We start from the raw sequence: 225724 nt of genomic DNA, 5'->3' as shown, positions 1-225724 counted from the left end.
TTCAGCTATACTTTGGCATGCTGACGCTGGACCTTTAGGCCTCAGATCCTGCAGCTGCAACATTGCATGTAACCACTCTGCCTGCCTCTCCTTTCCTCTTGCCAAAATATGAAGCTTTTTGTGAATAGACAGCGGAAGGGAAGGACGGGTAGTCATACGGCAGCAGCATCTATCCTGTCAGAGCTCTGACATTTATAAAACATTTAATTTTTTGCATTATATACTAAAATCTGAAAAGGGGTATAATGGCACAATAATAGAAATATTAATTAACTATGACCAATGGCTTTTGTGATTGTATCTTTATGTGTAAGAACATTCAGAGCAAAACAGACACTTATTGTAGAAATACGTGTCCCTATAGGCTTTCCTTTTTTTTCCAATATGTAATTGGCCTTAACCTAAAGTTTTTTTTAAAGTATTTTTTTTAAGTTTTTTACGTAAGTTTTTTTTTTTCTCCTTCCCTAGCATACCAAATTTGTAGATTTTGAAAGAGTTATATCATTTATAATATGATTTTAAAGATGATGTAATGTAACATTAATTGTAAAGTTTCTTTTGAAAAGATGTATAAAATTCTGTTAGGCTGGGTTCACACTACGGTTTTCCCGTCCGTCAGCCGCATACGATTTCAGTATTGAAAACGTACGGGCCCGGACGGGAAAACGTATAGATAGAGAATGCATTGCAAATCGTATGCACTCAGATGCATCCGGGTGCGTACGATTTGCTGGCAAAACGTTTTTTAAACGTCCGCAAAACCGTGTTCAACCACGGTTTTGCGGTCGTTTTTAAAACAGTATGGCAAACGCATACGTTTTCCTTTAACATTAATGTTAATGGAAAGCGCACATGTGTGCGGTTCCATAAGTTCCCGTCCGTTTCAGCCGCATACGGTTTTTCATATAAATCGTATGCGGCTGACGGACGGGAAAACCGTAGTGTGAACCCAGCCTTAGTTTGACACTGGTTTTGTTTCCTTTAGTTTTTAATCAATTTATAATGTAGTACCATTTCTAGCCAGCAGATGGCACGAATGTTGTTTGTATAAATTGTGTACTGTATATAAATGATAATAGATTCTACAGGAAACAGCTATTTGACTTGCTAGAAAGTACAAACAGACATTTTAGGCAGTCAAGGTGGCATTATCTGTTTTGTTTTTCATAGTACCTAAAAGTCCCTGTAACATTTTGCCTGGACAACGGTTGAACAAGTTCTATTTAGATACATTTACAAATAAAAAAACAGCAGCTTTCTAACATAGACCGTAATCTCAGTTAGTGTAAGTTCACTTAAAAATATAATTTCTCTTATCGTCCATGGACGGACACAGCCTCTGTAAATCTTGACTTGTGGGTTATGTTCCTGTTGTATAGGAGAGGACTAGGCAGACATGTTGGTTCGTTTAAAACATGTAACTAACAAAGTTGAACAACCCTGCCCAGGGGGTAGTCCCTCCGGTCATAACCCCTCGCCCAGCAGTCAGCAGCTCAGTTTTTTTCTGCCTAGTGTAAGAGAAGGACCTAGCTCCCTTTTTGGGCCTAGGGTCCTCAGGAATTTTTTACCTTTTTTATTTTATTTTTTGATCCTGAGATCTACTGTCAACTGCCGGGTGGATACTATAGATCCTGGTAGTCCCCCCCCCCCCCCCCCCAATTCGGGCTGCGAACGTGAGCAGACCTTAGCTACGCGCTGGGTCGGCCACGACATGCCCTGTTTGCTCCAGGGGTGGCCGGTGAGCTATATGCTCCTGGGTCCACACATGACCGGGCTGCCGTTGGCTCAGTCACAGTGGACCATGGCCGACAGCCACTTTGTACTGCTCGGTTGTGGGTCTGTCTGGAATGCACCAGCATGTCCTCGAGTGGACGGGTAAGTAAGTTCCGACAGGATGGAACAGCTGGGCATTCCTGGGGGGTCGGTTATGGGGTCTCCTGTCCTCCCTTTTCTCTCCCTCTGTCCCTTCTCTTTCCCTCCTCCCCTTGCGGGCCCTGCTGCGTCGGCCGGGGTATACCTAAGGGAGTCCCTGTATCTCGTTTTAGGGGCTGTGGGCGCTTCCGGGTCCGCTTTCTGTTGTTGGTGGTTTGTAACTGGAAAGCCCCCATTCGGCCTTCTCGTCCACCTTGGGTACCATTTTTTTGTGCACTGACCATTTTACTGAGGCCTGTAGTTAACATTGGAAATCTCCACTGGCGGCCATTTGGCCGCACTGTGACGCAGGTCTTCATTGCGGGCGGCCATTTTCTTGTAGCCCGCACCCTTTTCTCTCTCGGGCGTTTGGCGGCCATTTTGGGGGTGTTTTTTTCCCACTTGGTTGGGCCTCTAGTGCTGGATGGCTTCCTGATCGGAACACCTCAGGCACACGCTGTGTGAGGAGGGAGAGTGGACAGCGGCACTGTGCAGTCTCTTGCTTGGGTGGTGAGTTCCCTGGGTAACCCCCGGTCAGAGCAGCAGGGAGGGTGGGCAATTTCTGTGCTAAATACCTTGACTTAGTCCCTAAAGGCTGTCAGTGGGTGAGCATGGAGTCCGAAGCTGGCGCTTCTTAACCAGACATTCCGGTGGCAACAACCGGTGCCCCTGCACCTGTGGTATCTATGGACACATTGTCGACAGTCCTGGAGTCATTTGTTGCCAGGGTGGAAGCGGCATGCGGGCGTAAGGCGGGGGGGTAAAAAGCGCCCCCGCCATCTCCTGGGGAATGCTCTGACTCAGACTCGGGCCTGACTGCGGCACTGGACCCCGGTTCTGAGGTGTCTGAGGATGCGAACCTAGACCATTTGGGCTGTGAGCAGGACTCCTAATCTGGGTCGGCGAAGGACAGAGCACTTGTAGTAGCACTCATCACAGCAGTGAGGGACACTCTTAAGCTGGAGGATGAGGCTGGATCAGCCACTGAGGCGTCAGTCCCTTTTGGGTCTCACAATCCGACCCGCTCTGTTAAGGTTTTTTCTTACTTTGACAAGTTCCTAGATAAGGGATGGGAAAGGCCGCAGAAATCCTTTGTGGTCCATCATCGCATAACGACTCTTTATCCTTTTGGATTTGGGCTTCTCCTCCGGTCGTGGACCCCCCGGTGTTGAGGTTAAACAAGGTAACCACTATTTCGGTAGAGGGGACTCCTGCTTTTATGGACCCTACTGATGGGAGGTCCGAAAAGGTCAGCCGGTCCATGTTCACTATGCTGGGGTTGGCCTTGCGACCTATACTGGCTGCAACTTTGGTGTCCCAGAAGCTCACTGAATGAGCTAAAGCATTGCACCAAGTGGTGGAGGAGCATCAGCTTCCCTCTGGATGCGTGACACTGGCTGACCAGTTGGTTCAGGGCCTTGTGTATGTCTGTGATGCCACTCTGGATGCATCCCCTTTAATCTCCAGGGCCTCGGTGTCGGCAGTTGTATTGCGCCGCCTGATTTGGCTTAAATGCTGGTCGGCAGGCCAAGCTTCCAAATAAGCTCTGGCAGATTTGCCTTTCAAAGTTGGGGGGCTCTTTGGTGCCTAGCTGCATGACATTATTAAGAATGTCACTGGGGGTAAGAGCACACTTCTCCCTCAGTCCACTAAAGGGAAGGAGCCACGCCGTAAGCCGGGGTCCCTCCTTTTCCGCACAAAGGCGGTATTTTCGTCAGTCGGGACCCACCGGCAGACCCTCCCAAGCCGAAAAGGGTCCAGCTGGGGGAAAAAAGCGTCCATGGGTGCGCAAGCAAGCCAAACCTGCAAACAAGTCTACCACCGCATGAAGTTTTGCCCCCACCCGACTCTTGAGTGGGGGGACGTCTTCAAAAATTTGCATCTCGGTGGGCCTCAATGCCTTCCTGAAGGTTCAGGATGAAATCGATTAGTTCGGTGGTCACTCCGCTCCATCCGGGGGACTTTCTGGCGTCCTTGGACATCAAGGATGCTTACTTGCCTATCCCCGTCTGCGTCAAACATCAGAGGTTCCTGCGTTTTGCGGTCGGGGAAGACCACTATAAATTTGTGGCTCTCCCTTTTGGCCTAGCGTTGGCACCAAGGTTTTTTTTTTTTTTTTTTTTTTTTTTACCAAGGTTCTCTCCCCGATTCTGGCCTTGCTGAGACAGCGAGGCATTGCTATCGTGGGCTACTTGGACGATCTTCCTCTGAGAGCTGCTTCATGCTCAGAATTGGAGGAGGACGTGTCTATAGCCAGTCAGACCCTCCAAGATTTTGGTTAGGTACTGAACCTCCAGAAGTCGGAGTTAGTGCCGTCTCAACGCTTGGAATACCTGCGATTGATTCTGGACTCTTAGGAGGCGAGCGTTTTTCTCCCCTTGGACAAGTTACAGAAACTCCAGTCTGCGGTAAAAATTGTTGACATCCCGCAACCGGTCGTCTCTCTGTTTCTGCATGCGCGTCCTGGGCCTCATGGTAGCCTCCTTTTGAGGCAGTACCGTATGCCCAATTTCACTTTCGAGCCTTACAGAAGGAGATTCTATCGAAATGGAACAAATCTCCGTCGTCTCTGGACTGTCTGGTTCAAGTAAGTCACCTAGTCAGGGCCTCTCTGTGTTGGTGACTGCGATCCCCCGGCCCGTCAGTCTGGTAAGTCATTCCTTCTTTCCCTTCCATTGGACTGTAATCACGACGGACGCCAGTCTGACCGGTTGGGGGGGGGGGGGGAGTCTGGGGGGGTTTAGTCTGCCGCTGGACTCCGGGAAAAATTCCAACTACTGATCAACGCCCTGGAACTTCGGGCGATCAGGTTGTGCCTCCTCAAGTGGTCACAGAGGCTTCAAGGGCGTCCTGTCAGGATCCAGTCGGACAACGCCACAGCGGTGGCATATGTCAACCATCTAGGAGGAACAAGAAGCTCGGCTGTGGCGTCGGAAGTCGCTCGCGTCCTAAGGTGGGCCGAAAGGAGCGGGCCGGCTGTTTACATTCCGGGCGTAGAAAACTGGCAGGCGGACTATCTAAGTCGCCAGTTGCTGGACCAAGGGGAATGGTCACTACACCCAGAGGTGTTTCAACTCCTTTTCCGGAGATGGGGCACACCAGATGTGGATCTCCTAGTTTCTCGACTCAATCGCAAGGTGTCAAGGTTTGTGGCCAGGTCCAGAGATCACTGGTCAGACGCGTTGGTGGCTCCACAGGGTCAGTATCGGCTGATTTATGCCTTTCCCCCACTGAAGTTTCTTCCTCGTCTGCTTCGCAGAGTGGATCCTGCTTTACAGCCGCTGGCTTTAATGGCATGGCTATTGAAAGCCAGGTACTAAGGGACTGCGGTCTGTCGGATTTGGTTATCTCCACCATGCTGAGGGCCCGGAAGTCATCTTCACGGAAGATCTATCATTGCACTTGGAAGGCCTACATCTCTGTGTGAAGAGATGGATTGGTGCCCGAGGGCATATTCGGTTTCTCAGATCCTGCACTATTAAGGGGCAGATTTCAGCCCTGGCTGTTTTCTTCCAACGACCCCTGGTGGCTCATTCTCTGGTAAGTACGTTTGTGCAGGGGGTCCGACATGTGGTTCCCCCGATTCGACCACCATTTCCGCCGTGGGATTTGAATCTGGGGCTCTCGGTGCTCCAGGGACCTCCCTTTGAGAACATCAGGGAGATTCCTCTCTTAAAGGGGTTGTAAAGGTTAATTTTTTATTTTCTAAATAGGTTCCTTTAAGCTAGTGCATTGTTGATTCACTTACCTTTTCCTTCGATTTCCCTTCTAAGGGCTGGATCTTACAAAGAGTTACGCCGGCGTATCAGTAGATACGCCGACGTAACTCGGAATCTAAGCCCGTCGTAAGTTTAAGTGTATGCTCAAACTGAGATACACTTAAACCTAGCTAAGATACGAAGGCCTGCGCCGTTGTATCTTAGGGTGCAATTTTTTCGCTGGCCGCTAGGTGGCGCTTCCGTTGATTTCGGCGTAGAATATGTAAATGACTAGATACGCCGATTCACGAACGTACGCTTCCCAGTCGCAGTAAAGATACGCAGTTTCAGTAAGAGATACGCCGCGTAAAGATAAAGCTGCCCCCTAGGTGGCGTAGCCAATGTTAAGTATGGCTGCCGTTCCCGCGTCAAAATTTTATGTCGTTTGCGTAAGCCGTCCGTGAATGGGGCTGGACGTAATTTACGTTCACGTCGAAACCAATGACGTCCTTGCGGCGTACTTTGGAGCAATGCATACTGGCATATGTACACGGACAATCACGTTGGGTCACCAATCATTTACATAAAACACGCCCCCTCATCCTCATTTGAATTAGGCGCGCTTACGCCGGCCCCATTTACGATACGCCGCCGTAACTTAGGAGGCAAGTGCTTTGTGAATACAGCACTTGCTTCTCTGACTTGCGGCATAGCGTAAATGCGATACGCCGCCTCAAAGATGCGCTGATCTACGTGAATCCAGCCCTAAATGTTTATTTATTCCTTTTTCTCCTCAGTAAACTTCACACCATCATCCGAGCGGTGTTTAGTCAGCCAGAACAGCTTACTGAACAGCTTATTGAGGAGGAACAGGAAGTGAGAAATTCAGACAAAGAAAAAAAACATTTAGAAGGGAAATCGAAAGGAAAAGGTTAGTGAACCAACAATGCACTAGCTTAAAGGAACCTATTTAGAAAATAAACAAACTTTTACAACCCCTTTTAACGCTCTCTCAGAAGGTTGCTTTTCTAGTAGCAATTGCATTGGTCATAAGGGTTTCTGAGTTGGCGGCCTTGTCTTGCAAGTCACCATACTTGGTCCTCCATTCGGATAAAGCGGTGCTGCGTCCGCAGCCTCCTTTCCGAAGGTAGTTTCGGCCTTCCACCTGAATGAGGACATTGTACTGCCATCTTTGTGTCCTCGGCCGTCGCATCCCAGAGATGCTGCGTTACATACCTTAGACGTGGTACGTGCTCTGCGGGTGTACCTGTCTGCTACGGCTCCGTTCCGGAGGTCAGACTCATTGTGTCAGTGTCTGGTCTGCAGAAGGGCCTGGCGGTCTCGTCAGCCACCATTTCTCGGTGGATCAGGCAGACTGTCTTTCCTGTAACGGCATTTGACCAGGGCAATTGGTGCCTCCTGGGCTTTCCGACATCAAGCGTCTGTATTACAAGTGTGTAAGGCGACGACCTGGTCTTCCATTCACACTTTCTCCAAATTTTACAAGGTTGATGTGGGTGCATCTTCGGATGCTTGCTTCGGCCGCAATGTTTTGCAGGCGGCTGTTTGAGGTTGCAACTCCTCCATTGAGGAGCTCTGTTTGTTTGGGGTGAAGTTAGTTTTTGATTGCTGTTCCCACCCCTCATTATTTGACACTGCTTAGGGACGTCCCAGAAGTCAAGATTTACAGAGGCTGTGTTCGTCCATGGATGATAAGAGAAAAAAGGATTTTTTTACTTACCGTAAAATCCTTTTCTCTGTCATCCATGGACGGACACAGGACCCACCCCTCCTTTTTAAGTTTGTACTGCTTTTTTACGAACTGATCTGCTGACTGCTGGACGAGGGGTTATGACCGGAGGGACCGCCCCCTGGGCGGGGCTTTTCAACTCTGTTTAAAGTTACATGTTTTAAAAGAACTAACATGTCAGGCCAAGTCCTCTCCTATAGAACAGGAACATAACCCACAATTCAAGATTTACAGAGGCTGTGTCTGTCCATGGACGACAGAGAAGAGGATTTTACGATGAGTACAAAAAATCATATTTTTTGCTTCTTTTGGATTTTAATTTTTGATCACTTGTTTTTCATAGAATGTAGACATAATCTGAGACCACCAAAATGAGACATCCTCTATATAAAGGGTTTAATGACCTCTCTGTGCAGAGGAATTTGATAGCAGAAAGCAGATGAGACCTGTCCTAGAAAGCTGTGTGATTAAAGAAGAACTCCTGACCATGAAATGTGGGGAAGTGTGGCTTCATTTATTCGTTTGTGCTCTCCACAGTGTCCCTGCTGCTTATTTAATGGCCGTCTATGTTCTGTGCTGCATTGTTGTTTTTAAGGTTGAAAAAAATCAACCCCATGGAATTCTAAGATTTCCTAACTTCACAGCATGGATAATGGTTTAGAGACCAGAAATGTGCAAGTAGCAGGGACACACTTGGACCTTGTCTACACAGGTATGGTATACCCTACACCCATGCTAGGCCTATGTTTGCCTGCACGGGAATGGAAAGATGTTCTGTGCATCCCAGTGCAGGTAGTCCCATTCATGTCAGTTGAGACGCTCCCAATTTGGCAGCCGGGGCTGAGCACCCATGCAGACAAACACGGCCCTCACACGGGCATATGTTTTAGCATGCCCATGTGAACGAGTACTTAGCTTAATATTCCAAAGCAGCTTATGTAATAAAGGATGTTGCGTGGCAATCTACATATTACACTTTCCTCTGCATATTTGAATATAAACATCCTCAACTTTTTGTTATTGTTATAACTGCTAAACTGTGCTCTCTTGTATTTGTGCAACATTGTGCCTTTCTCCATATACAGCTTAGGCCTTGTTCACAAACGTTGTGATAACCCATGATAAAAAAAAGCATTTTACCGCATTGCATGCATTACAATTTGTTTTGAGATATGCCCTGACCAACCTGGGCAGTACACTACAACACAATTGAGTTGGAGTGCACTGTATTCAGACAAATAGTGATTCATGAGAGGTTTTAGGTTGCTTTGTGGTGTGTTTGCAGCCCATTCATAATGAATGGTTTTCCCAATGCATCACATGTATACACTACTTTGCTTAAATGTGCATGTTTTACCGCAATTTACTAGTGTGAACGGGGAGTATGAAATGCCAGTACAGAATCAGGAGTGCAGCTTTTATGTAACTGTCAGGCTGTCTGATAATGGGTCCTGAACAAGTTTGCAACTTTTTTTTTTTTTGGTATGAAAGAGTGAAAAGGAGGACATGAAAATATAAGCCTTTTTACTCGACTGATAAGTAATATTAAGGCCTTGACATTATGGAGGCATCTTAGTAAAACTGGAGTACTCAGAATCTGTGCATAGTAATCAATCGGCTTCTAACTTCATCTTGTTCAATTAAGCTTTGACAATAAAACCTGGAAGCTGATTGGTTTCTATGAAGAGCTGCACCAGGTTCCACAATCTTCAGTTTTAGTAAATCTCCCTTATGCCATTTTGTAATATAACCTATGGAAACCCCAAGATTGATATCAACAAGTGATTCTCTGCTGATCAGATAATATAACTTTGCAATCATCCTAAATCTCCGGCTTCATTATGTCATCGGAGATCATCATGGTCTCTTACCAACATTTGTTTCTTTCGCAGATCCTTTTGTAAAACATTGCACTAGCAACACTAGTATTACATGTTGTATTCCTGTAGTTGAAGGATAAATATGCCAGTTATCCCAAAATGTGAAAAAAGACAGGAATGTTAGATTTAATTTACGGTAAATTCTTTTCACAGTAGGGCATTTCTCATACCAAATGGTGGACTAGCAAGGTGCGGCAATGAAGTCTAAGTTTGTTGTGTTTTCATGACTGAGGCTGCAATGCTTTTATTGTGGAAAAATAAAAAAAATTAGATTGTGTTCCCTTTTTCATTGTGTTTTTACATTTTATTTTTATTTTATATATAAACTATGTGAACTATCCTCTGCAATGGGGCGTCATCAACTAATATAAGATTGGGTTTCATTGGGCAAGTGATAGGTGCACATTTTATCAAGCAGTGAATGTAACATTCACCAAACATTTCTTTAGATGAATCACTTTAATTTAAAATGCATAAACCAGGAAGTTTAGTGAATGTCACATTTCCTGCTTTATAACTGTATCCTTTTGCAATTTACACTCCATTTGACTGTATTGAATAATGGCTGTTGGGTGGACGTCAGAAAGTTAGCTTTATGTCATACTTGGAGATAACCGGGTTTCATTTTCATACTGCGCCTGCTGCTTGCTTCCATTGAGTATTTAGCCAGAACCAGATTTGATATTTAGGCCTCATGCACACTGGACGTTTTTATAGCAGCTGTTTTTGGCAGTAGACGATTTTTTCTACAGTCAATAAACTCTCCATGTTATCCTATGTGTCCATGCACACATAAGCTGTTATCAGCAGTTTTGGGCAGTGGCGTTTTTGAGCAGTAAAAAAAAAAACAAAAAAACTAGTGGGTTCCGAGAGATGTTTTTCAGCTGTAAAAACGCTTAAAAACGTCACTTGCCAGCGTGTTTTAACGTTTTTGATCCATTGGAAAAAAAAAAAATTCTTCAACTAAAAAACACTATTGAAAAAACGTTGGGCCACTCTGTGCAAAACGAGGTGAGTTTTTTCTTTTGTTTCTGTATAAAACTTTGTAAATAAGTATATTTTTTCCTTCACTGATGAGGCACTTATTTGCAGCACTCATAGGCGGCACTGGTGAGCACTTATAGGTGGCACTCATAGGCAGCACTAATTAGGAGGCACAGATTGGCATCCCTGGTGAGCTTTAGTGGGCACCCTCGATGGGTTTGCACTGATAATCAGCGCATCGATTATCAACACGGACCTCTTCTGGTCAGTGCGAGTAGAGGAAAAGCTGATAAATGGCACTTCCTGGTTACCATGTGATGAGCTGTGATTGGACACAGCTCATTACATGGTAAAGAGCCTACGCCATAGGCTCTTTACATGGATCAGAGATGCGGTGTGTCAGACTGACACGCCACACCACCGGATGCCGCGCGCCCCGCGGCTTGTCCTGCTGGACAATGTGTGAAGCCCAGTCTGGATAATGCAACCACTTTTCGGCCATCATTCTGCTTTATGGCGGGCAGGAAGTGGGTATTCTAAGGCTGGCCATACATTATACAATTTTTCTTTAGATTTATCAAAACCAAGCCTAAACATTTTGCATACAAATTTAATCAGGCAGGTCCTTGCACTACATAGTTGAAGGTAAATCTAAAGAAAATTGAATAAGAAAATTGTATAATGTATGGTCAGCCTAAGGCCTCATGTACTGCAGCTGCTAAACTCACATTTATGAGCAGTTGGGCTTTTTTTTTTCAGTAGCCCCTGAACTCTCCTCGATGTTATCTTATGTGTACATGTACGCTCAGTCGTTTTATAGTAGGTTAGAGGCAGCTGAGGTCACAGGCATTTTTTTTTTTTTTTAAGCAGATAAATCGTGTTCAGGACTGTAGTTTTCCAGCATTTCAAATGTAAACGTCTGTAGCAATTTTTTTTTTTTTTTTTTTTTGACATGTCAAAATCAATGGTTCCCTATGAGAACAGTCTTAACTGATCCGACATTCAGCCCATTGATTTGAATGAAAGTCACATCCAAGTTGGATCATCGTGATCTGACCTGTGGTGTGACTTGTGCTCTGAGGATCTTGAAGGGAAAACCCACGCCTTTCACAGGGAGCTCACGAAGCCTTCGCACAAGCCCCAAGTTTTATAAGCCTATTAGCTAGCTGGCATAATTTTTCCAGTGAAAATTCTAGATTCAGATTTTACTCAAAACTGGACTGAAAGAGATTCCATCTGGAGCAGCAAGCTGTCAAGGGGCCTTAAAGGTCCTCACTCTGGCCAAGCTTCCTGCTAAAGGCTGTAGGCCTAGAGAGATTGACATCATGGCTCAATCCTTATTCCAACTGGACTGGAGGGTATCCCACCTGGAGCTGTAAGTTACCAAAGAATCCTTCCCAGCCTAAAGCTTTTATCTTGGCAAACTTGCTGGCTGAAGAGATGGTCATTAGAGTGCATGTCTTCACAGCTCAGTCCTTACCCAAGCTGCAAGGAGATCTCACTCAGTTGAAGTCGGGAGTGCACCTGACCTGAGGACTAAAGCAAAGAAAACAAAGCAGTCTAAACTGAACAAGCTCTATTCAAATCCTTTTGTAGGATTTATAGATGTACCTTCCTCTCAAAAGAGGAGCAACTAGGTACCCATAAGATAAGTATAGGTGGCACAAATAAGTAAAAGGCCAGTAAGCAACCTCTCCCAGAAATGGAGCTCTTTGTTGACTACTTGATTGAGGACTATCTCTTCAATTCTTTCTGAACTACAGGAGCAAACCTTTTTTGGAGTTTGACACTGGCTCTTAAACTGCAGTCCTCTTTCGTTTAGCAGACATTCTCTGCGGCAGAAGGCCAGACTAAACACAACTCTTAGCTGTCAAATGAAGCTAGCCCTTGAAGTGGACTGTTTAGACTCTCATAATGCAGATGAGATTGTCCCACTTGTAGAATTATTCCCAGCTATTTTCAATCAAAGATTGTCTCGTGCATAGAATTATTCCCAGTGAAGCTAGCCCTTTAAGGGAACTGTTTAGACTCTCGCAATGCAGACAAGATTTTTCTACTTGTAAAATCTTTTCCAGCCATTTGCTATCAAGATAAAGCTAGCCCCTGAAGGAGGCAGTTTAAACGTGCAATGCAGACTAGATTGCCCCATTTGCCAGAATTATTATTTTAAAATGGAATTAATATTCTTCATCCCAACTTCCATTGCATTGGAAGAGAGGCAAGGGTTAAGGAAGGCTCCTAGGCTGCAACTGCATACAGATATACCCCTTAGGGACAAGTCCAATACAAAGCTACCACCAGAAGATGCTAGACCCCCCCCCCCCCCCCCAAGAACACACCAATCATCATGACTGAGTATACCCCTGAAGGACATGGCATCCTCTAATGATAACTCCATGTATGGCTAAGTTCATGAAAGCCACATCAACCAAACAGGTGACTCATTATTCTGGAAAACCTCTTCCCCATAAGTATCTTGATCTGACATCCTGCGTTGCCGGTAGACGTGTCCTTGTTGGGGTTTGAACTGAGCATCTCAGTACTGCAAGGTGCTGACCACTAAGGCATTCTGCTGCTCTGTCCTTCTGTTCAATTTGCACCCCTTCTTCAAGAATGAGCTTTTAGCTTAAACATCATAGGAAAAAAAGGCAATGAACTCATTTGGAAGTGCTAAAAACTTGCATTGCAGGTACCTCTGCCATTTTAGGCATCATAACAGCCTTACAAATAGGAGGTACAAAACCTGCTCAAAGATCTTTCTCATCAAATGCCTTGTTGATGTCAGAGGAGAATGGGCAGACTGGTTTGAGATGATAGAAAGGCAACATTAACTCAAATAACCAGTCGTTACAACTGAGGTATGCAGAACACCATCGCTGAATGCAAAACAAATTGAGCCTTGAACCTACAGCAGCAGAAGACCACACCGGGTGCCACTCCTGTCAGCTAAGAACAGGAAAGTGAGGCTACGATTTGCAAAGGCTCACCAAAATTGTACAATAGAAGGTTGGAAAAACGTTGTCTGGTAAATCTTTATTTCAGTTGCAACATTCAGATGGTAGGGTCAGAATTTGACTTAAACAACATGAAAGCATGTATTCATCCCACCTTGTATCAATGGTTCAGGCTGGTGGTGTAATGGTTTTGGGGAATATTTTCTTGGCACACTTTGGGCCCCTTCGTACCAATTGAGCATCGTTTAAACGCCACAGCCTACCTGAGTATTGTTTTTGACCATGTCCATCCCTTTATGACCAGTTTTCTGTACTCAAATGGCCTCCCCAGTCACAGGTCTCAATCCAATAGAGCACCTTTGGGATGTGGTGAAATGGAAGATTTGCATCATGGATGTGCAGCCGGCAAATCTGCAGCAACTGTGTGATGTTATGTCAATATGGCCAAAATCTGAGGAATGTTTCCAACACCTTGTTTAATCTATGCCATGAAGAATTAAGGCAGTTCTGAAGGCAAAAGGGGGTCCAACCTGGTACTGGCAAGGTGTACCTGATAAAGTGGCTGGTGAGTATTTATAAAATGATAGTGATATATGAATGGTGGCGAGAAGTGGAATTTCCCACCATTTATGAACGTATGCATACAGTTGCACAGGTTTTGAATTGAAAGGGGTCACATACCGTGTGTGTGTTTATATATACACATACATACACACACACACACTGTATATATGTGCTGCATATTTTGTATTTTTTTAGTTACTTGGTGTGGGAACACATTAACCACTTAAGCCCTGGACCATTTTGTTGCTAAATGACCGGGCCACTTTTTGCGATTCGGCACTGCGTCGCTTTAACTGACAATTGTGCGGTCGTGCTACGTGGCTCCCTAACAAAATTTACGTCCTTTTTTCCCCACAAATAGAGCTTTCTTTTGGTGATATTTGATCACCTCTGCAGTTTTTATTTTTTGCTGTATAAACAAACATAGAGCGACAATTTTGAAAAAAAAAAACAATATTTTTTACTTTTTGCTATAATAAATATCTCCAATAAAGATATAAAAAAAATTTTTTTCCTCAGTTTAGGCCGATATGTATTCTACATATTTTTGGTAAAAAAAAAAAAAAAAAACGCAATAAGCGTTTATTGATTTGCGCAAACCAAAGTTATAGCGTCTACAAAATAGGGGATAGTTTTATAACATTTTTATTATATTTTTTTACTAGTAATGGCGGCGATCAGCGATTTTTATCGTGACTGCGACATTATGGCGGACACATCGGACACTTTTGATACCATTGTCATTTTTACAGTGATCAGTGCTATAAAAATGCACGGATTACTGTGAAAATGACATGGGCAGTGAAGGGGTTAATCACTAGGTGGCGCTGTAGGGGTTAAGTGTTCCCTAGGGAGTGATCCTTACTGTAGGGGGGCGTGGCTTGCTGTGACACGTCACTGATCATTGTTCCTGATGACAGGGAACACGATCAGTGTCACTAGGCAGAACGGGGAGATGTTGTGTTTACACTAACCTCTCCCCTTTCTATCTCTCCCTAAAACGATCGTGGGTATGCCCACCGCGATCGAGTCCATGGGACCACGAAGATCAGCGGCATGCACGCCCGCAACAACTGCTTCTTAAAGGGGACATATATATACGTCCTTCTGCCTGCCCATGCCATTCTGCAGACATATATCTGCCTGCGCCAGGCGGTTAATGCAGCAACCTGTCAAGTTTAGTTTAGGTTGTTGGTTAATTTGTAATTGTTCTTTTCAACACACTAGTGGTATTTATATTTAGTGTACATTTACAAATCTATGCAGAAGCCAAATTAATTTGCACATAAAATTCATGCTACCTAGAGCAGTAGGATATATAGAACTATTGAAACAAGAGGCATTAATGGGTTAAGGGCCCATTCACACCAGGACGCAGTATGGGAAATCCATGTTCGATGCACACTGGGTGAGCAAGCTGCTTTGTGTGACAATGTACCCCTAACACCTCAAGCACAGTGCATTTGCCTGCATCGGATCGCATAGTATGGCCGTGCATGCACACCTTTTGGTGCGATTTCAGCCACAGGCCTTATCAGCAGGTGTGCCAAGAGGTTTCCAGTGCTTCCATAATGGTGCAGACACAAACAAGAAGCATGGCACAATCCAATACATTATTTTTTTTTTTTTTTTTAAAGCATGGCACAAAGGTCTACAAGAATGGCGTTTAATGATAAAAGGTACTATTTTATATTTTGTTTAATTCAACTATCGCAATATCATACCAGGAAACTACGAAATCTTCAGAAATGTAAGGAAATTATGTAACTATGGGGAAGATTTACTGAAACTGGAGCACTCAGAATCTGGTGCAGCTGTGCATGGTAGCCAATCAGCTTCTAACTTTAGCTTGTTCAATTAAGCTTTGACAATAAAACCTGGAAGCCAATTGGTTTCTCTGCAGAGCTGCTCCAGAATTTGCACCATGCAGTTTTAGTAAATGGCCCTGAGCCCTGGTTCACACTGGGTACGATTTGGAACGATTTGAGATGCGATTTGACATGTCAAATCGCATCTCAAATTGTCGGCAATGGCACTGTCCTAATCAGTGCGACGCCGCATCTGCGATTTCAAAAAGTAGTTCCTGTACTACTTTTTGCGATTTCGGGCCGCGATTTACATTAAATTGCGGCCGAAATCGCGGTAAAATCGTGCATTTTACCGCGATTTTGAATTCGCAGCAGTGTGAACCTAGGCTCTATGTTTTTAACATGTAAATGTTTTAGTTGCAATAGATTTGTCGTTATTTCTTATTTGTCCTGCTTTTAGCTTCCCTCCTGTGCAAAATGTTGTTGTCCCTTGACCGGGGGTCTCAAACTGGTGACCCTCCAGCTGTTGTGCAACTACCAGTCCCATCATGCCTAGAGGTCGACCGATATATCGGCCGATATTTTGCGTGTTTTAATTAATCGGCATCAGCAGATTGTGCTTAAAAAAAAAAAGCAGATTTAAAACTTCAGCGTGACTTGCAAATAACTCCTGTAATAGAAGTCAATGCAAGTTGCCTGAAGTTTCCCGTGGAGCGACTTCTCTCCAATCTGGGCAGCCTGCCAAGTTTGACAAAAGAGATACAGGGGCAAATCCACAAAAACGTAGCCTAACTTAACTTTTACCATTTAAGTTACACTGGCGGAAAATTTCTACCTAAGTGCCCGATCCACAAAGCACTTACCTAGAAATTTTCGGCCGTGTAACTTAAATGTCTCCGGCGCAAGGCGGTCCTCTTCTGCAGGGGGCCATGACAATTTAAATGAGGCGCGCTCCCGCGCCGGCCGTACTGCGCATGCTCGTGACGTCATTTTCCCGACGGGCAGCATGCGAAATTACGTTACGCCGGGCTTTGTGGATTGCGACTGGGACAATAAAGTTGCGTTGGGTAAAAAAAAAGTTACGCGCCGAAAAATAAAATTCAAAATTTTAAAAAAATAGCGGCGATCGAAAAAAAGGTCTGTTTTTACAAGGTGTAACTAGTTTACACTTTGTAAAAGCATCACTAATTTTACGTATGCAAACGTAAACTTACGCAGAAAAAACAAAGCTGAAAAGCTTTGTGGATCTCCGTAAGTCCTCATTTGCATACGCAAAGCGGCATTTCAACGCGAAATGCCCCCAACGGCGGATGCGGTACTGCATCCTAAGATCTGACAGTGTAAGTGTCTTACAGATGTCAGATCTTCTGCCTATCTTTGGAAAACTGCTTCTGAGGATCGTTTCCAAAGATAGGCACAGGGATACGCAGGCTGAACAGCAGTTCCGCCTGCGTATCCCTTTTGAGGATTTGGCCCACAATGTTTATACTGAACTCTGTATGTAGGAGATCTCAGTTTAACCAATTAAAGACTTAGGGCCATTTCACACATGCGGACCGTATGTCCGCATTTTCATCCATCCGTTTACGGATGAAAAAGGGACATATATGTATCCCTATGGGATAGCTGGTGTCAGCGGATGAACATCTGCTGACACCCGATATCATCCGTCCCCGCTATGGTTCGATTTTTCCATCCGTCTGCAGAGCGGATCGAGTGAACACGGACAGACGGTCCGTGTTCATCCAACCCCCCCCATAGGGGAGAGCGACGATATGACAGGGTGCTCCCTGCACAGTGTGGGGATCAACGGAGCGATCCCCGCTGAGCAAGCGGATATCAAAGGAACGGATCCCTTAATCTTTTTTGACACTTGTTGCTTACAACAAGTAAAAATCCTGTATTTTCGGCAAGAAAATCACGTTGAACCCCCAAACATTATATCATTTTTTTTTTTTTTAGCAGAGACCCTAGGTAATAAAATTGCGATTGTTGCAATATTTTATGTCACACAGTATTTGCGCAGCGGTCTTTCAAACGCATTTTTTGGGGAAAAATACACTTCAACGAATAAAAAAAAAAAAAAAACGAAAAACAGTAAAGTTAACCCATTTTTTTTTTTTCGTGCAAAAGTTTTGATTACCTGTTTTTGTGCATTTAAGATATATATTTTAATCTAAAATTATACATACAAGTGCACGGATTTGAGGCTAGTTGTGTTTAAAATAAATGTTTAAATTGAAAGAAATTTTCTGTATCACTTATTACTTAAAGCGGAGTTCCACCCAAAAATGGAATTTCCGCTTTTCTGAATCCTCCCCCCCTCCGGTGTCACATTTGGCACCTTTCAGGTGGGAGGAGTGAGCAGATACCTTTTTGTAATCCAGGTATTTGCTCCCTCTTTCGAGCATAGATCACTGCGGTGACTGTGGTAACCTACGCCACGTCTGGCACCTACTTCGCCTCTCACTGTCTTCTGGGAGATGCACAGGTCCCAGAAGACAGACCAGTGGGATTGCGCAGCGCGACTTGTGCATGCGCAGTAGGGAACCAGGAAGTGAAGCCTCAAGGCTTCACTTTCTGATTCCCTAACCGAAGATGGCGGCGGCAGCACCCAAGAGCTGAGGGAGAGATCAGCTTCGGGTGCCGACATCGCATATGTTAAAAGTCAACAGCTGCAGTATTTGTAGCTGCTGACTTTTAATTGTATTTTTTCACGGAACTCCGCTTTTTTCACACTGGAGCAGGCAGGTGTTGACAGTAAAACGCTAGCTTTAGTGGCGCTTTACTGTCATTCTAGCGGCGCTATTCGGCTGCTTGCAGGGTGCTTATATCCCAGCTAGCAGCCGATGAAGGGGTTAAATGCTCCCGTGTAGTGCCACTGCAGAAGCTCTTTGCAGGCGCTTCGGCAGCGGTGCCCATTCATTTCAATGGGCAGGAGTGGTAAACACCGCTCCAAAGATGCTGCTTGTAGGACTTTTTTCCAGTCCTGCCAGCACACCATCTCAATAGCGCCTAAAAAATGCCCCAGTGTGAAATGGCTCTAACTGTTAGATTTTATGAAAAAAAGGGGGGGGGGGGGAAATCGACCCAACATATCGGCATCGGCCAGAGAAAAACCCATATTGGTCGAACTCTAATCATGCCTCTGCTGTGGTTGATTGTAACTGTCAGCCTTACAATGCCCCATGGGACTTGTCGTTTCACAACAGCTGGAGGGCCGCTAGTTTGAGACCCCTGCCCTAGACACTTGATTGCAGTTGCTCAGTTAAAAACTTGGCTCTACTGCCAGTAGAGAATTAATGGCATCTCCTGGCAGAGGGTGGGAATTATACATAGCTGGTTGAACTCTGGCATCTAACCAAAGAAATCTTAAATTTTGGTTGATTTACTCTTTCAGTTAGTCTCAACTGGACATTTTTGCTCCATAACATAAATCGTGTCCCAGAGGAATGAAGAATCAATGTATTATTTATTTTCTCTTAAGAATTTGGTAGAGCCATTGTGTCAGAGAGACTTACGGCTGACCTTTGATCTAGATGTGCTGGATCTCTCCCAGAAGACAGATCTCTATTGTTAGAGGACTTCTTTTGAGTTATGTGCATTAACATTATATGCATAGTTACCTTTTACTGTAGATATTTTATAACCCTTCATGGGTTAAAGTTGGCTCAGGATCAGGAATTAGCAGACGGAACATGCCCAGAGCATTTTGAATGTGGAATCGGCAAAGCACATTTCATTTCCTGTAGAACATCCAGCAATAGAGCATGTTTCTGAAGTTTCTTCCTAATTTCCCTTGATGTTACAGTTTATAGAGATAGCCTATGCTATTATAATGGACCACATTAAAATGACATTATGTTTCTTAGGACCTTCATAAAAGGCAGTTTAAAATGGTACTGAGGAAGCATCATCTCAATGTATTTATCTTCTATGACCTTAAATAGCCCAGTAGAATTGGTTTCGTTGAATAGAAAAGTTCTTCCCTGTAATGTACATGAATAAGTGGCAAAGCTTCCAGTTCTGGATGAGAATCAGACTGTAGCCAGCATTAGGCCTCTTTCACAGAGGGCAGATTCCACAAGCTCAGCGGGGAACCTGTCCATTGATCCCTGCTGAGCAGGCGGATGGCTTGTCTGTGTCTGCTCCGCTTATGCAGAGCAGACACAGCCTACTCTCCTCTATAGGCAGTTAGATGTAAATGGACAGTCTGTCCATTTATACCCGGCAGTCATCCAATCCACTAGATTATTCGGTTACGGATTCACCATCCATCTGTTTTTTTGGGGGGGGATATTAACACATGTCCGTTGACACCTGCCACTCCATAGAGGGCAATGGATGGTACGATCAGGTCCGCCTAAAAGAAAGACTGACAGACCTGTGGAATTGGCTGGTCAGCTTCCACCAATAGCCAATAGTTTCAAAAATGTATCCTACAAGACTTCATGCTTGACATGTTGTAGAGTGATCAGGTGTTCACAATTTCCACAGATGGTTTGAAGAGACCATTGCCAGGCCATTGATTTCAAAAATATCTTCTTCAAATATTATATATGCATGTAATGTATTTTATGCTCATTATCAGTAGTAGTATGGTAATCCCTTAAGCCAGCTATAAGATTTTGGCCAGTTCAGCAGGCACCGGTTGAGATTGTACCAAATATGGGCAGGCTGAATGCATCCAACTTTGGTACAACCAGCATGTTGGTTTTTTTTGCATGCCAGGATGGCTCCCCACTTCCCTCTGCCCGGAGAACACAATATTTCCGCAACACTGTGTTGTTGGGGAAATTGAACAATTTTTATTCCTGCAACCTGTGCCGATCAGCAGACCTTTTTCGCTCATGTCTCTTCGACAGAAGCTGGCCAAACAGCCGGCTTGTGTCAGACCGGCTGCCATACACACGGGTGTCGAATGTATACCGGTGCTGCAGAAAATATTTGGCCCACGTGTACTAGGCTTTAGACTTACAATGCCAACTACTCTAGAAATCAAGATTACTGTACTGCATTAACAGACTATATGTAGTAGCTAGCATATTTTACAAACGAATACAATGACAAAGTACAGTACAGATCAAGACACCGGAGAGCTACAATATAGAAATGTTTTATTGGGAATGATCAAAATGCATTACTTTTTCAGTAAACTTTACTTTAAGGTGTACATGGCATATTGTATTCCTCAAAAGGATTCAGTAAAAATGCAGAACAATAGTTAGCTCAAGGCTTGCTGTAAACATATCTGCCAACAAGCCGACATACCCACTGATATGTCCCTCAAGGCAGAGGGGCATGTGATCGTCATTTGTCCAAGGATGAAACATGGTTGGATGTATAAAGATTGGAGAAGTCAAGCTGCTGAATACGAGGACCATTTCCTTAAAAAAAATGTGCAACTCCTGAAATATATTCCCATTTTTCTTGTTTTTGCTTGTGTTTATTTATCAGACCATGAGGTTGTATCTTAATGAACACAGTGCAATTATTAAAGTGCTGTAATCCATAGGAACCAAATCACAGTACATGGCATCGGATTAAAAAAAAAGGTAACTTGATCTGCCACAAGTAACAAATGATGCAAACCCAAATAATGACATACATAAAACCTTATCCAGTGTTATAATTTATAAGTGCAGACCAACAGTTTCACATTTTTGAAAAAAAAAAAAAAGACAAACCCATTAACTGCAAGTAACATGGTAACACAATTCTAAACAAATGTTTTAAATTATGCACTCAACAAACATGGATAGACGTTATTAATGTGTTCAGTACAAGTCTTGCATAGTTAAACTGTATTTTAGAGAGCTCTTACTATATCTACACAACACACAAAGCCATAGAACAGTGTGTGTGTGTGTGTATTATGTGCCCTCTACTGTGGCTGAGATCCTTTGGAAGCCATATTCAGTCCTCATAATACAGAACTGTTCATAGAAGCTGCTCGCTCTCAGAATTCAGCTTGATGCATTTTCTTTATTTTGTTGAATCAACCTCTTTTTTGTTGCAGCTCTCCTAAAATAATGGAAAACAATTTCAGCATTATTCTGGGCAGTCTGCTCCTGCTAAATTCTGGCTTGATGAATGCCTATGCTGAAATGGTCATAATATGCATGAGCTTATTTACATGAAAATCTTAGTCAAGGAAAAACATAGGCCCGGATTCACAGACAGCAGACGCACATTACGCCGCCGCAGCGCATCCTCCTGTGCACGACGCAGCGCAGAGAGGCAAGCATGGAATTAAGGAAGCCAGTGCTCCCCACGCTGCGTCGGCGTGGCGTAGGTGGAAGTTGGCTTGACCCATGCAAATGAGGCGTGACCCCATGCAAATAATGGTCCGAGCGCCAGACAAGTACGTTTAACGAACTGCGCATGCGTCGTGCCGTGGACGCATCCCCCTGTGCATGCTCACAACCACGTTAGAACAACTGCCTAAGATACGCCGAATCACTGCCTACGCCATGAACGTATCCTACGCACAGCTAGACTCACGTCCAACGTAAACTATGTAAAATATGCCGGCTTGTATTCCTTGGTGCAGACCTTTGCATGTCTGCTGCTGGGTTACACCTCCTTTATGGGGCTTAACTTTACACCGGACGTACAACTTACGCGCACCAGTCGTAGCCTGCGTCGGGCGCACTTACGTTCCTGAATCGCCATATTTCCCCATTTGCGCATATTTTAATGGCTGATCAATGGGAGCCCCACCATGCGTCCAGCCTAAATATGCGCCCACTCTACGCTGGCGTAGGCAAGTTACGTCGGCTGGATGAAGCCTATTTTTAGGCGTATATTAGTTTGTGGGTCCGGCGCACAGATACGACGGCGCATATTTGCACTTACGCGGCGTATCTTGAGATATATCGGCGCAAGTGCTTTGTGAATCCGGGCCATAGTGTATATGTATATACATAATATAGCAAGTTCAGACCACTTTATGACTGAAGCAAGTCTCAAAGCTCCTATAATAAGGGATTATTGTGAGGGTTGGCTGATTCTGTATTACAATAGTGAGCTCCATCTGTTCCCATATTATAGTTGTGAGCTCTATCTGTTCCCATATTATAGTTGTGAGCTCTATCTGTTCCCATATTATAGTTGTCAAAAAAGGAATAAGGTCTGCTGCAACCACTCAACCACCTCCATCCCTAAAGTAAAACAAACAAACAGAAGAACGGAGGTTGCCCATTGAGACTTTAAATGAGGTGGAAGAGAGTGGGCACATGTTCACACATATTGCAATAAAAAACTGTTTAATGGTAGCAAATGAAATATGACAAAAACGGAGACAGCAATAAATGTGCGTCGCCAGGCATAATTGTCTCACTCTTACATATCTCCTATTCTTCCAGATACAGCCCTGTTTGGTTTTGTTTTGTGACCGCCAGCCTAGTATCCCCACACAGACCCTGCTGCCCATCCTGTTTTGTTCTGTGGCGATGTCCATGTACTTCGCCCCCTCCGCTCCCGATATGGATACACATTCGCGGCCTCCCTGGTATACAGCGATTGGCATCTTAGCCCAAGTGGTGATTATGTGGTCTCCCTTATGGGTTGATCCCTCCCACAATTTTTTGTCCCTCAAATCACCAGGTCCATATATTTATTTTTTCTTATTATTTCTATAACAGATACAATCTACATGCATCTGCCCCTGAGGAAGCGAGCGGAGCTCGCAAAACGTGTAGGGAACACAATGTGTTTGTATACCTATTTACGTTGAGGGTCCTTGTTGTCAGCTGTTTGCTCACACTTTGTCCCCATATCAACAATTTTTGTATATGTTAATCTTGTACTGTGTGCGTGAATTTATTGGCTGAACCGTTTACAAACCTTTAATGACGTTTTTCGAGTCATTTTTAACCATCTGTATTGTTACTCTATGGATGTACCATGTTTGCAATGTATCAACACTTATTTGTACATGTTGTATATGAACGTTGGCTATTATCCCTGGCGACGCACATTTATTGCTGTCTCCGTTTTTGTCATATTTCATTTGCAATATGTGTGAACATGTGCCCACTCTCTTCCACCTCATTTAAAGTCCCAATGGGCAACCTCCGTTCTTCTGTTCATATTATGAGCTCTATCTGTTCCCGTATTAAAATTGTGAGCTCTATCTGTTCCTGTATTACAGTTGTGAGCTATAGGTGTACACAAGTGTGAGCTCTATCTGTTCCCGTATTAGAATTGTGAGCTCTATATGTTCCTGTAAGTGGGATAGTTCAACTCTAGTGGGGTATAGGAGACATTGCTTGCATCCCTAATATGAAACACAGAAAACAAGAAGACCACCCTCTGGTGGGACTTTGAAGTGCAATGACTCCAGAAAGGCATATGCAAATTATGTAAAATATAATAGTTTAATATTACAAAGTATAAAATATAAGACACAGCATTGACTAAAATGATGACCAAAGGGGGAGGAAACACCTGACGGGAGGGTGTTCCTTCTCCCGCCCCCCTTTTGGCTGGCATTCGGGGTGGCCGCTCTTGTCTCCAGTCCCTCTGGGCATTGCAGGGCCAGCACAGCCATATCTCCTTGCTTTTAGAACGCTTAATGTGACATATCAAGACACCTACTTCCACATGATATCATAGACACCCATACCACTTTCTCCTGATGAAGAGGAATAATGCATGACCTCGAAACACGTTGGTAATCACTCTGTCTATTAGCACAAGAGTGATTTCAAATTAGTGGTTAGGATCTCATGATACACATTTTCCATGTAATTGTTGTATTTTGTTTGACATAGTCAATGCGGTGTCTTACATTTTATGCCTTTGTAATATTAAACTATTCTATTTTCCATAATTTGCATACGCCTTTTTAGAGTCATTGCCCTTCAAAGTCCCACCAGAGAGTCTTCTTTTTTTTTGTATTTGTTCCTGTATTACAGTTGTGAGCACTAGATGATTAAAATTAAAAATGTAAGGGGCCACCGCTGACTTGTTCTGAAGGTGCAGGCTCTGAGCCATCATCCTTTTTCTCACTACTTGTCTCGGGAACAAGTACATGTATACACTGCACTAGGGCAGTTATTGCACAGGTGATGGATTTAGGACCCGGATATAGGCTCCACAGCACAAGGGCCCAGATTCTCAAAGGCGTTATGACGGCGCAACACCATTTGCGCCGTTGTAAGTCCTAATCTGGCCCCGGGTATCTATACGACTGATTCTTAGAATCAGTTACGCATAGATACCCATTAGATCTGACAGGCGTAAGGCTCTTACGCTGTCAGATTTTAAATGCAATTTTTTTTCCCGCCGCTAGGTGTTGCATCGTCGTTTTCCCCGTCGTCTATTCAAATTAGGTATTTACGCGAGATTCCCGAACATATGCTCGGTCGACGCCGAGAATTTATGACGTTTCCGTAGCTTAAGCGACGCGTAAAGTTGCCCCTGCTATTATGAGGGGCAACCAACGTTAAGTATGGCCGTCGTTCCCGCGTCGAAATTTGAAAAAATTACGTTGTTTGCGCAAGTCGTCCGTGAATGGCGCTGGACGCCATTTACGTTAACGTTGAAACCAATGACGTCCATGCGACGTCATTTAGCGCAAAGCACGTCGGGAAATTTTATGGACCGCACATGCGCAGTACGATCGGCGCGGGAACGCGCCTAATTTAAATGATCCACGCCCCCTACCTGGATCATTTGAATTAGGCGGGCTTGCGCCGAAGAATTTAAGCTACGCCGCCGCAACTTTACAGGCAAGCGCTTTGTGAATCAAGCACTTGCCCGTAAAACTTGCGGCCGCGTAACGTAAATGAGAAACGTTACGCCGCCGCAGTTTAACGCCAGTCTACGAGAATCTGGCCCAAAGTCTTTACTGGCATTGGCAAGTTTCCTCTAAACTACTGAAAGGCAATTCATCTTTTGGACATTCAGAAAAATTTAATGACACAGCTGCAATGCTTTACCCATGTTTTCTTCCAGGCCTCCATGATGTTGTTGTGCTCATTAACAGAACTCTTCCAGTGTGCAAGTTCATTTGACCAGCCAGGGTTTAATGAGCCTGTGTAACAGTAGACAAAGATCTGCTTAGTCAAAACGTTCATGTTCCATCTTCTCACCCATTAGTTGCTATATCAAACCATTAAATCCTATAAAATTAAATGTTTTGCCCATCAGCAATCTTCCCAAATAGTGGTATCTGATGCCTGATGTTCAGTACTGCAATGACCACTAGGTGGCATCACTGACTAATAAGGGAGCCAGTCCTACTGATGAAGACTGTTCACTCTACAAAGAAAATATTAAAAGTCTGAAGGCGGTCAAAGAGCGGGGAGGATAAACTTCTGCTCAATTGCACATTCAATCCAAGTGGAAGTGGACTAGGTAAAACTAGGTACCTGCTTCCCCCCAAAAATTAAATTTGCCAAATGTGTTAGAGGAGGGGGCGGGGGAGGACATAAAGTGAAACTTCGCCCTTTTGGGTGAAGATCCACTTTAAGATTTCTGCTAACTGGCAGAACGGTTACACAGTTAGGCCTCATGTACTGATGTATGAGCATCAGACATTCCTGGCAGGAAAATTGTAAGGATGGGCTGTATATCACTTGTGCCTATTTGCGAGTATGCCCACACACAGCATAAAAATTCTTCTAACTTTATTTTAATGAAGGAAGTATGGCATATGCGCATATTCATGCAAAAATACTGACTGGCAATTCAGATTTTTTTTTTTTTTTACTGAACTATATGCAGCGCATGTCTACGCGCTTGTGTGTGAAGCAACATTGAAAACAATGGGCTGCATTTAGATCTGTAAAAAAAAAAAAAAAAAAAAAAACACTTGTACAGGTGCATCTGAAAAAATTATCAGAAAGTTAATATATTTCAGTAATTCTATTCAAAAAGTAAAACTCTTATTATATAGATTTATTACAAATAGACGGATATATTTTAAGCATTTTTCTTTTAGGCCAGGTTCACACCTATGCGAATTGAGTGTGCTTTTCTCCGCATTCAATTCGCATAGCAGGAGAATGTGACTGGCTATGGAGCCGGTTCACATATCTCCACAGCAAGTCCGGTGGGGTGTGCCAGAAAACCGCATGCCTTTTGGTGCGTTTCAGGTTTGATTTCAGCCCAAAATTCGGGCTGAAATCGGACCTGAACTGGTGTGCCGCATGCGGGAGAAGTGTGAACCTGGCCTAAATGTTGAGGCTTGTCGAGCACTGCTGTCTCCTATTGAGAGATCGGACGAAAACAGACAGAATGTCCGTTTTCATCAGATCTCACCCGATCCGATATGGACAGGCGGCGACATATCGCCATCCGTCTGATTTTAGCAGATCGGATGTCAGCGGATATGTCACCGCTGACATCAGACGCTCCATAGAAGAGGCATGGAGCAGCCGTTCAGGTCTGCAGAAAAAACTGACAGGCAGACCTGAGCGGTCCGGCAGTGTGAAAGGGGTCTAACATAAGACCAATAAGAAAAAAAAAGAAAAAAAAATACAGAAATGTTGGCTCACTGAAAAGTATGTCCATGTACAGAATAGTATGTACTCAATACTTTGTCGGGGCTACTTTTGCATGAATTATTGCAACAATGTGGCGTGTTATGGAGGCGATTAGCCTGTGACATTGCTGAGCCCAGATTGCTTTGATAGCGGCTTTCAGCTCGTCTGCATTGTTGGGTCTGGTGTCTCATCTTTCTCTTTACAATACCCCACAGATCCGGGGCGGATCGTCCATTAAGAGCACACGGCCACTGCCCCCTCTCCCCAGCCACCCCCTTTATGACTAATGGATAGATTCATGCATAGTATGAATTTATCCATGGCCACTGCCACCCCCTATTCAGGCATCCGGCCCCTTTTCGGACACTGGGCGCCTGAATTCCAACGGCGGGGGTGTTTTTTTTTTTTTAAGCACCCAATTAGCGTCATAGGCTCTAATAGGCTTCAAAAAAGGTGGATTCGTGGCACAGAGCATTGCGCTCGGAGTCCACCCAGATGTGTTTGAAAAGCAAATTAATATTTGCTTTTCTAACACTGAACCGCCTCTCCACCAATCAGGTAGTGTGGGTCTAATACCCGTCACCTGATTGGCTGAAGGCACAGGCGCCCCAATTAAATGCCTAGCAGACCGAAGAAGAGAGGAGGGGGAAGCATGGCGGACATAGGAGCCCCATTGAACCGCCTCTCCACCAATCAGGTAGCGCAGGTCTAATACCCATAACCTGATTGGCTGAAGGCACAGTCGCCCGATTGAATGCCTAGCAGACCGAAGAAGAGAGGAGGGGGAAGCATGGAAGACACAGGAGTCCCACAGCTGCCTAACCCATCACCAAGATGGGGTAACTGCCGGCCAGACAGCGGGTGGGGTCACAGTGGCGGAATTTGATGGACACAAGTGGCGGCATTTGGACACGGGTGGCTGCATATGATGGGCACAAGTGGCTGCAAAAAAGACCATTTTCAATTCTATCCAAAAGTTTTTTTTCTCATTAGAAGCTTGATGGTGAGTTCAGATTGAGCAATTTGATTGCTATATAAAGATGTTTAGAATTTAGTGTGATAGGCCGATATTAAATTTGCTAGAAATCACACTCATTCATCACCACAGCACTGCTGTTACTAGTCTGAGCAATGCAGGTATGACACATTTAAGTACAGAGGGAAGATGTAGTTAACTCCTAGCTATTAAACATGGGGCTTGACTAATTGCTTTATTGAGTGGCTATGTTATAGTATGCCCAAGGCAGGAGTGATGAAGTGGAATTGCTGACAGAAGCAGAAAGGCTAAGCCTAAGTAAAATTACAAGTAAAACCATGCTAACTCCAGTGTTTCTAGTAGGGTGATAACAAATGAGCATTCCTTGCTATCCTTTGTCACCAGTAGTATGCATGTTCAGTGGCCTCTTTAATATGCTACGTATAGCCAAGACTTTTATAAATTCTTGGTTTATTTTTTTGCTGTTGTGTCCCATTAGGGAGATTTACTTCCTAGGAGACAGCAGAATGAGGAAGTCTATCCAAAGTGAGGGGGGTTCTCCTTTTAGACAGTTATCTTCATTGGAATATTGAAATAGGGTAAATACCAGAAAAGTAGCAGGTCAGTAAAGACTGGCACATAGCAGATAGCTATTTGGCGTCACTCAGGCCCGCTTCTAAGATGGCAAATATCTGACAAGTAATAGACCGTCTTTTTCCTGACTTGCTATTGGTGAGCTGGCATCTACAAACTGAGTCTGCAGTGCCTCCATTGTTACAACTGCATTAAGACCCCCAGATGTTGTGTAGGATGGACTTGTTTTCTCTTATCTTTTATTCTGGTCACAACTGAAAAATTTTGTATTTCCCCATTCTTATCTTTCTTGCCCTCTGACAGTGGTTCTTAGCCTTCTAACCTCTATCCAAAACTAAGATTTTAGCCAGCCACACATGGATTGAAAGTCGCCTGAATCAGCTTGGACTGGACGAATTTTGATCTATGTATGGACAGTTAGGTTGTACGGAAGTCGATCAACCACCTTGTCGGATTTTCCCTGCTTGATCAGCTCCACCGGCTTTAGCCGGCAGCACTAAATCAGTGTATTCTGACAGCGGGGAAGTCTCACCACTGTCAGAATAAAATAGCACAGCAGGGAGGATTCCTCCATCCACAAAGTGTGTGGATGGGGGAAAATCGAGTAATATTTTTTCATGCCACCCGCTGGTTGACATAAGGAAATTACAGACTTGTATAAAGCCATGCGAGGTACATCAGGAGAATGCCCTTGGTTGTTAAAGGCCGGTGGGGAGGGGGGGAGGAGGCGGATTATGGAGAATTGGGAGGAGGGGTAGGAAAGGAGACATAAGGTTGCCTGAATAGCGCACCAAGTTGAACTATGAAACAGGGGGCTTAAGGAGGCTGGACAGAGTCTAGGTGGGAGTCACAACAAGGTAGAGATTGGAGTTCGTGCACAGTTGAGAAGTTTAAGTAGCACCCAAAGTGGGGTGTCATTCGGTGCATGGAGTAGGGTAAGTTGGGAGATTTGGGCTGCCAGGTAGTATTTTGCAAGGTTGGGGACCCCTAAACCACTCCATAGCCTATGTGTAAAGAGGATGGAGTGAGCAATTCTGGGGCGCCTGTGGGCCCAAATGAATAATAACATTCTGTTCTGCAGTAGAAAGTGGGAACGTAGATGGGCAGATTGTGAAAGTAGTATAGTATTTTGGGTAGAATTGTACTAACCAAGAAAAAGTAGGGAATTACCATGGCTGCATGAGAGATGTTAAGGTGTATAATAAGGAGTAATAATTGGCTTTGAAGAGAGTGGTTCCGTGCCAGTGTAATGCCTAAATAGAGCAGTGAGGAAGTAGCCCAACGGTATGGGAAGCACGATTGGAGACAGGATACAATCGGCGGAATGAGCGCGATATTCATCGCCGTCTTGTGAGGGTTGATTTGGAGGACTGAGATAGTTAAAAATTGTGTCAAGGGTTTTGTGTAGGATTGGCAATGTAATTAGGGCATTTGTCTAAGTCGGGAGAGCTTCATCCGCGAAAACAAAGATTTTGTGGTGCATTCTGGCATATTCGATCCCTGAAAAAGTTAGGGTCAAAGGGGTTGTAAACCCTTCTTTTAAAAAATAAAATATCATACTTTCTTCCACTGTGCAGTTCATTTTGCACAGAGTGGCCCTGATCCTCCTCTTTTGGGGTCCCCCCGACAGCGCTCGCAACTCCTCCTCGCATCGGTAAACCCCCTAGGAGGGTGTGCTCCAGAGTCCAGCATTTGCGTTCATAGACACAGAATGCCAGACTTGGCCCCGAAACCCGCGTCATTGGATTTGATTGCAGCGGGAGCCAATTGCTGCGCTATCAATCTATCCAATCAAGAGCAGAGAACCCCCCCCAGGGAGAGGGGTAAAGCGCATTCAGACATGAATAGCAATGCATCAACAGCACACACTAAGCTGAATTTACCCAGTCAAGGAATACACAACACTACCTCTTTTCTAGCAGGGATGGTTACAGCCCAACACCTAAAAAGCACACTGTGCTGGACTAAAATCATCTGCAAACTGTGTCATGATACGCACTGTAATAAGTGTGGATTTGTGAAATAAATATTTTATACTAATAAACACAATATAAAGCATCAGTTAAACGTGTAAGATTAAAACATAATTGATCAGAAACGTATAGTTTATGTTGTTTATCCCAACATCCTAACTCCTCAGCCTAAAACAAACTATACGTTTCTGATAAATTATGTTTTAATCTTACAAGTTTAACCAATACTTTATGTGTTTATTAGTATAAATTATTTATTTTGCAAAAATAAACAATTATTACAGTGCGTACCATGATGGCCAGTGTCATTATGGTGCACACATTCGGGTATTTACCTGTAACTCTAATAAACACTTTTGAAGACTTGAGTCCAGCTGTTGAATGGATGGTACATCGATACTCTGCATCCTTGATGGCAATGTCTCTCACCCAGCTAAGTATGTGCACGTTCCCATCAGGTAGTGGAAGCAATGCATCTTTTGCACAACTCTCCATTTTAACTTCCTCCTTCTCCCATGTAAAATGGACGTCTCTTGGACCTGAAGGGAACTACAGCTGTAATATGAACAAGAGAAAAAGCATGCACAAACAGATAATGAACTCGAAAATGCAATCCTCCCTGAAGAAAGCAAAGGGTCAGAATGCATGAGCAGAACTATCACCAATGGAACATCACGAGAGGAGCCCAGCTTATTGGTTACTCATTTGATAACTGGCAGATATTAACTCATTCATTGTTTACTGGTAGATCATATCAATAGATCACTTACATTTGCTCTTTATTTTTAGATTCTAAATTAGTTCATATTTCTCTGGTGGATACGCAGCAGAAAGTGGAATCGCTCCAATACAAGGTTTCCCCCTTTTCCATTACAAAGTCAAACACTGCTGCATTTTCTGTATGCCAAGAAATAAAGGTTCTTTGGCATTGATCATAGCAGGTTGATGGAGTTACAACTGCAGTCCAAAATGTTTTATATAGGGGAAAGTGATCAACGTTATACAAATGTTACATTGGGGTTGATTTACTAAAGCCAAATCTACTTTGCACTACAAATGCACTTGGAAGTGCAGTCGCTTTAGATCTGAGGGGAAGATCTGAAATGAGGGGAAGCTCTGCTGATTTTATCATCCAATCATGTACAAAACAAAAATGCTGTTTTTATTTTCCTTGCATGTCCCTCTCAGATCTACAGCGACTGCACTTCCAAGTACACTTGTAGTGCAAAGTGGATTTGCCTTTAGTAAATAAACCCCATTGTGTGTTTAGGCCTTTATTGTATATGGGACAGCCCTCTAGTTCATTTCATGTGGCTCTGCTTGGCTGAAATTGGTTGACAAATTTCAAACTTTATAAGTACAAGCAACAATCCTAATTCTAGTATTGCTTGTGATAAGTCGGGCCATTTCTGATCTTCAAGAATGAGATACTTGTCATTTATAAACTGTACAGGAGGACTACAATTTCTTGGAAAATCTGCCTTCAAATGGGCATAGTTTCTTACTCTTCTATGTAGAGAAAAGGGGGAGCAAGACACCATGCACATGCTGCGGTCACTGTCTGCTGAGAATATGCGACTTGAGAAAACATGATGGAAGATAGGCAGATATTCACACAGTACATGTCTACTCTTCATAGGGAGATATGCCCGCAAAGTGACCATGAAACCTCAGAAGGTTACACGTGCATGCATGCCCTTGACTACTTGGTGCACTACCACAACAATGTTGTTTTTGAAAGGGAAACGGTGTTGGCAATGGTAAGCAAAGGCAGGAACAAGAACGTGGGAAAAGCTTTGTAGCCTGCCTTACTGATTTCTTCCAAGTGCCACTAGCTTGTTGGATCAGCATGGACTAACTTTCACATGTCTATGGATAGCTTTATAGTAACTCGCTGTCAATAAAAGTGTATCGATTAAATCTGAACGATAGAGAACACTTTCTATGTTAGCCAACAGATAAAAAAAATCAGTTTCCACAAAGACTTTTAGCTGGAAGAATGAAACGTAATATTTCAAAGGCCTATTTTCTCCTGGAAATACTAACGATGAACAAAAATGTATGTACAAATACCAACCTGTGTACAGTACCTGAGCCATCTGTATTTAAATTATTATTTTTCATTATAAAATGTATGCTCATTTGAAAGTAAACTAAATGGCAAAACTTGTTTTACTTTGAAAAAAAAAAAAAAAAGTATGAGTTATAACACCTGCCAGTTTAATTTCTGTCCCTTACCACAACAGGAATTGAGAATAAATCCCTCCAAAGTGGGGGAAATCCATGGATATCAACAGAACTAGTGGAAAAATTCCCCTCCATTTCAGTTCTGGTGACAACTCAACTTTTTCTGTAATTTTTACCCTCTGTGATACTGGCAAAGTACAAAATATATAGAGAGGAGGGTTCTCTTTATTGAGGACAGACAGCGATACAAGCCTCTGATAGGCATGCTAATCCGCCTTCACTATATCCTAAACTAAAAAACTTGTTGCCTTTCGTTATTCTTGAAGATTGAGGGCTATTGGGTTTTAGGCCAATGTCTTTGCTGTCAATGTATATGTTTATGTATTTTTTTTTAGCTGTGTGGCCTCAATGTGAGAATTGCCATAACATCCCTTAGGCTGGGTTCACACTACTACACTACTTTGATCCTACTTTGCTCTGCTACATTGGTCCTACATTTATCCTACATTGGTCCTACATCCATCCTACTTTCATGAACAGGATACTACTTTGATCCGACTTTGTGATAGTCTGACTTGTTCTTTGACCAATCAAAACAATCCCAGAGTGAGATAAATTCCTTTTACTGCTGCTGTAATCACAAGTAGGATGTCAAAAGTCGGATGGTTAGGACAAGGCTCCTACTTTGGTCCGACTTCAATGATATTCAATGGGCTGAAGTAGGATCAATGTAGGACCAAAGTAGTACAGGGAGCATTTTCAAAGTCGGACCGACTTGTGTAGGACCAGTTAAGACAGCTCTCATAGGGAAACATTGATTTTCACACGTCATGCTACATGAGCTCCCAATGTAGGACTGTTGTCGGACAAGTGTGAACCCAGCCTTACTCTTGTTACACAGATCTACAAGACCTTACCTTTATGCCATCATTTTAAAAGGAGATGGGACACAGCTGATGACCTTTTTTACAGCTTTTCTTTTGCACTTTGCAACGAGATGGAAACCCATCAGGGTTAGCACTGCATGTTAAGCCTGGTACACACGATAAGACTATCGGACCCGTTTTTTTTTTCCATGCTAGTCTCATATTAAAAACTAAAAGGTTACTAGAGTTACGAAAATTCTCATAAAACGGAATACAACTTCCCGTGATAATATAACATAATATGTGTTGTATTGTTTTGTAATGTATTCTTTCGTTTCCAAGCATGCAGTCTTGGTCACTCAATTTTTTAGAAACAAATCTTGTACTGATTAACCACTTGTCGAATGCGCTATAGCCGAAAGATGGCTACAGTGCAGTCATCCAATTCTGGGAGGGAGTCTATTGATGTCCTCCCAGGACCCCACCCCCTGCGTGTGCTCTGTGATCGCGGTGTCTTTTGGACATGGCTGATCACAGATTAAGGTAAAGGGCCAATCACAGTGGCCTTTACCATGTGATCAGCTATTTCCAATCAGAGCTGATCCCATGTAAACAAATGTTGGTATTCGGCATTTCCTTTCCTCGGCGCTGTCACTGTGTGATAAAAGGAAAGCCATGATAACTGGCTATCCTGTGACAGCACACATTTACACAGATCATCAGTGCAGCCTCAGTGTGACAGCGCTGAAAGCTGAAAATTAACCTGAGCAGGAAGGGGGTGAAAGTGCCTAGTAGGCAAGTTTTGGTATCATACAAGAAAAAAAGTTCATGTTTGTCCCTTCAGGTAATTTCACATGAACTGTCGCGATTGGATCTCGAAAGCCGCGTATCGGACAATTGCTCCAATAGCTGCATTTTTGGTCAAATTTTCTCATGTGTACTAGGCATTATAGTGCTGTCCACCGCAGGTTGCACATACAGAAGCAAACTAATGCTGTAGTCATGGAAGACAATGTAAAACTCCATTCAGAGATTTAGTATAGCTCAGGGCAACCCATTTACCTGTACAAAGTAATCTGGACAAGCCAGACTGTTGACAGATTTAGCATGAGAATGAAAGGTTCTGTGCATGTGTACAATACATTTTAGCAACGTGACACCTTGAGAAAATCCCTTTGTTTGCTCAAAGCACACAACTCTCGAAGACATTTTCAACAGCAAGTGAAAAAGAATGGCACTTTTGTAGCATAATTCACATTTACTTACATGTGTTGCTCCATTTTTGGATGCTTAAGATTAAAGAATGCAAAAAAAAGATCACATTATAAGTTATACATTCTTAAACGTAGGGTTGGAATTTTCAGTAGAACTACATGAAGCAATAAAGCATTGTACACTTTTGAGTTTTTTTTGTTTTTTTTTGCGGTCTTTGCCATGCAGCATGTTTTGTTCCACTCCATTTTAACCTCTCTAATTCTTCTACACAAGTCAAAGTGAAGAACACTTGGCATTCACATTCGTATTGTTGTTCTTTTTCTCCTGAAAGCATGTACAGTACACTGCTTGTGTAACTTGTGTCCTGCTGCTGGCAAATGGTTGTGAAACATTTTTTAAATATCTAGAATGAAGGTTTAAAAAAATCTAACTGGATTATTGTAGAGCAGTAATAAAAAAAAGCTGAAGTCCAGGCAAACATTAATAACCGACATTGACTGTGCAAATTTATTTTCTGCAACCAGGGGTTGCAAGAAAGAAATTTGCACGATTTCCCTATCAACACAGACAGTGCCGACAGGGGAATCCCTCCTGCTGATCAATTGTCTGCTCCCAACAGGCTGGTTCTACCCAAGTTGATTGAGCAATCAACTTGGTATATTCACCCTGCCCACTTGTGGTTCGAGTCTCGGCCAGTTCCTTCTGAACTGGCCAAGATTCAAACCGTCTATGGCCAGCCTAAGTCTTTGAAATGGCAGAGGAAAACCAACTGTAACAATAGGCAAATCAACCTAGTGTATTTAAAAAAAATTAAGCTACATGCCTTATAAAAAAAGTCAGTAATGCACCAATAATGTGCCAGAGAGAATATCCCTTTAAAACTGCCTTGCAACTCTGATAAGCACAGATCACAGGTAGGACATATGACAAACTTAAAGGCTTCCATCCAAAACTGGAAACAGGTGATTGATGCACAGAACTTCCCAAATTCTTTATGGTACAGAAATACTCTGCAGTGGGATCGGGAACACTAGTGCAAGAAGGCAGTTTGAGAAAGAGGAGTCCACCCTGGAAAAGCTTTGAATAGCAACACAATGCCACTTGGGAGTGGATGCTGCTGCCTTTTCTTGAGAGGTCCATTTACTAGCTTAGAGCAGCTTTCTGCTTGCAAGGATCTAGAGACTGCCCCTCAATGCTGACCACAGGAAAGGAAAGTCAAGCATCATCCTGGACATTTTATCATGCACCACTCTAAAACTGTCCATAAATGGATCAAATCTTGGCTGGTTCAGCAGAAACCAGCTTAAATTCAATCCATCTATGGGCAAGCTGGTTGTAATGAAGTCGACCCATCGATCAACTTCAGTACAACCAGCCTGACATATTTTATGCATACGATCACTGCCAGCGGCTATAGCAGCCAGTAGTAATTGTGTTCTGCCAGCAGGCTCCCCCGCCCCCCCCCCCAGCAGAATACACAGCGCTGTGGGATTGATTCCCCCATCAACACTGACTGTGTTGAAGAGATAATCAAGCAATATACCCCCCCATGATGGAAGGAAGGAAAATTGTATAATCTTTGGCCTGCATAAAGTGGTTGGGAGTATATTTTTTGCTTTCACAGAATACAGTATTGTCATTTTTCATGCAGTATTCCTGTGCATAAGGCATTTGTAAAATATTTGTGTCCTTGCTACATATCAGATTGTGCATCAATTACCTGTTTTCAGTTTTGGTTGTAGACCTTTGTGTACATCTGATGTCCTACCTGCAGTGGGTCATTGTCACTGATCACAAGGCCATTATAAGATTAAGAACATACCTATGGTGACCCTTGCTAGGGCAGTATGGAGAAAGGCTAAAAAGCTAGCGGGATGTAGGGATACTCCCTTACAGATCCCTATGTGGAATAATCGTTCTTTAGAACATTTGAATGCATTTCCGAATAGTGAATTTTGAAGACTGAAAGGAATATGACAGAACACTGCATTCATTTGAATAAGTCAGCAATATGATATACCCCATACGTTTTTTTTTTTTTATATAAAGATTTACAGTTAAGACATATGGTGCAGGTCCAATCTGGTCAGCAAGATCCTAAAAATATCCATTTATAGGAATATTGTATAGAATGGGACGAATGACCTCATCTGATTATATAAGATGCCATCAGCCAAAGGCAGACTTTGTACATTTGATGTGGAATTTTCCTGAAATTGCTGAATATTGGAGACAGGTAATAGCTAAAACTATCTTTTATTACCCACATACAAGTGCCATATACACTAGAAGTATGTTAATTAAGATTATTGGATGTGGAAGAATGGTCAGGGTATAGTAGGATTATGCTACAAGAAACATTCTTAGCACGTAAAACAAATAGCCTTAGGATGGATGCAATTATTAGCTCCATCAACAGACCAATGCATCAGAGAAGTTAATCAGATATTACCGTATGAACATAGAGGGGCGTCTAAGAAGCATTATGAAATATGTGGTGCCCGGATATGAAGGAAATGTAAAGTGAATTATTAGAAACAAATGGAAGATGAATGTAAAGTTAATTATTTGGAGCATGACGTCAACCTGTGGGTGAACTAAAGGGTAATAATGCTGAAATTATATTAAGCTTGCAATGAAAGTGTAGGAAGGAGGAATTAGTATGAAATGATATACAGTGGCAAAAAATGTTTTTTGATCCCCTGCAGATTTTGTAAGTTTGCCCACTAACAAAGAAATAGGGTTTATAATTTTTTTATCATCGGTGTATTTTAAAATGATAGACACAGAATATCAACTAAAAATCCAGGACAAAAACAAGATACAAATGTTATAAATTGAGTTTCAGTTCAGTGAGTAAAATAAGTATTTGATCCCCTACCACCCAACAATAGTTCTGGCTCCCACAGACTGGTTGCTGTGCAGTGCAACACCATTGCAACAGAGCGGGTAAGTGTTACATGTCTGTTATTTTTTTTAAACAAGACTTTACAATCACTTTAAGGATTTAGAGAATATTTGTACAGAAGAGTGGAAATCCCTCCTCAGATGTGTGCAAACCTGGTCACCAACTACAATAAACATCTTACCTCTGTGCTTGGCAACAAGGTTTTCTCCACCAAGTACCAAGTCGTGTTTTGCTTGGGAATCAAATACTTGCTGAACTGTAACTCAATTTGTATCCTGTTTTTTTCTGGATCTTTGGATAATATTCTGTCTCTCATTTAAAGTACAGCTATGATGAAAATTATAGTCCCTTCATTTCATTGTAAGTAATCAAACTTACAAAATATGCAGGAGATCAAATAATTATTTTCTCCACCGCATATTGGAAATATATACATACAGTGCCTTTGCGAAAGTATTCGGCACCCTTGAACTTTGCGAACTTTTGCCACATTTCAGGCTTCAAACATAAAGATATAAAACTGTATTTTTTTTTTTTTTTGAAGAATCAACAACAAGTGGGACACAATCATGAAGTGGAACACAATTTATTGGATATTTCAAACTTTTTTAACAAATAAAAAACTGAAAAATTGGGCGTGCAAAATTATTCAGCCCCTTTACTTTCAGTGCAGCAAACTCTCTCCAGAAGTTCAGTGAGGATCTCTGAATGATCCAATGTTGACCTAAATGACTAATGATGATAAATAGAATCCACCTGTGTGTAATCAAGTCTCCGTATAAATGCACCTGCACTGTGATAGTCTCAGAGGTCCGTTTAAAGCGCAGAGAGCATCATGAAGAACAAGTAAAAACACCAGGCAGGTCCGAGATACTGTTGTGGAGAAGTTTAAAGCCAGATTTGGATACAAAAAGATTTCCCAAGCTTTAAACATCCCAAGGAGCACTGTGCAAGCGATAATATTGAAATGGAAGGAGTATCAGACCACTGCAAATCTACGAAGACCTGGCCGTCCCTCTAAACCTTCAGCTCATACAAAGGAGAAGACTGATCAGAGATGCAGCCAAGAGGCCCATGATCACTATGGATGAACTGCAGAGATCTACAGCTGAGGTGGGAGACTCTGTCCATAGGACAACAATCGTATACTGCACAAATCTAGCCTTTATGGAAGAGTGGCAAGAAGAAAGCCATTTCCTAAAGATATCCATAAAAAGTGTCGTTTAAAGTTTGCCACACGCCACCTGGGAGACACACCAAACATGTGGAAGAAGGTGCTCTGGTCAGATGAAACCAAAATCAAACTTTTTGGCAACAATGCAAAACGTCATGTTTGGCGTAAAAGCAACACAGCTCATCACCCTGAACACACCATCCCCACTGTCAAACATGGTGGTGGCAGCATCATGGTTTGGGCCTGCTTTTCTTTAGCAGGGACAGGGAAGATGGTTAAAATTGATGGGAAGATGGATGGAGCCAAATACAGGACCATTCTGGAAGAAAACCTGATGGAGTCTGCAAAAGACCTGAGACTGGGACGGAGATTTGTTCAAGTCAAAGTCCAGACCTGAATCCAATGGAGAATCTGTGGAAAGAACTGAAAACTGCTGTTCACAAACGCTCTCCATCCAACCTCACTGAGCTCGAGCTGTTTTGCAAGGAGGAATGGGCAAAAATTTCAGTCTCTCGACGTGCAAAACTGATAGAGACATACCCCAAGCGACTTACAGTTGTAATCGCAGCAAAAGGTGGCGCTACAAAGTATTAACTTAAGGGGGCTGAATAATTTTGCACGCCCAATTTTTTAGTTTTTTTATTTGTTAAAAAAGTTTGAAATATCCAATACATTTCGTTGCACTTCATGATTGTGTCCCACTTGTTGATTCTTCAAAAAAAAAATTACAGGTTTTATGTTTGAAGCCTGAAATGTGGCAAAAGGTCGCAAAGTTCAAGGGGGCCGAATACTTTCGCAAGGCACTGTGTGTGTGATATATATATATATATATATATATATATATATATATATATATATATATAAATGTTAATATTAATTTTTAACCCACTGGTGCCGATATTAGGAAGAAAAAAGCCCTCTTCCTTTAATCACACCAGCTTCTCCACCAGATTCTCCACATCTGAGCTGGTGAATCTGGAGGGGAGATTTCAGTGAAAGGGCTATGAGATCTTCAGATCTCACTTTAATAAACTGTCCGTTTGTGACAAAACGGTCATGTGCTGTGATGAGAAGAGGAGAATAGTTCTCCAGTACTCATCTCAGTATATTAAACTGGCAATGCTCTGGAGATAAGCGGTGATCATCAGGATCTCCGCTTATCACGGTTTATTAAACAGACACGTATAAAGGCTGGCCCAAGGCTAGCCTGTGTTTGTAGGAGGAGTCTGCTGAGTACATAAGCCTCCTCCTCTGTCGGGTCCTGTGTTGGCGCCATTTCAGGTTTCCCACCAACCCGTTTTCCCCAGCTTTCATTCATACTTTTACTCTTTGTACATTTTCTTATTCTTATATTCAGGGTATGCCCTCTTTTCAGGCATACCGACCAGCTAGGCCAAGGCACACCTCAGGCCTTGGTTGACTCTGACTACAACTATATGTGTTTAGCCTGGAATTCAGTTTTAACCAACGTTACTTTTGCACTCATGGTACATTTTTGTAAAAAACACAGTATATCTTTTTTTTTTGCATTTAAAAAGGTTTCTTGCCCTGCAATGCAGTGTAAATATTACAATCTGACCATAGAATCAACTTTACAACTATCAAAACTATGTAATATGCAGACCTACGTATCCTATCAATTTGTATACCATCAGGCAGACCCTAGGCATTACATGCTAGTTGGGAGATCTAACTAGGGATAGATCTAAATAATTATTGCACAATCAGGTTGCAACCTGTGTGGTGAGCTTTACAATGATTAGTCACCTTGAACTTGCTTTCCAAGAAAATGTAGACAGTAAACATGAGTCAAAAAAGGTATTTTCAAGCTGGTATGGCGAAACATTACCTACCTGTAAATCTTTACTGCTGTAGCCAGTCCTTCAGTCTATCAGGGGCCCCACCTTTATATACCTGCTTTAAAGTATATATAAACTCAAGAACTAAAATGTCATCTATTGCACCATACCAGTCATTAAAAAAAGAAAACAAATGCAACTACTGCAGAGTGATAAACTGCAATGTGTTACGTTTTTGGTTTTGAGTTTAGATAAACTTTATTCTGAATATGTTACCAAAATTGTACAATCTGTCCTCTCTTCTGACGGGTGTCTGTCCGAAAGAAATCCTCCATATCCCTGTACCCGAAACTGACAAAGCTTTGGTTCGGTAATGGTAATCTTACTAGCTGAGGCTGCCACATACATATGCAACAACCAGGATTGGGTTGGGTTGGGTGAGTGATGATTTTTCTGCTTTAATTTCTTACACTACTGGATGAGTGATATCCCATGCGTATGTCAAGCCAATCTGGATAGCAGTAAAAGTCAGACAGAAATTCTAGTCAGTCATTCTCCACTCTATATAAAACAAACGTTTTTAGCTTCACATACAGTACACCTTAATGAACCTTGACTGTCTCTGTTTTTATTTATTTTTGACACTTCTTTTGGTGAATGAGTAGGGGTAAAATGTACCTCTACTCATTCACATGGGGGGGGGGGCAGGATCTGGGGGCCCCCTTTGTTAAAGGGGGCTTCCAGATTTCGATAAGACCCCCACTGGCCAGGGTTGTTGGGAAGAGGCCCTTGTCCCCATCAACATTGGGACAAGGTGCTTTTGGCACCATGTGGCCTGGTAAAGTTCTGAAAGAGGGAGGGGGGGTGCTTGCTTGTCCCCCCCTTTTCTAACTTGCTGGGCTGCATGCCTCAGATAAAGGTCTGGTATGGATTTTGGGAGGGACCCCATGCCGTTTTTTGGTGTGGGGTTCCCCTTAAAATCCACACCACAGCCGAAAGGCCTGGTATGGATAGGGTAGGGGAATTCCATGCATTCTTTTGTTTAGATTGAGCTGTCAGTGGGGAAACCCACTGACAGATGATGAGTCATCGGTTCTTAAGGAATCGACGGCCGGCTTTGCGGCCCGCTCCTTAACAACAAACTATTTTTCACACAGAATTCGGATCGGTCAATACATTTTCGGCTGATTGGAATTTGAATCGTTTTGAAAATTTGGAATTTGTTAGAAAATGTATAAACAAAACTAACGATGAATTCTTAAATAGATTCACAAAACAAAATTAGTAACATAACAAATTTAACCAAAACTAAACACATTTTTCTGTTCTGCACATGTCTAATGACAGGAGAAAGAATACAAGAGCTGGCAAAAGCATCTATACACAGGCATTGTTAAACTGGAAAGCAAGAACAACGCCATATTTTACTTTAATGTGCTCACATTAAAAATAAGTACATTCACCTGTACCTTGTGTTCTGAATAGGGGACACTTGGGGTTTACTCACCAGTGGCATGACAGAACAGGTGAAGGGTTCCATGGACATGAACAATCTGGCCCTGGTCACTTAGGAAAGGAGGAAGCAATTTGAGAACATCTGTGTCAGCACTAGACAGGACTTCAGGCTGCATGCTGGATAGTGAAGGATGAATTTCTGAAGCCATAGAGGACACAAAGGAAGTGGCAGAAGAAGGAAAAGGTATGGGAGATGAGGCTGTGTGACAGACAAAGACACAAGAGAAAGAAAGAAAGAAAGAGGGAACTAAGAAAGATCAAAGAAAGTAAAAAGGATGCACAAAAGTAATAAAATGAAAGTTCATGCACTGAACAAAAGTTTGAAATTAGAATAATGGGCACGTGTATATGGGCCAAGGAATGACAAAACCGTAAATTAAAATTCTTAGAATAAAATTATACTTTAATATTAGGGCATCATGAATTTACATTTATACAGAACCGTTATAGAAAAATAAACTTATTTTCAAAGTATAAACAGCAAGAATCACAGTGTGGTTTTGTCCTTTTTTTACAGCTAAACAATATAATACACTGAAAGAATGCCCTTCAATGAGTTTACCGAACATGCTTTCCAGTCCGCATAGCATGTGGATTCTGCAGGTAAATAGTCTCAGTCTCTTAGTCTGCAGTTTCCCTCCAGTGTTTTCACAGATAGGACCAAAAGTCACTGTTGCAAGTCTTATTTTTCCCTTATAGTCCATAGAAATGTCAGCTGATGCCTCCATTTAAGTATTACCAGCGAATAATACAGGGATTTTGGAAATGCTTAAAATACATCCTGTTCCATTATACACAATCTGTTTTGCTGTGTACTGGAATTATTTGCATCTTTCCCAGTGTCAGTAGTCAAGTCCACATTCCAGTTCCTATTGTGACGTATAACAAGTAAAAACAGCTCAGACAGAACAGTGCCCTTTCCCTCACTCCATCACTCTAATACCCAAAAGGTTGAAAAGTAGGACAGCAAAGGTTGTATTCCCTGAGAAAGCAATTCAACTGAAGAAACTAAACTGAAAAGATCCATAGCAAAGCTACAGGCAAATTAACATATATACAGTATTACAAATTTTGTTCTGGAAGTTTCATCTTCAAGTACGAATGAGAATAGCTGTACCCCCATGTGGGCAAAGTACCAGATACTTACCAATTTGATAATAATACAAAATAAAATAAAAAATAACTTCCAATTTGGAATTAAAATTTATAACGTGAAAGAACTTGGTCAGTCTTGTGCAAAGAAAGAAACACAAACTGGAATGGAAAAAAATAAAATAAAAATGGAAAAGATATACAAAACAATTTAGGTATGAACTAGAAACAATAACTATATATCCTTTTATGAAATGGAGTGAAGCAGAACAGCTGGCTGCCAAGTAGCCCTATTACCTCTGGCTCAGTATACATGTCACTTGAAATGAAAGCATTGGTTTCAATCACCGTCTGAGTCGGCGTATTTTATTTCACATTTGACATCAAATGGTTGGTCCGTCTCCTTTTCCTCTGTTGTCTCATCTTCTTTATGAGGGATGTTGCCATTACCACATTCTGCATCGGTCTCATAGCCAGTGTCTGGAGGCGCTTTAACTGTCCCGCTACTCTGGTTCTCAGTACACCCCTTTTCCACCAAGGTTTCCTTCAAACCCTGCTCACAATCTTTCAAGCCCGGAGGACTTTTCTTTTTGCTAGACAGCATAGCAGAGCGGTATTTCAGACAAGTGTCGGGAAGGAACCCTTTGTAGCAATTGTACGTCAACAAGATGAAGAAAAGTAAAAAGAATACTATGACCAGAATTATGAGAAGAGAGCTGTCATTGTTTTTGGTCAAGTACAAGGCCTTTTCCACATTAGGAAGGGAGCTGAATACCTCTTCTGACACATAGACTGTTGGTGTTGTCATTTTGTTGTTTAGGTACGTCACACCCCCAACAGATGTAGTTACTATTGGAGTAGTTGATTTAGATGTTGACGTTTTGGTGGTTGTCTCTTTTCTCGATTTATACAATCGAGTGGTTTCCTTTATTCCTTCCATCCGTGTTGATGGCGGTGGTGTTGTGCTGGTCACGGGAGGTGGTGTCTTCTCAATCTCTATAACGTGTTTGATCACCAACTGGGAAACAACATTATTCATTACAAGCTCTTGTGACCAGCACTTGTAAATGCCTGCGTTGGACTCCGTCACATTGAGTACGATTAGAGCATTGTTCACGATATATTTGGGAGGGGCCATGCTAAAGCTTTCATTATTGAATGTCCACACCACTGAAGCCAGATTAGACTTGTAAGAACATTTCATCTCTATTGTGCTTCCTGCCTTGACAGTGTACTGCTTACTTTCCTGGATCCCTTTATCAGCAGAATCTAAAAAAGTGGGGCATACATCAACATTGATTCTCTTATATTACTCTACAGCTAAAATCAATTAAAACAAAATTGTTTAACTAACTGTACAAAGGCAAGTCTTGCATATTCGGCATATTGTGGCTAGTGTACTGTGTAATATATAACAGTGATTCTGACTGGGTTTGAAGTAAATCTATATTGTGCTAAGGCTTAACTCTACTGTATACAGTATGTTGCTAGAAGTAGGCTTTTAAAAGTAGTATTAAAGGTTTGGCTTAAAAAAAAACAAAAAAAAAAACATGTTATGCTTGCCTGCTTTGTGCAATGGTTTTGCAGGGCAGCCCCAATCCTCCTTCTCGGGTCCCCCGCCAGCGCTTCTAGCTCCTCCCCCTTGACCAGTTCCCCCAACCGCAAGCCACTTGCTATGGGGGCACTAGTGCATGCTCGCTCCCAAGCCCTGCTCTACGCGTCCATAAGACAGAGATGAGGCTCGGCCCTGTCCCCTGCTCTCTCCTCAATGGGTGTGATTAAAAGCAGTGAGAGCCTTTATCTCCCTGCTGCAGTCCCAATGAGGAGAAGAAATCCTGGGACAGCCAAGGCTCCCGTTCACATCACTAGATGGAGGTGGGGCTCAGGTGAGTATTGGAAGGGCTGTGGGGGGAGGGGGGGGGGAGCACACAGAAGGTGTTTTACCTTCATGCACAGAATGTAAAAAATCTTCAGCCTTTACAACCACTTTAAAACTTCATGAGCAGACTATTAAATAAAAAGTCAGACTGAATTAATAGAGGAGCCCAAGGAACCAATATAACTTTACAAATCTGTAAGAACTCTCATTTATTCAAAATAACATAACAAAACTTACCTGGGCATTTAGAAGAATCACCACTTAAAGACTGAATCAAGGGTCTGTGGTAAAATAAAACAATGTATATATAATTTCACGTTCACAGTGCCATATTCTTAAAAATATTATTCAGGCATGTTAAAATTTCTTATCCTACTATAATAGTAATATGTTTTTGTGATCCCTAAATACCCCAAAAATAACTAAATCCAATAACAAAAATATATTGCAGCATATAGTCCTCCGATGTGGTGGCCGATTTGGTTTTCTATTTTTAGCTAAGAACATTTTCAGCAAATACAGAAAATAACCATTTCACACACCCAGCTGCTTCCTGCAACATCACTCTGCACTGCCCGGCAACGCTTCCCTGGCAAGCTCTGCCGATGGTACACATCCCTCTGCAACACCCAGACACGCTTCCCTGGCGAACTGTGCATATTACTCGCAGGACTTTTCCAAAAGGATACCCATACATTGCAGGATGATGTGTCCTTTTACTAATTGCATGTGAGTGAATATTGTTTAGTATTCTCATGTTCTAAAAAAATCTGCAATTAAATGGGGCACCCTCTCTCTCTTTTTTTAAAATTTTATTTCAGCACATGAGTACAGAGGCTTACCCAATCAGAGGAGCTGCAGCCATCACAGAAGTGATTGTACAGGGTTACTATATTTTTATTGGGCCCTCCCTGTGGATTATTTTATTGGCCCAATACCCTTTCTTCCTTCCTTCTTCTCCTCATTTCCCTCCCCCTTCTAACTCTGTTGCTTTTATCACTATTGATCTTGCCAAAAATCCAGTGTCCTTGTCGTTTCCTTTGAGCCGCACCAAAGATTATCTTCCTCCCTAGCTATCTTCTGTAATATAACAATTGTCCTGTCCTCCATTTAATAGAGATGAAGAGATATGGACATGCTTGGAGTCTATATCCGGAGAGCAGCCTAGGGTGACAACCATGGTTCCATTCATAGATACAGTGGAGGAGTGGTGTAGCCACCCAAGAACAGGATGTATGCCATTTTCAGGATTGCCAGGTGAAAATAAAGTAATGGAAGCTTTAGGCCTCTTTCACACGATTGGACCGATCGTATCCGTTTTTCAGGCTGATCCGAACGGGCCACCCATTGTACCCTACGGGATCAGACAAAATCTGCTGAAAACAGATGTATGGCGATACATTCACCATCTGTACAGCGGGTCAGATAGTATGAAAATGGACAGGCTGTCTGTTTTCATCTGATCTCCCCATAAAGAGTGGACTCTGACAGGTCCGTCTCTGCACAGTGAGCAGAGATGGACCTGTCATCCACCTGCTCAGCGGAGATTAGCGGAGCGATCCCCACTAAGCCAACAGATTCCACCAAAACACATCCACCCTGTGTGAAAGGGGCCTAAGGCTCCAAACACACCATAAGCCTTAGGTGCTCAACCTGTGGCCCTCCAACTGATGCGCAACTACAAGTCCCATCATGCCTCTGCCTTTGGAAGTCATGCTTGTACCCGTCAGCCTTGCAATACCTTGTGGAACTTGTATTTTGCAACAGCTGGAGGACCACAGGTTGAACACCCATGCTGTAAGTTAGGAGCATTCAGCATTTTTTCTGCCAGAAAATCACTCCCAAAAATGCAAACAAAAGTTTTTTTTTTTTTTCTGGTCCTAGAAGCTGAAGCTTCAAAAATGCTTCTAAACTACAATAGTGTGCATGGACATATAGCATAACACCATTTGCTTCTAGAAGCAGAAAAAACGTGCTCAAAAGTTACTGCTAGGAGCGTTTAAGCAAGCGTGGACTAATAATCTGCATTTTTGGGTTAAAATACACTTGAAATGTTTGTTTTAAACTTTGTTGCGACTAATACCATTTTTCAGATTTTCACTTTAGCACTCCGATGTAGTAATCCTTCAGCACATGTCAATGTCATGCTAGATTCTCTGCAAGCCTTGGTAAACTCTACACTCATGTGTAACTTCAAACATTGAAAAGATAACTGAAGAATGAATTGCACTGCCCTTCTGACTACAATGATAGCACTAGCTAGCCAACACTCCCAATATTGGGCTGAAACATATCACATAACAGAAAGTGGAACTGAAGGGTTAACTAATTATACACTTTATAATTGCACATCTATTCTCCCTTGTTCTGTGTTGTGAAAAAAGAAGAATCTAGTGCTACATATACAGAAAGAGCCATCTATGATCAGGCTCTATACAAAGACAATCTGTATGGCCAGCTCTAGGTTGTGACTTCCAGCAAGCTTTCCATACAGATACCCTTATTGCTAAAAGTACTTTCTGTGTAAAGATACGCTTGGTGCATACAATTTTACATGTTGGCTTTTAATGGTTTCCCGAATATTTTACACATCAACATACCCAGGGTTTAGATTTTGCAGGTCAATCTACACAAACATGCATTTAGCTACTACAAATGTGTAACCACCTCCAAAAGCAAGGCTGGTGTAGTGTGAATGATTTACAAAGGAAGAAAAGAGAAGGATGAATTATGTACCTGTCAGCGTCAGCCTCCAGAAGGATTTCAACACAGGAATTTTTGACTGGATGCCAAGCACAATAGGGATCCCTGGTCAGCACACACTCTGCGCAGGAGGTGAACTTCTCACAGAAAGCAATGGGAGACTGAATCACTTCAACACTGGAGCCAGCATAGATGTACCTCTTGTTCTGCAACAAAATCATTACATGAAGGAAGGTCTAGTTACAGCAGAAATTAGGTAAACTGTCAATGCAAATACAGCAATTATGCTGGCAATAAGATTTACCCCCCTTCATGACCAGGTCATTGCTATACGGTACTGTGTTTACTTTAACTGACAATTGCGCGGTCATGCAACGCTGTACACAAACAACATTTAGATTTTTTTTTTTTCACACAAATAGAGCTTTCTTTTGATGGTATTTGATCATCACTGGGATTTACATTTTTTGCACTATAAAACAAATAAACAAAACAAAAAAATATATAATATATATACATTTTTTTTTGTTTGTTTTAACTTTCTGCTATAAAACAAAAAATATATATTTTTAAAAAATAAACTTATTTTTTTAACTTTCTGCTATAAAACAAAATCGAATTTCTTCATACATTTAGGCCAATGTGTTTTCTGCTACATATTTTTGATAACAAATTAAAAAAAAATCCAAATAAACATATATTGATTGGTTTGCGCAAATGTTATAGCGTCAACAAACTACCGTAATATTAAAGAAGAATTGGCCACACTAACCAACATAGATCCAAAATCCTTTTATTGCGACATCCCAAAAAACACTACAGGAACAGAATGCTGGTAGACGCGTTTCACACACTTCAGGTGCGCTTAATCATTACCCATTAAACTATGGTATATACTGGAATTTTTTTTATATACTAGTATTGGTGGCGACCTGCGACTTATAGCGGGACTGCGATAGTATGGCAAGCAATCGGACACTAACTGACACTTTGTGGGAACCAGTGACACTAATACATTGATCAGTGCTAAAAATATACACTGTCACTGTATTAATGACACTGGCTGGGAAGGGGTTAAACCTCAAGGGCGATTAAAGGGTTAAATGCCTAACCAGTGTTTGCATGCTTACTGTGAGGTGCTTTCACTAATGGATGTGCTGGTTTTTATTTCTTGATTTGCAGTGAAACAAAAAACTGGCACATCCCCCCCAGACAGGACAGAGCTCTATATTACTTACATACACAGAGCTCTATCCTGTCTTCCTCTACGCCAATCAGCGGGTGCCAATGGTCATCCACTGGCCGCCACTTGCTGATCAGTTTGTGCTGCGACTTATCACAGCACAGCCAGGGCACGTGCCCTCTCCCTGAAAAAGTGTGTGGTCGCCAAGTGCCTAGACACCACAATATATGGTAGATAAACAGATACTGTGCAGTAATTGGCACCAAATGCAATGTAATGCTGATTAAAAACAAACTGTGAAATCATAAATCATGATGGAAAATGCAATCAGAAGGCCATTGCTTTCAAGCATAGATATTTTCCACTACAAGTTCACTTATCCTGCCAATTGGTGTAATGATTATGGAAAATAAACTGCTGCTGGCACCTGTAACAAGCAGTATGGTCGTGTGCACAGCGAGCATTGCATATGAAAAAAATTAAATATATCAGTTCAATATTCTGTATAGATTAGCTTTGCTCTATGATGAAAGGTTTTCCTTGGACTACTCGATCCTGTTTGGCATTTCAGTTATTTCAGCCAGGTCACTGCTTAACTCACACACCACAGTGAAGAAAGAGTTAAGTGGAATGTGCATGCCCAAGGACATTTTACCTAGTGGGAGTCCATTATAAAAAGAGGACAAGCTGCATTCATGTTCAGTCATCCATTCTGTAAAAAGTATTTTCTGGTGACTGAAAGTCCATTAGCTCTCTGCTGACTGTATTGTGAGTGCAGTTTAGCAGTGTGTTTTAGTAACAGTAAGCTGTTAGTGTGTATATAGAGGAAAACAAATAAAAAAGTTACAAAAAGTGTTACATAAGTGTTATGCCGTGTACACACGACCGTTTTTCATGACGAGAAAATGCAATTTTTTTAATTGGTTGTGAAAAACGGTCGTGTGTATGCTCCAGAGCATTTTTCTAGACAATAAAAATGGCTGTTAAAAATTTAGAACCTGCTCTATTTTTTTCTCAGCGTTTTTCACGTCGTTCTATTTCACGTCGTAAAAAACGATCATCGTGTGTACGCTTTAATGAGGGGGAAAAACACGCATGCTCAGAAACAAGTTATGAGATGGGAGTGCTCGTTCTGGTACAACTAGCGTTCGTAATGGAGATAGCACATTCGTCACGCTGCAACAGACTGAAAAGCACGAAGACTGAAAAGCGCGAATCGTCTCTCACCAAACTTTTACTAACACGGGGTAACACAAAATCAGCAAAAGCAGCCCAAAGGGTGGCGCCATTCGAATGGAACTTCCCCTTTATTGTGCCGTCGTAGGCGTTATACGTCACCGCACTTTGCTCGTGCATTTTTTTTTCACCATCGTGTGTATGCAAGGCAGGCTTGAGAGGAATCGCGTCGAGAAAAACGTTGTTTTTTTCAATGACGTGAATAACGGTCGTGTGTACGCGGCATTAACCTCAAAAACTCATAGAAATGCATATTGACTGCAGTTACTTTAACCACTTCCCGCCCGGCCTATGGCCGATTTACGTCCGGGAAGTGGTTATGAAATCCTGACAGGACGTTCCAGAACGTCCTGCAGGATTTCATGCCGCGCGCGCCCGTGGGGGCGCGCATCGCGGCGATCGGTGATGCGGGGTGTCAGTCTGACACCCTGCATCTCCGATCTCGGTAAAGAGCCTCCGGCGGAGACTCTTTACCACGTGATCAGCCGTGTCCAACCACGGCTGATCACGATGTAAACAGGAAGAGCCGCCGATGGCTCTTCCTCCTCGCGTCTGACAGACGCGAGTAGAGGATAGCCGATCGGCGGCTCTCCTGACAGGGGGGGTTCGCGCTGATTGGTTATCAGCGCAGCCCCCCCTCGGATCGCCACCCTGGACCACCAGGGATGCCCACCCTGGACCACCAGGGTGGGCAAAAAAAAAAAAAAAAAAAACAGAAAAAAAAAAAAAGTTAAAAAAAAAAAAAAAAATAAAGCATAAAGAAAAAAGATGCCAGTCAGTGCCCACAAATGGGCACTGACTGGCAACAATCAGTGCTGCCACCCCAGTGCCCATCAGCGCCACCCCAGTGTCCATCAGCGCCACCCCAGTGTCCATCAGCGCCACCCCACAGTGCCCATCCATGCCCAGTGCCCACCTAGCAGTGCCCATCTGTGCCACCCATAAGTATACATCAGTGCCGCCCATGAGTGCCCATCTGTGCCGCCTATGTGTGCCCATCAGTGCCGCCTATGTGTGCCCATCAGTGCTGCCTATGTGTGCCCATCAGTGCCGCCTATGTGTGCCCATCAGTGCCGCCTGTGTGCCCATCAGTGCCGCCTATGTGTGCCCATCAGTGCCGCCTATGTGTGCCCATCAGTGTCGCATACCAGCGCCGCCAATCAGTGCCACCTCATCTGTGCCCGTCAGTACTACCTCATCGATGTCCATCAGTGCCATCTCATCGGTGCCCATTAGTGCCGCCATATCAGTGCCCGTAATTGAAAGAGAAAACTTATTTACAAAAAAATTAACAGAAAAAAATAAAAACGTATTTTTTTTTCCAAATTTTCAGCCTTTTTTTAGTTGTTGCGCAAAAAAAAAAAATCGCAGAGGTGATCAAATACCACCAAAAGAAAGCTCTATTTGTGGGAAAAAAAGGACGCCAATTTTGTTTGGGTACAGTGTAGCATGACCGCGCAATTGCCATTCAAAGTGCGACAGTGCTGAAAGCTGAAAATTGGCTTGGGCGGGAAGCTGCGTAAGTACCTGGTATGGAAGTGGTTAAATGTTTGCAACTCAAAACAAGAGGTTTACCTGCTTATTGGAAAGCAGTAATGTCTGGACCGCTTGGTGATCAGAGAACAACGCAATCTCCTCGATAATACGCATTTCAGCCTCATGACTTATTGCTTTGTGCAGCATACCTTTATCTAAGCAGGGGAAAAAAAACAAATATAAAAAAAAAACACACAAAATACCACTTAGATCTATTATTAAAAAATCTAAGTTGGTTTTAAAAGTCAACTTCTGATGGGCATCTTTTTAACTAAGCAGCAAGGATAACTACAGAAATCAAGGAGAGCGATTAGAAAACCCGCCCTCATCACTCATCTTGCCCTCTCCATATTAATAAACATGATGTCCTGGTTGGGCAAGCATCACATAATCCCTTTTCCTGAAGGCAGTCAGGTTGCGCATGCACATCTACAACCTTGTAAGTCTAGCAGGCCTTATGCACATTGGACTTTTTTGCAGCTACTTCTAGGGGTGTCAAGTGTTTTTTTTTTTTCTGCATCTAAACTCCCCTACATATTAGCCTATATGTCCATGCACACATAGGGGCAGATCCACGTACAGCGGCGCATATTTGCGGCGGGCGTAGCGTATCTAAGATAAACTACGCCGCCGTAACTTACTTTTTTTTTCCGAATCCTCAAAGAATCCGCGCCGCAAGTTACGGCGGCGTAGTGTATCTTTGGCGGTGTAAGGGCGCGCAATTCAAATCGATGTGATGGGGCGTGTTTTATGTAAATACGTCGTGACCCGACGTTAACAACGTTTTTTTTTTGAACGGCGCATGCGCCGTCCGTGGGGGTATCCCAGTGCGCATGCTCGAAATTAAACCGGAACAAGCCAATGCTTACGACGGTGATGTCATTCTACGCAAATCCCTATTCGCGAACGACTTGCGCAAACTACGTAAAAAATTCAAATTTCGGCGCGGGAACGACGGCCATACTTAACATCGAGTACGCCACCATATAGCAGCTTTAACTATACGCCGGAAAAAGCCGAACGCAAACTCTGGGGGAGGCCTGCCTACTCCCAACTCCTGCAGTGTGGCTCCTCTCTCGAGTACACGCACAAAATACACAAAAAAATTCACAAAAAAAAAAAAAACACAGCCAGTGCGTCCAGGAGCAGCAAAGTTTTGGCAGAAATAAACGCTTGACGTATGTAAATGATCGTTAATTTCAACAGCCAGAATAAATGATTATCCTGGCCAATGAAATTAACGCCCACACACTTGACACTTGTAAATGTGCCTAAAAGCTTTACACACTTTTACAGGCCTCAGGTGCTTTTCTCTACCAAAACGCTGCTGCCAGGAGGAAAATCTTCTAGGAGAGTTTGCAAGAAGTCCTGTGTGCATTAAGTCTATTGATCCCCAAACACAGCCCATACAAACTATCACATACAGGGCATATCTGATTACAGCAAGATGTAATAAAAGTAAAGCGCACAAATGTGCAAACGTAGAACGCATATTCATATACATAAAACTACATGTAAGGAACCTCTGTACCTATTAGAGGTAATAGAATAAAAGGTAAAACTATTATTGCATGATTTTATTGTATTACTAAATAGTTTAAATAGCAGCTGTACATTAAAACCTTTGATTGTGAGCATAATTCGTTACAAAAACAAGCTTGTAATTCAAAGCACTATCCAAAGAATTCCCCCATAAGAATTAATGGAAACTCAAATGATTCGTTCGACAATCATTTATTCATAAGTCCTTCAGTTTATAGTCCATATAAAAAGATTAGAGCAATGTGACAGGCTGTGTAACCATAAAATGTCCATCCACAAATGGAAGCCTCCACAAGGGGATTAGAAGCAAAATCCAGAAGGAGCTACAGAGTATAAAAGAGAAGAGAGGCGCCTCTAAGTGTAGCAATATGTTGCTAAATGTTGTACCTTCATTAACCACTTAAGGACCGCCTCCTGCACATTTACGTCGGCAGAATGGCACGGCTGGGCACAGGCACGTACCTGTACGTCCCCTTCAAGTGCCCAACCGTGGGTCGCGAGCTTGCGCGACCCGGTCCAAAGTTCCGCGGACCCGATCGCCGCTGGTGTCCCGCGATCGGTCACAGGAGCTGAAGAACGGGGAGAGGTGTATGTAAACACAGCTTCCTCGTTCTTCACAGTGGCAATGTCACTGATCGTCTGTTCCCTGATATAGGGAAAGGTGATCAGTGACGTCAAACGTCCCGCCCCCCTACAGTTAGAAACACATATGAGGTCATACAACCCCTACATCGCCCCCTAGTGGTTAACTCCTAAACTGCAATTGTCATTTTCATAGTAAACAATGCATTTTTATAGCATTTTTTGCTGTGAAAATGACAATGGTCCCAAAAATGTGTCAAAATTGTCCGATGTGTCCACCATAATGTCGCAGTCACGAAAAAAATCGTTGATCGCTGCCATTAGTAGTAAAAAAAAATATATATATATATATATATATATTAATAAAAATGCCATAAAACTATGCCCTATTTTGTAAACGCTATAAATTTTGTGCAAACCAATTGTTAAACGCTTAATATGATGAATATGTAGAAGAATATGTATCGGCCTAAACTAAGAAAAAAAATATTTTTTTTATATCTTTTTTGAGGATATTTATTATAGCAAAAAGATAAAAATAGATTATTTTTTTTTAATTGTCGCTCTATTTTTGTTTATAGCGCAAAAAAAAAAAAAAACCCGCAGAGGTGATCAAATACCACCAAAAGAAAGCTCTATTTGTGGGGAAAAAAGGACGCCAATTTTGTTTGGGAGCCACATCGCACGACCGCGCAATTGTCAGTTAAAGCGACGCAGTGCCGAATCGCAAAAACTGGCCAGGTCCTTTACCTGCATAATGGTCCGGGCCTTAAGTGGTTAAATGTAACCATATTGCTACACTTAGAGGTGCCTCTCTTCTCTTTTATACTCAGTTGTGACATGACGCTACTTGTATATCAAGACATCGTTGCTTGTCTTGCAAAATGCTCTCAAACCAACGTTTTACTGTATGTTGCATATTTATGGATTAACATATCTTAATTTGATAGGTATTTTTGTACATAGCATTTGAGTTTTGGATCTGTGTCACATTTATTAAGGCGCCCAGAGGCGATTAAGTTTGCATGTGTTGCGCTATATAAGTTTTTCATTCATTCATTCATATTGTGTGTGATAACAATTTTCTATAATTTCTATGAGAATAATTTACAGGATCCTATCTATTGGTTCTGCAGGGGTTTAGAGAAAACATAGTTTAGGGGGTTTAATGAATTGTGTACTATTCTTTACTGGAATGTGGGCCACAGATTGTACCTAGTGGGGGGCCACAGATTTTACCTAGTGGGAGGCCACATCACAAATTCTATAGAAGACAATTTTTGTTCTTAATAGAACAACGAATTCAAATCACAACCACAGTTTTCCCATATAGAAAATGAAAAATTCAAAATGAAGAGAAACATTTACTGAGGTTCCCTTTAGAAATGGTCATGGTATGGTACTGACAAGAAAGGTAGGCAATATGTACTTGTGCAGTAATAAGACTTTACTCTCACCTGTACTTAAAAACATGACATCGTAGGTTTTGCCATCCAGTGCTTTGACCCGATCCACGACAATTTGAGTGTACGTCACATTCTGAAGCACTAGTTTAGGCTTTTTTCCTATGGGGGTGACCGACTCATCCATTAGAGGGTGATCTTTAACAAACTGTAATGTCTTGTCTGGCAGGTTCAATGAGCTGGTGTAGTTCATGGCTTTAGCCTCATTATTGATGCACTAAATCACAAGTAAAAAAAAAAAAAAAAAAAAAAAAAAGTTATTTAGAATAAACTGCATACTGTTCTGCAAATTTGAAAGAAGTGTACCTAACCAACATAATTTGGAAACCTAGGACTACAGATCCATCAAAACATTCTTAGATGCATGGATGTCAGCAGTGAGAAGTTTGCACCTTCTTCTTTCTTTCCCCTTCTATCTTCATGGGTCACGGATTAAAGTCCAACCCGACTTCACAGTATCCGTTGTGATGGCAAGCCCCATCTCAAGCACACAGTTACTGACTCACATTTCCCCACCGCTTAGATTTCCTTGTGCTCTAAGCTGTGCAGTGTTTGATGTCAGATCCCTGCCCCCCTTCTACTGCTAAGAAATAGCCTTTGATATGTGTGTTCTAGGAGGATGCAGAGAATAAATGCTGCAGATAAACAGGTACGACTCAATTAGGAGAATTTGATAATTTCTGTGTATTACCTAAGGCAAGTCACTTCACTGGGTATACTATATATATATATATATATATATATATATATATATATATATATATATATATATATATATATATATATATATATATATATATATATATATATATATATATATATATAAAATACACACACACACACACACACACACAACGTTGCAAAAGGAAAAAAAATATCTATAAACTTACAGCTCCTGGGCGAGGCTTTGGCACCTCTCCATTAAACTGGACCCATTTAGTATGTGCCTGTTCCACAGTTGCACTCTGCATGTATTTTCCTCTTGAAAACACTTCTTCCACACTAGATACTGTGTATGCACACACCGCTGACATGCCAACATTGTTTCTGTAAAGAAAGGAATGCATTTAAGTTAATATATAGTCATAAAGGGGAACGACCATATGTGGATCGAAATTCAGCCATTTACCGCTAAACTGGCCAAATTTCAAAACAATGTATGGCCAGCTTAACATATAGCCTTAAACATGTTAATGAGATTTCAAAAGTCACTTACAACCTTTTAAAAATCTGCAGTCCATGCCGTTCAACCCACAAAAAACAAAACACACTCACTAATTGAAAACCTTCATACACTACACCCACAGTTGATTCAGAGGAAGCGAGAAGAAAAACCTCCCAATTAAGCATGATCCAATTTACTCCAGTGGGACAACAGAAATTCCTTTTTGATCCCCCGAGAGGCAATCGGATTTTCCCTGGATCAACTATACCTATAAATATTAGTATTCGGTTATATTCTGTACATTTAGGAAATAATCCAGGCCTTTTTTTTTTTTAAAGCAATCTACTGAGCTGGCCAGAACCACCTCTGGAGGGAGTCTATTCCACATTTTCACAGCTCTTACTCTGAAGAAACCTTTCTATACTTGGAGGTTAAATCCTTTTCCTCCAGATGTAAAGAGTGCCCCCTTGTCCTCTGTGATGCCCTTAATGTGAATAACTCAACATCAAGTTCACCATTTGGACTATATCATACCCCCCCCCCCCCTAATCTCCTCTTCTAAAGAGAATTAAATTCCCTCTAATCTTTCCTCATAGCTGAGAGGCATTCTTATCAGTTTGGTTGCCCTTCTCTGCACTTTCTCCAGCTCCCCGATATCCTTTTTGTGAACTGGTGCCCAAAACTGAACTGCATATTCCAGATGAGGTCTTACTAATGATTTGTACAGGGGCAAAATGATATCTCGCTCTGCAGTTCATAACTTTTAATACAAGAAAGGACTTTGCTCATTTTGGAAACCGAAGTTTGGCATTGCATGCTATTACGCCCATGAGCCATCAGAACAACCTGATCCTTCTCCACTATGGATTCCTCCAGTTGTACTCCCCCTAGTATGTATCTTGATGTATGCATATTCTTGGCTCCCAAGTGCATAATTTCACATTTATGATGAACATTAAACCTCATTTGCCACATAGTTGCCTAATTAGACAGCGTATTGAGGCCGGCTTGTAAATTTGAGACATGCTGTAAGGATCTTATTCCACTGTATCTAGATGTGCAACAGATGCTGGAGTGAATGCTTATAGACTGGCGGAAAAGGGTGTGAAAAGATCGGCAGCACTGGGATGCAACAGTATGAAAAAAAAAGTGAAAAATAAATTGTTTTTGGAAAACACATGGCAATTGTAATGATACACAGTGCGTTAGACCACATGGCCTATGAAGCAATTATATATGTTATTTATATATATTAATTTCCAGCAAAAGTGGCGTTTGTCATTATAGCACAGATATGTTTTTTGATCTTATAACATTTACAGATATGAAAGCCTTACTTACAAATGAGATGTAAATACTCCATAGATGACTGGTTCTTGCAAATCTGGTGATTTCAGGATAAAAACATCATTGATGACATTGAAAATCATATTATTCTCTGGTGAGTGACATATAAGTCTGGCTTTAAGAAAGGTTGTCCATTTTTTCTGCAGTGTTCTGAGACCACCTTGGTCACCCTGGAAATACAGTAAAGTAATATATGATTTACATGGTATAATATGACATTACATTAAAAGTAGTCTGCATGTTAAAGATGAACTCCAGTTGTTAGTAGAAAAAATAAAAAAGTCAGCAGTTACAAATACTGTAGCTGCCGACTTTTCAAATAGATACTTAGCAGCCCAGTGATCCAGTGTTGTCATCACCCGGGCTGGTCTTTCGGTCCCCGGCGCCGCCAACTTGAGTGTGGGAAGCTGGCTGTGACTTCCTACTGGCGCACAACTGGTTCCTTATTGCATATGCGTGTGATGTGCTGCACTTTCTGAATGATCCCGCAGTTTCCCGGCAAGGACGGGAGCCTAGCTTCTACCCCACTTGCTTAGGCAATTTTGTACTCCCGACTGCTTTTGTAGCTAAAATAGTTTTACAGATTAAGCACTGCTCTCTCTCTCTGTCCATAGCAGCTGAATGAACACATATTAAAAACCATGAAGAAACCGTGAAGAAACAACTTATTACTTTTCTATTGGAAAAAATTAAATAAACATCAGCTTAAAAGACCAATTGATCCCTCAGTTTAAAGGATAAGTAAACTAAAAACTAAATAAAATAAATGCACATTTGTTTGCAGGTAATAAAAAATTAGCATTTACTATTTTTGTGTTGCAGGAGCCTGTAAAAGCATTGCACCAGCGATCAACAGATCATCGACAAGATGCAGGTCTCCTGTGTATCTGCTTCCTCATACCTCGTACGAGAAATCCGATACATTCTGACATGAAGCGTCAATGAACTACCATGGCAGTCCATCATGCTATGGTAGTTTATTGAAAACTAAAAGCCGACAGCCACAAAGAATGTGGGGAACAGTAGTTAATTCATACACAGTTTTGTGTATAAATGACATGGCCGTGTGTGGGGAGCCCTGCACGGCCATGCAGTTTTCAAAAAGTGACAGCTAGTACAGGGAATTTCTCCCCCTACTGCTGCCACAGAGTGTGGGGATCGCCAAGCGGCTGCAGGATCGGAAATATGTTACATGTTCCACCCTAAAAATTTGTGGAACACGTAACATGTTCCGAAAGGTAAATACGTATCCTTTAAATCGACTAAATACATTCAAGTATCGTTTTAGTACTTTGTGAACTAACTTTTGAGTTGCTGTTAATACCAAGATCCATAATTTGCTCCAGGATGCGTATGCAGTGAAAATAATTTTCCTACTCTGCTTAGTCCAGACTTTCAAACCAGAAATATGGAAGAGCGGAACAAGATCATTATTTTCTAAACTATGCAAGAAAATTTGATAAAAATGTAAACCAATATGTTTCACCTAATACAAAGAAATCCATTTCTAGCTTTCTGCTCACTTTCACTATGAGGACCTGCACAGTTTCATACAGCCTAGAGACACCAAGGAGGTGCAAAATAGCCGAACTGCATGAGATCAATCACAGACAATTCATGGCATAGTAGGCAAATAAATTAGTAGAACTTTAACCGTACATACAGTTATTACTTCAGTGTTACAAATGTAATATAATAACGATGTTAAAATGTTAATCTTTACAAAATGTATCCAATATACATATAAATGTGCTTTTTATGTCTATGGTAAGCTCCATGAGAAGGGCCCTCCTATTCCTTTTGTACTAAACTGTATTGAATTTGCACTGTCCCCCTTTATATTCTGAAGTGCGGTGCAAATTGTTGGCGGCTATATAAATCTTGTATGATACTACTACTAATATTCACTCACCGATTCATCTATATAAAACTGCCGTCATAATGTTCTATTCTACTAATATAATCAGTACCCATTCAAAAGATTTTCCTTTCATTCAGAACTGTGAACAAACCCAAGTGGCAGACCTCAGGAGAGGCTTCAATACGGACTGGAATGTCCAAGCAGACGATAGGTGCTGTAATTAAGCTGCCTGGCCTGATCCCAGTTCATAAAGAGAGCAAACAGAAAGTCAGGGTGCTGTATGTAAGGCTATAGCATGGCCCTTTATTTGGTATGCCCGTCTTAAGGTAAACCTGGTACACATATAAATAAAATATTAGTATTTAAACAGTGCATTCTGCACTTTTCTTCCAAACTCAAAAGGCTTAGTCAGGAGATAATTAAAGTCTGCACATGTTGTCTCAAGCTGATGTCTCTAAGGGCTTCGGGTTGCCTTGGAAACCCCAAAGATTAGGTTCAGCACTTTTATCTGCAGAGCCCCAGCTTTCCTAATGGAAGATTTTAACCAAAGAGCAGCAACGTGCTTAAATGATCCACTTATAACCAACTGGGAACAACAAGAACCTTAGATCAAATCAAATCGATATCTAAAGAGATTACACATTAAATTTCCCTTTACTGAAAGGGGCATAAGGTGATGAGAATGTGTCAGTCACTAGACATTCAATGCACAGGTACAGGGAAAGTTCACTTGCACTAACATTCACAGCTTTACAAACATTCCCTAAGATTTTATTATATCTAGAAAGAAATAAAACAAGGTGCTCAGACATACCAGTGGCTGCATTTGTGAAAATTACATTAAATCCCGATTTTATAAAGTAGAGGGTGTTCAAAATTCTTACACAGCATGCAAGAATACTGAATATACAATCAAAAATCTTCTACCGTATATATGTAAATAATGTTTATCCATGTTGTATATACCAGTGTTGCTTTCAGGAGAACCACAAAATAAAAAAGGAACAAGCCTATTGATTTGCCTTTGGTACAAAGCTACCCAAACTTGCTTTCCAATCTTCTCCAATCCATGTCAGCGGATCATACGGGGAGTAAATAGGAGTGATGCAAGCAAAGTGTTTGCATCGCTCTTCTAAACATAACAAATGGAGCAGATGTGGCTCCTAATAAATAAAAGGGGGGCAAGCCCCTTTGTTAATTAAGAGCAATCAGTTTTCTGTTCTGCTGTGTCTGATAGGCAGCACAGAAAACTGACAGGTGCATGCTCCAATCTCTTGGCCTATCAGCTTAGAGTGGGAGGGAGGAGAATGTTTGTCAAAGCGGTTGTAAACCACTAAAGAATAAAAAAAGAAAAAACCTGTAAGACAATGGCCTAATGTGCTAGTATGTACCAAGACAGTGGACATCTCTCCCCCCCTCCCCCCCCGGTGTTTCTTTAGGGTTCGAGGGCTCTGGTGCTGAGTGGCCGGAGCCGCTATGCATTCTTCCGCACATGCTCGCAGGAGCCGCCGTTTCCATAATGGGCTCTGAAGGTCCGGCATCGCAAGTTGGACCTTCAGAGCGCATTTGCTGATGTCATTGGCTGCATGCACTCTGAATATCTGCTGAACTGTGCAGGTTTAGGAGATATTTACAGTACCTACAGGTAAGCCTTATTATAACCTTACCTGTAAGTGGTGTAACAGAGTTTACAACCACTTCAACCCTGCAGGCTTTGCTCGTGTAGTGTTATCCCTGCATGGGTAGAGAGAGGAAATGTGAGCCGTCTTCTGATGGCTCACATCCTAAATGACAGGTCAAACCACTATTTATGATAATTAGGGACAGACATGTGCTAGTTTCTATTTCGATCTGAAACAGAAACTGATGCAGATATTTCCAACACAACAGACAAGTGAGCCGACATGTCATTCTACCAGGTGCAGCAAGAAATGATGCAAAATAAATCAACTGCTAGGCAAACTACGTACAAGTGATTTCCTAATCAGCTTCCACCTGAAACTCAAGCGTTGGAATTGGGCAGTTCTATTATGTATAAAGAGCATTCTAAAACTAAACTCTACCCAAAACTGAAAAAAAAAAACACATGGGTTTAATTTACTAAAGGCAAACAGGCTGAGCTTAGTGAAAATTCCCATTGCAAACAATACCTGATTTCATAAAAAGATTTGATGATGGAAGTCAGCAGAGATTCACCTTATGCACCAAGCTGAAATAAACTTTTTTCAAAATGAACAGCCTATTTGCCTTTAGTAAATCAACTAAAAAAGGAAAAAAAGCACCTTGCAAAAGAAGACAATTATTACTTTCTAGTCTGGCAGGCTGCAATGCTGACCTTTGCTCTCATAAGGAGCTATGGCAGCCAAACAATCTTCAGCATTCAATACATTTCTGGGTGTGTTGGATGCCTTGTACCCCACTGTGGTCCACCTTCAGGCTGCAATGTCACTACTATTTCTGGTCTTTAACAGCAGTATTATGCATTTGGGTGGTATGTACTTACTTTAGTACAGGAATATAAGGAGAGGCCACAGCATTTACAGAAGGATTTAGAGTGCGGAAAATATTTTTTGCGGAGTCACACACACAGCAGTCAAGACTTTATAATAAAACTGTACTGATAGTAATACGAAGGATGGCATTCCTGAACGCCTTCTGAAAACTCTAGTTGCCTGGCTGTTCTGGATTCAATCCTAAAAGAGGTTGTAAACCTCCATGGAGAAGTTGTACCTATAGGCAATCCTAGAATAAGGCTTACCTATAGCTACTGTAAATATCTCCTAAATGTGCTTCGTTCAGGAGATAATTACTGTTTCCTGCGCCGATGATGTCATCGGCACATGCGCTCTGAAGGAACGGCCGGCCGCCTGTGCCCATTCTTCAGGCGAGTGTGCCGTGACCAGGGCTCCTGTGCGGGAGTGATGTCACGCGGCTCCGGCCACAGAGCTGGAGTCCGTGGCCCTGGAAGGAAGATGGGCGAAGATAGGAGGCGGCCTGCAGCGGGGACGGCGCAGGCTTCGTTTGCAGGTATGCGATGCATACTACTATCACATTATGCCTTTACTTTGCAGAGAAGATAAAAAAAATTAAAAATAAACACCAGGGTTTACAGCACCTCCACTTTAAGAAGCCAATTTAAAACTATTATGTTTAACAGGAGATATTTGCATACCTTTTTTAAGTTAAAAAACAGGAATCAGCCACAATTTAAGCCATGTCAGGCCAGGTTTAGCCCATCAATCCATTGAGAAGCCTATCAATTTCTTTCCCTTTTACTGTCATCATGTCAAGGACCTATACATTATTTACGTGGCGTTACCATAGTGTCAAATCTAATTTTGACAAAAGATCTTTAACTTCAGATAATAAATCATAATTAAAAAAATTACAATTACCGTATTTATCAGCGTATAACACACACCCCAACTTTAAGTGGGAAGTTTCAGGAATAAAACTTTCCACAGCCCCCTGCGTATAACATGCAGGCACAATTTACCCTCTATTTTCAGAGTAAAAAAGTGAGTGTTATATGCCAATAAATACAGTATATTCTACAGTTTTAGAAACCTCTTACCCATAACAAGCAATGCTAGCTTTCTAATCATTGTACAGCATATGCAGAAGATGCAAAGTAAATATATTTTCCTACTTTGAGCATTCCTGTATCCCTGTTAATAACAGCTATTAACATTTCTCAGAATATTGCCACGGGTGGAGTGATGCAATGTGAATTTAATCACTGTAATTAAGGCAAGATCTCAGCATTTTAACAATTGTTGAGGAGGCACTGGAAGACCCATAAAATACATCACTGTACACAATGGATGCTGTCACTGACAAAGCACTGCAGCCCTTCTAGCAGCACATGATAGAAGTCGGCAGCTGGGCTCATTTTTTAGTGTGAGTGATGACAGCTAGGTATGAATTTCCACCTGTCATCACCAGTTAAGACAAAACACAGCCTGTCAGAGGCATCCCATAACACTTACAGAAAATATGCCAAGGGGTGCTCAAATACATTTTCAACATAGCCTGATTCCCAAATTGCAAATTAATGTTTATGGGGTGTCAGAGACATGTGTAGCAGTATAATCATTATTTTTGCTTAGCTGATAAATCTAACCTTGATGAAGTACATCATCATCAACAGACACCTAACTTGGTGATCACTGGTTACATTAGGGTAACAATGTCAATATCTACACCTTTTTTTTATACATTTTACTTATTCAAAATTATAATTATACAGACCTCTGAACAAAGAAAATAAAAATGGGTCATAAAGTGCATGTATAAATATTATTAAATAAATATGGCATTTGGTATATGGAAAGAAATGCACCCTCATTCCACTATAATAGCTTCCAGAAGTACAATAGAATATTTAATTAACAGAACCTTTTATGTGAGAAAACATTTTTAGTAGATCCTCATGTTTTAAACATCAAGAATTCACACTACAAAATTACTTTTTGTTCTACAATTAAATAAACCTGCAACATCATGCTGTAAAGCAAAGTAATGACACACATGGTTAGCAGGCACATTATCTGCTTACCTAAATGTGACGCTAAGGCCCCCTTTTAAACACCAAGATCTGACCCTTTCCAAATTGCAGTGCTAAGCCTATAGCAACACCCTACCACTGTCATATGGGTGGGCCTATCCCCATGCAAATATTACTTTCAAAAGACAGTCAAAGCATGCAATCCTTGGGGGGATCCCAGCAGGTTAATTGAAAGAATAAAAAAAGACCGTCAGCTTCGGTAAGAGCCGGTGTACTAACCATCTGAAATTGGTAAATGCGATCTCCCCCACTGAGCTGTTGTGTTCTGACAGGGGGACAGCACCATTGCCAGAATACGCCGATCAGCGCTCTCTGCCATGGGCTGTTTTTTTGGACAGGCTGATCTAAAAACGGGCTGAATGTCAGACGTTTTTTTATTGAACCGACCAATGTTTTCTGACATTTGGTCCGTGTGTACGGGGCTTGAGAGGTTGGCAAGCTCAATAAAAAAAGGTACAATGTACACCAGAGATGTTTTACAGCACCATCATATTACAGTTTCACCTTATGGATACATTTTCTCGCTTACACCATGAGGTTTTCACCCAATACAAAAATACCAAAGCTAAGCCTTAATAATGTATACGTGGTTAAGGAAACACAAAGCAGTGGGTCCCAGGGGTGTACATTCTTATTGGCTCCCGTTCATTAGCCAATCTAAAGCCCCATAGACACGGTAGTACTTTTTGACATCAAACTTCAAAATGAGCAAGTTTTCAAAAAAATCCTACCGTTTATACGCTCCATCGGACAAACTTTTTCGGTTTTCATCAGACAAAAGTTCACTCTGCAAACGGACAAACTTTTCGGCAACAAAAGTCCTACGGTGCAAAGTCCTATCGTGTGTACAGAAATCCATCGGACTTTTGTCCGAAGTACAAACACGCATGCCCAGAACCAATGTTAAAATCAACCAACAATAGCAGAAGTTGACCAAAGGGTGGTGGTAAAGAGCAGAAAAACCATGTGATGTTGGGAAAGTTTGAAGAAAAGTCCTGCTGTGTGTATGCTATAGATGTTCCCGGCCAACTCCCTTCAAACAAAAATCCACAGAAAAGTTTGTTTAAAGTCCGACCGTGTGTATGAGGCTTTCAGAAAACCCATAGACACAAAACAAACTTATTAGGAAATAGGATATTTCAAGTTCTTGGTCCATCCAAAAAAAAAAGTGTTGAATTAGACTTTTTCTGCTGTTTTGGTACAGCATGAAAAACCCCATTGCATGTCTGTCTTGTTATTTTAAGATTAAAAAAAAAAAAAGGCACAAAAATATGCACATTACTTGTACCCTAAAGCCTTGCTTTTGCCAACATACAACTTTCTTTTTTTTCTTATTAAGCAGGCCTTTCCTAGTTTGTTAAACAATCATTCATGAGACTTTGTAGGACTAAGAACAGTTCACAACTTTGATGACTTGTGCCTTATATCATCTGGTCACTCACATGCAGAAAGAATATAAACATTTGAGTAGAGCTTAGGTTGCATTAATCATAAGTATCAAAAGTAGATTACTGCATACCATTAAACTTTTGCCCAATTATAAAGAGATTTAGAAAAGGACTAAATACATCCAAAGCAGGACTCCCCAAACTTTCTAAACAAAGGGCCAGTTTACTTGTCCTTCAGACTTAAGGGGGGGGGGGGCAGAATTGTGGCTATTAGGAGTAGAAAAGGTCCCAACTTCAGTGGGAATAAACAATGCCCCATCTTTGTTATCCGTGGAACAAATAGTACCCCATCGTTGTCCGTGGTAGGAACTCTGCCCCATCTTTGGTGTCATTGGGAAGAAATGTGCCCCATTTTTGGTATAATTGGAAAAATAGTTAACCATCGCTGGTGTCATTGGGAGAAATTTTGTCTCATATTTGATATCAGCGGATGAAAATAGTGCCCCAAGGGCCTGATAAAAGCAAGCAAAGGCTGGGCCACAGTTTGGAGACCACTGATCTAAAGGATAAACTTGAAGAAAAGCAATGTCACTCAATTTGCTGAATGAGGTGGAGTCAAATACAGAGCTCCCTCATTAAAAAAAAGATATGGAAGGCTCCAAAAAAATGTATGCCAAGAATGCAAAAATGGTAAATATGTGCTCCCTAGAAATAAACTATTCTTCTGTAAAAGGCATCTATCACAAACCATAATACTTGTTTCATAGGCATCTGAACGAAACAATCACTCCCATACTTGAATAGGGATGAGCTTGCCTGTGCTCAGACTGCATCCGAACTCGGAAGGCAGCTGTCATTCCTGGTCTGATGAGCTGCCATGTTAGACCAATGAAGTCACAAGTATCCTCAGCCCTTTGTATAAATCAACTGCAGGGTGTGGAGTCTACTGCTTATTGGATAGGGAATAAAAACGGACCTCTGGGTTCGGACTCAAACCCATTTCAAACATAAGCTCATTCCGATTGAAAAAGCCATATCTGTGCAGTCGCAAGATTACATTATATCTTTAAAATTTAAAAGTGTAATAAAAATGAAAAAAACTAAAATGAAACTGCTACTGGTTAAATGGGGTAGCAAAGATTTTTCAACGTTACTTCACAAGGGGGTCAAAAATTAATTTGTAATTATCCTGAGAACCCCTATTAAATAATCCTAGGTTGGAAATAAAAGGTCACAGCTATTAACCAATCACAATCTGCATTTATGAAACCTGAAGAAAAAGAACAGGTATTTTTTCCTAATCCAACTGGAATTCCAATAAAAATACTTGCTATAAACAAGACAGTAAATTTACTTGTGTGTCAAATAAATAATTTGTGTGTGTGATGGAAAACATTCTAGGAACTCCAAAAATGTGCAAGAAGTTGGTTATCAGCACCAACAACCTGGGATATGCATAAGAAAAAAATTATAATAACACTTGGATTTATGAAAATAAACGTCATTATCTTTAATTAGAAAACATTTGTGAAATGAGTTGTAGTGTGGATATCTTCCTTAATCCTGCTTAAACACTTAGCTTTGGACCTGCCAGGGGCATATAAATAACTCTGACACAAATAGCTCTGTTATTACAAGTACAGTAGCTGAGCTGCAAAGGCTTGAACATAGCGGAGTTAAAAATATAAAATTAAAAAACAAACATTCACAAAAAAAAAAATGTACGTGTACACACACACACACACACACACACACACACACTAATATTATATACACACACAGTCCTGATCAAAAGTTAAAGACCACTTGAAAAATGGCAAAAAATCATATTTTACATTGTTGGATCTTAACAAGGTTCCAAGTAGAGCTTCAACATGCAACAAGAAGAAATGAGAGCGAGACAAAACATTTTTTGAGCATTCAATTTAATGAAAACAACAAAAACTGAAACAGGCTGTTTTTCAGCTGAACAAAGGTTTAGGACCACATGCCTTTAAAAGGCCAAATCTGTGCAAAGATGTTGATTCATTGTCATTCTCTGTCAGGTAGTCACACGTTGTGATGGCAAAGACAAAAAAACTCTCCCTTTTTGAACGTGGTCGGGTTGCTGAACTGCATAAGCAGGGTCTCTCATCAAGACACTGGACGCCACAGTGGAGGGGGCGCTATAATGGTCTGGGGTGCTTTTTCCCTCAGTGGAACAATGGAGCTTCAGGAAGTGCAGGGGCGTCAAACGGCCGCTGCCTATGTCCAGATGTTGCAGAGATCATTCCTCATGACTGAGGGCCCTCGTCTGTGTGGTAACGACTGGGTTTTTCAACAGGACAACGCTACAGTACACAATGCCCGCAGGACAAGGGACTTCTTCCAGGAGAATAACATCACTCTTTTGGCCCATCTTGCGTGTTCCCCTGATCTAAATCCAATTGAGAACCTTTGGGGATGGATGGCAAGGGAAGTTTACAAAAATGGACAACAGTTCCAGACAGTAGATGGTCTTCGTGCGGCTGTCTTCACCACTTGGAGAAATGTTCCCACTCACCTCATGGAAACGCTTGCATCAAGCATGCCGAAACAAATTTTTGAAGTGATCAACAATAACGGCGGAGCTACTCATTACTGAGTTCATGTTTGGAAGTTGGATTTCTGTTTTGGGGGGGGTTTCGTTTTTTTTTTTTTGGGAGGTGTGGTCCTAAACTTTTGATCAGCTGAAAAACAGCCTGTTTCAGTTTATTCGTTATTTTCAATTAATTGAATGCTCAAAAAATGTTTTGTCTCACTCTCATTTCTTCTTGTTGCATGTTGAAGCTCTACTTGGAACCTTGTTAAGATCCAACAATGTAAAATATTTTTTTTTGCCATTTTTCAAGTAGTCTTAAACTTTTGATCAGTACTGTATATACATACATACATACATACATACATACATACATACATACATACATACATACATAATATATGTATATATTAAAAAGCCAAACACTATCGAAATATAGTCAGCAAGTATGGTATCTTTTAGGCTGTTAAATATATACGGTAGTAAAAAAAAAATTTTATAATTTAAAACCAAAACATTTTTTTTTATGTCAATTTTTTTTCCCTTACATGGGACAAAGAGTCCCCTATGTGATGATTTTTTGGTGACAGGATCTCTTTAATGAGACACCCAGGGTGTCCACTGAATGTAATACAATGCAGATCGCATTGTATTACACCCTTTCCTGACCATTCGGGTTGGGGAAACTGAAAGGGAAACCCAGAACTGACATCAAACACATGGCTTCGGGTCAGCAACAAGCACCCCTCCCCTCTACTCAGCAACACCCACTATGCCAGTCCTGGGCACGCAGATGGGCAGGCAGAATTCCGGATATATGGAGAGGGCTGCAGCCACCAGGAACGTGTGTAAACCCAACCCCCCGTCAAGTTTTTGTACGAAATACGGACCTGTGTTTCTATTCACATAGCAGAACTAAAAATCTAAAATAAAAAATTTATAATTTTTAGATTTTTCTCAAGAGAAGGCCTCATGGCAGACTGCCAGCACTTTAAAGCAATTTTCATTTTACATTTCTGTCTCCTATGGGACAAAGTACATCCTAGATTGTAAGCTCTAACAAGCAGGGCCCTCTGTTTCCTACTGTATTGATTTGTATTGTAACTGTACTGTCTGCCCTCATGTTGTTAAGCGCTGCCGCTGTGCAAACTGTTGGTGCTATATAAATCCTGTATAATAATAAAAATATAATGTAGCACTTTTTTATTGTTTCTATCCAACTGAAATAGTACCGACCTGCCCCCCTTCTCTCCTGCTGCAGCTGAATCGTCAAAAAGGAGACGCGGGATTCATAGCTGCAAGTTGTCTTAGAAAGGGGTCATTGCTGATGGCAGGGCTGAGTAGCGAGAGTAACAGAAAATTACACTTAAAATTCTCTGCTTATTGGCCAACTAGAAAGACTTCCAGGATTTTCAATGTTGGCCATGAATTCACAAGTAGTTGGGGATAGCAGAAAAATCGAACAATTCTTTCAAGGTAGGTTACTATAGCCTGTAGGGCAGTGATGGCGAACCTTGGCACCCCAGATGTTTTTGAACTACATTTCCCAAGATGCTCATGTACTCTGCATTATAACTGAGCATCATGGGAAATGTAGTTCCAAAACATCTGGGGTGCCAAGGTTCGCCATCACTGCTGTAGGGAGCGGGCATTAAGCTCCTAGGTTTCTCATTTTCTCCTGTAGGCAGTGGTATAACCCTTGATTGTGTATTATCTATTACGCTGTGTCCCTCAAAGGGCGAGAAAGAAATAATGATTTTTCCAGTATAAGAAAACAAACTTGCTAGTCTGCCACGCTCTACCAGGCACATATCCAGTTCCTGGCTATTTTTTTGTTCTTTACTGTCAGAGCAATACAGCTTAGTTGAGACTGTAATTGTATAGAAAATGAGCAGCAACTTACTGATGAAGTCACTTTGCTTAATCTTTGCTTAATCTTCCAATTAGTAAGCTACTTTTGTTAGCTTCAGACACACTGTGCAATTTAGTAATACCAGACTGGCATACAGTGCTGCACCCGGTGTTGGTGTTAATGTGCAAAGGATTACAAAAGGCTAGTGCAAAACAGAGGTAATAATTTTGAGTATATTTAGGTTATTTAATGCTTACGTAATTGGTATAGTTTTTTGTTTTGTTTTTAAACACAAGCCATCAAATGGGATGCGGTTTCCCACCGTCCCCCTATTCTCTGGGCAGTCAGCAAATTGATGTTGCCCAGCCAATGGAACTGTATATATAATGTAATTAAAGGGGTGGGCGATGTTTCTCCAACAGGTACTTGAGTTAGGACAAAAATCACGGATGAGGTGGATGAGCAGTTATTAGGTTCTTGTCCTTCCAAACCAGGGGAACAGGATTGTACCTTTTGTGTAACACAGGATTTGACAAATTTGCTTTGAATCCAAGACCCAGCTAAAAATGTTAGGAGACAATTTTGTATTTTTAACTACGGTAACAAATATTATGGGTGAAACATGTAACATTTTCTTGAAGGTGAACGTCTCCTTTAACACTTTCGCTGCCAGAACAGCTTTTGCGCGTTATTTTTTAAACATTTTAAGCCTGGAGATTACATAAAACTCCCAAACATTATATATTTTCTGCAAGGAGAAACCCTAGAGCAGGGGTCTCCAAACTGCGGCCCAAGGAACAGATGTGGCCCTTTGTCAGCCTTTATCTGGCCCTTGGGGCACTATTCCTCCCACTGACACCATCAATGGGGCACTAGATCTTCCACTAATACCAATGATGGGATACTATTCATCCTACTAATAGGGGCATTACTACTCCTCCTCTTATTGTCCACCAACCCTGAGGCCATATTTATCTTCACTGATGCTGGGCCTGTGACATTTTCTGCCTGTGCTGGACAATAAACTGGCCCTTTTGTTGGAAAAGTTTGGAGACCCTTGCCCTAGAGAATAAAATAATACTAGTACCAATTTTTTATGTCACACAATATTATCGCAACAGTCTAGGAAACGCAAAATTTCTGTAGAAAATAAAAACACATTAAATCTAAAAGACCCTGCATGTCTCCCCTGTGCTCCACTAAATGAGGCTGCACCGATAGGCTGCACAGATGGGCACCAATGAGGTGGCACTGATGGGCATTATAGGAAACATAGGGGGCACGGGGGTGTGGTTCTGGGAGGACCTCCAAAACTGGATGACCAAGCTGTAGCCGTCCTTTGGTAGGGAAGTGGGTAATATGCATCAGACCCAGACAAAAGTTTATTGTTCAAGAATGAAGCCAATATGAAAAAACACAAACACAGATAAATAGACAGATGAGCAAAGAAAATCACTGAAGCAGTTTATAAGACAGAATGACTGCTGACCTACCTTGCATACTCTGGCTATTCTGGGAATTAGAAGCTTGGTAAAAAATTCATACTCGACAGACACTTCAGTGAAGAAGAAATAGACTTTGTCATCATCTCCATCTGGGTTATTCGGAGGCGCTCTAATCACATCTGAATACACAAACTTAGGCTCTAAAAACAAGGAAGGAAATGCACTTATTACTTCACTGATTCAGAACTTCACTTTTTTAGTTTGTTGAAAAATGGTTCCACGAAAGAACAAATAATTTAAAATATGCATATATGACACCAACAATTGCAGAACTTGTACACGGTACATAAAAAAGCCTTTTAATGAAAAGGCCACAGCTGATTTGAAGGGCATGCAGTGTAGGGCTTGTGAAAACTGTGGTGCACTAAATAATGTAATGAACATAAAATATAGATTAAAGGATGAATAGTGTGTGAATTCTGGGAATGGCTGTGAAAAGGAGGTTTGTGGGATATTTCAGTCCACATGGAGCACAAAAGGTATTTGACAGTAGCATCAAACTGCTGAGGCTCGCAGGAACAGCATGTATATCAGTGTGTGTCTGCTGGGGAATTATAGGTTATTGTCAGTTGTGGGAGTTCAGCAGAATCACTACAGAACACTGGAAATAGGAAGATATGTTATATGCTCTATGGTTTGTTGGAAATGTAAAAGAAAAGAACAGGCATTTGCAATTAATGCGTGCACAGTGACAGAACCAGAAAATAGAGGGGTGAAGAGCAAAAAAAAAATTTGACAAAGAATCCAATTCTGTTACACCACTTGTACCTACAGGGAAGCCTATAATAAGGCTTCCCTGTAGGTACTGTAAATATCTGCTAAACTTGCAGTTTAGCAGATATTCAGTTACCTGTGCCGTGACTGGCATCACCCACACGCATGCGCGGGAATGACGTCATCGTGGCTCCAGCCAATCACAGTGCTGGAGCCCGGAAATAACTGATGAAAGATGTCGGCCATGGGAGCGTAGTGCAGGCGGCTCTATAGGGCATCGTTCTAAGGCAAGTATTTTATAATAAGCTAGTATGGGATACATACTAGCTTATTATGCCTTTGTCTAGCAGGTTTTTATTTTTATTCATTTTTTTTTTTACAGAAGTTTACAACCGCTTTAAGTTAGTCTACCTTCAAGGGTGCAGCGTTCTCCTTCAATATGTTAAAGAGAAAGTAAACTTCCTCTGCAAACTTACCTATTCAAAATATCTTCTAAAACGTGTACAGTTTAGGGGATATTTCCAGTGCATGCAGCCAGTACCTGTGCGCATGCGCTCTGAGCGGCTGCTCCTGTGCACATGCGCGGGAGTGATGTCATCACGGCTCTGTCCAATCACAGTGCCGGAGCCCGCAAACCTGGAAGATGATGTTGGCTGTGACAGTGGTGTGTGGGGACCGCTACAACAGCTTTGTTTTAAGGTATTTCAGAATGAGCTAGTATGCGATGTATACTAGCTTATTATGCCTTTGTGTTACAGGTTTTTTTTTTTTTTTGGGGGGGGGGGGGGGGGTTTCATAGGTTTACAACTTCTTTAAGTGCATAGATTAATTAATATATAAAGTTCACCAGTGATCATAAAAATAATGTTAATAAAATACAGGAACTATTATATACACAAATATATATATATATATCAAAGTGAGTACAGCTTTCAGTGCCAGTCCATAAACAATATATACAGAGAGGGGAAAAAGGTATTTGATCCCCTGATTATTTTGTACGTTTGCCCACTGACAAAGAAATGATCAGTCTATAATTTTAATAATAGGGAAGCAAAAGAACAACAAAAAAATATTGAAAAACGCATTAAGAAAAAGTTATAAATTGATTTGCATTTTAGTGAGTGAAATGAGTATTTGACCCCTTCACAAAAGATGACTTAGTATTTGGTGGCAAAACCCTTTTTGGCAAATCAAAGAGGTCAGACGTTTCATGTAGTTGGCCACCAGGTTTGCACATATCTCGGGAGGGATTTTGTCCCACTCCTCTTTGCAGATCCTCTCCAAGTCATTAAGATTTTGAGGTTGACATTTGGTAACTTGAACCTTCAGCTCCCTCCACATATTTTCTATGGGATTAAGGTATCCAGGACCTTAATGTGCTTCTTATCAAGCCACTCGATGGTTGCTTGGCCATTTGTTTTGGGTCATTGTCATGCTGGAAGACCCATCCATGACCCATTTTCAATGCCCTGGCTGATGGAAGGAGGTTCTCATGCAAGATTTGACGGTACATGGCCCTATTCATCGTCTCTTTGATGGGGAGAAGTTGTCCTGTCCCCTTAGTAGAAAAACACCCCCAAAGCATAATGTTTCCACCTCTATGTTTGACAGTGGAGATGGTGTTCTTGGAGTCATAGGCAACATTCCTCCTGCTCCAAACACGAGTTGATGCCAAAGAGCTTGATTTTGGTCTCATCTGACCACAATACTTTCACCCAGTTCTCCTCCGAATCATTCATATGTTCATTAGCAAGCTTCAGACGGTCCTGTATGTGTGCTTTCTTGAGCATGGGGACCTAGCAGACGCTACAGGATTTCAGTCCGTTACAGCGTAAGTCACCAAGAAAACAATTGGTAACACATGGTCCCAGCTGCCTTGAGATCATTGACAAGATTCTCCCGTGTAGTTCTGGGCTCATCCCTCACCATTCTCATGATCATTGAAACTCCACGAGGCGAGATCTTGCATGGAGCCCCAGACCGAGGGAGATTGACAGTTATTTTGTGTTTCTTCCATTTGCAAAAAATTGCACCAACTGTTGTCACCCTCTCACCAAGCTGCTTGGCGATGATCTTGTAGCCCATTCCAGCCTTGTGTAGGTCTACAATCTTGTTCCTGACATCCTTGGACAGCTCTTTGGTATTGGCCATGGTGGAGAGATTGGAATCTGATTGATTGCTTCTGTGGACAGGTGTCTTTTATACAGGTAACAAGCTGAGATTAGGAGCACTCTCTTTAAGAGAGTGCTCCTAATCTCAGATTGTTACCTGTAAAGAAGACAACTGGGAGCCAATAACCTTGCTGATTCATAGGAGATCACTTATTTCATTAAAATGCAAATCAATTTATAGCTTTTTTGAAATGGTGTTTTCTGGATATTTTTGTTATTCTGTCTCTCACTGTTAAAATAAACCTATAGGCTGATCATTTTCTTTGTCAGTGGGCAAAATCAGCAGTGGATCAAATACTTTTTTCTCTCGCTCTATGTATAAAATCTGTAAATCATGCAATCCTATACACCTTTGTTCACCACGGTGCCCTTCACCCCACCCAATAGTGTCTTCTCACCTGCTTGGGTGGACTCCACTACCTAAAAGAAGGGCCAGTAATGTGCCTTTGCAGTGTAAAAGTGCGACTGCTTCAACTGACAGATCAAACCCAGTCCACAGCTCTTAGCATAGTGTCATATATGTAAGAGGCAAGGGAACTTTATATATTAATTTAATTAAGCTATGCACTTAACGTATTGAAGGAGAGCGCTGCACTCTTGAAAGTAGAATACATTAATTGCATTTCCACAGGCGGTTGGATGCAGACTGGTGTTTAGCTGCCTCCTATATCATTACGTTTTGTAGCACGGTGTTCTTAGATTAAGCTATAGGGATAGACAGGAAGGTTTATTTATATAAAACATCTTTAAGATGGTAATATAAGTTTTATGGTGAGGATGTGCGCTTTGTGTCAGGAACTCCACTGCTAACCACACGGTTTGATTCATATGACTTAGCATGAACAGTGCACCTGCATGTGGTCTTGCTTAAACATTTTCCTGCCGTTCTAGCCGTTTTTGTTGTGAGAATAATTTCAGTTAAACCTTGCACAAAAGAATGATTTTATACTTAAGTAGATGAAATCAGGCACACAGATGTGTGGCAGAAACCCTTGGTATATTTCAAAGCTATTCCTATTCACCCCACAGACCGGCAAACCAGACATGCCTAAAATACCTAAATGAGGTCAACTGTCAACCACCATACTGTAAAAAAATACCCACACAAACTCAAACATGGAGACTGTCTCTCAGCAAGGATATCTCTACATCACCACTTTGAAATCTTGTATCGCATGTATTTATTATTTTTAATGTGGAACAAAGAATCCCCAGAGTGCTATAGGTTATTAAAAGAAATATCAGAGCAGTAGCAGCGCTCAGTGGTTCCTCCTGCTGACTTCCACTCATTGCAAGATACAGTAGTAATGTGAAGGTCAACAGAAAGAACCACTGAGCGTTATGAGGGACAGAGGAGGTCACTGATTCTGAAAGTGCTGAAAAAAAGTCATCAATAGGTTAGTTTGCAGTGGAACAGAATTTGGCGATGTGACCGCAGGAAAGGCAAGTATTCCTTTGCAGGAGCGCCGTTCTGAACCTTCAAGTATGTGCGATAATAACTTGAAATGAGCAAGATTTTTAACATATAGCTTAAAAACAGTAACAGAATATCTCAGTAACTCACCATTAAGCCAAGGGACAGCATACTCTGTTCTAAGTAGACCTTGCTGGGAATGTCTGCATATGATTGGTTCGCTGCCCAGAAAGGTAAAAGAGGTGCCAGAATATAGTTCCCCATCTTTTGTAAAACAAAAAAAAAATGATTTATGCATCTTTAAAACACAAGCACTACAGGCTTTATTTAACTAAACAACATGTACAGGTAGGTGGTCACCAAAAGGTCTGTATACCTCACACTTAACCCGGCTATACATGCATCGAAATTCATCCGGTTCAGCAGGGACCAGCCAAATTTTGATCCAAGTATGGGTACCCTGGTTGTACACAAGTCGATTGATCAACTTGTGTACACAACCAGCCCATTGGGTTTTCCCAGATGATTAGTGCCACCAGCTATAGCTGCCAAAAATAATCAATGTGTTCTGCCGGCAGGAAAGGCTCCCCCTGCTGGAAAAATAGCGCTGCGGGAGGGATTCCACCATCCATGCTGACTGTGCGGATTGGGGAATCGGGCAATTTTCTTTACTTTTACCAGTGGTGCAAGGAAGGAAGATTGCATAATCAATGGCCTGACTTGCTCCAATAACAGGATAAGCCAGAAGATGTGTATTATATATATATATATATATATATATATATATATATATATATATATATATATTTTTTTTTTTTTTTTTGTTCACGTGGAAGTTGCTACTCCAGGTAATGGAAACCAGTTAGATCAGAAAACAGTTTTATTTTTTCCTAGAAGTGTAGGCTGGTGGTTGGTAAAAATGAAAGCACAGTTAGGAAATACTTAAATATTTATATATATTTATTTTATGTATTCCGCAAAATGCTGCTACCATTTCCTACATGGGTTAGGATGCTCTAGCTTTTTTCTTGCACTATTGTATTCACTAAATCTCAGGCTGGCCCTTCTAAATACCCTGCTGTAAATAAACCTCTGACAAACAGAAGTTTACATCCTGTAGAGGTGAATTATTAACACATTTACATTTCATTACACGTAGACTACTCTTCTAAAAATTAATGATGACTGAACTGTGGCCGCAAAATTCAATAGCGAGGGATGATGCAGTAAATATGACCTGCAGGGCACTTAATTGAAAAACAGCTCTGGTAATCATTCGGATGTCATAACGGTTGATTAATTTGCCCACGTACTCTAAATAATGTATTGTCTGATAACCTCTCCTGTAAAATTGGAATCAGAAAACTCTGGCACACATTACCTTCCTTATTCTAGCGTTTTGTTCCGATTAACATTAACTTACCAACCATCACTGAAGTGTAACTCTGCGCTGGATCAAAAGGACATCGTCCTTTGCCATCTTCATTTCTGCCTACCAGCCGAAAGCTACTAAGGTCCTGCAAAAATAAAGATGCCTTCTGTGACATACCTGTAAGTGAACATCTCAGCTCTCTACTGTTCGATAGCTATACTGGGCCATATAATGAATTAAAAGTATCCTTCTCAGAATAAAGCTAAAAAAAAATACAAAAACTCCCTCCAGGTCCCATATTCACTTGGCTCCAAGACATGGGGCATCAAGTCTAGTACGGTTGGGAGCCTCTAGCAAGCAGTCATGAAAAAAAAAAAAAAAAATAGTTATGGGCTCAAGACCACATCATCACAGAACTGGGTTGTTCTGCGATGGTGTGGTCTTGAGTCCATAACTAGTTTCTTTATTTTTCAGAACAAAGCTAAGGGTCTCTCCTCTTCTAGTAATCTTCCCTGACCCAGTTTGCACCTCATTCCCACTAACATGGCATTAGCAGACTCATTAAAGCATAGCAGAACTTACCAGGATGTCACAGGCGGGATGAAATGCATTGGTACCACACACATACAGAGTGTTTTCGTTGAGTGGCTGTAGCACTCTAATGTAGTTCAGGCATTCTGTCTGTAATAAAGCAAAAAAATTATTAATGAAATAAGTGAAATGTTTAAGCCAATACACACAGAAATTGGCATTGCAAGAAACAAGCGATTAGGAACATAGATTGGGGGTATACAATAAAATAATAGGAAACATGAATCTAAAGAATGTCTATTTACAGACATACAATTTCAGAGTACAAGAAAAAGGTGCACATGAAATGTATTAAAATGTGGCTATAAACACTGTTAAAAAAATAAACAATTTCTGCGAACAACATGGAGGATGTCTCATTCAGAAAACACTAATTGCCTGGTTATCGTGTTGATTCTCCTTCAACAAGTTGTATACAGAATATGCAAAAAGTAGATTAAAGCTGAACCTGCAATGGGGCCCCCACACTGCAAAGGTTAAATGTTCATTAAAGGGGTTGTAAAGATAAAAATTATTTTTCCTAAATCGCTTCCTTTACCTTAGTGCAGTCCTCCTTCACTTACCTCATTCTTCAATTTTGCTTTATAATGTCCTTATTTCTTCTGAGAAATCCTCACTTCCTGTTCTTCTGTCTGACTCTCCTGCTCGCCCCCTCCCCCCTCAAGGGAGGGGGCGAGCATGACACTCCACACCAGGTTGAAAGCCTTGCATTACTGTGTGGAGTTACAGACAGAAGAACAGGAAGTGAGGATTTCTCAGAAGAAATAAGGACATTTAAAAGCAAAATGGAAGGATGAGGTAAGTGAAGGAGGACTGCACTAAGGTAAAGGAAGCTAATTTAGGAAAATAAATTTGTACCTTTACAACCCCTTTAATTAAATCGATTATCAGTGTACATGTCCCTTTTAGAGAAGCTGGTTATCGGCGCTCTTCTCCTGCCCCATTTTCTTTACCTTTACAACCCGTTTAAGTCTAAGGGGTATAGTAACAGGCAGTATTACCTACCTCAACCCAAACCCCAACACTATCCTCTTCTCCCTGAAGCTCTGATCAGTCCTTCAGCATCATCACATACAATGCTGGGCTATTAATGTTGCATTGTACATGAAGGGCGGATTGCAACTGCGGCCTAGAGAGCCTTAGAGAGGAGGTAGCACAGGACCAGTCACATGCATCGTGGCAGCCAGGGCGGACCGACTGGGTCCACCTGTCAGTTTTTTAAGCAGACCCCATCAGACCATTCATTGCCCTCTATGAAGGGGTAGGTGTAAACAGACATGTGTCCATTTACACCCGCCGACATCCGATCCTATCTGCTAAAAGACAGACAGATGGGGGATCTGTTCACCATCTGACTGGCGGATCGGACAAAAGTCAATGTTAAAGGACAGGTGGTCCATTTACATCCATAGAGCAAAAGTGGGCTGTGTCCGTGTCATCAGCATTTGGACCTGTAAGAGATCCCTCGCTGAGCAGGCAGATCTGCTGCTTTAAAATCCCTTTCAGGCAAGTATTAAGGTATTACAGCCAATTATGGCACCCTAGACAGAATGAGCAATTAACCATCAAACATGATCTCAAAGACCTGTAAAAATAACAGAGCCACTAATCAAAACTTGACTTGTAAAGTGACATCTGGAGTGTGAGAATTTGAATCTAATTTGGTCCCACATTGTCCTTATAACAGGTCACTGACAGTAGGAGAGAAGACAGCACTGTGACTTATGGGCTGGATGACAGTTCTACATTTGTGAAAACAAACATTAAGAATCCCTGCCTGCTGTATGATAAATACAGACACCAATCCTAAAAGCAAAAGGCTGTACACATGTCTATTCTAGTAACACCAGAAAATCACACCTTTGAAGGATCATGGAAATTGTAAATACTACAAACACTTGCAGATAATTATACATCAAAGTCAAATGCTTAGGTACCTGTTTGGATTTGCCTTTCCGTACGCACTCTTTGCTCTTCTCTTCTGTGGCTTTCCAGTAAGCCTGAAATCAAAAGGGTTAATGTTATTCAATTAGCTTTTTCAATCAGTGGAAGCCGAAACAGTCATGGTAAATATATGAATATACAAAGTTAAACCTAATATAGATGTGCAAAATGCTTTAACCTTATGCAGTCCTCAACTGGTCACAAGTATCAAAAACACAAGGCCCACGGGGAAAATCCGGGCCGCCAGACCATTTCCTGTGGCCCTAGCACCTGTTTTTTTTCAGCTGGAATATGACGGAACTCTGTTCCACCACCTCTGGCGCTCCCCACTCACCGCTGTCACTTGTATACACAGAAGCCTTCTGTGCAGCCTTATAAATGCACATTTTTCCTCCAAATATGGATAGATTTATGATTTGTTTTGCAAAAGGTGAACTTTGCCTTTAAGAGACCAAATTTCATTTTATGGGACAGTTTCTCAGCTCTAATCCTCAAATGACACCAACAGATTTGACCACAGTGAAAATGGTGGTACTTGTAGATCCAGTGCAAACAATTTTAGTCCTGTGTGGGAAACCCTGCAAAATGACCTTCTGGGAGCATGTAACCAATGGAGTGGAAATATAAAGTGTTATTTATGACAATTACATCCACTGAATGGATAGTAATGCGCGGTTTAAAAATATTTTAATCCACCTAAGGTTATTATTATAGCTTATTGCTAGTCCAGAATTTGACTTTAATAAAAAGATGAAGATTTATAATGTTCTCGTGTAATTCAGTATCTCAGTCTATCTTTAAATTACCTTTCTGTAACCCTTTCCAAAGCACAATCTCATTAAGCTCTACTGCACTACAAGGCACAGGTACCTTCTCACAGGACCATTCACATGCCTGTATGTCAGGGGAATACAGTTGTGTACAATAATCCATAAATTATACAGATGTGTTCAGAACACGGCTAAATTATTTATGGAAAGTTCTTCATTATCCGCTTATCTTCTTTGATAGTCTTTTGTAAAACCTGCAACATTACGTGTATGCTTCCTTTCAGCAAAGTTAACACATTAAATGACAGTAAACTTTTTTTTTCTATACAGGAATTAGTATTAAGAGGGGGACAATTTCTACATATTATATTTATACATTCTACTACACAAGCAAATCCCACCAGAAAGATAGTTTATTATTTGAAATGCAGTATCTGCTGATGCAAAAACAATTACCCACCTCGTGTTTCTTCTCTGAAATATCCAGCGAATTTACTGCAAAAATGACTTCCCGCGCCCCAATATATAAAACATCCTCATGTTCACTTAGTAATAATGTGGAGTAATTATAAACTTCTTGCTCCTTGAAACGAGTTAAATGAACTTCTGCAAAAAAAAAAAAAAAAAAAAGTAAGGTCGTACGCTACATATACAACCCAACCATACCATACCTTCATTTACATTTCACTGGCATACATAAAAAAATGAATATGAAAATGACTGTAGAATGTTCAGAATCCAGCAATTTGCTTCAAACACCAACATGTCTCATAGTAACATGTAGGGAGGCACATCTAACGCAGAATCAAGGGATTAGAGGACTTGGATTTCTCATTGATCTGACTAGTAAACCGAAATCCTAATACCTGCTACAGGCTACTGTACTTGCTTTCCCACTTTTCTACCATGGTGAGATTACATTTTTTGCACACGTTAAAATCTGCATTTTTATGCAAGAAAATGACATGGTCTATGCTTACATTTACAGGAAGAGATATACTAAAATTAATTTCAGTGCAAACAAACACAATAAATTACCCACTTTTTTGGTAAAATATAAAAGATGAGGTTGCATCCAGTAAATGGATACCAAACACGTCAAGGATTAAAATTGTACACACCCAGGAAATGTAAAAAAAAAATCTACGGTACCCAAAATTGCCCATAAGGGACTTTTCAAAAAACAGATCGTCATTTTAGAGTAAATAGCAAAAGAATTATTGCTCGCACTCCATTATTCACATTGATACCTAGCATGTGTGGCACAATCATGGTTTACATGTATGCGTATGTGTGTGCACCCTACTTATGGGTTTCTATGCAAGTGTGCGTGGGCTTACCAGTTGCTCTTAAAAAGTTTTATTTGCATTTATTTTATTACGATTTTCTTTTTTTTTTTTAACACAATTTTTTTGTCATTCAACTTTTGTCATCATAAAGGGAAATGGCATTGGCATTGGCATTGGCATGTGACCCCCCCCCCCCGAGTGTCAGTTTTCACAGTGAGCAGAGGATCTTCTCCCCCTACTCACTGTACAATCTAAAAATTGGCTCTGTCCAGCCATGCCCATCCATTCACAGTGTTCTGTAAATGGGAAAACCACAAGTCCTGATAGCCTTTGTGGCTGTCTGCTTGTAGTTCTTAATCAACTATCAGAGTGCTTATGAGTGCTGTGGAAAGCTCATTGATCCTTGTTTTCAGGGTGTAACTGCTTGCTCATATCGGAGGTACAGGCAGACAGCTACACAGGAGGACTGTGGCATTACACCCAAGATCTGCTGATCACGGCTGCAATGCTTTATAGGTCAAAAAACAAATGCAGATTTTTTTTTACCTGCAAAAGAATGTGCATTTATTTTATTTACATTTTGTTGTAAACGTGATCTTGGCCTTTTAGCCACTTAAGCTGATCAAGCACAAAGCTGTTTACCTTTACCCAGCATTTTAGCTGGGATTTTGACTATTCAGAACCTGCAAATACTCATAGCTGAATGCTTCCCAGTTCATTAATTTCGGATGAGATTGGAGACTGAGGAACGGGGCAGAACATGGCTGGCTCTACATGTACTGGCTCTACAGCCGCTTGGATCACTTTTACATGAGAGCCGGGAGCTAGCTGGAAAAAAAAAATTATACAGCAGCAACCGTGAGCTTGTTTTAACCCCAATGAATACTAGGACTTTTCTAAACATACCATAGTACACTAGGGGTTAAAGCTTATTTGTAATACATGGTTTGAATCCTGTCAGATTCCTGATAAACCAGTTGAAATTCTAGCTGTGGGCGGCCCTGTTGGCACCACCAGGCTCACAATAGCCAACAAGGAAGATTACACCAAGCACACAATATGTAGGACTAGCCTTTAATTCCGTTTTGGGTAAAGATGGAGAGCACACATCTGGTTATGTACTTAAGAGTTCTAAAGTGCTTCACAAAGTGAGCTTGCATCCAATAAACGTGCATACTGTGCAAGCACCCCAGTGAATTCAATCACTCGTCTAATTGATATGACCTTCTAACAAAAGTCTGTCAGTGCTTTAAACTTGGTCTTCCATTCAGAGCCTCTTCGCATCCAGGTGGATCAAACCAACACCAGTATCTTCCTCCCAGACACCAATGCCATAAAAATCAGACCAGAAAAAAAACTTGCGTAAAACCATTAAAATCATTAAAAAAAGGTTCACAAATACACTCACATTCATTGTGACCCTTTTTATGAATAAAGTGATGTTGATGGTTTTCATGCAATGATTTTTTTATTCTGGTCCGATTTTCATTACATTGGTGAGTGAGAGGAAGATACTGATGTAGTATATCTGTGGTTGGTTTGATCCAAGTGGAAGCAGAGAGGCTCTGAATGGTAGACGAAGTTTAAAGCGTTGAAAAACCTGGTTAGAAGGTCATATTAATTCAATGAGTGAGTGACTTCACTGGGGTGCTTGCACGGAATGCATGTTCACTTTTTAGAGCACTTTTACATTCTGGAGTAGATGGTGACACAGTAGAAGTCTTCACACATATTTCATTTGGATCTCAACAGAAAAGCTTAACAGACTGCATTCATACTTCTGCACATTATTGTATCTGTGGATCCCCCCCCCCCAATTGTTTATTTCAGCTATGATTGTTATGAACCGAAATCGATTCCATCAGATTTATGCCGGCCATTAGATGGTTTGAATCTCGAACAGTTCAGCAGGGACCATTTATGATCACCGATTGTACCCAAGTCAATCCATCGATCAACTTCACAATTCTAATCGCGTTCTGCGATCCACTGACCAAAATCTGGTCAAGGTGCCAAAAACCAAATACAAGTCCAAAGGAGAAAGAAGGTTTGCTTTTCAAGGTCCGAGACTATGGAACGCTTTACCAACCAGCGTTCGGTTGGAGGAAAACCACCTGACTTTCAGAAGACGGATTAAAACTCTGCTCTTTTGATGTCATGAGACACGAAACATCAAGCGCCCAGAGGCGATTCAGTTCGCATGTGCCGCGCTATATAAGTTTTTCATTCATTCATTCATTCATTCAACTTGGGTACAACCAGCGGCTAAAGTTACTAGTAATAATCACTGTGCTCTCTCGGCAGACACCGCTCCCCCTGCCAGGAGAAGACAATAGCTCCTCAAGAGGCATTGTCCCGTCAAACCCAACTGTGTTGATGGGGGGGGGGGAAATTCAAAATTAAAAAATAAATCAACATCTTAATCAGATCTTAGGGGGGTTATACTTCTGCCGGTGTTCCAGTATACTTTGATATACTGAGTGACATGGAGCCTTTACAAAAAGAGAGAAATCTGCGGCTAAAGTGTTTTACGCAACAGAGAGACTTTGCTGAAAGAGGAACCGAGTCTGACAATCTTTTTCACGGCTGATTTAGTAGAGAACTTACAAGCAGGGTTTTTTTTTTAAAAGAAATAATACAAATTTTACATAAAAAAAAAAAACACCTGCTCAAAAAAGGTGCCTTGGTACTTGACAGATCCCACTTTTTACAATATACTTGGACTGATATAAGCATACTGTATATAAACATTGCAGAATAGAACACAATAAGTATGGTATTCACCCCCAAAAAAAAAAAAAGTTAGCTTAAAACAGTGTATACAAGAAATTTGTGGCCAAACTAAAATTATTTTATATTAAACAAAATAAATTGTGAGATCAAGAATATAGCAATCATGGTAAAAAGAATTATATGGGAAATTAGAGAGGGTTGTAAGTAGAATAAAAAACTACAAATGAAGTCTGCTAGAAATAGTTTTTTACCTGTTGGTTGCCATGTGATTCTGGGCTCTGGAAATAATGTTGCAGCCGGTAGAACAAAACACAGGAGCATACACAGAGAGTACACAAACGCCATGCTACGTGGAAGCAGATCCAACGGTTCAGATGCCAAAGGATGTGATCTAACAGCTGTGCCAATGCGGGAGAAAACCGATGAGGAGCATGTATGGACTATTAATTCAGACCAAATAACATCGTCAGGTCAGCTCTACAAAATGTGACTGAGCAAGAGTTTTCTGTCTTTATGAATCATCTGAAAAACAAAATAGGAAGTTCAAGTCAGACACACTTCCTATACACACTGATACTGCACTAAAAAAGAGGAAAAAACCTTACAGAACACATTCTACAGCTAGTCCACCAGTTATATGCGACTATAAAATATTATTAAAGCATTAAAACCAGCTAAATGTAAGAAATATCTAATAATCTCGGGTCCAAAAAATGTTTTTTTTGGGTGCAACTACTATGGGGCTATCTTACTATACACACACACACACACACTATATATAACAAATATATACACACCCACATTATATAAAAAAAATACACACATTTAACAAACTATAAATAACTACAAATTGTATGTACAGCATTTTTTTTTTCTTGAAAAGCATGCACTAAAGTTTAGATGGCTGGACTAGATTATACAAGATTAAAGTACTGGCGGCTCTGTGTCAGCTCAACTTTATAACAATCATTAACTCAATGTAATAAATGCTGGAATAAATATTGTCTCACTGGTGTCCACGTGCTCAATTTTCTTTTTCTCGACTCTGATGGTTTTTAGATCTTCACTCAAAATCTTATGTCCCACTCATTTAATTTATTTAAAAAAAATTCAATTACATTTAAAAAAATAAATAATAATTTGGAATAAATATTAGCTCAATTTTATTTTATTTGTTACCCCAATGGTTTTTTAGATCTACACTCAAAATGTAATGCCACACTCATTTAATTTATCCAAGTAATCACAAGATATAAAAAGTTATTCAACATCTGGCATCATCTGAAAAAGCAGTTGCCCCCCTTTAAAATAAAGTGAGAACTGCAATTAGCAATAAAGACTATTCAGGGAGATAGCAAACATGTTTTCAAGGAACTATATTGTAATGTCAAGTGGTCTTGTTGACTATAAAATAAACATTGTTCCAAAGTCTCCTATAAAAAAAGAACTACTACTATATAGTAGTGTGTACTAGCATGGGAAAGAAAAAAAAAAAGGCAACAGCGCTCTTTGCAAGGACAACCCAATCCATACACCAGGTCCACTCACAGGTGCTGAAAGCGAGAGTTCACCGATAAATGCTGTTTTTTACTCTTTTACCCTTAGTCTGATGCTCATTTAGTCTAGGGGAATCGGCTAGTTGTTTTAAAATCCGAGCATTACTTACCGTTGTAGAGGGCGATCTTCTCCGCCACTTCCGGGTATGGGTCTTCGGGAGTGGGCATTCCTTCTTGATTGACAGTCTTCCGAAAGGCTTCCGACAGTCGCATCCATCGCGTCACGAGTAGCCGAAAGAAGCCAAACGTCGGTGCGGCTCTATACTGCGCACCGACGTTCGGCTACTTTTGGAAAACCGTGACGCGATGGATGCGACCGTCGGAAGCCTGTCGGAAGACTGTCAATAAAGAAAGAACGCCCAGTCCCGAAGACCCATACCCGGAAGTGGCGGAGAAGATCGCCCTCTACAACGGTAAGTACTGCTCGGATTTTAAAACAACTAGCCGATTCCCCTAGACTAAATGAGCATCAGACTAAGGGTAAAAACAGGATTTTACCGGTGAACCTCCGCTTGAAGCTCGATGCGTCCCCAACACACTCGAATGCAACAGTAGTACATTCAGCATTCTATATGTAGCCAATGGCTGTCGCTGTTATCTCAGCCATTGAAGAGGGAGAGCCAAAACTCTTGGGCACATCACTGGAGGAAGATCGGGCTTAGGCAAGTATTAGGGGGGGGGCGTGCAACCATCCAGGATGTAATGAAGAAAATATAGCAATATACGCTCGCCGCACCTTCAGAAATGTTTATCGTCTATAACAGGTACATTTTCTGTTCATCTGCAGCTTTTTTTTTTTTATACCTATACTCACCACATGAAAGCGAGGATGATCAGGTATGGTGTAAACCAGGGCTTGACAAAACATTTTTTAAATCTAGGAGCCAGCTAAAAAAGCTAGAAGCCAGTTTTTTTTTTCAACCAACAAAGCTTTAATTTTCTGTTCAGAATATAAAATGGCAGAATAAAATAAAAGCTATAAAAATTACTTACCCTGCCGGTCCCATGAGGGGGGCAATTATAAATAAATGATGGCTTTTATTTAAATTCATAACTTGCTTCTGAGCATGCATGTTTTTTTCACGTCGTTAAAGCCCACACGACCATTTTTTTTACGACGTTAAAAACATTGTGAAAAATTAGAGCATGTTCGAAATGGCCATTTTTTACATCGTGAAAAATGCTCTGGAGCCCACACACGATCGTTTTTAATGACATAAAAAAAAGGTCATTTTTTACAACCCGAAAAACGGTCATGTGTACGCGGCATTAGAGTTGCTGTCACCCATCTCAGCCTTCTAAAATCAACAAGCTGCTTCTGGTAACGAGACCTTCACTAGCCGAATTATTGGACCATTCTCCAAATATCTTTAGCACAGTAGTGAATGACAAGATAAGTAAGGCTTCCATGACCATCCCACCAACCTCTGATGATTATCTAATACTCTACTGCTCAAATTCACGAAGGTCACTTGTGGTCTGCAATGTCCATTAATAGAATAGTCATGGCATGGCTGCTAGGCATGGGTAACACAGTATGGTATGGAAAAAAATGTAGTCATGTGTCAACCTTTGACATGAAAATGAAGCATGAAACCTGTATACTGGACATTCAGTAGGTTTTCCATATGGCATGGCAGATTCTTAGCATATTTTTAGCCAGCTAAATGCAGGCCGTTTCTGACTACGCTGCGGTTTTCAGGTCTTTATAGCTTGCAGCTGAAGGAAACTTTACCAATAAGAAAGAAAGAACTTGAGGCTCTGACCATTCTCTCTGTTAAATAGCAGTGTATAAGCCAGTCCTCAGCCATGCTATAGCCACCCTCCTGAGGTTGCACTCATTTCTCCAGCAAATTGTAACTCGGCCTCCTAAAAGACACCGGCCAGTGTCAGCTCACAGACTATATACCCAGCCCCCACACACCAACTTGTGATTTCTGTTACAACCTGGCACTGCTACAACACTTATTTCAGCATAGTTGGCTAAACAGCCATGTGATGAAGTCACGTGATCACGTGACGATAAATGTAGGGCCGGTAACGACAGACGTGGACCAGAAGCTAACATTTTCTGAGTGTGTATTATTTACACTTGTGATTACCATTTTATGAAATGCGAGTGATATCATTTTTAACAAACTCATTTGTATTAATACTACATTATGCAGGCTCCTATGTGGCTGAGTTACTTGTGGTGTAGCGGATCTCTTAAAGACACAGCAGCACGATTAAAAGTGAAGTGGGCAAGGGGAGTACCCGACAAAACCAGAAAGTCTCTCATTGTTACATCGGGGGGGGGGGGTTCACTAAGACCTATATCTATAGGATAGGTCAATCATGAAGGTAAGGTTACACCTTAAACTTACTTAGAGGTGGAGCACAGAGCACGAAGTGCGATTTGCAGCACTGGGCACTTGGAATCACTATCCTATTTATTTGCATGCATGGATTGAAAGTGGATATTATTTGGACTTTTTGTGTTCATGGACATATTGTATATGTATTATACTGAGATTTAAATTTGGTGACACATCACAGTATATGTGGAATTATGTGTATATTTACACATATAAGACAAGTAGGGAAGGAAGGATTGTTTATTTTAATCATAATTTTGTACAGTCATTCCTTGTAATTTGAGGTTTCACCAGGGTAACACATTCATTTGTATGTCCACAGACTGTTCGATTTCAGTAGGTGTACAAAGTATATAAAGAATAAAATAAAATACTACAGACAATTTTATTTAGCAGTTTTTTTTTAACCTGATGCACCAATTAGTTTCCTTTTACTTCTAAATGAGTACTTGCTGTAAACAGTGGACACATCCAGGTGATTGTATGCCACCTCTACCCTATATAGTGAGCTGAAACTTCCTGTAATCCAATTACGGACCAAGCCTGCTGGTCGCCAACCATGCCCCTCCCACCTACATGTCTAGAAAATGGTTAGTGGGGTTGGGCATCAATGTAATGGGCCAATATTAAGCACATAAGGTGGGAGAGGTGACAAGGAGGTTTGGTCTATTTCTGCATTAGGGTTGCCTTGGGATGCTCTACAGACACGCAAAGGACACGTGAAAGGGGGGAACTAAGTGGGACTTAAAGCGCTAGTTTAGAAAAGTTCTTCCAAAGGGTTGATTAATTTGTCTTCTGTTAACTCCTTACTTGACTAGTGGAGATAAATCCCGAAAGAGAGAAGGTTGCCGCTCTCAGACGGGGGTTCCATAAAATACATGCCCTAGTGAGGCACACAGGTGCAGGCTCTGCATGAGATCAAGGAGCAAAAGAATAGACCTGTATGGCCGCACACCGATACAACACCTTTATACACCGATACAACACCTTTATTTGTAGTTAAAATCCAAAACACACAGTCAGTCCAAACTATGCAGAAGAAGGGACAAACAGCTTACGCGTTTCACACCGTAGTTTGGTGCTTAATCGTAGCCTATTAGCTAGTACAGCGGCTTTAACCTGCTGGGTTTATCGGAAAAAAAACTATTTGTTTGTACTACGCTTAAGGCAGGTCATACAGTGGCAAATTTATTTGCAGCAACCGCAGGAAAGAAATTCACATGATTTCCCCATCAACACAGACAGTACTGACAGAGGAGTCCCTCCTGCTGAGCAATTGTCTGCTCCCAAAGGATAGGGGTAGAGGGAGAAAACGGGGTAAGTTGTCCCTGCCGGGAGAAGACAGACGATTATCGTTCGCTTCTGAAGCAGCAACTAGTGATAATCGGAAGAGAATCCGGCAGACTGGTTGTACCCAAGTTGATCGATCAATCAACTTGGTACATTCAGCCTGCCCATTAATGTGTATGGCCGGCCTTACTGTATCTATGGAGCAAGCCAAGGTTTTCACCCATTTTGGACTTAAAGCATATCTTTATCTCTAATTCCATTACATGGGGGTGGGCGGGATTAGTAATTCATGAAAGGAAGATAACAGTATTTGTTCATTTAAAATTAGCGCCATTGGCAGCCGAGTAAACCGAAAGTGACCCAACTTCCGGGATTTTACATTGGAGACTCGATCAGAGCAAGTGGCTCGGGTTTCCCGGTGGGACGGGGGGCCTGGGAAGAGCGGCAAAAGGTGGCGGGAGGATGGGACATTCCCTCCCCCTCCTATAGGATAACAGCCGAGTGGCTTTTTAGCCACATCAGTTGTAATCACTAAAAAGCCAACCCCCCGCTTTAAGAAAATGGTGCTGAGGTGATGCCTGCAGCTGAAGGCATCATCCCGGTAAAACCTCTTCAAGCCATGAAAGCAAGTCAGCGTGAAGGGGATAACAGTGTAAATTTGTCGGTCCCCTCAAAATAACTCAAAACACCATTAAATGCCTAAACCGCTGGCAACAAAAGTGAGTACACCCCTAAGTGAAAATGCCCGAACTGATCCCAATTAGCCATTTTCCCTCCCCGATGTCATGTGACTCGTGTTAGTATTACAAGGTCTCGGGTGTGAATGGGGAGCAGGTGTGTCAAATTTGGCGTTATAACTCTCGCACTGGTCACTGGATGTTCAACATGGCACCTCATGGCAAAGAACTCTCTGAGGATTGTTGCTCTACATAAAGATGGCCTAGGCTATAAAGAAGATTGCCAAGACCCTGAAACTGAGCTGCAGCGCGGTGGCCAAGACCATACAGAGGTTTAACAGAACAGGTTCCACTCAGAACAGGACTCGCCATGGTCAACCAAAGAAGTTGAGTGCACATGCTCAGCATCATTTCTAGAGCTTGTCTTTGGGAAATAGACCTATGAGTGCTGCCAGCATTGCTGTAGAGGTTGAATGGGGAGGGGGGGCGTTGGGGGTCAGCCTGTCAGTGCTCAGACCATATGCTGCACACTGCATCAAAATTGGTCGGCATGGATGTCCCAGAAGGAAGCCTCTTCTAAAAGATGATGCACAAAAAAGCCTGCAAACAGTTTGCTGAAGACAAGCAGACTAAGGACATGGATTACCAGAACCATGTCCTGTGGTTTGGGGAGACCAAGATAAACTTATCTGGTTCAGATGGTGTCAAGCGTGTGTGACGGCAACCAGGTGAGGAGTACAAATACCAGGGTGTCTTGCCTACAGTCAAGCACTGGTGAACTCCATGCCCAAGAGGTTTAAGGCAGTGCTGGAAAATAATGATGGCCACAAAATATTGACACTTTAGGCTCAAGGATTAGATCTTTTGAATTGGGCAGCGTTTTTTTTTTTTGCCAAAGCTCCTAAACTAAACTCCATTAAAGCCTATAGCCCTGTACACACGATCGGGTTTCCCGATGGGAAAATTGCAAGGAGAGCTTTTGGCCGGGAATCCCCGGCTGTGTGTATGCTCCTCTGAGTTTTTCAGATGGGAAAACTGCCCAAAAACCGCCAGACAAAAACGTGAACCTGCTCTTTTTTCCCGCCGGGATTCCCGGCCGTGTGTACAAGAATACTGTCCGTTTTTGGCATTTTTCCCCATCGCAAAAACTCAGATGGAGCATACACACGGCCGGGATTCCCGGTCAAAAGCTCTCATCTGAGTTTTCCCATCGGAAAACCTGCTCGTGTGTACGGGAGAGCAGGTTCTCGATTTTCCCGTCTGGATTTCCGACGGACCTTGACCCGTCGGGAATCCCAACCGCGTGTACAGGGCATATGTGTCAATGCACACATAGGCTTTAAACAGAGTTTAGGAGCTGCTGCAGTTAGGTGATGTTAATCCTCCCTCTCCTGAATGTGGAAGAATCATGTTCTGGATTGACTGCCGCTCGCTGCAAAATCGCACCGACGACCAAGTGTACATGAAGCCTTAGAGAGATTTCTGCTCTCTTCTTGTTTTGGTGACAATTTCACCAGACAGGAAGTGTGGGTAAATCTCCAACAGCGACACAGACAGAAATAGAAGGTATTAAGTAAAGTAGGGAAAGGCTAAAACCCCTGTCTGTTTTTAATTCTGTGCCGTTGTTACAGATTACTTCTCTGGCAAAGCAAATTTCACAGTGACAGAAAGAGGGCTAATTGCGCCAACAGAGCCCTGAATTGAATCCAATTCTGTTGGGGAGATTCATCCTCTCTCTTTTTCCTGTTTATGGTTATCACCCATGAAAGAAAAGCCCAAATTTTGAGTTGTCACCAATACAGGTACAGAGGGGAAATCTTCCAAAGAGCCAAGTAGTTCTGGAGGGATTTCTTCTCACTTCCTGTTTTGGCTATTGGACTGTAAAGAAAAAATGACACAGATAGCAAAAATAAATAAATAAATAAAAAAACACACAGGGGTTATAACCCACCTTTACTGTATCCAAAATTAAAAAAAACAAAAAAAAGTAATGTCTTTGGTTCGACTTTGAAAATGCTAATTGCATTGGAAGCTTAAACAGCGGCACACAAGTGTTTTGATGAAATGAGGGACCCGTCACTGTCTGGATCATTTCCCAACCACCAAGAACCCCCCATATGGCAAGTGTAAAACGTCCCAAATCTAGCAGCATTTTAGGAAACGCTCAAGACTCAAAATACTGGGAAAAGACTCATTTAGACCGAGCGGTTTCCAGGGCAGAGCAATTACTATTAAATGATCTAGTACAATTTCATTTTACTTTTATTCCTCTAAGCGAGAAGGGAATGTGTCAAAGTCTGCCATGTAACAGCGAGACTGAAATCTGGTACATGCATATTAAACACTAGCTGGCTGAGCTGGTCTTTGTCCCCAATTTCTATGCAGGTCAATGTCTCACATTTCTCCAGCATCCATTTGGCAGGACATTTATCATTCTCTTTCCCGAACAATTGTACTCCGATACCAACAAGCACGGGGAAACAAAGGCGGACTAAATCTGGGCTGCCATCTCTCGTACAGATTGTTGCTAGGAAACCTTTCAACTCTTAAGCAGCTTGTTGATGCTCATCATTTATTAAACTGCAAGTAGTGAAAGTGGATGGACAAATAAGTGCATGCAAATGAGAAAATAAAATGTATGCAATTCACACATAACATACTGGGACTGGACCAAATCATGAACATATTTATAGAAAGAAAAACAGAGGATTATGTACAACAATAAAGGACTGGTACGTGAATATTAACCACTTGTCTAATGGGCACTTTAACCCCCTTCATGCCCAAGCCAAAATTTCAGCTGTCGCACTTTGAATGACAATTGCGAGGTCTTGCAACACTGTACCCAAACAACATTTTGTATCATTTTTTTTTACACAAATAGAGCTTTGTTTTGGTGGAATTTAAAGCGGAGCTCCACCCTAAAGTGGAACTCACGCTGATCGGAACCCTCCCCCCCTCCGGTGTCACATTTGACACCTTTCAGGGGGGAGGGGGTGCAGATACCTGTCTAAAGACAGGTATTTGCACCCACTTCCGGCCACACAGTTTTCGGGAAAACTGCGGGCATGACGTCACCTCCCGTCCTCCCCCCGTTGTGCTCTGGGAACACTTGGCTCCCAGAGCACAGCGGGAGCCAATCAGCGGCGCTGCGCGACTCGCGCATGCGCTGTAGGGAACCGGGTAGTGAAGCCGGAGCGATTCACTTCCTGGTTCCCTCACTGAGGATGGCGGGGGGGAGCAGCAGAGTGACGAGCGATCGCTCGTCCTCTGCTGCGGACGGCGCTGGACTCCAGGACAGGTAAGTGTCCTAATATTAAAAGTCAGCAGTTGCAGTATCTGTAGCTGCTGGCTTTTAATATTTTTTTTTCATGGCACATCCCCTTTAATCACTACTAGGTTATTGTTTGCTAAACACATAAATACCAAAAATATTGAGAAAACAAAAAAACAAAAAACACTTTTTTTAATAAAATTTTGCAAACAGGGAATTTTTCTTTTTCAATAATGGGGTAGATTCAGGTACCTGCGCTTTATGTTACGGCGGCGCAGCGTATTGTATTTACGCTACGCCGCCGTAACTTACAGGAGCAAGTGCTGTATTCACAAAGCACTTGCTCCGTAAGTCGCGGCAGCATAGCGTAATTGGGGCCGGCGTAAGCACGCGTAATTCAAATGTGGAATGGGGGGCGTGTTTTATCCCAGCGCCGTCCGTGTACATATCCCAGTGTGCATTGCTTCCAAATACGGCGCAACGACGTATTGTTTTCGACGTGAACGTAAATTACATCCAGCCCTATTCGCGAACGACTTACGCAAACGACGTAAAAAATTCAAATTTCGAAGCAGGAACGACGTCCATACTTAACATTGGCTGCGCCTCCTAATAGCAGGAGCAACGTTACGCCAAAAAAGCCTTAACGCAAACGACGTAAAAAACGAAAGCCGGGCGCACGTACATTTGTGAATCGGCATATCTAGGAAATTAGCATATTCTACGCCGACAACAACGGAAGCGCCCCTAGCGGCCAGCGTCAGAATGCACCCTAAGATACGACGGCGTAAGGGACTTATGCCAGTTGTATCTTAGGCTAAAGTCGGCGTATCTAGCTTTCTGAATACAGAAAGTAGATACGCCGGCGCAGATTTGAATTTACGCGGCGAATCTATGGATACGCCGGCGTAAATTCTCTGTGAATCTACCCCAATGTGCGCAGAGGCTGCATCGATGGCCACCGATAGTGTCACCTATCAGTGCAGCCTGATGAGAAGCCACTGATGGCGGCACTGGTGGGAACTTTTGGGACTTTACTGATAATCATGACATTGATAATCAATGCCCTTAAAAGGTAATTGTTTCCCCCCTAAATAGCTTCCTTTACCTTAGTGCAGTCCTCCTTCACTTACCTCATGCTTCCATTTTGATTTAAATGTCCTTATTTCTTCTGAGAAATCCTCACTTCCTGTTCTTCTGTCTTTAACTACATACCGTAATGTGAGGCTTTCTCCCTGGTGTGGAGTGTCGGTGCCTCCCTTGGACTACAGGAAAGTCAGGACGCCAACCAACACACAGCTCCTTTATCTGCAACGTAGAGAGGGTCCTGACTCTCCTGTAGTCCAAGAGAGGGGACGAGCAACGACACTTCACACCAGGGAGAAAGCCTTGCATTACTGTGTGTAGTTACAGACAGAAGAACAGGAAGTGAGGATTTCTCAGAAGAAATAAGGACATTTAAAAGTAAAATGGAAGGATGAGGTAAGTGAAGGAGGACTGCACTAAGGTAAAGGAAGCTATTTAGGAAAACAAAATTTGTACCTTTACAACCCCTTTAATTAAATGATTATCAGTGTACATGTCTCTTTTAGAGAAGCTGGTTATCGGCGCTCTTCTCCTCTCCTCATGCAGTCAGTGTGAGGAAAGGAATGCCGATAACCAACTTTTGTTTACCTCCACGATCACCTCTGATTGGACACAGCTGATCATGTGGTAAAGAGCCGCTGATTGGCTTTTTACCTCAATCAGTGATCGGCAGTGTCCTGGGTCATGTGACAGCTGTATATCGATTAGGAAAAAAGTACTTGGAGGTTTCCTTTTTATTAAAATAATTCCAACAGCATCATCCATATACAGAAATAGAAGGGATACTCTAAATGAAACAGTGTGTGTTTAGTATCATTTTAAGAGCCTGGTATTTTTGCAGCAGGGAACCTAGGAGTGAGCAGCACTGGGGTGGGCATGTTGGATAGCTAAAAGGAATAGATCGTCCCTGGAGACACAAGGGGTAAACGTATGTGGACTCCTCCTGTCACCATCACTACAGAAACATTTAATTGTGCGTGTAAAACAAAACATTTTCTTTAACTTTCCTTTGACTTTGTGGGCAAATTACTTCATTCAAATGCATCAACACTATGGGGGTTATTTACGAAAGGCAAATACACTTTGCACTGAAAGTGCAGTTGCTGTAGATCCGAGGGGGACATGCAAGGAAAATAAAAAACAGCATTTTAGCTTGCACGTGATTGGTTGATAAAATCAGCAGAGCTTCCCCTCATTTTAGAACTTTCAGTGCACTCACAAGTGCAAAGTGGATTTGTCTTTTGTAAATAACCCCCTTTTTCATTAAAGCAGAGCTTCACGTGATCCTGGGAACTACTTTACTCCCTGCATGTGGAAATGGCCTTTTCTATTTTTTAGTGCTGTCAGTTAAACGTGTTATTAACGGCGTTAACACAAACCCATTTTAACGCCGTAAATTTTTTTATCGCGCGATTAACGAGGTTCACCCTTTAAAACATTTTTTTTTTTCAGCACGTACCTCTTAACCCTTTCACGCCGACGGGACGCATATATGCGTCCTCGGCGTTCGGGGGTTATCATCCCGGTACCGTTGTTTAGAGCGGGCGATCGGCTATCCAAACATAACAACCGATGCGGCTAAAAGCCGCTCGGTTGTTATGCCGGAGGAGCGGGAGGGGACATCCCCCCCTCCCGCCGCCTTTCGCCGCTCTGACCGGGCCCTCCCGTCCCACCGGGAGACCCGATCCTCCATCCGCCGCGTTCTGTGTTCAGGCGGAGACTGACACTAAGCCGTAAAAGGCTTTGATTCAGTCTCCGCATTGAAACCACGGAAGTGGCGCCGGATTTAAAAAAGTACACAGTATTCAGAATCGCCGTTTTCGGCGATCTGAATACTTTGAAGTGCAAAGGAGGGCTCGGAGGTCTTTTAGACCCCGATCCCTCTATAAAGAGTACCTGTCACCACCTATTGCTGTCACAAGGGATGTTTACATTCCTTGTGACAGCAATAAAAGTGATCAAAATGTAAAAAAATAAAAAAACACAATTATAAAAAAAAAAAAAAAAAATAAAAAAACAAAAAAAAAAAAAAATGTTTTAAAGGGTGAACCTCCTTAATCGCGCGATTAATCGTGAGTTAACTATGACATTAATGCGATTAATCGCGATTAGAAATTTTAATCGCTTGACAGCACTACTATTTTTTCTAAAAAGGTAGGTGAAGTTTCGCTTAAACTTTGCCAACCTATCCTAAACCTGTAAGTATAGCACTTTATAGAGAAAACTCTAGACTGCCCTTTACTGGACCTTTCAGGCTGATGGTATCCTGATCATGTTGCACTCTGCAGACAACAGTCTGCACAAACTCTGGCTAACGTGACAAGTATGTGGCAGGAGGTTTTACCAATCAGTAAAGCAAGAGAAAAAAAACACACAGACCTGCTTATTACCCCCATGCGTTTTCTTTAGGATATAAAGTTCGATGCGCTTTCACTTCTTAACGATTCACTGTTGACCTGCAAAAGGAAGAAAAACAAGCCAGGGATTTAATTAGCGTGGGGCAAACTTGGCACATAACACACAACAGCATGCAGATAAACAGCAGTGTTTTACTGTTTAGTAACATATTTGTTAATCATCAGACAGAAATGGCATTAACCTGCTACATGCCTTGGGAAGATGCCAAAAGATAATCTCTGCTGGTAGCTGAAGACTTCACAGAGGAATGGATGCATTAAAAGACTTAAAAGGGCCTCCTAAATAGCTGCTGCTCTTAACCACTTGTTGTACTCCGTCCTTTTATGTGTTTAAGATGAATGAAGCCCATTGAATTCACGGATTATTGGATGACAGCTCTAAATGACTGCAAATACATCAAGAACAAACCCAGAATCTAAGACTGGAAAAATGGCCCTCTCTTGTAATGAATAGCTGGAGAGGAATCCCTTACCTGTTATGGAGTCACCCCTCACTAGCTGACCTGGCAGGAGGTCATTGCCCCGTGTTTCAGGTCAGAGGAAGCCATTGTATTAGTGAGTTGAAGTCTCTGCCCTAGTCACCCTGCTGCCACCAGCAGAAGCACCTCTGTGAGGCTGGACCTAACCCGATTTGGGCAAGTCACATGGGCATAAGATGAAGGTTAGAAATTCAACAACTCATGATCATTGCCTTGGCGACGCCCGTCACGCTCTACTGGCAAGGGTTTTTAGGCAAGCAGCTTGGCCTTCTTTTCCCCATGCATAGATTCTTACTTGTGACTGTACTATTGTTTTGGCTAATTGTACAGTTACTGATTAATTGTTAATCAACATTACAGATGTTCTCCTGATGAAGCAGCATTAGCCAGCGAAACTAGTTGAGATGCTTTCCGTAACCCTCAATCCCACTGTGATTTTCCCCTCTTATACTATATTATACTGGTGATATATATGGTTTGTCACTATGCTTTTAAATTGTACATGATTATGTGTGTTTTATTGATTTTTGTATTAATACATATTCTATCTATATTTCTTTATATATGTTTCTACACTTGACTTGCTTATCTGTACCGTAATAGTCCAATTGCCCCCTCCCTTTGGTCTTTTGGTTTGGGGACCAAAACTTAGAATTCTTTACATCCATGATCATTAAAGCGGAGCTCCACAGTAAAGTGGAACTTCCGCTCATCAGATTCCGCCCCCCTCCGGTGCCACAATTGGCACCGGAGGGGGGACAGGATGCCTGTCTTTGACAGGTATCCTTCCCCTCATCCGGGAGTCCGGCCGCGGACGTGATGTCACCGCGGGGCTCCCTCCTCCTCCCCTGGCAGCCGGACTAATGGGAGAGAGGAGCGGGGCCTTGCGCATGCGCAGTAGGGTTCCCGGCGTGAAGCCGAAATGCTACACTGCCGGGTTCCCTTACCTGCAATGGCGGCGGCAGTGTAGCCTTTTGACTTCACGCCGGGAACCCTACTGCCGACATTGAGGGACAGCAGGACAGGTAACTGACCATTTATTAAAAGCCAGCAGCTGCAGTTCGTGTAGATGCTGGTTTTTAATTTATTTTTTTCCCGGACCCGCTCTTTAAGTAATAATATTAATATATGCACAGGGCAAAGAGTAGGCAGACACCCCAGAGTCAGCCTAATTTCACAGATGCAATAGAAATACCCCAACATTTCATATTCTTGATATGTGTCTGTTGCACCACTTACTTGTATTAAAAAAAATATCCTGTTCTCTTTGCATTGTTTCCCTCGTGTGAAATCCCTGGTGATCCTGCCACACCCCCTGCTTTCTTACTGCAAAGTAACCTCACCAGGGCATGGAAGCACATATATCCCAGCTTGGTTCGTTTTCTTCTTTGCATTCTAATTGGGCATACTGTACTCCAAGGGTCAGGCATCTGCTGACAGAAACCTCCCACCCACCGCCTGCCTGGTGCAGCGATTTACTGGGAAGATCAGTGCACTGCTGTTTCTCTGCCTCCTGCTTAAACACCCCCTGTAGTCTCCACTTTTCTAAACCTTTTATGCAGCTGAGAACAGAGGTCATGTGATCACTTGTAAAAAAAAAAAAAAAAAAAAGGAGAAAAATATTTATATATTTTGAATATATACGTCATCGCGGCTTGGCCAGTGACACAGCCGGAGTCTGCGACCTCAGAAGGAAGACCAGGTGAAGACGGGAGTGTCTGCAGCAGTGACAGCTCGGCGCTGGAAGGGCTTAGTTTTAAGGCAAGTTTAACATAATGTGCTAGTATTCAATGCATACTAGCACATTATGGCTTTACCTTTCAGGGTGCAAAAAAAAAAAGAAAAAAAACGCCCAGTGGTTTATTGCCGCTTTAAGATACTGACTTACCCCTTTTACAACAAGGAGCTGGAGACACACCCATAGCCATACAATCATTACACTATATGGAAAAGATCGTAAACCTTTAGGGCTCATCACACCAGCCCACATACTAAAAATTATTATACACTGGTGTATGTTGTGTAAAGAAAATAAGGGGCAGTGCAATTGGTGGTTACAACACACTGCACGGTTTACTTTTTTGTTTAAACCTTATTAAAAAGTGTCACAAAAGGACAATCAAAACTATGCATTGCAACATGCTGCGGTGCATTGCACTGCAGAAAAATGCAAAGCTGCTCCTCAACACAGCGTTTTATAGTTTGAACAGGACACATAGCTACTATTTGTTTTCTATATACCTTTACGTTGAGCCTGTGTTGATCTATGCAGATCATCACAGCTCAATGGGGATGGTGAGAATGATCTCTTTAAATCCGTCATTGCAGTATTTCAAGGGACAATGGACAGGTTTCTGGTGAGCACAAATATAAAGGTAACACACCAATAACATGGGTATCAATCCCCAAGAAAACTTAACAGAACAAACGGTTATTGAATTCCATCATATAGCCCAGGGGTCTCCAAACTGTAGCCCGCAGGGGCCGGATGCGGCCCTTTACTTTTTCTGGCCCTTGAGGCACTATTCTTTCCACTGGTACAAGTCACTATTCCTTCCAATGACACCAAAGACAGGGCACTATTCCCCCACTGACAACAACAATGGGGTACTATTCCCCCCACTAACAATGGGGTTCTATTCCCCCCCACTAACAATGGGGTTCTATTCCCCCTACTGACAACAATGGGGTACTATCCCCTCCCCCACTAACAATGGGGTACTATCCCCCCCCCCAACAATGGGGTACTATTCCCCCCCCCCCCAACAATGGGGTTCTATTCCGCCTACTAACAATGGGGTACTATTCCCCCCCCCACTAACAATGGGGTACTATTCCCCCCCACACTAACAATGGGGTACTATTCCCCCCCCACTAACAATGGGGTTCTACTCCCCCCCACTAACAATGGGGCACTATCCCCCCCCCACTAACAATGCGGCACTATTCCCCCCCATTGACAACAATGGGGTACTATTCCTCCCACTGGCAACAATGGGGTACTATTCCTCCCACTGGCAACAATGGGGTACTATTCCTCCCACTGGCAACAATGGGGTACTATTCCTCCCACTGGCAACAATGGGGTACTATTCCTCCCACTGGCACATATGATAGGGTATTATTCCTCCCAATGACACCACAGATGGGGCACTTGTCCTTCCACCGACACCAATAACGGGGCAACTATTCCTCCCACTGACAACAATGGTATAATTTTTTTTACTCCCACTGATCCATCAAACCTACTGCATGGTTTATTCCCACTGATGCCAGGGCATTTTTTACTCCCACTGTCCACAATCCGGGCCCCCTAAAGCTTGAAGGGCAATAAACTGTCCCTTTGTTTCAAAAGTTTGGAGACCCCTCCTCTAGTCCCTAATCTCAGCCTGTATTCAGGACTGGAGTTAGACACTCCTGATCTGAAAATGGAGGTCCAATTACACCTTTGTATGTATGGGATTTGTGTGAAAGCTTTCTATATTATTAGCCAGATTCACAAAGAGTAGATACGCCGACGTAACAAGGAATCTGCGCCGTCGTAAGTTTCAGTGTATGCTCAAACTGAGATACACTTAAAACTTAGCTAAGATACGACGGCCTGCGTCGTCGTATCTTAGGGTGCAATTTTTTCCGCTGGCCGCTAGGTGGCGCTTCTGTCGAGTTCGGCGTAGAATATGTAAATGACTAGATACGCCGATTCACGAACGTACGTGCGCCTGTCGCAGTAAAGATACGCCGTTTACGTAAGGCGTTTTCCGGCGTAAAGTTAGTCGAACAAATAGCTGGCCTAGTCAATGTTAAGTATGGCCGTCGTTCCCACGCCAAAATTTGAAACGTTTACGTCGTTTGCGCAAGTCGTCTGTGAATGGGGCTGGACGTAATTTACGTTCACGTCTAAACCAATACGTCCTTGCTGCGTACTTTGGAGCAATGCACACTGGGATATGTATACGGACGGCGCATGCGCCGCTCGTAAAAAACATCAATCACGTTGGGTCACCAATCATTTACATAAAACATGCCCCCATCCTCATTTGAATTAGGCGCGCTTACGCTGGCCCAATTTACGCTACGCCGCCGTAACTTAGGAGGCAAGTGCTTTGCGAATACAGCACTTGCCTCTCTGACTTACGGCGGCGAAGCGTAAATACGATACGCTACGCCGCCTGAAAGATGCGTCGCCGTACCTGAATCTGGCTATATGTGCCTGCATGTGAAAGACGAGCACAGCAGATGCTGCAGAGTGCTGCAGGTTACATGCATACATATACATTGTACAGGAACGTGGCAGCTATAGCGAGGAAATGCTACTACTGGTCTGAAACATGTTACTCCAGGTCATAAAATCTTTATTGCTGGCAGACACTATTACAGAGAGCTGGGTATTTCATAACAAAACACATGCTGACATGCAAAACCACACTCACTGTAGTGTCCGCATGAAAGCTTATTAGGTGAAATGTTCAGCCGAGAGCACAGAACATTCTCAATTATCCTCAGTTTTACAAACAATTATCCACAGCTTAAGAAAGACAGCTGTCCTACATACAGATCACTTAAACCAGCCATAGACAGGATGGTGGCCAGATATTACAGAATACACCCAAAAAAAGATGGTTCCCTGGATTGTATACAAAAAGAACAGACAGAACAAAGGTCTATTGGCTGAAAATTTCCAACTCGTCTGAAATAACCTTCCCCAGTACATTGTGCTTGTATAATGACCCATGCTACAATAAGATGTAGTCGGTGTCAATAAAAAAAAGAGCTTTCAGAAAACCAGATGAGCTCACAAATCCTTACATTTTCCGGAAGTTCACATTTTCTCTTTGAATAATTAACTTTCAATATACTGTATTTGCAGCCATTTTTCATGGCGTCTACAAAAGGTCAAAAGGTTCAAATCCAACCATGCCGCCACCTGCCTGGAGTTTGCATGTTCTCCCTCGGCCTGCGTGGGTCTCCTCCAGGTACTCTGGTTTCCTCCCACACTCCAAAGACATTCTGGTAAATTAAAAGTGGTTGTAAAGGTTCCGCTATTTTTTTTTTTTAAATAATAAACATGTCATACTTGCCTCCACTGTGCAGTTTGTTTTGCACAGAGTGGCCCCGATCGTCCTATTCTAGGGTCCCACGGCGGCTCTCCCACGAGAGCTAACCCCCCTCTGGGAAGCGGTCTCCCGAGAGGGTTACCTTGGGGACGCACTCACGTGCCATACAATCGGCGTCCATAGATGCCAATTGTATGACTCCCCCCCCCCCCCGGCTGCCGCGTCATTGGATTTGATTGACAGCAGCGGGAGCCAATGGCTGCGCTGCAATCAATTATCCAATGAAGAGCCAACAAGACCTTGGGGAAAGCAAAGCGGGATTGTGCCCACAGAAATTCGGGGCTCAAGTAAGTAAAATGGGGGCTGGGGTTGGTGACTGCAAGTTTTTTTTTTACCTTAATGCATAGGATGCATCAAGGTGAAAAAACACGAACCTTTACAACCCCTTTAATTGGCCCTACAATGTGTGTATACATGCGAGTTAGGGCCCTTCGATTGCAAGCTCCTTTAGAGCAGGGACTGATGTGATGTACAGTATCTCACAAAAGAGTACACCCCTCACATTTTTGTAAATATTTTATTACATCTTTTCATGTGACAACACTGAAGAAATTACACTTTGCTACAATGTAAAGTAGAGAGTGTACAGCTTGTATAACAGTGCAAATTTGCTGCTTCCTCAAAAAACTTCAACATGCAGCTATTAATGTCTAAACCACTGAAAAAAAAAAAAAAAAAAAGAAAAGTACACCCCCAAGTGAAAATGTCCAAATTGGGCACAATTAGCCATTTTCCCTCCCCGGTGTCATGTGACTCGTTACAAGGACTCAGGTGTGAATGGGGAGCAGGTGTGTTAAATTTGGTGTTCTCTCTCTCTCACACTGGTCACTGAAAGTTCAACATGGCACCTCATGGCAAAGAACTCTCTGAGGATATATAAAAAAAAAAAGAGAAAGAAAGAAAGAATTGTTGCTCTACATGGTCGACCAAAGAAGTTGAGTGCACGTGCTCAGCGTCATATTCAGATGTTGTCTTTGGGAAATAGATGTATTAATGCTGCCAGCATTGCTGCAGAAGTTGAAGGGGTGGTGGGTCAGCCTGTCAGTGCTCAGACCATACGCAGCACACTGCATTAAATTGTTCTGCATGGCTGTTGTCTCAGAAGGAAGCCTCTTCTAAAGATGATGCACAGGAAAGCCTGACTGAAGCCGAGCATGATCCCCTCCCTTCGGAGACTGGGTGCAGTATTCCAACATGATAACGACCCCAAACACACCTCCAAGATAACCACTTCCTTGCTAAAGAAGCTGAGGGTAAGGGTGATGGACTGGTCAAGTATCTCCCTAGACCTAAACCCTATTGAGCATCTGTGGGGCATCCTCAAATGGAAGGTGGGGGAGCGCAAGGTCTCTATCATCCACCAACTCCATGATGTCGTCATGAAGGAGTGGAAGAGGAATCCAGTGGCAACCTGTGAAGCTCTGGTGAACTCCATGCCCAAGAGGGTTAAGGCAGTGCTAGAAAATAATGATGGTCACACAAAATATTGACACTTTGGGCCCAATTTGGACATTTTCACTTAGGGGTTGCCAGCGGTTTAGACATTAATGGCTGTGTTGAGTTATTTTGAGGGGACAGCAAATGTACACTGTTATACAAGATGTACACTCACTACTTTACATTGTAGCAAAGTGTCATGTCTTCAGTGTTGTCACATGAAAAGCTATAATACATTTTTTTTTTTAAATGTGAGGGGTGTACTCACTTTTGTGAGATATTGTATCTGTAAAGTGCTGCGTAAATTGATGGTATTTCAGTTGATCAGGTCATGAAACTACACGGTGGAAACAGAAATGCACCGATAACTAGCAATTGTTACTTATGACCAAGGATGAGCTCTGGCATGTTCGCATGGTACACATGCAGAGCCCGCCAGGAAGTGTACACGGCGCTGCGCTAATCACAGCCAGGGAGACATTGTCCCGATGCTCGGCTGCAGAGATCGCGAAATGTCTCCCTGGCGGGCTCTGCACGTGTACCATGCGAACACGCCAGAGCTCATCCTTACTTATGACTGTATCTTAACTATTAAATGAAATCCGCTTCCCACGTTATCTACAGATCGCTGGAAAGAATCGGAAGAGATCATTTGGAAAATAACTCATTAATTGAAGCGTGTATGACCATCATAAGAGGCGGGATTTTCCCTCTTGGACAGCCACCAATGAAACAGGTTTTGCCTCTAGAATATTTCCCCTCACCTCCCTTCCCCTTGTGTTCCCCCCCCCCCCCCCCCTGAAATTCTGTCTCAGTGACAATGGCCACAGGGACAAATAAAGAGTGAACCTGCCCAGCAGGGACACCGGCAGCACTAAAAACTTGAGCAGGGAAGCATTAGACCCCCTATATAAAACCAAAGAAGACGTTCTAGCAACACATACACTTTAAAGGCTCGCTCACACTAGCTGTTGGGGGTTAGTAAAGCCCTATGGTTGAGATGCACTTTTACTGCCCCCAACCATTCCGGAGGAGTTAATAGAACGTCTTCTTACCGCCTGTCAAATGCTCTCCAAAGAGCGTTTCCTATGCAGATTGCTCTCCAGAGACCAAACGCTAGGGGGAACGAGCCCCGAGGGCCTTTTCACACCAGACCAGTAGCATTAAACACACATGCACTTGTCATGTGCTGGAATGTATTTTTCCATGTGTATAGCAGTGTTTGTTTTTGTTTTCTTGGCTATGCTTTATTTCAAAGAGTCTGTACAGGCAGACAATTTTTCATCTTAATGCATTAAAAACCTGCTGTGTGCAGCAGCCCCACCAATACTTACCTGAGCCCATCTCGATCCAGCGATGTTGCATGAGACACACGGCTCCCCTTCTCATTGCCTGAGACAGCAGTGTGGCGCTGTTGGCTCCCGCTGCTGTCAATCAAAGTCAGTGGGCCAATGAGGAGAGAAAGAGGGCAGGGGTGGGCTGCAGGTCTGTGTCTGAATGGACACAGGGAGCTGTGGGGGCACTCAACAGGAGGGAGGGTCCAGGAGCACCGGCGAGGGGGGACCCAAAAAGAGGAGGATCTGGGCTGCACAGAGCAGGCAAGTTTAACATGTTTTTTCTTTTTTTGTTTAAAAATTACAAACAAGACTTTAGTATCAGTTTAACCACTTCAAGGTTTTACCCCCTTCAAGATTAGGCTATTTTTTGGCGATACAGCACTGCGATACTTTAACTGACAATTGCACAAAGTGCTAAAGTTGTACCCAAATAACACTGATGTTCTTTTTTCCCCCACAAATAGAGATTTCTTTTGGTGGTATTTGATCATCTGTGTTTTGTTTTTTTGTTTTTTATAGTGCAAAAAAATAAAAAAGTCAATTTTGAAAAAAAAAAAATAAGTTTACTTTCTGCTATAAAACATATGCAATAAAAAAAATGTATATATATATATATATATATATATATATATATATATATATATATATATATATAAAAGTCTTCATCAATTTAGGCCATTCTGCTACATATTTTTGGTAAAAAGAAATCCCAATAAGCGTATATATATTGGTTTGCGCAAAAGTTTTAGCATCTACAAAACTATGGGATATTTGCATGGAATTTTTATTTAAATTTTTTTTTTTACAAGTAATGGCTGCAATCAGCAATTTTTAGCGGGACTGCGACATTGCGGAGGACAAAATCGGACACCTGACACTTTTTTGTGAACTAGTGACATTATTACAGTGATCAGTGCTCAAAATATGCACTGTTACTGTACTGATGACATTGGCAGGGAAGGGGGTTAACACCAAGGGCAAGCAAAGGATTACATGTGTCCCTGGGGGGTGGACTCACAGGATGAACACAGAGCCCAGTATGCTTGCTTAGCAGGAACAGAAGATCTGTGTCCTTCCCTGTCAGAATGGGGATCTGCTTTGTTTACATAGGCAGATCCCGGTTCTGCCTCTCTGTGTAGCGATCGTGGGTGGCCACCGTCTGCCGGACACGCTGATTGGCTCCCCCTCTGGCCAATCAGTGGCTCCTCCTCTGAATAGAATGCATTCAGGTGAGAAACCTCAAGGGTTTACAAACCCTTTAAATCAAGACAAGTACACACTATAAAAGGGATATGCTTTGTTCATATTTCATGTCTGAGGTTTTACAACCACTATATATATATATATATATATATATATATATATATATATATATATATATATATATATATATATATATATATATATATATATATATATATTTCACACACACACACACACACATACACACATATACATACCTTGTACTTTTTTCAGCACAAATAGTGAATGGTGTGAACTATCCTAGCTGTAAAACATGAGCCCTTTAAATAAATGTAAAAAGCAAAGCTACAGACAATGATGTCAGTGTGGAGCTGAATAAAGCACACAATCTATGCGGCTTGCAAGGGAGCAATTTATCGATCGTCAGAGACGCTCCACAGGGTAAAACAGAGGTATCCTAGCAACCAGCCAGCCGGGGTTATTGACCGGTCCATGTAGCGTGCATGATGGGTAATACAGATGATATGACAGCCAAGGCACTAGCGAGGCGGTGAACCTACATACATTACAGGCAATGTGTAATGGAGTAGAAGTGATCCAGCCATGGATAATGAGCGCTTCTCTAGGGTTACCACGCCGTCCTGTCTGACTTGCACAATCCACATGTGACATTCCGATTTTGTTACTTACTCACGTAGAAAATTCAGTAATGTCATTTCAGAAATATTATTTACTGGCATGTGATAAATCTGACGGCAAAAGAAAACAAAAAGCTACAGTACTCTAGATACTGGATGTCCATTATCTGATAGGAAAATCCAAGTAGTCCACACATTGTTATGCTGCAATCAGGATCATCTGGGTGCATTTTATAGATTACTCATACACAGATGGAGTATTTACACATCGCCTCCTGACATGTGAGCAGTACCATGCACACGCTCTAAGGGGAAGGTGAATGCGGTGTGTTCAATGAGGCAGCATATGCCGCAAAAGTGAGGAGCAAACAGGATTTTGCAGCCGCAAGTCATCTCTTAAAGTGGAACTCCAGCAAGAAAATAAAAATGGCATTTAGTCTGCGCCATGTAACAGGTTTTGTAATTGTAACATTATCCACAATCCTTACTGTGTACCAACCTCCATCTTTTAAAACTTTTGGCAACCATTTGTCCATTCTTTGTCACATCACGTGCTGCCAATTTCCTGCAGCCTCTTTACAGCCACTGCCTGTCTACATGCAAACACTTGACTTCAGGGCTGTATGGCATTTCTCTAGACCAGATTCCTGGCCACGATATTAGTGCAACATGCCTGTGCAATGATGATTTTTTAAGCAGCCGCTGAAATCCAATGCGAGAGGATGACAAAGCAGGTGTACAATTGGGTGACAAGGACATAGCGCTGTCACACAAATAGAGAACATACACTGTAGCTTGCTCTGCTTGCTAGGGGAGAAAGGTTTAAAACAAACAAACTAGATCAAGGTTTGATCTAGATCAGGGTTAGGGCCGAGGTCAAAGGCCAGGGGCAAAAGTCAGAATAATTTAGGAAGGGCTTTTTTCTTAAAAAGAAAGCATTTTTTTAAAATTAGTATCAGTGTTGGTGTGCTTCAGGTAGGATTTTAAAAAATTTATTTTTTTGTTACTTGCTGTAAAATCTCTTTCTCCAATTTCATTGACAGATGTAGCCCTCTCCTAAATCTGGACTATTGGGTTATATCACCACCTACAGGAGTAGAACACTAGAAAAAAAAGGGGAGGGGGGCACCACCTATGGGCAGTCTCTTATGGCATAAAACCCCCGCTCTCCGCTATAGGCAATCCAGTCTGTAACAAAGCAGTGTCAGAATTATAAATGCCAACAGGGGGGTGGGTGCTGTGTCCGTCAATGAACTCATAGAAAGGGATTTTACAGTAACAAAAAAAAATCCCATTTTCTCTTTCGTTCATTGACAAACACAGCGCTCTCCTGAATATGGACCATTGGGATGTCCCAAAGCAGTGCCTCAACGAGGGGTGGGCAAACTTAAAAGGCAACTGGAGCAACCAGGCAAACATGCCACCACCCAAAAACCCTCAAAAAGGGGAAAACCAGGAACCTTAAAAACAGCAGCACGCAAAACCTTGCAACCAACACAGACACACGAAGATGCAAACACAGCAACTGGTAAACGTGTGCACAGACGACCACGTAGTTGCCCCACAAACCTGAAACACTGATGCCAGAAAGCACAAGGGCACCAAGAGCCTTGGTGAAACAAGCTAAGGGGTGGTGGTGGGGGGGGGGGGGGTAAGGAGTCCACCCCGACAAGCATCTCTTGTAGTCAACGGGAAGCATGGACAGAAATTCCATCAAGCCAGCCCTAGGACCATGCATGAGTATAAAAGGAATTCCACTCACCACATGAGGTTGCAGTGAACAAGCAAACATGAACCCCCCAGACCACCACCACCAGGAGGGCAACGCAACCTCCAAAAAGGTATAATGGCCTCGGACACAAGGGAGACAGGACACTGTTCTCAGGCTCTGAAACTGTGCGATTTCAGATGAAGTTGCACGATTTCACGGCTGCATTCAACGCGAGCGAGCGCTAAAAGCTTCAACAAAGCTTGCCAAAAGCTCTGCCAACGCTTGTTATTTACATTGCTCTTGCTGAAGCCTGTGTGAAAATAATATTTTTGACTGTTAAAATGCAAAAAAATATTTAAAAAGAGACACCATCACCTTGTTCATGCAGGAAAAGTGAGTGCCCCCCATAAACGGCATCCCTAACCCTTATAGTCATGAATATACTAGCACTCATCAGGGAGAAAGACGAACCCATCAGCAAGTTTTTGGGCAGAAGGAAACGGACAAATACCAATTCCATGGTTTCCTGGTGGGTATGGAACCATGGTGCCCTCTGCAGTAATGCCAGCACAAGATAAAGCCTGCATGGGTAAGTTCAGCAGAATACTCTTCTCTGCACCTCTGATGCACCTCTGATGCATGACAGTCCGTTTTCAATAATAATAAATATTCATCAGCGGCAGCCCATTTCCTATGAAAACTTTTGCCTTTATCTTCTGTACCGATACCATCTCAGATTTTCATTATCACTCCCTACAAGCAATGACACATTTATGACACATTTATCCAAAAGAAAAAAGTTTTCAATGCCTGCAGAGTAACTGGGTCAAATCTCTCCGCAGCCAGCCTGCCAAAGCTAATACCTTTACAGTTTGTTAAACAGGCTAAACTATGCAAGCCCTCATTCAACCTTGCAGCCCCAGCAATAAATAGCGTGTGATTAGCCAAAAATGCAGCAGAAGGAGCTGACAAGCTTGGTTTCAGCACACTATGATATGGTTACCAAGCAGTCAGACATATCTGGGGGCAAGGTGACAGCAGTGCTTGGCAGCCCATGTCAGCAAGATCAACACCACGCATGTATGGAATAAACACGATCAATCTATTCAATAACGCCACGCTACTAGATCAATACAGAAGCTTGGTAAAACATGCCAACTCAAATCATTAGAATTATTTTACCTACGGTATAGAAATATTTTTTAACCCAAGTTTTCACAGCAATTTTCCCGGACATTTTCAAAACCTGCCCACTATTATACAGGTTTACTTCAGTAATAGGCTCCCCCCATTGCCTTCCTATGTAGTATGCCCCTCACACAGACTCAGATGCAACATGGACACACTGCGCTGGCACGAAACCGCACCAACAATGTCCAGAACTTTGGACACTTCCCTCTGCGTCTTCACATCCAGAGCAGAACTTTGGGCTCTGCATTGGTCTTGATGTCAGAGGGCCTGCAACTGGCAGAGCTTAAAGGGGATGTAAAGGTACAATGTTTTCCCCCTAATTAGCTTCCTTTACCTCAGTGCAGTCCTCCTTCACTTACCTCATCCTTCCATTTTGCTTTTAAATGTCCTTATTTCTTCTGAGAAATCCTCACTTCCTGTTCTTCTGTCTGTAACTACACACCGTAATGCGAGGCTTTCTCCCTGGTGTGGAGTGTCGTGCTCGCCCCCTCCCTTGGACTACCGGAGAGTCAGGACGCCCACTAACACACAACTCCTTTCTCCATCTGCAACGTAGAGAGCGTCCTGACTCTCGAAGGATGAGGTAAGTGAAGGAGGACTGTGCTAAGGTAAAGGAAGCTATTTAGGGGGAAAAAAATAAAAAATGGTACCTTTTACAACCCTTTTAAGGGGAACGAGGCTGTAGGATAGGAGGAGACTGCAGGAGCAGAGTACCGGATAAAGAAGCATTTTTTGTAGCCCCCTAGACTAGTGGTCTGCAAACTGCATCCGGATATGGCCCTTTGCTTGTCTTTACCAGGCCCTTGGGTTGCTTTTCCCCCCACCGATATAAGGCATTATTCCTTCTACTGACGCAAACAACGGGGTAGAATTACGGTCAACAATACCAACAATAGGGCACTGTTCCTCCCAATGAGACCAATGATGGGGCACTGTTCCTCCCAATGAGGGCACTATTTCTTCCCCTAATACCAGGGCTCAAGTCCTGCGGGAACGCGTGGGAACGGAGTTCCTGCATTTTTTTCACAGCAGGAAAGCAGTTCCCTTTGCAGGACTAGAGCAGCCAAGCCGCCCGAGCCAATCCTTCACTAAGCGGCGATGCCCAGCTCGAGTCACTGTCAGGGGCAGGCGAACCTTAGTAATCCTTTATGTTACTGGCCACTTCCTGTATATGGATTCATTGGGTAGTGTGCGGGTATTCCGTCACTTCCTTGATGCCGCAATGTCTCCTGGGAGCTTTTGTCATTGTTCCCAGGAGACATTGCGGAGGTCTGCCACGAGTTATCGCGGGATTTAGAAAGAACTTGCTTAAAGTTCTTTCTAAATCCCGCGATAACTCGCGGCAGACCTCCGCAATGTTTTTTTTTGGTGGGGAAGTGGATCTTGGGTGGGAGTTCCCACACTTTTTTTCCAAGGACTTGACCCCTGCCTAAAACTAACAATGGGACAATATTCCTACCACTGATACCAATGGTGGGGCATTGTTTACTCCCATTGACGCAAGGGCATTTTCGACTTGTTGGCCACAGTCTGGCCCCCTCAAAGTCTGAGGGACAGTAAACTGGCCCTTTGTTCAGAAAGTTTGGAGACCCCTGCCCTAGACATAAATGAGCATTAAATCTTGCAGTGTGCAGTAGCAGCAAGCCACTGAAAAGAAGAAATTTTACTTTGCCTGGGGGTTTAGCTTTAAAAATGTATTCTGAAATACAACTTTCTTAAAGCGGAGTTCCACCCTAAAATGAAACTTCCACTTATCAGATACCTCCCCCCATGGCACCTTGCGGGGGGGGGGGTGTGTGTAGATACCTGTATAATACAGGTATTTGCACCCACTTTTGGGGAGAGATATCCGCAGAACCCCCCCCCCCCCTTGCTGTGTTCTGGGAAACACACAGTTCCCCGAACACAACAGGGGCCAGTGAAAATGAGCGGCGCGACTCACGCATGTGCAGTAGGGAATCGGGCAGTGAAGCCGCAACACTTCACTTCCTGGTTCCCTCACCAAGGATGGCGGTGGGGCAGCCGAGAGATGACCAACCAATAGATACAAGCACTTGGCTGTGCTGCCTGGCAGGTGTACTTGAAGCAAAGAAAAAACAGAAATCATATTTGGTTACAGTTAAAAACAAAGAAAACATCTGAATCTGCAGAAATAAGAAGAAAATGCTATTGGCCTGGTTGGACATTTATTGTAATAACGGCACTGTGAATGGCGGCGGGACACACAGAAGCATGGGATCAGACTGTTTTCTTGCCCATATCAAAAAACCCTGAACAGCAGTTTCCAACAGTCAATGCCATCTTAGGTCTATGCCTATTGCAGCAAAAAACAAACAAACACATTTACCAAAGACTGTTGGGCTTTCAACCAAAAGGGGAACTGTTCTGAATGGGGGATGGGTTACAACTAAACCTGATACCACATACTTCCCTTTAACAAATATCCAATAATTTTCTGCCTATAGTAAGCACTTCACAAGTCTCCAAGAAGTCTCATCCAGGCTGTTGTAACAAAGAAGGAAACCAAATGTTGTGGCACAGGGCTTCAAAAGTGTGAAACTTATGTAGTTCACTCCAAAGCTATCTAAAAAGTGTCTGAAATCTGGCATTTATGTTGCCAACAACTTCTGCTTTCCTAACAGGGCCATTTATTCTCCTAAAAACAGTGGCCCTTTGCTAGCCTTTATCTGACCCTTGAGCACCATTTCTGCCAATGACACCAACAATGGGGCACTTCAAATGATACCAATGGTTGGGCACCATTCCTCCCACTAATACCAATGATGGGGCACTACTCCGCCCCTCCTATTGGCTTAATGGAAAACGTAACCTATTCTGGTGCATGGAGGTTGGACAGTACCTGCACATTTATGACCCACGTAGGTCTACCATTGGCTTAGCCAATTACCAAAGTCCACAGCTCAAGATAAACATCTATATATACACACACACACCACAGCGATGAACAATTTAGGTTATTATGGTGAGAGTTCCAGTGGTAGTATTATGCCAAAAGATATCTAGCCAACAAAAGTTTTGGCAAGTATACATAATGCTTAACACAATCAACAATGAAACAACTGTATCCCAAATCACGTGATCCAATATACAGAAGGTTGTCAGAAGCCTAGAAGATTTTCCTTGATGAATTCCTTTGCTCTTCTCCTGCCAATGTCACTTTTCCCCCTCTTTTCCTCTGGTCTCCATTTCTTTTTATTTTACTAGGTCTCCTTATGTAATGTTTCCCTCTAGGGCTGCTGGCTATACGGTTCTTTATTTACCCTTCTGTGCCAACCGCTATGTATCTCACAATCCCTCTACTCTGCTGCTTCTACAATGAGTTAGATGACTACGTTATCCTCCTGCTGGGGTTCCATCTGGGGCGTTTCCCTGTATGGTTGACACCATGTCTGCAGACACTTCATGTATAGAAAGAGCTTGAGTTCTCCCTACAATGGTTTACAGCGATTGTAAACCCTTACATATACAATATGAAGTCGCGGGCCTCAGGGGATACGCAGAGATGAAACAAATCCTCCTACATACGTAAGTTGTATCAGTCTATCTGCAGTCTTCTCTACATCCAAAGTGCTAAGGATATAAAGATGGTCTGATGCCCCGTACACACGACCGGGTTTTCTGACGGGAAAACTGCAAAGAGGGCTTTTGGCCGGGAATCCCGGCCGTGTGTATGCTCCCTTGCAGTTTTCCCAATGGGAAAGCTGCCAAACCCGCCAGACAAAAAAAAAAAAAAGGAAGAAGAGAACCAGCTCTCTTTTTTCCCCGGCAGAAAACCCGGCCATGTGTAGCAGAAACCGGACATTTTTGGCAGTTTTCCTGTGGGGGAAAACTCTGATGGAGCATAAACAAGGTCGGGATTCCAGAGGAAAAGCTCTCATCTGAGTTTTCCCGACAGGAAAACCGATCGTCTGTACGGGGGAATAGAGAGCAGGTTCTCGGTTTTCCCCTCTGGATTTCCGATGGACCTTTTTCCATCGGGAATCCCGGTCGTGTGTACTAATCATGAGAGTTCAGAAAAAAGGGGACAGAGAGCTGAAATTACATACTTCAATACTCAGTGAGGAAAGCTCTGACAGCTGACTGGGGGGGGGGGGGGGGGAAGGGACCCCCCTCTGTATTGCATATAGGAACAGAGTGGAGGCCGTCATTTTCAGTCTGTGTGCTAGACCATTTTTATTTTATTGGTGTCAGGAAAACGTTGGCGTCATGCTGATAGCAGAGGATTGAAGCAGCAGACAGAAATGACGCTTAGTGCTCTGGATTGAGACAAGTACACACTATAGAAGCATATGCTTTGTTCATATTTCATGTCTGAGGTTTACAATCACTTTAAGCTGGCCAAGCACTGTTCGATTGTCATTAGAATGGTCAAAGAAAAATAATTCACAAGAACATTCTTTGTTGCCATCAAGCCAACTGATTAAATTCTAAAGTGCTTAAAATGTTATCCAGTCCTGCCATCTTAATGTAATCCCGGACATATTATACCGGTTTCCCAAATTCACAGTTAGCATTTTCACTTGTTTAAGAAAAAGTTTGTAGTCTGCTTAAAATTTTGACGGCCTAGTCAAAAACAAATGTCGATTTGACTCCATTTACCATTGGAAAATCAAATAAACAGTCAAAAAACAGGAAATTAATGTACCAGTGTTCAGTCAGCTTAAGTCTGAACACAAGAGCATAGTGCAAATGAGCAGTCCCGTGTTCCAGAATACAAAAAGCTGGTGCCCAATACGGTTATTGTGCAGTGTTGCCCCCTTCCTTAGGCTTTATACCACCTCTGCAACCGAGTGACCCTCCTTCTCCCCCATCCCTAAGAACGTATAGCTCTGTACGGCATAAATTATCTGCACATAATAAGCTAACTAGGCCAATGTAATACCTATAAGAGCAAAATCCCCTGAGGAGATCTCTTTTCTGAACGAGGGAAGATTAATTCCAAGATTAATTTATTGCATTATCAGCAATCTAAAAGGGAATTGCCAGAGAGGTAGGAAGGTATTTTACTGCCAGGATGAGAAATAAACATGCCAGGGGAGAGATCAGATGTAGGATCAGGTTAGCCTAATCTATCATTAAGAGGCCTAGAAAGGATAGCTTTCCACTGCAGTGAAAAAAATGCTCTTGTCCAAGTAACTGCACAGCGTGCTCACAAAGTGTTCATTAATTTATAATACACGGCCAACGCTAAAAATAAAAGTTCTACATTACATGCAATATGCAGCCCAGTCTGGAGGTGCTTAGAGGACACCTGAACTAAAGGCATTTGTATTTAGAATTGATGTAAACTTCCTACTCGTTACTTTTCCCACATACAAAGGAGTTCATCAATATATGTACATAAATGCAAAGGAAATTGTGTAATACATGTTTTTTCTACATATAAAAAAGCAGTGGAGTATGTAAAAAATAAACAGCTGTTGCACTGTATTTACATGTAGAAATATGGGGGCGATTTTATAAGTGTGGGTCTAGATACAAGATATGAAGATTACATTTGGTAGCACCACACATTTCCAGCACCTCTAGCTATGGCAAGCATGAAAAAACATCACTTAGTATATTGCAGAAAATGGGTTGCCACGGGTGTCACAATTGCAGTGTGTGTAATGCATACAAATAGCAATTACTTTGTACGTGATTATAAATAGAAGCGCTGCTTTTAGACTCTGTGCCAATAAACACAAAATATATTAAATGTGAAAAAAATGTGCGATAGAAAATACCATATTTATCAGCGTATAACACGCACAGGCGTATAACATGCACTTTCATTTTAAGAGGAAAGTTTCTGGAAAAAAAAAATTGTAATCTTAAAATTTTAAATAAAGAACTTTAAAGCAAAATAAGGGTCAGTGCCCATCAATACAGCCTTATTAGTGCCCATATGCAGCCTCAACAGTGCCCATATGTAACCTCACTAGTGCCCATCAATGCAGCCTTATCAGTGCCTATCTGCAGCCTTACAATTGCCCATCAATGCAGCTTGATCAATGACCTTCTGCAGCCTCACAAGTGCCATCAATGCAGCTTGATCAATGACCTTCTGCAGCCTCACAAGTGCCATCAATGCAGCTTGATCAATGACCTTCTGCAGCCTCACAAGTGCCATCAATGCAGCTTGATCAATGACCTTCTGCAGCCTCACAAGTGCCATCAATGCAGCTTGATCAATGACCTTCTGCAGCCTCACAAGTGCCATCAATGCAGCTTGATCAATGACCTTCTGCAGCCTCACAAGTGCCATCAATGCAGCTTGATCAATGACCTTCTGCAGCCTCACAAGTGCCATCAATGCAGCTTGATTAATGCCCTTCTGCAGCCTCACAAGTGCCATCAATGAGGCTTTATCAATGCCCATCTGCAGCCTCACAATTGCCCATTAATGCCAATCTACAGCCTCATCTCAGATTACCGTTGCCTCGGAGGGGCAGGACGAGCGCCATCAGATTACATACAGCGAGAATTTCCTGTTTACTCGGCTGCCTTTTTAATACAAAGCCCCACCTCCTGGACCAGCTTCTTTGATGGACAGAACACTGGTCAAATGCTGGCCCAGGAGATGGAACTTTCTATTACAGAGGCCGCTGAGTAAACGGGAGATTCTCACTGTATGTAATCTGAAGGCGCTCGTCCTGCCCCTCCGAGGCAGCACGATTTGAAGTATCAGCGTATAACACGCACAAATTATTTGCACCAGATTTTCAGAGTGAAAAAGTGTGCGTTATACACCGATAAATACGGTATATGACTTAAAGGGAACTCTTAAGGCATGAGCATACCAAGAAATTTTGGACAATTTCATGCTCCCAACTTTGTGGTAACAGTTTGGGGATGGACCCTTCCTGTTCCAACATGACTGCGCACCAGTGCACAAAGCAAGGACCATGAAGACATGGATGAGAGAGTTTGGGGTGGAGGAACTCGACTGGCCTGCACAGTCCTGACCTCTAACCGACTGAAAACCTTTGGGATGAATTATAGCGGATCCATGCCTTTTCGTCCAATATCAGTGCCTGACCTCACAAATGCGCTTCTGGAAGAATGGTCAAACATTCATGAACATTGAAAGTTCATGTGTGTGTAAAGGCAAGATTCCCAATACAATGTATATTTGCTTTCACACATTTTATCACATTTAATATATTTTGTGTTTATTAGCACATAGTCTAAAAGCAGCGCCTATCTTTAGAAATCATTTACAGTCTTAGGGCCAGATCCACAGACGAAGTACGCCGGCGTACTTTCAAATTTCCCGCGTCGTATCGTTGTTTTGAATCCTCAAAACAAGATACGACCGCTTCTGGGTTAGATTCGACAGGTGTACGTCTTCATACGCCTTCGGATCCAAGATGCAAAACTTCGGCATCCGCTGGGTGGCGTTTTCCGTGTCAGGTATGCAAATTAGCGATTTACGACGATCCACGAACGTACGTGCGGCCGTCGCATTTTCGAACGTTGCCTGTAGTCGGCTTTTTCCGGCGTATAGTTAAAGCTGGTATTTTTCGGCGTATACATAGAATTGCCATGTTAAGTATGGCCGTTGTTCCCGCGTCGAAATTAGAATTTTTTTTTTTGCACAAGTCGTCCGTGAATAGGGATGGACGTAACCCACGTCTAAGTTCAAAAAATGACGTCGTTGCGACGTCATTTAGCGCAATGCACGGCGGGAAATTTAGGAACGACGCATGCGCATTTCATTCGGCGCGGGGATGCGCTTTATTTAAATGAAACCCGCCCCCTACCCGCCCTATTTGAAATACACCGCCAGAAATACACTACGCCGCCGTAACTTACAGCGCGAACTCGCTGAGGATTCGAAAATGCGCCAGGTAAGGTACGGCGGTGTAGTGTATCTCTGATACGCTGCGCCGTTCTACATGTATGTGGATCTGGCCCTTAGTGTTCTTGAAGGGGCAGCTGCAAATCACATAGGGGAGTTATTGGAATAGTAACGCAAATTTTTGTGTTTATAACCCTAAAAAGGTATTGGCAAAAATGACTATTCCAAGAGGGGTTTCAGAAACAGTTGGAATTGCATTAGGGAAACAACAAACGCTCTAAAAGACTACCCTATTGACCTTAACAAAGCTGTGATGGTGCATTTTACCGAGAGGAAACACGTGAAGTGGGGGGAACGGAACAGGTGCAGGGGTCTTCTAAACGTGGCGACAGGAAATGCTAGCTTCTTCTAGGAGAAGCTTTATGAATTGACACTCTTAATACAGTGCATCCCAAGGTCCTTGCACATACCATACACTTACATGCTTCATAAATGAAGATAACATTGTACTCCATACAGCCCATTTAGCCTGCATATTCCCTTCACCATTTTCTGACACACTTGCTGTAGGACAAGCTGAACGAATGTCAATAAAAGGTGGTTCTGATTGCAGAAGGTTGAGGTGTGCTGGTAAATAATGTTCACTCCAGCTAGACCAGACTGGATTTTATTGCTGCCCATAAAACTTTCATGACCATGTTACACTTACCTCTTGTCCTGACAGTGGCAGTGCGTCCATAAAGGGCGCAGGAGTGCCACCCCCTCTCCTGTCACTCTCTCTCTCTCACATAGATTCATGCATTGCATTAATCTATCTATGGTTGCCACTGCTGCCCCCTATTCATTTGGCCTTGTCGGGCACCGGGCATATGAATTACAGTGGCAGGGTTTCTTTGGAAGTGCCTGATTAGAGCCACAGGCTCTAATAGGCTTCCCGATTAGAGCCGCGGGCTCCAATAAACTTCCAAAAGGGTAAACAGCGGGCGCACTGCTGTGCGTTCGCTGAATGCTTCCCTAACACTGACCCGCCTCTCAGCCAATCAGGTTGCTCAGGTCTGGTTACCTGTCACCTGATTGGCTGAAACAGGCGCCGTATTGAATGCCTGATGGGAGGGGAGAAGAAGTGCAAGTGACGCATGAAGGACCCCACTCATTGCCGTCACCCACTGTCTCACCAAGACAGGGTAAGTGCCGGGCAGACGGGGAGCGGGCGAGGGGCACACTGGCAGCATTTAAATGGGCACACTGGGAGCATTAGGCACAGTGGCAGCATTTGATGTGTTTTTTTTCAAAAAAAAAAATTCAGTTTGTTTGCACCCCCCAAATATTTTTAGCCACTGTGTCCTGCTGACAACAGTCATTGGGACATAAAGTTATGGGGGTACTGATTCTCATCACTAGCTTTGTAGGTTGCTCGTTATGGCTGCAACTAACGATTATTTTCATAATCGATTTGTTGGCCGATTATGGTTTAGATTAATCGGATAATAGCCTTAAAAAAGAAAAGAAAAACAATTAGCATTTAAAAAAAAAAATTGGGCCAATTTGTTGTTGGGCAGATTACAAAACACAAATTGCCACAAAAACACATTGTATGCTTTTCTGCAGCTTCTCCATTGAAGTATATTGAAGTATTGAAGTATATTGAACCAAAAAAAAAGTCCTTGCCCTTTCCAAATACGCAGCAGCTGAAAAAAAAATCATGGATGTGAATGTGTCCCATAGAAAAACGTAAATAAACTGTAGGGTGTTTCTGCAAAAAACACCAAAAAACAGAGGTGTGACCCCGGCCTGAGATGTTTAGTAACATAATGGGGTTAAAAAAAAAAAAAAACTAAAATAAGTACAAAAAGAGCAAATAATCGCTACTGTAAAGGGGTTCATTTTTTTACTGTGGGACAGTGAAAGTAATATTTACAGATTTGCTTTTTTGTACTATAAAGGGCTAATCTTCGTTTTTTTAACCCCATTATGTTACTGGTCGATTAATCGATTATGAAAATTGTAAATCGATTAATTTCATTAATCGATTAGTTGTTTCGGCCCTATTGCTCGTAGACCACCATTTACCGGCTAGGTCTTGATTCAGAGGTCTCCTTACTTCAATGTACTGTAGTGCCAAATAGCTGCAACCGTGCATATTGTTTTGTAATTGTTCACATCCACCTACATGACGTGATGTACTTGGAACTTTTCCTTTTTTTGTACTCTCTGTACTCTTTGTCAAACTTCTTAGTAAAATGTTTATGCAATAAAAAAAATTATGGGGAACACTTGCTGTGGTACAAACCTACCCAAAGCTCTGCCCAAATTATAGTGAATAATGGCAAATATTATATATGTTAAAAAAAAGTATTGTACATTATGGTCCAGATAGAAGACAACATTCTGTAACTTGCAGTGGCCAAACACAATATATTTTTGTCATATAAATTAGGTAATGGTCATATGAATTGGAGAACTTGATGGCATCTGCCCCTCTTCTCTTTCTAGGCTAAGCAGAGAACACCTTTGGTATTCACAAAAAAAAATAAAAAATACAAGGCTTCTTCTAAACGGCGGAGGTGCAGGTGCGAAAAACTCTATGTTTAGTGCGCAGAAAGGGAAAGTCGCTCAAGCACCTGCCAGGAGAGGACATTGCTTACTGTATATAACCTAGGCCACAACAGTGAACTACTGCCTCATCATTGGTTACACGGAGGTGGCATCTTAATAATTTGTTTGAGCCATGCTGGTCATACACTAGTAGAATTTCATTAAAAAACTCAATTCATTCAAAAAATTTGTTTGTGCAACGTCCATTACATTTTCTTATTGGTGACTGGAGTCAAACCAATGTTTTTCTAGAACGAGCTTCCAACGGTAAATGTGTTTTTTTGTTCTGGAAATTGCATTTGTTCCAAAATCTAATGTTAACAGCAAAGTACTTTGAAATGGTAACCAAGTCATCAAAATGTACCGATGGGAATTTACACACAAATGTTCATACGAGCATTCATTAGAAAATCTACTAGTGTATGGTGTTGGAAAATCTACCAGCATGTGGCCAGCTCTAGTGTTTAAACTAATCTCATTCCTGGAGATCATCTTCTGATTGTTCCGACATGGATATTGAATCATAGCTGAAAGCAAGTCTAACCAGCAAGAAGGCAGATGGAGCCACAAAAGCGCCACTGTATTTCATAAGGAAGGCTTAGATGCGTCTTACAGGGATATAATAACGCTAGTTATCATCCGCTTTGTCAAAGCGGAGATCTGACACTAATTCGCCAACAGCCTTCAGATAGCAGCTAATCTGCTAAAATACCTTCCAATCATTTAAAGCCGATAAAAAAATAAAAAATAAATCAGTATTAGCTTCCTCTACAAAAACACGTCTACTAATAAAGGACTTTTGTAAGTTATCATAAAAATAAAAACACATTGGAGGTCTTGCTCACGCTGTGTAGGTTTTATAATCCATGCGTCCATTACCAAACTGTAAAATCTACAAAGCAGCTTTAAGAGGGGCCACACGTATGTAAATATCACGTGTGTCCAAAATCAGTCCCGTGGCATTGAAAAAAAAAATCATTGAAAAAAAACACATCAACACTGCTCTAAAAAAGATTTCAGCACATCAGATCATTATTGTTTTTCTAATACAATTTTAATGCATTTAGACCCCCATTCATTCCCGAGTGTTTTGTAGCTCGAAGCTCTAACACACACAAAATTGAAAATCCCATGTATTTCAATGGTTGCTGTTCATATACGTGGTCGCTCTGGTCTCCCACAGGCGAGTGGCGGAAGGCGTCAGGAGGGGGGGGGGGGAATCTAACTGCTTGTCATAACAATCAAGCAGGTACATAGCTGCTACAGGAGCTGCTTTTGACCTTATAGTTTTGAATAGGAATGACTGAAAAACATTTTAATTGCGCGCTTGGGCTAGTTGTGTTTCAAAAGTCATGTTTTTGGGGTCCTCCCCTTAATGGATTTGCATTGGCTAACATAAAATCACATTAAGCCTGAATACCCATATAAAAGGCTTAATACTCCCATATACACTTGCATAAACAACAATAAAAAAAAGAAAATACGCCTGAAAAATCGCTCAAGTATGAATGGGGCCTTAGGGAAGCCTAATGGGCCTAAAAAAACTGCATTTAAAACCCCTTTCCCAGTGAACCGCCTACCACGACAGCAGTAAAGCGCTGCTAGTTTTAGCGGCTCTTTTCCGCCACCAGAGGGGCGCTTCTAACCCCCGATAGCGCCCATGTAAAGCCGCTGCTAAAGCGCTGAGCAGGCGATTCGGCAGCAGTGCCCATTCATTTCCATGGGCACGGGCATTGGAGGAGCAGTATACCACTCCTTCACCACCCCAAAGATTCTGCTTGCAGGACTTTTTTTTTTTCTCAACGTCCTCCCAGCGCAGTGCACTCTGGCTTTTACACTGGGGAGCATTGAGAGAAGTTTTTCAGGCGCTATTTTTTGCGATAAAGTGCCCAAAAAAAACACATCCAGTGTGAAAGGTGTCTTATAGTGAGAACACAAATATAACGTGTCCTCCTATGCATTTTATAATAAAAGCTCGAGGTGGATAGTAGGACCCCCCCCCCCCCCCCCCCATCCAGTCACATTTAAAACCTATAGATGTGTTTTTGCAGAGTACATGGATCTGAGATCAGTGTGTATGAGGTTTAAATGTTATATGTGTATCAGGTGACTCAGTGTCTGAGGTGAGCGGAGAACATGCTTTGTCACCATTTTATACCGGCTGGCTGACTTGAATAGAGTTGTGATCATGGATTCCAGGAAGAGACAAGCCGCAGCACATCTTTTTCAGAAACCCATTATCCTTCTTGCTGGCACACTGTCATACAGGTGAGCAAGCACAACAATGCACCGGGGACATTTATCAGCACCCACAGTTCCCTTTAAATCCTGCCGTGGCATGCCATATTATAGATCTCACTTTAATACAATCTCAGCCAACCTGAGTCATGTACAGGCACCTCAGAAAAGCGAAGGAATTCGCATGGCAGAACAGAGCTTTCTGCTCGTCTTTGTTCTGTTAGAACAGGCTGGTATTGTTAGCAAAACAACAAAGATCTCTCCATAGATAATAAGGAAGATGGGTGCATCCTGTAATAACTGCTACACGACTCAAGCTGGCCATACATACATTTCAGATGCTTTCTGAGGAACAAATGATCCTCTCGGTCCATCGGCTCACACTTTTCGTTGACAGGTCTGAGAGAAGCCGCTCACAGCCTACACATATAACATTTAAATCTCATACACACTAGTCTCAGATCCCCAAACGCCTTTTTTCCTGGCAGGAGAAAAGCAGTTTAAGAAATGCGCCTAAAGCCTCATTTTGTACACGTGCTTAGGCGCGTTGAGCATTGAGCATTAATAGATTTCATTGACCAGGATATTAATTTATTCTGCCCATTGGAACGAACAGTCAATGGCTAAAAACACATTTGGCACTTAAGCATATTTAGATGCATTTGCACATGTTTAGGTACGTCCACAAAAACTCCTCCCATAAACGTGCTGGTGATATTTTTTTCTCTGCGTGGAAACGCTCTTTTTCTAATAGGTTACATTTCCACCGGCGACTTAGGCCACTGCTGAAAGTGTATGCACTTTTTGTGCAAAAATAAAAATGCATCAGAGGTTACCTTCAGTGAAAAACCATTGTCAAAATCAGTGTATGCAGATAAATAGGCAGCTGAAATTATAGAAGGTGCGTCTAAAAAGTTTGGTGAATGGTGCGATTTCAACGGCAACATAGGCCAGGTGCGTGCCAGAGACACGTCAAGAAGCGCCACCTATTGTGGAGTACAAGTGACCATCAGGGCAAGTCAAACGTAATCAGTGGAGCAAAGAGTGAACATCAAGTCTTGAAGTGGTTGCTAGGATGCATGCGCCATGTTCAGCCAGAGTTGCACAGGACTGGACAGTGGATGTTGCTGCATGACAATGCTCATACGCATTGTGCGCAAATTCTTGGCTCAGCGTGGCGTACCTGTTGTCAATCATCCACCGTAATCCCCTGATCGACGCCTGTGGACTTTTCCATTTCCCCATAAATATAGACAAAGTGCAGCGCTCTGTTGGTCTTGGTCTGCTAATTTATATATTATATATATTTTTTTTTTAACTGAAGCACAGCGCAATATAGTCACAATTTTCCTTTTCTGTTTCCCCGCCTGAAGAGCGTCATGAAAGGCACACCTTTTGCAGACGTGGTGGCAATCCAAGAATGTGTGACAGCACTTCTGCGATCGTTTCCCACGAGACGGTTCACACAGGGGCGACTCGTCAGGCGACTCAAGCCGCCTGACAAGTCGCGCTCCTCTCTATTCAATGGAACCGTTCTAATAGGAGCCTTAGAAAAAGGTTCTTGTACAACTTTGGGGGCGACTTGCATTGACTTCAATACAGAAGTCATTTTGCAAGTCGCCTCTGAAGTCTTGAGATCGCCTTGCCGAGTCACCCCCAAAGTCGTGCCGCCCCAGTGTGAACTGGCTCTAAAGAGTCTGACAGTTTCCAGAAGCTTTATGAATGTTGCCAAATGTGTGTTGTGAAGGATGGAGATTATGAAGGCCAGCACAGGTAATTTGTATCTTTTCTGTTTTGTTTGATTTCGGATACCATTTACCAAACTTTTTAGACGCACCTCTACTCGCCCTACTCCTTTACCTTTCCCAGGTCTCTATTGCTGATGGACACCCCATGTCAGTGATAAGCACCCCATGTCAGTGATGGGCATCCTCAAAGGAAAGTAATAAGACGAATAAAAATGGGGTGGGAAGGGTGAGACCAATCTCAATTTTCACAGAAACAGTACATAGGACATCAGCCCCCTAGATCTCAGAATTTATGAAAACCTTTGGTTTCTGACATGCTAGTTTTATGCATGTTTTTACTATACATTTATTCCGAATTATCCAGATTTGTGACAGGTTTACTAGAAGTACAAAAACAAACAAAAACAAAAAAAAAGTACCTAGGTCCTCCTAGAAAGCATCAACAAAAATTCCTTTGTACGGTCTTTATGACTTCTATTTTTCAGGACCTGTCACAACTATCAATGCTTTTACCAGGAATAAAGGATCCAATACAAAATTCTAAATATCGAATTATTATTAATATGTTGATTTTTGTAAAAATAAAAAAGTGATCAATGATTCATCAGCTCAGCTGTCAACCTTGGCGACTTGTGGATTCAGGCTGGGTTCACACTACTACACTACTTTCATCCTACTTTGCTCTGCTACATTTATCCTACATTGGTCCTACATCCATCCAACTTTCATGAACAGGATACTACTTTGGTCCGACTTCAATGATATTCAATGGGCCTGAAGTAGGATCAATGTAGGACCAAAAGTAGTACAGGGAGCAGTAGTAGTGTAGTGCGAGTAGTAGTAGTGTGAACCCAGCCTCAGAGGTGATGCGTCATACTTTTTCTCTATCTATACACCTGTGTAACCATAAATGACGACATATACAATTCTACAGACCACTCACAGAGGCCGCAGTAATCAGCAGCTCTGACTTCAGCAATTGCTTCAGACCAGCCTCATTATTGTACTCATTTTTACACTTTTTGTTGTCCCACACAGCACCACTGAATTTGCCAAATTGCCAGTGCAAGCTCCCTGTGTGGCAATCAATAGAATACAACGGAGGAGGATAAATTAAGCTGGACACAAAAAAAGTCTTGTGTTTACCAAAGTAACCAATCTCGTTTCATTTCACTTGTGCATGGAAGGGGGTTAACAAGAGGGCTAAAAGCAGCATTCGATGCAAGGAGTATTACAGATGTAAGTTTCAGATCTCCTATGGTCCTCCACCAGCCTTTGCCAATCTGTAGTAGTTAGTTATACAGAAGCAAGGAAGGCTTGATTTATAAATGCCTAATCGGGCCTTAAAGCTGAACACCAGGTATGATTTTTTATAGCATAGTTAGATAGGTCCAGCTTGGAGCACTGCGAGTATGTATATACTATACCTGTGGGACAGGTGCAGAAGAGGAGACTCAGTGTAGTAGTCACCGCTACTACAGCAATCCTCATGGTCTTCTGGATCCTGTGGTGTGCAGCTGTAATGCTGCATTGTAACCACAGGGGTTGCTCACTCTGCAAGGGTGCCATTCACAGAACGCCTTGCATTTTTCTAAATGAGTGAAAAGCATTCTTTCCTTGGATAAGGTGGAGATCATGACATCACCACCTGCCTTTCCACTTTGTCCAATCAGAGACCACCTTGCATTCTGTGAAAAAAAAATGCAAAAAGTGTTCTGTGAGTGGCACCTGTGCTCACTACGAAGCGGCTTGGTATCATGACAACAGCAGTGATTACTGTAGTAGTGATGCCCAATACAGTGATTCACTGCTTCCACAGAGATCCCACAGGTATGGCATATGCATGTGTACATTAGTCTAATGCAGGGGTCCCCAAACTTTCTAAACAAAGGGCCACTTTACTGTCCTTTAGACTAAAAGGGGGCTGGACTAAGGCCAGTGGGAGTAGAAATGTCTTGGCGTCCAGTGGGAGTAAACAATGCCCTATCCTGGTGTCAGTGGAGTAATAGTGGCCCATTGTCGGTATCAAGGGAAGGAATTCTGCCCCATTGTTGGTGCCAGTGGGAATTTTTTTTTGCCATTTTGATGGTGTCTGTAGGAGGAAAAGTGTCCCACTGTTGGTGTCAACGACAGGAATTATGTCCCATTGCTGGTGTCAGTGAATGAAATAGTGCCCCAAGGGCTAAATAAAGGCAAGCAAATCGCAAAAGTTTGGAGACCACTGGTCGAATGTTATAAAACCACACCTGGAGTTCAGCTTTAAACAAAACTCCAAAATTCATCTAACCAAGTTGTTGGCCTCATGCATACACTCTTCTGAATGCCACATTTTCCAAAAGCGTTTAGACCCGTTTAGGCCCCATTCACACTAGGGTGGAAGGTGCGGTGGTGGTATAGCGCCGCTATTTTTAGCTGTGCTATACCGTCCGAATTGCGGCGGTATTCGGCCACTAGCGGTGCGGTTTTAACCCCCGCTAGCAGCCGAAAAAGAGTTACTACCGTCCGCAATGAGCCTCTGCAGAGGCGCATTGCCACGCTTTCCGATTGCTTTCAATGGGAAGGAGCGGTAAACACACCGCTCCTCTTACCACTCCAAAGTTTCTGCTAGCAGGACTTTTGGAGCGGTCCTGCTAGCGCACCACTCCAGTGTAAAAGCCCTCGGGCTAAATGAACCCAACGCTTAGGCGCGTCGGGAGGTTTTTCGGCCCAAACGCTCCTCTCCTGAACAGACAAATGATGGGTTATTTTTCGGCTTCTCAATGCTCCAGCCTGTAAACACCTATATGCGCAAAGACACATAGAGGCGTTTAGAGACAGAAAACCGCCAAACAGCGGCGTTTAGCGCCCAGTGTGCATGAGGCCTGTATATAAAGGTCTCTATGCTTTGCAGAGCACCAATCAATCCTCACCTTTATACTAGAGAAAGACTCACATGTAAGGAGATGGTCTATCAGTTGTCATCCAGCAATCTCTGCGAGGAAGCAGCTATAGACGTGGTCATCAGACTCTAGTATGGACAGCAGAGGGGTGTGTGAATTCTGGAATGAGGAGGGACTCCCCCAAGCTCTGATCACTCATCAGAATCTTTATGTATGGCAGTTCTAGCAATAAAATGAATCACACTTATCTTCAGTTTTCAGGATGTTGTGATACTTTGCATGTCTGAGATGACAAAGTTGCTGAGTGTAGCTGCAGTGCAATTATCAGGTGACCACACAAAGGAATAGTCATGTATTTTCTACAAAGTGATGTCATGTCTGAAGATGCTTTCAACTAAAACAGTTCCTCAATTCAGCATAAAAGGGAAACTAATGGATTTTTGTCAATTACATTCTATTAACAGCAAGAGGAAAATATAAAATATTCATACACAATGGAATAAATCATGTATACCTGACAAAAAAACATTGTTTTGCTTTAAATTTTATTGATAAATATGAAGGAATAAACATAAAAGCGTCACAGATTTCTTAGAATTGTTTCCCACGGTATTTGAGTTAGCTAATACAACCATAGTCAGACCAGCGCAAGAGCCTGCGTTAGGGGCATTGGCACTTGATAATGACATCAGTCGGGACAATTCGGAGATCATTCGAAATTCTCCTTCAGCCCTGGTTCACACTGGGTACGATTTGGAACGATTTGAGATGCGATTTGACATGTCAAATCGCATCTCAAATCGGCGGCAATGGCACTGTCCTAATCAGTGCGACGCCGCATCTGCGATTACAAAAAGTAGTTCCTGTACTACTTTTTGCGATTTCGGGCCGCTTTTTACATTAAATTGCGGCCGAAATCGCGGCAAAATCGCAGCCGCGAAATCGCAGTAAAATCGCGCATTTTACCGTGATTTTGAATTTGCAGCAGTGTGAACCTAGGCTCAAGCTGCTTATGCATTCCCATAGACTTGTATGGGGACAGGACAAACAAAAGCCAATCAACACAGTCCCTTACAGTCCCAGTCTCTACCTTAGGGTAGATTTAGACATACGCCTACTCCTGCTGTCGGAATTTCCGACAGCAAAAATTTGAGAGCTGGTTCTCAAATTTTCCGACGGGAAATGTTCTTGTCGGAAATTCCGATCGTCTGTATGCAATTCCGACGCGTAAAAAAAAACACGCATGCTCGGAATCATTGAACTTAAATTTTCTCAGCTCGTCGTAGTGTTGTACGTCACCGCATCTTTGACGGTCGGAATTTTGTGTGACCATGTGTATGAAACAAAATTCAGTCGGGAAAAAAAATCCACGGTTTTCTTGTCGGAAATTTCAATCGTGTGTACGCGGCATTACATGCGTACAGCATAAATAGACCCTATTGATCACCGTTGGCGATATGTAAATATCAACAATGTGGGGCCACCATGGCTGATCACACATACTATTTGCTGGATACATGTTGGTCTTGAATGAGTCAGTCATATGGTGGCAGTGAATGTGCAGGATGATCTTGGTGAAGTATGAATCACTGAAGATCAAGATCATTCTGCACAAAATGACTTATTGTGGACCAATATGTACACAGCAATAGTCTGATGAGGGATAGCGGCCCCACTGGCTGCACATTGTTGATATTTACAGGTCGGTGTGAGCAGGGACAGGGACTAATATGGTCCATGTACAGTATACATTTCCAGCAGCAGTACAGGAACCTCCCACCCTGTTCCAGAAATTGAGTCTGGCTGAGAGCTCTTCAGCCATTCACAGAAGTCTAGTATTTTATCCATGAATACAAAGCTTCCTCTCAAAAGCTGATGGTTGCTGGCCACATTCATTGGCTGGGCTGATATGACATCCCTCAGCTTCCGTTGGCTTCAACGTTGCCAAATTTCTACAGTGAGCTGTGCATGCGCAGCTCACTTTACAGGGGCAGACAAGCAGGTAGGTAACTTTAAAGGAGAAAGTACAGCCAAAGCTCATTTGGCTGTACTTCTATGGATCACAGGAGTGCAGTCCATTCTGCACTCCTGAGACCCATTTTAAGCAGATATCGGGCTAAAGTCCGCTGTCGTGACAAAGCCAGTCCTGACTCGGAGATCACATGCCTAGACCGACACCCAGCTAAGCTTCTCGGCGACCTCCTGAGACCCTGAGCTGGCTGCTCCAGTCCGCTTTACAGCCCAGAACTCCAGTGAGTCACCAGCCTCTGCTCAGGGAGCTGTGAGAACCGAGCGATCTGCGGTGTTCGATCGCTCAATTCTCAGTCTTTGAGGCGCCGGGGGACAGATGCAGCATCGGACTGATGCTGCATCCACCTAGGCAAATATGATTATTAAATAAAAAGAAAACCCATACTTCTCTTCAGGGGAGGGCTGGCAGCCTTAGGCCTGGGGGGCAAGTTCAGTCAAGTGGCCATTGAACCGCCAAATCAGCTCACCATCTATGGCCCATCTGGTTTTTCAATGTAGCCTCACCAGTGCAGCCTGATCACTGATGCAGGTTACATGGGATGTATGGGGGGGGGGGGGTCAGCTATGGGTTTCAGGGTCTCACCTCAGTGATCTCAGCAGGTCCTTGCATGCCACAGCCTCCAGGGAGGGTAATGCTCCTGGCCCTGGGGGCCAAGTTGCAGCCAGCACCCAGCCCTGCGTCCCAACTCCCTGGGACACCCTGCCTCTGCCCGCTTCCAAAAATCCGGTCTCCTGGAGTTGTAGTTTCCTCTGCGCAGCTCTGTTTTCCACCCACCGGGAGCTTGAGCGTGGACTACTACATCCCAGGAATGCAACAGCTAGTGGTCGGCCGCTGTGGCCATGCCCCCGGCCCAACTTCCTAGACCATAATAAAAAAAAAAATTTAGCGGCTGCCGGCCATTTTGAACATAAGACAGGGCGGTCTGGGAGGCAATTGCCACCCTGCCCCCTGGCCCAGCCCTCCCCTGCTTCTCTTTTAATGCAGAAGAGACGAAGCATGTCCCTTCTGCACTACAAATCCTGCCTGCTAGCCCTTTAATTTTTACATAAAGTTAGACTTTAAAGTCATAGCAAAGCTGGAGATAGGCTTTATTACAGATCAAAGGGAAATCTTAAAACCCCATAATTCCAGCACCTTAGAAATGGCAGTCCCTACACTCTCTCCCATCTGCAGGCTATGGTAGAGTAGCTCTCCTCCCTCACGGTCAGCAACAACCGCTAATTGTAGCATGTTTGGAAGCCATTTGTACACATTTTGGGAGGTGTAGGAAAGCCGTTGACTGCTACAGCAGAGCTGTACATACGTAGATGAGAAGAAAGTGTTTACTAGCTTTTGATCCCTCTTAAAAAAGAAGTCTTATGACCCAGGACTTTCTGACATGAGGACAACTGTGACAAAAGTCAAGCATAACATAACCTAAGCTACTACTAAGTCTTCAAACTACCCAACCCAGAACATTCTGCCATGCTCATAAATACAATGCATATTTAGCTTCTAAAAGCATACAATTCTTCCCCTTGTGTATTGTGATTGAGCTGTGGCTTGTGCACTTGTATTTTATGAGTACTTCCCTAGCAGTAAATTATCCAAGTTTCAGGATGCAACTTATTATGTGTGTCTGGCTGGACTCCAGCCCAAGTTTTCACTGTTTCCTCAGCTTCCTTGTGTAACCCATGTCTTATTTCATTCTCATTTAAACGCATTTCATCTTGTAGTGATATTAAGATGCACGGCTCGTTATATCACTTTTGGCAACCTCTGATGTGAATGACATCATGCAAGGCCATTTCCTGAGGGACAAAAGGGCGAAAAAGGAAAAACAGATGACCCTAGGTCATTGCTTTACATGGGGAAAGGATGCAGACAAAATTACTGGCTAATGTACAGAAAACATATAGATTTCTAAGTGTGTTAATGGTAAAAAAAAAAAAGAAAAATGCAGCCTGAACATGGGCAAAAAGAAAAACATGTCCACTTTTTGGCCACTGGTTTACAGTGGATTAAAGGGGTAGTAAACCTTGCATCCTATGCATTAAGGTGAAAAAACACCTTGCTGTGTTCGGCCCCCCTGAGCCCCCGTTTTACTTACCTCAGCCCCGAATTTACGAGGGCGCGATCCCGTGTCGTTCTCCCCATGGCTGATCAGCTCTTCATTTGATAGCAGCGCAGCCATTGGATCCCGCTGCTGTCAATCAAATCCATTGATGCGGCCCGCCGGAGGGCGGGGCCGAGTCATACAATCGGTGGCTATGGATGACGATCGTACAACATGGGAGCACGCCCGCAAGGTAATCCCCTCAGGAGAGGGTTTCCCACAGGGGTGTTAGCTCTTGCAGGGAGGAGCTGCGAGAGCCACTGTGGGACCCCAGAAGAGGAGCTTTTTGTCTTCCGATTTACCAAAACCATGTAAAGCAAGGGCACGCCCCTTTGCATCAACCCCCCCCCCCCCCCCGCTGTTCCCAGGACAGAGTGGGGACCAGTGACGGCGCACCACGCTGTAGGGAACCGGGCAGTGAAGGCTTCACTTCCCAATTCCCTCAATGAGCATGGCGGCGGCAGCATCCGAGGACTGAGCAATTGCTCGTCCCCGTCTGCGGACTTCGCGGGCGCGCTGAACAGGTAAGTGTTCATTTTTTAAAAGTTAGCAGCTGCAGTATTTGTAGCTGCTGGCTTTTAAAAAAAAAAAAAAAACATTTCGGGGGGTCCTCCACTTTAAGGTTTGACCTCATATTATATGGTTTTGGCAAGTCTGAAGACAAAAATCTGCAGAAAATCTAATAGTGTGTATGGGGCTTAAGTCTATGAACTGACCAACATGCCATCCTACCACTAGTGACTAGTCTGCCAATCTGTATACTGTAAGAAACATAAAAGAACGCAAATACAATTGTGGAAGTCAAAGTAAATGCAACAAAACTCAAACATGTCCTAATTGCAAATAAACTTTCTCTTCTGATGTTTTAAGCACTTGGAAAAGTGACGTGTGGCCAAGAACGTACATAAACATGGTAGCTAGTTATATAAGAATATCTCCTCCATAGTGTAAAGTTCAGATTACACCACACAAAGGATCATATACTGTGTAATGGTAATGGTATACGACAGGATGCAGGCACACCTACAAGTAAAGCAAATACCATCTGCTTATCATAAAAAGTATAATAGAAATGTACAAGTGGAAGGCACTGCTTGACTCCAGGGATTTGTTAATATCTGCATTAGGAAGATAATTTATAAAAGTGAATAATGTCATTTTATACTAATGTAGTTTGAGCAGAGGCCCTAATTCCTTTATGATCCAGATGTTACATACATTAGATTAGCCATGTACAAGGTGACTCTCCGTGACCTCCGTCTGATGACTTTGTTGCATTACATAACACAACAATCATACCAAAAAACTCAGCAAATTGGATCAGAATTGTCAGCTTAGGCCATAAAAAGACTTAGAAATGCAAGTCATGCACGCCGATAACGACAAGCTTTACTTAATCTATTCCTCTCTTTTCAGATTTAGAACATGAAACATTTTCATTGAAATGACATGCACTGCATCTAATGCAGAAAGTACTTGTGAGAAGGGTCTGTCTTTGTAAATCCATAACAACCAGGGCCTGCCAGTTTTCTAGTGTAGATTAGAAAATCAGGATTACCATGGGCAGCTCAAACACTTCTTGCAGAGCTCATAGACACAGTGATATTTACAATCTGTTTGAAATGATTGGATTTCTTTGTGTGTTGAAAGCTATCACTGCAGGCAAAAATAAAAAAGAACTACAGACAACACTGTATTCAATAATCCATCATTAAAAGTAGAACTAAAAAAGGCAAAACTCCCCCCCCCCCCCCATTTTGAAGAGAGTAAGGTTGGCCATAGACAGTAATATTCTTTCCTACAACCACAGGTTGCAGGAAAGAAAATCACTGTCGATAGAGGAATCCCTCCCGCCGAGACATTGCGTTCTCCCAGCGGGAGCGCGGGGAAAGCCATTCCTGCCGGAAGAACAGAGCGATTACTGCTAGGAACTATGGGCCAGATTCACAAAGAATTGCCCTAGCGCAGCGTATCAGAGATACGCTACGCCGTCGTATCTTACCTGGCGGAATTTCGAATCCTGGAAGATTTTGCGCCGTAAGTTACGGCGGCGTAGTGTATTTCTCGCCGCGTATTTCAAATTGGGCGGGTAGGGGGCATGATTAATTTAAATGAAGCGCGTCCCCGCGCCGATTGAGATGCGCATGCTCCGTTTTAAAAAATTTACCGCCTTGCTTTGCGCGAAATTACGTCGCACCCACGTAATTTTTTGGACGTAGACGTGAGTTACGTCCTTTACTATTAACGGAAGACTTACGCAAAAAAAAAAAAATCTAAATTTGACGCGGGAACGACGGCCATACGTTAACATGGCAAGTCTATCTATACGCCACGAAATAGCAGCTTTAACTATACGCCGGGAAAAGCCGACTAGCGACGACGTAAGAGAATGCGACGGCCGCGCGTACCTTCGTGGATCGACGGAAAAAGCTAATTAGCATACCCGACGCGGAAAACAACGCAAACTCCACCCAGCGGGCGCCGAAGTATTGCACCTACGATCCGAAGGCGTACGAAGACGTACGCCTGTCGGATCAAAGCCAGAAGCCGTCGTATCTTGGTTTGAGGATTCAAACTAAAGATACGATGCGGGAAATTTGAAAGTACGCCGGTGTATCAGTAGATACTCCGGCGTACTTTTTCTGTGAATCTGGTCCTATATTCCTGCTAAACCAGCCAGGATTTGAACAGTCTAGGGCCGGCTTAAGGAAGGGTTAGAAGAACCCCTTTCAGCTTGCCAACTGTGTCCCATTTGAGAGATTTCCCTTCCATTCCTGTCCCATAACCAAACAGGAAGTAAGAGGAAACCCATGCAAATTAAGGGGATTTCTTGGAGCCCAGGGGTCACCAGAACTAGTGTCCCCATTGGAAGATTTCCCCTCAATTACTTTTATGGGGAAAACCCAAAACTTGGGATTTTATTTTACTTCCAATGATAATTGTAAACAGGATAAAGGGAGAGGGTGAATCTTCCCAATGGGGACACAGACAGCAATAAAAACTGAGAAGCCTTCTAATCCCTCTCCATTCTGTACAAACTAAAATACAAGTGTCGCTCCTAAAGTGGTTGTGTAAACCCTCTCTGAGAACTTTCACCTACAGGTAAACCTAGATTAAGGCTTATCTGTAGGTGCTTGCAATATCTCCTAGACCTACACGGGTTTAGGAAATACTTGCAATAAATAATGCACCAATGTCTATGGCGTGTGCACGCTGTAGACAATGGCGCAGGCGCACCGACCGTGCCGTTGCTGAATAGCATCATGCATTTAGTGTTGGCTCCCGCGCGCACATCGGAGCAGCAATATTCAGAAGGAAGAGGGTGAAAGATGGAGGCGAGGAAATCGGGGACATCGCAGGCTTCAGTTTCAGGTAAGTGACACATAATGGGCTGCATAGTAGCCCATTATGCTTTACCTTTACAGGGAAAGAGGGAGGAAGTAAACCCATCAGGGTTTACTTCCTCTTTAAGATTTACCAAAACCATACAATATGGAGGTCAAGTGTAGGTGGTGGGGAGGAGACCTGTAAGTGAAAAGGAAACTGCAGCAGAGAAAGACCCCATCTCTTCCCCTGCCAGGCAAGACTGTGCTGTGTGAAAAAAACTGTCTTAATCGCAGGACTGGAAACAGAATCCTTCAGCAGGTAAATGGAAAATATATGAGACGGCAAATCACTCCAGACTGGAGTTTGTAGAATTAACACTGCATGAAAATTCCATCAAAAATAGCAAGCAACTAAAAAGAACAACAAAAACGATGTGTAACCGATTTCTAGCCAACGTTTCCCTGACGCCATATTAGGCCCCTTTCACACTGAGGCAGTTTTTAGGCGTTTTAGAGATAGAAATAGAAAACTGCCTCCCATGCCGCCTGAGTGCTTTCACACTAGAGAGGTGCGCTTGCGGGATGTTAGAAAAAGTCCTGCAAGCAGCATCTTTATATACACATCTACATACATATACAGTGCTCCCTAAACGCCCCTGCCCATTGCAATGAATAGGCATCGCTTCAGAAGCACCACAGCACAGCGTTTTTAACCTTTTCTTCAGCCATTAGCGGGGGTTAAAAATGCCCTGCTAGCGGCCGAATAGTGCCACCTAAACAGAGATAAAGCGCCGCTAAAACGAGCAGCACTTTCACACTGTGCGTTAGTAGTAAAGGGGTCTAAAGCTTGACCAGTTCATACACAGCCCAGAACAGCATATTTCTGTTGTGAGCACAGCCAAGTGTTTACATTCAGCAGCGCCTGGTCAGCCTGTACAAATCAATGACAGGCTAAGGGGCTAGGCATGGACTGGCTGCTTTCACACTACAGTGCGCGGCTGTTAGTGCTAAAGCGTCACTAGTTTTTCCTGCGTTTTTCGGCCGATAGCAGGGAGCTTTTACCCCAAAAGGAGTTAATAGGCCCCAAAGCGCTTTTCAGGTGCTCTGGAAGCGCTGCCCATTCATTTCAATAGGCCGTGCAGTATACAGCGCTCCTAAACAGACCCAAAGATTCTGCTTGCAGGACTTTTCCCAATGTTCCGCAAGTGCACCGCCCCCCAGTGTGAAAGTAATTTCAGGCGTTATTTAGAGGCCATTTCTTGCACTGAAAAACACCCCAGTGTGAAACTGGCCTAGGGACAGATGAGGGATTGGAGCTGCTCTGCTACAGAGACACTCATCTGTCCCTAGGGTACATGTAAATGGCTACTTAGAGCCCTTTCACACTGCCAGCGCCCAAAATACGGCGGCACTTTACCAGCGTTTTTTCAGGCGCTAGCGGGGCGCTTTTAACACCCGCTAGGGGCCGAATAAAGGGTTAAAGACGCCGCTGCGCTTTGGCGGCGTGCCCATTGATTTCAATGGGAAGGGGCACTTTAGGAGCGATGTATACACTGCTCCTAAAGCGCCTTAAAGAAGCTACTTGCAGGACTTTTTTTTACGTCCTGCCAGCGCATCGCCCCAGTGTGAAAGCACTCAGGCTTGTTGGTGTATTTATTATCACCTTGAACAGGAGCAACCATGGCATTCTCAGTATAAAAAGAGAACCACATGGTAAATACGTACCTACTTAGCATCTCTGACTAAAATGCTCACCTTGCTTGCAGACAGAAAGAGTCAGCTGAAAAGCTGTAGGTACGCCTTGCCCTCGCATGACGCCAACAGGCACTCTATGACACGCATTTTAAACCCTTTTAAATTAGAGGGCTTAAAAAGGATAAGCCTTTCATCATATATGGGTTTTACTTAGTAACCAAACTCTGGCCAGTTTTGTACGCGTTTTGCAAGAAATAGGCCTTCAGATAATGTAAAGTTGATGCTCATGCTATACATAAACCTGGAACTACTGAAATGAGGGTCCACATCGCACCTGACAGCAGAGAAAGGGTTAAACCTAATGAAATCTAGAGATTTTGTCTCCATTCCCACAGCAGGTTATCAGCTCCAAACACAAAGTAAAACCTTGGTTTGCGAGCATAATTCCTTCCAGAAACATGCTTGTAATCCAAAGCACTTGTATATCAAAGCATTTTTTTACAGGGTATAAAAGAGAAGAGAGGCACCTCTAAGTGTAGCAATAAGTTGCTAAATATTGTACCTTCATTAAATGTAACCATATTGCTACACTTAGAGGCTCCTTTCTTTTATACTCAGTTGCGACATGACGCTACTCTTATATCAAAACATCGCTTGTATATCAAGGTAAAATTTATTAAAACATTTTGATTGTCTTGCAAAACGCTCTCAAACCAAGTTTTTACTGTATCTGAAAAAATACCAAATTCTTAACTTTCATATCGGCCACAGATTTGTATGCCGTACAATCTTTCTGAAATCCCGGGTAATGCAGATGCCAGATGAAGATCACACCACCGGTGTGAAAAGGTTTAGATTACAAGCAAAGAAAACAGAAGGTGCAAGCCATGTTCAAAGCCCCTAACCTGAACAAAAGCCTGCCCATATGTAGAGGTGGTACAATCCTCACTTCCTCAAGGAAGATGTGGTGGCCTCTTGCCACATGCCAAGGACAGACATACTCAATGCAGCATGGCACATATATAAGTGCCCATTTACACAGGCCTCGCACCAGTATGATAATGAATTGGAGCATTCTGGCTAACTGGAATGGATTCTCACGATACCAATTTCTACTTTTTTACAGTAGAGTTTAACATCCCTGTATTGGCATTTATAAACATTCACATGAGGACTAGTTCAAGCCAAAGAAATGTTTATCTTCCTGACTCAAACTCTGGAGCTGATTTACTGAAAGTAAGGCCCCTTTGACACTACAGTGACTTCAAGTCGCGCGATTCTGACGCAAAATCAGGGAATGCCTGTGTAAACTGAGGTCTATAGGCCTTGACTCGCATCAAAGTCGGACCAAAAGTCGTACAGCGACTATTACGAAGTCGCACAGATATGAATGGTACTCATTGGAAAACAACCCGTCATGTGACTTTGCAGTCCCAAGTCGCAGGACTGTGCATTTTGCAGGGGCAGTTGCTCCAGAGCTTAGTAAATGAGGTAAAGCTTCACTTTTTGCAAAGAATACCCAATCTGTGAGGAGGAAAACGGCATCTTTACTTTACGATTGGATCACAGAGCTCTGAAGCAAATGTCCTTGCAAAGTGTATTTGCCTTCAGTAAATTCTTGTTTTGCAATAGAAAAAAAATGGTTTCACTGTCCTTCAGGAATTCCTGTAACCTAACAATTCAAAGCATGTGTGAAGATTTTTGCGCTGGGTTGCGGCCAAAAAAAAAAAAAAGTCAAAAAAAGCATCATGTACATTAGCTGCTTAAAGGGGTTGTAAAGGACACCCCCCCCCCCCCCCTAAATAGCTTCCTTTACCTTAGTGCAGTCCTCCTTCACTTACCTCATCCTTCCATTTTGCTTTTAAATGTCCTTATTTCTTCTGAGAAATTCTCACTTCCTGTTCTTCTGTCTGTAACTACACCGTAATGCAAGGCTTTCTCCCTGGCGTGGAGAAAGCCTCTTGAGGGGGGAGGGGGCGAGCAGGAGGGTCAGGACGCTATCTACTTTGCAGAGAAAGGAGCTGTGTGTTAGTGGGCATCCTGACACTCCTGCTCGCCCCCTCAAGAGGCTTTCGCCACACCAGGGAGAATGCCTCGCATTACTGTGTGGAGTTACAGACAGAAGAACAGGAAATGAGGATTTCTCAGAAGAAATAAGGACATTTAAAAACAAAATGGCGGGATGAGGTAAGTGAAGGAGGACTGCACTAAGGTAAAGGAAGCTATTTAGGGGGGGAAACAACTCCTTTACAACCCCTTTAAAGCAAAAAACAGCAAAACTGGCGTTTTTTTTTGTTTTTTAAATACAGCCAGCAGGTTGAAGGAAAAAAAAAAACGGATTCCTACAGCCACACAAAAACGGGACAGTGTATTCAAACTGCTGCACCAACAGTGGTCAGATAATGATCATCAGCTACAGCGGCGGGGTACTCCAGAAGAGGAGGATCAGGGTTACTCTTTGCAAAACTATTTACACAGAGCAGGTAAGCATAACATGTTTGTTATTTTCAGGAAAAAAAAAAAAAAGAACCTTCACAACAACTAACTTTTAGCTTAGGTTCACACTATTGCCAACACAGACATTGCATGCGATTCTCACCGCATTGCTGTGCAGATCACATGCGATGTCTGTGTGATGCAAATTCAGCCATACAGCATTGCATTGACATGAAAAACCTTGGTTTGAGAGTAACTTGGTTTGAGAGCGTTTTGCAAGACAAGCAAAATGTTTAAATACAGTTTGCCTTGATATACAAGCGATGTCTTGATATAAGAGTAGTGTTATGTCACAACCGAGTATAAAAAAGAAGAGGAGCCTCTAAGTGTAGCAATATGGTTACATCTAATGAAGGTACAACATTTAGCAACTTATTGCTACACTTAGAGGTGCCTCTCTTCTCTTTTATACCCTGTAAAAAAATGCTTTGATATACAAGTGCTTTGGATTACAAGCTTGTTTCTGGAATGAATAATGCTCGCAAACCAAGGTGTTACTGTACATTTTTTTTTTTTTTTACAGATAAAAAGTAACTTTTTGCAACGTTTATTTCCTTCTAAACCAGTATGTGTTGTTGGCGATTAGCAGCTACCAGAACGCAGCGTCATTAGTTACACTGGCCACAAAACCCCATCATTTTCGGTGTAAACACCTGGATTTAAAAAGATCAAAGAGGGGAAAAAACAACAAAATGCGGTAATCTGCACTTTGTTAACACCAATGTACTGCAGAGATAACACAGGAAAGAAACCCCCAACAGCCCTCATAAACTGCACAACATAAAAGGATCCGACTATTTCCATTGTATGCCAGTATCAGAGTTTTATCAGACTAATAAGTACAGCCAATAAACATATACACGTGTATTGCTGCAATCGTAATAATAATAAAAAAAAAAAACTTTGAACTATAGAAAAACCTGTTCATAGCAAGCGCCATACACTAGTAGAATTAGGAATCCCACTATATATTTGTTCATTTTCAACTGCAGCGACGAGAACATTCACATGAATGAAAATTTTCTCTGAGGAATGAATTTAGAACAGTGAATGTGGTTTTTATTCTGTGAAGTCCATTAACTCCAGAAATCCAATGTTAAAAGCAAACAACATTTTTAAGTGCTTGCGAACAACATTCCATCATTTTTCAAAGGAATTTTAATTCGAATGTCCGATATTTGCTAAACGGAAACCTCATTCACAATAATGTTGCATTCATTCAGATAAGAAACAACATTTTCCCAACACACTCCTTCCATTTTCCTGTCACCAAAAATCAAAAGAACGTTTGGGCATTTTTCTTCGCTCACCCCCATTTTTTCTTTTATATTTTTATATATTTGTTGGCGTGTTTTGCACATTTCAGATACTCACCCACCCAGCAGATACAGCGTTGTCCCGCTGAGATCCTCTTGTCTTCTGCCGCTGCCTGGTCCCGTGCTGCCATGTTGCATCAAGAGGCCCACTGGCTCTTCTGGGTTCAGCTGGCGTGCCTACTGATGATGCAACGCTAAGCATGCACCCTCCTTTCTGAAGGAATCACTCTGCCTCCTGAGATATGTGACGTGTATATCCAGGGAAGCACATCAAAAAAATGTGCAAGTGGGCGCACATTTTTATTAAGAATTAAAAAAATAGCCTTGTACCTCTGTAAGCTAAATAAAACTTGTTGGATTAAAAAATGATGAAAAAAAAAAATAATGTAGTGGATACAGCATAGAAGGGTTCGACCCCCCCGTTAGTTTTTTTTCTATTGCTGTACCCCCTCAGGGCAGATACATTTTTGCTCTAGCTACCCCTGTCACTGAAAGAGAACGTTTGGAATGGGAATGTCCTCCGATGGGGACATCTGTTCTGGTGTCACCGAACGCCAGCCATATGCATGCTGAATGAGAAATTAATCAATTCCCCCAACTATGCTAAACAGCATGGACAGAGGAATGTCCACTGCAGGCTATTGTAATGTGTGTGAAAACCATACTCATAAAACATTCTCTCTGCCTGTAGCAACCAACCACCTTTCAATTCTAAAGGTCGAAAATGAAACATGGATTTTGATTGGTTACTGGGCAGCAAGCAATGCTCTTAGCACAAATCTTATATACAAGTATCCAATAAAGTCTGCAGACCAATGCTAGACATACATGTGTAGATGGCTAATCGAGTCCAATTTGTATTCACATAGCCCTAACAAATGCAGCTGCCTGGATACCCAAAAAGTCACTATATCTGATAGGATTCAGTCGCTGTTTATTATTTTCCACCTGCATCAGCCAATTTTTTAAACCAACATCTGTCAAGCCAGGTCTTGCTTGCAGGGTCCCCCCATGACTTGAATTTCAGGCAGATCAATGGGAATTGGACAAATTCTATGGCCAGCTATAGAGAGGAATTCCTCTTTTTGTAGAAATTCCCTCCCACTTATGGTTGAGTTTTTGGGACAAAAAGTGAACCCAGTGGGACATAGAAAAAAAAAAGCTTTTGTGCCCTGACCCCTTGGTCTTTGTTTCCAATACTGGGGGGGGGGGGGGGGGGCTATGCAAATTGTAAATGCCTATAACAGATCAATCAGTTGTCTGTGCCCATCCAAAATATGGTGTATATATATATATATATATATATATATATATATATATATATATATATATATATATATATATATATATATATATATATATATATCTCTTTATCTCAGTTTATGTTCACCTAACCATATGATGGTTTGCCGAACAAGCAGCTAAGGATATGGCTGACCAGAATACATTTATTTACAGATGACCTTTATGAAATATTCAGAGCTTGCTATAGCATAGGTTAAAACCAAAGCCCTGAGAACTCACAGCTAGAACATCAACCACATCCACCCGAGTCCATCTATAGAAAAAACAGAAACCTCATTTTTTTTTCACTCATGTCGCTCTTTGAAAGTATGTCAAATTTCAAGGCACCCCAGTCTGAAATTGGGTCCCCAGTCACATCAAAATCCCTTCTTTCACACCAGGGTCTTCACTTTTACCCCCCTTCCTCACATCAGAGTCCTTAGCTTTAATGGTGCTGGTGGCCGGCCCGCCTGCCTGCACCATAGAAACAGGTGACTCTGTGCAAAAATACTGGGAACAGCGTGACACCCTTGACAACCCCCCGGCAGCACACCAGTTGAGAAATGCTGATTTACACAGCCAAGTCATCATTCTGCAAGTGAATGGTTTTAGCTTTAGACCCCTTTCACACAATGTTCTGATCAGGTCCATCTGTCAGTTTTTCAGGCAGGCCTGGTGGGATGGTCCATCCATCCTTGCATATAAGCAGGTGTAAACAGACTTGTGTCTGTTTACATGCACCTACCACCAATCTGAATCAGTCCCCCCCCCAAAAAAAAAAAAAAAAGAAGATCGGTCCTTCTCTGTCTAGGCGGAGCAGATCGGATGGCGAAATGGACAGCACAGTCTGTTTACACTCGGAAACCCATTAAGCAGAATGGGCTGTGTCCATGCCTGCTCTGCCAAAACTGAGCGGACACGGACCTGTCAACTACGTGCTCTGCTCTGATCAGTAGACAGATCCTCTACTGACCAAAACAGAGTCTGCCCCATGTGAAGGTGGATACAGGACTTGGCAATGGAAATGTGGCCAGTCATAGAATGAAACAAAATTAAGTAGTTGTTGATCACAGCAGAATCAGTTGACGGCTTTCATTCTCTTAAGCCTGGTACACATGATCGAATTTTCCGCGGACAAAGCGTAGGACTTTTGTCTGAAAAGCGTTGGCCATGAACTTGTCTTGCATACAAACAGCAAAGAATTGTCTGCCAACAAACATGAAACTACATGGTTTTTCAGCTCTTTAGCGCCATCCTTTGGGCAACTTCTGCCAATGTTGCGTTATGGTTAGCATTGCTTCTGAGCATGCGTGTTTTTTTCCGAAGGACTTCTGTGCACATGATCGGATAATCCGACAACATGCGTTTGTTGTCAGAATTTTTTTTTAGCATGCTATCCCACATTTGTTGGCGGAAAATCCGACAATAATTGTCAGACGGAGCATACACAATGGTCGGATTTTCCGACAACAGCCTGTCATTGCACAATTACCGTCGGAAAAACCGATTGTGTGTACGGGCTTTAAACACCAGCAAGTTTGGAATCTTACCACGTCACAGCTTCATTTTTCACAACGTCGCTATCTACACATCATCTCCAACATGCCATCTGTAAAAGCACTGGGCAAACCAGATCAGGTCCTACATGACTTTTATAAACCTTTACCGGTCTATAAAATAAATAAAAAACAGTGAGTCTTGATACCAATGAGTGTCAGATGCGATATGGAAGCAGGACAAATCCAGAAATAGAACTTGTCTAGGAATACTATGTGCAACAAGGTCCTGGGCTATCAATGCTGCAAAAGCCTTCAGCAAGTAGAAAATCAGCTAAAGTGCTGCAGTGTAACAAAAATACTCTGTACTGTATGTGACCTTCTCTCTACTATTCATTCAAATCACCTGACATTTACAAGGCCTGTCCTTGCCAGGAGACCAACTAGGAATGCATAGAAACGTTCAGGGGGAATTCAAAACGGTACTAAAAACAATTTATTTGGGGGTAGTCCCCCCCCCCCCCCCCAAGAACAATCTGCGGCAAATTTAGGCAAGCATTTTCACCAGTGTTGGCAACATGACTGCAACAGTACTATATCCCTGACCCCATTTTGCTGTTGGCTGGGAGATTACAGGGCTGAAAGCTAAATGTAAACAAAGGGACCCCCCCAGGTGATGTCTTGGCAATGCACATATTTGGGAAATGGCTGGTGACTGGGTGGATGGAGTCTGCTTAGGAACTAAGGGAATAGTTCCCCATCAGGTCCACTTTTCTTCGGAATGACAGAGCACAACATTGGGCGGACTAGTAAGTCACTACTGGTCTGAATGGCGGCTATTGATCCACCCACTGAAGTGCGCTGTCAATGAAATGTAACATTTTTGCAAACAGGTACATTTTTCTCCTTTATTGATGTGCGCTGATGAGGCAGCACTGGTGGGCATTGATGAGGCAACACCAATAGGTGGCACTAAAGAGCACTGAGAGGGGACACTGATGAGGCACTAGTTAGCAGGACTGATGGACACTAGTAGGTGGCACTGGTTAGCAGCAGTGGCTGTCAGTGTATGGGACCCATATTCCTTTTACATAAGCCGGTAATCAGTTTATTTTTACTTCAGGCCGTCATCGTGAGAAAAAAAAAGAAGAAGCTGAATACCGACTTCTGTTTACATCTGATCACGTGGTAAACGGCTGATCTGTGCGCCCAGATTCGTTGATCACAGAGTGCAGTGCACAGGCAACACGAGCATGGGAGGACATCCATGTACGCTCCCTCCCGACAATCTAAGCCCACGCTGTAGCTATCTTTTTTTTTTTTTTTTTTAATTACGGTACATACAAAACTTTAGTTTTTACATTATAAACATTACATGCCAAATGTGGCATATCAGGGGGTCACCGTCACTCTGAAGTTCCATTTTTGGGTGAACTCCGCTTTAATGAACCATGCATAAAATACTATGGTTAATCCACATATGAAAAGGGCCCAGTTGGCCGAGGAGCACCCGACAGGCTGCAGAATTTTTCTTTCCTCAGGGGTGTAGTGCAGAGAAGCATATGCGTAGAAATGACTAAAAACCATAACATATGAAGAGTCCAATAGATGGTGTCACTGAGTAGGTCAGCTAGGTGTAATAACCCATTCCGGAGGGTCAATCGCATGCTGATGTGGTTGGCGTTTTCACAATGTAGGCTCCAGTTCTGGAGATCTCCATTTCTTCCCCAGCCCTGTATTTCTGTTTTTACAAACAATCGTGATTTCAGGCATTTTGTCCTCATTTCTCTGCCATTTGGGAATGTGATATTTGCTGAGTGGGTCCTTTTATTGTCCCGTCCTCCTTGACCCTCCATTCACCTCTATGGAGTGGCAGATGTAAACAGACTTTTGTTTATTTACACCTGCCTACCTCCAATCCGATCTGATCAAAAAAAAAGTGGATCTGTCCTCTTCCATCTGATTGGATCAGAGGGCCCATGTGCCCATGTCTGCTTTGCATATGCAGACTGGACATGTCATATGCCCTGATGGTCTGCAGTCTATCCGCTCATTGTGGCCCACGTGGTTACTAAGTCACTTAAGTGGCCCTCGGCCTTAAAAAGTTTGGGCACCCCTGCTTTATGTTAGGGCTTTGTAGATGGTTTTTCGTTATTTCTACTCGTGTGCTTTTTTACGCTTCTCCGCAGTAACCACACCTGATAGGACACGTCATTTTGCGCCCAGCTCAGTCGTGACATAGGGGGGCGGAGGATGGAGGCACAGCACGCAGAGGGGACTCTCGAAAATGTTGAATGGCGAATACTCTGATGGAGGCTGCAGCATAGAAACAAGAAGAAAAAGGAGATTCGGGACACCGGAGATCTGAGCGTAAGAATTCTTCTATTGCAGGGAACTTCCATTTAGAATTATGCTGGTGATAAACAAGGTTACAGTGGTTGTAAACACTTATATAAACCCAGAAAAGTGACTGTCCTCAGGGGGACACACAGAGATGAAGCAAATCCTCCTACATAAATGATACCTGTCTATCTGCAGCCCTCTCTTCTCTACAGCCGTTCAAAGTGCTGAATTGTACAGCTTTTCTGGGAGTTTAGGGTGTGGAGAGCTGAAGTTACACTCTGCAGAGCTCAGCGAGCTGAACTCAGGGAGCTGATTGGAATGGAAGGGACACACCCCCCTTCACACAAGAACAGAGCTGAGGCTGTCAATCACCTGGAGTTCCCTCCCCTGTCACCATTTTTCTCTTGGTGTCAGGAAAACTTGTCAGAAGTGGTTCATGTTGAGGAATGAAGCAGCACACAGACATTACACTTAGTGTTCTGGATTGAGACAAGTGCACACCATAGAGGGATATGTTTTGTTCATTTTTCATGTCTGAGGTTTACAACCACTTTAAAGAACACTAAACAATAAAATAATCCTTAAAGTGGTTGTAAAGGCAAAAGTTTTTTTAATCTTAAGGCATTTTATGTAATAGAGGGTAAATCTTCCAATGGGAACACTAGTTCTTGGGTCCCCAAGGAATTGCCTATTTTGGTGGGATTTTCTCTCTCTTTCTCTTTGGCTATGGGACAGGAAGTGAAATCTCCGCAACGGGGCACAGATAGAGAAAAAAAAAAATCTGACAGGGGTTATAACTCTCCCCTGTTCTGTCCAAGCTGAAAAAAAACTTTTGCCTATAGTTTAACATTAACATTAAGGAGAGATAGAGAGAGAAGCTCCGTGTCTGAATGGATACAGGGAGTTGTGACTCGGCTCAGGTTCCCCCATAGCAAGCTGCTTGCTGTGGGGGCACATAACAGGAGGGAGGGGCCAGAAGCACAAAACCACTGCACAGAGCAGGCAAGTACTGTATAACATGTTTTTTTATTTATTTTTCCAAACACCCCAACAACACTTTAGTATCAAGCCTAGTACACACAAGCAGTTTTTTTTCCTCATTCAATCCAGCAGGGCTGAATGGGGGAAAAAAAAACTGACAGCTTAAGAGGAGCTGATGTACCAACAATCCAATGTTAGTACATCAATTTCCCTGCTGTTCTATTTTGTTCTAAAATGGGGGTGGCCCCCCTCGCGCCAGAACACTCCAGTCAGCGCCCTCAGCCATTAGCTAAGAGTCTGATCAGCAGACCTTTCTCAGTCACGCCCCTTCGTCAGAAACCAGTCAAACGGCTGGCTTCTGCCGGACCACCTGCAGTACTCACAGGCCAAATGTTAGCCGGTTTCTATTGAACCGACCAATGCCGCCTGGCATTAGGCCCGTGTGTATTAGGCTTTATTCTCCAAAAATAATCCATACATATCCACTACTGAATGGCCCTGTAATCTATTTTTCATGAAATCCATTACTGTGTTTTTGGTTTCCACGTTGCGTCCTCCATGAGCTCCTGGACCTCTCTTTTTCTCTCTCAATTCTGTTTGCTTGGAATGAGCAGCACCCATTAGTTGTGGCCATCTGAACAGCTCCATGTATGCTACACATCCCATAGGGTGGCTACATTCCTACATACAATGGGATCATAGAGAACAAATGTAGTCACCCTTTAACTGGAAGTCACAGCAGAAAAAAAATATAATAATAATTATTAAATTTGGAGGTGGCTGAGAGCAATAGAATATACCTTTATGAGTTAAAGCGGAGCTCCACCCTAAAATAAAACTATACAGCACCAGCTTCCTATAAATATGATTAACCAAGTTAGAAAAAAATAAATAATTTTTTTTTACATGCCTTGAAATTACTGTTGCTAGGCAGAAATCTTAATCTGCCTTTTTCCTGGACCCGGTCTTTCTCCTCTTCAACCTAAGCCGCACAGACTCCTGGGAAAGGAGTGCCATAATTTCCCAGGAGACTGTGTGCCCTTTCTGTGCGAAAAATAAATAAATCGCAGTATATCGGGAATCCGCCAACGCCGCCCCTTGTCATGACGGCTCAAACAACGAGCATCGCTTTAATGCGCACGTGCGAGATCGAGAGCAGGCCGAGCTGTCCCAACAAAAGGTGACAGGGCATGGGACAAACCATAACACTGCCAGGGGGGCTCCAGCAGCCAATGTTCTCTTTTCTTTTAAAGACTTAACCTATAAGAATAAAGCGTGACCATGGTAAGCACCCCTGGCAGGGTTACACTTTGTCCCTCCCTCGTCACTGTCACTTTTGCTGAACGGCTCAGCCTGCATGCAATGGGCAGGAAGAAATAAATAAAAGCATGTAGAATAAAAAAAGGAATGCATATACTAAAGCAAGGCGTGCAGCAATAAAAACAGATTTTTACAGGACACAGTAAACAACCGTTACAGACCTTATGGGAAAAAAAATATCACAAGACCTGAGGGCAGTAGTAGAACTGCTCACCATGTACTTTTTCAACTGTCAGGACTGCGCTATACAACGGGGCTACATTTAGTGTAGCGCTACCCCCTCAGGAACCGCTGGTTCGATTGGGACGGCATGTTACCTCTGTGATGTGTTTAGGGATGATGATGATGAGCAATGACGGAATGTCCAAACAGCAGGGTGTTGTTTTCTGTGCTTTTATTTCTCGCCCAACATGGCAAACAGTTAACTTGAGGTAGATAGAGAAAGGTTGGTGAAAGAAGAATTTGCAGATTCAGGCCTAAGGATAACGGAAGCAGTCCTGCCTCCAATGGGACTTTAACCACTTCCAGACCTTAGGGGTTTTTCAGATTTGGTGTTTGCAAGACTAAAACAGTTTTTTCTGCTAGAAAATTACTTAAAACCCCCAAACATAAATTTGGCCCAATTTTTTTATATATTGTGAAAGATAATGTTACGCCGAGTAAAATGATACCCAACATGTCACGCTTAAAAATTGCGCCCGCTCGTGGCATGGCGTCAAACTTTTACCCTTAAAAATCTCGATAGGCGATGTTTAAAAAATTCTAGAGATTGCATTTTTTGAGCTACAGAGTAGGCCTAGGGCTAGAATTATTGCTCTCGCTCTAACGATCGCGGCGATACCTCACTTGTATGATTTGAACACCGTTTTCATATGCGGGCGCTACTCGCGTATGCGTTCGCTTCTGCGCGCGAGCTCGTCGGGACGGGGCGCTTTAAAAAAAATTTTTTTGCGTTTTCTTATTTATTTTTAATTTATTGTAATACTTTTTACACTGAAAAAAAATTGATCACTTTTATTCCTATTATAAGGAATGTAAACATACCTTGTAATAGAAAAAAGCATGACAGGTCCTCTTAAATATGAGATCTGGGGTCAAAAAGACCTCAGATCTCATATTTAGACTAAAATGCAAAAAAAATATAAAAAAAATTTGAAACTGTCATTTTTTCAAATGACAAAAAAAAAATTGTCTCTTTAAGAGGCTGGGCGGGACTGACGTTTTCACGTCACTTCCGCCCAGCAGAGCTATGGGGACGGGCGAAGGAGATTTTTCCTTCAGTCTCGTCCCCGCTCAGCTGCCGAACGGTCCCGATCTCCTCCGCCGCTACCGACGCCTACGGTAAGCGGCGGGCGCGGGAGAGCGGCAGGAGGGGGGGGCCCTCTCCCGCCACCGATAACGGCGATCTCGCGGCGAATCCGCCGTTATCGTTTACCAGACCGCGCACACTAAAGATCGATACCTCGGTTGTGGCAGCAGCTGCTGCCGTTACCGAGATATCAATCTTTAAAAATAGGACGTACATCGTCGTGCGCAGGTCTGGAAGTGGTTAACTTACGTTGCCACCCCAGCCGGGGTGGGTAAAGTGTACCTGGACAGGCCTCTCACACCGACCTGGCAGCCAGAGTATCACTTAGAACTTTTGAGAAGGATCAAGTCTCTTTCACTGACTTGGCTCTAATGGAATTAGAATTAGGAGGGAAACCTCTGCCACAGGCCCTCTACTCAGGAAGCGAATCCTCTCAGCGAATATAATTTGCCTGAATCTCCCTCAGGTAGACTTCTTAGACCCCATTCACACCTGAGCGACAAAACGCCCGACGCCGGACGCTTCTGTCGCTCGAGGGGAGAATTCCCATTGCTGTCTATGGAGATGGTTCACATCTCATAGACGCCGAACGCCTGTCGCCTGAAAAAAAGTCCCGGACCCTTTTTTTCAGGCGACATAGGCGTTTTCCCATTGACAGCAATGGGAAGACTTTGAGAAAAAAAAAAAAAAAAAGTGAAAGTTTTGTACTCGCGGCAAAATACGCCGCTACACGCGAACGCGGCTGTCGCTCAGATGTGAATGCAGCCTTAGGGTGGGGTCACCGACCGACAAGTTGCAGCATACAACTTCCCAGTGTCCGGTCACCGTGATCCCCGATGGATTGTCTATGCCCTATTGGATCACCTGCCTCCGGGCTCACCTCAGACCGACTCCCCACCGAACAGCACAACTCGCTTGGGATCTTCCTCATGGAGTGTGGGGACCCAGTAAGTCACTGGGGCCCCTTTGCAGCTTCAGTTGCTCCGGGCCATGAGGGCCCAGAACTGGGAACTACATGTAGCACGTGCGCCCCGGAGCCCGTGATGTGCGCACCCCCCTGAAGGTGGGTGCCGCACCCGGAACCGGCGAAAACGAACCCCACAAAATAGCGTCTGCCCAAGAAAATACCCTCCCCCAGCATGCCCCGCGAGTGAAACACTCCTCTGATTGGCTGCTGGAGAAAGGCGCCTCTGCCTGGCCTCCTCTGGCGCCACCTGCTATCCAAAGATGGAAATGTATCTTTGGAAAACAGAATGAACCCACAGGACAGCCCAGCCGGGCAGAAACCCAATTTAACCAAATCAACATGGATGAGAGCAAGATAACTCTCTCATCCCCCTCTAAATTTAACATAGCACCTGTACTGAAAGTACACAGGCGCTACATTAGTATGCAGGTTACAATAGTGTATATGTTTAAGCAGCTTTCTCTTCCTTATATCCTATATCATCCAAGGCAAATGCCCCCAGGAATTGAAGCATCATCAGGTTACACTAACAATGGAGAAACTGTATAGTCATGCAAAAGCCAGTAATGTTTCTCCAACAATTACCCTTCAGGAGCAGCTCATTACGTATGTACTGGAATCCATCATAAAGACTGTGTGCACCATTTATATAAGAAATATATATTACAATACTAAGCAGCTTATACAAGAACCGACCCTTAGTAAAAAAATAAATATACACTATATTGTCAAAAGTATTGGGACACCTGCCTTTACACATATACACTAGAAATCATCTTGTATAGCTTAGGAACCCTACAGTCACAACATACACTTTCATTTTATGACATCAGCAGTGAAATAACAGGCTTATCATATTTGCCGGCATATAAGACGACCCCCCAACATGCTGCTAAAAACGGTGGTTTTGTAGTCTACTCACTGTATTAGACGACCCCCTTGTGTGGAAGTAATGAAGAAGCCGCAGCCTGCCAGGTGCTCTGTACAGCTGTATGTAGTTTGTAAAATGCGCGCCGCGCTCAGCCAATCCCTATGCTCGATCGATATCAGCTGCCGGGTGCTCTGTACAGCTGCATGTATTCCGTATATGCGCGCTCGGCCAATCCCAATGCACTGTGTTGATGACAGAGCATGCTAAGCCTGCTCGGATTGGATAACAACCTCTGCCAATCCGAGCAGGCTACATAAATGTAGCCTGCTCGGATTGGCAGAGGTCGTTACTCCAATCCGAGCAGGCTTAGCATGCTCTGTCATCACACAGTGCATCGGGATTGGCTGAGCGGCGCATATACAGAATACATGCAGCCGTACAGAGCACCCGGCAGCTGATATCGATCGAGCAGCTGCTATACCCGGCGTATAAGACGACCCCCGAATTTTGGCTGTGAAATTCCGGTGTAAAAAGTCGTCTTATACGCCGGAAAATACGGTACTTGAAAAATCTCCTTTCATTACGTGAGTGCTGCCTGTCTGCTAACCATCTCTTTCCACAACTTCCTGGATTCCCTGCATGCTTTGCAGCTTCTCCTCTGCCGTTTACTTTCAATTTCTAAGGACTACATATCCCATGGTACCTTGCTGCCCACAAGCAGCGATTCCTATATCAACTCCGCTTCCTGAAATTCCTCCTCTCAGCACCTTTGTAGTTTAGAAGGCAGGACCTGTGAATTGTGTGACACAGCAGTGTCTACTCACATGGTGTAGTGAGTACACAACGTACGATTACTTTGCATGGCTGAACGAGAGTAATCTTTATGCGTATGGCTAACCTTAATCCCCCACCCATGGTGATCATTATTAATTTTTAGCTGGTACCTACCACCCTAGATAAGATAGCAAGAGGAATATATAAATAAATATGTGCTCATCAGATAAGTAAAAATACACTTGGTTAGGTCATTTCAGCGCTGGAATGCGCAGTTTGACAGTTAAACAAATCCACTATTGTGTTGGTCTGGGCTGAAATCTACAAATCAACTTGATGGGAGCGCCCTAAAAAACGCTATCTCTTTTACAGAGTTCACGGGTTAAATTACAACCAAAGCAGAGGCGAATCCATTCTCTAGTGATAATAGAATAGCTGAGGACAAACAGTCCTGACATGTTTACAATGGCACAGGACCAAAAGGCTAAACTCTGCTGGACATCCAACAGGTGCAGCTTTTAGAACTGCGATTTCACTTTATTACCAGACGCACAACACACATACTTCACACTTTACAGAAACACCTTTCCTTCTATCACAAGAAAGGTTATTCAATAATTGGGAGATATTTAAATCTAACATTTAATTAAAAAAAAATCTGAATATTTTGTTTGGTAATCTATCAAGTTGTTTATTTTCACTAAATCCTTTTTTTTTTTTGGACATTTCTGATTTTTTTTTTTTTTTTTTTTTGTAATCCATCAAGTTACTTTTTTTTTTTTTGCTAAATATAAATCACATTAAAGTAATTGTTGCTAAATATTTCCCAATTATTTTCTTTGTATAATCTTATCACATTAAATATTTTTTTTGCTAAATATTTCCCACATTTACTTGTATAAATCACATTAAATATTTTGTGCTAAATATTTCCCAATTTCTTTTCATATTTTTAGCTAGTCATTTTTTATTTTTTTTTACATAATCATATCAAACATTTTTCCTGAAATATTTCCCATTGTTAAAAACATAATATTTTTGCAAAATATTTCCCTTTTGTGTGTGTAATCTTTTCTTGCATAATCACGTTAAATATTTTGCACTGAGGCTGGGTTCACACCAGTTGAATTTGGATGTTGATTTCTCCGCATCCAATTCGCAGGTCACCAGATTGTGATCGACTCTCAGTTCTCCGTAGCAGCTCTGATGCGAATTGCATTTTCTGGTCCGAATTCGCCAAAAACTGGGCTTAAATCAGACCTGAAAATGGTAAATGGAGACGCACCAGACCCCTGCTGTGAGCCGCTTTATTCCTCAGTGTGAACTAAGCCTTATTTTTTTAAATATTCTTTTCTATTTTTTTTTTTTTCTAATCATACTTTTAAAATATATATATTTTTTTTTATAATCACGTTAAAGATTGTGCCTTAAATATTTCCCATTGTTTTCTTATAATCTATTACATAATATTTTTGCTTAAAAAATTACTTTTTTTTTGTGTAACCTACCACATTAAATGTTTAAATTATTTTTGAAAATCACATTAAATATATGAATGCGAGTTAGGGACCTTAGATTGTAAGCTCCTTGAGGGTAGGGACCGATGTGAATGTACACTGTATATGTAAAGCGCTGAGTACATTGACAGCACTATACAAGTACCATAATAATAATAATAATAATATAAAAAAATAAAATAATAATAATATTTTTTGCTAAACATTTCTTTTTTTTTTTGTATGATCAATCACATTTAATTATTTTTCCTTTTATTATATCCCAATAATAAAAAAAAAAAAAAAAAGTGTTTCCGATAAAAAGCAGACATGTTTTTACATGTGTACCCTGCGCTGAATGTAATAGTACACACGACTGCCATGAACAACCCATCTATTTCACCAGCTCTGCGATATTATAGTATTAATCCAACGCTGACATGCAGTAGGGGAATCCATAACAGTAATCACATATATACTGTAAGACAGGGAGTCTGGGAGGAAGTAGAAAGCCAATCTGCTGAGCGTCATTATTAAATTATGGCATTTACGTTAAACCAATTTGTTGTAAAAAAAAGGGAAGCAAAATACGCTGGCAGGGAGGTCAGCTAGGCGTCATACTTGATGCCGGTAGTAATAAATAATAAGCACTGGGTGAATTGGGTGTAAACATAATAACGTCCTCCCACACAACATGCATGTCACACATGGCTCGCTGTCACTGCGCTTTCACTGGTGCCTTGCACTGAAGTGCCATCACATAGGGGAGGGGGGGCTCTTCCCCAGGAGGGGGGAGGGGGTGATCACATCTAAAAGATAAGCTAATGAATCAGGTGGGCGAGGAAGGGGAGGCCTGCTGTCCTACTGGCTCATTTAAAATGAAGGAGGGGGCACTGAACTGGGAAAAGCTCACCCACATGATTTCTCATGGAAGCAAAAATATGCATTATTAGGAGCCTATTCACACTGCTGTGATTTAATGCACGCTCGCGATGTAATAAAAATGGTGTCCGCGCCCATCTCAGTGCTGCAGGGCATTTTTTTTTTTTAAATAACTGCCTTTATTTTTTTTTATATATAAAAGTGCATTGGGAAGCCTATAGCAGTCACTGGCAGGGCATCAAAATGCACACAATGAGCGTTTTGATGCATTCGCAGCAGGTTTTAAAGCAGAAATAAACTCCTGCCTCTCAGTAATCGGATGTCCTCACTCACACTGACTTTTGGGGTACGAGGTCTTTAGCCGGACTCGGCTTCTGGGGTACGAGCTCTTTAGCCGGACTCGGCTTCTGGGGTACGAGCTCTTTAGCCGGACTCGGCTTCTGGGGTACGAGCTCTTTAGCCATCTTGATTGACCAGCCGACTCGGCTTCTGGGGTACAAGCTCTTTAGCTGTCATGATTGACCAGCCGACTCGGCTTCTGGGGTACGAGGTCTTTAGCCAGACTCGGCTTCTGGGGTACGAGGTCTTTAGCTGTCTTGATTGACCAGCCGACTCGGCTTCTGGGGTACGAGGTCTTTAGCCAGACTCGGCTTCTGGGGTACGAGGTCTTTAGCTGTCTTGATTGACCAGCCGACTCGGCTTCTGGGGTACGAGGTCTTTAGCCAGACTCGGCTTCTGGGGTACGAGGTCTTTAGCTGTCTTGATTGACCAGCCGACTCGGCTTCTGGGGTACGAGGTCTTTAGTCAACTCGGCTTCTGGGGTACGAGCTCTTTAGCTGTCTTGATTGACCAGCCGACTCGGCTTCTGGGGTACGAGGTCTTTAGCCAGACTCGGCTTCTGGGGTACGAGGTCTTTAGCTGTCTTGATTGACCAGCCGACTCGGCTTCTGGGGTACAAGGTCTTTAGTCAACTCGGCTTCTGGGGTACGAGCTCTTTAGCTGTCTTGATTGACCAGCCGACTCGGCTTCTGGGGTACGAGGTCTTTAGCCAGACTCGGCTTCTGGGGTACGAGGTCTTTAGCCGGACTCGGCTTCTGGGGTACGAGCTCTTTAGCTGTCTTGATTGACCAGCCGACTCGGCTTCTGGGGTACGAGGTCTTTAGCCAGACTCGGCTTCTGGGGTACGAGGTCTTTAGCCGGACTCGGCTTCTGGGGTACGAGGTCTTTAGCCAGACTCGGCTTCTGGGGTACGAGGTCTTTAGCCGGACTCGGCTTCTGGGGTACGAGGTCTTTAGCTGTCTTGATTGACCAGCCGACTCGGCTTCTGGGGTACAAGGTCTTTAGTCAACTCGGCTTCTGGGGTACGAGCTCTTTAGCTGTCTTGATTGACCAGCCGACTCGGCTTCTGGGGTACGAGGTCTTTAGCCAGACTCGGCTTCTGGGGTACGAGGTCTTTAGCTGTCTTGATTGGCCAGCATAGGTTGGCGCAACTCTTGCGTATGCAGGGACGTTCATCCTGACACACGGGCACCATGCAGGGAATGTAACCTAGTCGGAGTGTATGCAGATTAGTGTACATTTTAAAGAAGACTGCGTACAAGCGAGTAACTTATAGCATAATAATTATCAAGTTTTTCTTGCAGGTTTAGTTCCACTTTAACCCCTTGCCAATCGTGTAATAATATGTGGTGGCTTTAAATGCCAGCCACTGCGCATATGTGTCCATGGCAGCATAAGGTTTGTATGCTTAGATTGTAAAGCAAGGCTTTTGGAATCCTCTTGTACCAAATTGTAATGTGACTGTACTGTCTGCCCTCATATTGTAAAGCGCTGCACAAACTGTTGGCGCTATATAAATCCCCTATAATAAAAATGTCACGACCTCTCTCAGTCAAGGCTTCGGATCTGAAGTCAGTATGACGGGATACCTCTTAGATGGTAAGCTCTAAGGGGCAGGGCCCTCCGATTCCTCCTGTATTGAAATCGTACCGTCTGCCCCCATGTTGTAAAGTGCTGTGCAAACTGTTGGTACTGTATAATAATAATAATAATTCATGTGACCGCTATGTAAGCCAATCATAATAAAGAAGCTGTGCTTGAAAGCCATCTTACGCCCCCAATCACATACATGCGATTTCTCCTGCGAGAATGGAAATCACACTATTCTCTATGTTCCCTGTACACATCAATGCAGCATGGTACAGTGCGAGTCTTGAAAAGGTGCTTCTTTTGGTGTTTTTTGCCCAATGTGAATGCATGAAAAAACAAACATACATGCGTTTTTTTTTCGAGGGTTTTGTGTTTAAAATCTAGTCTCCTCTTCCTGCATAAAAATGCATCAAAAACACACAAAAAAAGCATGATTGTGCAGCAGCACTAGTGTGAACATAGGCTAAAGAGACAGCGCGGCTTCTGTACCATGTGATCGCTGCGATTGCTCTCACATCGGTCACATGATCAGGATCCTGTCCCGCTGGTCCCCGTTTAGTAGCCTTGACCAAGAGCTGTCAGTGCGCTGGGAGTGCACCGTAAAGCTCACCTTTCTTGCGGCTACGTATATATGTCTTACTCGACCTTAAGCCTAGGTTCACACTGGTGCGTGCAGAGAATTTGCGTGCGACTCCTGCAGGAATCGCAACGTGCGCAACTCCTGCAGGAATCGCAACGCACTGCATTCCTGTGCACATCACATGCGATGTCTGTGCCATACAATCGCACCCACACCAAAGGGGTGCAGGACCCTGTTTTTGTCCCCGCACTTGAATCTGGCAATCGCACTGCGTTTTGCCAACGGTTTCGGGGTGTGGTTAAACATCGACACCTGCAGCAGATCGCAGGGACGCCGTGCGGGGAAACGCACGAATCTTGCGCGTTTCCTGCATCCAATCAGTGTGAAGCAGGGCTAAAGGGTTAACAAGACTTAATCAGTGGCTGTTAACACTAGCCACTCCAAATAAAAATAAAATATGCACCTGCTGAACGCCACAAAAAGCGCAAATTTTCTACACACACACATCAAAATAAATCCCTCACATAGGTGTGCACAACTATTACAAAACAACCTGCTATTGCAATGTGATCAAGTGTCAATAGTGTATATAAAGAGCTTAGATAAATGTGAGAGGGGGGAGGGGGTGATGGCATCCCATAGTAACCAATCTCCTCCGATGAATAATACGCTGGTTGCCATGGGTAACAGCAAGCCTCAGCCCCAGCTCCCATCCCTATGGACACACATAGCCCTGTAATGGGTCTCCATAGACATATAGTGACTGTGAGCAATGTGCACAGATAGTATAAGGCAGGGGCTGACCCCAGTGTCCCCACATTGAGGAAGTGAGGAGTTTCGGTAGGCGGACACTTACCTGCTGTCTGTACAGAGTACTCCGGTGTCCGGGAAGTTAGCTCCGTCCTGTGCAGTATGGCGGAGTGACATAGACCCCGCTCAGCACCAAGTCTGCTGAAACGAGGAGCGCAGCCTGGCAGGAGGAGGGGGCGGGGGGGTGGGGGAGGGGATGTCACTGCAGGAGGAGGAGGAGGAGGATGGGAGACAAGGAACCTGGGCAGCACTTTAATACAAAGCAATGATAAACCTTCGCTTTCCGCCAGGTTCAATGATATTGGAATGCTGCTCCCCCGGGAAGGCATTTCTATGGGCAATTATTCAGCCATTGGGCTATTGACTGACAAGCCTTGTGCCTATCACATGTTGATTTGTGTCCTAAGAGTCTCTATTTATATGCTAATGCTTCATTCAGACTTGTAAAAGACAGGTAGGACTCCATCACAAAGTCATGTTTTCTATACACATGGATTCAGGTGCAGTGTATTGTTTGCTTGGGCTGGGCAGGGGCATTGCATTTGTAGAGAATGGGGGGCATGGGCTGCAGAAATATGGAGGAATGTGGGCACATGTAGAAGGAAGAAATAGACACAAACATGGGGGGGGGGGGCAAAAATGAAGAAAAATAGACACAAACATGGGGGGGTCGGAAATAAAGAAAATATAGAGATACAAACAATACAGAAATATGGGGGGGGGGTGTCACAAATGAAGAAAATATAGAGATAAAAACAATACAGAAACATGGGGGGGGGGTCACAAATGAAGAAAATATAGAGATACAAACAATACAGAAACATGGGGGGGGGCACAAATGAAGAAAATATAGAGATACAGAAACATTGGGGGGGGGGGGGCACAAATTAAAAAAATATAGACACAAACAATACAGAAATATGGGGGTTCTAGAGCAGGGTGACCAGACATCCAGAATTTCAGGGGACAGTCCCCGGATTGAGGACACTGTCCCCGGACCAAGTCTGTCCCTGGTTTTGTCCCCGGATTGGATTTGAACAGGGGCTGGATCCAAACACACCCCCGCTCCGCCGCTCCTACTAGTAGGGGTGGTCTATTTTTTTTCCATTATCTGTGCCCCTTTCTGATGACCATGTGCTGGTCAGAACAGAGGGAATATTTCTTCCGTTTCAGGCGCATGCCCATTCAGCTCTGCTCACATGTTCTTCTGCCTTGGCTCAAGTCCCGGCCAGCCACCTGCCTGCTTATCTTCTTCCCTGGCAAAGTAATCTTCCTCCGCTCCCCTCCCAGTAGTAGCTGAGGCCCGGAGAGTAAAGCCCCTTTCACACTGGGCGCGGGAGGTGTGCTGGCGGTATAGCGGCGCTATTTTTAGCGCCGCTATACCGTAGTTTTTGCTGCAATATTCGGCCGCTAGCGGTGCAGTTTTACCCCCCGCCAGCGCCCGAGAAAGGGTTAAACCCGCCCGCAAAATGCTGCTACAGCAGCGGTTTGCGGGCGGTATAGTCGCGCTGTCCCATTGATTTCAGTGGGCAGCAGCGGTAAACACACCGCTCCAAAGATGCGGCTAGCAGAACTTTTGGAGCGGTCCTGCTAGCGCAAGCTTCAGTGTGAAAGACTTCGGGCTTTCACACTGAAGACCGCAGGACAGAACTTTTTCAGGCGTTATTTAGGCTCCTTGGTGTGAAAGGGGCCTAAGACTGTGAGGCGGGCAGAGAGTCACTGTTTGCCACCATTACTAGTATAAAAAAAAAATGTCCCGAGATTTCTATTTCATTTAAAAAATCTGGTCACCTTATGTCACATATTAAGAAAATACAGTAAAACCTTGGATTAAGAGTAACTTGGTCTGAGTCCCCTGTCACACTGGGGCGTTGTTCAGGCGCTTTTGGGCTAAAAAATGCGAGTTGCGCATGCACAGTAGGGAACCAGGCTGTGAAGCCGCAATAAAAAAAATAAAAATTGGCGATAACCCATTCAGTTACATTTTACCTCATTCTCAACCAGCATTCATGCCAAGTAACCTGTCCATAACCAGATCCGCCGGGGCAAGCCCAGGCACATCCAGCCATAAGTTTCTCAAATTTTTATGTGCAACCCCTGTGTTGATAGATCACTTTCTCCATCCGCAGCGCATTACCCACAGCATTGATCCATTTTGTGACTGTCTGGGGATTCTCTGACTTCCAATGTGTCATTAGAACCTTATTCTTGGATCGTAAGTTAAAGGGGTTGTAAAGGTTCGTGTTTTTTCACCTTAGTGCATCCTATGCAGTAAGGTGAAAAAACACCTGGAGGTGCCCGGCCCCCCTGTTTTACTTACCTGAGCCTGTTCATCTCTTCGGCGTCCTCCTCTCCACGGAGTCCCAGCTTTGATTGGATAGATTGATAGCAGCGCAGCCATTGGCTCCCGCTGCTGTAAATCAAATCCAATGATGCTGGGCCGAGTTATACACTCGGCGTCCATGGACGCCGAGTGTATGTCTCAGGAGCTCACCCGTAAGGTAACTCCCTGGGAGAGTGCTTCTCCAAGGGGGTTACCTAATGCAGGGAGGACCTGCGAGAGCCGCTGACCAAATTACCATTCAAACAAATTGGGCTGAACTCAATAAACCCTGTCACTCCCTGCAGATATCTAAATTTATTGCATTTTTTTGAATAAAATTATATGTTGGTTATAACGTATGCGGTTTCCCGAAGGCCTGAGCCTCAAGTGCCAGCGTAACTGTCCCTCTCCCTACTGTGTGCAGCATCACAGCTTCAGAAGAGCTGCATATGGCGCTCTCCTCTTCTGCATCCACATTCAATGTCCTATTAAATGTTGCAGCTGAGCAGCCAGATAGTACAGCCATGGATTTGGCAAGGCTAGGCCGCCATCATCTTTTGAGCGCTGTAGATGTTCGAGTTTTACTCTAGGAGAGCGATTTTTCCAAATTAAGGTGCGAAATAAGGAGTTAACTATCCTAACAGTTTTAAGAGGAACCATAACCGGAGAGTTGTGCAGGACGTACAATACCTGGGCCATAAGAATCATCTTAATTAAGTTGACCCTACCAGCCACGACAGGTGGAGGAAGTTTCATGTTTTAATGTGATCCTGGAATTTTTGTAACAGTGGGGAAATATTAAGCCCCTCATATTCCCAGATATAGGGTGTCACCTGGACTCCCAGAAATTGGAATGAGGTAACAATTGGTATGGAGTAGGCACCCTGAGGTCAGTGGCGGTGCGTCGACAGTGGGCGCAGGAGCGCCGGCCCCTCTCTCTCCTGCACCACAACTGAAGTCAACAATACATAGATTCATGCATTGCATGAATCTATGTATTGTCACCAGCGCCGCTGCCGCCCACTATTCAGATGGCCGGCCCCCTGGTGAGCGCCGGCCATCTGAATAACAGCAGTTGGTTGGCTTTGTTAGTGTGTATCACAGCCTGTTGGCTCTAATCGGCTTCCAAATAGTTAACTAGGGGACGCACAGGGTGTGCATTCCCTGGTTAACACTGACACGCGTCTCAGCCAATCAGGTTCACCAGGTCTAGTTACCGGTAACCTGTTTGGCTGAAGTGACCTCGAGAGCGGGAGAAGACATCGAGGGACAGTGGAGGGAGGATGGCTGACCCGAGAAAGGTAAGTGCCGGGCGGGGGGGCAATCTGGCGGCATTTTACAGGCAAACTGGCGGTTTATAAAGGGGGCAAACTGGCGGCAATTGATGGGCACAGTGGTGACAATTGATGGCATGGCACAGTGGCGACAATTGATGGCATGGCACAGTGGCGACAATTGATGGCACAGTGGCTGCGTTTGATGCCATGGCACAGTGGCGACAATTGATGGCACAGTGGCTGCGTTTGATGGCATGGCACAGTGGCTGCGTTTGATGGCATGGCACAGTGGCAACAATTGATGGCACAGTGGCGACAATTGATGGCACAGTGGCGACAATTGATGGCATGGCACAGTGGCGACAATTGATGGCACAGTGGCGACAATTGATGGCACAGTGGCGACAATTGATGGCACGGCACAGTGGCGACAATTGATGGCACGGCACAGTTGTGACAATTGATGGCCTGGCACAGTGGTGACAATTGATGGCACAGTGGCGACAATTGATGGGCACAGTGGCTGCGTTTGATGGCATGGCACAGTGGCAACAATTGATGGGCACAGTGGCTGCATTTGATGGCACAGTGGCGAAAATTGATGGGCACAGTGGCTGCGTTTGATGGGCACAGTGGTGGCAATTGATGGGCACAGTAGCTACGTTTGGGCACAGTGAGGCTGCTGGGTTTTTTTTTCGTTTGTTTGCGCCCCCCTAAAAAATTTTGAGCACCTGCCGCCACTGCCTGAGGTGCACCACCCACATCTAAGGGCAAAAGGGTGGACTATGTCTACCAAACTCCCTTATGGTAGACATAGTTTCTTTAAGAGAGCTTTCCACATCCCCTAGCAGAATCATTGTATCATCACTTTTTTCTGTCTGTCCCCATAACAGAAACTAGTAATGCCCGGATTATCTATAATCTGGATTGCCAATGGTTCAATGGCCATGCAAATCAAGGGTGACAAAGGGCACCCCTGTCTTGTTCCCCTCCACAGAGCGAAAGTATGAGACGTGCTGCCTGATGCTCGAATAGCTGCCTGCGGGTGAAAGTATATTAAGCCGACCCAGGATATAAATGTTTCACCAAAGCCAAACTTCTGGAGAACCCGCCACAGATACATCCACTCAATGCTATCGAAAGCCTTCATAGCATCTAGTGAAAGCAGAGCCCTGTGTCCTACATTGTCAGCTGGGGATTGTATATTTAAGAAGAGTCTCCTTAGGTTGACCGCAGTGGACTTATTGGGCATAAATCCAGCTTGGTCTGAGTGCGCAATAGATGTAATTACTCTATTGAGCCTAATGCCGCGTACACACGATCGGACATTCCGACAACAAAACCGTGGATTTTTTTTCGACGGATGTTGGCTCAAACTTGTCTTGCATACACACGGTCACACAAATGTCGGAAATTCCGAACGTCAAGAACGCGGTGACGTACAACACGTACGACGAGCCGAGAAAAATTAAGTTCAATAGCCAGTGCGGCTCTTCTGCTTGATTCCGAGCATGTGTGGATTTGTGTGCATCGGAATTGGCTACACACGATCGGAATTTCCGACAAGAACTTTTGTTGTCGGAAAATTTGAGAACCAGCTCTCAAACATTTGTTGTCGGAAATTCCGACAGCAAATGTCCGATGGAGCATACACACGGTCGGATTTTCCAACAACAAGCTCACATCGAACATTTGTTTCGGAAATTCCGACCGTGTGTATGCGTATGCCGCATAAGTGTCAGGATCTTTGCTAGAAACTTAATGTCACTTTGTAGTAATGATATGGGTCTATATGAGCTTGGATCCATCGGATGACCACTGCCTTGCTAAAGAAGCTGAGGGTAAAGGTGATGGACTGGCCAAGCATGTCTCCAGACCCAAACCCTATTGAGCATCTGTGGGGCATCCTTAAACAGAAGGTGGAGGAGTGCAAGGTCTCTATCATCCACCAGCTCTGTCATCATGGAGGAGTGGAAGAGGACTCCAGCGTCAACCTGTGAATCTCTGGTGAACACCATGCCCAAGAGGGTTAAGGCAGTACTGGAAAATAATGGTGGTCACACAAAATATTGACACTTTGAGCCCAATTTGGACATTTTCACTTAGGGGTGTACTCACTTTTGTTGCCAGTGGTTAAGACATTAATGGCCGTGTGTTGAGTTATTTTGAGGGGACAGCAAATTTACACTGTTATACAAGCTGTACACTCACTACTTTACATTGTAGTAAAGTGTAATTTCTTCAGTGTTGTCACATGAAAAGATATAATAAAATATTTACAAAAATGTGAGGGATGTACTCACTTTTGTGAGATACTGTATACATATATACATGCAAGAATACATGCAGTGACCCATTCCAACATTGCATACAAATAAAGTGTCCTTCAGAGTCTACACACACATCAAATTCTTGGAAAGTTTTTGAGCTATGTACCAGGACACTCACACCTCTAGAGAACGAGGTGTGCATGGAATGGTACGCCCTTCCCACCCAAGAATAAGACAAATCTGTGTTTCTGCAGTCAAATGAGACTCTTGGAAAAATAGGATGGCTGGATGAAATTTTTTCAAACATGTAACTATCATCATACGTTTAAGAGGGGAACTTAGACCCCTGTCTTTCCATGAATTACAGGAATCTCAGCCATTGGGGAAATTTAGAGATGCATAAAAATATCAACACTTTCTCTGTGGTATAATGGTACAAATCCTCTCGGATCTCAAGGGCACAGGAACTGGCATAACTGGTTAATCCTCAATCAGGCAAGGGAAATCCTAACAACTTCTCCTCCCCAATAAAAGGGCTGTTAGCACAAACTGAAAATAACACGGCACAACGATGCCAACTCGTGCATAGTGGTGGGTCCAGGCTCGTCTACCCACCCAATGAAGCCTGCATTGTAGGTAAAATAAAAACAAAGCCATGAACAGGACAGACCCCCATGTCCCACATTCAGAACAAAAAGAATATAGCATCCTGTTCTTTCCTTTTGTAGAAACAGTGCGCATTTGTTGTTAGATCACAAAATAGCTCAAGATTCGATAACCATATCGAGTTTCCCAGCAGAACAAAAACTAGCTAATGGAGAGCTCTAAGCGAATAAGAACCATGCTTCTCAACGGGTAAGTGCTGATCCCGGATCAATCACCCTCTTCCTCCTCTCTACGATAGCGTAGGGCCTGTTCATTCTGGTCAAGCCATGTAGTAGCATCCTGGGCCCATTCAAAGAAGTGGGCATGCCGGTTTGCCGTAACCCGCAGCTTTGCAGGAAACAACATTGCGTAAGGTAATTGCATCTGCAAACTTGACCCGGCGTCTCTGTACCCTGGTGCCATTTAACTGCACATTGACATGCTCCCATGCACATCTCCGCACTGCCTCCCTGTCCCTGTAATGAAGGAGTCTGGGCTAAAACCAGTAGCAATGGGCGGCCAAGAGTACGATGAGCCCTTTGAACCGTGAAAAGGGGGAAGAAAGCATCCTTGCCAAATAGATTAATATGCCACCTCTCGATAAATGCCATTGGCTCTTTCCCCTCCGTTTTTTCCAGCAGGCCCACTATGCAAATGTTGTTACGGCCTAGGCGATTTTCCAAATCATCCGTCTGTTATTAACATCTTTAGCTAGCTGGTGTGCAACATGAGCTTCGCTAGTAACCGGCGGAAGTTTATCTTTAATATCACAAACTCTGCTCTCCAGAGCAGTCGTCCGTTCCCAGATATTTTTTGAAGGTCTTGTCTAGGTAGTGCCACATCCTCCCTCAGACCCCCAAACTGCTCTTTAAGTGTGACTGTCACTGTACATACATGGTCTGTTCTCAGTATTTCAGCTAAAGTTGGTTGCTACAGCTCTTCTGTATCAGGAGCTGGAGGCAGAGAAGGCAGCAGCTCTGCATTGCAGTCAGGCTCAACATTATATACATTGTTTGGAGGCTGCTCCTGTGTCTCAGGTGCTGACAAGTGAGAGATCCCTGCAACCTCTCCTGTGGCATTGTCCAAGTCTCCCCCAGTTTTTGGGCATAGTAGATGTCAGGTCACCTGTGGCCAGGTGACAAGTGCACCCCGTTGGGGTCAGGGATGCACCACAGGGTAGTGAAACCTATGACTGACTGCTGCGATAAGAGAGGAAGTGTGAACCCAAGATCGCCCAGGGCACGGAGTCTAAGACCCAGCTTTGTGTTTACCAGAGCCTCTAGTGGTGAGGATGGCCTTCGCCGCAGCTGGATCCAGGTCGCGACCCTGGGATCCTCTAGGTCACGCTCCGCAGGGAGAGAGGGGAAGCAGCAAGCAGACAAGCGGTAGTGATGGGTAAGCAGAGGTCGGGGCAACAGGCAGACAGGGGTAACCGAGGGACAGGCAAAAGGTCAAGATCACAGGCAAACAGGAGAAGTCAGGGACGAGCCAAAAACGGTACACAGGAAGATAATCGTAGCACACTGCAGACAGGAACTAAAGCAAACAACACTGTTGAACAGCACTGCAGGCCTGTAGTGCAACAGTTAATATAGACTTCCTGGGTGGGGCCATACAGGAAGGAGAGGACATAAGAAGGTAACCAGAACAGAGTCAGGCCTCTTAATAGACAGATGGAAACAGGTAAGCTGCCAGACTATTGCATATCAATGACAGTAGATCATGTCTTTCGGTGTTCCTTACCCTGGTTCTTGAAAGTCTTTTTGCTGCTGTCCTCATTAGCCTTCTCAGCAGCCGTGGAGTGCGCTGTGTCAGGGCTGCGCCAGCGCCATCTTGGATTTCTATGCCTGCAAATTCTTCCTTTTTTTTCAATTTTTCCAAGGGTGCAGAGGGCCGATGGGTAAACCGAATTTGGTAGCCAGCTGGAAAGCTCGGAATTGACGCTGTATTGCTGCTGGGAGAGGATCACTGCACTGTATTAGAGCGAAGCTGTGAGAAACATTTCCTTTTGCATGCCGTTCCTGGCCATGTCTCCTACTCATTTTTCCTTTGACACACATAGGGCAGCCCGTTGATTTTAATTGGCTGCACAACACATGGCTTATGGGACATTTTTGCGTTTTGTGCGTGTTTTTTACTGTGCGTTTTACAGTATTTGCTACTTGTTTTTTCACATGGCAAAATGTGTGTTTGCTTCTGTGTTTGGTGTGCCATTAACAATTAATGGCATTGAAAGCGCAACTAGTAGTTTTAGGTGTATAAAGATGGCCATACACTATACAATCTGATTGTATACTCTCCTTGAGATCTACCATCAACTGTGTAGTGCGACGGCCTGTAGTGTTGAGGGCATGTGGCCTGATATGGTTCAGGAGGGGGACGCTTACTCGCCCCCCTTTTCCTGACCTGCCGGGCTGCATTCTCAGTTATGGATTGGTTTTGAATCTCGGGGGGGACCCCTATGCCCGTTTTGTTTTTTAATTTTGGCGTGGGGTTCCCCTTAAATCCATACCAGACCTGTAGGGACTGGGGGGACCCCACGGCATTATTTTTCAACTAATGCAGTAATTACAGCTACATACATTACATTAGGCAGGTTAGTTAGTGTCAGTGTATTTGATATATACAGTATACATAGTCTAGAATATGTATTTATATATATATTCAGTCAATGCAGGCAGCGTAGTTTATATAACACAGTGTATTGAAGTGGTTAAGGGGAACCCTGCGCCAATATTAAAAAGAAAATGGCTTGGGGCCCCCCCAAAATCCATACCTGGCCCTTCAGGTCAGGGGAACCCCCACGCCAAAATTTAAAAAAAATGGCGTGGGGGTCCCCCAAAATCCATACCAGACCCTTGTCCATGCACACAACCTGGCAGGCCACAGGAAAAGGGGGCAAGAGAGTGCCCCCCCTCCTGAACCATACCGGGCCACATGCCCTCAACATGGGGAGAGTGTAAAATAAAATGTAAAAACAGTTCAAGGGTACTCACATAAAAGCATGAACACTGTAAATATCTCCTACGAGCTCCAAGCTCGTCTGCTAGCGGCAACTTGAGTGCCTCTCTTTCCCTACGCGTGACGTCACAACCCATGTGACTTCATCAGGGAATTTTATGTGAGTACCCTTGAACTGTTTACTAATAAAATCACGCACTTTAAAAAAACTTACTACACTATCTGTGATTCCCTTTCTTTTTGTACCTTAGAGAAAGGGAATGACCGCTCCAGGTGGGTGTGTTGAACAATCAGCAACTGTTCAGGAGATCAAGGGTGCCGGCAATGCACAAAGCAATTAGTTGAGGAAAAAGGATGGACAGCCGCACTCCAAAAAAACATAAGGTTGTCTTTAATGTAAAAATGGGAAAATACACTACAAAAACAAGCAGAAAACAGGAATAACACCTACAAGTTTCACACTACAAATCAGTGCTTAATCATGGCTTATACCTTGCTACCACTAAGGGACAAAGACCAAGCTCATTATTTGCTGGTCCAGGAACCCAAGAGATGAACTCTACCGCTGGCTTACTTTATATGTGGTTGTCTCATTCCTGCAAGGTAAGAGACCACCCACACTTTAGTGTCTAGTTGCACGAAGAAGAGACTTGCATCTCTCCAGCACTCAGCACTTTGCACCATTTTTGCACATTGGAACACATATATAGCACACAGGGAGGATTGGTCCATTGTTGTCTGTCCATGATCTGATTGCATTTGCACTTTTGAACCCATGGGACTGTATACATAATTTTTGACAGTTGTTCTGATTGCAGTCCTTAGGACATGGATGTTATACGTTTTGCAGTAAGGAGTTTATCTACATTTATTTATTGTCACTTTGCACTTTGTTATTACGAAATTGCACAATTCTTTGCTTTGCAGATTTTGCACACAATGGCCCAGATTCAAGAAGCACTTGCGCCCGCGCAACCATAGTTGCGCGGCGCAAGTGCTTACTTGCTCCGGTGTAACGAGTGCTCCTGATTCAGGAACCTCGTTACACCGAATGCAGCCTAGGATGTGATAAACATAAGCCTCCTTATGCCTTCACATCCCAGGCTGCATTCTTGCGTTGGCCGCATACTACCACCGATTCACAAAAGTTGCGCGGGCCCTGCCTACGCAAGGTACGGAGTTTCCGTACGGCGCCTTTAGCATAAGGTTGCTCCTGCTAATAGCAGGCGCAGCCAATGCTAAAGTATAGCTGCGCCTCCCGCTTGCGACGTTCAAATTTAACGTCGTTCACTTACAAGCAAATGACGTCCTTGCGACGTCATTTTCCGCAATGCACGTCGGGAAAGTTTCCCGACGGAGCATGCGCTGTTCGCTCGGCGTGGGAGCGCGCCTAATTTAAATGATTCCCGCCCCCGGCGGGATCATTTACATTAGGCAGCCTTGCGCCCGGCTGCTTAGCATATTGCCCGCGCAATTTACGGAGCAATTGCTCCGTGAATCGTGGGCAAAGCGCAATATTTGCGTGGGCACAGAGAAAAAAATTTGCTCTTTGCCCACGCAAATATTGCGCGATTCTACTTGAATCTGGGCCAATACCGTGGAATTTGCACCAGTTTGCTGCCTGTGTACACAGTCTATTTATTGTATCTTGCACTTTATATGATTGCACTAGGTGTGTACACTTATTATTTATGCACATAGCACTTTATATGTTTGGATGTTTACTTTGCAGTTCGTATATGTGCCTCACACTTTTTAAGGGACCAAAAGTAATGGGACAGATTAACAATCATAAATCAAACTTTCACTTTCACGTTTTTGGGGCATTTTCCCTTCAGTTTTGTCTTCAGCAAGTGAAATACATGCTCAATCGTATTCAGGTCAGGTAAACGACTTGGACATTTCATAACATTCCACTTCTTTCCCTTAAAAAACTCTTTGGTTGCTTTTGCAGTATGCTTCGGGTTATTGTCCATCTGCACTGTGAAGCGCCGTCCAATGAGTTCTGAAGCATTTGGCTGAATATGAGCAGATAATATTGCCCGAAAAACTTCAGAATTCATCTTGCTGCTTTTGTCAGCAGTCACATCATCACTAAATACAAGAGAACCAGTATATGTGTGGTGAGTGAATTGCGCTCCCCTTCTTTTTCCCTTTATTTATCACCATCTGTTTCTAGGTACTGATTATAGTATTAATCATCAATACACAACACCTCTATTTAAATAAACAAATGTGCTAATGTTCTTCTCATGGGGAATATAAGTGCACCCAAAGGAGACATAAACCTATATGCAACTTACGTGAATCTGTCTATACAGTTGGCATAGTGCTCATATACAGTAGTGCTTTTAGTACCCTTATCCAATGTATTAAAGGTGACTGCCCATCCAAGGCAAACAAGTGTTATACAAAAACTAAAAAAATATAAAACAATATTATAGAACAATATATATGGTGAAACAACATATATATGTGACAATTTGATGGAGGATTACATAATAAATCCTCTGTTCATTAAAGTTCCAATGTGCTGATTAAATATTCATTTAAGTGCTTCTCCCGTGGGTTTATAGTACAACGATAATGACACCACTTTCTGTGATATTCCCGTCACCGCTAGAAATGGCCACTCACCAGATCTCAATCAATCAAAATGCCTTTGGTTCATTCCCAGGATAACCACTCCTTTTACACGTCTGTTCACCAATCGCCAGATGCCTTGAATATGCCAATGGGGTCTCTATCTCTCCTACAATAGCTCATAAATAAGAGGAGTGCCCCTCATGGTGTAATACGTAAAAAAAAAATATTGGCTACTTAAAAACAAACAGATATTGCACTCACATTTAAATGTGCCCGTATGCCGGCACCAAGCATCTCCAACCATGTATGCAAAGCCAAGCCAAGATGGAAGGTAAAAGTTGTCCCTCTCAGGTTCCCCCAGCGCCTACCTCACGATCAGCGCACGGTTCTGTGGGTATCAGCAGCCTATACGCGTTTTGCAATCAGTGTTGCATCCTCAGTAAGCTAAGGATGCAACACTGATTGCGAAACGCGTCAGTATCCTGTGGTTGACAGTGGGCAATGCTTAGCCATAAAATCAGGGAAATCAGACCCCTGTCATCCATAGTATCCTTTCTCAAACGCATAAACAGGAAGATTTTATGGCAACAAAAGCCATCCAACAGTGCCTGCTCTTAGGCAGAACATTTACTTTTAAAAGTTTAAAATGGGGATTTGGGACATTGCAAATTTTGTAGAGAGAATGGTATTATGAATATTTATGAGTTCTCTGTTTAATATAATTATTTAGAGTTTATACAAAATATATAGCGATACAAACAACTTTAAATAAATTATAAATACAATGTAATGCTCGCAGAGCCTATTAGTACATTTTTAATAGTGAAAAAAGAGTTGGCATTATCGTACTCCTTACGGTAAAATAATAAAAATATAAACTGAAAATATATCGGAAAAATCTAATATTTATAGAAAATGTAACTATTATTAGAATGGTTTTAAAAGCAAGTAACAATTAAATCGGAGAATGTCAATATTAAATTTACCAAAGGCATTATTAGATTAGCAGATAGGACTGGCAGCAAGCACTTTCACAAGAAAAGCAGAGTCAGCAAGGGCAGCCTAGGTATTTTTTTCAGTAAACACTTCCTTTAAAGGATAAGTGCATTTTTAAATAAAGCGCATCCTTTTTGAGCTAACCTAGCCTACCCTTCACAGATGCATACTTACCTCCATCCAATGGCTATGGCCTTCAGGTTTCATTTAAATTCTTCATCGCAAGTCTTTAGTGTCCTGACTTTACCTGCAGAGTAGCTCCTGATAGACATCTTTGGGTATATGCCTTGGGTGTCTTTAACCTCAGGTGATAGCCACATAGGAATCTATGGGGTTCCATTGCACGGGTGGGCCAGGTCACTAAAGGCTTATGGAGGGTGATAAAAATGAATACTGGAGACTATGGGATTGATTCATTAAAGGCAGTTGCTCCAAAGCTTAGTACATGGGGTAAAGCTTCACTTTGCAAAGAATACCCAATCACATGCAAGGAAAATTTTAAAAACAGCCTTTTTTTCTTGCATATGATTGGATGATGGAATTCAGCAGAGCTTTTGCTCATTTACGAAGCTCTGGAGCAACTGCTCTTGCAGAGTGCAACTGCACTTTTCATAGTGCACAGTCTATTTTCCTTTAGTAAATCAACCCCTATTACTGTTGGATCAAGGTAAGTATGCATCTGGGCAGGGGTGTTGAGGTAAGGTCAGGGAAGGAGGCACTGACTGGGCTTGTATTAACAGTTGGGAGTAGGATGTCCAGGCTCTGATCACATAAACGCTGTGAAAGCACGTGATTAGCACAGGGCTTAATCAGTAACTCCCCCCCCCCATACATTGTATTATCTTTTACTACTTGGCAAATCAAAGAAACAAACAAAAGTCACACTATTGTTTCTTGGCCATACTACAGTTACAAACCACAAATAATATACACATACTGTACCATTACCATTTTGGGCCATCATCAAATGAAGGTCCAATTTATCCTGAAAAAAAAAAACAAGGTTTAATTTACCTGGATACACTAAGTAGTTTTGATTATATGTACAATTTTATTGACACATGCCAACGTTTCAAAACTGGGTTTAGGCATTAAGATTTGTATTACTTTCAGGTAGGGTTGTCCCGATACCACTTTTTTAGGACCGAGTACAAGTACCGATACTTTTTTTCAAGTAGTCGCCGATACCGAATACCGATACTTTTTTTAAATGTGTCCCCAAATGCAGCCATGTCCCCCACATATGCAGCCATGTCCCTCTAGCCATGTCCCTCACATATGCAGCCATGTCCCTCTAGCCATGTCCCTCACATATGCAGCCATGTCCCTCACATATGCAGCCATGTCCCTCTAGCCATGTCCCTCACATATGCAGCCATGTCCCTCTAGCCATGTCCCTAACATATGCAGCCATGTCCCTCACATATGCAGCAATGTCCCTCTAGCCATGTCCCTCACATATGCAGCAATGTCCCTCTAGCCATGTCCCTCACATATGCAGCAATGTCCCTCTAGCCATGTCCCTCACGTATGCAGCCATGTCCCTCTAGCCATGTCCCTCACATATGCAGCCATGTCCCTCACATATGCAGCAATGTCCCTCTAGCCATGTCCCTCACATATGCAGCAATGTCCCTCTAGCCATATCCCTCGATGCGGCGGCGCGATGCGGCGGCAACGGCGGGGGGGGGGAAAGTATTCTATTTAGGTATCGGGGGTATTTGCGCGAGTACGAGTACTCCCGCAAATACTCGGTATCGGTCCCGATACCGATACTGGTATCGGTATCTGGACAACCCTACTTTCAGGCATTAAGTGGTCAAAGTGCACTTATCCTTTAACTGTGGCCTACAGTGAATGATAATCTTTCATGATGAAAAATCAGTTTGTTGATAGTTGCCGTAGACCTAGCAGAAACCTGAATAAAAGGCACTTTTGAAAACTTTGGATGTGAAGCCATTTCTTATTTTTCTCAAGTTTTTACAGAGGCTGGCCGGGGCTAGCACTCCTACTCCTATCTCTGCACATGCACAAAATATTTTTCCAAGATGGAGGCACCAGAGCAGAGAGATGAAGAAGAACTTCAGGCAGGAAGAAGGATAAGTCTGTATTCCATGGATATGTTTTTTGTTTTTTTTAAATACCGTGCAATTCGAATTTAGGCTAGGTATAGTATAGTTCCTCTTTAAATCCCATGACTCTAATCACTATACTGAAAAAATAAAAACCCTATTTGAAAGCTCTTTTTACTCACAGTACTTCTGTATACTTCCTGCATGGGTTGTTCTTTTGGTTTTCATGTCACTGTCTGCATGATGTTGACATTCCCTATCAGATGGCAGTGGTGGGGTCCTCTCAGGATCAAGGAGAAGACTGATGTCAGGGGGGGTTAAAGGAATTGTCAGTTTCAGGGGGTCATCACAGAGGTGGCGGAAAAGGACCAGGATGGGAAACTTAGGTTACTATAGCTAGCTTCACAAAGTAAGTAATCACTAAGCTTGGCAGGGAGGGTTAGAGGAGGGTGGGGCTGGGAGGCGCTTGGAAGATAGATTTTGCCTGGTATTGGGCTTTAAAGATGCTTTGTTACTTTGTCCACTTATCAAATGTCCCCAGCCACTGATACTCACCTTTCCCACCACTTCGTTGCTTGGTTGGAATCAGGAGTCCTAACCTTGGTAAAGTGGTTCTAAAGGCTGAAGGTTTTTTACTTTCATGCATTGTATGCACAAAGGTAAAAAATAAAAACCTTCAGTGTGCAGCTCACCTCCTGATCCATACCTAATCTTGATCTCGATCCAGCTATGTGCACAAGAGCAGTGCCTCTTCTGGGTCTCTCTCTTCTCATTGGCTGAGATACATCAGCAGGATCCATTGCCTCCCACTGCTGTCAATCACAACCAGTAAGGAGGAAGCAGAAGGGGCTAACCAGTGCTCTGCACATGAATCAAAAGAAGAGGAATCTGCTGCTCCAGGTGTGTGTATACCTTGATTGGAACCAAGTAGGAGTGCTAGCTAGTGCTAGAAAAAGAAGAAATGGCTGCACATCCAAAGTTTCCAAAAGTGCCTTTTATTGCAGACTAGTGTTGCTCACGAATATTCGCATTGCGAATATTCGTTACGAATATGGCATATTCGAATATTCGCGAATAACTCGAATTTCGCGGCCAAAATTTGCTATTCCGAATATTCGTATTTTTTCAAATTTATTTTTAAAACAGATCACATCCTAGTGATCTCCATCGATGTCTAAAAGCATTGCTGGTATGATTAGAGACCCTGGGCCGAGTAGCTAAGCTGAGGCGATCCTTTTATGTTGCCGAATATTCGCAATCGCGAATATTCATATTGCGAATATTCGCGAATACTTTCTCCGCCCTTCTTTTGCATCAGAGCCAATCCGAGTTCTCCTACCACAGTTGTCATAGGAGAGAGTGGAGTGTTTCTGTGCGTTTTTCCAGTGTATCACATCTTCAAAGAATTTTCCATCTTTTGTCCCGTGTCATCATTTGCATTTCACCTCTTTAATGAGAATAATAACTGTTTAACATAAAGACATTTAAGAGATGTCAACGTAAACGGTTTACTTGGCTTTTTTTTAACTCAACAGAATCAGGGGCCCCAGTGTGCGGTTGATCTTTACCTAACTCAATACAGGTCAGTCTAGAGGAGAGATCTGTATTTTCCAAATCTATGGTTATTCAATATTTATTAAACTAATCAATATACAAATTGGTCAAAGTAAACCCTCAAATCTATATAATAATGTATTTATTTTATTAATACCTTGTTGTTAGTTGCAGGGTCCATTACATAAAACCACACTTTTTCCAAAGGGCAGGTGAAATTGAATGTTTCAAAATTTCGCAATCAATTTCGCATTCGCATTAGCGAAATTTCGCAATCAATTTCGCATTCGCATTAGCGAAATTTTGCAAAAATTTTTTTTTGATAAAATATCACGAATATTCGATTTTAGCGAATATTTCACGAATATTCGTCTATATATTCGTGATATATCGCGAAATCGAATATGGCGTATTCCGCTCAACACTATTGCAGACGGTCAAAATACACCAGGGACACCAGGTGTTAGTCACGTAGACGCGTTTCACACATCTGGTCTGTGCTTAATCATGTTTCTCTGCACAAGAAGCAAGGGAGCTGCTATGGGGGCACTCGGCAGGGGATAGAGTCCGAGACGCTGGCAGGGACATGAGAAAAGGAGGTTCAGGTCTGTGCAGCCTTCTTATTGCCTTTACAAACACTTTACGTTTTGTGTCAGAGATCACACAGGGTTGGTGAAGTAATCTGTGATAATGCTTGGGCCTAGAAAATGGTTGCTAAGTCCAACTCCATACCATGGGAGGGGGTCACACGTTCCAAGAGTAGGAGCAATTTGAGAGGGAACTGTTTTAGTGAAGTAATGACTAATAGAAAAGGAAATAACCCTCAGGTAACCGAGAAGAGGAAGTAAAAGGAACATATTTGTCCCGTGATAGTATAGTAAAGGGAAAGAATTTAAATGTACTATATTTAGTAAAGTTGCTAAATGATTATCATTTTTAGATTTGCAGCGATGGCGCTTTGGGTTCGGTTCGCACTTGTGACAATGCATGCGTAGAATTTGTGTGCTCCTGGGTTCTGTTTTCTTTCCAAGCGCATTACCAACAGGTTAACTGATGTTTCACTAAACAGGTTCTAGTATAGTTTTCCTGTGCAGAAGAAATTTGTCTTGCAAAAAAAGCAAATAAAAAACAAAGGATAGTCACAAAGCTCTCTGAAGAACTGGTCCAACACATAAGGCAAATAGGCATTTTAATATAAAATGTATGTACAGTGTAGAAACTGCTCAGACTTTCAATGCCAGAAACTTGGAGCTCTGGGCAGATGTACTTAGGGGTTGCCACCTAATTCTTTAAAAATAAATGAATAACAAAGGTACTGTGGATAATGATGTACAGGCAATGCAATATATCAATAAATGACAACCTTAGCCAGAGATAGAACATGTGTATTTCATATGTGTTTCATTTGAAAGGGATGAGGTGGCAACCTGAGGTTTACCCCATTTCAAAAGGGTACCATTCCATGACCTTACACACCACACCTCTGCCAATAGGCTCTTCCAGTTTTTTAGTGGTGCTATTGAGATACTTTAAGGTACTTAGATATTCTGTGACCCTGTAAGCTAAATCTAGCTCATGACATCTGTCTGAGTAATACCAATGTAAGTAAAGGCCAGGAAAGATCCATAATATGAATCATCTTGTAATCAAAATCAGACCAATACCTGCATGGGAGCATATATGCATTCAGATTAGGGTTGTCCCGATACCACTTTTTTAGGACCGAGTACAAGTACCGATACTTTTTTTCAAGTAGTCGCCGATACCGAATACCGATACTTTTTTTAAATGTGTCCCCAAATGCAGCCATGTCCCCCCCATATGCAGCCATGTCCCCCACATATGCAGCCATGTCCCTCTAGCCATGTCCCTCACATATGCAGCCATGTCCCTCTAGCCATGTCCCTCACATATGCAGCCATGTCCCTCTAGCCATGTCCCTCACATATGCAGCCATGTCCCTCTAGCCATGTCCCTCACATATGCAGCCATGTCCCTCTAGCCATGTCCCTCACATATGCAGCCATGTCCCTCTAGCCATGTCCCTCACATATGCAGCCATGTCCCTCTAGCCATGTCCCTCACATATGCAGCCATGTCCCTCTAGCCATGTCCCTCACATATGCAGCCATGTCCCTCTAGCCATGTCCCTCACATATGCAGCCATGTCCCTCTAGCCATGTCCCGCACATATGCAGCAATGTCCCTCTAGCCATGTCCCTCACATATGCAGCCATGTCCCTCTAGCCATGTCCCTCACATATGCAGCCATGTCCCTCTAGCCATGTCCCTCACATATGCAGCCATGTCCCTCTAGCCATGTCCCTCACATATGCAGCAATGTCCCTCTAGCCATGTCCCTCGATGCGGCGGCGCGATGCGGCGGCAGCGGCGGGGGGGGGAAAGGGGGGGGAAAGTATTCTATTTAGGTATCGGGGGTATTTGCGCGAGTACGAGTACTCCCGCAAATACTCGGTATCGGTCCCGATACCGATACTGGTATCGGTATCTGGACAACCCTAATTCAGATCTAATCATTCGTCTGATGGTGTTTGCCTATATGCAGGTCAATTGTATGGTAGTTTAGGCCATTTTTAGAATTAATTTATACTTTATATTTATGTGTATTAGTTTAAAACGTGACAGTCTCTACTGCTGCAACTCTAAAGCCTCGTACACACGATCAGTCCATCCGATGAGAACGGTCTGATGGACCGTTCTCATCGGTTAACCGATGAAGCTGACTGATGGTCCGTAGCGCCCACACACCATTGGTTAAATAACCGATCGTGTCAGAACGCGGTGACGTAAAACACAACGACGTGCTGAAAAAAACGAAGTTCAATGCTTCCAAGCATGCGTCGACTTGATTCTGAGAATGCGTGGATTTTTAACCAATGGTCGTGCCTACTAACGATCGGTTTTGTCCTATCGGTTAGGAATCCATCAGTTAAATTTAAAGCAAGTTGGCTTTTTTTTTTTACCGATGGTTAAATAACCTATGGGGCCCACACACAATCGGTTTTGACCGATGAAAACGGTCCATCAGACCATTGTCCTTTGGTTAACCTATCGTGTGTACGAGGCCTTACAGAGATACAGCGGCTTGTATGTTTCTAGCATATTGTTTAAAGCCCAACTCCAGGCAAGGGTTAATTGTTCGTTTTCGTCTAGGGGAATAAAAAATATATATATACTAACCCTATCCTCCACTCTAGCTGCACCTAAACTGGTCCCCGCACCTTCTAGGATCCATAGCCCTGCACTAGACTCGATGACAATGAGGGACAGCCCACCACCGGAGTGTGGGGGAGTGCTAACTGCCAGGTGAGCAGAGGATCAGGTAAGTATAACTTTTTCTCCTCCCCTCTAGACAAAATAAGATATTAACCTTGGCAGTGCAAGCTTTTCTATGACATAGTGTTACTAAACCCAGGACCCTGCACTCATATATTTCCCACAGTACACAGAACATGAAAATGCAGTTATTTTAGTAAATATAAACTGTTAAATACCTTTTCTCATCAGCATTATATAATAGTCTTGCAACTTCTATTAGTGTCCGGCCGATCACTAGTTAAAGTTTATAGGAGAAGTTTTTATTCTCCTCTGACTGTCCTATGAGGCTGCATAACTCCTGAGCCTCTGTCTGGACAGTGATGATTGACCCTGTGCTGATGACATGCACCCTCCAAAAAACAACTCTTTAGCAATACGCACCTAACTGAGCATGCGCAGAGTGCTTCCAAGGCTCTGTACTATGAGGAGATGGATTGGAGACTGTGGAAGAAGGGGAGAATCAGAGGAGATAGGATCAAACAGCCTTTTTACACAATGTAGAGGCTTAACCCCCTAGGTTCCACATTGAGTATAACAAGCGTGCTTTACTGCATATACAGACTGATTTGTAGGTTTTGTGGTTTTAGTAACACTTTAAAGCAAACTTGTATTTAGAGAAATATGGATGTGGAAAAGAGTCACTTGTCCCTCAACATGGGGGCATAGTGTCTTGCAAGGGGGAGGATTTATAACCGAACCATTATTGAAAGGTGTGTGTCCTGGTTTGGTACAGGATGGGAAGGGAGGGGGGACTTGCATGCTGAGCAGGACACAGATGCACATGGGCTAGAGTTGAGAAACATTTTCTGTATAAATGGCAAAAAGCTAAGTTACTCTGCTCCAGTATAATAAAATCCCATCACTGGGGAGAAGGTAAATTAGGTCATGCTTTACTGATGTGAGATGAAAATGTTAGTACTTTAGAGTAATTTCAGAAATAAATATGGGCACAAGGAGTAATTTTTTTTATTACGTTTTGTAAATTGCTGCAATTTTTTTTAGTGCTATATAAATGCTGTATAATAATAATAATACTAAATATTAATAATACATTTCTCTTGTTAAAAAAAATATTAATAATACATATAGGTATGATTTTCCACTTTAGAATCTGGTAATCAGCCACAATGTCTAGTATTATCTGGAAAAAGTTAGTCTTTGTGAGAAATGTTCCATTGTGGCAGACTGACAAATAATTTCTGGTTTCAGGCATTAAAACAAATAAAGTTGTTTTTTCCGAGTTGATTTACGATGCAGTAAGAAACATTAAACTGCCTCAAACACTTAGTGGTTCTATTTCCACTAATATCTGAAAACAAGGAATGCTTTGAAATTGTTGCAGCAGTTTTTCCTATTAGTATATTAAAAACCCATACTTGTAAAGAATAAAACAAGTACACAGCTTACCATCACAGTGTTATGCAATTAATTGATTTCTCTGTGATCCTGTGTAACCCATAGAAAAAAATTAATAAATGCAATTCTTGCATAATAACATACAGAATGAGACCAAATCAGCTGTTTTTGGGAGATTTTGCACATGAATTCTGTTTCAATATGTTTATTGCATTATTTGAATAAACAAGAGATTCATAAACAAGCTTGTTGATCGCCTGCGCAGGAGCTAGAAAATGGGTAAACATTACCATTGAGCAATATTGTTTACAATTATACTATAACATAGTGAGAATAGGGGATGGTATCAAAAAATAAATACTGCATAAAATCCACAAAATTGTCACCGAAGGGGAGGTTCTTCTCCTGCAACCCCCCCCCCCCCCATTAATTCAAATGTTGGTTTGACCTATAAAAAGAACTGCAACCCAACCGAACAGGAAGAATGATTTCACTTTTATACCCAGATTCAGAGACGTTTACGCTGGCGTATCAGTAGATACGCCGTCGTAACTCTGAGTCTAAGTCGGTGTACATTTAAGGGGAATTCTCAAATTGAAATACACTTAAATTTAGCTAAGATACGACTGCCTGCGCCGTCGTATCTTAGCTGTCTAGTTCCGCCGGCTGCTAGGAGCGTGAACGCTGATTTACGTCTAGAATGCGTAAATCATCGAGATACGCCTATTCACGAACGTACGCTTGCCTGTCGCAGTAAAGATACGCCATTTACGTAAGGCGTTTTCCGGCGTAAAGTTAGTCGAACAAAAAGCTGGCCTAGCCAATGTTAAATGGGGAGTTCACCCGAATTTTTTTTTTTTACATTAGATTGATGCTCATTTTGTCAAGAGGAATGGGGTGGTTTTTTTTAAATCGAAGCAGTACTTACCGTTTTAGAGATAGATCTTCTCCGCCGCTTCCGGGTATGGTCTTCGAGACTGGGCGTTCCTATTTGATTGACAGGCTTCCGACAGGCTTCCGACGGTCGCATACATCGCGTCACGAGTAGCCGAAAGAAGCCGAACGTCGGTGCGGCTCTTTATGGCGCCTGCGCACCGACGTGCCTGTCAAAAGCCTGTCAATCAAATAGGAACGCCCAGTCCCGCAGCCCATACCCGGAAGCGGCGGAGAAGATCGCTCTCTAAAACGGTAAGTACTGCTTCGATTTTAAAAAAAACACCCGATTCCCCTTGACAAAACGAGCCTCAATCTAATGTTAAAAATTAACTTTTTGGGTGAACCTCCACTTTAAGTATGGACGTCGTTCCCGCGTCGAATTTTGAAATTTTTATGTTGTTTGCGTAAGTCGTCCGTGAATGGGGCTGGACGTAATTTACGTTCACGACAAAACCAATACGTCCTTGTGGCGTACTTTGGAGCAATGCACACTGGGATATGTCCACGGAAGGCGCATGCGCCGTTCGTTAAAAACGTCAATCACGTCGGGTCACGAGTCATTAACATAAAACACGCCCCCTGTTCCTCATTTGAATTAGGCGCGCTTACACCTGCCCATTTAGGCTACACTGCCGTAACTTAGGAGGCAAGTGCTTTGTGAATACAGCACTTGCCTCTCTGACTTACGGCGGCGTAGCGTATATGCGATACGCCGCCTCAAAGTTAAGCCAGTCTTTCTGAATCTGGCTATTAGGATACAAACGCAACTCAGCTTACCAATATTGGCATACAAATTCAAATTTTCAAAAAACTGACAGCTATATCTCAGAATTTCTCATAAAATGATATGTGCATTTAATGTATTTACATGTAAATGCCTCCATTGTGTAGACCCTGATGCTGCTGCTCCCTTGATGTGATGTCAGCAACATTAGCAGATTTGGGGATGTCACTCAAGTGAAACTCTGTACTGTATTAGTCTTCTTCGCTAACCCTCTGGCAGTTACATAAGAGGTTATGCAGGAAGATGAAAGGAAAAGTTGAGGAGCTGGGTCATTATAGGCAGTGATCAGAAGGGAAGAGAGTTATGATGTGCATGGAAGGAGGGGTCTGTGCCAGAGGATTCACTTTCCTGGTCTACTTAAATTTTATAGCAAATTCATGCAAGTGAATTCAAAATCAGTTATGGAAAGGAAAAGCATTGCAAGTTTACACTCAAAATACAAGATTTTTCTGTGTTTTTGAATGCAATTATTTAAGCTGGACACATACACAGCTTTGTGAAGTGAACCCTATGTTTTCTATCCAGCCAGTAGATGAAGCTCTGGTTATGCAGTGTGTCCTATCCAACCAGTAGGTGTAGCTATAGTTTATTTTTCATGTTGTTGATATTGTGTCCTTTTCAGCTATGCTGGGAGAAGCAATTTGTTTATATAAACAAAAAGAATTTAGAATAGTGACTCAATCAGATATCTAAGGATTTAAACACACACATATAAATATATATATATATATATATATATATATATATATATATATATATATATATATATATATATATATATATATATATATATATATACAGTACAGACCAAAAGTTTGGACACACCTTCTCATTCAAAGAAATTTCTTTATTTTCATGACTATGAAAATTGTAGATTCACACTGAAGGCATCAAAACTATGAATTAACACATGTGGAATTATACATAACAAAAAAGTGTGAAACAACTGAAAATATATTTCATATTCTAGGTTCTTCAAAGTAGCCACCTTTTGCAGCAGACACATCTCTAGAACTGTTAAGAGGAGACTGTGTGAATCAGGCCTTCATGGTAGAATATCTGCTAGGAAACCACTGCTAAAGAAAGGCAACAAGCAGAAGAGACTTGTTTGGGCTAAAGAACACAAGGAATGGACATTGGACCAGTGGAAATCTGTGCTTTGGTCTGATGAGTCCAAACTTGAGATCTTTGGTTCCAACCCCCGTGTCTTTGTGCGACGCAGAAAAGGTGAACGGATGGACTCTACATACCTGGTTCCCACTGTGAAGCATGGAGGAGGAGGTGTGATGGTGTGGGGGTGCTTTGCTGGTGACGCTGTTGGGGATTTATTCAAAATTGAAGGCATACTGAACCAGCATGGCTACCACAGCATCTTGCAGAGGCATGCTATTCCATCCGGTTTGCGTTTAGTTGGATCATCATTATTTTTTCAACAGGACAATGACCCCAAACACACCTCCAGGCTGTGTAAGGGCTATTTGACCAAGAAGGAGAGTGATGGGGTGCTGCGCCAGGTGACTACCTCTTGAAGCTCATCAAGAGAATGCCAAGAGTGTGCCAAGCAGTAATCAAAGCAAAAGGTGGCTACTTTGAAGAACCTAGAATATGAAATACATTTTCAGTTGTTTCACACTTTTTTGTTATGTATAATTCCACATGTGTTACTTCATAGTTTTGATGCCTTCAGTGTGAATCTACAATTTTCATAGTCATGGAAATAAAGAAAACTCTTTGAATGAGAAGGTGTGTCCAAACTTTTGGTCTGTACTGTATGTATATATATATATATATATATATATATATATATATATATATATATATTTTTTTTTTAATTCAATAACAAAACATTTAAAATAAAACTGGCACAATTATACTTTTCCGATACATAATAGACAGCCTTGTGTAAGTTTTTTTTATATAATTGTTATGTTTCCTATGACAGCAATAAAAGATGCAACATTTGGATGCATAAATAGAGCCTGTGACCTGTGTAACATTGTAGCAGGGGTCTATTTGGTTGTTTTGGAGCAGTGACTGACTATCACATGTTCATAGTTAGCATGATTGAAGGAATTGAAAGCATACAGCATACTAAGTACTCTCACATGCTATTGAATAGAGCCTAGTCATTTAGTGAAAAAGAGCAGGGCATGTTTAGGCCATAAAAGCGAAGCTCATCATTTCGTGGGTACTTTGTTCATAATCTGCGTTGGGATCAAGATACTTGATGTTTTTATTTATGATGCACTTAAAGTACTTAAATTTACCATTAAAGTGTAATTCCACTTTGGTTATAAATATATATAAATATGTACAATACAATCAATTTTGTAAAATAATGTTATTAAATTCGAGCTTTCAATTTACATTGCAGACAGCTATGACCTTCTAAAACGTCCTCCTTTGTAGCCATAGCAATTTTGACAACAATGGGGGCATTCCGTATACAGTTGTATTGAACTTCCACAGATTACGGTGCACAGCTTATTCCCCTATGTTATGGCTGAATGCTGGCAATTCTAAATGGGCAAAGACGGATCTGCCATTTTGCAGTGGTGTCAGAGCTTCTCCACTTCATTTTATTGCCTCACCCTACAACATCAAGATGACATTATGGTTTATTTGTGTTTTATATCGGTTTTACAGATTATCTTTTTTTTCAAATTGAGTTTAGTTATGTTTTTATAACTTGCGGATTAAAAAAATTAATTCATGAAAAGTGATATTTAAGATAAAAGTACGATACCTGGTATTAGTTAAAGCAAGAAAAATTGCATATATGAACTTTTTAGGCACTACATAGACCACATATTAAAATATGCTTACAAAATAAAACCTTTATTATACGACATATAAAATAAACATGGTTAAAATCAATTACAATCCACTATCAAATTGCACCAATTATTAGACAGATCTCCACACTACCCCCCACCCATGGTCTTCTGCTGCAATAATATGAATACCCTATAATAAAGATAGACCCTGGTTGGCTGCGTCGTGATTGCTTCTGGTATGTCTTGAAAACTACAACTAGCAGATCTCTCTGCTATAGTTTCCAACTCCTTTCAAGTCAATCTACCAATTTATTATGCTCCAGCTCTTCTTCACATATTTTAGCTTCTGTTGTTGCATTCCCTATAAGAACTCAAGCCCAGAGTCCAAAGAGCTCAAGCCCAGAGATCTGACCAAAGGGGTTCCCATGAGATATAGGAACCTGGCAGGTGGTAAACGCTGCAGCAGTGGCAGCCCATCCATACGGGGTGCATGGGCTTCAAAAAAGGGTGGGCCCGGGGCGGAAAGCACTGCGTCCTGAGCCCACCTAGTTGTGTGACAATAGAAAATGTATATTTGCTAATATCTTTCTGATTCTCCTCCTGACCAATCAGGAAACAGTTCCTGAGACCCGATTGGCCAGGGAGTCTTAGAATTCCCAGCCAATTGGGTCTCAGTCAGGACCCACTTCCTGTTCGGCCTGGAGGAGAATCAATGGCCTTGGAGCGAGGCGCTGCAGCCCAGATCCATGTCTGCCTGCCTGATCTGCCTCATTCCTAAGGTAAGGAGGCCTCTGATCGCTGCCGCATTCTTGTAGGGGGGGGGAGGGGGGAAAAGCCCCAAATCCCGTCTGTCTCTCGTGAGGGGGAGGGGTTGATGTTGGTTTGCCCCCCTCAAAATATTGAGCACCAGCCGCCACTGCTCTGCAGCATTCATACAAAACTGAACAACTAGTTTTGGATAGACTGACCATTTTCACCACCAAATTACAGTTTGAGAGGAAATATTTCTCTTGCGAAAGATAAAATGGATGAAAGTTAGAGGCATTTTTAATGCTTTCAAGTGGTTGTAAACCTCTAACATGATAAATGAATAAAGCACATCCATCCATAGTGCATAATTTCCTTAATTCAGAGCACTGAATTTGGAGGTAGGCATTTGGGAATACTAATATGAACTAAGCCATAGGGTTTTGTCTGAATTTCTCACTTCCTGTTTCTCCTCAGTAAGCTTGCCCCCATCTGGCGCTGGCTAAGGAGATTGAAGAAAACAGGAAAAAGAAAGAAAAAGAAGGCAGATGGCTTGTGCTAGCAAGGCAGAACCCTGCTGTGGATGACACTGAGATGTAATACCTGGCACTTGATTATTCAATTTCACCGCAGTCCATGTCCTAGTTTTTTCTTTCTCCAAAAGATGAATGCTAATAATCATATTCCAAGAGCTGCACTGGAGAAGAATAGTTATACAGTATTTCTGTAACCTACATACTTTTTATCATATTTACATCCATCACAGTACAGATGTTTATTCTTTAATGGATCTCTAGTGAAAAATGTGCATACTTAAAACTATTAAAATAAAAGACACAAATTAATGCAGCTCTGTATTTATTAATAAACTATTAAATATACACTATATTGTCAAAAGTATTGGGACGTCTGCCAGGTAGGCACCCTGGCACAAATGATATGGTCCAGTCCCCCCCCCCCCCCTTTGCAGTTTTTTGGCCAGATTCATAAAGACTTACGAGGGGCGTATCAGTAGATACGCCGTCGTAAGTCCGAATCTCAAACTGAGATACGCTTAAAAGTTGCTAAGATACGACCGGCTTAAGTCTCCTACGCCGTCGTATCTTAACTGCATATTTACGCTGGCCGCTAGGGGTGTGTACGCTGATTTAAGCCTAGAATATGTAAATCAGCTAGATACGCCTATTCATAAACGTACGCCCGGCCGTCGCAGTACAGATACGCCGTTTACGTAAGGGGTTTTCAGGCGTAAAGATAAACCACCAAAAACATGGCACAGCCAATGTTAAGTATGGACCTCGGAACCGCGTCGACTTTTTCTAATTTTACGTCGTTTGCGTAACTCGTCCGTGAATGGGGCTGGCCGTAATTTATGTTCACGTCGAAAGCATGACGATTTGCCAATGTCATTTGGAGCATGCGCACTGGGATACGTCCACGGACGGCGCAAGCGTTGTCGATCCAAACGTCATTTACGTGGGGTCACATTTAATATACATAAAACACGCCCACAGCTTCAACATTTGTATTAGGCGGGCTTACGCCCTAATACGCTACGCCGCCGTAACTTCGGCGGAAAAATCTTTGAGAATACCATACTCGCCTCTCAAAGTTACAGCGGCGTAGCGTATAGGAGATACGCTACGCCCACTTAAATGTATGTGAATCTACCCCTTTGTGTGGAAATTTTCAAAGCACTTTCTAGAGTCACAGGATTTATGGTTAAACCAAATATAGAGCAGGCTATACTTAGTATTAACATCTCTCAAATCCCTATCGATCTAAGACCGATAACCATGCATTTACTTTTTGCCACTAGAGCAGCAATCCTGAAAAAATGGAAATGAAAAATAAAATAAAAAATTAAGGGGGTAATCCACAAAAGAGATACGACGGCGTATCTACTGATACGCCGTCGTATCCCTGTTTCTATCTTTGGAACTGATCCACAGAATCAGTTTCCAAGAGATAGACAGAAGATCCGACATGTGTAATTGAATTACACTGTCGGATCTTAAGGATGCAATTCTAGGCCGGCCGCTAGGTGGCGAGGCCATTGCGGCCAGCCTAGAATATGCAAATGAACACTTACGGCGATCCACGAACGTTCCGACGGGCCCGTCGCGCTAATTCTACGTCGTTTACGTCGAGTTATGCCGTGTAAAAATAGGGCTGAGTCCTATTTGACTAAGCCCTATTAAGTATGGCCGTCGTTCCCGCGTCGAAAATTTAAACTCTACGTCGTTTGCGTAAGACGTCCGTGAATGGCGCTGGACGCCATTTACGTTACCGTCTAAGCAAATGACGTTGGAGCGACGTTTGTTAGCGCAATGCACGTCGGGTAATTTACCCGACGGAGCATGCGCAGTACGTCCGGCGCGGGAGCGCACCTAATTTAAATGGGACTCGCCCATTTGAATTGGCCCGTCTTGCGCCGGACGGATTTAAGTTACACCGCCGCAAATTTCCAGGTAAGTGCTTTGTGGATCGGTACCTAACTTGGCAACTTTGCGGCAGTGTAACTTAAATGGAAAAATGTATGTTGCGCTGGCTGGCTGTGGATCTGGCCCTAAGTACCTAGTATAAGAGAAGTGGTTAACCAGGTCAATGAAGTTTCTAAATATGAACAAATATTGGCATACAAGGATAGTAAAACCTCACAATTTGAAAACCACTGGCACCTTTGGCACTCTTACTACAACAGTCTTGCCACCTAAGCGATGTGATCCTGTATTATAGCACAGTTCTGTATTTTCCACTATCCTGTATCTTGTTTTCTAATTACTACACTGGTAATGTGAAGTTTTCTTTTATAACATCACGTGTATGCACAACTCGATCGTATATATGTGAGACCCCATTAGGACTTCCAGGCTGTCGTTGTTAACTAACGACATAGGAATTGAAAACAGTTTGTTACAATTATAATTCTTGAAGATGCTACTTATAACTGTGCGTACATACCAACTACGAGTCAGAATAGACTCATTGTTCCGTTATTTTCTGATATTCTTCTGTTATTGTACTATTGCAAAAATTAAATAAAAAATATTTGGAAAAAAATAAGTATTGGGACGGTTGCCTTTACACGCACATTAACTTTAATGGCATCCCAGTCTTAGTCTGCAAGGTTCAATATTGATTCCCCCCCCCCTTTCCTTTTGCAGCTATAACAGCTTCAACTCTTCTGGGAAGGCTGTCCACAAGGTTTAGGAGTGTGCCTATGGGAATGTCTGACCATTCTTCCATTTGTGAGGTCAGGCACTGATGTGGATGAGAAGGCCTGGCTCGCAGTCTTCACTCTAATTCATCCCAAAGGTGTTCAATCGGGTTGAGGTCAGGACTCTGTGTAGGCCAGTCAAGTTCCTCCACCCCAAACTCGCTCATCCATGTCTCTATGGACCTTGCTTTGTGTACTTGTTCAAATCATTTGGTGAAGGGGGGGGGGGGGATTATGGTGTGGGGTTGTTTTTCAGGAGATAGGCTTGGCCCCTTAGTTCCAGTGAAGGGAACTCTTAAGGCGTCAGCATGACCACATATGTCCTTATATGTTGTTCCCATTATCAAGGTTTAGAACTGCTCTAGTGCTCACTTAATTATGCAATATTTATAGCTAGCCTTACCTATAAACTTTAATGTCTTAATAACATCTAATAATTCTCTAACTACAAATCTTTAACGATTTACTACAGTCGTTGCCAAAACTCCATTCATTGCTTTTAATTCATTTTCACTTTATTGTGTTTTGTGTCCCTTTACTACATATCAACAGACTAGCATCTTTTATTGCCAGCTTTCAATCATTGACTTTTCTGTGCTGCCCTCTGTGATCGTAGACACAACCTCCTATACATTTCATGCAATATACAGTATCATGTGTTCTACGTGTGAGGAAATGTTAGTTCTCTTATGTTGTTTCCTGGAATATTTATGTAAGAATGGAAAATTTTAGATCAGAGTGACATGTAAAATGTCATCTGTTTGGGTTTTCCACAAACCCACACCTGAGGAATACCACTTTACTACACGTGGCTGTTAAATTTGTTTTATTTTATAACAACCACTTTGGCAATGTTGGGATTGTTTTTATCTTAATTTAAGCTTTTTTTAAAACCTAGATTACAAATAAATGCTTTTATTATATTTTTAAAAAGCCAGCTCAAAGGCACGCTTTTTCTAGCAATATTCATCTGCCTCTGGTTTAGTAAATAAATAAAAGTTAAAATATAAAAATATGACAGGCAAGTAAAAGTTAAAGCAGAGTTCCACCCAAAAGTGGAACCTCAGCTTATCTGCTTTTTTCCCCCCTGGTGCCCCATTTGGCACCTTTCGGGGGGAACGGGTACCTGTTTTTGACAGGTACCCTTCCCCACTTCGGGAGACAGCGTCGTGGCACCATCCCGCAGAAGTTCAGCCCCCCTCCTCCGGCGGGCCAGTTAGAAAGTGCAGCGCACTTCACGCATGCGCAGCTGGGAACTGGCAGTGAAGACTTTTGGGTTTCCCTTATGAATGGCGAAGAACAGCAATCGACAGCCGATCTGAAAATCGTCAGGGGTGCCGACATTGTGGGCTCCCTGGACAGGTAAATGTCCATATATTAAAAGTTAGCAGCTACAATATTTTTAGCTGCTGACTTTTTTTCCCCCCTAATCGGAACACTGCTTTAAATATATATATATAGCTGTGGCAAAAAAAATCGGAAATGATGTACAACTCTGCGTTATGCGCATATTCCCTAATATACAGAAAGTACAGAAAGGTTTTTTTGCCTGTGTGTGTTGGGCGATCATGTATAGTATTCCACTGTGCTTTTATATCTTTTGAAACATGTCAGGTGATGTACCGTATTTATTGGGGTATAGCGCGCTCCCGCGTATAGTGCGCACCCCTAAAGTTGCCCAAAATTCCTGTGGAAATTTTTTTTTTTGTACTTACAGTTTTGGTGTCTTGCGCGGCGTCCATCGGCGGCCTCGTCGGGTCCGGCGTCCGTCTGCGGCTTCGGGTGTCCTCTTCGTCGGGTCCGGCGTCCTTCTGCGGCGTCCTCGCGTCCTCCCCGCTCGTTTCCCGCGCCGAGTTTGAATACTGCGCCGACATATACAGAGCGCAGTACACTCGTGTATGGTCGGGCAGGCTCGGCTACTCTCGCGCTGACGTCCAGGACGTCAGCGCGAGAGGAGCCGAGACTGCCCGACCATACACGAGTGTACTGCGCTCGGTATATGTCGGCGCAGTATTCAAACTCGGCGCGGGAAAGCGGGTATCGGAGTATATCGCGCACCCACGATTTTGCCCTGATTTTCAGGGCAAAAAAGTGCGCGGTATACGCCAATAAATACGGTATATATTTTGGCTCAGTCCTTTTCCTGCATTTTGGTATCTTGATATTAACCTCATAATTGCTCAGTTAATTGCTTCAATTTACCATGCAAATAGATTTTGGGGTGGAGATTATATGAGTATAAATGTATTGCTATTTTTATGTTTAGCATGCTACGACTAAGGCTGTTGCCGAAACGTGTCAGCTTTTTGCTTGTCACTTCATGTAACTAACCATTAAAATCGCTATATGGACTACATAGTTGCTGGCTCAATCCTTTTTATTGTTCAAGTACATAAATACTCAATGATCTGCCAGAAATCCAGTGTGTTCTTACTTCCGATCTCAGCTGGAAAAAAAACGTATCCTGCTCTTTTAAAGCGTGTATAACAGCACAGTGCTTGTGCTGTGTCATTTGGCCCCTTCTATCACCTGCAATACCTGACTGGTCCTGCCTGGCCCTGCCCTCCCCCTGTAAACTGACCAGGTTATATCATGGCTGCTGACACCGTGGTCAGTTTACATGCATCCCTCGTCTGCAGCCCTGCTCTCTGCTCTGCTGTGTCTTCTGTGTCTTTCTCCTCCTTGCCTCCCTACCTGTCAGCTCCGTGTCAGGGCCCAGCCTTCCCCTCCTGTTTCTTAAATTACTGTTAATGCTTCATATAATCCTGTTTGTTTCCTAATTCTGTGCCCCTGTCTCTGTGTTTAATAACAAAAATGCCAACTATACCTGATTTTAGAGTGCCCATGTGACCGGCCGGCTTTCTCCTCTCTCCTCCTCTCCTCCAGACTGACGTCAGCGGGGGATTTTCAGCCCCTCCCACTCTAGCTGTCAGATCAGGAGAAGGGAGAGCTGGCTGGTCCCGTGAGCACCGAGCGGCGCTCTGAAATCAGGTATAGTCGGCATTTATTTTATAAAACACAGACACAGGGGCGGGCACACAGGATTAGGAAACAAACAGGATTACATAAAGATATGACAGTGGCTTAACAACCACTTTAAATCCAGTAGAACATAAATTGGCAGGGCTGACAACACTGTTTGGATTTCAATGCAGCAGAGGAAGAGTTGGCAGCTCAAATTGGAAATTAGGACTCCACTGGATTTCTGGCAGGATCAGCAGGTATTTTATGTATTGGCAGGGCTTAAAAAAACATTCTGCCAGACAATGACTGTGACAATGATCATGTGATTAAGAATTTATCCTACCAACTCCCGATGGTAAACATTGAACTGGGTTTGTCTTTGACAGCTCAGTCACAGTGCTGGGGGTGCTGAGTGAGCACAAAACTGGTTGTATATATATATGTGAAAGGCTGCTTCCACATGTATGCATACAGCTGAGAGGGAATGGATTTACCTACAAAAAAAGTTTGTATTTTATCCAGCTGTATTTAGTAGTGCAACTTATAACATCCAAGGGAAAGATATAACATCAACACGTCAGAAAAAACTTTTCAAAAACAGAATCACTGAGTTGGACATCACCCCCCTTATGTCAGTATTTGGTTTGACCACATTTTGCTTAAATTACAGCCTTTAGTCTGTTCGGATGTGTCTCTACTAACTTTGCACATCTAGGGCCAGATTCACAGCGGACTATGGTATCTCCATGTCTGCCGTCGTAAGTCCGAATGTGAACCGTCGTATCTATGCGCCTGATTCTTAGAATCAGTTACGCATAGATTTGCACGCCGTCGTATCTCGGGTGCAATATTTACGCTGGCCGCAAGGGGCGCTTCCGTAGATTTACGCATTGAATATGTAAATTAGGTAGATACGCCGATTCACGAACGTACTTGCGGACGCTATGCCGTTTACGTAAGGCTTATGTCCGGCGTAAAGTTACCCCTGCTATATGAGGCGTAGGTAATGCAAAGTATGGACGTCGGCAAGCGTATCTTTTTACGTTGTTTATGTAAGTCGTACAGGAATGGGGCTGTGCGTAGGTTACGTTCACGTCACAGGCAATGGGCCTGGCGTATCTTATGGAGTAAATTCAACGTGATACTGAGCATGCGCGTGCATGCGCCGTTTGTTAGCCGTGTCATTTACGTGGGGTCACGATTGATTTACATACAACACGCCCACCTCTTCCACATTTGAATTACTTGGGCTTACGTCGGCCCATTTACCCCATTTACGCTACGTCGCCGCAACTTACGAAGCAAGTGCTTTGTGAATACTGCACTTGCCCATCCAAGTTGCGGAGGCATAGCTTAAATAGGATACGCTACGCCCGCACAAAGTTACGCGCTCGTACGTGAATCTGGCCCCTAGACTTTGCAATATTTGCCCACTCTTTTTTGCAGAACTGCTCAGGTTCAGTTAAATTTGATGGTGACCGTTTGTGGACTACAGTCCTTAAGTCATTCCACAGATTTTCAATGGGGTTTAAGTCTGGGCTCTGACTAAGCTGTGGAAGGACATTCACCTTCTCATTCAACCGCTGTGTGGTAATTTTTGCTGTGTGCTTTGGGCAGGGACGGTGCTACCACTAGGCAAACTAGGCAGCCGCCTAGAGCGCCCTGCTGCCTAGGGCGCCCGGCCACTGGTGTTCCTACTCTTTTCTCTCTGCAGCAACCAACTAAGTCTCAGCATCAGCAGGCAGCCACCGCTCCGTTTGCACATAGTGTCAGAGGTGCAGCGCCTGGCAAAGGACTGTCTTTGTCCCGACTCCCGAATGAATGGAAGCAATCAAACATTCATTGATGGGTACTGGTAGGCTGGTAGGCTGAAAAGATGGGTGATGGTAGGCTGCTTTTTATGGGTGCTTGTGAGGCTGCATTGATGTGCGCTGGTGAGGCTGCATTTGATGGGGCGATGGTGAGGCTGCATTTGATGGGCACTGGTGGGCTGCATTTGATGGGCACTTCATAGGGTTAGGTATACATGGGCATGGCTAAGGGGGTGCAGTCAGGGGTGGAGCCAAGGGGGGGGGGCGGCAAAATGAGGTTTCACCTAGGGTGTCAAAAATCCTTGCACCAGCCCTGGCTTTGGGTCATGTTGGAAGGTAAACCTTCTTCTCATTGACAACTTTCTGGTAGAGGGCAGCAGATTTTCCTCAATAATTTAACGTTATTTTGCCCTATCCATTCTTCCTTCTATCCTGATGAGTGCTCCAGTCCCTGCTGCAGAGAAAAGCCCCATAACAGGATATTACCACCTTTCTGTATCTTTACTGTAGAAATGGTGTTATTTGGATGGTGAGCTATATTGGAATTCTGTCAGACATATCGTTTGGTGTTGAGGCCAAATCATTAAATTTTTGTCTCATCTGACCTCCTCAAACACAGATTGAAGGATCTGAGCCACATGAAAAAAGTATAATTGTATGATGAGACTAAGATTTAATTATTTGGCCACAACTCAATATGTCTGTTGGAAATCCAATACAGCTTACCATCCAAATAACATCATTCCTACAGTAAAGCATGGAGGTGGTAATATCCTGTTATTGGGGTATTTCTCTGCAGCAGGGATTGGACCACTTGTCAGGATAGAAGAAATGGAATGGATGTGGCAAAATACCATCAAATTCCTGAGGAAAATCTGCTGCCTTATGCCAGAAAGTTGTCAATGGGACGAAGGTTAAAGCGGATGTGCCACTAAAAAAATATATTAAAAGCCAGCAGTTACAAATACTGCAGCTGCTGACTTTTAATATAAGGACACTTACCTGTCCTGGAGTCCGGCGCCGATCGCAGCAGATGACGAGCGATCGCTCGTCACCCTGCTGCTCCCCCCTCCATCCACGGTGAGGGAACCAGGAAGTGAAGCGCTCCGGCTTCACTGCCCGGTTCCCTACGGCGCATGCGCGAGTCGCGCTGCGCCCGCCGATTGGCTCCCGCTGTGTGCTGGGAGCCGAGTGTTCCCAGCATACAACGGGGGACGGATGGGAAGCAAGGAAAAAACCCGTCTTTTGCCCGTATCGTAGGGCCGGAAGTGGGTGCAGATACCTGTCTGTAGACAGGTATCTGCACCCCCCTCCCCCCTGAAAGGTGTCAAATGTGACACCGGAGGGGGGAGGGTGCCGATCAGCGCGACTTCACTTTAGAGTGGAGATCCGCTTTAACCTTTTTACATGACAATGACCCAACACACATCAAAAATTACCAAACTGTGGTTGAAAGAGAAAAATATGAATGTCCTTGCATGGCTCAGTCAGAGCCCAGACTTAAACCCCATTGAAAATCTGTGGAATGAAGACTGCAGTCCACAAATGGTCACCATCAATGTTTATCTGAACTTGAGCAGTTCTGCAAAGAAGAGTGGGCAAATATTGCAAAGTCTAGATGTGCAAAGTTAGTAGACACATATCCCAACAGACTAAAGGCTGTAATTTAAGCAAAATGTGGTTCAACAAAATACTGACATCCTTTTTCCAACTCTGTGATTCCGTTTTTTTATTTTTTATGACATGTTGGTAATATATCTTTCCCTTAAATACAGCTGCATAAAGCAACATTATTATTTTCTATACCCACTATATATATAGTAGGTAGACTTTAGCCCAGTTTAACATGAAATATGGGATGTACTAAGGTGACATTGTTTATTGACAAATCAATTCTCTGTAAAATCTGTTTACAGTTTTCTAACAATGGCTTTGCACATTAATGATGTTTACCTCATCTTTTTAAGATGCTCCACAGTGTGTATCAGAGCCTTCGGTATTTTTATTTGGGAATAAATGTTCAGTTTATCATTTGGTGTACCTTCATAAAGTAGAAATATAGGGACAGATTCACAAACGAGATACGACGGCGTATCTACTGATATGCCGTCGTATCTCTGTTTCTAACTATGCGACTGATTCATAGAATCAGTTACGCATAGCTAGCCCTAAGATCCGACAGGTGTAATTGAATTACACTGTCGGATCTTAAGGATGCAGTACCGAGGCCATTGCGGCCGGCGTAGAATATGCAAATAAATACTTACGGCGATCCCCGAACGTCCAAACGGCCCATCGATCTAAATCTACGTCGTTTCCGTCGAGTTACGCCGCGTAAAACTAGGGCTGAGCCCTAGTTTTCCTAAGCCATGTTAAGTATGGCCGTCGTTCCCGCGTCGAAATTTAAAAATCAACGTTGTTTGCGTAAGACGTCCGTGAATGGCGCTGGACGCCATTTACGTTAACGTCTAAGCAAATGACGTTGGTGCGACGTCATTTAGCGCAATGCACGTCGGGTAATTTACCTGACGGAGCATGCGAAGTACGTCCGGCGCGGGAGCGCGCCTAATTTAAATGGGACTCGCCCCATTTGAATTGGCCCGCCTTGCGCCGGACGGATTTAGGATACACCGCCACAAATTTCCAGGTAAGTGCTTTGTGGATCGGGCACTAACTTGGGAAATTTACGGCGGTGTAACTTAAATCGTTTAAGTTACGTTGTGCCCGGGCTACGTGAATCTGGCCCATAATTCCTTCATGTAAGAGATTGGTTTTCAGAGACTGTTTTAGAATTGAAAACATAAAGGATAAGACCTTGACTATCACACCAGAAGACATCAGAAAACTATTCTGTCCATCATGAAAGAGGATGAGAGGAGGCTAACAGCAGGGGACAGTCAACAGGAATACTAAAGTTATCAATACCAATCTTAGGAAATTTAGGATGAAAGGTGGTATGAAGCCTAAAGGGAAGTTATACTGTGCATTGTTATATTCAAAGAAAATTGAGGAAGTATTGAGGAAGTATTGCAGTGCAGTCCAGGACAGGAACTTGAATCAACGTCAAAACAAAAAATGGTGGGAGAGGATAAACAAATACAAAGTTTAGGAAGTCCACTTCTACTGTCCCTAAATAGGCTGCTTTACTACAGTCAATTATAATTCAATATGTGTATGTGTATGTGTTCCAAGAATGAAACCAATTTTAGTTATGAAGAATGATACCTAATGATAACATCCAAGTGAAAGATATAACATCAACATGTCAGAATTTTTTTTCCGAAATACTGAATCACTGAGTTGGACATCACCCCCCCCCCCCTTATGTCAGTATTTTGTTTGACCACATTTTAGCTGGCGGCTAATGGGAGGAAAGGCGCCCAAAGGTGAGCAGTGCATCATCACTCACCAGCTGACGCCAACATCCTTGTGTAAGACGCCAAAATAGAATCAGATGTCAATTCCCACCAATGTGCCCTGGGTTATGCTACCACAGCTCCCAGGGCTGATAAACCTTCCTGCCTGGCCTCTGGCTCTCCACGCTTGCACCCAGATTCTCAGTTGGTCTGTAAGTAGGATTGGATGTATGCATTTTTCTACCTTTCCCATCCTCCTTGTATAGATGGACCCATTATAACAATTTCCCTATCATAGTAATTTTTTTATAGACTGCTGCTTTACCTCTGCTCCTGATGAGTGGCGCTAGCCACGAAACGCGTCAAGCTATTAGATGCCCCTCTTGATTACAATTCAAGATTATTACCAATATTATACATGTTAAGTGTATCGGAGTGTACCAATTTAGTCAAGATTCTATTTTATCTGTATACTATGGAGACACACGTTAATGAGTTTGGTTTTTATTAATGCTTACAATATGAACTAATATGTTATTATATTATAATGTTATCATTCTGTATGAAATACATTAATGGTACTTTATCCTTTGTCATGTAATGTGCTATTATGTAACATATATGGTTCTTACTATTTATTTATTACCCCCCCAGACACCCCCCTGTCGTGGTGTCTCCTTGGCTGCATGATTCATATAAACTCCCAAACTTACCCCAATATTTTCAAACTGAATTAGGTATTTTAGTTTAAAAGTATAATGTATTGCCCAGTACTAAGATACATTTAGTAGATATGTGCAATAAATGTATTCTTCGGAGGTTACAAGATCTACAATGATACACACCATAATGCACTAGATACATATTTTTTGCAATATAGGGTACATGACATACAGTTGATAAACATTGGTTTAAGCACATATGAGTGCCATCTATCTGAGCTCCTGGCATGTTAATGCTTGTAAAGCACGCAAGATAGCAGTTCAGGAATGCCATACTTGGATGGTAGATTGAAAAACACTGACACATTTCATAGCATACACAGATTAAAAAAACTGATAGGAATTCATAAAATGAAATCTGTTATCTAAACATTATCACTCTTCTTATACCGTGGACACAGTTTTTAGAATTTTTCCTAAGTTATTTCACTTGAAAAACAGCAATATAATTTGCTGCTGCCAGATTTTTTAAGTTGGTTTGCAGCCTCTATCCTCTGCATTTTGCTGAACTTTAGAGGGAGTGTCTCTTTATGTTTCAAAAGTAGGAGCTTTACATAATCTTCAAGTATTATAGCTTTTTTTCACTAAACTGAATGATAGTTATAATAGGGATTAGGTTAGCCCGGATAATTCTAAACAGTAGCCATTGCATCATATATGTCATGTTGATTCATTATGTGATAGACAAATGCTGTTAATTTTATGCCAGACTAGTAAAACATTCTCAAACTTTATTACTGAACAGCTGTTAAATTTAAACAAGAACATGACAGAGCATTCCGTCATGGAAATGTACACAGGTAGCTGGTAACTGTTGTTAGGTGCACCAAAGCTCTTAAAGGGCCCTAATGTTAGCCAACAGAAGATCATCTCAAAGGATTGTCCCTCCCATAATATGCTGTTGTAAATTTACACAAGAACATGATAGAGCATTCAGTCCTGAAAATGTACACAGGTACCTGGTAAGTGTCGTTAAGTGCACCAATGCTCTTAAAGGGCCCCAATGTTAGCTGACAGAAGAACATCTGAAAGGACTGCCCCTCCCATAATAATTATTTTGCAAATCCCCTTTGTTCCCCACAGCCAGACTAGGATTAGCATTGCGGTCATAAATGTGCTCTGGCAGTTTAGTTGCAGCATTTAGTACTGCTGATCTGGATGCTAAATATCATCTTAAGCCCAGTCCTAACTGTTAATCACTTTGCATGCTAAATTTTGTTATTACCATTGGTTATCTATTTTATGCTTCCTTAGTTACCAACAATATTGGGTGACAATATATTAAGTTTGCGTTTACTACATATTTGGTACCCGTTTTCCTTGATATAGCAATATTGGGTACTAAGTATTACTTTCAGTGATTTCCTGTAATATTGTATGTTTTTACAACCTGATGTGTCATAGGGGCTGAGGTTTTTGGAAACATTTGAGGTAAAGCACAGAGGACCCATCCTGACAAGCGGCTATGGGGGAAGCACTACATAGGTGTAAAAGCTGAAGTGGGTAAATATGCAATAGTTACAGCTAAATAACAGAATACTGTCACACTAAACCATGATGGCTTGGGTAATTAGTGCCCTTTTACCACTGATTTATGGCTCAACAATAGGTGTAGCAGCACTGCAAACATTACTGTCGTAAGCTAGCCATACACTAGTAAAAGTTTGTTAAATGTTTTTTTTATCAAGGTTTGGTCAATTTTTTAATCATTAGTGCGATCAAATTGATGTTAATTTTTTAAGTAGCAGTATAGTATAATTTTTATTGAACAAATAAATTTAATAACAGAGAATGTGGTTTTATTTTGGGAAAGTTCATTCACGCCAAGATCAAATGTTAAAAGAGATTTTTATTTTAAGTGGTTTCAAGCGACATTTGTAATTTTATCGAATATACTGATCTGCATATTTGTACAAACGTTTGTTAAAAAAATCTACTAGTGTATGGCCAGCTTTAGGTTAAAACACCTTAGAGAAAATTTGTACCTTTTATCAAAACTACTTCATTCAAACGAGAATGATAATAGCTCTATTTTCTGAAAAATGCTTTTGATGTTAAAAGTGTTCATGTCTGAACCATTTTTTCCAGGTCAACACATTTTAGATTGCAGCAATGTTATATTATTTCTCACTGTGTCTTATTTCATGAAAACCTATAACAGCAGCCATTTTTCTGGGAAATATTCGCTCAAAGATCACAGAAAACCATTATTCAGGGTGTTTGAAGTCAGAGATTAAAATGCATTTATAATTGCACTTAGTTATTATGATCCTAATCATGCATCTGATAAGCCAAGCACAAAGTGCCTTTAACCTTATTTATTTATTTTTTACATTAATGGAGAAAAAATACATTAGGTGCCTTTCATGCAATTGAACTATAGGGTTAAAGTATTGTTGGACAGTAGGGAAGAGCAAAAACGTATCCCTTCCTGAAATGTTTGAAAATTGGAAAATGTTGGCATTGGAGTAAATTGTTGTAAAGTGCTGTACATACTCTTGGTGCTATATGAATCCTGTATATTAAAAATAATAGTAATAATTGGGAAAAATTTATATAAACTGTAATGGTTTTCAAGGGTGCAAATGGGCCTAAAGAGCTCCTTTCAGTCCTATGTTACTTTTTTTTAACACCAAGAACAAAACCGTAAAAAAACTAAGTAAAAAGAAGAATTTAAAGCTACAGTGCAGAAATAATTTAATTGACAAAATATATGAAAAACAAACAAATACAAAGTACACTCAATTAAATAAACTAGACTATCCTGATATACCAATAAAAACCCACACCCTCTAAATGAGGGTAAATTAAGGTAAACTTCAGCCAAGATCCACTTGTCCGTAGTAAAGAGGGTGGCGTCATCTTCCTGCCAACAAGATCCCTGGGAATACTAAGTAGCCCAGATCTCATTAGAAGATGCTGTAGCACAGTGAAGAACCATCTTCTCAAGAGATATGAGCTACTCAACAGTCTCCAAGATCTGTCTGGAAGGGCGATGGTGATCCTTGCCTAGGTGCTGCAGGAGGAAGCCTGTTGGAAAAGTAAATATATTATCTAAATCCTTCTCCCCCCCCCCCCCCCACAGGTTTAATTTTGCATTTTTATCTAGCATTTGAAGGTCAGGGCTCTTTGAATCAGCCGATCTTGTCATTGAGGTGGAAGGTCTGCTTTAAGCAGCTTAGTGAGCAAATTTTGTTGAACTTTGTCAAAATTTTGTAGCAAAATTTATTTTGCAGAAATCACTTCTGTCATCCCTATTGGACAGAAGAGGTTTGGATGAGGTATACACACTGCATAGGAATCCCTATTTCTGTTTGTGTATGCCACTCGGGACCTTGCAAGGCATACGCACAGGGTGTGCCCAGGGCCGTCTTAATTGCATCATGGGCCCCTGGGCAAAGTAATGCTCTGGCCCCTCTACACCCCAGATATCCCCCCAGCGCTCTGACCCCTCTTTACCCCAGATATCCCCCCCCAGTGCTCTGACCCCTCTACACCCCAGATACCCCCCCAGCGCTCTGACCCCCCTACACCCCAAATATCCCCCTAGTGCTCTGACCCCTCTACACTCCATATATCCCCCCAGCACTCTGACCCCTCTACGCCCCAGATATCCCCTCAGCGCTCTGACCCCTCTACACCCCAGATACCACCCCAGCACTCTGACCCCTCTACACCCTAGATATCCCCCCAGCGCTCTGACCCCTCTACACCCCAGATATCCCCCCAGCGCTCTGACCCCTCTACACCCCAGATACCCCCAGCGCTTTGACCCCTCTACACCCTAGATATCCCCCCAGCGCTCTGACCCCTCTACACCCTAGATATCCCCCCAGCGCTCTGACCCCTCTACACCCTAGGTATCCCCCCAGCGCTCTGATCTCTCTACACCCTAGATATCCCCCCAGCACTCTGACCCCTCTATGCCCCAGATATTCCCCCAGCGCTCTGACCCCTCTACACCCTAGGTATCCCCCCAGCGCTCTGATCTCTCTACACCCTAGATATCCCCCCAGCACTCTGACCCCTCTATGCCCCAGATATTCCCCCAGCACTCTGACCCCTCTATGCCCCAGATATCCATTCAGCACTCTGACCCCCTCTACTCCCCAGATATCCCCCCAGCACTCTGACCCTTCTACGCCCCAGATATCCCTTCAGCACTCTGACCCTCTCTACTCCCAAGATATCCCCCCAGCACTCTGACCTCTCTACACCCCAGATATCCCCCCCAGCACTCTGACCTCTCTACACCCCAGATATCCCCCCAGCACTCTGACACCTCTACACCCCAGATATCCCCCCCAGCACTCTGACCTCTCTACACCCCAGATATCCCCCCCAGCACTCTGACCTCTCTACACCCCAGATATCCCCCCCAGCACTCTGACACCTCTACACCCCAGATATCCCCCCAGCACTCTGACCCCTCTACACCCTAGATATCCCCCCAGAACTCTGACCCCTACACCCCAGATATCCCATTAAGACAGCCCTGGGTGTGCCTGGACACACCTTAATCACCCCATGAGGCACAGATTACTGTCTGACCCCCCCCCCCATCTGTGTTCTTTCCTCCTGCACCCCCACAGTGCTGCCAACTTCCCTCCTCTTCCCTCCCACCAGCTACTGCTGCTGGCAAACAGAGGGAATGTTTCAAGATGGATAGTGGGAGAAGGGGCTAGTATATATGCCATTTTCTCTGGCCCATACAGTGTGAATGAGCAGTTTGTGTGGCTGCCTGTTTCTCTATGATAATGCAGCGACTGTATGAACACAGCTGCAGTTTCTAATTTGACAGGTGTGCAGAATGCACACTGGAGTTGATTTACTTAAACTGCAGAGTCCAAATGGGGTTCAGTTCTGCATAGAAACCAATCAACTTCCAGGATTTATTGTCAAAGCTTAACTGAACAAGCTGAAGTTAGAAGCTGATTGGCTACCATGCACAGCTGCACCAGATTCTGAGTGCTCCAGTTTTAGCAAATCAACCCCACTGTCTGTGTTTGGGTCCATACACTTGTATCCACATGCCTGTCAAATTAGGACCTTCGGCTGTGTTCGTACAGTTGCTGCATCCCCATAGCATAATATAGGCTGCCTGCACACAGCTCCAGCCACCATCCTGCGGGGTTGCACAAAAAATACTCAGCGATCATTATCGATAAAGTGGCACCAGGTTGTGCAGTGTTCAGCATTGTCTTGGGAAGGGAGGTATCAGCAAAAAACAAGGATAATTATGCATGATCAATAAATGTTTATTAATTAAAAATAGTTTTAATACATTAAAATGTTTGTTTTCATTTATTTATAAGAGTGTGTGTGCTTGTGTATGTGTGTATATATACAGTATATTTTATATATATATTTATATATATATACACACTGCTCAAAAAAATTAAAGGAACACTTTTGAATCAGAACTCCTGGGATATTGATCTGGTCAGTTGAGTAGCAGAGGGGGAGGGGTGTATACAGAGGGGGTTGTTAATCAGTTTCAGCTGCTTTGCAGTTAATTGAAATTAACAACAGGTGCACTAGATGGGCAACAATGAGACGACCTCCAAAACAGGAATGTTGTGTTGAAGTTTCTAACATTTTTTTCCCTACTCATCTTTTCTGACTGTTTTTCACTAGTTTTGCATTTGGCTAGGGTCAGTTTCACTACTGGTAGCACAAGGCGATACTTGGACCCTATAAAGGTTGCACAGGCAGTCCAACTCCTCCAGGATTGCACATCAATACGTGTCATTGCCAGAAGGTTTGCTGTGTCTCCCAGCACAGTCTCAAGAGCATGGAGGAGATTCCAGGAGACAGGCAGTAAAAAAACGGCAGTTAGTCTAGGAGAGCTGGACAGAGCCATAGAAGGTCCTTAACCCATCAACAGGACCGGTATCTGCTCCTTTGTGCAAGGAGGAACAGGATGAGCACTGCCAGAGCCCTACAAAATGACCTCCAGCAGACCACTGGTGTGAATGTCTCTGACCAAACAATCAGAAATAGACTTCATGGTGGTGGCCTGAGGGTCCGACATCCTCTAGTGTGCTCTGTGCTCACTGCTGGACACTGTGGAGCTCGATTGGCATTTTCCATTGAACACCAGAATTGGCAGGTCCGCCACTGGTGCCCCATGCTTTTCACAGATTAAAGCAGGTTCACCCTGAGCATATGTGACAGACGTGAAAGGGTCTGGAGAAGCCGCAGAGAACTTTATGCTGCCTGTAACATCGTTCAGCATGACTGGTTTGGTGGTGGGTCAGTGATGGTCTGGGGAGGCATATCCATGGAGGGACGCACAGACCTCTACAGGCTACACAATGGCACCCTGACTGCCATTAGGTATCGGGATGAAATCCTTGGACCCATTGTCAGACGCTGGTGCAGTGGGTCCTGGGTTCCTCCTGGTGCACGACAATGCCCGGCCTCATGTGGCGAGAGCATGCAGCCAGTTCCTGGAGGATGAAGAAATTGATACCATTGAATGGCCCCCATGCTTACCTGACCAAATCCAAAAGAACACCTCTGGGACATTATGCTAAGGAACCTGTCCTTAGCCGCTATCATGGACGGGATGTAAGTGGAGATGCAGTCCTCCCATTCCTCCTCCCCCAGAGTCAGGATGTCCTCCCTCCATTTGTCCATCACACAAGTGAGTTTAACACTGTGAGGTACAGGTATAGAGTGGAAAGGGGTTTTCCCATCGTACTCGACCTTGCTCGATTGAGTAAGGTTCCAGAGTCAACGTATCCGGGAATTGGGCCCTCATCGCATGCCTCAGCTGGTAATATCTAAACTCGAAGGGTTGGGGTAGGGAATACTGACATTTCAATTCACCAAAGGGCATGATCCTGCCATTTGCTATGATGTGTTTGAGGGTGGTAATCCCCCGTTTTGCCCATTGTGAGGGTTTAGGTATGTCGCAGAGGTGGGATTACCCCACAGTGGGGTGTGTGGGGAGATACAGTTCGGTTTAGCATAAATAGCTCTGGCCGGCCGCCACACTCTAATGGTTGTCTTCATGAGGACCGTCAAGGGGTGGGGGGCATTAGGACCCCTATACACTAGATTGGTCAATGCAGCGTACAAACCCAATATGGCCGCCTTCAGTCTCACTGCCGGATTCTGTCTGGGCTGGGAAAACCACCAGCGTACCATAACTAGGACGGCTGCCCAATAATACAAAAGGAAATTTGGGAGAGGCAGCCTACCTCCCGATAAAGGGAGATATAGGATCTATCTCACCACCCTAGGTGGCCTCTTGGCCCAGATGAATGAGGTCAGCACCCCCTCCAGTCATCTAAAGAAGGATCTGGGTATGTGGGAAGGGGAGTTACGAAAGAAATATAAAAATTTGGGAACGAACACCATTTTGAGCAGGTTCACCCTGCCAACTGGAGTCAGCGGGAGGGAGCGCCAGGCTGTGCATTTGACAGTGAAATGGGAAAGGAGAGGCTGTACGTTCCTCTCTATAAATTCATGTGTGGTGTTACCAATTTTAATGCCCAGATAGGTAAAATCACTCACCCACTGAAGTGGGGTACCAGTATCTGCCCTTGGAAGCGAGGGGTGCAATGGGAACAGAACAGACTTGCCCCAGTTTATGTGGATGCCCGAAAACTGGCCAAAGTCTTCAAAGAGGTCCAGTGCCGCAGCAGCGATTGAGAGGCATCCGCAAGATAAAGGAGGGTGTCGTCAGCGTAAAGGCACACCTTTTCTTCTATATCCCCAACCGCCAGAGCAAATAGTCCTGGTGATAGAGGGCAGCCCTGACGGCCCAAGTGAAAGGTCTCGGAAAGCGTGCCATTCATGCGGACTCTAGCCCTAGGGCCGGCATAGAGCATCTTCAACCATATCACAAGTTTTTTCCCAAAACCGAACCTCAGAAGGACCCCCCATAGGAACTCCCACTCCACCTAATTAAAGGCTTTTTCGGCGTCAAGAGACGCCACCACTCCGGCCGTGCCCTGTCCATATACGTGAAAAGCCGTCTAATATTGATGTCCATTCCCCTCCCGGCATAAACTCCTGTCGGCCTCAGAAGTCTCCTGGTTCACCTAACCAGGGGCGCTATCTTATTGTCCCATCTTCGGGGTGTTCCTGGGCCCCCCATGCAGACAGCCTTGGCATAAACTGGTTATTTTTTATTCATAAATAACTTCTCAGTAGAGCCTAGAAACAAGTAGAGTTCTGGTCCACAGAACCCAATTAAAATGACTATGTTGTCTACATTGATAAGGTTGATAAAGGACTGTTATATGTACTACAACATACAGTAGTTTTAATAACCTTTTTTTGGCAGTTACATAATACATTTCCAAAATAATACTTTTGTTTCCAGTAACTTCTTAGTGTGCTGAACAGAAACATACACTTTTAGCAGGTTTGGATCACGTTTTTGATTTTCACTTCTTCCATAAGTTGCCACAAGTGACAAGATGAGTACTATATTCAGTATACAAAAAAAGTGTTCTTCTTTTAACAAATGCATAATGTACAAAGGGTCACACTTTTTAAAAGTTTAGATCTTAAAAGGGGGGCTGAACTTCTGATGTACTGTGCTGCGGTGAGGTCTGATGGAAGTGGGGACAGGGTACCTGTCAAAAACAGGTACCCCCCCCCCCCCAAAGGTGCCAAATGTGGCACCGGAGAGGGAAGGAGACAGAGAAGCAGTTCCTTTTGGTTGAAACTGTGCTTTAACCTAAGACGCAAGTGTTGACAAGCTCATACAAAAGGTTTCCAACAAGTTGGACAATTTTAGTTTGCAGCATTAGTGCTTCTGACATACCTGTGGGGTCTATTTGTAATTTTTTTCCCCAAGATTACACAATTTTCAGACAAGAGTCACATATTATTCCAACTGAATTTGACTGATAAATGAGGGAAACCTAGGACAAAGTTGTGCCATAGGTGAAAACATTGATAACTATACTCCACAAAGTGCTTGCTATAGCTTCCTAGGGGGATCCTAAACAGTATGACCCTCATTCTGAGTACCTGATAGGGACAGTGTCAAGCCATTTGTTTTTCTGGTGCATGGTCCATATTTCAAAGTAAATGATAAGCCCAGCAGCGTGAAAGGATTGGCAGGTAGGCAAACCAAGAGACACAAATGCACAGATCTCACCATTAAAGACCTCAAAAATAAAAGAAGCCAGGGAATATTTCAGCAAAAACAAAACTAAAGAAATTCCGAGCTCAACTTACCGACCAGCCTGCAACCAACCAAATTATCCTGTCTATTAGTATACGTTAAAAACAGGGGTTTCGTTTGCACACATTTGCAAATACATGCGTAAGCTACAGAGCCCCGTCAAGGCGCCACAGTATTTTCCATAGTACTAACTCCTCCATAGTGAAAGCACATGCATTATAATGGATAGGCAGAGGGCAGGTGATCCCGGAGGGAGCCCACCTGGTCTTTAAAGGCACAGGGGTGCACTGGACACTCAACATAAAGCACCATGACAGCAAATGTGTTCAGTGCATCCCCTAAATATTTCAACAGTACAAACAAATGGCCACTGCCCTCACCTATAACTGGTCTTTGCAGCAAGGAGCACATGGAAGGGCGACGCATGCAAAACAAAACCAAAGAAATTCCAAGCTCAAAATTATCCAGTCTAACAATATGTTAGACCGAATAATTCAGTTGGTAAGCAGACTGGTCGGTAAAAACAGGGGTTTAGTTTGCACACATTTGCAAATACATGCATGAGTTACAGAGCCCCAAAACAGCCAAGCAATATATACGCAAGACTGAAGAATAGTGTTGCTCACGAATATTCGCATTGCGAATATTCGACTCGAATATAGCATATTCGAGAAATCGCGCTATATTTCGAAATTCGCGGTGAATATTCGCAATTCCGAATATTCGATTTTTTACAATTTTTTTTTTAAAACAGATCACATCCTAGATATCTCCATCGACGTCTAAAAGCATTGCTGGTATCATTAGAGACCCTGGGCCGAGTAGCTGAAGCGTTCATTGAATTTTCCAGAAAGATCGCAATGCGATTATTCGGCAAACGCAATATCGCGCGATTACTTTCCTCGCCCCGATCTTCCGCATCAGAGCGATTTTTACAGTTTCATTTTTAAAACAGATCACATCCTAGTGATCTCCATAGACGTCTAAAAGCATTGCTGGTATGATTAGAGACCTTGGGCCGAGTAGATGAAGCGATCATTTTATATTGCCGAATAATCGCAATGCGAATATTCGGCAATAGGAATATTGCGCGATTATTTGCTCCGCCCTTTTGCATCAGAGCCAATCAGAGTTCTCCTTCCACACTCGTCAGAGGTTAGCAACCAATAGGAACCTGCCTGCATGGACATTATATAAGCTCACTCCCAGCACCATTTCATTGCAGATTCAGAAGCTGGCTATAGAGTGTGGAGGCTGTTTCTGTGTTCCTGTGTCTTTGTTCCTGATTGATTTAGATCATCACCAGCATTGCTATTTAGTGATTCCAGTGGATCTTTTCCAGTATATCAACTGCTTTTTTCAAAGCAATAGACCCAAGAGCTTTTTTCAAAGCTACGTTTTGTGCTGTTTTGTGCTGTTTTGTTCATTTGTGTTACTGTTTGATCCTGCAATCCTCGCTGTTCAGTGATATTTGCTAGAGATTTCAGTACACATTTTGCTGAGCTTTATAAAAGAGCTTTTCTAAAAGCTAAGTTTTGTTCATCTTGTGTTACTGTTAGATCTTGCAGGTTCGCTGTTCAGTGATATTTGCTAGGCATCTCAGTTCACATTTTGTTTAGTTTTTCCTAAAGAGCTTTTCTAAAAGCTAAGTTTTGTGTTCAGTTTAGTTAAATTTTGTGTAGTAAGTGTACACACTGTTAGTGTACATTTATTTCATCTAGCTTAGCTTAGTGTGTGTTTAGTGTCTGTGTTTTGTGTTTAAAAAAAAAAAAAAAAAAAGTTAGTGTTTGTTTAGTGCTTTTTTTTTTTCTTTAATTTTGTAGTCCTTGTCTTTGGTGTACTACTTTTCTTATAGTTTAGTAGCTGTCTGTGTACGTCTTTGTCTGCGTGCCTGTCTTGTAAAAAAAAACACAAAAACACATATTGTTCACATTTCCCCCCCCCAATAAAGTTTACCCCCCCCCACACACATATCAGCAATAATGAGCGGAATCCGTGGCCGTGGCAGCAGGGGTAGGGGAGTTACTCCCAGTGCTGGATCGCTGCCAGCACGGGGTACCTCTCGTGCCCCTACTAGTGTTAGAGGATCGGGTGCAAGGGGAGTACGCCTGATCCGGGAGTTCTTCCCATCGGGCAGCCGCCCGATATTGCCATCTCAGGCTGAAGTAGTGGTGGACTACATGGGGCACAGCAGTGCCACTGAGTCGTCGGTCCCGACTCACAGTAGTACCACCATTACTCCGGTGCCTGTAGTACCCCCCCAGCCCCCAAGAGTCCAGCATCTTACTGTTCGACAGCGACAGTGATAGGGATATCTTGGGGGAGGCCATGCATCAGGCAGACCTCCAGCTCTGTCCTGATGGTCAGGACCTTTTTGAAGGGATGGATGAGGAGGATGGGATACCTGCTGGCAGTATCCCAGAGACATCCCTTCAAACTGGTGCTGCTGTTTTGGTGCAGGAAACATCAGCACCTAGTCAGACCCAGGCGTGGGTGAGGGGACAGCGGAGCCAGGCTAGAGGCTCCATGTCAGTTGGTTCCCTCAGACCAACACATTTCAGCCCTTGGTCTGACATCTCTGGGGGCGAAGAGGGTGACCCATCATGGTTGCCATCTGACGCGTCGGCTCACTACGTCAGTGACGACGGGGAAGGTAGGCACCCTGGTGAAACGGTGCGCCAGGTCACCACCAGGGAGACCATCGTCAGGGTCTCCACTGGTGATGGCAGCAGGAGGTGTCAGGAGGAGGAGCAGCAGCAGCAGCAGCAGCAGCAGGCAGCTCCACCTGTGCACACCGAGTCCCAGCAGGTGCAAGTAAGCGTCACCCCATCTGACAGGAGGGCGGTGCTGAAGTCACCTGTCTGGAATTACTTTACCCTGGTGGCAGACAACCCTACCGTGGCCATCTGCCGGATTTGTAAAGTGAGGGTGAAGAGAGGGAAGTGTTTGGCTCGGGTGGGTACCACAGCCCTGAACCAGCACCTGAGGATAAACCACTGGGCGGTGTATGACGAGATGAAGCGTGGTGGTGGTAGCAGCGCCACCACCACAAGTGAGCAGGGTACAGCAGCCCCTGCCACATCTTCATCTCTTTCCAGCAGGTCATGCCCCCCCGCTCCCTCTAGTAGAGGTACTGGTACCGGCAGCCAGACCTCTACTTCCACAGCACCCTCCGCGTCTGTGTCCCGCACTGCCGTCCGGCGCCAGGCGTCGATTTCAGACGCCTTTGACCGCACCACTCCCTTCCCCCCTGGAGACCGACGTGTGCGTTCCCTCAATGGGCTCCTGGCAAGGGTTATTGCCCAACATCTGCTGCCCTTCAACATAGTTGACAGCAACCCCTTCAGGCAGATGTTGGAGCAGGCCCAACCCCAATGGCGTGTCCCCAGCCGCCATTTCTTTGCCAGGACTGGTGTCCCTGCCCTACACCAGCACATTGTGCAGAATGTAACCCTGTCGCTGGATCACGCTGTCAGCGACAGGGTTCATCTGACAATGGATGGCTGGACCAGCAGGCATGGGCAGGGGCGCTACATCAGCTTCACGGCCCATTGGGTTTCCCTCCGAGGCGTCGGTGAGGGATCGGCGGCAACCGATCTTGTGGTGCCGCCCCGGGGTGTCCAGGGGAGAACTGCTGGTCTCCCTCAAGCCACTGTCTCCGCAGCTGCTGAGCCTCCCAGCAAGCGCCCCCGTAGCTACTCAAGTGTGGGGCACGTGCGCTGTCAGGCCGTGCTCCAGCTTGTTAGTTTAGGGGACCGGAGACACACTGGAGAAGAAGTGCTGAAAGCACTTCAGGCTCAGGTCCAGAAGTGGCTGACACCCCGAAGGCTCCAGGCAGGTATGGTTGTCTGCGATAACGGCAGCAACCTACTCGCCGCCCTTAGTGCTGGCAGTCTGACCCACGTGCCCTGTCTGGCACATGTCCTCAACCTGGTGGTGCAGAAGTTCCTGCGCACTTATCCAGGGTTGAGTGACATTGTGGCAAAGGCGCGTAGGATTGCCAGCCACTTCAGGCGCTCCCCAACCGCTACCGCGTCCCTGTCCAAGTTGCAGCGGAAGTACAATCTGCCCCTTCACAGGCTGATTGTGGACAGTGTGACGCGGTGGAACTCCACCCTCCACATGCTGAAGAGGTTGTGGGAGCAGCAAAGGGCGGTGAGGGAGTACCTGATGGAACTAGGCACTGAGAGGGCTTCACCACAACTCCCTTTCATCGCCTGTGCGGAGTGGGGGCAGATAAACCAGGTCTGCCAAGTGTTGTCCTCCTTCGAGCAGGCGACCAAGATGGTCAGCAGTGAGCAAATCGGCCTCAATAGCGTGCTGCCAATAGTGTTCATGCTGGAGAGGACACTAGATCGCCTGCTCGAAGCTGGGGAGAGTGCCTTGGTGGAGCAGGAGGAGTCAGCAATGCTCCACCGAGACCAGGGCCAGGACGAGGAGGAGGAGGAGGAGGATGATGATGAAGAGGAGGAGGAGGTGGTTGCTGGTGTCGTCCCGGAGTCAGGGCCTGGTCAGGAGGGAGAGCCGGTGTTGGGGGCACCGATAGTCCGGGGGTTGGGCATGTCTGAGTTTGACCAGCAGCACCTCAGGGATGAAGAGTCGCACCTCATTCACCTGGCCAGCATTGAGGAGTCACAGCGGGCTGTGCTCTTCCCCATGGCTGCCCACATGCTGAGATGCCTCAGGAGGGACCCCCGGGTTAAGACCATCAAGACGAGGGATGATTTCTGGATGGCCACCCTTTTGGATCCCAGGTGCAAGGGGAAACTGGAGCAGTTCATCCCAGCCAGCCGGAGGCAGCACCGGATGGAGGAACTGCAGGCAGGCATTGTCAGACGGTTGGAGCAGGCAACTCCCCGGCCTCCAGTTGTCCCCCCTCATCTCACCCAGCAGGTGGCTGCACCCAGCAGCAGCCGAGCAGGGGACCTAATGGAAGAGATGAGGATGTTCTTCCAAACCGAGCGACCCAGTACCAGCACCAGCAGCAGCAGCAGTCACCACCAGCGGCTGGCCCACATGGTGGCAGACTACATGGCGTCCGTCGGTGCTTCTGACAGTATGAGCACCGACGACCCCATGGAGTACTGGGTTGCCAGATTGGACACCTGCCGCGAGCTCGCTCAGTATGCGCTGGAGTTATTGTCTTGCCCCCCCTCCAGCGTACTATCTGAGCGGACATTCAGCGCGGCAGGTGGGGTGGTCACGGACAAGAGGACCCGTCTGTCCACAGACTCCGTGGACAGACTCACATTCATAAAGATGAATGAGTCCTGGATCGGCGGTGACTTTCTGGCACCCGTCGTCGGTTCAGGGCGCTGAAGGGTCCCTTGCCATGCATTCCCTGATGAAGCCCCGGACCTGATGTATTTACAGTGCTGAATATAACTATTTTAACATCAGAGAAAATCAATGTTAATATTTGGTACAGTAGGCTTTCTTTGCAATTACAGCGGTCAAACCTTTCTTGTAGTTTTACACCAGCTTTGCACACACTGGAGGAGGGATTTTGGCCCACTCCTCCACACAGATCTTCTCTACATCAGTCATGTTTCTGGGCTCTCGCTGAGAAACACGGAGTTTGAGCTCCCTCCAAAGATTCTCTATTGGGTTTAGGTCTGGAGACTGGCTAGGCCACGCCAGAACCTTGATATGCTCCTTACAGAGCCAATCCTTGGTTATCCTGGCTGTGTGCTTTGGGTCATTGTCATGTTGGAAGACCCAGCCTCGACCCATCTTCAAAGCTCTAACTCAGGGAAGGAGGTTGTTGCCCAAAATCTCGCAATACATGGCCACGGTCATCCTCTCCTTACTACAGTGCAGTCACCCTGTCCCATGTGCAGAAAAACACCACCAAAGCATGATGCTACCACCACCATGCTTCACATTAGGGATGGCGTTCTTGGCATTGTAGTCATCATTATTCTTCCTCCAAACACGGTTAGTGAAATTATGATCAAAAAGTTATATTATGGTCTCATCTGACCACATGATTTTCTCCCATGACTCCTCTGGATCAGTCAAGACACCTATGTCAGCAGTTATTTCACACTCTATATACTCTTATTCCTACTGCTGTTCATCATGGCACCTCCTGCCCATGTGATATGACTCTGTATCAACTACTACTGTTAATACTACTACTGCTGCTTCTGCTGCTGCTACCGCCCAGTCAATACACCTATGTCAGCAGTTATTTCACACTCTATATACTCTTATTCCTACTGCTGTTCATCATGGCACCTCCTGCCCATGTGATATGACTCTGTATCAACTACTACTGTTAATACTACTACTGCTGCTTCTGCCCAGTCAATACACCTATGTCAGCAGTTATTTCACACTCTATATACTCTTATTCCTACTGCTGTTCATCATGGCACCTCCTGCCCATGTGATATGACTCTGTATCAACTACTACTGTTAATACTACTACTGCTGCTTCTGCTGCTGCTGCCGCCCAGTCAATACACCTATGTCAGCAGTTATTTCACACTCTATATACTCCTATTCCTACTGCTGTTCATCATGGCAACTCCTGCCCAAGTGATATGACTCTGTATCAACTACTACTGCTAATACTACTACTGCTGCTTCTGCCCAGTCAATACACCTATGTCAGCAGTTATTTCACACTCTATATACTCTTATTCCTACTGCTGTTCATCATGGCACCTCCTGCCCATGTGATATGACTCTGTATCAACTACTACTGTTAATACTACTACTGCTGCTTCTGCTGCTGCTGCCGCCCAGTCAATACACCTATGTCAGCAGTTATTTCACACTCTATATACTCCTATTCCTACTGCTGTTCATCATGGCAACTCCTGCCCAAGTGATATGACTCTGTATCAACTACTACTGCTAATACTACTACTGCTGCTTCTGCCCAGTCAATACACCTATGTCAGCAGTTATTTCACACTCTATATACTCTTATTCCTACTGCTGTTCATCATGGCACCTCCTGCCCATGTGATATGACTCTGTATCAACTACTACTGTTAATACTACTACTGCTGCTTCTGCTGCTGCTGCCGCCCAGTCAATACACCTATGTCAGCAGTTATTTCACACTCTATATACTCCTATTCCTACTGCTGTTCATCATGGCAACTCCTGCCCAAGTGATATGACTCTGTATCAACTACTACTGCTAATACTACTACTGCTGCTTCTGCCCAGTCAATACACCTATGTCAGCAGTTATTTCACACTCTATATACTCTTATTCCTACTGCTGTTCATCATGGCACCTCCTGCCCATGTGATATGACTCTGTATCAACTACTACTGTTAATACTACTACTGCTGCTTCTGCTGCTGCTGCCGCCCAGTCAATACACCTATGTCAGCAGTTATTTCACACTCTATATACTCCTATTCCTACTGCTGTTCATCATGGCAACTCCTGCCCAAGTGATATGACTCTGTATCAACTACTACTGCTAATACTACTACTGCTGCTTCTGCCCAGTCAATACACCTATGTCAGCAGTTATTTCACACTCTATATACTCCTATTCCTACTGCTGTTCATCATGGCAACTCCTGCCCAAGTGATATGACTCTGTATCAACTACTACTGCTAATACTACTGCTGCTGCTGCTGCTGCTGCTGCTCAGTCAAGACAACTATGTCAAAAGTAATTTCCCACTCTATATACTCCTATTACCACTGCTGTTCATCATGGCACCTCCTGCCCAAGTGATATGACTCTGTATCTACTACTACTGCTACTGCTGCTGCTGCTCAGTCAAGACACCTATGTAAAAAGTTAATTCCCACTCTATATATACTCCTATTACCACTGCTGTTCACTGATACCACTGATAGTTAATTTATCCCTTAACTACCCCCATTTGTGAGGGTCGGGGTTTTCCTTTAAAGTCCCATGCAAATCAATGGAAAATGTATGTTCCCACATAACTTCTGTACGCCTGGAGATATTTCAATAATACCCGCTATACATATTACTTATATGCCAAATAAAAATATATAACAGTTAAATTAACCCTTACCAACACCCTTATATAAAAGATGGGTATATTTATATTACTATGATTTTCCTCCCCAAAAGGTTAAGATAGGAAGACCGGGCAACGCCGGGTATTCAGCTAGTAATAGTATAAAATGTTTTCGGTTATTATTAAGCTAGATGTGTTGATGTTGATGTTGATGTGTTAGATGTGAAGTTAGATGTGTTTAAAAAACTAACAATTTCAATAAGAAATGAAACCTTTGCAAAATATAACATTTTTTATTAAAAAAAAAAAAAAAAAAAATTAAGACATTAACTTCTGAAGCTCTGTCACCTCATCCATGTTTTTCGCCAGTTGTTGCACCAGTTGTTGATTTTGGCGCATCAAAAAAAGTATCTGCTGCTCATTTGCCATTACTCTCTGCGTCAGGTTTTTCATGGCAGCTTGTTTCACCTCGAGCTTTTTTAGAACTGTTAGGATATAAGAAAAAAAACATTTGGATTTCAAAGACCGTTACGAAAGATTATTTTCAGCCATAAAAATAATAAAGTCTGACTTAAGAGACTCTATGAAAGAGGATCTGGCAGAGGCAATTCTCTTCCTTAGAACTCTACATTGCATTTATTTGCATTTGCTAAGCCTAGAACTACATTTCAAGATTAATATAAACCATTTCTAGGTTTTTCATATATTTTTTTTGGTTCATTATAGATAAGCTTTGTTTTTGTTCTAAAACAGCCAAATAATGTGGTCTGTATTTTTGAACTGTTAAAGATCATGTTCCTGATGTTTAAGCCTGCTGCTACTATCCAGTCACTTGATTGTTTTCATTGTGTTTGTCTTTTGCTTAAACTGTGCAATACAGTAGACTGTTGGCTTCCCAGCCAGTAGTCCTGTGGTAGTTTGCGTTTCTTTCCCTCAAGGAATCTATAAAATACATTCGCATATTAATACAGAGGAGTCGGAGTCGGGGAGTCGGGGAGTCGGAGTCTGAAGTACATAAAACTGAGGAGTCGGAGTCGAAAAATTTATCTACCGACTCCACAGCCCTGCTTTAAATGCTGTCCATTTTTAGAGCTACATTTTATTGTTGAAATTTTATTAATCTCTGTGCACATATTTACCCTCCTGATTGATGGTAAAATTAACCGTCTCATCCTGCTCCTCTTCCTCGTCACCCACTACTCCACCAGAAGTTTCGGGGGGGGGGGGGGTGCAGCTCCTCCTCTTGCTCCTCCACAGGAACTGGGGGTGGTGATGTGGATGGCCCTGGCTGCTCCTCTTCATCCCTCTCCTCCTCTTCCACATCCTCCTCCTGCTCCTCCTCTGCGGCCTGTCGCCTTGTGCGCTTGGGGCGCACAGTTGGTAGCGGAGCTCCTATAATAACACAATGTTCATATATTATAAAAATGTTTTCTAATGACGTATGCAAATTCTGTGTACTCTACTGTATTGTATATGAATACAAATTAATTTATATAGACAGTTAACCAATGGGACAATGTTATATTAAAGGGTCTTGTGGGCACTACAGGGGACTGAGCGTGAGCTGGGCTGCCACCATGGTAAAATGAGCTGTTTTTGTCTCCTTTGTTTTGTTCAGACGATCTCATGTTAAAAAAAAGGACTTGATGGAGTACACGGGATTACTATAACAACCCCACGCCTAACACAGGAATTTAGTGGGAATCTATATATATAAAACTCAACGTGTGTGTGCATGTATGTATGTATGTTCCACCATCACGTCCAAACGGCTAAAGATATTTACATGAAACTTGGCACACAGGTTACTTATATGTCAGCCACAAATATAGGATTGGTGGTTTAACCCTTACCCACCCCCATTTGCCTTGGTCAGGGTTTTTCTTTAAAGTCCCATTCAACTCTATGGGAAATACATGTTATTTCATAACAGCTGTAGATATTTCGATAACACTTGGTCACATGTTATCTATACGTCCACTTAAAGTATAGGATCGTTAATTTATCCCTTAACTAACCCCATTGGTGAGGGTCGGGCTTTTTGTTTAAAGTCCCATGCAAAGCAATGGGAAAAGTATGTTCCCACATAACTTCTGTGTTCCTGTCTGCTGTCCCATGTTTTTTTCCAACAGTACTATGAATACCTTGGCTGGTGGTGATATATGTTACAACAACATGGCGTCTTGGTTAACAACATCTGACCTTACATTAATTACATATGACCTTACATAACTGTCCCCAAGGGACCCGGGCTGGCTCAACGCGATTGCCACTGCGCTGACAAGCCATTCACCTCTGCAGCTAGGGGTTCGGATCCCGCTCTCGGCTACATGTGAATTGAGTTTGGTGATCTCAGCTCGGCCCCCGGTGGGTGTGCTATGCGAGGTAAGCCTGCGCTTAGTATGCCCACCTCCCTTCCACAAAAACCACCACATTTACACACGCACTCGCAATTGGGTTAACATGCACGCACTCTGACCATGCGGTCTCTAAAAAGAGAGGCGAAGGACTAACGGGGCTGGTTGAGCGGGCAAATCCTCTTACTCCCTTATAGGGAGTCCCTCTGCCCCGTTGGGCTTCGAAGCGGAGCAGGTAGGACGGTCTGTGTGGGAGGACCCCCTCACACCCGCCATTGCCACCCAGGGCATGGAGAAAGGTGGCAGATTACCTCTGGGGGAGGCCTGCCTACTCCCAACTCCTGCAGTCCGGCTCCTCTCTCGAGTACACGCACAAAATACACTTTAGGGAAAAAAAACATAACTGTGACCAATAACTTACCAGGATGATATTTATTCCGGATACGCCTGACCCGGTTCATCTGGCGCCTCTTCAGGTCGGACCACTTTTTGAGGATCGCCATGCGAGTGTGTTCTTCGCCTAGTTCCTCAATCAGGGAGCTTATAACTCCCTGTTTTTCTTGCTGCCTCCGCAGCTCATCGTATCCTGTTTCCAGGAACTTCTGCAAGATGAAGAACAAAGTATATTGTAATACTTTTGTTGACAGCCTTATGGATATATGACGTAAATGTATGCTATTCAACAATTGGAAGCATTCTCGCCTTATTAATCAATGACAGGGGTAACATGACAGATTTTATATCCTGCCATTTCGGTCGCCACCTTTTTTACATAAATATAGCAGCCATTATCATTTGCATAATTATGAATATATTATTAACAACACAGGATACACGTATAGGGGAGATATGCGTTGCTAACTCTTTTCCCTGTCAGGAGCCTAACGCCCCGGGGGGTCAGAGACGGGACCTTTTCGGAGGACCACTGACGTATGCAACCGTCGCAGTTTTTTGTGATGTCACTCTTTAGGTGTGTGCAAATTTTTCCTTGCACCGGGTGGAGTTTTTGGGTTGTGTTTTGCACGCCACAGGCTTTTCAACAGAAAAAAACCAGCTGGAGGCAGAATGGTTGCAAAACACTACGGGTTTGTTACCTAACTCTGGGTTTCAAGACCAGTCCACCTCCAGCTGTTGCAAAACTACTACTCCCATCAGCCACGGTCTGTCAGTGCATGCTAAGAATTTTACTTTTGCTGCATCTAGGGTGCCACAGTTTAGAGACCCGTGCATAAAGGCCTGAAAAATGGGGGCCTGCAGAACTTACAATACTAGAAGTGCCAGCATTCCCAGGCATGCTGGAAGTTGTAGTTCTGCAACATCTAAAGGGCAATATGTATTCGAACGTCCTTGGGCCTTGAGGACACTGAAGTCAGGACGTTCGCATACGTCCTATGTCCAAAAAAATGTTAAATTCATTATGCTAAATAACAAGGAAAAGTGCCTAAATACACATTTGCCAACCAGGGTGTCTGCAGCTGTCCAGGCATGCTGGGACTTGTAGTTTTGTAAAAGCAGGAGACACATTTTTTGTGAAATACTAATATCTGATCATATATACTAACTTTTAAACTAGACTAAAATGCAGTTGAAGATAATGAAGTAACAGTGGTCAAAATACTTACACAAATCAGCAACTTTTCCTCAGATACAGTGAAATTACTTCCAACCATCTTGCTCTGCGATTGCGTTGCGATCATAAAGTTGGAAACTGGCAAGGGTCCAGGAAATGGTCGCGTGTTGTTCGCGTGTTGATTGCGCTGCTTGGACCGAGATGGGTCCATATGGCTTCGGCTGTATGGACCACAGTAACTCTTTTCCCTGTCAGGAGCCTAACGCCCCGGGGGGTCAGAGACGGGACCTTTTCGGAGGACCACTGACGTATGCAACCGTCGCAGTTTTTTGTGATGTCACTCTTTAGGTGTGTGCAAATTTTTCCTTGCACCGGGTGGAGTTTTTGGGTTGTGTTTTGCACGCCACAGGCTTTTCAACAGAAAAAAACCAGCTGGAGGCAGAATGGTTGCAAAACACTACGGGTTTGTTACCTAACTCTGGGTTTCAAGACCAGTCCACCTCCAGCTGTTGCAAAACTACTACTCCCATCAGCCACGGTCTGTCAGTGCATGCTAAGAATTTTACTTTTGCTGCATCTAGGGTGCCACAGTTTAGAGACCCGTGCATAAAGGCCTGAAAAATGGGGGCCTGCAGAACTTACAATACTAGAAGTGCCAGCATTCCCAGGCATGCTGGAAGTTGTAGTTCTGCAACATCTAAAGGGCAATATGTATTCGAACGTCCTTGGGCCTTGAGGACACTGAAGTCCAAAAAAATGTTAAATTCATTATGCTAAATAACAAGGAAAAGTGCCTAAATACACATTTGCCAACCAGGGTGTCTGCAGCTGTCCAGGCATGCTGGGACTTGTAGTTTTGTAAAAGCAGGAGACACATTTTTTGTGAAATACTAATATCTGATCATATATACTAACTTTTAAACTAGACTAAAATGCAGTTGAAGATAATGAAGTAACAGTGGTCAAAATACTTACACAAATCAGCAACTTTTCCTCAGATACAGTGAAATTACTTCCAACCATCTTGCTCTGCGATTGCGTTGCGATCATAAAGTTGGAAACTGGCAAGGGTCCAGGAAATGGTCGCGTGTTGTTCGCGCGATTGCGCATGCGCGATCGAAAAATCGCAATCGCAATATGTTTTTTGGTTAAAATATCATACATATTCGATTTCAGAGTGCTGCTACAGCAGTTTTCGAAATATCTGCAATCAATTTCGCATTCGCATTTTGTGAAATTGCGTTAAAATATCTCGAATATTCGATTTCAGAGTGAGCCAATCAGAGCGCTCCTCCAGCATTTCTCGAAATTGCGCAATAAATATCGCATTCGCATGTTGCGATATTTCGATAAAATATCAGGAATATTCTGAGCCAATCAGAGCGCTCCTCCAGCATATCTCGAAATTGCGCAATAAATATTGCATTCGCATGTTGCGATATTTCGATAAAATATCACGAATATTCTGAGCCAATCAGAGCGCTCCTCCAGCATATCTCGAAATTGCGCAATAAATATCGCATTCGCATGTTGCGATATTTCGATAAAATATCACGAATATTCTGAGCCAATCAGAGCGCTCCTACCGCAGTTATTAAAAAATCGCAATTATTTTCGCATTCGCAATAGCGAAAAATCGCAATCAATTAATTTCGATAAAATATCACGAATATTCGAATTTAGCGAATATATCTCGAATATTCTAATATATATTCGAGATATATCGCAAAATCGAATATGGCATATTCTGCTCAACACTACTGAAGAATTGATTTTGGGGAGACTGGCAGTAAAACTGCTTTGGAGGGTCTCCTTTTGATGCCTGCACTGCAATTGAATGACAGAACATGCTGGTGCTTGTAGTTGAGCAATAACCAGAGGTACATAGATTGCTGTTTCTGCGGGTTTATTATTTAGTACAGTTTAAATGTGTACAATGAATACTGCTTGGCAGTAAATTGTTTAGCCTGGCGAATAAATGCCTGGCAGTATATGTGGGATCAAATATCTGTTACTTAACATGCCAACAATAGACCAGCTTCAGATTGCTTTATAATTTCTTTAAGAAAGCGGGTTTTCTAAAGAATGTATGGGAATATTCCTGACAAAGAAAACTGCCATAGATTGGACAAAGAAAGACTGGCTAAACTGAATAAAGAGGACACCAAACAAATACAATTATACAGGGAGCTAAATAAAAACAAAGCTTTCTTCTGTTGGTTTGATCACACTGCTGAGGAAATTACTAGTTCTGTACTTTCTCAAGCTTTTCATGTTTTTTGCCACTTACACTATAATTCGGATCCATGCAAAGCAGACACAGGTGTTTCAGATGCTCTTATTGTTTCTAGCGTAACAAATAAACACACAAGGCTACACTTTATATAAATGAAGACCATTACAAGGCTCTTTTGAAGAAAAGTGAAGATATTTCGGAGTTTTGAGTGAAAAGCTAAATTGTGGCCATATATCAGATTGCGGTTTGAAAGCTATAAGAGCTTATCACGTTAGGTGTGTTCTTTACAGGAGCAGTATGGCACAGTAGAATATATAGTTCTTATTGGTATTACCATGTTTTTAATTAAAAGGCAATTCATGTTAAAATGGTTTTAAAGGCTCAAGTTTTTTTACCTTTTATGCATGAGGGTAAACCTTATGGGTGTACCCCCCCCCCCAACACTCAGCTGAGCCCTCTCTCGATCCAGCGATGGACACGAGAGCCTCAGCTGTCCCGGGACTCCCTGTCAATCACAGCAAGTGAGCAAATGAGGAGAGAGCGGGGGACGGTGCTGAACCGCGGCCCTATGTGTCTTATAGACACGTCTTATAGATGCATAGAGCAGGGCTTAGGAGCAGACTTGCTTTTGGGGGCACTATTCAAGGGGGAGGAGCCAGGAACACCTACAGGGGACCTAAGAAGAAGGCGATCATGGATGATGTGTGCAAAATCATTGCACAGAGAAGGTGAGTATCACATGTTTGTTATTTTTTTTCTTTAAAAAAGCTGAATCTTTAATACCACTTTAACTACATGCCGCCCGCACATCGTCAAATGATGGAGGGATGGTACTGCTCACAGGAAGTGGGCTGTATAAGGTATTTACTGGCAGAAAAAAAAATGTTTTACTATCCAAAGTTAAAAACAAGGGCAAAAGTTTTAATAGATGAAAATGACTGACGGTCCACTATTGTCATAGTAGATTGCTGACTAAGTATTAGGGTGAAAAAGCATAGCTGTTTCTGTGGGTAACAATGGTAATAAAGGAAAAAAATGTAAATAGTGCTCTTATTCAATAGTGTGCCATAAAGTAATATACTCAAAGAATTAATATGATGAGTATCCAAACATACAAATAAATAAATACATGTGAATAAAAGTCCAACTAAAGCCCAATAGTAGGCGTTAGTTCATATAAAGGTAAAAATCTCATAGGGATAACTTGATAGAAGAAAAAACAGATAACACATTTATCCAAACATCGACTGTTAAATTTATGAATTGGCCGCTCAACTATAACAATGACCCAAGGGTCAAACAAGGCTCATCAGATAAACAGATAAGTAATCCTGCTGATGGATCTGTAAAGGCATCCAGGTTCCAGGCGAAGATGAAGAACTACGTCCAAAACATCTTGGGTAATTCCACATATAGAGGAAACAGCTCGCTCCAAGGAATGACACTTCTTATGTAAATGGCTCTCAAAGGAAATAAAGAACAGCCATAGTGCAATATTGCCAAATGAAAAGTAAATGTATTTAGTAAAAGAAACTGCTTACATCAAGTAAGGGTAAAAAACTGCAGTAAAAAGCAATGGGAGTAGTGACACACATGCCTCCTCACCGTACTTCTGTAAAACACCACCAGAACTGACATCACAAGGCTCCACCTGACATGTTGCATCACTGGTCACTTGACTTTGTCAGGGAACAATGGTAATAGTTTACAAAGAAACAAAAAATAATCTCAAGAGCTTTTATTGGCCAGTAAGGTGCAGCCTTTTCACAGTCAGCAATGTTAAAATAGCAGTAGGCCGGCACTAAAGTGGGGCATAGTGAAAATAACCTGTATGTTGGCATAGATTAGTGCTAGTATATGGGGGATTATCTGCTTTGCCCCACCTATGTGCAGAGTTATTTGATAACGAAAGTACTTTAGCGTGGGATTTATTTATTATGGATACTTATTTAGCTCTGTCGATTTACGCAGCACTTTACATATATCTTTACATTGACATAAGTCCCTGCCCTCAAGGAACATACCAAGGTTCCCTTACTCACAAACATACAGCACATACACATACTAAGGCCAATTTAGACAGAAGCCAATTAACTTACCATGAAATGTAAATCATCATCAATATCTATAGAAGACCTATAACTACTATATAACTAACCAAAAATGTCTGTATACGACAAGCTTAGGACCATTGTTTACTACAAGCAAATAGGTTTTTCGCTTTGCAAGGGAAGTTGCACCTAGCATGGGAATTTTCCTCAGAGCTTAAAGTGGTTGTAAACCCTTTGCAACCACTTTATGCTACAGGTAAGCCTATATTAAGGCTTACCTGTAGCTACCCAGGATATCTCCTAAACCTGCACAGTTTAGGAGATATCCCCTGTCTACTGCATGTGCCGATTATCATTGGCACATGCACACTGGGGCAAACTGAAGCAACGACACATATGTACCGTTGCTTCAGTCAATGTGCCGTTACCGACGGCTCCCGGGACGGAGCCGTCACTGCGGCTGCAGCCAATCACAGCGCCGGAGCCGCGATACCCGGAAGTAACCCCCCGGGAGAGATGCCCCGGAGGGGGGACGAGGACCGCTGCGGGGGCTTTGATCTAAGGCAAGTAATTCATAATGAGTTAGTATTCTATGCTTACTAGCTCATTAAGCCTTTGTCCTGCAGGTTTTTTTTTTTCAGATCGGGTTTACAACCACTTTAAGGAATGTGGTGAAACTTTACTTTGAAGGCTACCAAATCATTGGAAGGAAAAAAAAACTGAATTTTTGCTTCCATTAGATTGGATGGTAAATGTCCGTAGGGCTTCACCTCATTCACTAAGCTATGGGGAAAATGACCTTCCAAATGCAACTTCCCTTGCGAAGTGAACAATCTATTTGCCTTAATTAAATCAACCCCAATATGTTATCAATATTAAAAACAGTGATAAATGTAGACATTATATTGACTATGGAAAGGTTTTGACCATAATATTGTATCTGATGAAAGACTTATCATTTAGGTGTGTTTACATGTTACATCCAAAGCCCGCAAGCTGCCAATCTCAATACTTGGAAAACATATGTATGTGAAGTGTTCCGATGAAAAAACACCAAATACTGAATCCTGTAAAACAAATATATGACCTAAGAAAAGCTTTGCCCAAGAGCGATGTTAATCAACGCTTCCCTGTAATAGAGTAGGCGAGTTTGTTTTTTCTTTCCGGACAGCTGCAACACGCCAATGAGCAGCTGTGAACACTTGCCTAGCTATTACCAGTGTGTGTCTTGCTTTAAAAATTCACACATTGACCAAGACTAAGTAAATGGATCCAGGGATTAAGGGGATATGAAAAAAATACTTCTTTATGTCCATCTGATTCTGAAAGTTGCAAGAAGGGAGCTTAACAAAAAGTCAACAGTTCACCACTATCTAACCTTCTGCTATAACTGGCCTGAATTTGACATACCTACAATGAGTGCTAATTTCTAATGCAGTTAAACGTTATCAACCAATCAGAATCCATCATATTCCATGCCTTGCTTCAGCAAATTAAATTTTGGACTAGTTGCTCTTATGAATTAGCATCAATTGTGAGCGAAATATGTAAGCTGCAATTGTTGGCCTTTCTTTTTGTAAGACCATTTCCAGTTTTCCATTTTTTTACACGACCCCACCCTCCTATATTAAAAAGACCTTTGCCAAGCAGTACTTACAGTTGTATGCAAAAGTTTAGGAACCCCTGACAATTTCCATGATTGTCATTTATAAATATTTGGGTGTTTGGATCAGCAATTTCATTTTGATCTATTAAATAACTAAAGGACACAGTAATATTTCTAGATTGTAAGCTCTAACGAGCAGGGCCCCCTGATCATTCCTGTATTAAATTGTATTTTGTAAAGCGCTGCGTAAACTGTTGGCGCTATATAAATCCTGTATAATAATAATAATAATAATAATAATAATAACAATAATAATAATAATATTTCAGTAGTGAAATGAGGTTTATTTGATTAACAGAAAATGCACAATATGCATCAAAACAAAATTAGACAGGTACATAAATTTGGGTACCCCAACAGAGAGCTTTATGTGGATGGGGGTGCTTACTAACATGTAAGTTGCATTTAAATTCTTTCTGAGTTTCTGACCTGGAGAAAAAAAGTATCGAAAATTCTGGAAATACCACCTTTTTGTATTTAATTTTAAATGGTAAAAAAAAATGTCCAACACCATGCTTTATCCAACCTAACGTATCTGTATTATTTTATTATATTTATTACAGCTTATATAAATGATACATTAGGTAAAAAAAAAAAAAGGTTAAAAGAAAGTTAAAAAGAGAATTGGATAAAAACAAGCAATTCAAGTAACTACTAGTCAACAAAATACAGCCAAGGACAATTGCTAATTTAATGTACAGAGGTTATTGTACATTAACTTCAGTTTGTGTTCATAGTTAAGTATATGTGTGGTTAAGGTATACTGTATGTGTGTGTGTACTTACAGTATTTGAAAACTTCAGGTTACCGATTAACTAATTTCAGGATGGACTGACAGATTATGTATAATGTTTTTTTGCACATTTTTCTTTTGTTTTTATTTAGCTTGGAAATATACTTTTTCTTCACATTTGTTAAATATATTTTTTGTCAAGTAAATATGAAGAATTGCATATACTGTAAAAAATGTCATATTTTAAACTTCTAGCCAGCAACTGGAGTACTAATCTCATTTTCATTAGTCTATTTTATCTGCTTTGTTGATAGAAACCTAGGGGCAGATCCACATACCGTATTTATTGGGGTATAGCGCGCTCCTGCATATAGTGCGCACCCCTAAACTTGGGCAAAAATTCCTGTGGAAAAAAGATTTTGTACTTACAGTTTTGGTGTCTTGCGCGGCATCCATCGGTGGCCTCGTTGGGTCCGGCGTCCGTCTGCGGCTTCGGGTGTCCTCTTCGTCGGGTCCGGCGTCCTTCTGCGGCGTCCTCCTTGCTCGTTTCCCGCGCCGAGTTTGAATACTGCGCCGGCATATACCGAGCGCAGTACACTCGGGCAGGCTCGGCCTAGGTCGCGCTCACGTCCTGTACGTCCAGGACGTGAGCGCAGAAGTAGCCGAAACTGCCCGACTATACACGAGTGTACTGCGCTCGGTATATGTCGGCGCAGTATTCAAACTCGGCGGCGGGAAAGCGGGTATCGGCGTATATCGCGCACCCACGATTTTGCCCTGATTTTCAGGGCAAAAAAGTGCGCGGTATACGCCGATAAATACTGTACATCTGTGTGGGCGCAGCGTATGTGAGACACGCTACGCCGCTGTAACTTACTTTGCTATTCTTTGAATCCTGAAAGAATTTGCGCCATAAGTTATGGCGGCGTAGGGTATCTCTCGCAGCGTAAGGGCGCCGAATTTAAATGCGGTGAGTAGGGGGCGTGTTTCATTTAAATGAAGCGCGTCCCCGCGCCGAACGAACTGCGCATGCCCCGTCCGTCAAAACTCCCAGGGTGCATTGCTCCAAATGACGTCGCAAGGACGTCATTGTTTTCGATGTGAACGTAAATGGCGTCCAGCCCCATTCACGGACGACTTACGCAAACAACGTAAAATTTTCAAAATTATACGCGGGAACGACGGCCATACTTAACATTGAGTACGCCACCAGATAGCAGCTTTAACTATACGCCGGAAAAAGCCGACTAGAGACGACTTAAGAGAATGCGACGGCCGCTCGTATGTTCGTGGATCGTCGGAAATAGCTAATTTGCATACCCGACGCGGAAAACGACGTGAACTCCACCCAGTGAACGTCAAAGTATTGCATTTTAGATCCGAAGGCGTACAAGGACATACACCTGTCGGATCTAACCCAGATGCCGTCGTATCTTGGTTTGAGGATTCAAACTAAAGATACAACGCGGGTAATTTGAAAGTACACCAGCGTATCAGTAGATACGCCGGCGTACTCTGTCTGTGGATCTGCCCCTTAATGTTTACAGAGCTCA

At 43.0% G+C, this 225724-nt stretch overlaps 1 protein-coding gene across 3 annotated transcripts; it reads right to left on the bottom strand.

Annotated features, from left to right (window-relative positions):
- Positions 1 to 20649: 20649 nt before the first annotated feature.
- SEMA4D (semaphorin 4D) lies at positions 20650 to 157928 on the bottom strand. Of its 3 annotated transcripts, XM_040355038.1 has the most exons (19): positions 157790 to 157928; positions 97330 to 97406; positions 84962 to 85232; positions 81149 to 81294; positions 79912 to 79974; positions 77966 to 78064; positions 77435 to 77528; positions 76162 to 76275; positions 71698 to 71849; positions 57974 to 58149; positions 56358 to 56514; positions 55462 to 55684; positions 51920 to 52035; positions 47959 to 48131; positions 45460 to 45503; positions 42244 to 42450; positions 30923 to 31126; positions 25497 to 25591; positions 20650 to 21573 (listed from the first exon to the last, which is right to left on the bottom strand). In XM_040355038.1, the coding sequence occupies exons 3-19, from the start codon at positions 85053 to 85055 to the stop codon at positions 21535 to 21537; spliced, it is 2196 nt and encodes a 731-aa protein (XP_040210972.1). In that variant the 5' UTR covers positions 85056 to 85232; positions 97330 to 97406; positions 157790 to 157928; the 3' UTR covers positions 20650 to 21534. The 3 variants fall into 3 exon arrangements, with proteins under 3 accessions (XP_040210972.1, XP_040210980.1, XP_040210961.1); XM_040355046.1 differs by lacking the exons at positions 20650 to 21573; positions 25497 to 25591 and adding an exon at positions 34907 to 34929 and having other exon boundaries at positions 30929 to 31126; positions 157790 to 157927; XM_040355027.1 differs by lacking the exons at positions 20650 to 21573; positions 25497 to 25591; positions 30923 to 31126; positions 42244 to 42450 and adding an exon at positions 42628 to 44612 and having other exon boundaries at positions 157790 to 157924.
- Positions 157929 to 225724: the final 67796 nt, after the last annotated feature.

The sequence above is a fragment of the Rana temporaria genome, chromosome 1 (genome assembly GCF_905171775.1).
Source record: "Rana temporaria chromosome 1, aRanTem1.1, whole genome shotgun sequence".
In the NCBI taxonomy this organism is placed as follows: Eukaryota; Metazoa; Chordata; class Amphibia; order Anura; family Ranidae; genus Rana; species Rana temporaria.
This window is presented reverse-complemented; position numbering and strand designations above follow the sequence as displayed.

What these genes read in the sequence shown, in the direction of transcription:
- SEMA4D (XM_040355027.1), bottom strand. Translation starts at nt 85,055, where the DNA reads ATGGCGTTTGTGTACTCTCTGTGTATGCTCCTGTGTTTTGTTCTACCG. An exon ending in GGAGTATTTACATCTCATTT is followed by an intron (nt 56,515 to 57,973) that starts GTAAGTAAGGCT and finishes CTTTCTTTACAG; the next exon opens with AAACAATGTTGGCATGTCAG. An exon ending in CAAAGCCTCGCCCAGGAGCT is followed by an intron (nt 55,685 to 56,357) that starts GTAAGTTTATAG and finishes CTTGTGATTTAG; the next exon opens with TGCATCAATAATGAGGCTAA.